General features: G+C 39.0%; 1 protein-coding gene across 1 annotated transcript; it reads left to right on the top strand.

The window, feature by feature from the left end:
* The first annotated feature begins 118,475 nt into the window (after positions 1 to 118,475).
* On the top strand, positions 118,476 to 282,554 carry PRR16 (proline rich 16). Its single transcript, XM_086770725.1, has 3 exons — positions 118,476 to 118,720; positions 229,603 to 230,495; positions 279,649 to 282,554. The coding sequence occupies exons 1-2, from the start codon at positions 118,559 to 118,561 to the stop codon at positions 230,359 to 230,361; spliced, it is 921 nt and encodes a 306-aa protein (XP_086626851.1). The 5' UTR covers positions 118,476 to 118,558; the 3' UTR covers positions 230,362 to 230,495; positions 279,649 to 282,554.
* The last annotated feature ends 5,804 nt before the right edge of the window (positions 282,555 to 288,358 follow it).

Genomic DNA, 288,358 nt, shown 5'->3' with positions numbered 1-288,358 from the left:
TGAGATGTCATTTCTCCTTCATCCTAAATAGCCTAAAATGTCAATGTTGCAAATTTCCTATGGATTTTGTCTTATTCTGACAGCAGGTAGAACTGAGAACACAAAAAAGACAAGCTAAGGATAGTCACTGCATATTCCTAGGATTGTTAACTAAATTTTCTTGAGATATGCACTTCAGATGGTCATTTCTGGTATTTGGAAAGACAATTAGTGTAAGGTCAAAATTTTTTTTTTTTCTTTTTTTTTCCCCTACACTCTCTTGCTACTTCTGGCTAATAAATGCTAAGAGGCAAATCTCATTATTTCTTGGCAACACAAATTCTGAGCTGCTATTAAGTCCTTATAGGAGTCACTCTGTTCACTATAGTATGTTGTGAATTTTCTAATTCACCCTGGGCTTGTTCCACTCAGATTCATCAAAGCAAAGGCTCTCCTGATGTGTATCAGATCAGAAGATTATCTAACACTTTTTAAAAATTATCTGAGTTAGTCAGAAAATAAGAGTTTCATTTTGGGGCATCTGGCTTGATTGCTACAGAAAGTTACCTACAAACTTTTTTTTTTAAAACACAGTCAGTAAGAAAATAAGATTTTCATTTTGGGGACATTTGTTTGTTGAAAGTAAACGTCAAGACATAAACAACAACAATTTACAGAATTTGATAAAGGAAGCTGGCATTACTGACACAATACCCACCCACTGTCTTGTGCTGTCTTTGTAGCACTGATGCTCTACTAATGCTCTGATGGATAGCAGTTTAAAGCTATCTCACAAATGTCTACATAAGCTGCAGTGTGTGCTGTCTACAGCGTAAACATACTCAGAGAAGCTTTTAAAATCCTGTAGACAGTTAAATTACAAGCCACCTTGCAGTAAATCTAGACATTTTCCTGTATGTTGGACTCCATAAGGGCCAGTAAACCAATATGGAAATGTCGTTTATGGATAAATGCTTAGATCTTAAGTTCAGCTGCAGTTAATACTATGGTACCTATATGTCTGTTGCTGAGTTGTATTTCAGGATCTAATTACCCAACAGGTTTCTTTTATTTATTTTTTTTTTTAAATAGCACATATCAGAAGCTGCAATAGAACTTAATGTGTGGGCTTTTATTTTTTTAATTATTTTCTTGAATAATGCATAGTAATGTTTCTTCAGAAAATAAATCGCTAGATCTTCAGTGAACATATTTATCTTCCATTTTGTTGCTTTAATTCTCAAACAGCATCTGGCAGTATTCCTGGGTGAAAGTAAGAAACATAGTTTTACTGTAGTAGCAGATGTTCTCCGCTAAGAACTCTCATTCTTGCTTTGCTGGTTTTGTTGACTCTCAGCTGGAATCTTTGATCCAATTATTGCCTCTCTGTACTGCTAATGGAGCACTAAGTTACCTTATATAAATTAAAGACTCCCAGTTAACAACTGCCCTTTAAGATGTGATTTTGTAGATTCTATAAAGTAGACAAAGATGACACAACATCCCAGGCCAAATATTCCCCTCTTGACCAACTGAAAGTGAAGAGGAAAGCCTACAGAGGGTGGAAGCGGAGACAGGTAGCCTGGGAGGACTACAAGAGGCTGTGCGAGTGACCAGGGATTGGGTGAGGAAGGCTAAAGCCCTGATGCAATTGAATCTGGCCAGGGATATAAAAAGCAACAAGAAAAGCTTCTATAGGTATGTAGGGGACAAAAGAAAGTCCAAGGAGAATGTAGCCCCACTCTGGAAGGAAATCGGTGTCCTGGTTACCTGGGACATGGAGAAGGCTGAGGTACTCAATGACTTTTTTTCCTCAGTCTTCACCGATAAGGGCTCTTGTCTCACCACCAAAGCCATGGAAGGCACAAAGTGGGGACTGTGAGGATGAAGAACCGCCCACTGTACTGGAAGAGCAGGTTCGGGAACATCTGAGGAACTTGAAGGTGCACAAGTCCATGGGACCTGATGAGATCCATGCGCGGGTCCTGAGGGAACTGGCGGATGAAGTTGCCAAGCGACTGGCCATTGTATTTGAGAAGTTGTGGTGGTCTGGTGAGGTCCCCGATGACTGCAAGAGAGGGAACATAACCCCTATTTTTAAAAAGGGGAACAAGGAGGACCCGGGCAACTACAGGCCGGTCAGCCTCACCTCTATGCCTGGCAAGGTCATGGAGCAGATTTTCCTGGAAACCATGCTGAGGCACATACAGAGCAAGGAGGTGGTTGGTGACAGCCAACATGGCTTCACCAAGGGCAGATCGTGCCTGACCAATTTGGTGGCCTTCTATGACGGGGTGACAGCATCGATGGACAAGGGACGAGCAGCGGATATCATCTACTTGGACTTGTGCAAAGCTTTTGATACTGTCCCACACGACATCCTTCTCTCTAGGAAGAAACTAGAGAGGCATGGGTTTGATGGACGGACCACTCGGTGGATAAGGAGTTGGCTGGATGGCTGAACTCAGAGAGTGGTGGTCAACAGCTCGATGTCCAAGTGGAGACCGGTCACAAGTGGCGTCCCTCAGGGGTCCATGTTGGGCCTCGCCCTGTTCAACATCTTTGTTGGCGACATGGACAGTGGGATAGAGTGCACCCTCAGCAGGTTTGCCAACGACACCAAGCTGTGTGGTGCCGTCGACACACTGGAAGGGAGGGATGCCATCCAGAGGGACCTTGACAGGCTGGAGAAGTGGGCCCATGCCAGCCTCATGAAGTTCAACCAGGCCACGTGCAAGGTCCTGCACCTGGGTCATGGCAATCCCAGGCACAAATATGGGCTGGGGGGAGAATGGATCAAGAGCAGCCCTGAGGAGAAAGACTTGGGAGTGCTGGTGGATGAGAAGCTCAACATGAGCAAGCAATGTGCTCTGGTGGCCCAGAAGGCCAACCGCATCCTGGGCTGCATCAAGAGAAGTGTGGCCAGCAGGTCGAGGGAGGTGATTCTCCCCCTCTACTCTGCCCTGGTGAGACCCCATCTGGAGTACTGTGTCCAGTTCTGGAGTCCCCAACATAAGAAGGACATGGACCAGTTGGAGAAGGTCCAGAGGAAGGCCATGAAGATGATAAGAGGGCTGGAGCACCTTTCCTATGAGGACAGGCTGAGAGAGTTGGGGCTGTTCAGCCTGGAGAAGAGGAGGCTCCAGGGAGACCTGATAGCGATCTTCCAGTACCTAAAGGGGGCCTACAAGAAAGATGGGGAGAGGCTGTTTAGTAGGGCCTGTTGCGATAGGATGAGGGATAATGGTTTTAAAATAGAGGGGGGTAGATTTAGATTAGAAATTAGGAAAAAATTTTTTACAATGAGGGTTGTAGAACACTGGAACAGGTTGCCCAGAGAGGTGGTGGAAGCCCCATCCCTGGAAGCGTTCAAGGCCAGGTTGGATGAGGCTCTGAGCAACCTGATCTAGTCAGGGATGTCCCTGCTCCTTACAGGGGCATTGGACTAGATGACCTTTGAAGGTCCCTTCCAACTCTAACCATTCTATGATTCTATGAGTCTATGATTCTATGATTCCCTGTGTAATAGGAAGCTCTTGGGGTGGCAAGGGTGGGGGCAGCTAGTAGGACTGTGGAGTGAGCCAGCAGCACCTAAGGTATATGTTAAATTCTAAGAGCTGCTGATCCAACAATGCTAGAGATGGGCAACTCTCAGTCAGGTCACTCCAGGTGCTGCTTAATGTTGGCCAGGAAAAGCACAAATTAGGTTTTCACCATGAAGGACAGTCAACTGAACCAGACAAGCATGAAGTAAAATAAAATTTGGTGTTTTAAGGGACACTAGGCCAATCTGCTTACCCGTGGTCAGTCAGAGTACCCACACCCAGACTCACACCATTCAGTGAAGTCTTTTGTGTCTTTACTCAAGCTTCTTTCTGCTCAAAGACTTAAGCTCTCAGCCTGAAATACACTCAGCAACATTGCTGGTGGATCTTAGGCCTGCATGAGAGATTGGATTAGAACTATAATGTGCTAATATCATGAATAATTAGGCAGATTTATAGTTGCCAACTTCTGCATATTTCTAGAAATAACCACATATACAGCTTGATGCTGTTTATACTGTCCTCCAGCTTCCTGGATGTAAGCCAGTGCCAGTCCAGATGCTGTATAGCTCCATGTGCAGGTTAATAATCAGGGCATGTTTGCTCAAGCTAGGCACTCTGATCATTTAACTAGAAGGCTGACAGGCCCAAGCTGAGCATTTAGCTTGGAGAATGAGCAGATAGCCTGAAACTGTTTTCACCTGCTCTGCAGTGTTGCTGTTACAGAGGAAGAAGAGAGGAAGACAGTAGTATCACTGAAGGTGCACTGCTTAAGTGACAAAAATGGTTGACTAAGTTTTCTCTATCATCAGTGGAAAAAGGAGGAAGACAGATTACTCCAGAGCATGAACTTAATATCTTCATACTGTCTTTACTACCATGTGGGTGCATATTATGATGTCTCTCATAATTCCGAAGAGAGAACCAGTAGAGTCCACTTTGGCTCCTTTCTTGCTTGTGCATCTGGCTCACTCCCCTTGGAAACAAGGACATGTGAGGGGAAACTCTAGCACTTACTACAATGGACCAGCCAAGGCTACACCTAGACCTCAGTATGAGCTATACTTTCAGAGTCTACAGGCTAGGCTCACTCAGAGAAACTCAGATTTTAAGTCTGGAGGCAGGTCAGAATTTTGCAGCAGGGATAAATTCAAGACAGGTGGAACTAGGGGATAAATTGAAATAACTTTCAGGTCAGTGCTTTACTCATAGGGCTCTAGAGAGGGGAAGTGAGTCCATCTGTCATTAGGTATGACTACTCACTATTTTGTAGGTAAATGCAAGCTTAATTTGTCCTTACTAAAAGGCAGCTGTGTGATAGCTCTGACACAAGACTCATATATTCATGGGAAATGCAGCAATGAATTTGGACTAGAGGGTCTTGCTTGTGAGATGGAAAAGATTCATGGTGAGATGAGATCCTAAGCTAAGAAAGATCATTGAGGATACCTGTCAAGTGGGAACAAGGTGATGTCTTCATAAACAGTTACTTCAATGCCCTAGCATTATGTGTGTTCAAAAGATTCTTTGTTGCAGTTGCTCTTATAAGAAATGAAAACAAACTTTGAATTCTTGAATATTCCTGCAAAGCTGAACTCTCATCTTCCAGATACCTCCAGTAGCTGTCTGAGCATTGCAAGCAGCTGGAGACTAAGGACAGATAAGGTTAGTTTTAAATATTTAAGAATTAGGTTCTACAAAAGTAGCATACCTAATTGGTAAGACAAAGTCACCTTTAGCAGGAGTAAGCTGAATTTGTGCTATAGAGCAATATCAGAAATTGGTAATGCCTGTGCTTCAAGGTAAATATTCAAGACTTATTATACAGTATCTCGGTGGTGAGATACTGGTGAACAAAGCACTTTGTGAGGTAATCTTCATACAAGGAACTAAACATTATTCTTAATTTCTCTAAGGGCATCAGCTCAATTACCCAGCTACAGTTTATATCTGATGCTTTTAGAAATTTATACAAGACCCAAAAGTGAGGGTTTCAATGGGAACATTTCTTAGTTCTTTCACTTAAGTATGCAAAATTACAGGTCTAATCTTATTACCATTCCTTTGTGTCACACGAGTAAATTATCAAATATGCAATACTTCTTGTATAACTGTTATGAACACAGGAATTTTTGAATTTTTAGCTACATGTGTTGAAATGTAGGTTTAAAGGTCAAAATAACAAAGAATAAATAAATTTGTGGGTCCCATCACAGAACTCGACAGATGGGTTGGGTTTTTTTTAGCTAAGATGTAAGGAAGGTGCTGAGGTATTTCAAGCAGGTTAAGTAACATGATCCTTCCCCTCTGCTAAGCACTGGTAAGCCCATGTCTGGAGTACTGTGCCTAGTTCTGGGCTCTCCGGTACAAAGAGATGTAGACATACTGGCGAGAGTCCAGCAAAGGGCCACTAAGGGACTGGAGCATCTCACAATGATGAAAAGCTGAGACAGCTTGGACTGTTCCGCCTGGAGGAGAGAAGGCTCAGGTGGATCCTGTCAGTGTGGAAAGACGCCTAATGGGAGGGAATGAATGGGATGAAGCAGTGAAGGGGATGGATCCAGACTCTTCTCAGGAGTGCCCACTGAAAGGCCAAGAGGCAATGGACAGAAATGAAAACACATGAGATTCCAGTTGAACACAATAAAGTGCTTTTTAACCTCAAGATTTTCAAGCACTGGAAGAGGTTACTCAGTGTTGTGATTTAACCCCAGCCGGCAGCTAAGCCCCACACAGCTGCTTGCTTATTCTTCCCAGAAGAACAAAGGAGAGAATCAAAAGGGCAAAAGTGAGAAAACTCAAGAATTGTGGTAAAGACAGTTTAATAAGCAAAACAAAAGCTGCACATGCTAGCAAAGCCAAACTATTAATTCATTCACTACTTCCCATCAGCAGGCAGGTATTCAGCCATCTCCAGGAAAGCAGGGCTTTATCATGCGTAACAGTTGCTTGGGAAGACAAACATCATAACTTCAAATATTCCCATCATTCCTTCTTCTTTCCCCCCAGCTTTTTTTCCCGAGCACAATGTTACACGGTATGGAATATCCCATTGGTCAGTTGGGGTCAGCTGTCTCAGCTGTGTCCCTTCCAGCTTCCTGTGCACCCCCAGTGTAGTCACTGGTAGAGCAACATCAGAAACAGAAAAGGCCTTGACGCTGTGTAAGCACTGCTCAGCAATAGATAAAATATCCCTACGTTATCAACACAGTTTTGGTCACAAATCTAAAACATGGAACCATACAAGCTGCTATGAAGAAAATTAACTCTATCCCAGCTGAAACTAGTACCCTCAGAGAGGTTATGGAGTCTGCATCCTTGGAAATACTCAAAACTTGACTGCACATGGTCCTGGGGAATCTGCTCTGGCTGACCCTGCTTAAGTGGCTGGACCAGATGGTATCCAGAGTCCCCTTCCAACCTAAACAATTCTGTAATTCTGGGATAGCTGAAGCCTTTCCATACAACAAAATATTAATAAACACTTTGGTGTAGCAGTGGAAGGTGGGGTTTTTTTCAGTATATGAGTTAACTGGAAAAAGGCACTAGAAGAATAATTAATTTGGAAGCAACAATAACAAGTTAAGAGAGAGAAAGTTCATAGAAAATTAAAAATGCTGGATGGTGGAATTCTGAACTTTGAATTTGCCTTTTTTATTATTATCTATTTAACAAAATGAAAAATAACATATCACTTAATGAAAATAACAGATGGCAAAAACAGAAACTTAGTACTGCTGCTTAACTACTGGTTAAAAAGAGAAAAACAAAAGCAAAACCCAAACCCAAACCCAATCTTTAACAGCCAAGAAGTAGTTTTGATTATTTCAAATTTATTCTTGTCAAATCTATGCAGTAAAATCTATGCGGAAAAAAAAATATTAGGACATGTAGTCCTTGAATGTCCACATGACGTATACTGATACTGTCTTGGAATAGGCTGAGCAAGGTGTAAGGAATGCAGATTCAACTCTTCTGTCTGTCAGATGAGATCTGAAGCCAACTCTGTCTCCTACTGATATAATGGTCTGAGCACTAGGCTATAAGAGGTCTAGTATATTTTTCAAAATATTTATTTTTGTATCATCTTCATTAGCAGGTGCAGAGTTGTGGTGCCTTGAGTAAATGGTGCAGACCAGTTTGCGTCTGTGTATACTGCCTGTAGAGAATAGAACCAAAGTGAATTATTCCATGTTCCACAACCACATACCAGAGGGAGAATAAATTATCGGATCCATACTGAAACCCAGGAGCAAAATAAGATATACACAGTGTTAACTATTATGAGGCTGGGCCTCAAAGTGAAAAAGTAAATGAAGCAATCTGACAGCATATACATCCCCATGGAGTTTGTTCTGTTGAAGTTTTTCTGTTTTATACTAATACGCAGACAGTTCATAAGGACCAGACAGAAGGCAGACCTAGCTGCTACATACAAAGTCATTCTCCATGTCCTGATAATTAAATATTTTATATAAATCAGAATGATGCCACTTTCAAATATCTCATTGACGAATGGATTAAGATTCCTGTCTGAAGGCGCAGGATACTTTATCAAATAGACTTACACGCTTGTCTCTTATGTTTACAGATCTCAGGATACTTCTGATGAATTTTCCAAATCCTGCTGAGTGCTCCAAGTCCTTTAGAGACAGGAATTCTACTACTACCAGCATGTCGCTCATTTGCTTCTTGAGTTACGGTATCAAGCACATCCAACTGGGGTTAGCAACTGAGAACATTTCTTTAGAAATTTTCTTACTAGCAGTCCTGAGGAGAAGGACATCAGTGTGCTGGTGGACGAGAAGCTCAACATGAGCTGACAGCGTGCCCTTGCAGCCCAGGAAGCCACCTGCATCCTGGGCTGCATCAAGAGGAGCGTGGCCAGCAGGTCGAGGGAGGTGATTCTCCCCCTCTACTCTGCCCTGATGAGACCCCACCTGGAGTACTGTGTCCAGTTCTGGAGCCTCCAACATAAGAAGGACGTGGACCTGTTGGAGCGAGTCCAGAGGAGGGCCACGAAGATGATCAGAGGGCTGGAGCACCTCTCCTATGAGGACAGGCTGAGAGACTTGGGGCTCTATAGCCTGGAGAAGAGGAGGCTCTGGGGAGACCTTATAGTAGTGTTCCAATACCTAAAGGGAGCCTACAGGAAAGATGGGGAAAAACTCTTCAGTAGGACCTCTTGTAATAAAATGAGGGGTCATGGTTTTAAAACAGAGGGAGGTAAATTTAGATTAGATACTAGGAAAATATTTTTTACACTGAGGGTGGTAGAACACTGGAACAGGTTGCCCAGAGAGGTGGTTGATGCCCCATCCCTGGAAACATTCAAGGCCAGGTTGGATGGGGCTCTGAGCAACCTGATCTGGTTGAAGATGTCCCTGCCCCTTGCAGAGGGGTTTGGACTAGGTGACCTTTAAAGGTCTTTTCCAACTCTAACAATTCTATGTTTCTAATAGTGACTTTATGAAATTAAGTGCTTTTTGTTGTTGTTGTTGTTGTTAACAGTAAGAATGCAAAAAAGTACAAGGAAAAAATTTAAAAACAGCATGTTCATATTGAGCTGTATTAAAGCCCTCTCACGTACAGCAGTGTAAATAGCTTCCTTAAACCCCTACATGTGTATTTATGTCAGATGTGTTTTCATTAACAGTCACTTAGGAAGTACCTCTCAAGGAAGGGATAATCTTGTTGCATTTGCTTGAATTCCCTTGGCACTTTGCTAGCTCCTCCCTCTCCTCCCTCTACCTCATGAGTCTTCATGGTATCTTGACAGACTTCTGAAGTATTAGTGAGGACAAAGTAAAATTTTTTTGGCTTATTTTCTTGCTTATATTTCCCCTTCTTGTCAAAGAATTATGTATTCATACAGTAAGCATCACAGCTGTCCAGTCAGCATAAAATATTTAGAGCAATTTCATATCTGTCATAATCATGTAATACTTGACAGTTATGGAAATGAAAGGGAACTTCAATGAATGGTTTAACAAACTACTCAGTGTTCCAGTGATCGAATAATTTTCTGGGGTTTATGCACCCATAATGTGTTCTAAGATGATGAAACACGAATTTGAGAAGTTCCTTGCTCTAATTTTGGTTGTAGGTTAACATAGCATTTGGAATTTGACCTTAAATGTGCCACACATAAGTTTTTTAAAATGGTTTAATAATTGTAGAGAATGTGATTTGCAGTATATGCAAGTTTGTGAAGTATTTGAATTATTTTTTCCAGAATTTTGTGTCAATAATTTTAAGATATAATCTCTATTAATGAGAACTTACACTCTGAGCCGTAATAAGTTTGCTTCCTACCAACAGACATTGAAAAATAAATTTTCTGAAGCCAAAATCTTTGGAAACATATCCCATACTGTTAGCATGCTTTGCCTAGGTTGGCCTAGGCTGGCCGTCACTTTAAAACAGTATTTGCTGAGGTTTCGAGGCAAGGTGGAGGGCAAGTGATGTTTCTTTTTGATCACTTAATCTTTATTAACAGATTCATATTCAGCAGCAAGAGTAAGACTTATTTATTGTAAGGTACAGTTTGTTTATGAGTGTATGCTGATAGCAGATTCATTTTTTTTCTTCCCTGTGGAGCCAAATTCAAACCCATTTCATGTCTTCCTCCTGCATAGCCTCTTCCCTCTCTGCTTCTACATGTTTGAAGACAACAAATTTGAATGAAAAATACTTGAGTTGCTTGTAAGTGTTGAAAGCATTGATTTGTTGCAAGTCGTGTTGGTATTACTACTTGCACATATCAGGACATGTTTCCTACTTCCAAGACCTAAATTAATATCACATGCCCTGAGTGCAAAATTGTTTTAAGTCACTAAGTATATTTATATGATACATATATATGTTATAAACAACAGATATGCTTCTTAGGTGACTGTTGGCCACTTACAGTATTGTTCAGTTATATACCACAAAGCTCCTAAAAGCGTGGGACTCTCTCTTATAAAATTTGGGCTGCTTTAATAATACAGCTTTTAACAGACAGCTAAAGATAAAGAATATTTATTTAGATTAAAGATTATATAAAGATAACTATAATATTCATTTTCCTATGCAGGAAAAGTTGTTGCTACATTTACAATAGAAACTTGACTTCTTTATGAAGAATTATGTCAGAAAGTTCATGACATCTATTACTATTTAGGCAGCACCTGGTAAGTAGCAAAACTTCACTAGACATTAGTTGGCTCTCTGGAGTGACTGTATATTTTATACAATCAGTTTCTTATGTTTATCTTAAAATTTCTTTCCTATCTTGTTATCACACCCGAATTTGAGAAACCGTTCACTATGTGCAATAGTAGTGATACTAAGATGATTACTCTAGGTTATGTACATTTTCTAGGGTTTTACTATATTTAGTAATGTAATACTTTGATTTCTCTAACTCCTTGAATGCTAAAACTTATACATAATTACAGCATCTATGCAGCTGGTGATAGCTAGATACTGTAGATTGACAAGCCTTGGTGTTATGGATCTTGCTTCTATTCCTGTGTCATGCTTTATTTCAATTTTTTCATGTCTCTTTTTTTTTTTTTTAAATCCTTGAATGACTCTTTTTATTACCGTATTTTGTAACTTTTTTCCCAGCTCACTAAAACCAGCAAACATACTTTGGCTTAGGCCTAGTTCAACTTAACAAATAATAAATTATAGGCCTATAGCCCTTCTTGGGGAAAAAGGCATAAGGAGTTTATTGGATCTTCTACTTTGGAAAAGAGCATAGCTGTGTTTTCTATCCTATCTTGTATACTAACAAAAAGTTAGATGTCCTCCTCTGGAAAGGACATGAAAGTTTTTTTCCTTTACTGCGACTCAGTAAAGTAAAATGCGAACCTTATTTGCATCACAGTTACCTATAAGTAACAAGGGTGGGACTTGAAAATGCCTGGGGAGACATTAACAATCTGTTCTACATGACAGAACAATAAAGGCATTAAACACAAGACATCATTATTTGTCAAATTAATTTTACATGCTGAAGTCTTGAAATGTACTTCAGTCTGCCATTCATTACATTCAGATAAGATCTCTTTTTACTTGTCTGCTTTCTAAGCAAAAATGTTCAGTCTTTTTGATGTGTCACAAGAAATGTGCTACTATTTCTATTTTTTTTTTGTGGTATCTCTTCTAGATCCTGTTTTTTTTTTTTCATGTTGCCTCCTGATCTTTGAATATCCTTTTTGAGAAAGTGTCTAGTGTTAGGCACCGAAGAAATATGGAATATTTACACTATTTCTTATGAATCTATCTAATAACTTCAGCACAAAATGTGAAATACCTTGCAGATGTAATGTAGTATTTCCTAGAGATGAAGCTGTAAAAATGATAAAATATGAATGATGTAGCCATTAAAATAATTTGGGAGACCTAAATTTAGCATTAATATTAAATGAATTGTAATAATTTACATGTGAAAAGGTACACTCCAAAAATAGTTACTTCCAAAACTAAAGGGTAGCACCAGACTGAAAATAAGAAATTCAAGTGGAAATATTTTCTCCCTAAGTGAGACATTATATCAGTAATTTGTCAAAGTTCAGTTACTGGAAAATCTACAGACTAGAAACAGCACTATTTCTCCTCCCTTTCCCGTTCTGTAAGCATACAGGTCTTTTTACAGAAGTCTTGACTCCAGCACCCTTGGATTGCTACCCTTCTGATGCACTGAAATCATTTGGGTTACTCAACAAGGAAGGGCTACAAATTTGGCACACTTTGTCATAGTGAATCATTTCTTGTATTACGTGTTTATTGAGCAATGTGTTTTCCTTTGTCACATGTAGCTCTACGCGCACTGACAGCACTTAGTAACAAGATACTCTGAGTTTAAAATTAGTTTAGTTCTGGCACACTAACAGGTGTGGCTAAAATTCAACATTGAACTAAACCAGGGCATTGTCAACAGATCTCCACCTTACGTATATTTATGTCTGTACTTTCAGAAACTTTTCCTTCAGTCTTCTGTGATTAACTCCCACTTACATTACTGACAGTGATGTGCTTCTATCAAAGAAAGAATGTTTCTTTGAAGATGATGAAGATGAAAACTCTCTCCTGCTTCGTTTTGCCTCTATAATTTTTTAAATGAAAAAGTATTTTAAGACTCTAGCAGCAGTTAAATGTGACAGACAAAGCAATAATGCTTTGCTGGCTCCCAAATATGTGTTTATTTTTAAATGCAGTGCCAATGGCTTGATCTATGATGTAGCAACTGCTTTTGGTTGAAATATCTTTCCTGGAGTATGTCATTTTAGATTACCTTCTCCTTGATGAGCACATGAAACATCTTTCTTTGGATAAGGCATTAAAAGAAATGTTTGTCATCTGTGCTATTATTCCTGAATAAAAAGTGCCACCATTTCACATCAAAGTTGCAGATCATAAAAGCAGCAGAAGTTCTGTCTTTTATATATAGTTTTTCCTTCTTATTTTATGTTATATTTGACCAGATCTGTGATATGCAGAAAGTTATTGCTATGCTACATGTGCACTGTGTTGAATCAGATATTACCAAAGTCAGCATGAATAACTTGAACTGGCCTCATTTGTACAGAAATCTTTGCAGCAGACTCCCTTCCATAGTGAATACATATAGTTTCATTGTACTGGTTTAAATCTGGTTTTGGTTCATATTTACTCATAGACTAAAACTTGCACTTAACCTTCAGTCCTGTTGAGGTTTAACCCCAGATGACAGTTAGGTCACACATGGCTGCTTGCTCACTTCCCTCAGTGAGATGCGGCAAAGAATCAGAAGGGTAAAAATGAAAAAACTCATGGATTGAGATAAAGACAGTTTAAAAGGTAGAGCAAAAACTGCATGTACACGTAAAGCAAAATGAGGAATTCTTTCATTACTTCCCATCAGCAGGCAGGTCTTCAGACAACTCAGGAGAGCAGGGCTTCATAATGTGTAACAGTTACTTGGGAGGACAAAGGCAATCACTCCAAACATCGCACTCTTCCTCTTTTTTCCTCCCAACTTTTGTTGCTGAGCATGGTGTTATGTGGTATGCAATATCTGTTTGGTCAGTTGGGGTCAGCTGTCCTAGCTGTGTCACCTTCCAGCTCTTGTGCATCCCCAGTCTACTCTACTGCTGATACGGCAGCATGAGAAACAGAAAAGGCCGTGATGCTATGTCAGTGCTGCTCAGTCACAGCTAAAACATCCCTTTGTTATCAACACTGTTTTTGTCACAAATCCAAAATATGGAACCATACAAGCTTCTATGAAGGAAATTAGCTGTATTCCAGCCAAAAACATCTCAAAATAATATATTGATCTTCTGCCCATATGACTGATCAAAACTCTTTACATTGGGCATTAAGTAAGGTGAACATTTAAACATGAAACTAAATCATGTGTTTAAAGCTTATGGTCATCACAGAACCACAGAATGGTTGATGGTGGCAGGGACCTCTGGAGGTCATCTGGTCCAATGCCCATGCTCAACCCCCAGCATCAGCTAGACCCAGTTGCTCATGATTGTGTACAGGTAGTTTTTGAATATTTTCAAGAATGGAGACTCCATAAACTGTCTGGGCAACCTGTGCCAGTGCTCGGTCACCCTCACAGTGAAAAGGTGTTTCCTGATGTTCAGAGGAAACCTCTTGAATTTCAGTTTGTGCATATTGCCTCTGGTACTGTCACTAGGCACTATCGAAAAGAGACTGTCTCTCTCCTCCTTCCCCTCTCCCTTTAAGTAGAACCATAGAATATCTCTAGTTGGAAGAGACTCATAAGGATTATTGAATCCCAATCCTAGCTCCTAGCAGGACTACCTAAAACTAGACCGTATGACTAAGAGTGTCATCTAGGTGCTCCTTGAACTCTGACAGGCTTGGTGCTGTGACCAGTTCCCTGGGGAGCCTGTTCCGGTGACTGACCACATTCTCAGTGAAGAACCATTTCCTAATGTCCAACCTGAACTTCTTCTGATGCAGCTCCATTCCATTTCCTTGTGTCCTATCGCTGGTAACTAGAGAGAGGAGACCAGCATCTTCCCATCTGCATAAGGAAGTTGTAGACTGCAATGAGGTCACTGCTCAGTCTTCTTTTCTCCAAGCTGAACAAGCCAAGGGACCTTATCCAAGATACATCTTGGTCACTCTCCTCTGGACACACTCTAACAGTCTGTGGTGGATTGACCTTGACTGAATGCCAGGTGGCCACCAAGATACTTTATCACTTCCCATCCTTTAACTGGACCAGGAGAGAAAAAAATACAATGAGCCCTTCTGCACATCACATGCTCATCCTCCTTTCTCCTCCACTCTCCCAGCTGCTGTGCCACTCACAGCTTGTGGGGCAGTACAGAGGGAAACAAGAAGGAGGCATCCCCACAGCTTCTCCATCTAGGAGTACTCAAGATCCAGCCACTACTCCTTGTGAACTGCCATGGGCCTGGCAGTGCCCTGGCAGAGCCGAGAGGGTTGGCTGGTAGCCCAGCCTGGGTCAAGGTGTCTCAGGAGCCAGAGTGCAAGGCATATTCAGCCAATGCCTCCTGGCCACTCATGCTCAGTGTCAGGGATGCATTAAGAGGTGCCTTTAAATTAATACTTCATGAAACAGAAGCAAAATCAGCTGCAGATGGTTAATAAATTCTATCAGTGTAATATAGAACTTATATTAAATAAACATGGCTACCTCTTTTCATTGCTAAATATATTTGTGCACATTTCAGCTTACTAGCTTCAATAAAACTGCAAATTTTTAACAGTCATACTAATTACTGGCAGTCTGAAGCAAAGAAAGGTCTGTTTTAAAATATGATTCTGCTCTTCAGTCAGGTACTCAGTTTAAATACAAGGAATCACATTTTCACCTCACTGCTTTGCTCTGGTTTAGACTATTAAATGTAACCAGAATCTCGCACTTACCAGATAAAGTCCAAATTTTGTCCCAGTGTACAATGAGGGGGAAAAAACAGTAGAAAAGATGAGCCCTACAGTAAAAAACATTTCCTTCCCAGTCTTTTGCTAGTTATAAACTAGTGAAACTTGTATGCAACAGGTATGAACTGAATGACAGACTGCTGCTTGGCACTCACCACACTCTCTGGCAATGCTATAGCTTCAACCTGTGAGTTCTAAGACTGAGAGCAACACATTAATAACCTAAATAATAATTTTTCAAAACAAATAGCATCTATAAATTGAGATGAATTCAAGGTTAATTGTTTTGTTTTGTTTTTTTTTAATGATGAAGTGTTTAGAAAAGTATTGAGAATACAAAGATTATTTAACTTGGGTGCTTGTGGGGATACTGCCTTCTACCACCCGCTACTGAATTCTTAGCTTGAAATTTTAGCAAATGTAAACAGAAACACTGCTTATTTCCCCTTTTTTAATATGTAAATATATTTTTCTTTACTGTAGTCTTTGGAAGTACTGCAAATGCCAGTGAAAAGTACAACGTTACTTGAACAGTAACGAGCCCTGGATTGAAAGTCCTGGCAGAGGCATCTGCTTGAAGCCATGACAGCATCTAAGTCTGCAGTCGAAGTGCTGCCACTGATACTGTTTGTTTTGTTGTGCATGCAGAATGAAGCTGAGATATGTAGCTGTCTTCTCCTTGAGAGCACACTCGTTAGCAATAGTGACAAATATTGGAGTTATTCACTTGGGACAAATCATAAAGAATGGAAATTAATGGAAGCAAGAACTGTCTTGGGAGAGTAACTGACAAGTACAGCATATATATGCTCATAAGAAAAAGGAGTATGGAGCAAGGATTGTACAAATCATGCCCTCACCTTCTCCATAGTAATGGATTGTGTTGAAGTATTTTTTCTTATTTTCGTATTTTTTTTTTAATCTGAGCTTTTCTACTTCATTTTATATTGACTACTACATGAGCTCCAGGCAATAATTTTCCTCTTAAAGCGATGCTCTCAGTCTTCCCACATAGTCTGTATTGGCTTTTTGTCAGAGACTATTTTCTAGTGCTAAGAAAGAATACTGTTAGAATACTAGGCAGAATCAGTGTGAAACATTAATTTCTTAAAGGTATGATACATTGCTAAGTATGGTGGCATGCCATATAGGTTGGGATATTCTGCTGGGAAAAGGCATAAAAGAAGAGGATATTACCTACACAAATTTTCTAGCATTTCTTACATCAGTTTGATTTTTCATAAAGTCTGTTCCGAAACTAAAAGTGTTTCATTTTCATCACTGGGAAAAAAGCTCGGTCAGAAACTATTTCCTCCACCTACTTGCATCATTGAATTCTTGATGTATAATACACATAGATTTGCCACAGGAGTGATGGGAAGGTAAAGGTACTTCCATTCTCAGGTGAGCATGTTGCCCTATCCGGGGATGTAGGCTGTAACCTTCTACCTTATCCTTAGGTCAGTCCTGCATGGCAAAACATTTGGCCATAGCATATTTTGGTACATATTTGCCCTAGCTTAATCTTAATGAATTTACAGCATTGTTTTAAAAGGCTGGAGAAGAGCTTATCCTCCATCCTGTCCTGGACCTTCAAATTTCTTTCTAAAATATCTGCTTCTCTTCTGGGAAGAGGAGTGGGGTCAATCACTTATTGTCCTCAGACACCTAGTGGGTGCTTGCCTTAGGAGCTGTGCTGCTCGCTCTCTCTCTCTCTGATTTTAGTGAGTGTTAGGTCAAACACTCATAGCAGAGAGAAAAAGAGCCAGTAGATGGGTTCAAATCCATCTGCATTTTCCTTCTGAATATTTTTTAAACAAAAGCAATTTTAAGAGCTCATGTCACACTTCTAATAATCTCCTGAATCATACTAGTTCCAAAAATTATTTGTATTCTCCAGCTTACTGTATGCCTCATTCTACTTTTTGTAGTTGCACCATATTAATAGGATATCCAGTTTTTGTGATTCATTTATAGCAGCTCAGTCTGTTATTTGAATCTTGAAAAATCTATTTGCAGTCATTTAATTTTTAAGCCTCTGGGACACTAGCCATTTGGGAATTTTTAAATGAATCTATACATGAAGTGAATTCTCCAGTAGACTTGCGGTAAAAGGTGAGGAAGAATTATTGGCATGATGTAATCGACTTTAAAGATAAATTGTAATGTACTGCTCTAGCTGCAGCTACCAAGTATGATTCTATGAAGTAGTATTTTTGGTAAAGCCTTGCTATTTTACATTTTGGAGAGTCTGAAAGTGTCAAACACATTAATTATATTGACTAGGTCTGTCACTGACAGAACACAATAAAAGCTTTTCATCTTAGAGGTTAGAGCTAATATTTTAGGACACTGTTCTACCCTGAAAATCAGAAATTTACCTTAAAGATTTCAAGGATGCCTGGCTCCTTCAAAACACAGACCAGAGAAGGTCCAAATGATGCTGCTGCCTTTGTCAGTCTTCAGAAAGCTTCCTTCTGCTTTGTCTAGTAGTTGAGCACAGGATCAACTGGTGCTGCTGCAATGTGAAATACTGCAGTTCTCACTAAACTCTCCTCTGCAAGACAGAGTCAAGTGTTTGAGGAAACAGATGCGCAAGAGTGTTTAGGAAGCAAAAATTGTCAGCTATTAGCAGTGCTCAAAATCACTCAAAGAAGAAACAGACGCAGCTTGAGATGTTTATAAGGTGACAGGTGTAAACATAACAGTATATTAACTCTCAAAATACACCAATAGAACTAATGGATTTGGTAGGCATGTCTAATAATGGCCAGTAAAAGATTATCCAGATTAACTGGCAATTATGAGTCATGCTAAGACAAAAGACATATAAAGCCTTTTTTTTTTTTTTTTGCTAGAAAGTCCTGCAAGAACCTTGTAAAAAGTCAACACTTTCTGAAATGAGAAATTTCTGCTTCCAGAATGACCAGAAACAGAATCTGCTTTTAATTACACTTGTAACTATCCTTGTAAGAGGAAACATATTTTTAAGTCAACAAAAATTTAAGAGAAATATCAGAGTTGTAGAAAAATGGTTAGTTATAAATGAGCATGGCTCTTTAATCTTCCTGGCTTCTCCGTTTTTTTTTTAACGTACAGACTATTAATTCTTATGGATGACTGGGTAAAACTTTAATTCTGAAAGCATTATCCCTCTCACAAGTGTAGGTTACAAAGATTTTCTTCCATTAAAAGGTAATATTTAAGGCTGAAGTTATGAATGTGAACCACCAGAGCAACGCAAACCGATGGAGAGCTTAGATCACATCACAGTAAAGTTTAATGTCGTATTAACAACTTAAATATTTTAGCCTTAATCTTCAAAATGAACAAGGCAAGGAGCACCATAAAATTAGTTTAAATGGTGAGGAACTGAGACTATACCCTGGAAACTCTAGCATTTTTCTTAACAAACAAAAGAATAGATTTAAATAATCACATGTTCAACTACTTTGTTAATATCAGAAATTCTTTCCCTCCTGCCCACCTGTTTATTGCCTTCCTCTATCGCATTTATTGTGAGTGACATTTACTTTGCAAGTTCCTGTTAATAATAAGTGATCCCAACAGTATGTCAGCATCGAAAATTATTTTCTCTAATGAGAAAAACAAAAAAATGGAGCAGAGAAAACTATGCTGAATTTTCATTGCTTGTAAGAAGAAAAAGAAAAGGTAGAGCATGGGGTAAGCTCATAGAAAAACAGAACTTTTGCCCTTTTCCATGTCACTGTGCACTGCGGTCCTACTTAGGCTGTGAATCCTATTGCAAGTGCGATTATTCCAATGCAATCGAATAAGAATACAGTACCATAGTAGTACAGCAACTGCTCACTGCATAAGCATTGCATAGTGCCTTGGAAAGCCACTTTTAAAATACCAGATATATTATGCCTTTTTGCCCTTACATCACTTTTAGTGACTGGTGGTCTGAACATGGTTGTGATAAGGATCTGCAGAAGAGAAGTACTTTGACTCTCTAAGGCAACAGCTTAGGATGCTGTTCCTTGAGTGGATTTTAAAGGGTTAATCTCCTATTTTTTATAGGTCTTACACATTCTGAACATGTGGAGGATCTCCTCAGAGGATTTCACTGGTAGCTATAAGAAGTATTAGCTTTCTATAGCTGCAATTGCTGCAGTTTATGGAAAATTTACAATTTAATATTTCATCAGATCCAAACATTTGCCTTATTATTACTAAGGATGAAGTAAAAATAATGTTGTTTACTAAAATGGAATTATAGAATTGCTTTGCAGATTCTTTGGTAGTAATTGGAGTTGATTTCAAGGGATTTAAAGTGGCAGCTGGTTGGTGGTAACTCCCTCTTCTTTGCAAAGTATTATGTATACTTGTTGCTTCAAGATTCACACACATACTTGTCTGACAACAGGCAGGGGCTAGTAGTGAGTAATTTAAAATTATGCACCACAAAAAATGATTTAGTTACACTTAGAAACAAAGCATTTCAGATGCTTTTTTCTGCCTTTAAAAACATAAATCCTTTATTTCTATTCATTACTTTAGTTTTACATGTGTGTATGGTTCTGCTCTATCTAAGCAGTACTCATAAAATAAGACTGAATCAAGCTCTTTGTATCCTGTCTTCTACTTAAGCATTTCCAGGTGTAGAGCTGATTATTTTTTACAAATCTACTATATTAATACTTCTGGTGAAATTAAAGATACCAGGTGAATAACTGTTTTAAATTTAGCCTAAGCTCACAAAAGGAGTGTTAAAGGATATACCTGATGAAAGCGTGACTAAAAATTGTTTATATTTTTTCACTTCTTCATTACAACACAGAACTTTGTCAGTGTTGTGCAATCTTTGCTTCTGCTTTTTCTTTTTTTTTTTCTTTTTTTTTTCTTTTTCCTTTTTCTTTTTTTTTTTCTTTCTTTGTATCCTTTTTTAAAAAACATTGTTTCTTCTTTTGTAAATGCCTAAAAGTTTGGTCAGGCTCTTCAGTTAGACCTAATTAAAGTCCAAAGACTCGCTAATCAAAGGCCAAAAATTACAATATTTACATTTGAGATGAGAAACAAATGCAACATATCCACTGCAATGGACAGCAGTTTCCGGCAAGTCACAATTCTTCAGGTATTTGTACTGGAGATTTATAGGCTGTATTTTTCATGTGGAGATTTTTATTCTTCCTCTGTAAATAGCTTCTGATTTCTCACTCCATGAGTTTATTCTGTAACAAGAATGGCCAACAGTGACATGCAGCTTTAAGTTTGCTTATTTACTTTCTCCCCTTTCCTTACTCTTTTTTTAAACTGTTTTCTGAATTTAGCTGAAGCCAAGAGCTAGAGCATGTGGTGAGTGTATAGTGTGCTTGTAGTATGTTCCTGGGGTCAGAGGCTATTTTGGCGGAGGTGAGAGGGAGGAGAATAAATGAAGAATGATCTAAGAGATGCTGTAGCTAGGTATTTTATCTGTGACTCTTTAGCATTGTACACTTTATTTTCTTGGCTTGAGAAAGCTTGACCACGCCTGTAATATGAAATTTAATCATGGACTATTTTGGTTATCTATTAAACTTTACTTTCTGCAGTGCTGTTCTATCTATGCTTCACAACTAGTCATTCATCATTGTCCTAGTTGTAAAATGTAATATTCTTTATCACTCTGAATGTGCCTGCTGGGGAAATGAATGTAAAGCTGTGGAAGTAGTGAAGAGCTATGACTTCATGTGTTTCTACTGTTTCTTTATGTGACCAAATAAGTTAATTCACTTTATCATTTATCTGCAATATGATCAAAATGATAACTCATTTTACATAGTACAAAAGTCATATGGAAATTCTTTCACTTGAGGTCTCAGTAATACTCATTTTTTCTGTGTAATATAGCAAACTTGAAATGTTCCATTAGCCAGCATTATGTAAAGGTCTTAATCTTAACTATTTCAACCTTACTCAGGTTTTTTTTTTGTAATAGTTTCCCACATCATTACATCATTAAAGGATTATATTTATATCTCCTAAAAAGAGTCCAGTTGATCTGTATGGCTTGTTTTAACTTTGCCAATGATAGAAGGTATGGTTTTTCTCAATTCGATTTTATTTCAGGCTTCCTACAAATATTGTCTGCAACTGATATAGTCAATGTTGTGTCAGGGAAGTCTATGGAAAGGAGAACAGCCAAGAATTACCTCAAGAATTCAAAAGAATTTATAAAAGTTAGGCTTCCAATGCACAAGGTTCTTTTTTACAATGTCCCTCTGCTTTTGCAGCAGTTCTAACATGATATTTAATATATATGCTGCTACATAAATGTACAGTGCTTAAAAGTGATACAAATTTGATTTTCAGAGTCAATCTTAGGAAGATATCTGAGCAACAACTAAAGCTAAATCAGTGCAATTTAATATACCAGTTTGAATGTTCTTTAATGGTTGTGACGAGGGAGACGTTCTTCTAACTACTGTGAAGTTGCCTGTGCTCATCAGGAAATCACTGAGTCTTCTCCCCAGGTAGTTAAAAAGCCTATGAAGCATCACGAAAAGGTTAAAACTTCATTCTTTACCTTCATAACTTTTATTGACAGAAAGGAACTAAAGTCAGAAAACAAGAAGGCCTTGAAAAAAAAGAAATCAGCATCTCATTCTAGTTCTCTCCATCTGTACTGAAACAAATCAGCAGGTGCTTCTGAGGTAGACAGGGACTCACTTGTATGTAAGATTGTAGCTCACACAACAAAAAGTAAGTATTTTCCCTTATTTTTAAAGCTATGTATAATAAATATAATATGCCTGTGCAAGGTCAGATGATGTTCTTTTTGAGCTTTCCTATAATTAATAAAGTAGACATTCAAAACAGGTGTTCAGCTGTTCTTAGGTTTAATAGCTTGAACCAAACACTTTTCTCACAGCTTAGTAAGACAGAAACATGCACAATAAAATAACTTGTAATACTGTAAAAAGTTTAAGCAATGTGAGATTCTCCCCTGTTACAGAAATAACTTATGATTTTGTGACAGAGAATTGCTGATGAAAATAATTTGCACTGACAGGACTTGCCTTATTTCAAGATAGTACGGCTTGGGTTATAAATCACAGATAACACAGTAGTGAGGGACAGCTTAGGATTTTGATTCAGATCTTTATTTGAATCTAAATTATGCTCACTGCCTAAAACCTTTAACTGAGCTGAACATTGAGTAATTCGGAAATTATGACCAAGTAAAATGTTCTCAGTCCTTTCATATCTTTCATTGCCAACTCTGTGGATCCTTCTTTTCAAGCATGAAGACTGATACAGAAGCCTGTCTTCACTTGCACATATAAGGTTGTCACATGTTTAAAATAATTATCTTCATAGCATTATAATAGTCCTGAAAATATTTTTTTTTTTTGTGATATTAGCAACAGGATCAAATATGACGTATTGTGGTTTTTTTTGGTTGTTATTTTTTTCAATGGGTTTTTTAGTTTGTTTTTTTCTTTAACTCTAGTCATTCCACTCTTTGGTCATTTAAAGTCAAGACGCGCTCTAATTAAAAAACATATACCTTTGGTTAGGGGAAGCATGGAGTTTTGCCCCACACAAAGTTCCTTCACTTGTTGTCCAGTGTATCTGGGACATACAAAATCTTCTATATTCATATTTGCAGTCCATGAAAACTGTCTGCATGTATTCTGCAGTCAACTTTGGATCTCCTATGAGCATTATAGATGATAAATGATCTGGAAGAATCATCTTGTTCTCTAGTCCTAGTGATGAGACATCTCTACAGAATCCAGTTGTGTGGTGACCTTGCAGAAAATGAAAACTATTGGGTTTTATCCGTACTACATTAGCCTATACAGAAAGTTGAGAAACAAGTCAAAAATATACAGAATTATATATCCAAAAATAATAAACTGGGGATAGGAGGAAATGCAATAGTTTGTGTCAATTTCCTATGCCTTCCCACTCTGATTGGCCGTTTCACAAAGGAAGATGATAAAAGGGCTGGAGCACCTCTCTTATGAGGACAGGCTGAGAGAGTTGGGGCTTTTCAGCCTAGAGAACAGGAGGCTCTGGGGAGACCTGATAGCGGTCTTTGAGTACCTCAAGGAGGCCTACAAGAAAGATGGGGAAAGGCTGTTTAGTAGGGCCTGTTGCAATAGGACGAGGGGTAATGGTTTTAAAATAGAGGGGGGTAGATTTAGATTGGATATTAGGAAAAATTTTTTTACGATGCGAGTTGTACAACACTGGAACAGGTTGCCCAGAGAGGTGGTGGAAGCCCCATCCCTGGAAACGTTCAAGGCCAGGCTGGATGAGGCTCTGAGCAACCTGATCTAGTCGGGGATGTCCCTGCTCCTTGCAGGGGGGTTGGACTAGATGACCTTTGAAGGTCCGTTCCAACTCTAACCATTCTATGATTCTATGAGTCTATGATTCTAAGATCCACAGCACTCTGTAAAAGATTGGTGTCAGCAATGAGGTGTAGATACGCTGTGTTTATTACAGAACACATTTTAAAAATCAACATTAATTTCTTTTGTATACCTTTAACCAATGTATAACTGTCTCTGCTCTCTCATTGATGCATTTTTGTCTGTCTTAGATATAGCAAGTACTGCTGCAAAACCTAGGTGTTGCTCACACAGGGAGTAGGTTCCCCAAAGTCATCCTTTGAAGCTGACAAGACTGACAATAAGACTGACTCAAGATGTATAGCAATCTAGGTGGAAATGGATTTTAGAGTGTTCTTTCACTTCTGTTTCTTTTCTTTTACTCCCATGATTGTCTGAGATACTCTTCAGCACCAGTTCACTCTCAGATTTCTTTACTTTTCAGATGAAAACAAAACAAATTAGCAACCTTTCCCCCCAGAAATGGGATCACAGATTTTGCTCCTAATAGCAGTGGCATGTAGGGAGCTTGTAAGACACCATAGTCTAGAAAGCAGAAGAACTAATATTTTATCACTATATGGCATGATAATCAATAAAATTATATCCAATCATTGAATAACGTATTTAGCCTATGATTCAGAAATGTTTGCTTAACTCCTAATAATAATATTCAAGGCCATCTATTATGCATATTTAGCCCCGAATTTCTTTCTTGAGATGAATCTCTTACGAATTTAGATCTCTTGGGATCATATTTAGAAAGTTTGTTTCCACACTTTCTGAACTGTGTGAGGTTCACACTGCTATGACTGAATGAACTTGAGATGTTGATCACTGACCGCTGAACACCTGTTATTTAGACAGAAGTGGAATTTACTGAACCTGCTTATTATTTTATACAAGTACAATTTTAGAAGAAATAAGTGTCCTGGATGTATTTTTCCTCCAGTAATGTTGTTTTGTTTCCTCTTTTCTTTAAACATTATCTTCTTAGAAAATGGGTTTATGAAAATCAAGAGTTTAATTCTTAAAAGAAACCCATATAGGACAGTAATGTTCTTAAGAGTTCTTCTACCAGGTTTAAATTCAAGCACTAAACTGTAGAAAGGAGTCCTTACCGCTCTTGCTAAGTGCTAAGCCCAGCACAGTTTTAGCTTAACTGATGCTACAGACATTGATGCATTGTTTCCAGAGCTTTCAGAGATTACGTTTACTTGAGATTTTTGGAATTTTTTGGAATTTGAATATAACACTCTCTTGATCTCTAAAATACTGCAACACTGTTTTATCAAGATGAACATGGTCTAACAAACTGAAAAACAACACATAACTCTGAAAAACATGAACCTTGAGCTGGTAAACTGATATCCTAGGTGGTTAAGATTCTGAAGCTTTAAATTGTTATGTAAGTTGTAAAGAGTACTTTTGCATCACTGGAGCGTCACTGATGTTGTGATGACTGCTTGCACTATCTCACAAGCCAAATAAATTTCTAATTACTATTGCATCAAGTATTTGAAACACTCTGCACTCTCTTGGTCAGATAAAGCGCCATGCACTAACAAATTCTACTGCAGTAAAAATGGTATTTGACGTTAGAGAAAACAATTTCAGAAAAGGTCCTTCTTGGAGAAGAAAAAAAAAACCAAAACCCCAAACCCTCCTCTCATTAAAAAAAAAAAAAAGAAAGAAAATAAAATCTCCATTTCCATTCTAGCGATCAAGATGCCACTGATTTTAGCAGGCAAGTGAGTAATTGCTGCTGAAGCACTGGACACACTATTGCTGTGGCAGGCATGCCAGACCTGTCACTAAGTAGCCAGTACTTGCATTTAGAGACAGTGATGTCAGCCAGTTAACTCAAACATCGTTGTCCCCCTAAAACAAGAAATGAAAATGCAGTATTTATCAGAAATTACCAATCTATGTGTAACTTTTTTCATCTTGTATTTTTAGATCAGTCTTCAGTTTCTTACTTAGCTTTCTTACATGTTGTAGAATACATGTAGTGCAAATTCTTCAATAAATCCTCACTAAGTTGTTGCATTTCACTGAAGTTCTTAATTTACTTCTATTCTAAAGTTAGGAAAGCGTATTTTTCTTTGCAGGACAGTATGGTGTTATAGTTGAAAAGTTGTATGCATTTAAAGCACTTTTTGGGTTGGGTTTTTTTTTTTTTTTGATTAAAACAAGTAAGCTTCTTCCCCTCCCTCTACAAAGAAGCCAGGCTACTAAGATTTAAGTTGAACATAAAGAATATGAGAGTACTGATGAATGGTCTGAAAAAGCCTACTTAATACACTAATATGAAAGAGGGATTGCTGACAAGGACAGAATTATGGCATTGTTTTTTAGAATATGGAAGCACTTGACATTAATAAGGACTCTTTCAGTGACTTTAGAACTAATCCTTATTATTTTGATATCCCCAGTGTTTAGTACATGCAAACTACTCTGCACACAGAGGCAACATTTTCAGAAGAATGTAACCTACAATGAAAAGACCCACTTGGGAAAATACATAGTCAAGACAGATAGACCAAAAAAAATTAGTACATCATCTACTTGGTTTATTGCTGGTTTTTTTCACTTGACTCATATAATGGGTTTGTTTAAGAACTAAAGTAGTGGTTATTATAACACATATATAAACATTATAATACATACTGGATAATTTAAGGACTGAAGTGGCAACAGGAGCAGACTCTGTTTACCTATTACTTTTCCTACCATTCCTCCATGATGTAGCTTTTCCCTTGCCCATTCTTGTTTTTCCTCATTACGCCCTCTCTATTTGCACTGACATTTGCAGAGTCATTATGCAGTTTTGTACTTCCCATCACTAATGTAGCTGAATGAGTACCCTAATACGATACATAAATGGTACATTGCAGATTACATTTAAAGAGAGACTTCGGTTTTGCAACACTCTGTACTTCCAGAATTCAGTAGTAGCTCCACAAATTGCTTGTAGAAACTCTGGGAAGGTTAGGTGGCACCCAAAAATCAACAAGCATATTACAAATGATCACAAAACATGAGTCTGCCCATACTGAGTGTTGTGAAAGCAGCCCGCAGGAAAGCACATGGCTGTATTGCCACAGTCTCAGTAAGTGAAGAGCATGCCTTGATAGCCTGCATCTTTGTTTTTGACGTTCCAAACCCTAATTCAAGGACTGACTATTAAGTTGTTCAGTTTCATGTGAAGTACACCAATTATCCTTGTAATAGTGACTGAATACGAAAGGATTTCTGGCTGACATTTTACCAATGTGACAGAGATATGCTATCTCTTTATAAACCAAGTGAATCTCGGCTTCTGTTCTGCACAGCAAAACTGTTTGAAGGGTATGGATATAGATTCAGCATTTGTCAAAAGCATAATGGAAATAGTTGTTCAGTAGGGCAATTTGTTTTGCAGGCAAGTTCTGGAAAAGTATTGTTTGCATAACCCATATAATAAACGAGATTACAGAGGCATTTAGTGAAAAGCAAATGGTTGAATGCTGTATCTTAGAGTACAAAAGCCCTTTTTCTTTGCCAGTCTTCCTGTCATCTTTTGAGAAGAGACAAACTCTGGCTGCATTTAATTCTAAAGATGGTCTCTTGGCGGACTATCCTATAAGCCTTCCGGAACTGACTTCCCAGTGCAATTATCATACAAAAAACTTGGACGGGGCAATCATTTTCATTTTGACACCCTCCTCCCCCTCACCCCAACTTAACAAAGATGCTTGACACTAACTTAAGCCATAAGAACTCAAAGCATGTTTTTGCTTCCTTGGACAAGTTGTCATACAGCAAACCACAAAAAAAAAAAAAAAAGAGACTGAAGATCATGTCCTTCAGCTAAGAGCAAATAAGTTTCAGAAGCCCTGGATCAGATGTTGGCTGCATCCAAAATATCATTTTCCCTTTAGATTATTAGATCACATTAGCAATAATTAAGAATAAACTTGTCATAGATGGGATACAGGTATTCTGGAGTAGTGGCTCCTACAGAAAACATGCATATACCAATGGACTAACTTCTTTAACATTAGAGTGAGAAGGTCAATATGTAAGAATATTCTGTCACAGACTAAATGCACAGAAATACCACTAAGAAATTCTTATTATTAATTTCCACTTATTAGTTTCCTCAAATTCATTATCTTTATTTAAAAACATTTGGAACCAGATGGTGAGAGTCTTTAAAACCATTACTTCATATGCATATATTTGCTAATAAGCTTATTAAGTTACATTATAAGTGGAGTTAAAGACTACATCTTCATTAAGTAATTTCAACATGTGTGGATAAATGTCTTTCTAACATCACTACATTTATTAAAAAAAAAATCCTGAATGATCTCTGTGTGTACACAGTTCTTGAGTCTCGATTCTGACATTTCAAGTCAGCTCAGAGAACCAGAGGGCAGAAGAACTGTGACATTTCATTTTGGCTGGAGATCTGTCCTTGTAAATTAGCTCATGCTCCCACACAATGGAGAATCTATCAAAGTCCCTAAGTGTAAGACTTGATACTCTGTCAGTGACCTAAAAGATCAGTACTTCTACACACAAATAATCTGCACTTGTCTTTGGCATCTATGACCTTTATCACATATAATTCTAGATTTAGCTGTCACAGGATAAATTGCTTAATCCACACTTCACTGTTCATGTAAACCTATTGCTCATACAAAACATACACACAATAGCAAATGTTATCTTGTAACAATTTGTTTTACTTATTCTTTATGAAAAGTTTCTCAAATGCATAATTTTTAAATTTCCAGACTGAATATTTCTCAAAACTGTAAAACAGATGGTGCCTAGCTGATGCTGCTTCTGTGGAGTATTTCAGGATGCAAATAAGTTACTCATTTTTTTTCTCTCTAAAGTAGCTATAATGATTTTGTAGCTTAAATTCTTTACCCTCTTGAACATTTGAACAAGCTGTCCAAATACTCAATTGGAAAATGATTGGTTTGCCTTTTTTTTTTTTTTTTTTTTGCAGCCATGCTACAGAAAATAAACTGGGGTAGAGAGAAGGAAGAATTACGTAATAAGTAAAGCACAAGTAGAAAAAAATAGATTGACAATAATGAATCAGTAATAATTTATCTTCTTGTATTAAAAAAAAAATATGGTTGTCATGTGGCTGCTCATCACGCTAACATCCATCACCCTTTATGCTCATGCATTCAGAAATGCTGAGAAACTTTCTAGAGTAATCAAATACTAATGGTGACCTAGAAGTTACCCGCACTTCAGTAGAATGCAGATAATAGGAATACCTGTCATCTACCTAACACTACACAGAAAAATGCAGTAGCATCTAAGAAACCAACTGGAGATTTCCTTTTTTCATCAATTAACACAAGATCCTCTGAGCATTATCAATAAGTCATCCTCCTTGTGCGTGTATTTCATTAAGCAAAGCAATCACTGTATCTTCAATGAAACCAGCTGCTGATGGGTCTAAGAATTCTTACAAGCACAGGGTAGGAGGGGAGAAATTCTCTGCAATTTAAATAAGGTTTGGAATGTCAGACTCTCCTAGATTTTATCTCTTCCTAGTTATGTATGAAAGCCTCATCTGATTTATTCAAGGACATGTTTGATAACCCAAATTTGCAGTGTTGCTAATAAGGAGCAGAATATATATACCCTCAGCAGAAGGATGATTTAAATTGCTGTCACAGTGATATAGGAAGAAACATGCTTTGAAAAGAGATTTGTCTGCTTGTCACCTGCATTACTGCAGATACAAAACCTAATTTCACTCAGTACTTATACAAAAGCCTATTTTTTAATTAGGCTATCTTTTTCTAGAATATCCACATTAGCATTAGAAAACGTTTCTGTTATCTTTACTTACATCTTTGCTTCTGTATAAAGCAAAAGTCTTACCGGAGCAGTTTTAACAAGAAAGCACCGTTGATGGCTATAAAGACTTAAATGTACATCCCTCTTTATTACGCTTTTTAACAAGAGTACCACAGCAAAGAAGAATGAATACACAAAAGACACTGGGATGCTGGTGACAATGTTAGAGGCAAACAAGACATTGCCAAAGAAAGTGTGCAGTACTTTAAGCAGCACATTCTGCCCTATTTTTAGACGTGTTTTTTAAGTGATTCAGCATGTTCTTTCTCTAACTCCATCTGCTTTATGCATCTCAGAAATCCATTAAATTTTACCCTTTCCACTTCAGAAGAATGTCATGTACACGTGCAGGGCTTTAACTTAAAAAAAAAAAAAAAATCCATGAAGAATATGGTATTTCTGGTTGCAGTGGACTGAATCTAAGGGGATACAAAATTCATGGCTGACTGTCTGTTAAGTTTACTTCTGCCCACAAGACTGAGGTGCAGCGTTCCTTCAGCTGGGAGAAACTATGACTGCTCTGGAAAAGCAAGGAGTATAATCCTGTCAGAATGGCTTTGGACAGGTCATGTTAGCTCTGTAAAATGGTGCTTCTTGGACCTGAAGTTAATATCTGTTCTTAAGGCATGTTGGCTTACCAGGCTTATAAGACCTCTATAATGCTGAATGCTGCACCATACTCCACCATAAGCTTTGAGACAGCTCATTCGTGGTGTTGAGTTGGGTTTTGATTGTTGTTTTTTCTATCCATAGACTGCTAAGAATATACCAACTCATATTTCGAAACCTGAATTTTATTGTCTGCAAACTACAGCTTAAATATCACCACTCTTTCTAAACTATTACCATAAGTAGGGCCCCTTGTAAATTAATAAAATTTATTAACGATAGCATAAGATTTATTATTCTGATTCTAGAGCTGAGTAAATACAGAAAGAATGTTTTCCTGTGTGTATATAATGAGATATGGTGAGAATGGATGTTAAGGATCACAGCAAACATTATTCTGGCCTAAGCACTTTGGGTGTCTCTGACATTCAGGGTATCCCGGGATTCTCACGCCCATCATTTTCGCAAAAGAATGCCTTTGTTCAGGCAGAAGTGAACAGGTTGAGTGGCTCTTAATGAGATCTTGTCTTATGTTCTTTACATTTTAATATCTCCTTGGCTTACTTGTCCAACATCAGCCAGGCCATCTGGTACCTGTGGTAGTTCCCTAAACATGGGCATATTTCTGATGTTGCCCACTTGCCCTGTATCTGAATAGCTGAAGATCCTGATGCACTTATTCATAACATAGCATATATAAACTTCTATACAGTTGCACAGTGATTTTTTTATTGTTGTCCTCTCTTCTTTTCCTGATGGCTTGTAACATTTACTTTGTATTTTGACCCTTTTGAACCTTTTGAAACAAGTGTTGTAATGGCACTCAGATACCTATTCACAGTTCCAAATGTGCAAATGGATTATCTGGAATCCCTTATTGCCACATATGGTTATGAGTATTCTTTTCACTTGGTTATGACTTTGTACTTTGAACACCAAATTTCCAACTGCCAGTTTATTATCCAGTTAAAAAATTTTGTAAGCTCTCTGGAAGTTCTTGAAGAAGATGGGAAGATATTCTGAAAGACACACAACTTCATATTTTTACCCTACATTCTTTTTTAAATATCTGCTCTTGACACCATAAGAAACAAGATCTTTGGTCAAACTCAGTACATGTGTGTTCCTAAGCTTCTGCTGTTCTTCATTCTCAGCTTCTAGGCTGATAAGGGAATTCCATGAGATCATATTTCACATTATTAAGGTGACACACATTACCTTTTGTACTCTTAATCTGGGATTTTGATTTCTAAATGGTATTAAAACTTCTTTTCCTGGAAGCAATTTTAAAAAGAAGATTTAGCTTTGTGCATGCATTCAGCACTTGTTTTGTAGAAGATAAGACAAATAGATTTTCTCACCTTAACACCTTCTGAGAAGCATTTAATTTACTTGTGCACACTGACCTTTAATTACGTGAAAGATTGCAATTGCAGTCAAAAGCACTTCAGCTGCTGAGGTTGGCATAGTGGTCTAAGCTTAAGATGATGTTCAGGAAATAAGGAGGATTTTAATCCGTCGTGTACCACACCTGGGAGAGAATAAGATTCAGGAAAATGCCACTTTCTTTTCCATAGCACTGTTTTCATGGTCCAAAGTAGTTCACACTTTCCTCTTTTCCCATCAGTGTACTTTTCCTTTCATTGAAAGATGATTAATCAGTTCACGTAAAAGTGATGTACACTTTGTCCTCCACTGTTTTCTCCAGTCAGAGAGGACTAAAGAGATTCCTCCCTCCTAAAGGCTCTCTGTTCTGCCATTATATTAAGTGCTTAAGGTCTGTTCTGAGTTGTTATATCACTCTTCTGCGTGGGAACAGTTTCACAATTTTAATTGTTCAGGGAAAAAAATTATCTGAACCATATCAACCCATTTCAAGCAGGTGTTATGACATGGTGACTTAATTTTCGACTTGCAAAAGCTGTCTATTCTAGCCATTAAGCAGGATTGACTTAGTGACACTGTGGAAAGTGTAATGTGCCATTAACATTAAAATGGAGACTGTTAAGACTGCTGCCTTCACTGTGAAGTCTGAAACAATATACAACTATTTCCACCTGAAAACATACCAGCAGCTTTGATGAACTATATTTAAGGTGAGAACATTTCAACAAGAGACGTTTTTACTGTTTGATTAGCATTAATTTTCACAAGGAAATGGCCTTACACTAATTGCAATTTAAAAAATAAGGCCTATAAACTACACACTGTGTATATGCTCTAACGAGAATTATAACAAAATCCGTTTGCTGTAGGTGTGTGTTTAATAGGACGTCTAAGAGGGAAGGCCTAACAGAACTCCCATCACTAAGTTTCCTAACAGTGATCTGGTGCCATTTACCATTACATAAAAAGGCACTTAGAAGAATTTCAGAAAAATAAGATCAATTCAGCTGTTCAGTAAATCCAGCCATTACTTTCTTTTAAAAATTAAACTTTTCTTTCCCCCATTTCTGTGCTTATCCTAGAAGCTTACAAGCTTATAAGCCTGAGTTCAGCTCCCAGTCTACCGTGGAAGTTTTTTATTTCTTAAGTCAGTAGGTAATGAAGTTTGTTGCCTTACTTTAAACAGGTAAAATTTTTTCAGTCATAATTAGGGCTAGATTGCTGGCATCAAGGTGATTGCCATTCCGGAGAAGATGTAAAGTTTATTGAGTGACATATTCTTCTTCCATCAAAGAGTGGCAGGCTCAGTGTCAAAGAAAGTGTAACAGCCTCACTGAAAATAAATGGAGGAACAAACTTACTCTATAAGTAGATATTTTCCTAATTGCTTTTAATTAGGTCGTGGTTTAAACCTTGAACTATGAGGTTTGATTTCCATAAAATATGATAGCTTCCATAAAATTTGATATTTTTATCTGTTTTTGTTTTGGTTATACTTGTTTTCTGTATAAAAATCCCGCTTTTTTAAGATTGCTACATTCTTGATCTCCCTGACATGCTTGGACAATTACTTTCATGGGTTACAGTGCATAATGTTAAAATTTGTCAGAAGTTTTGAAAATAAACTTTGAATTGAGTTCCATTTTGTGTTAGAATGGATTCTCTCCATCTACCTTCTGAAAATCACTTGCTATTCATAGATATTATCAGAATTAATCTTTTTAGTGTGTTTTCATTTGAAATCTTTCAATACTGTTGTTATTCTTTTCCTTTTCTGAGCCACTTCAAACTATCAGCCTTCTTGAGCTGGAAATTCCATACATAGCATTTTATACATTATTAATATATATTAATATTTTCTATACACTAGCTGTAATTCCATATGCTGCCTTCAATATTATGACTTGGTTTTGATTGTAACTGTGTATGAAGTTGAGGTCTTCACTAGGCTGTGAGTATCAAAATCCTTTCCTCCAATGGTACAGGTAATTTAGAACCACAAAAGACATATTTTCCTCTTCAGTGATCTTTGGTTTTCTTTTATCAACTTTGAACTTTATGTGACACCATGTTACCAATGTATCTAACTTTGAATATGATTCACTGAATTTCCTTGCATTCCTCTGTGAACTTGACCAAGCAAATAACTTTCATGTGCAATTTTTTGTTACTTCATTGCTCATTCCTTTTTCAGATCACTAACAAAAGTAATAAATAACACTGGATCTAGCACAGAATCCCCAGCCACTCTGCTATTAATCTTTTGCCTTTTTCATAAAATCATTTTTTAAAAATGAAAATAGATCATTTAATATTTGTTTCCTGTCTCTAAGCCAGTTTCTGATCCATATAAATTCTTTGCATCTCATCTCATCTTAAGCTTACATACTTCCTTTAATAGCCTGCTGTCAAGGACCTTGTCAAAGGTCTTTTGAAAGTGGTATTTGGTTTATGTGACAAGGTTTAGATAGCAGAGGGGCTGCAGGGGTGGCTTCTGTGAGATGATACCAAAAGCTGCCCCCATGTCAAACAGAACCAATTCCAGCCAGCTCCAAGACAGTCCCAATGCTGGCCATAGCTGAGATGATCAGTGACACTGATAGCGCCTCTGTGATAATGTATTTAAGAAAGTGTAGAAGATGCTACACAACAGCAGCTGGGAGAGAGGAGTGAGAATATGTGAGAGCAGACAGCCCTGCAGACACCAAAGTCACTGAAGAAGGAGGGGGACAAAGTGCTCCAGGAGCAGAGATTGCCCTGCACCCTCTGGAAAAAAACATGGTGGAGAAGGTTGTCCCTCTACAGCCCTCGAAGGAGCACACTGCAGCAAATATCCGCACTGGAACCCGTGGAGGGCCCCACAGCACAGCAGGTGGGCCCGCACTGAAGGAAGCTGCAGCCCCTGCCGATCTTATGCAGAAACTGGGTCCTGGCAGGAGCTGTGGCCCATGGAGAGAAGCCTATGCAGGAGAAGGTTTTCTGGCAGGACATGTGACCCCATGGGGGACCCATGCTGGATCGGTCCATTTCTGAAGGACTGTACCCATGGAAAGGACCAAAGATGGAGTAGTTCTTCAAGAACTGCAGCTTGAGGGAAGGACCCATACTGGAGAAGTTTATAAAGGACTATATCCCATGGGAGGAACACCACGTTGGAGCAGGGGAAGAGCATGAGGGAACAGGAGCAGCAGAGTTGAAGTATTATGAACTGACCACAATCCCCATTCCCCATCCCCTTGCACTGCTCATGGGTGGGAGATAGAAAAGTCAGGCATGAAGTTGAGCCTGGGAAGGAGTGGGGGGAAGGTGTTTAGAGTTTTGTTTTTATTGTTCAGTATCCTACTTTGTTATTAACTAAAAATATATTAAGTTAATTTTCTCCAAGTTGAGATGTTTTGCCTATGATGGTAATTGGTGAGTGTTCTCCCTGCCATTATCTTGACCCACTAATGTTTTCATCTTATTTTCTCCCCTTGTGCTGTTGATGGAGGAGGAATGATATAGCTGCTTGGTGAGCACCTGTCCACCAGCCAAGGTCAACGCACCACAAAAGTGTAAACACATTATATTAATATCTTTCATGTATTCCTGTTGAACACATTTATAAAGATCTAATAAATTATAAAAATGCAATTTTCCTTTGCAGGATCACTGCTATTTAGATGAAGAAATGTGCCTAACTGGAAAATTCCCAAACTGATTTAATTTGTAGTTACTACCTAACACACATTAACATTTGATCTTTCAACTTTCATCAATTGAAAGTAAACAATTCTAGTGGAAAAATATTTGTGTTTGGCATAGATTACAATATAGAAAAATCAATTCTCCAATACAAACTCTGAGGCACTTAACTGTGGATGTGCTCTTGAAATATTATTGGAAGTGAACTGCTAAAGTCTTTCCAAAGACTACAATGCAATACCATGGGTAGTATTTTTGTAAGCCTTTGTAGCTCTTTATATGGAAACATAAATAAAAACTGACATATAACAACACTCATGCTGTTCAAAAAGGTGATAGAAACATTGGAACAAGGTCCAAAAGTACTTGAATTTAAAGAAGAAAACGAAAAGAATTATTTTTATCTCATAGTACTAAATAAAGTGCAAGAAGAGTGAAGAACAATCTGGTGCAAAAATCTCACTGGTAAGTTTATTATTAAGTGGTAGGAAGGGAAGGGAAGAAGAAGAAAGGTTCCAAAACATGCCAATTTAGCCATTTCCTAAAATGATCTAATTGATGTAGATGTAGAGAGTACGCATTTATGCCACCATGCAGCGGACTGAGTAGTGTTCCTGGCAGTCCACCTTCTCAGCATTGGAGATGCTCAGCATAATTTATGGTTTGAGTTCACTGCGTGAGAGATTTCAGAGCATCATACAGTAGGCAGCCAGTATGTTGGATTTGCGGGTTACAAACTAAGTATTAAGCAGGCTGGATTTATCCTTGTAAATAAGAGTTCAGTCATGAGGCTAGCAAAACTATTCTGACTTTTAGAATAATTTTTAATTTAACTTTTTAGAAACACATCACATTTACTAAATTTATTGAACACTAATTTTAAGATTACAGTGATGTTTGGTATTGAAGCTCCTTGATTTAATGTAGACATACATTAATTGTACCTGGAAAATTTTACAGTCTCTGTGTAGTGAAAGACAATTTAGTTTTTGCAATAAACACTACAATAGCAAATGGTTGAGGACAAACTGGAATGTACTTAGATGTCCAGCAAACATTAGTTCAAAACCCCTAAATGGTGAAGGTGGAATTTGTAGCAGGTGAGATTATTAAGAAAGCTGATATAGCAAATACCAGATTCTTTTTCCTTACACTGCTATAATTTTAAAATAACTTGACTGTTTCAACAGACTTGCAGAGATTTAGCTAAGTTTCTTATTTTGTATGGATCTAATTGAAATAATGTTATGGATAGGAAGGACAGCAGAGAGGATACTCCAACTGATTGTGATATGGCTTATTTGAGTTAAGCTTGAGGTAAATATATATTCTGAATGCAAACATAAAAGGCTTCTGACAGGTAAGATTAAGATGCAAATATATCTATAATCAGACCATTATTACAATTGGTACAACTTCAATGTGACTTCATTTCATATTGCCCCCATATAATCTCTTAAAAACTCCTGGTTTTTATTTTTAGCGAGAAGACTAAACTGACATTGTCAAGAACTTTTGACTTTAATATCTAATTTTTAATGCTTCCAAGACTTTTACAATAAAGAAGGAAGATTGCACAGCTGGGTACTGACTTTATATCTGACGAAACAATAAATTTCTGCCTTTGGGTCAAAAGTAAGAGGTACTTTATTTGCCAAGGGACTGGATTTCCTTCACTTTTCCTCATTTATGAAACACAAAGACAACCATAGAATAAGTATTATTTTAAAAAGAAACAGACAAAGTGCTATGTTCAGCCAGGTAGTTTAGCTGCAAAAAAATAAAGGTAGGTTTTCTGTAGCGTGCAACTGAAAATATGCATATTAAGACCATTCTGTACTGCTTATGTGAAAGACAGATCCTAAGACTGTCTCTAAAAATGTCCTGCAAAATTAACCAGATCAGCTAGATGCTGTTCCTCTGAAAACTGTCTCATGGAGCTGTAGAGCTAAAAACTCTTCAGCAGGGCCTGTTGTGACAAGACAAGGGGTAATGGTTTTACTACAGAAGGAGGTAGATTTAGACTAGGTATAAGGAAGAAATTTTTCACAATGAGAGCTGTGAAGCCATCCAAAACACAAAACCGTACAAGCTACTACGAAGAAATTTAACTCTTTCCCAGCCAAAACCTGTACACTGTATTAAGAACTTCCTTTAATTTCTGTATTTCAGTCATATAAAGAATAGGAATGATCATAAAAATATGTGCAGTTTGTGGACTAGTTTTCTCTGCAAAGGTGAGCAGGTGAGCTAGAATGAACAACTTACCAGATATGAAAGCACTCACTATGGCATTAGAAAGATAAACGGCAAATAAAGAGTGCTGGAATGACAAACAATGGAGGAAAATCAAGGCTGTTGGTACTTATTTAGTATGTACAAGTATTTTGTTAATACCTTCTATTCATCATTAGCTGCTCGAAATCTATGAGCCAGTTATTAAGTCTGAGTGTCATTTATGAATCATGTTTCTCAGGTGGAAAATACCTTGCAATCGTACTTTTACTAGTGCAGCAGTCATTATCATTTGTCTGCTTTTCAGATTCATAGTTTTACATCTCTACCACAGTTTACTAGATTAATTCATGCATCTTAATAAAATAGGTCAATGAACTATGTAAATATTTTGGCAAAAGCATTCAGGCTTTAATTTATCTCTCAACCAAAATATAGAAAATGGAAAGGCTGACAACCTCCAGTGTAGCTCTTGACATACTTTTTAAAGAACAGAAATGTGAAATTGCTAAGTAAGCTCATATATCTTACAACTTCTAGCAAAGGACAGTCTTTGACTTTTACTTACTAAGAAAGCAAGAGACAATAAGAGAACTCTATTTAAAGAAAAAAAAAAAAGATGCTTGACCAAAAATCATAGTAAGTGTCTAAATAAGTAATAATTTAAAAATACAAGCAATTTCTTTGGTTGTTGTCTTGCTAAGGGATCAGAAGCAGATTGCATAGCAGACTAAAAACAAAAAAAAAAATAAGCCCAAGGAGAATATATGCTACTAGCAGTTGCTATCCTGTGTGGAACTTATTGTTTCCTGAATAAGATGACATAGTGTGGTCAGTTGACCCTGCCGGGATGCCAGGAGCCCACCAAGGCCACTCTATCACTGCCCTCCTCAACTGGACACAGGAGAGAAAATATAATGAAAGGCCCACGGGTCCAGATAAGGACAGGGAGAGATAACTCAGCAATTACTAACAATGGCAAAACAGACTTGACTTGGGGAAATTAACTTAATTTATTACAAATCAAATCAGAGTAGTATTATGAGAAATAAAAACTTAATGTTAAAACATCTTCCTCCCACTCGTCCCTTCTTCCTAGGCTCAACTTTACTCCTGATTTATCTGCCTCCTCCCTCTCAGCAGCACAGGGGGATGGGGAATGGAGGTTGCTGTCAGTTCATCACACGTTGTCTCTCCTGCTCCTTCCTCCTCAGGGGAAGGACACCTCACACTCTTCCCCTGCTCCAGTGTGGGATCCCATCCATGGCAGGCAGTCCCCCATGAACTGCTTCAACATCAGTCCTTCTCAGTTTTTCAAGAACTGCTCCAGTGTGGGTCCTTTCCCTGGGGTGCAGCCCTTCAGGAAGAGACTGCTCCAGCACGGGTCACACTCCCCCATGGGTCACAGGCCCTGCCAGCAAATCTGCTGCAGCATGGGCTTCTCTCTCCAAGGATCCACAGCTCCTGCCAGGAGCCTGCCCCAGAGTGGGCCCTCCATGGGCTGCAGGTGGATCTCTGCTCCTCTGTGGGCCTCCATGGGCTGCAGGGGCACAGCCGGCCTCACCATGGGCTGCACCACGGGCTGCAGGGGAATCTCTGCTGGGAGCAGCATCACTGCTCCCCCTCCTTCTTCACTGGCCCTTGCATCTGCAGAGTTGTTTCTCTCACATATTCTCACTCCTCTCTCTGGCTGCAGTTGCTGTTGTACAGGGTTTTTATTTTCCCTCTTGTTAACAATGTTACCCCAGAGGTGCTACCACCATCCCTGATGGGCTGGGCCTTGGCCAGCAGTGGTTCCGTCTTGGAACCAGCTGGCTTTTACTCCATTGGACATGGGGGAAGCTTCTGCCAGCTTCTTACAGAAGCCACGTCTGTAGCCCCCCACTACCTATCAGGTTCTGTTTTTGCTGTGCAAACATTTTTGAGCTGTGATCATGAGATACCAGTAATAGTTACATTTCTGTATGCATTTCTGATTTCTGATATATTTTGATATATTCCAACATTATCCATAATCTAACATTTTAGCATTTGTCTTTTTCCTCCTTAGCTGGCTATCCTAACATCTAGGGAGACTTTTACTAATATGTCTGTTGTGTTGCTTTGGAAGACTTTAAAAAATTACGGTCCAAATTAAGTTTATGGCAAAGAGAAGAGCTACATTTCAGTTAAATTTGTATTTGCTTGCAGGCCATATGTTGATTTAAATCTATTACGCTACAATCAAACTAAAGATCAAAGATAAAACATGCTGTTCATTGCCAGAACAGAGATCCATTTTTCCTAAACTACCAGTTAGAAATCTGAAAATGGAGAAGTTGTTGCATCTTGTTTTCATCCCCGTTTCCTTTAATGCTTCTTACCCCCTAAGACATGCCTTCATATAGTAGAAGTCTATGTATACTGCAGGCCATGTATTTTAGAGACATATGGGAAGCACATTGTGCAGAGAAAATCTGAGCAAAGGAAGTTAACATGGAAAGAAGGAGAAGGAACAGGATGAAAGCAAATCATGTTAGCACCTTGTTTTGCTTCTGCTCTTTTCACTACTTCTTAATGTCCTTTATCAAATAATACGTAGACCAATATAAATTTTTAAGGTCTTTGATTTTTACAGTCTCTGATGCTTAAAATCTTGGTAATTTGAAAATCTCTCCTAAAGCTGAAGAATGGCTTGCAAAAATAATAAGGGCTTGGCCTATCCTCCTGGCTTGGTCTCTGTCCCTTTTCCAAAGCATAAGAAGGTCTTTGATGCCATACACCCATGATTTTGTGATTCTTATTCATTATGCCTTTGCTTTATGCAGTGGCATTGCCTAAGGTCATCACAGAATTATTTTGGTCTTTTCCAGTCAAGACACTATAAATTGGAGATTATGTTACTTTACCCATTTAATATGTTACATTCACTTAAGCTCACAGACACTTTTGTTTTTTTTTTTTTCTGTATAAAACACTGAGTACCCACGCAGGCACTAAACAAATTACAGTGTAAACAATTAGCCAAATGTAAACCTCCTTTTCTACACTATCTCCTTCAAAGGTTCACATCATACCACAATCTACACCGAATAGCTTTCCATCATTGAGTCTTACAATTACACAATAATTTTGGTTTGAAGAAACCCCTTGAGATCTCTAGTGCAATCTACTGCTAAAAGCAGAGCTAACTTCAAAGTTAGATCATGCTCCAGATAAGAGATTTCTGAGAAGCTCTAAGGGTTTTATGGAGCTCAAATATTCTCATAAATTTTAGATTTCTGGATAAGATGTCAATTAATATCTTTTAACTTGCAACTTCCACTTTTTATCAGGTTTGAGCTTTAGCTTGCAAGAACTACTACCCACACATGGCTAGATTGTGCTTGATCTGATATACTGCATAAAGTAAGCTCTTTGCAATGGCACATCTGAGGGAATTCCCAGTTGCCCGAGAAATGCTTGTCTAGGATTTGAACGGAGATAATTAATTCCCTAGCGGTCGGAAAGCCACAGATTAACTCATTAATTGCCATTCATGGAGCACTTATAAAGTCGGCATAATTAAGTGTTTCAGAAAATTTTGAATAGATTGTGAGAAATGTTCACTAAATAAATTAATATAGTATAGAAAATAACAACTCAATGTTATGTCTAAATTCTGCTTTTCAGTTCTATTTACCTTTTTGACCAAGAACATAAATAGAAAAATTCTCCAATTTTATACTTTTGTGTGTCATATGAAAAATAACAATATAATGTAAATTCTATCTGTTGCTGTGATTGATACTATTTCAAAATCTCCTGTTTGGAGTTCTGTTCCAAATAGGTTCCACCTAATGCACGCGCACATGCTATACATGTTCTGTCTTTTCTGTCCATCTGTCTCTAGACAAAACAATGAAGGTAATCAAACTTTCACATATGCCGCTAACAAGTAAAGTCAGGGTTTTTTTTTTTTCATTAAACTAGACAGACCACTCTGTGGATAAGGAATTGGCTGGATGACTGCACTCAAAGAGTTGTGGTCAATGGCTCAAAGTTCAAGTGGAGACCAGTGATGAGCGGCGTTCCTCAGGAATCAGTCTGGTTTTGTCAGTGACATGGACAGTGGGATTAAGTGCACCTTCAGCAAGTTAGCTGATGACACCAAAGCTGTGTGGTGCAGTTGATACACTGGAGGGAAGGGATGCCATCCATAAGGACCCTGACAGACTGGAGAGGTAGGGCCTTTGAGAATCTCATGAAATTCAAGAAGGCCAAGTGCAAGGCTTTGCACATGGGTCTGGATAATAACAAGTACAAATACAGGCTAGTGGATGAAGGGATTGAGAGCAGCCCTGTGGAGAAGGACTTGAGGGTACTGGTGAATGCACAGCAATGCGCCCTTGCAGCCCAGAGAGCTAATTGCATCCTAGGCTGCATCAAAAGAAGTGTGGCCAGCAGGTTGAGGGAGGTGATTCTCCCCCTCTACTCCGCTCTTGTGAGACCCCACCTGGAGTACTGTATACAGCTCTGGAGCCCCAAATGTAAGAAGAACATGGACCAGTTGGAGTGAGTCAAGAGGAGGGCCATGAAGATAATCGGAGGGCTGGAGCACCTCTGCTGTGAGAACAGGCTGAGAGAGCTGGGGCTATTCAGCGTGGAGAAGAGAAGGCTCCATGGAGACCTTATTGCGGCCTTTCAGTACCTAAAGGGAGCTTATAAGGAAGATAGGGAGAAACTGTTTAACAGGGCCTGTTGTGATAGGACAAGATGTAATGGTTTTAAAATAGAGGGAGGTAGATTCAGACTGGATATTAGGAAAAAACTTTTACAATGAGGGTGGTGGAACACTGAAACAGGTTGCCCAGAGAGGTGGTGGATGCCCCATCCCTGGAAACATTCAAGACCAGGCTGGATGAGACTCTGAGCAACCTGATCTGGTTGGTGATGTCCCTGCCTCTTGCAGGGGGGTTGGACTGGATGACCTTTAAAGGTCCCTTCCAACCCAAACTATTCCATGATTCTAATTTGAGTGTAATTGTCCCTGTCAAATGTGAGGTTCAAGATACTGCTGCAATGGCACTACTAAGTTCTGCATAACAATGCACAAAGCTAGTGCAATAATAAAGAATAAAGAGTAATTTCTTTATTTTCTTAATTCTATATTATCTGTGTGCAAACAATGCCCTATACAATAATGAGAATTTTCTTGCTATTGGGAGAAGTAAACGGATTTCCAGTCATTTCTATCTTTTCTGGTGTACGTTATATTCATATTAAATTTGTTAAATTTTGCTCCACCTAATTTCAGCTGCACATTTTCCACTTTTGTAGCTAACGTGCTTGGCATGACATGAAGAAGCTTAGGCTGTAGGAGCAGAGAGGTTTAGTGGGCTGGCAGCATTCACAGTTTAGAAGGCCAGGTAAAAATCAAGAAGAGAACTGTGAGAAGCAGAATTTCTCTTTTATGAAAATACCTAAACTGACATTTGCACCAAATCTCTTAATACTAATATTATTCCAATAAATTTTAGATCTGAAGAAAAGATTTGATGGTTGGCTGACATTTGTATAATGAACAGGACCTGCGGACAGTGAGACTCTGGAGCTAGCTACAGGCTATATTTGTTCTTGCATCTCTACTGATGCTTTAAAAAACAATGTGATTTGAATGCATGCAAAGTTACAAATGTCAACAGATCTACTGCGGAGGAGTAATATGATCGTCAGCACTATTCACAGGTATGCCAGATACTGCTTCTAATGCACAAAAATCTGCAAACTTTTTCATAATTTCTTGTCACAGATGTATTTTACACTAGTCTGATGAAGAACAGTTTTGCTTTTGTCATCTTCTAAAAAAACAGCATCACACTGGAAATAATTACTTAAGAAGACAATACTTTTGACTAAATAATATAATTATTTCAGGCAAACAGAAGAATCAGACATATATGAACTGAGTAAACATCTCCTGAGTTTGTAGTTGTTAAATGGGACTTTTGGACTCACATTGTCATAAAAGCTTTAAACTCTTCAGTCTCCCATGCTCAAGATACTTCTCAATAGGCTCTGAAATGCAGTGATATAGTAATACTTCACAGCTGTGAGGAGTACTTCCTGAAATATTTCATGTGGGCCACTCATTCTGGAAAAACAGTAGCCAAGGTAAAAGAAGCACTACTGAGTGCCAATCTGCAGCAGTTTCCAAAACTTAATCTGATTTCCTAACGAAGTAAACAACACTGTTTTCCCATTTGTTTATTCCTTAGATCCTACAAGTAACTTGCAAACATATTGCTTAACTTGCATCAAATACAACAGAAGGATACATATTTTTTAAAAAATTGTTTTACAACTAGAACAAAGATGTCCAAATGACTGCCACTGCAGAGTGACAACCTGCAGCCTGAGCTCAGCAGCTATTGCTTCCATTTGGTCTACCGGCTAGCACATTAGCAAACTTGCCAGCTCACCAAATGCTTACCTTGAAACCAGCCACAGTATAGTGCCATTTGCCCAGCTAGTGATGAAGGACATTGGAAGGGGCTGTACATCCTGTAAAGTCTGCTGCAATAGGGTAGAGGTGCAGGGTAGCTGATGGATGGCAGGATCCAGGATTCTTGCAGGAAAAAGACTTGTAGAAACCAGTCTCCACTAACTCTGTTCAGAGAACATCCGCTGAAAGGTCTTGCTGGCTGTGTTCATGCTTTTTGTGTGTGACAAGGATGAGTAACACTGCAAGACCACAAACAATAGGGTTGCCAGTAGTATTTTTGGTAGAACATTACAGAGCAGTGAGTTTCTAAATTTCATCACTTATGTCCCGAATTCCTATACCTGCAGTTTTGAGTTCTGGAAATTGGGCTTGTTTGGGATGAAACTGATAACACCACCTCACCTGCAGTTACTCATGAGCAAAATTCAGATCACTTTAGAGGAAGACAAAATCTCAGAATGTATAGGCCTGTTTTTGTGATGCATGCACCCTGTAAAAAAGCTGCAGTGGTAGAAAGCTAAATACTCTTCACGTTTTGGCTGTCACACAAACTAGGTACATATACAATAAATGTGGTACTAACTAAAAGGGAACATGGACCAACAGATGGCTTGTTATCTTCCCTTTATATCTTTGTCTGGGACAATGCTTATCAAAATGCTAAAAGGTTTAAAACTTGCTGTCTTAAAGTAAAATCTCATGTAATAGTAAGTAAAAAGTGTAGCAAAAAAAAACCCAAAGGAATGAATCTCCCAAGTCCACACAAATTAGAAAAACCTGGGTTCCTTTAGTGTCTGAATATAGGTAAACCGCTTTTTCAGTTTTGGTTCAAAACAGTTCTCCTCTTTGAAGACATCTCTTCTAAAACAAAAATGCAGCAGATTAATACCTTGTTTGAACTGGTTGGATACTTTTTAGGTAATATTCTTAAAAGAAGGAAGAGATCAAAATTTTTATAAGAGAAGGTGTCTGGCTGCTTCAGGAAAGTTTAGATAAACAACCGAATTTAAGGTTTCCACAGTAATTTCTGGAAGTTTCATGCTCAACCTTTTGCATTTTAGTCATTAACTCATGCTTCAATAGTGGTTATTTGGATGTTAGATTGCATTATCAAGGGGTTTATAAAAGCCTTTTGAAACCAGCATGTTCTACTTTACACTGTAGTAACCTCATCAGTGCTGTACCAATCATCACTAGATTCATTTTTGCCATGGAAACTAATTTAGCTTGTTTGGAGAATTCATAATAGCATTTTCCTTTGCTTTGTTTTCTTTCTAAGATGGTGACTTGCAATGCGACAGACATGAACCCTTATGAAGGACATGAACCTTTAATACGCCGGAGGCTCTAGCTTTATTAGTATTATTATGAGTGTTACAATCGAGCAAATCTTCCCTTTTTAAAATAAAGTCACAGGAGAGTGAATAATTTACTCTTCTTGGAGAGGATTTGTGGAATATAAATATCTACCTCTATTAAAAGGGCCTCAAGTCACAAAGTTTGGATTTTAGAAAAGTCCAGATATACACAAAAATACTATTTATTGAGATTTCTTAAGTAAAAAATCCCAGTGTGAAATTAGAATGTCCATCGTAATTAGGGCCATGAGTCTCCTCTCTAAACCTTTGTAAATGTTCAAAATTATGGGCTTGATTTGGGGTTCACTTCTAGATATAAAAATTGTCTCCACTTAGTAAAGGCTTTTAGATTTGAGGCATATGTGTATCTATTTTGCAAACTCTAGTAGAGGAGATTTTCTTTGCCCAGATGGTTGTCATTACAAGGGATTGGATCAGTCAGCAATGCAGCATCTTCTTAGATGATGATGTGCTGTCACCTTCTTTTCAAAGAACATACAGCATTGCTTGATGCTTTACGATACTAGTCTATTTCTAGGTCAGAGTTTCACATGAGATCTCTTTCTCTTCCGTGATACCAGGACATTTTTTTTTTCACATAAGGGGCTCATGTTAACAGTATCAGTCTCTCTTTTCCAAGTGACTGAGAATGAGATTTTTACCAACATCAACAGTGGTCTGTACAAAGTTAAATTTAACTGATTTACAAAGAATTAGTGATCTGGCTTTAAGTAGGACAGTATGACAAGCAAAGCATTCTGCGAAGACCACAATTTATTAAAAGGAAAACATGATTAGTAAAAGACTGCAGTTTCTGTGCCAAACTGTTTTCTGATTAGCCTAGATAAAAATGTGATAAGGTTAAAAAAGGGTTGTGTTTAATGATAACTTTCTTTTGAGGTAGTATACTTCCCATGATTTTGAAAGACTTTACTAAAACATCATGTATCTTTTAAGAGCGAAATGAAAAGTGATTTGTGTTTGATAATTACTCTTGCTCTCCAATACTCTTCAGGGCTTGTTCAATCACTTATTTTTAAAAGGCTTGTGCCTAACTTTGGTGTACATGCAACATACAGGAAAGAAGATCTTAGCTTTCTAAGGATCTGAAACTAACCATGTGCTTAGAGACTTTAATTCCCATAAAAAAATGATGAGTAGTTAGTTAAATTTCCGATGGAACCTTGACACCACATGGAATGAGATATTAAAAACCTGTAAACTAACTTTCAATTAGCTTTTAGGAGTAGTGCTTTACCATGGAAGAAGAAGAAAAGTGCTTTCTGTGTGGATGTTTTAATATAAAGCTTGATGAAGGAACTTGAGAGAGGAAGTCTCTCCTACATAGGCTGGAGCATCTTCCTGCTAATTACATTACTGTTTCGGAAACTTTCTTTTTCATGCATTGGGTGAATGGAACTTCTCAAACTAAGACTCTTACATTCAGACTACTGTGTATTGGTGTGATTTTTGTGTTGACAGTAAATGTTAGCTACTGACACGAAATTCACATTGTCCAAGGTTGTACTCCTATGTATCCCTGTATATCTCCTATGTATCCCTCACTCATTCCTATGGCTCACCACTTAGCATCTGCATGGCATTTTGGTGTCTTCCATTCTAGACACACAGCCAGCCCAGCACAGATGTTCTGTGATGATTGTCCCTCTACTCCCTGAAAGATCAGTGTGTTCCAAAACTTTATTGTTATAGATGTTATTCTGCTATATCATGCACAATATGGCACACAGATGGTGCAGATGAAACCCATTTAAAGGCTGTATATATCATCAATAGCAAGGCGATGTTTCACACCCATATAGCAAACTAGATATTGCTGCCACTATGTGGATGTTTTATTTTGTTTGAAGTTTTCTGCTTTGCTCTTCCCAAACTCTGCCTGTTAATCAGTCCAAAGACATGCTGTATCTGGTAGTGCATTTTGTTAGGCCCTTGTACAAAAGGCTGTCATCTGATGTATTGCTAAGATGACAAAATTATTTTATAACTTCAGACCATAGTTACTGTTTAAACTTTACCTGGTGAAGACATATCTATCACTTCAGTGTTTCTCCACTGTTCATAATGAATCCCTACCTCTTTACAAGCAAGGTTTCTAAAGTCAATAATCAATGACTTTTTGATCCTTAAGGGCAAAATGTTTACCATACAACACTGCACAGTTGTCTAAAAAGATTTCTGCGGGTTTCAACACCCAGTAAGTTTAAGCAATTTCCACATTATGAAAAACATATCTAGATCAAGCTCCTTGCTTTGTCTGGGAGTAGCATGGCTGGAGGACAGAATAGTATTAGTTCTATTGGATTTTGACTGGTTATTTATTTGCTAAATGGAATGGGATAACAATTGGTCAGGACACTGTCCAAACTGACTCTATCAGAATGCCATCATGGAACAGTCTTGTTATCAGGCCTCATATTATCAGTATATTTTTGTCAGATCCAAAATTTTAAAGTAGCTAACAAATTCATGTCTACTGACAGCTGTAAATGTATCTCTGAGATTACTGAAGACAGAGAATACAACTAACCATCTACCATACTTCTCTCAAAGTTGAAAAGTGTTAAGTATAATTTCACCTGTACCTCCTTTGAGTCTGAATTTACAGTTGATTATTTGCAATATACTGTAGCAACCTCTTCTGCCTTTTTAAAATAAATTAGAATAATGACATCTTAAAATTCTGAGACTTACAGAGTCATGGGAAGCTTTTTAGTGCATATCTAAACAGTTCTGCCGGTATATTATCAAGTTCATATCATTTCAGATTTTGATTGCATTGCTGACTTTGTCAAGGAATGGAGATCCCATAGGTTGTTGTTCTGTTAGGAGAACAGTATCCAAACCCAACAGTGATTTTTCTTTAAAAATGTTATTGTTGAGCCCACTTGTTTTTGTTTTGGTTTTGGTTTTTTAATAAGTACAAGAGTAGTTTTATAGCTTATCACAGTGATTCATTCTTTATCACTACAAATGACAAGATGTCAAATCAATTTTTATAATGTTAGTCATAGCATTGTTTGCAAAGTTGAATTCCTATAGATTCTTCTGCTGAATGCCTTAGTTTTAGTATTTGACTAGATTTGGCTGTTGGTCAAAAAAAAAGCTTCTTTTGTCTCTCTCCCAATAGTTGAATAGATAAAAGACAGTCCTGCCAGTATCTCTTCAATAATCTATACTCCTGAGTCCTTTAGCTTATGCTGCTGAAGTATCACATACTCAACAAGATGCCATTAAGTGAATCTTAGATCTATCTGAAGGTTTTTTGTCTTTGTTAGGAGGAATTATTAATCCAACGGGCTGATGCTTTCAATGTTTATTAAATAACAGCCTATTTTGATTCTTTCTCCAGTTTAAGAATACACAGTAATACATGCCCAGTTGCTAGCTTGCTTTCACTCAAAAGTTGAAGTTTCCCATGAAGTTGATTTGTTTGCCTTTTGTGTTGATCTAATGAGTTTATCCAGGTCTCAAAAAAAAAAAAAAAGTCCTTCTTGTCTCCTGTGTTGTCATGTTCAGTGCAAGAGAATGCATACCTGAAAATAGTCCCTCTTTGCAGTACATGCTAGAGAAAGATCTCATACACCGCAGGATAGACTTTTGTAATTCTTGACAGAGTTTCTAATTATGGACTCAGCAAGCAATTGACACCACTGTGATCTGGATAACCACACAGGAAAAACAAGCTTTCCTTTTTAATAAATTCTGGTTTCATTAACTGCATCACTGTCCACCTCATATTCAATGTTAATCTCTCAACATGCGAATTGTGAGATCGTGTTGTAGTACTATTGTTAAAAATAGTCTATATTCCTACCACAGAATTATGCCACAGTTCCAATGGTCTCAGAGATTTCCACTGAAGTGTGCAGAGTTTAGGATACAGTTTTACTAGCTTTCTGGAGCAAAGAGTACAGTATAAAAACTACTCAGAGTGCTGTTTCCTTCCTTGACATCTACTTCTGACCAACCTTCAGGGTATGCCATCAACATCTGATTATAGAAAGCACCATGGCTCTGATAGTCCAAAACACCATGGTAGTTTTTGACTACCTGTAATTGCTAAGCCCACAGTCTTTCTTCCCACTGCAGCCTTCCCCCCTAGCTCATGCAGCCAGCTCCTGGAAAAATGAAATATGTGTAGCTGTGACTTACCCCTGTGGTTAAGCCCCTCTTCACTTCATCTATCTTGCCCTCAGGCTGTGTGCCTTTTGCTACTACTTCCTTCTCCTCTTTCACCTCTACAGGAGGAACTTAACTGAGAAGTTGAATTCCCTGATCTCTGTGTCACCTTTTGAAGGGTGTAGCAGGAAAAGAAAGGGCACTGCACAGGCATTGATGACAGGCTTCCTTCACCAAGGCTTGGTTTCAACTCTGGCCACTTGCATTTACAGCACTGGGAATTACATACCATGTAAGAGCTAGCTCTTATACAGCTATTAATCAGAGATAATTCCATTACACTCTTTGGAATCACACCAGAGAAGGTGAAGGAAGACTAACAGCATACTTTTCTATACAAACTATTCTCTGGAAGACTCTAAGCAAACAAAAGAAACAACCTAATTTTGTGTAATAATCTTGCAAAACACATACTTGATGTTTCATATATTTCTTACTATTTTCAAATAATACTTACCCTGCTAGATGTGTGCCTCCAACTACTGCAGATATCATTAGAAATAGCATTTAATTATTACAAGCCAAATAGTGTGCTTTTTTCTTTCTTCTAAAAGCTGCTTTGCTTGAGGCTGTTACTAAAACTGATTAACATTTTCATTTTCTAGAAATTATGTGAATGTCTGTACCTTTTTCTGTGCATTATTAACCTGCTTCTTTAGTTGTATATTCTTCTTACTTGAACAGTTTTCATCCTCCTGTTTCTGTTGAGCTCTTATTTTGGGACAAGACATCTGAGCACAATGAACAAATTACAGTAATTATTTTAAAGTGTAACAGGAACATAGCTCTCAGCTAATAGTTGAAACAGCTGTGGAAGGTTCCTCCTTACTGCTGGAAGCCTCAGCAATGGAAAAAGAGTATGCAGGACTGCAGCATACACCTAATGGTATGAGTTGTATCTTGATACATAATTAAAGTTTTACAGTCTTCCTGTGGGACAGAGTGCATATCTGCTTTATGATATAAATTCAGGGGTCTCCAGCTTCCTCAATAGGATCGGGAGAAATGAAAAAGGAAGAAAGGAAAACAAAAGCGAGGATTAAATTCAGCACTACTTGAAATCTTTAAGTCAGGATTGGCTTTTTCCAAAGGAGATACTCCATTTTAATCACATAACTTGGACTTAATGGGAGGGGTTTTTTTGTTTGTTTGTTTTGCTTTGTGTAAGTGAGGAATAACTCATTTCATGGGGAAAAAAAAAATAGCTGGATACAATAATATGCGTGCTTCCCGACTGGCCCAGGAGTAAACACATGACTTCCAGATGTACAGTGTTGTAAAATGCTGATGATTCTGGTTTGCACCATTGTTGTGGTAATCTTGTTTTTGTTTTCTTTAGAGTTCCATCCTATTTTGAGGATTGAAAACGTGTAATAAATTCTTTGCTCCAAACTTAATCTTGGCATATATATTCAAAGTCAGGAATAAGTTAGCTCTTTTTACTTTTTCCCCCAAATTAAGAAAAGCAATACATAGGCATTCAGAAACAAAGCTTTTCATAGCAGAAGTGTTTCCTTTTATTTTTTTTTCCCCTGAAATATATAGGTGAGGTTATATGACAACACAACTTCCATTTTGTTCCTTTAGCTACGTAAATCTCACTAATTTATAATTTTTGAAACTATAAACCACATCTGTTGAAATAAATTAAATTGCTTACTGGCAAAACTTCATGCAAGTGTGAGGAAAATGGCCTCCCTGAAACATAGGTATGTGCCTCTGTTTCACTCTGTCATGAGTGCACTCCGCTAGCACACATCGCTAAATAAGACATTAAGAATTATTTGCCTGGATTTATTTATCTGTATCTTCTTCTTGTCAATATCACACCTGTGATCACCTAGAAAACTCATGTAAATGTCAACATTGATGTGTCGTGTTTCTCTGCAGAACGCTATTGTACTCCCCTGCTTATATCAAAGCAGAAATGCAACCATAAATTTGGGTTTTTTCACAGCCTGTGATCCAGTCTGTTGATTTCCAAAATTTCTTAGAAAGTTTCTGCGATGAGGAAACATGAAGTTTACAGAAATTCTCTCAGAATACATCAGCAGCATAGAACACTGTGCCTGTTTTTTAGATAACTCACTTGGTTGATTAATTTCTTCCAGGAAACTTTTTCCTCCTTGTGATTCTAAGAGTATAATACAGAGATGAGGCCAAATAAAAGCACTAGGTTCATACTCCAGAACAGATTATAACCCAGACATTGTATCGTTATGTCATGTCTACTATAACTAAGCATTTCAGTCCTGTAACAGAACTTTGGCAAGAAAACAGCTGAGAACATTTGAAGGTAGTCTTTAGGAATGTTTTCTTCTGCTTCAAAGTTGAGAAGTGGTTTAGGACCATCCTTACTGCAAGTCAGATTATTTGGAGAGGTTCTTTTTAGTTTACAGCTGTTTACAGCTTCTAAATTGCTATACTAAAGATGTGGTAGAGTAATGTAGAGCAGTCTTAATGAAAAGGATAAATCTTGCTCATTTAATGTATTCCTTAGTGGAGTTTTCTTCTAAGGAGGTAATCTTTACACTGAAATATTACTTAACTGTATGTCCTTTTTATGTATTATACAAGACAATTTTATACAATTTTTTTTCCTGTATTTAAAATTCTTAATGTGTTACCGCATAAATGAGAATCATCACATAACTTTTTAATAAAATCTTCTAATATCTTCTAATAGTATTGCTGATGATGAGTATATCTGACCTTTGTCATATAATCAGAAGTTCAATGTTGGTAGTTAGACTGAGTTAGCACAATGAACAATTTGTTCAAACAAAACCAAATAATTTTTGTAAATGATACAGGACTCCTCATTGCTGTGTTACCTGATTGTATTCCTTTAATATTTGTTCTAGTCTTCTTTAATAGAAGTCAAACCACTCCTCCTTTCTGTTCTTAGACCTTGGCAACTGTCAACAGTAAACATATGAGTTCCAGATGTTCACTAAAACTACAGAAAATGACCGCCAATTCTGTTTGTGCCATTGTTGTGTGAGAGCTATTTTTCTCCTTGGAGACCTCGCCTCTTCCAAGGATTTACAGTATGGTCATAAAATGTTGTTTCAAGCTACATTTTGCCATATAAATGTCATCTCAGGAACATAATGTGCTTTTCACAAAATATAGGTATTTGGGTTATGTTGCTGTCTATTTAAAAGCTTATCTTTAGAATAAATCTTTACCACTTTTTCTTTCCTGAAACAGAGGATAATTTTTCAAAGATACCTAAGTGACTTGTGACTTTCAAGCATCAACCTCTTTTCACTTAAATGTTTAGACAGTCTTACAAGTGGCTATTTCAAAATTCTATTTAGTTTTGTACTTGAAATCAACAGTTCTAGACTGCTGTCCACACACAAATAGCAGCTAGTACGACTAACTAGCAAGCAGATAACTTTAGCTAAGCTCAAAAGGTGGGCATTTTTGCATTTTACTTCAGCCATGGAAAGACATGGCTAAGCTAGTTGCTTGCATCACTGTAAAGTTAACAGAGCCAAAGGAGGGATAAGAGAGTAAGAGGAGGAGGGAGAAGGGGGGAAGGAGAGAAAGAAATGATCCCATCCTAACAGAATGTAGTATGTATTTCCTTGTGAAGGTGTCTTTATCTTTACACTACCTACAGAAGCAGTCTACTTGAACTGTTGAGAACACACGTGTCTTATGTGTTTCTAATGCCTGTTGGAAAAGCACTTTCTCAACAACAAAACAAGAATTCATAATTTTGAAAATAAAAACAATAGTTAATGTGAAATGTCTCAGCTACACTTTCTAAGTGGTAGAAATGAGCATTATTAAAAATAGAATGGGACTGACTGAACTGCTTTTCACAAATCATCATTTTGATTGGTGAAATTGTTAAATGCTAACTTTGTTTCACTTATTGATAAGCTTTCCTCCCTTTTGATTTTTAATCACAGAACAGAAAGTATTTTTTTCCAGAAGATCTAGTTTATAGTTAGAAACACATTTCATTCAGGGAATGTAGGCATCCACAATCCATTTAGTTCCCATTTTCACAACATTAGCAGTCAGAAAGAAGAATTTTCCTTCAAGTCCCAGCAGCTCAGACTGAGAATCCTTTAATCTGAAAATAAATGTCTCTGGTCACATAGGCATTCCTGGGCTATAGGCACAATGGGCAGGCTACTGCGGGAGTTCCTAGTGATAAAAAGATAGAAATAGAGACCCTAAATTGGTCATGCGAGTTTGGATGACTATGCAGCATTTGAAATACACTGTATGCTTCTGGTAAGCAACTATTAGCCCTGCAGACACATTTTAAAAATATATCCGATTCTCTCCTGTTAGGTAATGAGGTCAAACCTCTGCCTGTTTCCATATCCCTAGGTTTAAGCAGCTCACAGACTGCTTTTATATTAGCAAACCACTTAAAGATCAAAAGAAAATTCTATTTCTTCTTCTCCTCTATAATTTTAGGGGAAACAAATTTTTGCATCCAACTACCAACTAGTTCGCTTTAAAGATGCACAGCAAAAAGAGTAGATAGTCCCTTATTATTTACTCGTTCTAAAATAGGTACCTACTAATAATACCTGCGTTTAATTTAATGTGTACAAAACATGACTTGACATGCAGAAACCTCGTATATTAACAACCACCTTTTGTGGACACTCCATACCTGGCAATAGATGTGGTTTAAATCTGAATGCCACAGGTGAGAGATCAATTTCCATTTTTAGGCTACACAGCTGAATAGTCTGTCTTTGAATTCAAATGGGTTTTCCTTGTATTTGTTTTGGGAAAAGTATTGTAACGTATGAGTTAAAAGAGATGTCTTTTTCAGTTTATACTACTTTTCAAGATTACATTTTCACTTCCTCTTACAAAATGTTGCTTGTTAGCTCTTCTAGCAGATGCAATAATTTCAGGGAGCTGTTGTTGTATCAGCTTGTTATCACTATAATACCAGTGGCCCTCTTTTTAACCTTATTCCAGGGAAGCTGATCAAGATGAGTTATCTCATTTACAATTAGTGCCCTTGTGGTCAAGCATGTGAATGACAATCTAATTCTACATGACACTTTAGTGTCATAACTAGAAGATACTTGCTGTAGCTGGGACTTCCAAGTGAAAGGAAATGATGAGACTGGTGTCATCCTTCCTTCTTGTGCCTGCGCACAACGTTCAGCATAGCGCTATGGGGCTCTGAGTTACTGCGCACTGCAGAGTTACAGTGTATAGATGAAACTGTCTAACTTATCCTTTGTAAAGGAGAAATCATTATGGGCAGAAATAATTTACACTAGTCATGTTCAATCTCCTATAACTACTAATAAAGAGAAATACAGGAACCTTGCTTTTAGGTGATGGTGACTGGAGGCAGCAGCTCCCTCTTTGTTGATCTCATAACTGGGAGAGTGCTGCTACCTACTTCTATCGGTGCTTGCCAGAGCCATGCTGAGCTAAAGAAGTCAGAGAAGAAGACTAGAAAAAGAATTCTTAGAAAGACTCACTCAGCTGTTCCGTTAAACTGGCCAAACTGCCATTTTCTATAACTTTTAATTTTTTAAACTGTTTTAAAATACTGTCATCAGTTTTGAAACTTTAAAAATTTGAAGTTTTTCCACAGAGATCTCTGTATATTTTCCATTACTTTTTTATATAGTCTGAATTTTCCATCACACATTCCCAATTTTTTAAATTATCTTTGTTAGTATTTTGGTTTTGAGGGTTTTTTTTTTTTTTTTTTTTGCCTACGCTACTAGTTTGAATGTCAATATAAGCTATGTTGGGCCAGGATATAACTTTGGAGACATTTGGGTTTTTATTATATATCAAGCGTATAGCCATTTGAAAAAAAAAATTTCTAATTCATGTATATCTCTTTTGTTGTGTTTATTGGTTAATTGGTACTGGGTCCTCATGCGTCTTGAGAGCTGTATGTAGAATAAGTGGGAAATAGTTCACTGGGATATGCTAAACTTAGACAGTACTCTATTAATCTATGTTGTATCACCTAATTTTTTTTAACATCTTCCCACACATGAGGATCTGAGATTCCCATACAGTATTCTAGGAGAGAGACTTACATTTTCAGTTGTAGCTTCCTCCTCCATTAATTAAGGTTCCTAGGCTTTTCTAGTTTCATGACACTTACGGAATAACACAGAGTAATCAACATGAATAGTGAAATATTAGCCAGACCAAAGAAAGATATGGCATGAGAATAACCATAAGGCCCACAAATAGACCATCATTTAAAAAATGCCACTATATCCACGTAGCAGCCTCTAAGTGCATATAAAACAGAACATTTCTGAAAGGAACAGTTGAGAGACACAGCTTCTTAAAAGGCGGGAGAAGTGTATTCAACATTCTTCATCAGACAGAAGGTCTGCTTTGAACTTTGGTCTTCCTCTTCCACCTTAGATAGATATCTTAACCACGATGCTATTGAAAAAATTGAGGGAAAACACTGTAGGTTGATGGGTGATATGATCTAAGGGGTATACCTCATTAACAAACTGAAGAAAAATATACAGAACACTGAATACTTTATCAAGATTATTTGGTCTTGGGTACCTACCTGTGATATCAACAAGCACATGCCTCTGAGAAAGCCCCCAAGCTGACATGCAGGTGCTTTGGTAACTTTACTAGCAGAACTTAGATATTCAGGATCTTTACGTATCGGAAAGGAAAGGAAAGCAGCAATACTGTGGATTTGTCTACAGAATTTTCAAAACCTATTGTTAGTGCTCCTTGTTGGGAGAAAAAAAAAAAACCACTTTCTGAGAAAACTTCATATAGGAAATAATCAATATCATAATATCATATAATATTAACTATCTTATTCTTCTAGAGTCTTTTACACTAACGTGAAAGGATGTGTTGCCAAGAAGCATAAAACTGTTGTTTGTTACCCAGACAACCACTGTAAGGGAAGATTAGGTTAGTCTTCAAGTCTCCATTAAATTGTCTAAAAAGATTAAAAGTGATTTGTCAAATACATATCTCAGAAATATTTACTAAAGGAGATTTTAAGATGCGGTAATTGCCTAGAATATCTCATATTCTGCATAGAAATGCCTCTCTTTTTACTTTAATTTTCATACCAACAACAATAACAAAATATCCTACTGCTGCTGCAATGTGTTTTACTGGATGCTTTCTGGATCTCTTGCTCCCCCATAAAGGACATATGCTAAAAATAGAGAATATGCATGGCAAACTTACAGATTTCATATGAAAATCCTATTATTTTCAGCCAATTCATAGGCAACTACAACTCCGAATTTGTTATTCAAGTTCATTTGGCAAATCCTTTAGATTGTAAGTGTGTCATGGTAGACAGGGTTTTTCCTTATCAGAGTAACTTGTCTCAGAATCTGTCTCAATGGATTTTTTCTCCTCTTTTCATCACAAACATGCACCTGAGCATGCCATGTGTCTAGCTTAAAAAAGCCAAAAACCAAAAAAAACCCAACCAACTCAAAAAATCCTCAGTCATTCTAGAGAGATTTTATGAGGAGTCTCTTGTTTCCCTTCTTTCTTCTATTGTTCCTTCTAACATGTTTCCACAATAACTCTGACAACCCTGATACTCCAGAAAATCTATTTACCCTGCGAATGCAATTGCAGAATGAAAACCTAGAACAAATGGATTTAGAAATTAAATGGGTCCAATGGAATTCTGTTGTTATAATTTGTGAAATCTTGATTGAAAATCTGGTAGTTTATGAAAACTGCCTGAAGTTACTAGAGAATTGCCTTGCCAGCCCAGCTTTTAGAGTCTATATTTACTGCTTCTGGTTGTAAGAGGAAGGTTGTGTAAAGATGACAAGAGGACTTTTAAAATTTTCCTGAGTTCTGATCATTAGACTTTGAGTTTTTTTCTTTTTGTAGCCAGATTAGAATATGGGAAAAAAAGGTCACACTTAGTAGGTTCTGCCCCACACAAACTTTTTCTACCTTCACTGTAGGTGCCACTGATTTAACATTCAGTGACTGTTCTACACATATCAATCAAAACTTTCAGCTATGTCCTTATTCTTCCATTTCTAACTTCATTTCAATTGTCACATATCAAGATTATGCCTATGGAATTATTTGAGACTGGCATCACAGGTCTACCAGTCTGTTTAAAATTAAAATGTTACTTTCTATTTTTCTGCTTGAGTAATAAGAGATAAAAACTTGGAAAGTCCACAGTTTTGTAACTTAACCATTTGCAATGGAGCATAAATTTTCTAGAACTTTGTGAATATTTCTGTATATCAAAACTACTTGATAAGTTTGTGGAGTAACTATATTATAAACATCACACTATAAAGTAGTATGCTCATTTTTGGGCAGCTATATCTTTAGACGGTGGATCCCATAACCCATAGGTTGTAGTTTGGCCAGTGCTATGCCCATTTATACTGTCAATATGACAGTCAAATTGTTTGTCCAGAAACAAACTAGAGGAACAGTTCCAGGACTGAGTTCAGGGGCCAGAGACAGGAGTCCTTAGCTAGTGAGGGATAAATACATAGAAAGAGAAATATATATATTTTTTTTTTTTTTTTCTCCTAATATGGTGTTCTGGTTTTGTTTAGTGAGGGAGGGCCTAAGGTGGTAGCTTCTGTAGGAAACTGCTAGAAGTTGTTCCCCTTTGTTCAGTGGACTTGGCCGGGCCTAGGGCGGACCATGATAACACCTCTGCAATAACGTATTTAAGAAGGGGAAAACAGAAAAAAAGGGGAGAAGATGTGAAGCAGCTGAGCAGAGGCAGAGAGGGGGAGGCACGAGCCTTGTGGGCCTTGCAGGCCTCACCCTCTGGCCTTCTGCCGGGTGGCTGACTGGGCCCAACTCGGCCCGGCCTGGCTGCAAGAAATGGAGAGGAGATGAGATGTGAACGAGATGTAAAAGAGATCCTGAGAGGCATTTGCCAGTCTGTTGTGAAGAATTTTTCTTGTGAGAGGAACAGCTGCAGATGCCAAGGTCAGTGAAGAAGGAAGGGGAGGAGTAATGCAGCTCCTGGCCAAGATTCCCCTGTGGCCTGTGATGATGACCATGGTGGAGCAGGTTGTCCCCCTGCAGCCCATGGAGGCTCACGGAGGAGCAGAGATCCACCTGGAGCCTGTGAAGGACCCCACACTGGGGCAGGTGGAGGCCTGAAGGAGGCTGTGACCCATGGAGGGCCCACTGGTGCAGCTGTTCTGGAGAGACTGCACCCCGTGGAAGAGATGACCCACGCTGGAGCAGTTTCACGAAGGACTGTGACCCGTGGGAGGGACCCCATGAAGAAGCAGGGGAGCAATGCAAGGAGTTCTTCCCCTGACAATGAAGCAGCAGCGTGAAACAACGCGTGATGAACTGATTGCAACCCCCATTCCCTCTTCCTCCCTGTCCTGCTTGAGGGGGAAGGTAGTAGAGATAATGTTAAGCCCGGGAAGAGGGAGGGGTGGAGGGATGTTATCTCATTCTCTGTCTCATTATCCTGCTGTTTTTAGTAATAAATGAATACTTCTCCCCAAGTCGAGTCTGTTTTGCCCGTAACGGTAACTTTAAGGAGCTTCTCCCTGTCCTTATCTCAAACCTCGGATCTTTTTCCTTATGTTATCTCCCCCTATTCTCTCGGAGGGTGGGGGCAGTGAGAGAGAGACTGCGTAGTCTGGTTCCGATCACGGCTGAACTATGACATATGGAAACCAATTTAGAATAGTAAGTTGTTTTCTATAAATCACTTTTATCAAATGACGACAGTGGGAACTTTTCCTCAGTATCAGATGAAGCAGAACTAAGTTGGTAACTAGTGACAAGCTCCCTATTCCCTCATACATTCAGAAATTTGCAGATGTTTGTACAAAATATCTTGGAGCACTTGTTGATCAATTATATGTACTATATAGTTACATAGCTACTATAATTAGCTGCACCTACTATCTGTAGGTAGCTGTATCTGCTACCACAGGTAACGATAAAAAAGAGATTTCTATACCTTGTTATGCAATGATCTAAGAATGCTTTAGAAAAGAGGTGTTACACTGTCTGTTTCCTGCAGAAAGGAAAATAAAATATGTTCACACAGTGGTATATATTGCTCTGCTGAGAAAAAGGTCTTACTTTTTCTACTTCCAAGTACTAGCTCAGATCCCAGAAGCTACTAATGCAGATATCTGCCTAGACTAATACTTACAACTTCTCAGTAGAACCAAACTTTCTGCCAACCTGGTTTAGTTGCCTTCCAGTTGTAGAGTTAACTGTTCACAAAGCCCACTGCACCATGCAGACATCATCTGAAATTCATGCTTTCTGTAGACAAAATCAAATGCTCTGGTAAATCTATAAATAGGACTCCTTGTCCATGTCCCCTTCCTTCCTCTGTCCCTGTGAAATATGCACAGATGATAGTGAGGCAACTAAGACATTACTTACATTTTTTGAGCTGCCTTTCAGCTTTGTTGATAAAAGAACTGTGGTGGAAGAAGAGAGAGCACAAAAAACATTTACCTAGCATGAGAGCATAGAGCTCAAATGGCAAAGCACATGAAACTAGTGGAGCACTGTGAAGAGGATTCTTCAAAGAAACTAACCAAACAATCTGATATCTATATTTAGTCTGCATTGACTGAGAAGCCAATGTGTCGGAAATATAGAGAGCAGGTTCATTGTTTATTTGTGACAGTCCATAGCGCAAGGATCACTATGCGGGCTGTCTGTCAAGGCTCTTTTAGAATTCTAAGAGTTCTTTTAGTTTTAAGGAGTAACACTGGACTGAAACTAAGGTACAAATACAGTTAGGGCTGTTCAGACTGAAGAAGAGAAGGCTCAGGGGAGACCTTCTCCTACTGGAGAAGCTTCCAGTACCTAAAGGGGGCCTACAGCAAAGACGGGGAAAAACTCTTCAGTAGGGCCTGTTGTGGCAGGAAAAGGGGTAATAGTCTCAAAATAGAGGGAGGTAGATTTAGATTAGATATTAGCAAAAAAAATTGACAATGAGGGTGGTAGAACACTGGAACAGGTTGCCCAGAGAGGTGGTTGATGCCCCATCCCTGGAAACATTCAAGGCCAGATTGGATGAGACTCTGAGCAACCTGATCTAGTTGAAGATGTCCCTGTTCCTTGCAGAGGGAGTTGGACTAGGTGACCTTTAAAGGTCCCTTCCAACCCAAACTATTCTATGATTTTGTGAATTTATCAAAGTGAAATAGATCATGTTTATTTTTTCATCCCTGAGCTATGAATTATATCTGCACATGTATGTTTGCAGTGTCATCTTCTATATTAAATATTAGCTTAGTAGACTGAGTAAGAAGATCTAACATCATAAGGTATATAGAACAAGCTATTTATTAAGGCTCTCAGGTTTTAGCTTAAGCAGCCTCTCACTCATCATATCAAGTGCAGGATAATTATTTAGAAGTAACTTGGTTGATTTATTTCCTTTTTGATTGATATTTTTGGAACTCTTATCTTAAAGTAGAATCTCTTACTTTATCCGGATTTCTATTGAATCTTCCTCATCTGAAGTAAATAACCTTTTAGTTTGACATCATAACTTTTTTTTTTTTTTAAACTGTCAATATAAGAGATTTGTGTACAATACCTTTCACTATTGAAGCCAATGGATTTTCTGCCAACATATGGCCCACTATACAAGCAGCATGAGAGGGCTACAACAGCTGTTTCTGGGTGGATTCAGCACACAACAACTTGAAAAAGCAGACTGTTCAAATATAGACCCAACAGCCACTCCTCATTTGAGGATGTTTTTTTTTTACAGGGAGTCTGAAAAATAGCCATGCTGGGAGTGCTATGAATCCAGGACAAAGCAGAAAAGCTTTGTTTTATCCTCCTCTGCTCCTCAGGATATTTGGTAAATCTTCCTTCCTTCCTCTTTTGTACTCCAATCAGAGCAAGGATTACAGCCTCTGTACTTGTCTGGTGCTGCTTTTAGTACTAGTCTAGCAGACTCTAAGCTCTTGGATGGGAAAAGTGGAAAGATGGCAGAACTATGTAGATTTCTGCACATATATTGTTCATTCCACCTGGTTTGTGGTTTCTACCATTTTTCTGCATTGCAAAACAATGTTTAGTTGTCCATTGTGAACACAAAATCCAATATATATTTTATATTTTTATTTATATTTATATTAGTTTTTTTATATGTCTACTTTAATCTATAAGGCCATTTCAGGATCCAGTGTTATCAGCTCATGTATCATCCTGCTGCATGATTTTGTGGCTCTCATGATCACAGTCTCATTTTCTTTGAACACTAAATAGGATGTACAACATAATTATGGCTGATGAGCTGATGAGTTTAGTGTTTCATCATTACCTCAGAATTCCACCAGTCAGAGTAAAACTTTAGAGACAGCTGAACTGACTATTCTAGATTTATCTAAATCAGCGCACATACTAAAGGAAATACAAAATGAATGTGTGGAACAAATCTGTGGATTCAATCTGGAGATGACAGAAAGAAAAAATAAATGTAATTTTTAAAGTGCACACGGTGTGATTTGATGAAATCCAGTAGAAACTTAGAGGCAATTACAAATTCATTCCCATGTTAATTAAGATTAAGTATTAATAATTTTGTCACAAAATATTTTCCCAAAGAGGACATAGTTAACTGTCAAATGATCTAACCTTTTTCAACAGTATGAACTTTCAATTTGTCTCTAAGTTAGATACTTAACCTAAAACACCTTTAGAAAATAACAGCATAGGCTAGTTTAGCATATTCTCACATGTTCTCAAAAATCATGGTTTATGAGTATTACACACATATTTGCAAAAAGGACTGTTGGTGCCACAAAATCTGGAAACATATCTGGAGGACTGAGTATTAGCACCACTCTTTTATATCAGCTCAAAAAGCACAGGGCTTAGGTTTCCTTCTCTGAAGAAGTAGTTATTTTCTGAGCTTTTATTTGTATCTAATGAATTGCATAATAACACCTTTGGACAGAACTGCAGTACCTAAATATTTGTGTCAGTCTTCCCTGGTTTATTTATTTTACTTCTAGTGTTTAATTCTATTCTCGAATCCATAAAGCTAAAAAAGTGTCACTGAACCTGCCATGGTAATATAGATTGCAAAACTGGAGAGTCATTTGTCAAAAATCTCCCACCTCAGTAGCATATAGCTTTCTTTTCATGTGTCAAATATTGGTGTTGATTTGCACTGAAATGTCTTGATGTCAATGCTTATGCTACTGTAAGTAAAGTTTTGAAATTTTTTTACTCTAGACGGTCTGCATTATTAGCTTGCATATGCAGCCAAGACTTTATTCCATTTCCTTAGTAACATACTTCCATACATAGCTGTTAATAAGACCAAGATTTATAGATGGACTGACAGAATTTATAGAGAGTAATGAAAAATATTAGTCAAATTTTGAAGGTTTTTTGGTTTTTTTAGTGGATGCTACAAATGACGGAGGCAAGTTATGGTAGTTCAGTTAAAGATGGGAGGGATAGGATAACTTCACTCATTCTTATACAATGGAGCAACAGTTACAGAAACCAATCAAAGAAACAAACTAAGCAAATGTAGAATTGCTGGACTGGAGAAAGCCCCTGAGGTGCTAAACTCTTTCAAGTGTTGCAAGCATTTCAGACAAGCAAGCACTGGAAGAAAAGCCGGAGGCAGTAAGAAGGCAAGGAGACTCTGTTCTTCTTCAACAATGTTCATTGTCCAAAGTTTAAAAACCAAATGCATTTGCCAAAAATCCTTATAAACTTTCACAACAGACTTTCATAGTGTGGATTCATTTTTTACAAATTTCACATTAGAAGCAATTGCTTTATTTCTACAGTTTAGGAATAACTTTCCACTGGAGTATAAATTCCTCCATAATTTGGCAAAGTCATAAACAAATGCCAAGTTCTGGTCCATCCTTTGCAGATGCATGAGCTAAAAATAACTTTAGGCTGGAATGAGAGTCAGCATTTACGCATCCTGCATAAGGGGGCAAAGAAATACACCTTTCTTTACAGGTTTGTTTAGGACATATTGTAATTTTAGTTTTACCCTTTTTTTCTCCTTTCTTTTCAGCTGAAGTACAGAATTGCTTTTTAATGCAGACTACAAGAGACTTAGCAAAACATTATTTAGCTATTCAGAAATGAAAAGGAGGTAGGACCTCATGCCAATGGTAGCACATGTGCAAGTACAGAAAATACTTCATTTTAATTAGTAACGTTGGATTTGTAACTGTGCAGTTGTTCCAACATGATTAATTCTGGGTCAACTTTAAGCCTTCTAGAATCATCAGTTCACTGCACCATAAAATAAGGCACTTACAAGACAGATTCTCAGTGTATCATCAGTTTAACAGACCATAATATAAGAACAACTTTCTCTCCAAAATTATTACTTTGTAATTATTGAGATAACATTGAATATAGCTGAAAATGAATTTTACTGCCATTAAGTGAATATTCCCACTGAGTCTTTTTTTAATTAATTTACAATTATTTCTGCTGAGCCCTGGCTCTGCATTGTCTATTAGTATATACATTATAAAGACACAAACCAGTTAGGATTAAACTTTGGCAACACTGAATGAATAAAAGATGCTGCTTTGCATGCATAGCTTGACCAAAAATGCTAATAAAAATAATGCTATTGTGCATCGTTTTTATTCTTACACAATAATACATCCTACAAAATTATAGGAAGAATCAGAATTAGTGGGTGTTTTTATAATCATCATACAACCCTAGTTGGCAGGTACAATGTTTTTGTAAGTCTGTTTCTATCAAGAAAGCAATTAAGAATTGAGGGGTATTGTTGGTTCTTGGTTTTTATGTATTTTGATACTTCACAAAGTATACTATCACGGAACCACAATAGCAATATTAACCCTGAAACTCATCATCCCCATGGCAATTTTTCTCCTGGTTAAAAAATGCAAAAGATGCTGAATGATGAGATGCCTACTTGCTAATGAACAAGACAGAAGTAAGTCATCATGTGAGTTTCTCTTATGAAATAGTGAGTGAGATGCTTCAGCATGCTTTATTATTCTTAGTGACTACTAGGGATTATCTTTGATTTCATGTTACATGAATCATCATAAACGTGGTTACAACACAGAAAAAAATACATCCCTTAATCTTTTCCCATTTTTAAGTTATCTGGGAGCAAATAATCAAATAACATTCTTTGGAATGTGGGTTACTGAGTGCACAAGTATTAGGAACCAAAGATTGACAATTTTGGCATGTGCCAATATCTCATCATTTATTGTACTAGTACTAGTACCAGTACAACATGGTACTAGTTTCAATATTTAGTTTTTATTAAAAATTTGAGAATTTCTTTAATGAAACAAATTAAAAAAAAATCATAATGAATACAGTTCATATGCCTTTAAACTATTTTTTATTTTCAAACATAACATTGCAATCTGCTAAACTTCTAGAAAAAGGACTGGCTCCAAACATTATTGATGGGGTCCGTCAAGACCTAGAATCACTGTTACAATCAGGAAAACAATCTAAAATCCTGTTCCTCAATCTGCTTTCACATTAGTCTAACAACAGTTCTCACTTCTTCATTCAATGGTATGTTGGGCCAATCAGTCCCAATATGGAATTAAACATTTCTTAATGAGGATACCTTTCCACACATATGCTTGTATATGACCCTTTTGATATACCAAAAGACCATATAAATTTCACCAGATATAACACATTTACATTTCTGCCTCCCTCGATGTTAGGTTGTTTGTTAGAAAATAATCTTCAAAGACAAAAAAATATCACCAATTTCCCCCAGCCTGAAGGCTAATAGCTCATGCTTAATGATACAGGAAGATTCTGACTGTCTAATTATAAGGAGAAGCAAGCTAAGAAAGTACTTCTCTTTTGCTTGGTATTGTAAATTCTACTCAAAGTTTTCTTCAGATAATCCATACACACCCACACATATTTTATTAATTATGTATGCTTAAATTTTTTGTTTAGTTATAAATATATGCACACAATACACTCCTCTTTTGTTTTTGTAGTAAGGCACAGAGAACTTAGTAGCTATAACAATCTACTTTTGAGTCCATTGAAAAGACATTTGTAGTCATGTAAAAAAGTAATTATTTTATTCAAATTTTATTTCAATGCAGCATTGCTCTCCTAACTTCATCATGATTTTAAGATAATACAGTCACTGAAAATTATAATGAAATATATGCATAAGCTACAGATACATTTAAAATTGCAGCACATATGCATAATTCTCTATATATGTACAGTTTTTATATCCTGTCATATTTTGAATGGCTCACCTCTAATATTACCAACCCCGCTCTCCGCCTTTTTAGAATCTTTGAGGACTGTCACACGTTACAGATTTCAAAAGTGCCTGGGTAGACCACCTTTTTGACCTTTTCTATATAAAAATGTCACCTGATCTTTCTACTCTTCCTACTCATTCTGATCTCTGGTGACTGAGGGCCACTTCAGTTTTGAAATAAAAAAAATAAAATTACTTTTAAAATTATTTTTCTTATCATTGTGGATAACAATGGGTTCTGCAAGAAAAGTCTTAACCTGAATTAGTGTCATTGTTTTGACAGAATTTCACCCAGAGGAGCAGTCAAAAGAAAAGTTGAGAACACTATTTGTGTATGACTGTTTATTTTTGGCTTTGAGCATCTATTATTTTATTGCTGTGCTATACATCTGAAAGAGACCTTTAGAAAAGAAAGCTACATACATTGAACACACATTTTCACAGCAGGCATATTCTGTAAATATTTATGCAAATGCAGAATAAAGCTGGATATTTTTCTCTTTAATTGATCCCAATTGATCTGATTTCACCAGAACTCTGTCTGATCCCTTGTGAACAGTTCATATCAGCTGCACTAGGAATAAAGCCAAAAATATGGCTGTGGTTTCTAAAGGGTGCACACAGAAAAGCGATCAGGCTTACAATTTCATTCAGCTTAGGACTTGATTCCACATCACTGATCATTAACTGGGCGCACTCCTTCTTTCAAATTGAGCAATGTAAAGTAAATTATAACAGTGCCTCATATCTGTTCTGGTACCAAGATATGATAGCCTGATCTGTGAGCAAAAGGAAGACTGTCTATAAGATCTATAAGATCTACCATTTTGATTCATACCAAAAATCTGCCTAGCCAAGTATTCTGTCTCTGAAAGTCACTTATGCCTTGGGATACAATATAAAAACTGGGAGTATATAGTGTGATATTTCTCCCATCATGTGCTTTCAGTAACCAACCGACAGCTTCCTGAGCCATCACACATTCAACTCATCATGCTGAGACTCTTCAGAAATTCCTCCCTGGAAATCTATATGTTCTTGCTACCCTTGTTGCTGCAAGTCAAACTGCTCCATTTCTCTCCTACCCTCTCATGTTCCAGTAGAATTTATCCTTCTGGTTGTTCCTTCGATGATCGTGATTATGCAGCTACTGGCAGCACTGCTTCTGGAGACATAATCTTGTCTATGTTTATTTTTGAGTTAGAGTGGACAGTAGCATGCAGCCAGGAAGATGCATCCTTAGAGGTGATAATGTGGATAGCAGATAATATTCAGTTTGTTCTATATTGCAAAGGCAACTCAAGGCCCATGATGTAAGATACAACAATGCATTAATAGTTTTTACTTGCTGGAACAATGTATTGAGCTCCAAAAAAAAAGGATCCAAAGGATCTGTGTTTATTAGGCATTGGGTTTAACTAATGACTCAAGAATGTTACTGATAAGTACAGATACCCATCAACTCCAAAAGCCTCGATGTTTTGCACTTTCTTTCCATGTTGGGAAACCAGCTAGTATAGTTTTCTCAAATAAATTTTGCAGTGGGTGGGAGGTTGGGTCAAAGGAAAGCAAGGTCATCCTGCAGCCTCCTCCAAACTTAATTTACTTTGTCATCGACAAATAAGTAAGTCAGTGATTCCTTCTTCATGAGATAAAAGTTTCTAGCTTGTAGAAAGAGCAAATCAGTCCAAGGAAGCAACGTGGAAGGATGGATCACTCCGTGGATAAGGAATTGGCTGCATGGCCGCACTCAGAGAGTGGTGGTCAATGGCTCAATGTCCAAATGGAGGCCAGTGATGAGTGGTGTTTCTCAGGGGTCCATATTGGGACTGGAGCTGTTTAACATCTTTGTTGGTGACATGGACAGTGGGATAGAGTGCACCTTCAGCAAGTTCACCGATGACACCAAGCTGTGTGGTGCCGTCGACACACTGGAGGGAAGGGATGCCATCCAGAGGAACCCTGATAGGCTGGAGACGTGGGCCCATGCAAATCTCTTGAAGTTCAACCAGGCCAAGTGCAAGATCTTGCACATGGGTCAGGGCAATCCCAGGCACAAATACACCCTGGATGGAGAATGGATTGACAGCAGCTCTGAGACTTGGGAGTGCTGGTGGATAAAAAGCTTAACATGAGCTGGCAATGCATGCTGGCAGCCCAGAACGCCAACCACATCCTGGACTGCCTCAAAAGAATCATGGCCAGCAGGTCAAAGGAGGTGATTCTGCCCCTTTACTCTACTCTGGTGAGATGCCACTTGGAGTACTGTGTCCATCTCTGGATCCTCCAACATAAGAAGGACATGACCTGTTGGAGCAACTCCAGAGGAGGCCATGAAGATGATCAGAGGGCTGGAGCACCTTTCCTATGAGGACAGGCTGAGAGAGTTGAGGTTCTTCAGCGTGGAGAAGAGAAGGCTCCAGGGAGACCTTATAGCAGTCTTCCAGTACCTCAAGGGGGCCTACAAGAAAGATGGGGAGAAACTCTTTAGCACAGCCTGTTGTGATAGGATGAAAGGTAGTGGTTTGAAAATAGAAGGTGGTAGATTCAGACTATATATATGGAAAAAAATTTTTACAGTGAGGGTGGTGGAACACTGGAACAGGTTGCCCAGAAAGGTGATAGATGCCCCATCTGTGGAAACATTCAAGGCCAGGTTGGATGGGGCTCTGGGCAACCTGATCTGGTTGAAGATGTCCTTGCAGGGGGGTTGGAGTAGAGGGACTTTAAAGGTCCCTTCTTACCCTAACTATTCTATGATTCTATGATATGTTTTATGTTTTGCGGAAATGTATAGCTAAGTGATATTCTTGATTTTTCTTGGTCACGAGCATGGTAGTATTATCGCAGTAAACATGCTAATGATTAAGAATTGTGCACTAAAAAAGGAAAATGAATTATAAGTCAAACCAATTTCCATTAGTTAACATGTAATGATTATGACATTTTTTGACACTTAGGGGGTTTTGTCTTGTTCCTTCATGTACATCTTTACATGTGATTACAGCAGTTCCTCTCTGACCAGTGCCATAATGTGCTTGTTCAGATCTGCTCTGAAACCAATTCCCTTCAATTGTATCACCAGATCCTAGATGTCCATGAAAAGTTATATAACAGAGGAATAGTATAGATATAGTTCTTTTTAACCTAAACTCTCCTGGTGGAAGGGTAGATAAATAACATCAACCAGGCAGATTCAGTAAGAATTCAGTTAGAAAATAGAAGATAAAAATAAGTAGAAGTAAAACTAGAAGTAGAGTATAAAAAGAAGTGCTAGCTAAACTGTGAGTCATTATTTTGGTCACTCTACAGTTGCTTATCACTCCAAGCTTTATCCAGAGCAGTAAACATATCAGTTTTAAAGTGGAATGTCCCACTGAAGATAAATGCCTTCTCTAAATATGGCCAGAACTAGAACAGGAGTACTGCAAGTGTTAATCAAGAAATTAGCAAGGTAGCCAAGCTTTCAGTCCTTTAATGCTGCTAAGTATCCTAGTAAATTTGTGAACAAAACCTTTTCAGCTTTTTTAAAAGGAACACTTCACAGCACAGTATATCAGGATGGATTTAACATTTCAGCTTTGAAAGTAGTTTGGGTTTTTGTATGTCAGTATTTGAAGTCAGTTCCTGTTAGGGATTCTGCAACAATGTTATTATCTTCTTCTTTATTTTATCTTCTTTGTTTGAAATGGTCTCAAATGCTACAGCAAAATGAAGCAAAGACATAGGATATGAATTAGATCTTTCCTGGGATGCAAAACGCTCTGGCACATGCGGGAGAAGCTCTGTAGCAGAGCTTTGTGAGAATGAAGAATATTAACATGCTGACCTCCTCATGCATCTGAAACTGCATTATTAGAGTCCTTGTGAAATGCAGAGTCTTAGCTAGCTATTAATGACTGAAATCTTCATATTGTCTCCCTTTATTGCTGCTGTTATTGCACAACTTAGGAAAGAGGTTTCATCTTTTGATTAGGGCACTGGCCTTAATTACCAGCAAAAGAGCCTCAGTAAAATGCTCTGGTTTTATGCCACAACTGAGGCTGTTGTACTTAGTGGGGGAGAAATCAGTGCTACTGTGGGTCAGTTGCCAGGTTCTTGTTATTGTTTCTTAGGCTAGTGGTGCAATCATTCAGAGAATATAATAAATCCCAGTTTAGACGCAGCTGATGAACCTGGTAGATCAAGACTATCCTCAGAAGAATCCCTTGTCAAATGACTTATTGAAGGATGTGTAGCTTCCTGTCTCTATAATGTAGCAGCAGAGTTTCCCTCTGCTGCCTCCTGTAAATCAATGTTCTTGGCAAGGAGATGGATTTAGCATTAATAGTTCAACATGGAGGAGATGAGCATTGCTGAGCTTACCACAGTCCACTGGAGACCAACAGGGCCAAAGTTGGGCCTGTGTTTGAAAAAGTGATTTAAGTAGCTGTACAACTTTGTAACTCAAGGCAATGCATCACAAATGGCCACTGGACAGTCTTTTCCTTTTTAAGTGGTCAGTACAGGTAGTCTCTTTTCACCTACTCTGTGTTTCTATTTCTTTGTGTATCTTCCACCAAAAAGGATGATTTATGGTGTTCTTTTTTTCTTGGAAATTTCAACAGATGTTATAATTCTTAACCTAAAGACACTAAAGTTATTATCAAATGTCGCATTGTCTTTTTCCTGAGAGCTCATAAGAGTAGTTTTATATTTGCTAGGAGTCAATATGAATCACAGGTAAATCTATTTTTTTTTTTGTAAGAAAGCAGCTTTCATTCTATATTGTATTTACATCCTGATTATATGTCTTCCAATTATCTACCTATGCAAGGTTCTGAATCAAAGAATTAGGTTCTTTCAGAATCAAGCAGTTTATTCTCCCTTTAAAAAGGGACAGGAAATATTTCTCTTGGGGCATGATGTTTCTATTCTCAGCCAGCAATCATCACTGAGACCACTTTCATTAAGAAAATTCAATTTTATGAAATTAACTGATGAGCCAGTATCATTTACAAGAATATCTCAGAACCAATTCTTTTAGTAAACTTTAAACACAATTAAGTTACCTTTTACAGTGTCTATTAGAAATTATTATCCAGCATAAATCCTGAATTATAGTTAGAATAAATTAGAATGTTCTTTCCTCCTATGTGGAGATCAATGTAAATTTTAGCAATCATACCTGAACTTCCTAAGTACTGAGTGACAGCAAACTATATTTCATTATTTTTCTCTCTCTTATTTGGAACAATTAACATAGCATGAAATTCTAAGGGCTGACTTTGAAAAATTACTACCAGTTTAACAGATACATATTTTTACATTAATATTCTATTGATAGGGGAGGAGAACATAAATACACTTCATATAAGTGTATCTGTAAGTTCATAATTATTTAGAATTTTTGAATACTAAAGGTGGTAGGAGTCTGTGCCTTTTTGCTGAAGGTTTGGAGTCAAACTGAAATAATGGATGTAGGAAAGGATTGTCACTTACACAACCCCTTCTTCATTATATATGTGTTTAGTAAATACAACTTCTTATAAAGATAACCAATCATGGGATTAAACATCAAAAAAGTCAAACAAGTAAAAGGTAGGTTTATTATGTAGTCTCACTTTTTCTCCCATTCTAATTTTTTTTATTATCTTTTGCACATATACACTATGAAACTCTCTTTAGTTACATTATCACATAATCTTCTTTTCCTAAGGAACTTCTACATCATTCAGAGCACAGCCTTGATGTGTAAGGGCAGAATGAAAGTTGCACAAGCATTTTTGCATGAGAAAATAATATGCTTGCTTTTATTTATTTTAATTATTTGACTTTGCATCCTAAAAATATTTTAAATAATTATTTTATGTAAGTGAGTCAGAGTATTTTAGTAGTGGTTTAGTATTTACTTCTTTGGTATGCTCAGTCTGGAATTTAAAAATACTGGAGCCCATAACTTTTCAAGAAATTTTGAGAGAGGTGCACATCTGATGATGTGAATGTTATTCTCCATTTGAAAAGGTGTTTCAAGAAGTCTTCATTGAGTTCTTGAAGGTCAAGAAAGCTCTTGAACTGCCTGTTGATATTGCCATGTATGTCTTTGAGAATAAATATGTAGCATTTCTACAATGAATAATGAAACAAAATGATGTTTAAACACCTAGCTAGTTATTTGCAACAACACATTGCACATGTATTCAGGAAAAAATATGAAAAGTCAATCATGTTTCAGAATTTCTTAAAATGAATCCAATGGTAGGATTTTTACATACAACATGGATGACAGAATGAAACTTTTATCATGCTATCCAGTCCAAAAAAAATAGTTTACATTCTAGATCCTTCACATTTTCTTACCAATTAATCAGTTTAAACACACTTTTTATGTCAGTGTTCATTTTTTCTGGAACACAGGAAGAAGCCTGTGAAGCCATCACAAATTCACACAGGATCACAAAATTTTTGAGGCTGGAAAAGACCTATTGCTATGGTCTTGTCCAGTCCCTCTACTCAAGCAGGGTCAGCTATAGCAGGCAGCTCAGGATCATGTCCGGTCAGATTTTGTGTGTCTCCGAGGATGGACACTCTCCAAGCTTTCTCATTAACCTGTTCGGTTAATGAGCGCAGCCAGGGGATTCCCGAGTCAGGGAAGCTCGGGGGGGCGGAGCGAAGCGACGCGCCAGGAGCCCGCAGCTCGCGCGAGAGCGGCTGACGAGACATGGGCGGAGCCAGGGGGCACCAGCGGTCCGGCCCCTCTCCCCGTATAAAGCAGGGCCTAGGGAGCGCCAGCGACCCGGAGCGCGGCGAACAGGACGGGCAAACAGGGCGTGGCGCGTCAGGAAGGGCGTGGCGCGTCAGGAAGGGCGTGGCGCGTCAGGAAGGGCGTGGCGCGTCAGGAAGGGCGTGGCGCGTCAGGAAGGGCGTGGCGCGTCAGGAAGGGCGTGGCGCGTCAGGAAGGGCGGCAGTTCGCGCAGGAAGGGTGTGGCGCGTCAGGAAGGGCGCTGTCCTGGGGCACTTGGTGATTCACGCCTCTCAGGGCGACATGGCCAACACCCGCCTGAGAACAAAGGCTGCACCTCCGGCCGGAAGGTCTGCACCGGCACCCCCTGCGGGGGTCGATGCCTCCGTGCAGACGGAGCAGCCGAGGCGGGGAGGCTGCGGTGCAGACCTCGGGCTGCAGGCAGTGCCTGGACCCTACTCCCGGGGCAGGGGCAGGCGGCAGCCCTGGCTGCAGAAGGTGTGCCCAGGTGGAGGAGCTCCTGTGGCAGGTGGCTGAGCTGCAGGAGGCGGTCAGGAGGCTGCGGGACATCAGGGAGGCGGAGAGGGAGCTGGATACTTGGTTCCAGGCACAGGCTGCACCGGAACCGCAGCACCCAGTGAACCAATCAACCCCCCCCGCAGTGACACACGACGTAAGCAAGCAGGCAGAAGATGCCACTGAATGGAAAGCTGCAAGGGCAAGGCGCAGGAGGAAGAAGAAGCAGCGTCCCCAGAACCCCGAGGTGCCCCTGCAGAACCGCTTTGCTGCTCTGCAGACTGAAGAAGTAAGACCCAGCACCTCAGGGGAGGCACGGGAGCCGTGCGAGGTAGCGCGCCCAGCTCATGTAATAACTAGCGCTACCAAGAAAAAGAGACGAGTGGTAGTAGTGGGTGACTCCCTCCTGACAGGTACGGAGGCACCTATCTGCCAGCCCGATGCGCTCTCTCGGGAGGTATGCTGTCTCCCGGGGGCTCGTATCAGGAATGTCACCGAGAGACTACCTAGCCTCATACGGCCCACAGACTATTATCCACTGCTGGTGTTTCATATGGGTGCCAGTGACACAGCCGGCAGCAGCCTGAGAAACATCAAAGGGGATTTCAGGACCCTCTCTACAACAGTCAAAGACTCTGGGGCGCAGGTGGTTTTCTCGTCAATCCTCCTGGTCGAAGGGCAGCGACCTGAAAGGGCCAGATGTATCTGGCAGGTTAAATCGTGGCTCAGGGAGTGGTGCTACAGCCAGGGCTTTGGGTATCTCAACTACGGCGCGTGCTTTGAGAAGCCCAGGTTGCTAGGGGCGGATGGCGTGCACCTAACTGAGAAGGGGAAGAGTGTGCTTGGACACACTTGCTGGCTGGACTCATCCGGAGGGCTTTAAACTAGTGTTGCTGGGGGAGGGGGAGCACAGTTCAGCCCACTGCTGTCAGCATGGCGCCAGTGCCAGCACCGAGGGTCCAGAAGCTGAGGAGGGATCACAGATAAGTGCAAATAAACCTAAACTGCGGTGCAATAGCACCCCTGTAGCTCCAGCCAGCAAGTTGGCTTTGTCGGGGGCCCAGCTGAAGTGTCTCTATACCAATGCACGCAGCATGGGGAATAAACAGGAAGAGCTGGAGATGCTTGCACACGAGCAGGGCTACGACCTCATTGGCATCACGGAGACGTGGTGGGATGACACATATGACTGGAGCGTCAACATGGAGGGGTATAGGCTTTTTAGAAAAGACAGGAAGGGGAGACGAGGAGGGGGTGTCGCTCTCTACGTCAGCAACCGGCTGGAGTGTGTGGAGCTCTGCGTGGGGATGGAGGAGGAGCTGACAGAGAGCTTATGGGTCAAGACTAGAGGATGGGGACGGACAGGGGACGTCACGGTAGGAGTCTGTTACAGGCCGCCTGGCCAGGAGGATAGAGCGGACGAAGTGCTCTATAGGCAGATAGGAGCAGCCTCACGGTCACAGGCCCTGGTCCTCATGGGGGACTGCAACCACCCTGACATCTGTTGGAGAGACAACACGGCAGGGCACAGGCAGTCCAGGAGGTTCCTGGAATGCGTGGATGACAACTTCCTCCTGCAGGCGATAGAGGAGCCGACAAGGAGGGGTGCCATGCTCGACCTTGTGCTCACCAACAGGGAGGGACTGGTGGGGGATGTGAAACTAAAGGACAACCTTGGCTGCAGCAACCATGACATGGTGGAGTTCAAGATCCACGGGGCAGCAAGGAAAATACACGGCAAGCTCTCCGCCCTAGACTTCAGGAAGGCGGACTTCGGCCTCTTCAGGGACCTGATGGGTCAAGTGCCATGGGAGGCGGCCCTGGAGGGAAGAGGGGCCCAGGAAAGTTGGTCCGTATTCAAGGAGCACCTCCTCCAAGCTCAGCAGAGGTGCATCCCGATGAAAAACAAGCGGGCAAAAAGGCCAGGAGGCCGGCGTGGATGAGCAAGGAGCTCCTGGACCAACTGAAAGTGAAAAAGGAAGCCTATAGAGGGTGGAAGTGGGGACAGGTAGCCTGGGAGGACTACAAAGAGGCTGCACGAGTGGCCAGCGATAAGGTAAGGAAGGCCAAAGCCCTGGCAGAACAGAATCTGGCCAGGGATATAAAATGTAACAGGAAGAGCTTTTATAGGTACGTAGGGGACAAAAGAAAGTCCAGGGTAAATGTAGGCCCCCTCCAGAAGGGAATTGGTGCCCTGGTTACCCAGGACATGGAGAAGGCTGAGGTTCTCAATGACTTTTTTGCCTCAGTCTTCACCGACAAGAGTTCCTGTCCCACCGCCCAAGCTGTAGAAGGTGCAAGCAGGGACTGCGAGAATGAAGAACTGCCCATTGTACTGGAAGAGCAGGTTCGGGATCATCTAAGGAACCTGAAGGTGCACAAGTCCATGGGTCCTGATGAGATCCATGCGCGGGTCCTGAGGGAACTGGCGGATGAAGTTGCCAAGCCACTGGCTATCGTGTTTGAGAAGTCGTGGCGGTCTGGTGAGGTCCCCGATGACTGGAAGAGAGGGAACATAACCCCAATTTTTAAAAAGGGGAATAAGGAGGACCCAGGTAACTACAGGCCGGTCAGCCTCACCTCTGTGCCTGGCAAGGTCATGGAGCAGATTCTCCTGGAAACCATGCTAAGGCACATGGAGAGCAAGGAGGTGGTTGGTGACAGCCAACATGGCTTCACCAAGGGCAGATCGTGCCTGACCAATTTGGTGGCCGCCTATGACGGGGTGACGGCAACGGTGGACAAGGGACGAGCAACTGACATCATCTACCTGGACTTGTGCAAAGCTTTTGACACTGTCCCGCACGACATCCTTCTCTCTAAACTAGAGAGGCATGGGTTTGATGGACGGACCACTCGGTGGATAAGGAGTTGGCTGGATGGCCGCACTCAGAGAGTGGTGGTCAACGACTCAATGTCCATGTGGAGATCGGTCACGAGTGGCATCCCTCAGGGGTCCATGCTGGGCCCGGCCCTGTTCAACATCTTTGTCGGCGACATGGACAGTGGGATAGAGTGCACCCTCAGCAAGTTTGCCGATGACACCAAGGTGTGTGGTGCCGTCGACACGCTGGAAGGGAGGGATGCCATCCGGAGGGACCTTGACAGGCTGGAGAGGTGGGCCCGTGCCAACCTCATGAAGTTCAACCAGGCCAAGTGCAAGGTCCTGCACCTGGGTCGTGGCAATCCCAGGCACAAATACAGGCTGGGCGGGGAATGGATTGAGAGCAGCCCTGAGGAGAAGGACTTGGGAGTGCTGGTGGATGAGAAGCTTAACATGAGCACGCAATGCGCCCTTGCGGCCCAGAAGGCCAACCGCATCCTGGGCTGCATCAAGAGGAGCGTGGCCAGCAGGTCGAGGGAGGTGATTCTCCCCCTCTACTCTGCCCTGGTGAGACCCCACCTGGAGTACTGTGTCCAGTTCTGGAGCCCCCAGCACAAGAAGGACATGGACCAGTTGGAGAAGGTCCAGAGGAGGGCCACGAAGATGATAAAAGGGCTGGAGCACCTCTCTTATGAGGATAGGCTGAGAGAGTTGGGGCTGTTCAGCCTGGAGAAGAGGAGGCTCCGGGGAGACCTGATAGCGGTCTTCCAGTACCTCAAGGGGGCCTACAAGAAGGATAGGGAAAGGCTGTTTAGTAGGGCCTGTTGCAATAGGATGAGGGATAATGGTTTTAAAATAGAGGGGGGTAGATTTAGATTAGAAATTAGGAAAAAATTTTTTACGATGCGAGTTATAGAACACTGGAACAGGTTGCCCAGAAAGGTGGTGGAGGCCCCATCTCTGGAAACGTTCAAGGCCAGGCTGGATGAGGCTCTGAGCAACCTGATCTAGTTGGGGATGTCCCTGCTCCTTGCAGGGGGGTTGGACTAGATGACCTTTGAAGGTCCCTTCCAATCCTAACCATTCTATGATTCTATGATTCTATGATCTGGAAAGTTTTGGGGGTGCAAAAATACATAGGAGGGAAGAAGAATATCAGTTAAAAGAATCATTGAATAAACTTTTTGGAATCAAATGGAGATTTGCCCCCTTTAGTACAGCAAAGTAATAATTATTATTATTAAATGAAGTTGCCTCTGTATTTCCACTCTAGACCTTTTCCTAAATATTTCTTTCTGTTATTTGATCTTTGCCTTTCACTGATTTTTAAAAGTCTAAGTATTTTATAAAGTATTTCTAAGAATAAATGGGGGAAAACGAAAAGGTCTTTGCAATATAGAAAACTGACCTATTTTTGAACACTCTTCCAGAAAGAGCTGTCATGCAAGCAGAAATCTGACGTAAGAATGGCATTTCTAAAAAAAAATCTTATGGTGGAAGTAATTGAGTTTGGCTTGAATGACTTACGGTCATTTAAAACCACGTATTGAATTGTGACTCTCTCTGTCTCCATAGTCTGAGTGCACCAGCAGAAAGTGCTGCAGCATCCACCCATGTATGAATTATATATGGACTAATTTTGCCTGGTTTTGCAGTATCAGGAAGGAAAATGTCTGCAAAACTAGTCTGTGTTTTTGCCAGGAAGTGGCAAAAATAGGGGCTGCTCGCTGAGAGGACAGGGGGGTGAGGGCCTGAGCAAGGCCAGCAGGACAGAACTGGAGGTGGTGGCCAGATCCATCCGGAAGTCTAGATCATAATGCAGTACTGTGGTCGTGAAGCAGGTGTGAGGTCAAGCTGGGGAGTCAGTCTATAGCACCAAGCCTAGGACCAGATTCAGTGACGGTTTGGCAGGGCCACAGTGACAGGGACAGATGGGATGTGAGTGTGCTGGTAGGGGTCAGGATCAAGCCCTGTGAGGGGAATCAGGGTCAGACACAGCCTGTAATAGTCAAGCAGGGCCATGCCACACCTGTGGGTTGGGACTGGCTCAGCAGGGCCCATGTCTGGGCAGGGCAGGTCAAGGCTGTGGGTAGCTGGAGACCAGCCCTGCTGTGGTGGCACTGAGGCATCTGACAGAACTGGCAAGGTGGTGCTAAGAGGGGGTTCGGATCCATGGTCTGGGAGAAGGGAGGCCACAGGGAGGCTGGCAGGGCCTATAAAGCCTGTTGGTTCTCTCCAGGCCCTGTCAGTTTTTCCTTTTTTTTTTTGGATTTCTGTAAAACTTGTGATACGTAATGTTGGCCAGTATCTTCATTAATGACCTGGATGATGGGGCAAGTGCACCCTAAGCAAGTTTGCAAAAAATAAGAAATTGGGATGGCAGATCTGATGGTCATTCTGCTGTTCAGAGGAAGCTTGGCAGGCTGGAGAAGGCATCGGACAGGAGTCCGAAGAAGTTCAATAAAGTCCCATTCCCAGGAAGGAGTAGCCACCAGGATCAGAAACAGGTTTTTACTGAGCTTAGGCACATCTACTGGTAGGCAATTGTTAAGCAAAACTTTAGTAGATGGCTACATTTTGGGTGAAGTCCTAAACTGCAGCTCGGAGGCTCCAAGCAATCTCTAAACATTGTTCCTGCACCAAATAATTTAATTTTTGTCAGAAAAAGACTACTTTCCCACTGGAAGTGGTTAATGAATCGTGTTGTTAGTCAAAGCCTGCCTAGGTGCCTTTTCAAGTTTTATTACTTATTGGAATCATGGAGTCAATTCAATCAGTTCCACAGCAATAAAATATTATGGAATACAGATTGATTTTTAAAGATGTTTAGGTGCCTAGAGACATAACAAGCCTCCAAATACCTTCAAAAACATTATCATTGAGAAAAACCCCAGTTGCAATGGGTGACATCTGATTGCAATAGCTTGTTTGCTGTAATTAAGAACAGAATTTGTTATATGGCACAAAGAATGATAAGATCATAGAGAGATCTATAAATTTAACTTTACTAGCCATTCTCTGGGTATTGCTGTAATTTAGATTTTTAATGGAAATCCAGTTTTAGTAACTCCTGTTAAGTACTTTGTTTTCAAATTGGCGAAGAAATAAAATCAGAGCCATGAGGTACATTTTGCTTGATTCATGTTTGTAAATAGCTAGTATTCATTCTTGGCACAAGAAATAATCATCAAGAGTCTACATTTTTATCTGAATTATCCACATTGTTTTCCTTTTAAAAGAGTATTATTTTTATTCTTTAGGCCACCGTCACATTTTACAAATCAGGAAAAATCAAAACTGATATCGTAATAGTCTCAGACTATTTTAATTAAAAAGTCTACCTTAAAATTACTAACTATTTATATTAAATAGAGCCGGTGAATATATGTGGCCTATTATCATTGGATGTTTCATTAGGTACTTTCTAGAACTATAGAAAAAATTTAGAGTGGCCAGGATTGACAGTGGGAGCACATGTGAACTGTTGGAAGTCTCACATACTGCATTATGTCCAAAACCAGCAGATGGTAAGTGATAGGAAGAGGACAGCTATTATTTAGGGCCCAGACATGTTTGGCTTCATACTTTGTTTGGGAAAGTCAGGCTGGTGTTACAAGTAGTAAGGATAGTCTGTACAAAAGTGACATTTTAAAGAGGTGGTAGCAACATCCAAGCAGATCCAAAATATAATCACATAAATGTGATAAACTGCTGATGCAATCCACACAGCATCACGCATGCTGAACTCTTCTCTCTGCCCAAAACCAGAAGCCAAATGGATACATGCTATTTGTTTACAGCTGGGACTTGATTTCCAGTGAGGCAAATGCCCTAAAAAAATGTTTTCAACCACCTTATTCAAATGAGCTGTAACCTGTGGAAGAGAATCTCTTAAAAAATAGGAGAGGACTTTCAAAGCGTACAAATTAGTGACAGGTCAATAGTGTTCCTCTCCGTAACCATACTCCCACTCAGACTTTTCCCTGAGTATTGAGCTGAACTGAAGCAGTGCTGCTGGGTTCACCAATTAGTCCAGATGGCATTTGTTCTAAAATTCAGAAAGCTGCAAATCTTTCCTCCTTTTACTCATGCATTTCTATAGACCTCTGTAGAGAATTCCAACCCCTCACATGCACACAACACAAGAAGCAGAGAGGGCTGTATGTGATTTAATGCTCTGTGTAATAGAAGAGATTTAAACATACAAAGTTACTCTGTTTTTAAGCATTTTAAACTATAGCACTTCATATCAAAGTGTATTAGTTCCTTTCATTTCTTCTTTTCATATCTACAATGTTTTTAAAGAAAACTTATTCAAATACAGTAAGATTGCCTTTATCAGTTTAGGTTGAGTGCAACGACTAATATCTGGATAAGAATTTTCAGCATAAACTTACAGATATCAAGACTGAACATTTTTGTTTCTACATAATTTAAAAAACAAATTGTAGGTATTTATATGGAGATAAGCATGTAAAAATGTACAACACCAGTAAAATTTATGGTCTAATTTATGACCATGACCATCATAGTTTCCAAATCACTGGAAAAGAAGATTGTGAAAACTGATCTGTTGAATTCTTGACAAAAATTATCAGGATTAAGATGAGGTGGAAAAAAATATGGGCTAGAAGGACATTACTTAAAACAAGTGTTCAAATTATGTTCTGCTGTCCAACTGGAAAAACAAAGCAGCCAAACTAAACCAGATAGAAATACATTGTGAAAGAATCAGTACAAAACCTCAATATAATACAAATCCCTATCTGACTAACTTCATTGTTTAAGATTAACAATCTTTCAGGAATGATTACTTCAATTTTTGTTTACTAAGATAATTGTGTAATAAAGCAATCAGAAATGATGTGGCAGACTATTTCTAAGCTGTGCTGATGACCACATTTTTGTGCAGTAAGAGCTGTGGAATGAGTTTATAACAGAAGGTGGGCTTAACAATGGCCTGTTCTGCTAATGTAATTTTGCATACTCTCACCATAAACAAAAACACTAGTGTATTGGGTTTGCATTGCAAGGTTTTGGTAGTACAGGTGGGGGGAGGAGCTACAGAGGCAGTTTCTGTGAGAAGCTGCCAGAAGATTCCCCCATGTCCAGTGGAGTCAACGCCAGCCAGTTCCAAGACGGAACCACTGCTGGCCAAGGCCCAGCCCATCAGTGATGGTGGTAGCACCTTTGGGATAGCATATTTAAGAAGGGGAAAAAGAACCTGCACAACTGCAGCCAAAGAAAGAAGACAGAATGTGTGAGAGCAACAGCCTTGCAGACATTAAGGTCAGTGAGGAATGAGGGGAGGAGGTGCTCAGGCACCGGAGAAGAGATTCCCCTGCAGCCCGTGGTGCAGCCCATGGTGAGGCCGGCTGTGCCACTGCAGCCCATGGAGGCCCAGGGAGGAGCAGAGATCCACCTGCAGCCCGGGGAGGACCCCACACCAGGGCAGGCGGATGCCTAAAGGAGGCTGTAACCCCGTGGAGAGCCCATGGTGGAGCAGACTGCTGGCAGGACCTGTGGAGAGAGGAGCCCATGCTGCAGCAGATTTGCTGGCAAGGCCTGTGACCCCGTGGGGGACTCACACTGGAGCAGTTTGTGAAGAACTGCAGCTCGTGGGATGGACCCACATTGGAGAAGTTCATGGAATACTGTCTGCCATGGGAGGGACCTCACACTGGAGCAGAGGAAGAGTGTGAGGAAGAAGAAGCAGCACAGAAAACATGTGATGGACTGACTGCAATCTGGTTTCCCATCCACCTGCGCCACTGGCGGGGAAGAGGTAGAGAAATTGGGAGTGATGTTGAGCCTGGGAAGAAGGGAGGAGTGGAAGGAAGGTGTTTTTAGATTTGTCCTTATTTCTCATTACTCTGACCTTTGACTGGTAATAAATTAAATTAATTTCCCCAAGGCAAGTCTGTTTTGATCGTGAGAGTAATTGCTGAGTGATCTCTCCCTGTCCTTACGTGGACCCATGAGCCTTTCATTGCATTTTCTCTCCCTTGTTCAGCTGAGGAGAGGAGTGATAGAGCGGCCTTGGTGGGCTCCTGTCGTTCAGCTTGGTCAAACCACTACAACTAAAAATCAAGCCAAGACTTATGAGAAGAGGGTTCAGAAAAGACGAGTCAGGTTACGCTAATGCTAGTGTTAATCAGAGATGTTAAGGGATTAGGTATGGGTAGTTTTCATACTCACCATGTCAGAAAGAAAAGACACTGGAGTATAGAAAGCCCAGCTAGCACTACAAAAATCTGTCAGGTTGAGATTTCAGTGATACCATCTGTGTGTGTGTATTTTGTTTATAAGAGTTTGCTTTCTAAGGAAACTGTTTAAAAACATAGACGTGCCCCTTTGGCTAAGTACAGCAGTTCAGCTACCCAGTGGCAGTGGTAGGTGCTTTTTAGCAAGACCTCAGAACACAGACCATTTTCCGTGGTCCGTAGTACTCACCTCTGCCAAAATCTACAGCTGTTGCATTATGGATGTTGGAAGGTACATCCCTTCCTATCTTTTATGCACTTATTTTCCATGAGCTTTTAATGCCTGCTTGAATCTGCTGATACTTCCTCTACAATTTTATTTAGGAATAAAATCCAGAAGTTAGTTAGGTTCTGTTTAGAAAAGTACTTTCCTTTAACTGTTTTAAACTGATTTGCTTCTAGTTTCAATGACTGAACTTTAGTTATTGCAGAATTCAGTGAATGTCACTCACCTTATCTGCTTTCATTATTTCGTAAACCTTGGTCATACTCCACATCACACTCTGCCCTGAATGAAGAACCCCAATGTTTTCAGTCTCAAGTCACAAGGCAGTTGTTCCATCCTCTGATGGAACTCATTATTCTATTATGCCAAAATTATGTACTCTGTTCTGTTCTCCTTACCCTTCCCAGTGATGCACAATATTTTCTGGGTTTAATTTTTTGCCTGCTGCTGATCATGGAGCCAAGTATTTCAGAGATGTGTCAACATATAGCGACATGACAATTAATGTCCTTTGTACATTCAGGCAGGTTATTAAGAACCCATTGTCAAAGCAATACTGCACTTACTTTGAAATCGACAGATTTCTGGACCTGGAATCACTGTTAGTGACTTCAAACTGGAGTATCAGAAAGGATTACATTATAATTATCTCCTGACTTTTTCTCTTACATTGTACCAGTTTTTCATATCACTGACCTTGAACCTAATGGGATTTTTTCCTACTGAGTATACTGCTCTAAAAATGTGCTGAGATTATAATAGTCTACCAAAAAAAAAAAAGATATAGTACACTTGTATATTTAAACTAGGTAGTAAGTCCTTACTTTTTTTTTCACTTAATTCATTCATTTCACCTGGGATAGTGTCATACCAAATGCTTTTACAACCCTGAGTGCTCAACCATGGTAGCATATTTTTAGTGGTAGTTGTTACTTGCTATGTTATAAGATAATTAACATGTTTTAACTCTTCTGAAAGGGAACCTCATTGCTAATATTAACAATTTCATACAGTAGTGTACAAGTAATGTACAACAATAGCATAATTACCTTGCTGCTTTCTGATTTTTGTCTATCAGTTAATTAAAAAAACTCACTGATATCTTTGTTAAGTTTCCCATCTCCACTTTAGAACTTCTTTAGTTTAGCTCCATGTGGATTTTTGAGTTCCCTTGACTCAATTTTTATTAAGCTCTTCCTCTTTGACAAGTTTTGTAACTACTGTTAATCTTCATCCAAAATCATGTGTGCCTCTTCTTGTAAGAGCTTTTCCTTTACGGTCTTTCAGTACCCAGTCATCTACTGATTTTCTCTAGTCTTTATAGCTAGCTATATCCTTGCACCTGTGCATCATCAGAAGGCAATTTAATGGTTCTTCAGGCAATTCCTGTAATTTTTCTCTCTAATTTGATCTAATCTGTAAGCCTGAAGTTAGTGAATATCTCTATGACAACAACTTGCAGATCAGCTTCTCTTCTCCTGTTTCTTCATATCTAATTTAAAACCTCTATTTGTCTCTCTCACTTTCTCTATTTCTTGATTGGCATTGACAGTACTACCATCCAGCCTATCACTCAAATCTGTAACGTGGTTATGACATTCCTCTTCAATTTATAAATTTTAAAATCTGGGATGTACTTAAAATCCTGATGCTTTTGTGAGTATAATAACTTAAGATGTGGGTGTTATGGATATTTCTTTCCCAAGTAACCATATGGCTAAGACTCTCCTCCAGACTTTTAGCATATTATGTTTCAGTTTCTGCAGCACCCTTTTCTGTGGCTTTGCTTATATGAGTCAGAATTCTGCTACAAGAATCTTCCTAGCATACCTCCGCTTTCTCCCATGCTCGAATGCACCCTTTGGAAACATGCTTAGTGCAAAAAGACATTCAATTAACTCCTCCTAACACTGTGCTTTGTTCTAATAGTCACAAAATTTCCACATAATAGTTGAAACCTGTACAGCACTACCACAACACAAACAACATTTGTAACAACAGCATCCTTTAAAATAATATTCTGAAGATTAGTTTTGTAAGAATTAGCATTTTCTTCTTCTTATAGAAGTAAATTAATGAATTTTCTGTTTCTAATAATTGCCCGTTCTGAGAAAAAAAAAAGTATACTTTCTCTTTAGTTGACTCTTATCCATGTAAATGATCCACTCTTTTTTCATGATACATTAAGTTCCTTCAAATTAATAAGTTACACTGATATAGCTGAGGGAAAAAAAAAAGAGTTCAGGAAGATCTGAATATTTATGAATTTAAAATAGCAGCCCCTGTAATATGGTGCCTTGTTTGGCTTTTCCCCCATTATTCAGTTCCAAGAATGTTACATTACAGATACTTCTGTCTTGACTTTGAAGCATTTGCAAGTGGAAGAATGTACTTAATTACACCACTCTAGCACTCTACTGTAGCACAAAGAATCTAACTGTATTTGTAGAGCAGTGCAGTTAAAAATATGTGTGTGGCAAGTCAAAAACAAGAGCTCTAAAACGAAATCTGTGCAGCCTGGATGCAAGTTTCTGAAAACATGATGGCACAAAATAAAATAGCCTCATTCCATGTGCTAGTTTCCAGTCTTTTCTACCTCAGCCTACAGCAAAACCCCAGAAGTTGTCACATAGTTTCTTCCGGTGTTTTGGGAAATGTTTGTGTCTCATTATTTAGAAATATAAGATGATTCTTATATTATTGAACACTAAGATATATACTCTGTCATGTACATATTTTTACAGTGCCAGTGGTGGGGGGGTTTCATGCTCAACTGCAGTTGAGAATGGTTGAAGGAAGGGCTTAATTACTTCTTCCAGGTATATGTAAAACTGCCAAATGAAACCTGTGCTTTTATTTTCTACTTTTACTGTTGACAGTATGGTTTATCTCTCGTTTATCTAGGTAACAAAGAATGTTGGGTTTATGTTCAATTTTGACCCTGCAGGGCCAGATGCCTGCTTGCCACTAAAGGTGCATGTCTCCTCTGGAAAATGGGGTAGCAACATTCCTATCTAGCCATGCATTTCTAATCTGCTAAACAATTATACTTGAGATTTTCACTTGTAGAGAATATGCAGTCTTTGCAAAGTACCAGTAAGCTGGCCAGAAACCTTCCCTTTCCCCTGAAAATTCACTTTCAGGATCCTGTACAGGCCAGTATATTGTTATCATCAATCACCACAGCGCTTCACTTTGTATGTGTTTTCTTGAAAGTGAGCAATTTATTCAACATTTTTTTAAAAGGGATTTGTTATCCTTTGCATTACAGCACTGCAGACTTGACCCAGTGTCATGGTTTAGCCCTGCTTAGCAGCTAAAATACCACACAGCTCCCTGCTCATTCCCCCCGGCCTTATCCACTCTCTCCAGTGGGATGGGGAGGAGAATTGGGAGGAAAAAAAAGGCAAAACTCATGGGCTGGCATAAAACCAGTTTAACAGAGCAGCAAAAGAAAAGAAAGCAAAAACCAGGAAGAAAAAAAAAATCAATAACAGAATATACTAACCAAGTATATTGACACCCCAGCTCACTCCCAAGTAGCAAAATCCACTCCTTGCTGCCATCCCCACTTGATATACTGGGCATGATGTCACATGGTATGGAACATTACTTTGGCTAATTTGGGTAAGATATCCCAGATGTTGGGTAATTGGGAAGCTATCCCAGCTGTGTCCCCTCTGAGCTTCCTGTAAAAAAAATTAACTCTATCCTAGCCAGAGTCCGGACACCTAGTTTATGGGGATTTGAAGTCAGGTTTTTGGTTTTGTTTAGCTATGAGCTTTAGCCCGGCACATAAGCAATTTCAAAGTTTTATACATTTCAGACTTGTGATTATCCCAGAAGTTAACCAATTATCTTAAGAGTAAAATCTCATAAAACAGCTTAAAGATGCAGTCTTTGAGAATATTCCCAAAGATTGGAAAATTATTCCAGCTCCTGTATTTCCTTTCTGGAAGATACTGCAACAGTAAGGAGTCTAGAAGTCTGAAGTCTGCATTAGATAAGAATCTGCAAAATAGCTTTTAATTCAGATTTGATTTAAGGATCTTGGCAAACTAACAGCAAAAAACCAACCTACTCTCTCTTATGCAATTACCTTATCAATTGCTGAGTTTTGTCCTAATGGAAATCCATTCTGAAATGAAAGTTGAGAGATGCTGCATCTAGCCTTGACTTTTCTGATCACTGCCATTTGATGATATGTGGCTATGGTAATTCAGCCATATCCGTCTTGATGGATGGACCACTCAGTGGATAAGGAATTGTCTGGACAGTTGCACTCACGTTGTGGTCAACGGCTCAATGTCCATGTGGACATTGGTCACAAATGGTGTTCCTCAGGGGTCGGTATTTGGACTGGCCCTGTTTAACATCTTTGTTGGCAGCTTGGGCAGTGGGATAGAGTGCACCCTCAGCAAGTTTGCTGATGACACTAAGCTGTGTGGTGCAGTCAACATGCTGGAGGGAAGGGATGCCATCCAGAGGGACCCTGACAGGCTGGAGACATGAGCCAATGAGAACCTCATGAGGTTCAATGAGGCCAAGTGCAAGGTCCTGCATATGGGTCAGGGCAATCCCAAGAACAAATACAGGCTGAGTGGAGAATGGATTGAGAGCAGTCCTGAGGAGAAGGACTTGGGAGTGCTGGTGGATGAGAAGCTCAACATGAGCAGGCAATAAGCGCTTGCAGCCTGGATTGCCAACCACATCCTGGGCTACATCAAAAGAAGTGTGGCCAGCAAGCTGAGGGAGGTGAATCTCCTCTTCAACTCTGTTCTTGTGAGACCCCACGTGGAGTACTGTTTACAGCTCTGGAGCATGCTCTCAGCATAAGGAGGACATGCACCTGTTGGAGTGAATCCAGAGGAGAGCCACAAAGATGATAACAGGGCTGGAGCACCTCTCCTATGAGGACAGGCTGAAAGAGTTGCGACTGTTCAGCCTGGAGAAGAGAAGGCTCCAAGGATATCTTACAGCGGTCTTCAGTACCTAAAGGCGGCTTATAAGAAAGACGAGGAGAAACTCTTTAGCAGGGCCTGTTGGAAAATTTTCACAGGTTGCCCAGAGAGGTGGTGGATGCCCCATCCCTGGAAACATTCAAGGCCAGGTTGGATGGGGCTCTGAGCAACCTGATCTGGTTGGAGATGTCCCTGCTCCTTGCAGGGGGGTTGGACTAGATGGCCTTTAAAGGTCCCTTCCAACCCAAACTATTCTATGATTCAATAATTCTGTCACTGCAGATTTAACCACTGGTTGTTTTTACTCCATTCCAGAATTAATCCTTAGGTGGATCTACTCTAACTGTAGCACTTGGTTGATACTTACATCTGTAAGACTTATCTTAATCTGGGATTTATTTACTTAGGTCTGATATAACATGTACAGTGTATAGAGTTACAGGCTGGAGATTACATAAGCATTCTTCTCCATCCTTTTTGAAGATATAATAGGAAAGAGGGGAAATATGCTAATAGAGTCACATTTATTCTGTTGATAGTTTGAACTCTTGAAATGTTTCCAGTGTTTTCTAAGTTCCAAATCTTCTAGTTCTCAAGAGCTTTGAAAATATAAATTAATTACTAAAGCAAATAGTTTTCTGGGTGATTATTCCAAGAGTAATGCACAGCTCCCTTACAGCTATGCAAGCCTGGCCTTTGATGTGCATAATGCTGATACTCATGGGTTTTGGTTTTTATCTTCTTCCTCTTCCAGATTCCTAGCATGGGATAAGACTGACACTGTAGCTGTCATGAGTTGTACTAAAGACTGTGTGACTTCCCTTCTGAACCACCTAGTGAGTGCTCTGACTATTTAAAGAGCAGGGTGATCCAGGGCATTGAATAGAGAACAGCAGGCTTCATTAAAGGTTAAATCTTTTAAGGAAATATTTCCAGTTCACTGATTTGATTCAATATGAAGGCAATCTTATGTTCTTTTGAGAAAATACAATTTATAAATAATTCTTCCTGCACACAGAAACATCTCCTTACTAATCTGAATACCTTATTAATATTTTCATATTCTTCTCTGTCAACTGTCAGATTTACATAACAGTTCTGGAAAAAAAAAGATAGCTGATTCTTTGTCTTTTGCTTGTGATACCTTGTTTTCATGAGGGAAAAAGATATATGCAGCTTTAGATAAACAATAAATTGCTATTTTATTTTTTTGTTCTCATCCAGATATTGAGATTATATTCATGACAGCATGGTAATTTACCCCAGGGCAAAATCTTATAAACTTTCTTGGTAACAAGAAATGGAGGTAATATTTGAGGAAAATGGGAGAGTCATGGGATTTTTTTTTTTTTTTTGGTATTCGTTTGTTTTAGTTAATCTTGCCTGAACCCTGCTGCTGACAACACACACATCTACTTGCCCCTCTTAGTTTTGGTCCCCAACAAGAGAAGGCCTAGGTAGCACATATTCACTCTCATTCAGCAGCAGGCAGAGGATTTTCAGCTAGGTTGCAAACAGCAGATGTTGAAGCATCAGACCTGAAGAATTTTGTGTCTGTTCATAATGACACGTTTTATTGCTCTAATTTTGGGCGATAGAAATCTGGCTGACTATAGGGATGAGTTGGAGAGAACTAAAGCACACTTTTGTAAATTAAGGATTATGGTCATTTCTGACAGCTCCCTTAATAAAAAATTAGAGGTTGTTTAGAACCAAATGGATTGCTGAACTCTTCAATCTTGACAAATTTAATGAGACATGGATATGTGTTTTGATCAAGACAAAGCTGCTCCTAACAAAGACTTTTCTTCAGCCCCTCAGCTTTTTTTTTGCCATGTGCAAGAGTCATCCTCCAGCCTTTTAGTAAATGATGGAAAGCAGATTACTTTTTTCCCCTGAACATGTGGCAAAGATATCTGAAAGAGAATGTTACAGAGGTGTTCCAACTAGGTGTTGACAATTAGGTATAAAAAAGTTTGTCACTCACATTTAGCTGTTATTCCGTAATAGCGTGTTAATCTGTATGCCAGGAGTAGGGTCCACAGTGTCACAGTTTCACTGATAATGACATTAATCTGATGCTATGAGGTGATGAATCTGGCATCTGTACTGCTCTCAGAATACATGCAGATACAATTATTTGTAGAGAGAGTATAGAATTTACAGATTATTTCATCTCTGAAGATTTAGGACCCCTTTGTTATGTAATGGTTGTCACTCTCCAACTCTGCCTACTTGGCTTTTCTCTTTCCATGTTAGGGTACTCATTGACCTGCTTTCTCCAATGGCCTCTGTTTTCATTTCTTTCTTTTTTTTTTTCTAGATCCTAGAGAGAGATGGATTTTTTTGTTTGTTTGCTTTAAAATCAGTGCCTTGCTCTAGAATGTAATCCATTTAATTTTCATGGCTAGCATCTTTGTTTTATTATTTATTGGAATGGAAGGAGGGACTAAAGGCTCTGAAGGGCTGGAGAAGCACTAAACTATTGCTGGAGCTCCAATTCCTCCTCATTTTTAATCTGAATAATTTCATTCAGAAACAGGGATAAAGTTTTGCTTCTGGACCTGGATTTATTCAAATTACAGTTCATGACACTAACAATAAACATCATGCATAGTTATGTGTTTCAGTTATTGCCTGAATACGCAGAACAAGTGCTTCTTGCTTATTATGGAAAATTTAATACATAATTATTTGGGTTCTGTGACACTATTGCGCCAAACCAATGAAAATCGTTGAAATTATCACAGCTGTCATTTCAAACAAAGGAAATCAAATATACTCAGTAAACTTTTTGGCACTGTGCAATTAGAACAGTAGCATTTACTCGTTAAGGAAGCATCTTTATTAATACAATTATTGAAGCTTTATAATGCAAATGTATCCATGTGGCACAGAACTGTAGTATGTTTATCATATATGTAAATTTATTTTTCCATCAGAACTGCTTCTTTCAGAATCTCATCTCAGAATGTCTCAGAGTTGTCATCTGAGAGAGGCTGATTTTCATTTCCTAGTTTTAGTGATGTGTTTATGCATGGAGGGTGTACTCTGTTTTTGTCAAGACTCATGTCTCTGGTTTTCTGGTTTTGAGTTTTGGAAAGTGGCTATGTAAAGGTGTCTATAAATATTTGCTCCTCTTTCCCTCTTTCTTAACAAATGCCATGGAAAAATTCTGCCTCTGCTCACCTTTCTGAAACATCAGGAATCCCAGCTTTTTACAGAAGTGGTACAAGAAACACTGATGTGTTACGGTGATGATGCCTGTTCCACAGCACTACTTAAAATATTTTCTGAAGTTTTTGGGCAATAAATTGAACCAGAATGGACTGTGAGCAGCCCTGAGGAGAAGGACTTGGGGGCGTTGGTTTGTGAGAAGCTCAGCGCAACTCAGCATATGCGCTTGCAGCTTAGAAAGCCAACTGCATCCTGGGCTGCATCAAAAGAAGTGTGGCCAGCAGGTGGAGTGAGGTGATTCTGCCCCTCTACTCTACTCTGGTGAGACCCTCCCTGGAGCACTGCATCCAGCTCTGGAGTCCTGTTGTGGTTTAGCCGGAGTCACCACACAGTTTCTCGCTCACCCTCCCTCTCCCCAGCGGGATGGGGGAGAGAATTGGGAAGGAAGGAAAACTCATGGGTTCAGATGAAGATAGTTTACTAAAATAGCACAGGAAAACAACAATAATAACAGAATGTAAGGATATTAAAATATACAAAATGAACAATGTAGGATTTCTCACCACCTGATATCCCAATGACCGATACAGCCCATCCCTAGCAGCGATCATAGAAATGAACAGCAAGTAAAGGAATGAAAGAGAGCCAGCAAGGTAGAGGGAACAATGCCAGTGAGCGAGAGAGAGGGATGGATGCCAGCAAGGCAGATACCCGCCCTGGACCACCCTCACTTATATACTGAGGATGACGTTTATGGCATGGAATACTCTCTTTGGACAGTTTTGGGTCTGTCTGTCTTTCTCCCAGCTTCCTGCATCTGCGCATTAGTGAGACTTGGAAAGCTGGACAGTGTCCTTGGTCTCATTAGCAACAACTCATATCATCAGTGTGTTTATCAATATACGAAATCCAAAATACCCTAGCTATTGAGAGGAAAATTAACTCCATCCCTGCCAAAACCAGGACAAGTCCTCAACATAAGTAGGACATGGACCTGTTGGAGCGAGTGCAGAGGAGGACCAAGAAGACGATCAGAGGGCTGGAGCACCTATCCGATGAAGAAAGGCTGAGAGATTTGGAGTTGTTCAGCCTGGAGAACAGAAGGCTCCAAGGAGGCCTTAATGTGGCCTTCCAGTGACTAAAGGGGGCCTATAAGAAAACTGAAGAGGGACTTTTGACAAGGGCATGCAGTGATAGGACAAGGGGTAGTGGCTTTTAAAAGAGTAGATTTAGACTAGATATAATGAAGAAATTCTTAACTAACAGGATGGTGAGGCACTGGAACAGGTTGCCCAGAGAAGTTGTGGATGCCTCATCCCTGGAAGTGTTCAAGGCCAAGTTGGATGGGGCTTTGAGCAACCTGGTCTAGTGCAAAGTGTCCCTGCCCACGGCAGGGGAGCTGGAACTAGATGGTCTTTAAGGTCCCTTCCAACCCAAACCATTGTATCATTCTATAATGAGGTTTTTTTAATAGATTTTGGTTTTAAGTAACAAGATACAGAACGTGTGACAACCTTACCAATTTCATCAGGAAACTAAACCCATGTTTCTTTTTATTCTTAAAACACAGCATATTCCACATTTCATAGTATCATAGAATTTGAGAGTTTAAGTGTCAGATCCTGGTACAGGCAAAATAGATGTCAAATAAGTTTTTTTTAAACTAAAAGTTAAGACAATGTTCTGACTCCATATATGCAGAGCCAGTGAGCAGAGACCGGTAATCTGCTGCTCCAGAGAGTCAGAGACTACCGCTGACACCACAGCCTGGACTCTCAACAAGTATATATGACTTGCCACCATGAAGAGGCCCCTAGAATATTTTCCTCTTTTCATTTCTTTAAGTAACTTTTAACTTTTAAGAAAAATAGTACAGACAAAAAAACCACTTTTTAAAAATTGGAATAAGGATAGTGAATATATTGAAATTCTTAGAGTTAAGGACAATTTAAAAGTTTTTATTATTGTAATACTTTTGTTATTATCAAAGGAAATAAATAAGTTATTTTTCAGTTTCTTAAATGATAGCAGTTTGAGATTTTTCCAATTCCAATATAAAATCTAAAATTATTGATCAAATTTAGTTCTAAGAGCTTATACTAGATGTTGTGACCAGAATGATCACAGCAGATACAAATAAGATAAAACAGATTTATAACAATAAAAATGTACTCAGGGAAGCTGAAAAATAAAGGAGATATTTTTCATGCCAAGAACACTAACTGCTCAATCTTTTAATGTCTGTGAAGTCACCACCAGAACACCGGAAAATACTTTTGTAGAGGTTATAGTAGAAATTTATTCTTTTCAGACTTAAACAGGAAATGTGGAAGCAGAGGCCAAAATGGTAAAAGGATATAAAAAGTTAGTATAAGCAAGGAGTGGAAGGCTTTAAAGCAACACAAACAATGTGGAAAGGGAGAACACTGGTAGTCATTAAAAAGTTCACAGAGAAGACCAAAAGGAAGCAGTGATTGTAGAATTACCAGGTATATTTCAAGCACATAGAAAAGTTTATTTGAATAAAGCATTTCTGCAGTGAGCAGGGGGAAAGTAAAATAGGCAGGAAAGTAAAAAAAAAAATCAAACAAAACAACAACAAACTAGTGAAATGGCTACAGAAAATCCAGCAGAAGAGAAAGAAATGACATATTTGTTAATGTCATTTTATTTCACAAACGAGAGGATTAAGCAATTAGATATAATTTTAATTAGGATTGTTTGATCAGTACAGTCAGTGAATTAGCTAATGGGAATGCCAAGGAAAACATTCTACAACATTAGAGCCGGCAGAATCTAAGCAACAGAATTTTATTATTGAAAAAAGATCTTCTCAAGCCTCTGGATTACATATTAGTGGAATTTTCTTTGGTCAGTGTTTGTGGTATCTGAAACACTGCCGGCCTCTGCAGATTGCACCAGAGAGGACTGTAGACAATTCCTGGCCAATCTCCTCACACCGGAGGAGCAGTAGGAACCGTTCTCAGTACAGAACAAGACATTTTGCTGATCTTGCAAAGTCTGGGAGTGAAAGTATGTATTTCTGGCTGCCATTTATTGGTCAATTATTTGTTAAATACTTGCCTATATACAAAAAGCATACTTGAAGTAGAATATAACAAAAATCTCCTTTTCATCATGTCATCTGGCAATACTGGACTCAGTAAATGTGCTGTGGCATACATGAGGACTTCTGGCAAAGCTAAAGTTGCAGGCAGCTTGTGCTGTGTGACTTCCTTTTCCCTTTGGGATTAAGTAATCTCTTAAAACAATTTGCATAATTTAATTTTGTTCTTATAGAGCATACTCCAGAAACACTCCAGCAGTTAATGAAGCTTTCTCAGTGAGACTACTCCAATTCTGAGTACCTTGCTATTCAGAAACTATGCCCTTTACCAGTTTGTGTTTTCCAGATTTAATCTTCCCATGTTTTCAGTTTTCAAGTTTTTCCAGTATGACTATGCCAGTATATACTGAACACTCTCCTGATATGATAATTGTTGTTTACTCCTAAATGGTTCACTGTCAAATCCCAGAAGATGGAAGTTGATTTTTTTTGTTTGTTTATTTAATGACTCCTATGACCAATGATACTGATGTATGTACCTTTCACATGCACCTTTCAGGTCTTGGAAAAACTCAGTGGATTCTAGATATTTTTATGGAAACCAAACAGGAGTATGTTTACCTGCCAAACATCATTGCAGCTGAGCAAGTTTTGGATTATGGTCATTATCACGTCATGTGTAATTAATTGCATGCAAAGCACCAAGCTTTTCAATTTCAACTTTTTCCTACTACAACTAAAGACAAACTGTTACTTCATATCTGCACATTCCCTTCTGTTAGGCTTACAGGGGAAACTATTTCTCCTTTCTCTCACTGTGAACATCCTCCAGGAAGGCAAATAAAAGCTTTGATATGCAAGAACTGCAATCCGTTCAAATGTACTCAGGCTTTTTCCAAACAAATAACCTTATAGCCATATCTTGAATAGGTCTACTAACTCTGGGATATATTACATTATCCTAAGAAAAGACATTCACTCTAAGTCCATCATCTCCTGATTTTTAAAAAACCATTAAATCCATATAGTTTCATGGACCAAATAATAGAATCATAGAATCATAGAATGGTTAGAGTTGGAAGGGACCTTCAAAGGTCATCTAGTCCAACCCCCCTGCAAGGAGCAGGGACATCCCCGACTAGATCAGGTTGCTCAGAGCCTCATCCAGCCTGGCCTGGAACGTTTCCAGGGATGGGGCATCAACCACCTTTCTGGGCAACCTGTTCCAGTGTTCTATAACTCGCATCGTAAAAAATTTTTTCCTAATTTCTAATCTAAATCTACCCCCCTCTATTTTAAAACCATTACCTCTCGTCCTATCGCAACAGGCCCTACTAAACAGCCTCTCCCCATCTTTCTTGTAGGCCCCCTTGAGGTACTGGAAGACCGCTATCAGGTCTCCCCAGAGCCTCCTCTTCTCCAGGCTGAACAGCCCCAACTCTCTCAGCCTGTCCTCATAAGAGAGGTGCTCCAGCCCTTTTATCATCTTCGTGGCCCTCCTCTGGACCTTCTCCAACTGGTCCATGTCCTTCTTGTGCTGGGGGCTCCAGAACTGGACACAGTACTCCAGATGGGGTCTCACCAGGGCAGAGTAGAGGGGGAGAATCACCTCCCTCGACCTGCTGGCCACGCTCCTCTTGATGCAGCCCAGGATGCGGTTGGCCTTCTGGGCTGCAAGGGCGCATTGCCTCCTCATGTTAAGCTTCTCATCCACCAGCACTCCCAAGTCCTTCTCCTCAGGGCTGCTTATCATATCTTACTGAAAAGAAGATCTTCTTTTTTGGAGTAACTATTAAATAAGTACGATATTTATGTTTTCATAATCTGGATCTTGTGATAAAATGAAAAAAAAATCGAGTCAATAAATTAATCTGATTGATAAGAAGTCTGTATCTTCTTAAATTCCCCAAATACTCCACTGTAACTGGTGACTATGTGATAAGCAGAGTACAATAATTATATTTAACTGCCAGAAAAATCTTTTTTGCTTCTCATAGAATGACTTAAAAGACTTTTGTACTAGGAGTAAAAGGCACAGATAATTCTCAAAATATTTCAAAACTATTTATTTTCTGTTGCCTTCCTATGTACCCGTGCTTGATCCCAAAGCTTAGCTAAGGTTGGTTTACATACATTTTGGAAAGCATATCAATGGGGTTCTGTCCCATCATGAAAAGGTGGCTTCATGTCCAGTGGATGTCCTAGAAACACAGGCTCCCAGGATTTAGGTGAAGCTCACAGTCTGGTGTTGAACTGGAACTATTTGTCACTAACAGCTGAGATATTATGTCTTTGCTTTTCTTTGAATATCTTCACTGCCATATGAAGACAAATTGAATGTTTGAACTGAGGGAAACTATCACAATGCCTTTCATCATCTCTTTCTCTTTATTGGCCTTCTCTCATAGATGATTTTACTATCCCTAAAATCATGTATTTTAGTGCAAGTCAGGGGACTCCTCTGCCCTAAACAATAAATTACTAGCTATTTGGCAGCAGCTTAATATAATATTAGGAAAATAGCCATAACACCTTTATTTTTTTGTCCAAAATGTGATCCAATGTTCTTCCTGTCAAAAACACTATTTTCAACTAAGCCAGCATTTTCCACTAGAAAAAAAGATCAACCATGGGAGATCTTCTGGTATTTTCTGGAAGACAGTGCCAGATGCTTTCTCTAATAGAGTATTGCAGTTTACATAAAACCTTCATCAGCCTATTGGTTGGGATAACATCTTTATCCTGTAACTGTTTGTTAGTTTTATCCAATCCATCAGAGAAACATTTGTATGCTACATGGTGCTGCTTGCCATAACTCAATCATATAACTGAAATATATCATCAAAGTGATGAAAACAGGTGCTGGATCTGATTCATAACCCTGATAAATCTTTTTTTTAAGCATTGCAGAGCTGTAATATTTCATATTTCCATAGCCCTTTCCTTGCTGTGGGCTGTGAAGGGTAAAATTTCCCATCCAGGAAGGCAGAAAACACAAGTTAAATGAACAATCAGAGATGAAGATTTCTTTAAAGCGGTTTCCTTTTAGTTTGGAGAAGACTGGCTACTTTTTTTTTTGCATATGCATAAAAAAATATCACTATATGATAGCCTAATTATAATTTTAATCACTGTTAAATGTAAAGTTTCTCTAGTCTTTGTGGCAGCGGAGTCTGGATCATTATTCGTGGAAAGGTATGATTTCCTGTAAAATATTGCTTGATTTTAAAAGTGTCTAGAAAGCAGGTTTTTTAATATTCTTACATAAGAAAACAAAGTCAGGTTTACTTCTGTCCCATCATGAAAAAGTGGCTTCATGTCCAGTGGATGTCCTAGAAACACAGGCTTCCAGGATTTAGCTGAAGCTCACAGTCTGGGGTTGAACTGGAACTATTTGTCACTAACAGCTGAGATATTATGTCTTTGCTTTTCTTTTAATATCTTTCTCTGCTTTCTGTTAGTATGTGGAAAGAAGTCAATCATCTCTGTAAGCTTAGAAAACATATTTTGAATTGTACTCTGCTACAGACAGATTTATCCCTCTCCATTGTCTCCAGAAGATTTTATTCTCGGTAGCTGTAACTGTCTGTCCAAAATATCTTTCTTCTAGACCTACCCTCTCCATTTTTTTTTCTTTGCTCTCTCTGGAAACAAAGTAGTCAACAAAAACTATACACAAGCAAGGAGTAGTTCACTACCACATGTCTGCTATAAGGTCTTAATTCCTCTGTAAAATATTTATTTGACTTAAGATTAATTTTGTGCCTTGTCTATTATTTTATTAAGATGCTAAGTTGGTTTTTAGCTCACCAGAGATGATCATAGTGAATTGAGCTTGTTCTGTTCCCGTGCTCCATCAGAAGTGACTTGCAGCTTATCATCGATTTCAGCAACAGGTGCCTAAGCACTGTCTTAGAGGAGCAGGGTAAAAGCAAATGCTATACTCAAGTACTCCACAAGAAGAAAAAATAAAAAAAAGAAAGAAATAAAAAAGAAAAAAAGAAACAAATAGATAATACAAAACTCATTTTGAAAATACATAAAAATCCAGTCCCATGGCCTATCTCTGCAATTTCAACACTCCAATACTTTTTTTTTTTTTTGCCAAAAACTCGCCACTCAAAACACTATAAACAAAAGTCCCCCACTGACCTTTTCCATTTTAAATTATTATTATTTTGCATTAAGATACACTTCCTAGTATATTTCCATGTACGTTTCAACAAGTCTAATACCATGTAACAATAAAAAAACAGATGTCTGATTATTGGCTCAGTATGTTATTGCATAACAACTTTTAAATATTATTTTGTATTTGAGGTGGATAGAATCTAACCACAGCTTTAAGAATTTCCATGTGACATCTCTGTCAAAATTAGAAAGGTTTCTGTTTACTGATGTTTGTTTTATTATTCAGCTAGGAAGACATCTGGAGTGTTAGTACCACATCATGTTTCCACTTCTTTTTAACAACTCCGAATCTCAAAGACAGCATATTACACAAGGAGAAAGGACAAACATCCTTCAGATCAGTGAAGCCTCCTCTCTGTTTCATGGCCCTGGCATTTATTGCACTGCTGAATCTTACCTAGCTTATGTGCAAAGACAGCATGCTAATATACTGTCTCTTAGGTCAGTATCAAATAAAAAGTATCAGGCTTGTAAAGAAGAACATTTTCCCAACCTAGTCAATAAGTGTATACGATTCTGGAGAAATAGAATAGCCAGTTTGTTCTCTAACAGTACAAACAATCCTTATTACTGTAATTATTTACTAATTCTACCAGACTACTTGCTGAGTAGTCATTAGTCTCCTGTCAAAGATTCAAAGCTTGAAATGCACACTGAGCTGAGTATAAATACTTCCTCAGAAAAGTTCATCTTGTAACTAATCCTATTGCTTGGAGCACTTGCAGCAAAATGAGTAGATGTGTTAAGAAAAATAATGATGGTAGGCAGATTATACAACCCTCTAACACATAAACAACATTATTTTTCTTCCTCATTCTATAAATTCCCTAGTACTCAGGCTCAAGAATAAATGACCACTGATTTCCATTTGACATCATCTCTTCCCAAACAGACTGCTGCTGTTTGCCTTTTTCATACCCAGCAATTGAGCAGGAGTTGTGTGTTTTCTACTCCAAAGCAGAAATGGAGAAACAAATACTTGATTTGGTGTCACACAGATTCCTTAAAGTCAAGAGATGGACATTCTCTTGAAAGTATAGCTGCTTTTGAAAATGCAAGAATTCAAACTTTACGCTGAAAATTGTTGGCGGTGGGTGTTTTTTGGTTGTTTGTTTTTGTTTGTTTGTTTGTTTGTTTTATGTTGTGAATATTTTTCTCCTGAGCCTCTTCCTTTTAGACTAGATTTAATCTTGCTAATGCTCTCCATTTCTTAAATTTGAATATAATTCCTTCTCTCTCCAGAGGCTACAAAAATCAAAGTAACCTTCTAGCTTCAGAAAGTTTTTTTCTAATGGAATTTGGACTAAGGAGGAGAAGAAAGAAAGAAACAGTACAACAGTCTCCCTCAGCACAGAAGTGTTTAATTCTAAAGACTATGCTGATGGAAAAAAGCCATACTACAGACTTGATAACTGTAATTTCTGTTTGAGCAAAGACATATGTATCTAAGACAGAGACAAGAGCTCTCTGTTTCACTCCATCTGTGATTCTAACTCACTGCTGATTCTGAGGACTATGCAAAAAACCTTCACATTTTTAAAGTCAGTATCTATGGCACACAGAATCATAAAAGCTTTAATTTCTGATTAAAAAGGAGAACAGGGAGACTGATGTTGATATTGGCTGTTCTTTTGCTATTTTTTTTTTCTGCTTCATATCATGTGTGTGGATTTTACTAATGACAGTGATACATACAGCTCCAGATTGTTGACTTTCATATATTATTTTCTATTCTTACACTCATGGAAAAATCAAATAAAAAAATAGATCACAGTAAGCATTTATATGATACAGAATACCTGCATAATCTAAAGTTAAGGTGTAAAATTAAGCTATATCAAGTCCCAAAACATTTAATTTCCCACCATAAAGGCATAAGAGAAGCAACTTGTTACTTGAATGTGAATTTTCTGTCCATTTCTAGCCTGTCCCTGGAAAGCTTTCATTCTCTTGGATATTTTTTCCATTTACAGGGGAAGAGTAGAAATAGTGTCTGGTAGGGAAGCATGGAGAATTTCACTCTCAGTGATGAGCAAGTCTTTGCTTTCTCCCAGCTCTCAATCTGTCTGTCTAACTAATTGGTGTGATGCTGAAGAAGTCTTAAGACAAATGGATTGTGAACCCACTTCAAAGATTCTGAAATTGGAAGGGGAAAAGGGGACAGAATCTGCTTTTGATTTCTGGAACTAAAGGAGGAGTTCAGAAAAACAGCAAAGACATTCATGGCTTTGAATTCTCTTAGTTGCAGGGTTTTTCTTTGTAATGATACTTCCAAGAGGAAGAAATTCACACTTTTCATTCATCTCTAGCATTCAAGTACTTACTGAAATTCTAAAAGATACTTATATCTCTAACTATCATTTCCTGCAATGCTAATTAGTTTTCTCAATGTATATGAGTATCTCTTTAAGACATAGATTTGGTTTTTTAAAACATCTAAATATCTTTAAAAACTGTCCCAGCAATACATGTTACTGTGTATTATCCCTTGGTGTTTAAAATGCTTTGAGGTACATCCATTATTTCAATGTCTGTTCATCGGAGTGATTAAACTTCCACGTTATGCTCATAGCATTGGATTTCTGAGGAACACAAAGCACTGTGAAAACAAGTATAAAAATTTTGTATGTGATGCTGCTGATGTGACAGTGTGTTTGAATGGATCAGTCTTGACATAACCCAGTAATAATGGTCAGGGAATGCAGGAGCTGCAACTGCTGAAAGATCAGCTAGTGAAAGGTATCCCCTCAGTCTGTGTAAGAGCAAAGAAAATATGAGTGTATTTTTCTCATTCCTCTGTTGAGTCAAATAACATTCATACTTGAGAGTTACTTTAAAAGGGAAGGGAGAGCTATAACGGAAAGTGTAAACCTAAATGGGTTTTTCTGAAGATGCTGGGCTCTGTGGTGTGCCCAGCTGATACTACGGAACGTTACCTGAAATAGGAACATATGAAATGAAGCACCTGAATAAAGGTTAGTGAGCTTGTGGGGGAAGAAAAGTATGTCTGGCAAGCTTTTAAAATTCTTCTCTGGGTGAGCTGCTGGCTAGTGAGGAACCTGAGTGCAGACATCCTGGAAGTCAGAGCCTGGACTCAAAACAGGGCTGAAAGGAGAAATCTGCCCCAGGGACATCAGCAGAAGTCACAGTAAATTACTTTCATTTGAATTCCAGAAACTTCTGCTAAGCATGACTACTGATGGTTGTTATGCCATGATGTTTCCACCACCTTCCTTCCATAATGTGTTGGAAGGACTTCTGGGAAACACTGTTGGTAACTAAAGCTCCAAGCAGAAAATCCCATGGAGGAAAAACCAAGACAGTGGCTGTATGTCTTCCTTTTGTTCTGTGTGGTGCCCCTGTGAGATATGTAGCAGAGCTTAAAAAACAGATTTAGTAATTACAGTTTACTGAGGATGAAATACATTGCAGAGAAAAAAATTTGAGTTCTTCCTTTAAGAAAACATACATGTGTGTTCACACAAAGGGATGTGTGACTAGAGCTGAGGATTTTTTTTTTCTTCTGGAACTGTTAAACTCTTCAGGAATTTTAAAACACTTGCTTTCTTCCTTCCACTCCCAGTTCTTTCCCTCCCTCTCTGACTTTTGCAGTTGCAATGATGCCATTATGCCAGTTTCCAGTAAGTATGACAAACTGTTCTAATTAAGTCATTTAAAACAACAGTTTTATTGCAAACATATGTGAAACCAAATGTGTTCTTAAATTAATTTTCCACTGCTCTTTTGTGCAAATTAGATGGCTTCAGTCATTGTAAGTGTGATTTAGGAAAGCTGAAACTGTTGGAAACCACTGTTCTGTGACAAAAGAATGCATTCCTTGCTTATTAAAATATATATGCTGGTAATATGTGTTTATGAGGAATATATTCAGTTTGTTGAAGTTTAATTCAACTAACAAATATTTTACATAATACTGCTTAAAATATTTTAATGTAAGGAAGTGGATAATTTGTGACTTTCAAACATAAAGAACCTTGCCTTGTTAATTCAAGAATTAACAGGATTTATTCAATTGGTATTAATGGCATTACACATCTATTTAAGTGTTACCTTAATTACCTACTAATGCTTTCAGTATTATTTTTTTAACGTGTTTTAAATTTAACTTTAAATCTGAGATAATCTGTTTAAATCTGCTTAGTAAATATTTCATTTTGTAAGTACAATGTTTGGTGACATAGTATTCTGAAATAAAGATTCAAGACATAAAAAGCAAGGTTCTATGTAAACAAAAGCCTGTTTAAGTATGAAGTGGAAGTTCAGGTGTAGGTCTGCAAAAATTATTTAACCTCAGCATGGCAGAAATTAATGGAAGGCTCCTAACTTCTGCAGAAACTGCTGACTTGCGTTCAGTGTTCAAAATCCTTATTCAATATTTAGGGACAGGTAAGCATTGCTGAGGCTGGTCCTCAACAGTTCATTCACTAAATGGGGAGATGTTTATTCTTCATCTCTACTTCTCTCTATAAATTCAGGCTGAACTTCTCTCAAGCAGGAATTAAAAATCTGAACTCTTTTGGAAGAAAGGCACACATGCAAGATGCTTATCCCACTTTAAGGTATGAGAAGCCTTTTTCATTACAACTGTCTTTCTGCCTGAGGATTCTCCAACCCAATCTGTCCTTCTGGGGCAGGTGTTGGAAGCCAGGTTGTTCAGTATCTTGAGTGAATGATCCTTGCGATAGGTTTTAAAAGAGTTTAGAGCAGTTATGTTCTCAAATCCCTAGTTGAAACGGGTCTAATTTTGGTATAAATAGAATAGGCAGAGTTCCTTCTCTAAAATCAGTATGGTAATGAATGGAGGACATTAGTGACAGGAAAGAGGGAGCAGTCTTATTTGCTATGTATTCTTACCCCAAAGTGATCCACAGCCCTATCACTTGCAGCTACAGAAATGGCAGTACTTGCTTTCCCAAAGCTCCTCTACCAGGGCTCATACAAGTCTTTCTCTCCTCTCCTCAGCAGTCAGATCAGAGCATGCAGCATCCACTCCTGCTGCGAGCCCCGAAGTGCCAAAGTACCCTGACAGATCTCCACTGGAGGACCCCAGGGCTCACCTGCGCCCTTCCAGTTGCTGTTTGCAGAAACACAGCACTGAGTGAGAATTCAGTACAGGCCTTCAGATCCTCTCACCTGGGTTGCAAGGACACTCCCTGGATGCTGGCACTTACTGAGACTTTATCCTTGGGCACGGAGGTTAACTAGGCCAGCTTTTTAACCTGCAACATCATGTCCTTACTGGCTATCCCCACAGTAACCAAATTCTATCTCCTTTTCCTGCTAAGAATTTTTAAAAACCTCAGACATCAGCTTTGCCTGTTAAAAATCTATCAGAGGGCAGACAACAAAGATATGTCTACAAAGATAAATAAATCATCTTAAGATGAACTATATGTTCTTGCACTTGTTGAAAATAAGAATGTCTTATAGAAAGGTTAAGAACCACTACTAATTCAAGTGTATCGTCACTACTGTCTTCTCATAATACACATCACTTTACTCAATGCACATACACTATATGTAACACTTTCACAAAATAACATTTAATTTACCTGTTAATTCAATTTGCTTAGTTATTTTGTCTTTAAATCCTAGGTATGGCTTAAATATACTTGCTTAAATCATGTATGTGTAACTTAACAGCTAGGGCAATTGACTGTGTAAAAGATGAGACCTGTGTTCAAGTCCTGGATTTCCTCTCTAGATAACAAACATAATTATTCTAAGTGTTCAAACAGTTTTAACAGAACAGACTGAAAGCACAGGATGATTTCCACAAATTTCAAAGATCAGTGGTATGCAGGGTCCACCTGCACAGCTGTACTACAATTTGTGGGGCCATGTCTGTGTGGACAGGCACAAACTGCAGTTGGAAGAATTCTTTTGGCAGAAAGAGCTCATTTCCAACTGCATTCTCTCCTAGAGACTGTGGGTCTATCCCTCCACGTAGTGATGCAACTGACATCTTGTTACTGTTGTGCGTTGCTGGAGCATTGTTGAGCTTCCCCAAAACATCAACCAAATTAGGTACCATAACACGGTGACTGATAGGTCTCTTACAGAAGAATAGGCCAACGAAGTTAAAAGGATGGCAAAAGCTCTGCAGTCCTGACAAAAAGAGAGTAAGGGAGATACAATTATTTAATACTCGCTTATAAGAGAGTGGTAGTGTGTGAACACCCATACCAGACTGAGGTACAATCTAACTGAGAATATTACAAGCATTAATGGCACACAACAACAATTATTGTGGGAAAGGATTAATGAAACCTGAAACAAGATGGCAGATGGGAATGAGCTGCCTGAAGCAGAACATTTTTTTCTGATTTGCAGCCTGTCAGCAGCTTGTATCTGCTAAAGGACATCAAGAATGGGCAGACCTAGTTTTTCTATGTCTATCAGCTTGTTACTGAGGATCTTTGCCATGTGCATGGATGTATAAAAAGGAAGTAATTTTTTTTTTCAGGTTGACTGAGAAGTGTTGAATATATTGCATGTGCAGTGCATTACTGATTCCTCATGTGCAGTACAGTTGACCTGTGTCCTCTGGGCATAAGTTTTACTGCCTGTTTGGCCCACAAATTTATCCATGAGAGATTCTGTGGCTTGAAATGGAAGAAAGCTTGAGGACCACTGCTACTGACATCCTTTATTAAGGAATTCTCCACAAAGATGTAGATTCAAGTCTCCTCAGACATCAATATTGTATCAGAAATTTCCAGACTATGTCCAACAGCGAAATGTCTAATTAACTTTAACATTAGAAAGTCAGACAAAGGTGCAAAACTAGTTGTTCTCTGAAGACCTTTTGATAACCTAACACGAGATCTGAAACTGGATCTGTGCACGGTAGCCAACAGCTTATATGGTATATTTTAGTATTTTAATGGAGTTTCACCCCTATGGACTTTAAGGTAACTTTGCTCAATCAAGACATATTCCAAAGACATTCCTGATCTCATCTGAGTACGCTTTGATATGGCTAGTGAGCAGACTACAGGTCAGAAAACTATTCTTGTAATTATTGTTTGTCCTTGGCTTCTATCTTTCATCCTTATGATGGAATAGACCTATCCAATGATGCTGCTGAATATATTTCTAACTTCTGAGGAAAATGTGAAGAAACAGAAGTTTGAGCATTGTGGCATCAACTCCAAGGTATCTGACCTCTGTAAGGACACTAGGAGTCACCATGAGTTGTAGTGGGTCTCTTCTGTGTTTCACAGAGATGAAGCACATAACCATGCTCCCAGAAGAACAGCTTAGGGCTAACAAAAAAGAAATAATAAGGACAGGGATGTATCCCGTGAGAATAACCAATTGGAGTTCTCACCTACTGGAGAACCACTCAAGAAGGTATGCCATTGTGTCCTCCTGTCGTAGTTCAGCCCCAGTCGGGACCAGACTACACAATCTCTCTCTCTCACTTCCCCCACCCTCCGAGGGAACAGGAGGAGATGATACAAGAAAAATGGCTCGAGGTTTGAGATAAGGACAAGGAGAAAATCCTTAAAGTTACCGTTACAGGCAAAACAGACTCGACTTGGGGAAAAATATTCATTTATTACTAAAGCCAGAGGATAATGAGAGAGAGAACAAGATAACTTCCCACCACCCCTCCCTCTTCCCAAGCTTAGCATTATCTCTACTACCTTCCCTCTCAAGCAGGACAGGGAGGAAGAGGGAATGGGGGTTGCAGTCAGTTCATCACGCGTTGTTTCACGCTGCTGCTTCATTGTCAGGGGAAGAACTCCTTGCATTGCTCCCCTGCTTCTTCATGGGGTCCCTCCCACAGGCCACAGTCCTTCATGAAACTGCTCCGGCATGGGTCATCTCTTCCACAGGGTGCAGTCTCTCCAGAACGGCTGCGCCAGGAGGCCCTCCAGGGGCCACAGCTTCCACCTGCCCCAGTGTGGGCTCCAGGTGGATCTCTGCTCCTGTGTGGACCTCCATGGGCTGCAGGGGGACAACCTGCTCCACCGTGGTCATCACCACATGCTGCAGGGGAATCTTGGCCAGGAGCTGCATTACTCCTCCCCCTCCTTCTTCACTGACCTTGGCGTCTGCAGCTGTTCCTCTCACAAGAAAAGGCTGGCAGACGCGTCTCAGAATCTCTTCACATGATCCACCTCACCTCCTCTCCACTTCTTGCAGCTGGGCTGGGCCGAGTCGGGCCTAGTTGGCAGCCTGGAGAGAGGCCAGAGAGTGAGGCCTGCAAGGCCCACAAGGCCCACGCCTCCCCCTCTGGGCCTCTGCCCCTGCTCAGCTTCTTCAGATCTTCTCTTTCTCTTTTTATTTTTCCTGTTTTCCCCTTCTTAAATACATTATCCCAGAGGCATTATCACGGAACATTCTGCTACCAGTTGGCTCGGCTTTGGCCAGCAGCAGGTCCACCTTAGGCCCAGCCGAGTCCACTGAACAAAGGGGAGCAACTTCTAGCAGTTTCCTACAGAAGCTACCACCTTAGCCCCCCCCCCCCCCCAACAACCACAACACCTTCTTTCCAAGAGCAATACAAGACTATTAAGACTATTAGAATTTAAAACATTGCTAGACATAGTGAGCTGTTGCACATTTTGGCTACGAGTGACCAGATAATTCACTCAAGATGTTGAGGACCATAAAAGCTTCCTGACTAAATTCAGGTATACACCTTTTGCCTCATATGGAAATGTCCTGAGGAATCAGAGAAGGAAGGTATGACATTGAACAGAAAAAAAAGAAGATTCATAAGGTCATAAGGAGGAGATACTAGTATGATTTTATAGCCTGAAGAGTAGGGCAATGACCTACTCCTCATTGTCAAAGGACTGCTCTGTATATTTTTCAATATTTGATATAATACATTCATAGATGGCCAATAATTTTGATTTAAAGTATACGCTTTTATTCAATAAAGCTGTTAAAGATTATAGCTTAGTCATTCTGGTTGTTTGAATCAAATTTTTAACAAAGATTAAAATTTATACCTGTGATCAATCTTAATTTTTTTCTTGATGTATTGGCTCATCTCAACCAAAGATAATGCACAAAAAGTCTCAAAAAAAGATTACAATATGGACACACACAACCTCAAGGTTTATTATTCTCCTTAAGGACTGAAAATTCCATCTGAATGAGAATCAAGTCAAAAGGAACAAAAACAGACCAATAAAATAATTTGGGGAGACAGTAGTACTGTTGTAAGAGCTAATTAAAAAAAAAAAAAGTAACTGTGTCTGATGCAAGAAAACTTTATATACTTACTGTGTAAACCTTTTTGGGTCTTGACTGTGGCAGAAGTAAGTTACATTCCAGCTGGAATAAAACATGAGTACTTTGGACATCTTCCAAAGAATTACATGCCAGGATATTGAAAGTTCCAAGTATCCCATCTTGCCACACAACTGAGCCAACACTTTTTCCCCTTAAGTCACTGTTTTGTATCTAAGAGAAATAGAAATGTAAGAACGGAAGTGAGTCTGGTCTTAGCCAAAAATGAATGAGTGATGTCTATTTGTTTAGGTCCTCATATGGTTCCTATCACTTAGTATAAAGAGTGTCAACCAAATATTTAAGAATAGTGATTGGATTGACAGAATTTATTCTCACTTCAGAGACTATTCCTCTCAACTTCCGAACCTATCAGAGTGTGGCAATAGTATCTGAAATGTTTGACAAACGACCAAAAAAACCCTATCTGTTTAGTTTCATACTACTCCATTTTCTATTATAAAGTTTTAAGAATAATTTTTTTTTAAAAGATGCTTCCTCCTTGCATGAATTTAAAAATAGTCAGATCTTTAAAAGAGAAATTCACCAAGCGCTGGATTGTTCACACACTAATAGGAAATGCAGTCCAGTGGTTAAAGCACAGTTATGACAGTAAATATTTTAACAAGTACTAAGTGAAAACAACAGTAAATATAAGAACTTAAAATTCTGAATCTCATGGCTTATCATGTGTATCTTTTGTAAGATAAAAAGTAAATAGAAACTGACTTACTAAGCTTCCTAATGCCTGATTTGGCAGTGCTGCAGAAAAAAAAATCTGAGTCACCTTAATCCAAATGATACACGAGAGAACCATGGCAGTTAATTCTGCTTGGACCCTTTATGTACCACAATTTGAGATTCTTGCCTTTGTATCCATATATGTATGAAGTCCTGTCAAAGGCAATGCTAAATCAAAGAGATGGTGTTTTATATTTACCTCTGATTACTGTACAGTTTACACTCATCTTTTACTCCTTAGCTTGGTGACTGCACTGGCTTAGAATCTGTGACATGCAAAAAATATTTCAGCTATAATAAACTGCTGCACAGCACAACAGACCTTAAGCGATCAGAAAGTCTACCAGCTTCAAAAGGCATCACATAAAAGCCATGGTTTGATAAAAATTTCAACACTTCAGAATAAATGATCATTGGAGAGGATCCTGGAAAGAGGGATGCATTTTTGCCCACTTATTGAATAAACATCCACAATAATTACGTCCTTTCTGTTGCAGAAAACAGAAGTGAATGTCAAAAATCTTAAACAAGACAACAGTTGCAAGTTTCTGTTTGTCACTCTACTGATTGAAATTACATAGATCAATTAACTCCCTTACACAACCTATGCAACACTGAAGACTTCTGTCTACTTGGAGGTGCTCTGTGAGAACAAACCAGTATCTACATATGCCCCTTCCATAAAGCTGGAGAAGGCAAGCTTCATCTGATTAACGTGGAGATCTCAGGTCCCCTCTTGGCTCCTATACAAACAGAATTGATCATATAAACCCAATATTTTTAAAGGAATCTCTCTTAGACTACTTGCTTTCTGCCCTAGCAAATAACTAAGAAACCACTAAATGTTTGGATCCCCAAATCTCCATTGCAAGTAATCAGTCCACCAATTTCTGCAAAACTTGGATTTACAGGTCAGTTTAAGGGAAGGCATAATCCTCATGGAAATTCAGAAATGGATTATAGATTCCAATGTCTGTCAAAGCAAGACAACAGCTCTCTTGAACCTCACAGAGAAAGAAGAGATGCTCTCAGGAGGAGGCTGAGGCAGGCTAAACTAGCTGTGAGCTGGCTAAACTGTTGGCTTGATCATCCATTTAATCAGATTACACAGGTTTAGGATTGAATTTCTTTCAGTGTCTCTAGTTTAAGCAATTTCCAAAGCAGAAGGTCAGTGCTTTAAAATATTTATGGAAAATTTAATCAACACTTCACTCCAAACAATTTGCAAAATTGAGCAGCATTTTAAGAAGTTTCTAGAATCCTTTGTAGCTCTTTCTTTGTTGTTTGTTTGTTTGTTTTTAATCCAAATACTAACAAGGTTGTTGAAGTCACCAATTTACAAAAGTAAATTATACTAAAAGGGGTTTATTGGGTTTGTCAGGTGGACTACTGATGCATTATTTTTCAAGTGCAGAAAAAAGAATGGAAATTATCAGAGAGACAAAAATGAACATGTTTATATCAAGCATTCTGATCTTTACCATTTTATCTCTAGATTAAATCTGAGTTGGTGTAAGAAACTTCAAAATGGTGCTAATGACACAAAGAAAGTATCTTCAAACGTTGAGTACCTGAGCAATGGCAAGAGCCAAAGAAAATTCAGGTTGTTCTTTGTTTGCTAATCTCTGTATGCCAGAGTAGCCTAGGTTTACTGTCCCTTTAAAAAATAATGCATCCTTTAAAGCAAAGGACAAAAAATAGCATTTTCCTCACCTGTCAGATTGTAAATGATATATAGGAATTTCTTTTCATTCACTGTGCTTACGCTTTTTAAAGTTCTTTCCAGAGTAGAGTTATTCTGTGTAAGATCTTCTAAAGCAAGAATATTCAATGCTAATTAAATATAGCATTTTTCAATCCTTAAAACCCATCAATATAGAAGATTTATATGGCAATTTACTAAATATGGTACTTGCCACCTGTGCCAAAAATAATTTAAGTATAGTTATTGGCTAGATATAAGTATTCAGCAATATAATTTTAGACTGACTCTATGGCTTGAGACCTCAGGAACAGAAGCGTATGGGTGCTGGGTAATATGTAAGGTCCTTTTAGCCCAGTAACCCGTGTCTGGTATTGAATTACTGCAGAACCAACTGACAGTAGCATAAAAACAGAGCACATCCCAGGGAAACTAAGATACAGAGTCTTCTTGTGATCTGACTTTCTTAGACAGAAGTTACATCTTTCTGCTAAAAGATAAGATTGGACATACTGAAGAGGTGTCAGAAAACAACTTTACAGATATTTAGACCAAACTCTCCCACTTTTAAAATCAGGTTTGTAGACTGTGGGTCAGGCCTTTGTGTAACATAAGTAAGTCAAGCATATTAGTTGTAAATTTAATTATGAGGGCTTTTCTGAAAGTAGAACTGGCCCGTTTTTCTCTCTACTAATCAAGTATTTTATTACTTGGTTTGTCAAACAACCTGCCTATATTTGAATGGAAAAACTTGATCTGGATTGTCTTCCTAAGCTTTTGCAACATTACATCCTGTTTTAAAAAGAAAAAAAATCATAAAAAACAGTAAGGCAGAACTGCCTTCTGCTGTCACCCGAGTGCTACTGATTTTTCCTGACACTTGCTAAAAAGATCAGAAACTATTACATTGTTTTGAAAGAAAACAGATATTCAAGGTCAGGAAAAAAATTAAACCTCTGTCACTGTGTTGGTTTTATACTTTTCAGCTGGGACTACAATCCAGGGTACATAGGCTCTAGAGTTCTTTTTCTGAACCAGTAGCTAAAAATGGACCGGTGGTAATTACCAAGGAAGCAAACGGCACACACTTGATTCTGAAGATTTCTGTTAGTAATAGTTCTTACCTAGGGAAAAAGGGAGTTGTGAGTTCTCCCAGCACAGCTGCACAGAATTGCAAATTCTCCGGAATAAATTCAAAGCTGTGGTAAGCAAGAACAGCCACTTTGTGTGAATGATTGGTGGATGAGAGATTCGGATATCCACTGAAAATATTACTTCCTTGAAAATACTTGGCATCACTTCTCAAAGAAGTATTAGATAAAATGTACATACTACTATGCATCACTGTGCAACTGACATTTTAAAAACAGGTCGTAAGCCCTGCAAGACTGCTAGAAATTATGTGACTAATTCCAGGTAAATTGATCATGGGAATTTGCAAGGAGACTGTTTCATAGAAAATACTGTTTAAAAAAAGGCATAGTGGAAGATCATTAATATCCAAATTAGTAACAGATAACATTCACATTACATAATAATTAGTGAACACTGAATAATGGAAAGATCACATACTTTCAATTATAATTATCTGAACTGAGGAGTGGAATATGGGAATATTTTTCTGTAGTCTGTAAGATTCTGACTGGTGGCCCTGGGTGCTTGGGTCTGCAACATTATGGACCGAGTTCAGCGAGGCATGGAGAGAACCAGTGTGTTCTCACACCATCACTTGGAGAACAGTCAGTACCTCAAAGGACTACTTGGCACTCACACAGTCCAGTCATATGTTCATCAGTGTGTAATGGATCCTTCTCGTTTATGTTTCTGGCTTCTTTCTCTGAGTTTTATCATGCTTCTTAACATAATTTTTGAATCTGGTGAGCAGGGGAGGAAGTGGCAGAGAGTCTGTCGATAGCTAACTCATCAATCTAAAACGACAGCCTTCAATGTGTGAATGTTCACCTTTGCTTGAGGGTGTATGACACAGAAAAAATAGTTTTTATTTGCAGTAGCTGGAGTGTGCTTTGAGATAGAGGCTGTATAAATCCACTGTATACCTGTGAGTTAAAGAACTGCACTTTTTACCTTTGTATTCTTGCTGCTGTACTCTGGTCCCTTTCCATGTTCGGGTTACTCAAGTAATCTGGCATTTCTCTTTCTTGGACTATTCTGATTGAGGTGCTTTAGGAAAAAATCCAGACAGTGTTTTTCTTATGTGCTCCAGATGTTTGCAATAACACACTACTGAAGTGAATGCCAGTGGTAAAGGATATTCTTCCACAGGAAATACTTTGCATCTGACACCAAGCAATAGCTCCTTAGGGAAAAAAAAAAAAGCACCAATTTGTTAGCTGACAGTTGAACAGTAAACAAAAATGTAATCTTGGTAAAATTAGATTAAGTGTATAACTTCCAGTAACTGATTTAGAAAAACAAACATAAGGAATTACTGATACAAACTATTGTTTTAGGATTACTGCAGAAACATTCAGCCACAATTCTCTTTTCAGTCTTACAACCTGTTTTCTTTTCAGTTTTGAAGAGAAAAAAAAAAGAAACTTCTGCTCTTTCCAAGTAATTATGCAGAATGTATTCAACAGAGAACAAAAATCTATTTTATCTCCCACTATTCCTATACTTTAAAAACATTTTGCAGGTTATTTGCAGGAGAGACGCAATAAGCATGGCAAAATCGTGTTTTTCCTTCCCTGATCCATTTCTTGTTTATTTTTTGTCATATATCACATTCTATCAATTTACATCAAGACAGTTTTGTTAATTCTCTCCACCAAAACAATGGTCATTGAACTGAGTGTTTACTGTGAGAGCAAATACATTTCAGCACCTTTCAAGGATGTGTATGCATATAGTTCCATTTTCTTATTCTCCCACATTAAATTAACAGATATTTTTTGTTGCTTGCCTATCCAGTGGGTCATTGTCAAGTCAAAGCATTGCACAGAGAATTATTTATGCAATGTTAGAAGCCATTATATAATATGAATGGAAAAAGTTGACATAACTTGAACAAAGTTCATAATATCACATCACCTCTAGATAGTTTTATTCTGATTCAATTTGGTTTTATTATCTTGTCTTACTAAATCCATAGCTTGCACTCTGTTGAATTTTACACTGAAAACTTAATCTTTGTTGAAATAAAACAACTCACAGATATTACCGATACATTTTTAGTAAGATGCTCCATTTCTTCATCTAGGTACTGCGGGATTAGTTTGAAGAAAACAAATAATTTAAATTCTTTCTCTTGTGTACTTTTCAGAGCTTTTGACATTATTCGAGAACTATCACTAGTTAAAATTAAACAGAAAGAAAAGCCCGCTGGAATTTAGTGCCTAGGGAATATCCCAGGTGGAGGATGGTTCATTTGCTATGGCTGTTTTATGGCTCAGTGAGGAAGCCTGATAGAACATAAGTTGTTCAAAGAGGACTTAGTTTCAGCAAGTTTATCTTCCAGATAGGTAGTATTTCTTATTTCTCTGTGAAGTGGTAATAAATCTTGGGAGTTGGCACTCCAACACAGAGACATTATACAGATTTTTCTTAGAACTGTGTTAACTGATGTGACACTCCATCCTGAGCAGACTGATGGAATTGAACAGGACTTATGCATGGGAAATATTTTGTTCATATTTAATAGAGAAATTCTCGCATACATTTTTTTAAGTCAGGCCAAAATAAGTAAGTAATTTCTTTCCACAACATCACTCAATGAAGGATTTGCCAGATAAGAAAACTAACTTTTATCATCATCCTGATTATACACATCACGAACAGCATGCAATGGAAATAGATTTGGATTCCGAAAAATAACTGCTCTACTTTTACTTCTAAAGGAGAATAACATACTCTAACCCATCTATTCAGTTTCTTAAAAGCTAAGCTCCATGCTTAGATTTCTGTTCCACAAACAATCATCCCTGTACAATCTTTACAAATATGTAAATCCTTCTGAGAGTTATGTATGATTGTGAACTTGACCGAAAGCATTATATGACTAGTTTCATACTATACATGTGGTATGCCTGATTTTAAACCAGTATCAAGAAGAAAAAAGTTGGAGAAGTAAGACAAGAACTTGGTGCAAAGGTGGACTTTACCTTAATCCTGACTTCCATTATGTTTGCTTGTCACTGTTTCGAAATGAGCCAACATAATTCAGAAGTATCTAGTTTATTTTGTGAGATCCTGAGTTTCTTTTTAAGGGAATAACTTGTGCTTTTTAAAGAAGTGAAATAACATAATGACATTTAGTTATACAGCATTTCAGAAAGTGCTTTTAATTTTTTTCCTTTAACTGAAGAGTCTTTCAGTCTCTACTGAAATGCACTACAACTCTACAGTTTGGAGCATAATGAGCCAGTGTGGTTTCCTCAGCATAACTGTTAAAGAATTGTTTAAGAATTAAGAAAAGAAAACCATATTTTGTTAAATGTGGGAGCATTTTGGAAAGAGATTATTCCACTACTCTTTTGTAATAGAAAAGTTAAAAGATGAAAACTTGTGTTTAACGAGTACCTGGAATGTATGTTAATGGCATTGTACTGTAGCTTAACCCATTGTTTTAATTTAACTTATGATTAATTTTGAAGATTTCAGTTAATATTTTAAGTAGCATTTATCCAATATGTAAGCTTTTGGTAATTGAATTAAACTTTCTTCCACAAATACATTTGGGGTGAAAAATACAGGTTTACTGTTTCAGTGCTTCCCTGTCTTGTATGTGGAATATTTTCTTTGGGGTTCAGTTTGAAAGAGGAATAGAAAATCAGTTAAAGTCTTATTTTATCATTCCCAAAATTAGTTAGTTCAGCTAAGTATCTTTTTGCTTTGTAAATTCTTTAATTCTCTTTGGGAAGCTCAAAATTATTTAAAATAAATCAAAACATTCAGATTAAACATGTTTTATTTGACCTAGAAGACTTTGTTCAAATTTTACCTTTGACAAATAGCACAAGCCCCACACGAAGTACCTTCAACAGGCAACAGCAAATTAATTTTAAATTAATCTATCTGAAATACTAATGTCTTAGGGAAAGTGGGATGTATTTCTACATACATAATTTGTAAAGTGCTCATTTGATTTCTGTTCTCATGCAAGAATAAGTGTGCAGGTTTTATGGTACTGCATCAGTCCCTCCCAAGTAGGTAAGCATTTGGGGCATTTTTTTGGTATTATTTTGCCCTTCTTAACAAGAGAGAAGTGACTAAAATTAAAAGTAATTACAATTCTGTATTTCTGATATGAGTGGTCTGGCTGATTCTCATTAAGAATTATTTCTGTGATTTATGTATATTTTATGATTATTCATGATTTCCTGCATAGTTTCCAACTCTCTTTGTGATGCCACACATAAAATAAACAACATAAATACAACAGTGTGATCGAATCACTGCTTTATGTATGTGTTCAGTTCATTCTATTTGTAACACGGGGCTGAGATACAGGATATTTTTTTCCAAAAGGAAAAGTGCCACCTACTGAACCATCAAAACAAAATTTTGCAGCATCTTGAGAGATTTTCCTGAGAGATGTCCTTTCCAATTACCGATCAGGCCAAGCCTTACTCAGCTTGTGAGCTTTCATGAGATCACAGCTGGCAATGGTATGGCTGAGCACCACATTACTTCACTAAGTATTCATTTAATGTCTGCTTTGTTTTTGTTTGGGTGCCTTTTTTCTCTGGATTAAAAAGTGTTAGTGGAAGATCAGTAAACTGCACTTTGAAGGTCTTAAGCTTTTACTTCCAAAATAACTTTCTCCCTCAAGATTTCTGGGGAGACTTCTTGTGCATCCTCTACATCTTCTTAACAGCCTACAGAAGACAGACTTCCAGCAAGGAGTTACTCTTTTCCCTGATTAGTCACTTCAGGTTTGGTGAAGGTACAGACAGAAAGACTTCAAAAAGAATAATCTGGTAAATTACATAAATTATAAATTACATTTACTTGCAGAGACAGAAGCAAAAGAAATGGAACAACTAGCAGATCACTTTGGTATGGGACACTACCTATTACCTAACTGAGACATGGTTTAGCAAGGTACAGCACATTTTTTAAAGGCATAAAATTGCTTTCAAGATCAACAGGACAATGAACTTTACTCAGGACTTAGAAAAGCTGTCAGTTTTGTCAGGGATAAGCAGTGGATACTTGGATGAATATAAAGTATCAGCTGCTATGTAATCCTGTACAGCTCTCTGAAGAATGTCACTACCAAGGTGGAGATTTTGGTGAAGTGGACATGATTTACACCTTCAAAGGTTTGGGAAGTCTCCAGACGTGGTCACAGGATTAAGGAAATTTGATAACCATAGAATTACGGGTAAAGTCTTGTCATGACTTAAAACTAACTGATGAGAGTGAACAAGAATCAGTTTTCCCTTCTTAAAGTAAAAATATTTAGCAGTGAGAGGTGCCAAGGCTTTATACAGAGACAATGAAAAGGTAAGTAATTATGTAGGAAAAATATATCTAATCATGAATGCTCAATCAGGCTAGAAAAAATTTAAAGGGTCTGCAGCAAATGTGGTAGTAATTTTGCTAGAATGGTGATGATTTCTACAAAAACGTAGTAGAAACAGTCCCTTACCTATTTAAGCCATGTTATATATACATATGTACAGTATACTGTTATACTTTCATATATTATGTGGCCTTCCAGTACCTAAGGGGTAAGATGAGGAGAAACACTTTAGCAGGGCCTGTTGTGATAGGACGAGATAGAGGGAGATAGATTCAAACCAGATATAAGGAAGAAATTCTTTACTGTGAGAGTGGTGAGGGACTGGACCAGGTTGCCCAGAGAGATGGTTGATGGTTCTCATCCCTGGAAACATTCAAGGCCAGGCTGGACGGGGCTCTGAGTAACCTGATCTGGTTGGAGATGTCCCTGCTTCTTGCAGGAGGGTTGAACTAGATGGCCTTTAAAGGTCCCTTGCAACCCAAACCATTCTACGATTCTATACAGTATCCTTAACTTCTGTCAGAAAATTGACTTTTTTTTTTCTCTAATTATAAACTGAATATGTGCTGGCTTCTGCATGGATAATTTCACTGATAACTTTCCACAAAGGTTTGCTTTTTTTTTTTTTTTTTCTGTTTGTACAGTGCCTTTTTCAGGAATAGTATTCAAACATATTAATTAAAACTTACTCAACAACTTGTGGGCTGCTTTTCTCCTAATTTAGTGGTGACTGCAGTTTGGAAATTCAGACTGTATTACTTAGCTTCAAGAATCATATGATGTTGTTGCTCATACAGAAACAGTTAAGCAAAAATAACCAGCAGGAACTCTTTTAAAAGTCAGTGTTGGAAGAGCTTTTGCTTTGGTGACGTGAAAAAAAATCATGAGACTTGAGAAAAAAGTCAAGAAGCAAGATACAGGCTTTTCCCGAACATGGCTTCCTTGAATTTGTTTAACAGGCCTGTGAGACGCTCTGGCAAAAAAATAAGTCCAATACCTGCCCACTAACAAATTATTTCAGCCAAACACTGCAGGTTTTACACTGGTAAATAGTGGAAAAATAATTACATCTAACTTGAGACAGTAAGAGGTGCTGTCAGCCCCTGTCTATTCATATCCCAGTCCCACACCCTTCCCAGAGACAAACCACTCATCACCAAGTGAGATTTTTACCAAGCGCAGACACGCTGCTCTGGGCAAGGTTTCTGCTCTTCCCATCCTGCTTTAGCTAGGTTAAAACGTGTCGGGCTGCCAAGACTCTCAGAAGCATTTAGAACATCAAAGTCAGTTGCAACCATGCAGGGCGATCCTCGAAGCAGGGCTTGGCGGCGTGCCCTCTTCTTGCTGTTCGTAGCTAGTGGGAATGTGCCACCTTTTTGCAGTAAGATGAAAGCCCGCCAGAGGTGAGTGATATTTAGCAATCTCTTCCTTTCGCCCCACAGATTGATCTCTGAATAACGCCAGGGAAAGCGTGCGTTCAAAAGCAGCATTGGCCTCTACTTCAGAGAAAGAGCCAGGCAGTGTATTTGTAAAGCTGTTCTGGCGTATGTGCATTTTCATTTCTGCCTGATGAGAGGCACAACCCTCACTCCCCGGCCAGAACAGCGTCTGCTGATCGCTGTCCGTTTGCGGGGCAGTAGGTAGGGGTGGGCAGAGACATGTAGGTGCCGATTACCAGTTGGGTGGCATTTGCAAAACACCGTCCTCCTGACAGCCTCTTCACGGCAGCAAAGTCCAGAACGAGCGTGCTGCACCCCAGAGGTGCCAGAACCGTTACTTTACAGTGCAGAGGTGCGCGAGCGTCACCTCCCAATTACGACTTCTTTCCACGAGAAACAGGCACTTCCTTCTAGGGGAATTTTGCAATTAGCCGGCCACTAAGTGTTTTCTTTTTTTTTTTTTTTTTGGGGGGGGGGCGCGGGGGAGACATGTCTCGGCGGGTAAACATTTTCCTCCGGCAGAGTGGGTGCAACCATCCCCCGCCCCCGGGGACCACCGCGGAACGGGCTGGGGGAGGGGGTGGCGGGGGGGCTCCGCATCGCTGCAGCACTGTCCCCTCGCTCCTCTCGCCCCCGCGGGCTGCTGGGCACGGGCACGGACGGGGACTGGGAAGGGAGGGGGGGGCGCCTCTTCCGGAGGAGCCACCCTGGCTCCCCCGCCCTCCCGGGAGCGCGGGCGGGGGCGATGCCGTGGGTGGCGGGCGCTCCTCCCCCGGCCCCTCTCCCCGGCCGGAGCCGGAGCCGGAGCCGGTGGCGGGGCGGGCGGGGCGAGGCGCAGGCGCGGCGCACGGCGGGCTGCGGCCGGGCCCCCGCGCCGCTCCCGGGAGCCGATGGCAGCTGCACAGCGCGGCCGCCCGGCGGAGCGCGGCGCGGCTCAGCGCCCCCGGCGCGGGGTGCGCGGGCGGGCAGGCGGCGGCGGCAGCAGCGGCAGCAGCGGCTGCGGCAGCTCCGGGAGCCGGAGGGACGGGGCCGGTCGGCCGGCGGCCGCCGCGCTCGCCTGACCTGCGTGCCCCCCTGGCCGCGCCGGGCTGCCCCGAAGGATGTCCGCCCGCTCCAAGGGGACCGCATCCTCGTCGTCGTCGCCGTCCGAGGGGCCGCCGGCAGCCTCCAAAGCCAAGGTGAAGGAGCAGATCAAGATCATCGTGGAAGATTTGGAATTAGTCCTGGGGGACCTGAAAGACGTGGCCAAGGAACTTAAGGAGGTGAGAGGCGGAGGGTTCCCCCCCATCGTCTCCCCCGCGGGGGGGTGAGCACCCCTGGCCCGTGGGCCCTGCGGCTCCCCCTCCCCCCCCCCCCCGGGATTCCGCTGCCGTCCCCAGGCTCCTTTCGCCACTTCTTCACAACGGGTCAAGCAACTGGTGTCCGGGCTGGGCCGGGGGCCACCCTCGGGGCGGGCGGCAGTGCCCAGCCATCCGGAACGGGACGGGACAGGGCGGTGCGGCCGGAGCCCCTGTCCCGGATGCGCTGCGCCCCCGGGGCCGGTCGTGCCCTTCTCCTTTCCCCTCCGCCCTCGGGCTGCGAGGCGGCTCCTCCCGGGGACTTCCCACCTCGGAGTTTGGTTTTGTTCTTTTTTTTTTTTTTTGTTCCCGGGAGGTTGGTAGTGCCTCTCCGGCGGGGTCCCCGCTGGGCAAGAAGGGTGTTCGGGGGAGCTGCGGGACCCGCAGCCCTGCCCCATCCCGGATTGCGCCGGGCCGGCATCCCGGCGGTGGGAAGAGGCGTCAGGAGCGGCTCCGCTCCAGCGGGTTTTAACTTTTCGGCTCCACGGTCCAGCCCCGTATCCACCCCTCGGCAGCCACTCGGCTCCGATCTCCCGGCCGGTGAAGGCTGGGGTCTCCGGACCCCCCGCCCTGGGCGAAGGGTCTCTGCCCGTCTGGGCAGTGCGGGTCTGTTCCTGCCTCTGCCGGCTGCTTCACCGGGAGCTGAGCGCCCGGTTTACCTTGCCTATCTGGCAAGATTGCCTTTGCAATCTTCCTCTTGCCGGTGGCGAGTGTCGTCTGCCGTAGGTTAATCTGCAGGCAGAGTGCGATTACCGCGGGCATGTTCATCAGCAGGGAAATTCTGTGGCTGAAGGAAGACGTTTTGGCTGTCCTTTTGGAGATTTCCACGTTATCTTGGTTTTGCTGCACAACTGGTCGACAGATGGTTGGATTATGTGCCGAAATTCAAGTCCAGAATCTCTGTGCATTGCTTTATAATCCCGTATTTGACATTTATAACGGCCTATCAAATATTAGTTTTCTATTTTAACAACATTGTCAACAAGTTTCATTCAACAGACTTTTGCCATCTGAGGCAGTCTGAAATTCACCCACTGCTTCGTATAATGTTGGAAAATGTATAAACACACGGCTCACTAATCACAGCTGTTAGACTTCTTTCACACTCACAATTCCAGATTTCTCCTTCTTTTTTGAAAATATATCTATGGTTTCTCTTTTCCTTAATGTGCTGCTGTCTGTGCTTTGTAATTTTTTGAGGTTATTTTGAAATCGGGATAAACGTTGTTTGAAGGGCAGTTCTTTTTTTCAATGTTTTAAAGACTGATAGAGCCAACTGGCTTCTTTTGCTGCAGAAGGACATTTTCAGGACCTGGAGAAGATGTACTGGGATCTGTCCCATGAATGTAAATCATTGTCTGCACATCCTAGCTTTCCTCTAGTAAGCAAACAAGATCACTGTAGGTGGAGGATGTATGTCATCATTTGCTGTGGCATGTTTCATGTAAGCAAACTTGTTTGTTCTGGTTGACTGCATCAGTGGAAGAAAACCGGATTTACCTCTGCTTGTGGGGAACTCCTTTTCCCAAGTAGAATGTAAATGTAAAAGGGAAGTTGTAGAGAAATGGTGCTGTAACTCTATTAGATACTATGTACCTGTTGAAGGGTGGAAATAACACCAAGAGCATCTATTTTGAGAAAACAAAAGTATTTTTATAAAAAGGATAGTTAAACCTTCTTCGTAACCACACACAAGTTTCTCTGTAATGCTTGTCTTTCTTTACGTCATACAAAGATGATAGCCGCAATATGCTGGCAAACAAAGGTTGCATATTCAGCTATCTGCTTGCTTGCTATATTATAATTATGTGTTAAATACACTTTGTATGACGTTTATTTTGAAAAGTCTGCAAAAATTTGCCATCTGAGTACCTCCAGTTGTCTGCATTTTGTAGCATGGACTAAATCTGTACAAAATCTCTTAGCGCATCTTCAGTGTATACCTCTTTATGTGAAACCGAGTTAATTGATGATATTATAAGCTAATAATCAGTCTCTTTCATAGGTTGTTTGTAGCTGTTACAAAGCATTGACAGATCTTTCATTAAAGCATCTAGGAAGTTGGTCTCTGGTCAGTTTTGGTGTGGTACACACAGAAATATACCAGGGCTTCATTTGTTGTTCCTTACTGTAGGACCAGGCAAAGTGCTAAACTAGAGGATGCAAGTTCGCACTTGCCATTTTCATTACAAACTGTGTTATTCTGTAAATGTTTCGGCTACCCTTTACTTTCACTGAGTGTTTGTTGTAGTCTCACTGTTGTGCTACAACCTTTTCTATTGTTCATTCCCTTTTTTTTTTTTTTTTTACATTAGGAAGATAATATTCTGAAAATAGCTTTTCATTCTTTTTATTACTGTTGTGTTAGAAAAGACTGCAATTCTGCTACAGTGGTAGGGGACGAGGGCTTTTTTTGTGCAATTGCAGCAATATTTAATTGTGATATTAAGAGTACAACATTTGCTGAACATTTTTTTTTCCATTCATGTTTGCATATTTGTTACTCTTAAATATAAATGACTTAATTATTTATTAGATTAAACTTAATGTAGCACTTTCAGTATTGGGATATACTGGATGTCCTCTCCTAGTGTCTTTCAGTCTCCTCTTGTGAGATTTATATACAAAGCACCAACAATGTGAAAGGTAGTTGCATTGCTTCAAAGTGAACTTTTCTATAGCAGTAAGGAGTGTGGCTGTGCAAGACTTGTATGTCTTGTTGCATTTAACTTGTTGTAGTTCACTTTTACATTAATGTATTTGCAACTGCCCTTTGTTCCAAAGCTTTTTCTAATTGATGCTTTAACACTTTTTTGTATTTGAAAGGGAGGAGGGTCGGAGCGGGGAGAGGATGGGGTGTTAAATCAGACACACAAACCATGGAGCTTATTTATTTTCTGTAAAAACACAGGACTAAATCCTGTGGATTAGAACAAGTACGTGTTAGGAGTTCCTGTGTCTCAGAAGTGGAACATCTGTCTCCTTTTTTCCCCTTATTTATTGGTCTGGTTTTGTTCGGCTAAGGTAACCACAGAAGTCTAAGGATGGAGAGGAGGGGATAACTGGGAGGCATGTTAGGATGGAGTGGTGCTGAGTCCAAAGTCTGAGCTCATGGCTAGTCCTCTCTAGGGTGAGAGGAGAGACTTGGCCCCTTTTGTCTCCTTGCTGAAAAGAAACACAGGGTGGGTGTGTACTGGCAGTGGGATGTGTTTTTCTGCTGGAATAAGTTAATGGATTTAAAATGGAGCGGCTGTTACTTGATGAATACTCCGAAGAAAAATCAAAGGAGTGCCAGAGGATTGAGCAACACTGACTATTCCTATTTCAAAAATTGAGTTGGTGAAGCCTTGAACTTTGATTCTCCTCCAGAGGACTGACTAAAATACCTTTTTCTCTGGAGTCTGTCTAGAAAGATGCTTATTATTGAGTTTTGCTTTGCAGATGGTCTTTATCTGTCTGGTACCTAAAGAGTGAGGTGGTGAACACTACTGGAAACCAGAAGATGTGTGCTAATTAAACTATTTTGAATGTAAAATGTATGGTGTAGCTCTAATTCTCTGATAACTTCAGAAGGGATTGTAGGGGGGTGTGCATGTGCACCTGTGGACAGCAGGGCACAGAGACCTGTGTCATCTTAATACTGATATTGTAATTTTTAAGACTTCCCTTTCACATATTATGATAGTATTGCACGTTTCTGTAGCCTTGCACTTGTTTACATTGAGGAAATACTTAACTAAATCATTTGATAAATACTTTTTATAGTAATAAAAATTCATCATGCAGAACAAATTCCTGGAAGTTATGTGTGAAATATTTACATAGCTTTTAATTGACTAAATACACTTCAACCTTTTATTGAAAGGAAGCAGCTGTGTAGCTATTGCCAATGTTCAGAATAATCCAAAATGGAGGTGCAGGAGAAACAGAACCCCTAATTGTACATGCCTCAGTAAATTTCCAGTCTTTCCAAGTCTACTCCCTCTGCTTTAAATCCTCCGAAAATGTCTTGCTGATGGAACAAGTGAATAATCCTCCCTCATCTAACTGACGCGTTTATTTTCCATAAAGATGTGATCTCCAAAATTTGGGCATGACTTAACAAATAATGTTTTCTAAGTGGTGGTGGAACTGACAAATGCCAACCCCTTCTACCCTCCAGACACAATGACAAAGTTTGTTATGGGATCGATGCCCTGATTCCATGACTAGGCTAGTCATTGTTCTTCTAAGTGGAGGGTAGTCGTGTATTCTATGGTCTTAATTTCTGGATCAGGCCTGCAGGAGCATACTACAATTTCAACACCAATGTTTTCCATCCGTTTTTGGTTTTGTGTTCAGCTAATGATCCAGATGGCTGGAAGGCACTTCAGGTTCTTGCCTGTTAATCTAGAAACTAGGAAGCTGCAGTTCGTTTCCACCAAGAAGGTTAAAGCAGCAACAATCACGTTTCAGTATCTCTGATGTGCAGGCAGCAATACAGACACCAATTGGAAAAATGTTTTGGGTTGATACTGTTGCATGAAGGCGAGGGGGTATTACAGTGCAGGTATGGAATATACTGTATAGAAGACTAAGAGTAGGTAGAACAATAGCAAAACATTTTAATGCCATCCTCCTCCTCCTGTTCATCCCTGCCTCTCCTCTTTGGGCTCTCTCCAGAGGTCAAGGGCGTGCCACGCCTTTTGCTACGTAGTGGCAGCTGAAGGAAGAGTTTTTTGAGCGCACTTGTTCCTACTGTTAGAAATCAAATAAATGCAGATGCCCTTCTTACATATGGATTCTGGATGCTGGCCCTCTTAACAATGTTCCTCTTGGAGCCCCGCTTCACACACTCTCTGTGTGTGCAGATCTGATCAGTGAGATGCGAGGGGGGCTGAAGCTTTTTTGTGACTTTTTATTGCTGTGGCTGGTGCTGTGGTCCAGTTCAGTCACCAGGACCAAGGTGCTGTATGACTAATGGCATTGCCCATTCCAAAACTTGCTAATCTCTCCAGCAGCAGATTTTTTTTCTTGTTTCTTATTGCAGTCCTTAGTGACAAATGCAATCATGAACTGTACCTGGGTGTTTATTGTAAGTGCAGAGTATGATTAATTTTGTAAGAGAAGCACTGCACGGCAGCTTTATTGTGATCTGCCCAGGGGTCCAAATGGGGCTGTAAATAGTCATTGCAGGTAACTGAGTCATAATTTTCCTTTCCTTTTATTTCCTGTGGTCTATGAAGCATTTATACAGTTATAAACAACAAACAAGTGCAAATGTATTGAGGTAAAATTCTTATGTTAGTAGTGTCAATAAACCTAATAAAGCTAAAAGGTAACTATGAACCTTAAAAAACCCCCATGTTTTAAGGTTGTCAGGAACATTTTAAATGCTGGTACCTGATAAGGTAAGGTTGATCCATATCTGATTTTTAACCAAAGCTACCAAGAGTTAGTAATTGTATTCTGTAACACAAAGAAAATAATAACTAGTGTACGTATAGAGGATTGCTTGTTAATTTCAAGAGGCTTGACAGAGGGAAACACACTGTCAATTTTTGCTAGCTATTTTGTTTTTATAAACACTCATGTCATGTACTTCATTCCTTTTATGCAATGCTAAGCTCCTGATAGTAATGTGTATTGTGCAACCATGAGCTAAATAGAGCATATATAAATTCAGTTTTCGAATAAAAACAGTACCACGGTGAAAATATGTATTTTGTGCTAAAGTTTGAACTTCATACAGTCTGTGCACTACTGCCTGTGATACAGAAAACAAAAGTAGTGAGGCATGAGCTTCAGTCTTTTGCAGTCAGATTTTGCCATTGACGTCAGTAGGAACAAAAGTAAGTTTAAGGGTGACAGAAGTTAGTTTTTGGGTGCTTCATTTTTATTGAAACTTCAGAATTCAGAGGAATCAGTTGCTGCCATGTGTGTGTGTGAATGTGTCATACAAAAACAATGACTTGGTTAAGCACCATCTTTGAAGTTTTGCAGATTTTTGCCAGTTTCCTCCAGAAATAAAATAATGCTTCTGTTCCCATTACTCACATTGGACAAAGTTCTGGATTAGCCTTCCCACTTCCAGTCGAAAACTTCCAGACAAATTACTGCTCACAGTCGATCTGTACACAACTAATTAATGCTCCTCCTGGGGGATGTGCAGGAGAGGTGTTATCCCTGAGTTTAAAGAGTACTTTCCCATCAAGCCTACTTCACAATGCCTTTGTGAAAAACATCACTATTCTCTTCTAGTTTTCATTTCTTTTAGAACTGCAAAATATTGGTGGCTCATGTTCTTCACTGTAGATTATACCTGTTCTTTGAAAGGCAAGTGAACTGAGTGGTCGGTGACCTCACAGGTAAGTCGTGTATTCTGCTCAGGTGTCCCCATTTTTTTTCTTCAGTAGAGGTTATTGCTGTGAGGTAGAGTGAAGGGGTCTGTTTTGCATATGCACTGTTGTCCTTGACGTGTAACCTGTGGCTCACATTCAGCCATACAGGTTAATGCTAGCTTAGTTACCTGTACATCGCTAGGGCTTTGTTTTATTCTGCTAGTAGTTGGGCTTTATCCAGTTTGTTTGTTTTAGTTGGAGTTTTTTGTGGTTTGTGGGTTGGTTTTTTTTAATGGATGCAGTAGATTGCAGCTAATGTATGCTGTTTTCTTGTGGTAAAACTCTTGAGGTAGCATTTAACTCAAATTTCAATGTAGAGTGTGTATTATCTGTTTTACCGAATCTTCAAGATGTTAGCCGTGAATGTACAGTAAGGGCTGCAGCCTGTGTCCTCCTCTCACAGCTCGTGTCCAGCTCTGTACATCATTGGCTCTGGTCATTCTTGCTGCAGCTGCCTGCAGTGCTTCAAAATGCCCTTTCTTATTGTACTCAGGGGAAGAAGAGAAGCAGAGCAGGGCTGAGAAAATCCTCTAGCAGCTCTCTCACTACAGCTTCCCTGTGTCAGGTCATTTGTGTGGGTGTGTGTGTGGAATGACTGGGGTGGGAGGGCTTGGTTGCTGAGCCGCTGGCATTCTGCTTTGGTTTAAAATTGCTGTGCTACAGCTGATGGGAGTAACGAGGAACAATTGCCTCCAAACAGGAATACTGTCAGTTGTTGCTTTTGCAAAAATTACGGTATGTTCATATGTCTTTAAAGGTTAACAAAGTCATCCGTTGTTTCATGCCGCATGTGCCACATTGCATTAGGAAGACTGAGAGCGCTGATGTTGAATCGTTTCCAGATTTCATTGTAGATTATTTCTCAGTAATCTAAAAAATCCTACAATTTTAGAACACCTTTCATTTTTTTTTTCTCCTTAAATCTCTTTTGATAGATCTGCAGTAATTATTTTAGTCTTTGACCCGTGATGGTATTATGTTCTTCTCTGTATTGTGGTCTGTTTACAGTTCTTTCAGTGGACAGCTTCAAGGTAGAAGCAGAGTAAGACATCCTTACTTACACTGTAATCGTTTGTGTTGTAAGGAAGAGAAGAAGGTAATTTAATACTTCTGAAAACAGTGTGAGAAGTTTTTAATTTGTTTAAAGCGGGACCAGCTGCATGGGGCTCCAGGACTTTGGAAACCAAAAACTAGATTTGAGCTTTCCATTCAACTGCAGAAAGTGGCATAAATGCTTAAAGTATTAAAAATTTTGGTATCTAGTAACATTTTATAGTTTACTGGAAATGGCACTGTGTTAAAACAGGCATCTTATGTGGCCTGAAAGATGTAGATTTTAAAAACAAACAAACAAACTGAAAACATTAACAAATGAACAGTTTGGGCTTGCTTCTCCATTATAATTTATTGGTTTATAGCCATGTAACTGTGTCCTTTCTGTATAAAATTAATGTGAAAAATCAAGGTCAGTATGTTTTTTCTTTACTGCAGCATAACAAAAAAACAAGTGTAATTCTTTCTTTGCATGCTTTGTCATTGAGATTCTTTTTTGTTTGTGATACACTTTCTGCTTTTTCTTGCCTTTTGTTAAAACTGGGCAAAAGCCACTTTTTCAGTGTTAGTTCTCTGAATTCTTGTAAGGGCATGTGCTAAGAAGAGAGCAATTGTCCAGCTAAATTAACTGCTGCAAGTTCAGTAGTTATTGTACAAATAATCTGAGCAAATATATTTACTTTTAAATAAAGAATCACAGACTGGTTGAGATTGAAAGGGATCCCTGGAAATTGTCCAACCCATTCGAGAGTCAACTAGAGAAGGTTGCTTAGAATCTTGTTCTTGAATATCTTAAAGGATGGTGACTCTACAGCCTTTTTGGACTGCCTATTCCAGTGTTGAATTGCTCTTTGAATAAAAATGTTTTGTCATGTATTTCAGTAGAATTTCCTATACTTCAATTTGTGCCTGTTGCCTGTGATTCTCTCATTTAGCACCACTGAGAAGAGTCTGACTTACTCCTTCAGGTCAAGTATTTGTACACATTTGGGTAAGATTCCCCTGAGCCTTCTCTTCTCCAGGCTGAGCAATCCCAGTTCTCTCAGCTGCTTGTCATGTAACAGGTGCTCGAACTCCTTAGTCATATTCCAGACCTTTCACTATATTCCTATCTATCCTGTATTGAGGAGCCCAGGTCTGTGCACAGTACTTCAGATGTGGTGTCAAATAATCAGGTGTATATTCAGTAAAAATACTATGTTACAAACTTAGCTTCCCTCAATAAGTATTTCTTTATCTGAAAATTTTAAATTAGCTGAAAAACAGAGTCTCTAGTTTTTCATTAAAGTTGCAGTAATAAATGGTTATGGACTTCTCACTGCCTGTGATCTGAATCTGGATTTTACTTACTTTCAGACAGAAGAATAAATAACAGATTTGCAGTATAACTCCCCATAAGAATATGAAGGCTGCATACACCAAGGGTTTGGAGCTGGTGTTTGTGAGTACAGGCACTGGAGCATTTACGTGACATGAGGCAGTGATGATGTGAAGGGAGGGCTGCAGCTCCTTCGGCTTTTAGAGGAATGCCACTCACTCCTCTGTAACATCTCTTCATGAAGCTATAATACATATTTTTCACCACCTCTGAATGAAATTGTCCAGGCAAACCTAATGCAATTACTCCAATTAACTTTGTGAACCATTCAGATTAATTTTGCCCCTCTACTCCAACCTCTGTAGATGTCAGTTTTCACTTTGATTTTTCATCTTCTGTTGTATCATACTAATCCCTCCATTTCTACAAGGCTTTTTTGTTTTCTTTTCCTAGCCCTTTTCCTCCTTTTCCTTATAACAGTTTCTGGTGCTTCTGCAAGTTCATCTACCTCACTCTTAGTGGCTATCAAAACAACATCTGGCTTGATAAACATGAGAGTGCTTGTCTCTGCCTTCTTGAATGTTGTCTCAGGAAAGTCAGCAGCAAAGTTTTAAAGATTGGTCTTAAGAATTTCAGCTGAATCTGGCATTCATCTTAGTAGCAGAATTGTTCTCCTTATGCGTCTTTCACATGCCAGTAGGAAATTCTCCTGTGTAGCATCTGAATGCATTGTTAGTATTTTTTTCTAGATCAATTTCCAAACTGATACAGCAACTGAAAGCTGTGCTGTTTGGATTCCAAAGTTATCTGGGTTGTTATTACAAGCAAAAGCTTTTAGTTTAAAATCCATGCTAGGTTAAGTCAACATTGTTTTCCAGCTTTCCTTTTCAGCATCCAGAATATTTAAAATTCTCTCCATCCTCTTTCAAAATACCACCGTGCTACCCTCGTAAATAAATGATTTTCAGTTACCAGCTAGAGTGTCCTTTATTCTCTAGGTATTTTTACTGATGATTGCGGAGACTATGCGAATGGGGTAAGTTTATGACAGCAGGTGGTCTCTGCTAGTGCTACTGAGTTTTATCTGTGATAACTGGAGTGGTACAGTCTAGGCTTATTTGACTTTCATTGCTTACAGGTAATTTTATGGGATGGTTTTAAGGTTTGGTAAAGCTGTGACATTTGGATAAAGAAATGTCCAGTGTTTGGACACAGTGTCTGGTAGTTTGAGTAATTTATTGAGACTAGGAAACTATACAAGCATACGTACCTCTGCTGAAGCAATAAGTTTAATCAAAGTACAGACGGTACAGTGAATCTGTAAGGCTTGCAGAAAATTAGTGTTTGACCAAACTGGGAGATTTGTGTTGAGGTAAGAGAATGAGGAGGTTGTGATTGCTCGTTTTTGTTGTTACCTGTTGACAGCTGATTAGCATGTGCTTGTTTTTCAGGTGGTGGTTATTTGATTCTGTCTATTAAAAAAAATCATAGAATTACAGAATTTGAATGGTTGGATTTTAAGCATTTTAAATCGTGTGCAAACACTTTAGTTAATTATTTTCATTTGCTATCTTAAATCTTAGCAAACAGAGCCTTTGCTGATGTGTTGCAGTGTAACCATCGAGGTATTTGACTAAGCTGTGACTTTAAATTAACTTGATGAGTATCATGGAGAATACAGTGTAGTACATAGATATATGAGACGATATAGCTGCAGGAAACCCCCTCAACTCCCAAGCCAATACATTGCCACACATAGTAATCTTTAAAGTAGGGAAGAGTTGCACAACACAAAGTCACAGTGTGTCAGATGCTGAGGATGCTGAACTAGAAGAAAAGTCTACTGCGCAGGAATGAGAACTTTTTATTTAGTGCTGACTTGACACACTGTTTCTTTCTTCAAATTAAAACAGTAAGAACAAGACAGAAAAAAAAAAGATACATGGAAAATATTCAGGTTTGGTTTTGAGGATACAGTGAAACTGAGGACACTATAATGCAATTAGAACAGTGGCTTAAAAGGCTTTTCTCTCCTTATTTCTTAAGTGGTGTACACTGAATAAACATAATTTAATAGAGCTGTGACATCTTGTATTAACTGGCCCGTTGTTCTTAAGCAGTGCCAGTCATTCTGGAAATTTGATGGAGGGGTGTGTGTATGTGTGTGAGAAGCTTGTGTCTGATTCACATGATTCATGTTCCTTATTTCAGAAGAGATTAGAAACCCACTACTTGTGTAGACATTAATGTGTATGAATTGCAATGACAAGGTTCCAGTTTTTTTTTTTTTTATCTAAGGCTTACGCTCATTGCATACCAAAGAGTTACAGTCTAAGATTGATTAAAGCTAGGAATTTTACATTTAATGTTAGGTTACTGATGGAAATGTCTTTTAAAGGTCTCTAAAAATGTCTTCTAAAATTTAAACGTCCTTAAAAGGACTTTTAAAATCTTCTGTTCACTAGTGAATCTTTTTCTGAGTGTTTGTTGCAAAATTGTAAATATTACAGGTAGCAACTCAGTAGAGAACCTGACTGTATCTTAATGAATGACTGCTGTATCCTGTTTCTAGGAGATGAACACTTGGCTAGCATAATGAATCTCTACTTCAAGTTTCTTATGAATTAAAAAAAAATCACCTCTATCAAAGTGAAAGTTTTTTTTTCAGTGTACAGTACCTTAGAAATAGAGGCCACTTTTAGAGTACTTTCCGCAGAGTAATAAATGTACCCAGTCAGTTATTTTTTCTATAATTTCGTAGTCTGCTGCAAACTTAAATCTAGCTTAGAATATAAATTACTTCTGAGATTGAAAGTTTAACAAATATTAGTCAACCAAAGGCATAAAATAAAAGACTGAAAGAAATAGTTAATCAAGAACCCTTTGGATGAATTCTGTCTTTGGAAGAAATGTAAACAACCTTGACTTGATGCTTTGTATTATGGAGTCAGGTGTAGTTAACAGTAATCTATTATGAAAAGAAGGAAGGATCTATATTTCTATAAATCTTGTGGATCATTTGCTAAATGTGAAGCATGCTTCCGGGTGTGGTTTTCACAACTTCTGACAATGACATCTTATGATACACCATTAATGTCCTGGTATTATGTGACAGCTTTGCAAATGATTTTGTTTCTTTTATAGCTATCTTTTGAAAGAGTGGCAAGGCTCAGATGGAATTTGGAATATTATTGAGGCTTAATCTTCTAAAAATCAAGTTCTTGTTTTAATAACTGCTTATTTTGTACAGGCAGAGTAGTTCTTTCACGTTTATCTACTATTTCTCAGTTTAATTTATTAATCATGAATGAGGCATCCTGTTATCACTGTGAATTACAGATGTGATATGTCTTCCTTCTATGCATTGTTTCTTGTACATAATGAAACAAAATTGTCTGTTACATAAATGTTAATATACTGCAATTAAATCTCGATCAAGTGGATTTTATGATAATTAAATATCTATTTTGAACAGATTGTTTCCTTGCTTTTTGTATAGTAAGTATAGTCTTGCAAGACTTCAGTACAATTTGTCATTGAAGAACTTTGTGTTAGACTTTGGCTGCCTGTGTGGCTAGAGGACAAAACATCAGCATCTTGCTTTCCTCTAACATAGAGCAGTACCAGGTGTATGTGGCTTTAAGGTTTTCCTCCAATGAAAGGGATGTTGTTGGAGTCTGCATGTGCTTTCTGCTGCGGAGTGCTGTGTAATACAGACATCGAAAGCATTGTACAATGTTTTTGTGAATGTAAGCTGTTTAATCTAGGCAGAAATACCTAACAGGCAAACAAATAAACAGTGACAATAAAATTTTGTTAGAATTTTAGTGGTAGTACAGAATAGGAAGAGGTTCATCACGAAGTCTTTTCCCCTTAGCAGTACTCTTATCTTTGATTTCCTTCTGCTCCTGATTTTTGTATGGCATTTATTTGAGATGCAACGTATATGTATAATAAATTAACATACAGAGCACTAGCACTGTTGTGGCTAGATTACTTGCAGAACTCGTCTCCTGTGACATGGACATGTGCTTTACAGAATTTTATCTGTTCGTGCATGTATGTCCTCTAGTGGAAGTGGTTGCAGATAATACACAAGGCATCCTCCTTTTTTTTTTTAGGAAGCATATCCTGTTTCTAGCTCTGTACAAAGAGATTCCTCTGAAGGAATGATTTTCTTTAAGGACATCAAAGGGGAACAAATTATCGTAGTGTTTTCTGAACCACTTCTGAGGAATGATAAAACTGTAAAAGCTCTGCAGAGACTTGCAGGCTAGTGGTATTTGCAGGATGAGATAGTGTGGTCCTCTGTATCATTGCAGTGTGCACATTATCAGGAAAGAAATCTTGAAAGTGAATAGTCTGCTCTCCTAAATTAGAAGGCAAATGTGTTTCATTGAATTCAGCAAGAATTTAACAGTTCCCTTTTTAGAAAGTTTCTGTGTTGTTACTCCCCAAAGAATACATTCTGGATGAATGTTGACACAGTATTATTATCCTGATTTGCAGACTGCTTTTGGGCCTCTGCTACTCATCCTTGCCTTGTCTGCCAAGATTGGTAATTTTCACTACAGGTGTGAAGAAGGTCATAAGTATAAAAAGTACAAATAAGAATTATTTATGAAATTTTAGAATTCTTGGTAAAACCTCAGGATGTCACAGATGTTGGAACTGTTAACGTATAATGAAGAACTTGGAGAAAATGCATGAAGAAAGAAAGGAAGAAAAAGGAGACGTGCTGATGGCAAAGGAATGCAGATGGTGGAAAAAAGTGCTTTGTCTGACAGTTTTTCCAGTTAGAAAAGGAAGATGAAATTAGAGTAGAGAACATTCCAGACATAAACCTGGCTTATGATATTATCTGAAACATCATGGCTTTTTCTGAGTGGTGGTCTATGTTTTATTTAAGAATAGATGGCTGGAAAGAGCAAAGTATGCCTTTGAATCCAGCACCTTTTTACTGGAGGCAGATCACGTGTTTCTTCGTGAGTTATCTAGCTCCATTTTAAGTATATGCATTTCTTTTGTTGTTCTTTTCTTCCTACTGCTCCCATTGGAATATTATTTTATGACAATGCAACAACTTGGAATCTTTTAAGTTTTTTTTAGTTTGTCCACATGGTTTTGATCTTGCATATTGCACAATGGGAATTTTATTCCACTTTTAAGCATCTGTGAGACTTCATCCCCTGTGTACTGTCTCCTAGCTCTGCTGGATCAGCAGATTGCCTCAGAGCATTTACAACATTTGTGACAGGTTAATTAGTAAAAATATTATATGACATCAGCCAGAATCTGGTAAGGAGCTTCATTGCTGCTTCCTCCTAGACCCAAATCTACTGCTTTTTGCATGTCTAGAAAACTAGTTAACTATAATCAGCAATCCACCTAGAGGTGGCTTTTCAAAGAGTATGTGTGTAAATTGTGGAATGTCTTGCCACTATACCTTATGGAGAATCTGAGTTTCCATGCGTTGAAGGTGACATTAGACAATTAATGAGAGGGAGCTCTCTAAATGCCTATAAAAGCCTAGGACCTGACTAAATGTGTAGAAAGAAGCCCATGTCTCACTCAGGAAAACCCTGGGCTTCAGGTGGTTGTAGCCTGGGAGAGTGCTTAGGGAGCCTGCTCATTGAGCTCATCAGCATCTGGTTTTGATTACTGTTGGAGACAGCTGATAGGCTAAATAGAGGTTTGATCTCATCCAGCACAGCCATTTTTATGTAGTTTGATTATCATATTTTAGCCCATTTCATTTACTGTCTTTATTTCTTTCTCACAGACATTTCCAAAGTTAAGGAGTTTCATTTAAGGTTTATCAGCCTGTAGCTGCCATCCTTCCATTTAAATAGAAATGTAATAGTTTTTCTCTATCACTTGGTAGCTTATTTGACTGTCAAGATTAAAAAGTTTTGCTACTGGCCCTGGAGATAACTGTGTCAGCATTTCTAGAGCAGCACAGCTGAGCTTGTCCCGCGCTGCTTGCCTCAGTGCATTGCGTTTCTGGGCTTTCACTTCTGTCTCTGATGCTTGGAGTTTAATTTCTGTTGTCCATCTTGCTGCTGGATAGGCATAACTGATATGCAGTGTAGAAATAAAAGCCAAGTAGTTCAACCAGCACTCTTGATAGCTAATACAAATTAAAATTTGAGGGCCACATGTCTTTAAAGTATGCTGGCAACCATATTCTTTTCTTCAGCTTATCTGAAGAATCTTTCACCACTTAGTGTCAGTTGTAAAGTCTAATTCAGGTTGTTAATTATCTCTTTAACAATATATTCTTCTTTACTGGAGAATCTTTATTTTCATGAAGTTTTGGTGAATTGTTTATTTCTGTGTGCTCTTTGAGGTAGTTTCTCACCAAATTAGTTCTGTAAGTTAAGGCTTATGATACTTGTCGGGGGTTTTGTACTTTTACTTGAATAAACTGCAGTCCTTCTCAGTATCCAGATTAATGAGCATGTCTAGAAAACCAGATAACTATAATCAGCAATCCATCTGGAGGTGGCTTTTCAAAGAGTAGGTACTTAAATTGTGGAATGTCTTGCCACTATACCTTATGGAGAATCCGAGTTTTCATGCATTGAAGATGGTTGTTTTTTTTTTTTAACTTTTAAACTAAGTATGTTAATCTATTGGCATTATGTGCAGGGTTATTTCTATTCTATGACAGAAGTTGAGACTGGAAAGAGACGAGCTGAAAAAGGCAAGACACAAAGTGAAGGAAACTGATGTTGGTTTTCAGAGTCTGAGTAATGTGTCTGTGCGGTCTGGCAAGGAAATCTGAAATGTCAAGAATAAAACTTCAGGAAAGATTTTCACTGAAATTTCTACTTGCTATTCTTTATTCTTGCTGTTCTTATTTTTTTTTTTTTCCCCACCTCCTGTGAGAGCTTCCTCTTAGTCACCTTAGATTGCAGCTCTTACTGTCATGCAAGAATGTATCTATTGTGACTTTTCCACAATGGTAGTCCCCTATTCTTACTTACACATGTTTCTGTTTTTTTGGGAGGTTTTTTTTTTTGTTTGGTGGTATTTTGTTCTTTGGATGTTAGAACATGATAGTATTTTTGTGTTGTGCTGGATTAAGAAAGCATATGCTGGCATTCTGCTTTTTCTCTGCCTGTTTTCTCAGACTATGATTATTTTCCAAAAGTGTATTTCAAAATATCTTTTCCTCTTCTCCTCTGTTATTACCTCTTTCAGGAAATGAAGGCTATTTACATCACTTAAATTCTGTCCCTGTCCTAAGACAAAGTGATGCTTCTAATTAACAACCATTAGGTATTCTGGGCTGGTTTGTCTTGCAGCAGCATCTTAATTCTCTCAGCAGGAGAGTGAACTTTCTCAGTGTTTCCTCTCTTCCTGAAGGGTTAGGTTTCCTCTGCGGTAAAACCACAGCAAAGATTAACACCCTGCTGGAACCAGAGTGTCCTCTCTAGCAGGTTTTTTTTTTTTTTTGCTGCTGTCTCTCCAGTCGGTAGACTCTGGTAAGGTTTTTCAGGCTCTGGGAAATGTTTTATCAAGACACTCAATTAAAAGCAAGAGTAATAGCAGCTGAAGATAGCAATTTAAGTGGTGTTCTTTTATGAAGGAGTGACATTAAGCATTTGTCTTTGCATGTTGTTACAAAGCTGTGCTACCAGTGAAGTAAAATAATGTCTGAAGCACTAATTTGCTATAGCATGCTGTATATTAATGCCAAAGGACCACAGTGCAAAATGTCTGAGTACATTTTCAAGGGTACAAAATGCCATTCTGAAGAGTTTACTTGGTTTTGGTAATTTGGTTTTGCTTTGCAGACAAACATAATGTTACAGATAGCGTAACACATCACTAGATTGCTACGTGTTTTCATTACGAAATGCCATCTTCAGTTGTTAGTAACTTTTTCGTTTCTGACTTCAGCTGTAATAGGTTTATCTCTGGCAAATCAGGTATGAGCATTTCAGTCAGCAAATAAGGAGTACACATCTGCAAGGTAGGTACAATTTTGATGGCAGTGATTTCCTATAGTATCACCAAGCTGTGTGGCAGAGGCAGGGGTAGAATCAGGGTGTTTTTGAAACTCATTTATTGAATTAGTAACTGGATCATCTATCTCTTTTTTTAAAGAATAAAGACTAACTTTTTAAAAGACTTTTTTTTTTTTTTTTTTTAAGTCTCTATTGCTTTTTGTGCCTTACCACACAGTAATCCAGGGCTCTTTTACCAAATGAAATTGGTGTGGTCTCAGGCCAGCTTGACCTTTTCCACTGAGTCAGGTGGGATTTACGTTGAAAGTACTGTGCAATCCAAGTCTGGATCATAAAGTGTATATGCTAGGGGCTCCAACTAAAATTGTACGGATGATTTTGACCCAGAGACTCTATTTTTTACCTTAATTTTTAAGCTTTAGATTTTAGTAAAAAAGGCACTGAAGGGATGCACAGTTTGCATTAACTTAAGTGCTCTAGGAAAACTGAATTACATGTATTGAAACCAGCATCTAAAAACAAATCCCTAACTGAAATAAAGCCACTAAAAATGATAAGTTCTGAGATGGTTTCTGCAAAATGAAACAACAGCTGGCTGAAATTAACTAACTGAATGATTAAGAAGTGTAATAGTGTGTCTATCTGTTAACTGTTTTCAGCTGAAGTGCTGTTAAATGTATGTGCATTAAAGGAGAAAATACCACCAAATAGCTGTATTTTTTGGAAGAGATTCCAGCCTTGTATTTTCATTATTTTGTGTTCTCAGGATCTCTTTTGCAGAAACTTTTTCAGGAGGATCTTCTGGTGCTCATGTAATGCTCACTGATCAGAAAGGTGTCAAGTATAAGCTCCTGGCTATTTAACGGATATTTCAGTATCTGTGGAGACCAGTCAGTCAATGGAAGTATTTTTACTTATAACTGATTAAAGTAACTGTAAATATTAGTTTTAAATTACCTGCATTGCATAGTGTTATTAATTCAGCATTTTGTACTACTGATATGTGATATTATTTTCTCTCCCACAGTCTAAACGTATGTAAATTTCTCCGTTTAAATTTCAGTCTCATTTTATCTCATTGCTCAAAGATAATCTAAATTATTTGCATTTAAAAATTAATCATACTCTTGAAGAATGTGCACTCTTTTTACCATGTTAGCTTGATCGATAATCACCTTTAAAGACACCATGACACTTAAAGAGAATCTTATATTCCCTAATTATGGATGACCTTGGTCACTTTCTGAAGAAAGTTTTTTAAAAAAAAAATGCAAAAAAGAAAGTGGAATTTGCTTGCTGTTCATTATAACATGTACTGTGAAAACAGACTTAGTTACTTTTTTTTTTCATTGGGGTTTTAATTTAACAAAGCCATCAAGAAACTAGGGTAGATGCTTTTTAAAATTGTAAATTGAAGTCCATGAAAAACTAAGCATATTACAAAAACAGAATTCTTCCTATAGGTGATCTATGTAGTTGTCCTGGTTCTGGCTAGGACAGTTAAGTTTTGCCTGAGCTGATAGAGGAACTGGAGCTGGTGGCCCCTGTGGCTGGGGGACACAGCTGGGATAGGTTACTGATTAGCCAACAGCTGTGACAGTTTACCCAAATTGGCCAAAGGGCCATTCCATCCCGTGGGACATCATGCTCAGTGTATAAAGTGGGGACGGTGCTGAGGGGCAGGTGTCTGCTACTTGGGAGGGAGCCAGGCATCAGGATCCACTGTGAGGTGTTGTACTGTAAATTATATGCTTAAGTATTTTCTGTTATTAGGGTTTTTTTTTCTTTCTTCTACCTTTCTTTTCTTTTTCTCTGTTGTTCTCTTAAACTGTTTTTATCTCAACCCATGAGTTTTGCCTTCTTCTGTTTCATGATTCTCCTCCCTGTCCTACTGCAAAGGGGCACTGAGGGGCAGGGGTGAGTGAGTGACTGTGTGGTCACCTTAGGCCCCCCCTCACTAAACAAAACCATGACGGCTAGAAAGACTTATCTTTACAGTTTCAGTAGCTGAATGAGAGTTAGTTTTAAATTCAGTGGGAATTGAGGACTGTTCTTGCAGCAAACATCCAAAGCAAGCCCTAGTTCCGGCTTCAAACTTAGGCTGCAGTAAATTATTTTTGAAAACCATTCTAACATCTGAAATTTATTTTGTACTTGAAATGAAACCCTGAGGTTAATTATTTTTCCTTGATTGACCTAGTTGTAGGTTTTATTACAAGTATACTGCACCTGGAAATACCCCCTGATAAAGGGTTTTGAAAATGAAATGCTGGGTAACATTATAGCATAAACTCAACTCCACATCTGTGCACTTGGTTTGACTGTATTTTCCTGACCTCACCAGGGTGTTGTAAAAATAACTGCACTGAAGATTGTAAAATGCCTATCTATTATGGTAATAGGGACCATGTAAGTACCTAAGATAGATGGATAGACAGATAGCATTAGTGCATTAGAGAGTTCCTTGAGAACACTAACCAGATTAAGTGCCAGTGTTCTCCTCTGTAGCAATGTTAATTGCCGATTTTTGGCAGTTGCACGGGTGCTAATTACTTTTTAATAGAACCAATGGAAGAAAATTTTCCACTAAGCTTTTATGGATAATTATTGTAATTTTTTTTCTTTCCTTCCAGGAGCTTGAAATTTTGCTCTTACAAGATCCATCAGATCTGTCTTCTGGATAAATGGTAGCATTACAGCATGTGCAAGGTTGTATTCTGTGACTTCATACAGTCCCTGCCTGCTTTTTAAATGATACAGTTTAGAAACTGCTCCCTCACTGAGCAGGGGACTTATACAAATAACACGTTCATGCATTGCTTTGTCTTGTTCAAATGCATCGTGTTTCTACATGGTGCATTACGTAACAGACACATCTGTAGGGACTGTCCACTGTGCCCAGAGCTTTTGAAATTAAGCCTCACAACTGTGCTGAGTAAATATACCGGAGTGCTAGGATTTAATGCACTAAATTTCCCAGTGTCTGCTTCTGAAAGTTTCCAGGTTTTACTCTTCCTGTGGCTCATTCTCTCATTATGTATTCATGTTGTGCTCAAAATAAAAAGAAGAAATTGCTGTACGAACAATCTCAGAAGGAAGAGATCCATGTAAGATGATAAACTTTAAGTCATTTTAAAAGATGAGCGTGTCATTGCAGTTGGACTGAAACAGTATTGGCACCATCTTAAATCACCCTTCTGTCCAGGGTTTGTAACCATTCATTGGGATTTTAATGTAACACTCATCTTTCATAATACTTCATAAACCAATATGCTGTGTCTTCTCTGTGGTAGTGAGTTAGACCGAACACTAATGGTTTTGGCTGCAAACCCTGCTGTGGCTTCAATATTCCCTGTTGGCTACAGTGTAAAATATCAGGCCTTCAACTGTAGGAGACTCCTGGAAGGACAAGCCCTACAGATTTCAAAGGGAATGAGGATTTGTGTTGGTCAAATGTATGTAGTTTATCAGTAGGTCCTTAAGATAAGTATATGTAAAAGCAAGCATGTTCTGGAGGGCTGTGGGCAGGTGGGGATGGTATGTCCCAAACAGTGCCCTCTGTAGTTCGCTTAGGGGTGTGTGTGAGTCCTACATTCACTCTTGTCCTGCATGTGGCTCTAAAACACCCCTCTGACACGCCTGGTCCTGCTGGAAAGACTACCAGAATTCAGACAAAAATTTTTTGTAAGTTTTTTCTTTTTCTTTTTTTTTTTTTTAAAAAAAAAAAAAGTGTTTTCTGGAATAATTATGTAACCACTAGGGGAAAAAAAAGGAGGGAAGAAATGTTTGTGTTTGAAGTGTTATTCATAAGTATTTTGTTCTTAAGGTTATGTTATATGTAATAATTTCAGCCTATACACCTGAAGTTATAAATTACATAATGATATGAAATTATGATTACAGAGTAAGAAACTTATATTTAATTTTAAAAATAATGTAAACATTGGCAATTGCTAAACCTGATTGAAGCAATGTTTGCTTAGAGACCCATTAAAAAGATCTTTTTAGTGTTGGCGTGTGTACAAGGATAATGTGTTTATAACGCAGTGTGTGCTCATTCTCTTCTCTAGAGCCATTCAGCTGATTTGCGTTAATTGCTTCTTACTGAGTGTGCCTCTTTGCCCCTTTCTTTGTGCTTATCATTAAAAAAAAAAAAAAAATCATTCCTCCCCCTCCCAAAATCACCTTTCTCTTCCAAGCCATCTCTTTCCACTGTCCTTGTGACTTGATGATGTCAGTATCACAGACCTTGCTTACAGTACTTCCTATGGCATGAATTCACAGATTTCAAGGGATTTAAAACTGCAGCTCCTTATGGTTTTAATCACAATGAAAAATCTTGTTGTTCTCCTGAAACTTAAACAAATAAAACTGCAAGTTACAAGGTTTGTTGCGCTTTCTGAACTCTGTTCCAGAATGACATGTGAAACAGCTTGTATTAAAGTATTTTATTTGTTTTGTAAGTCAGTAATTTATACAGGCACAGACAAATGAATAGATGAGAAGGGGCAGAGGTAGCACTGGCAGAAGAGGCTTCCAGGGAAAGGAGAACACTCTCAACAGTTGGAATAGGTGGAGGATGGCAGAAACATAATCTGTGTAAGGTTACAGTCAGCGTTGGGTGTAACTAAGTTAACTGGTTATCCTAGCGGTAGAAACTGCTATAGATGGTTCAGACACATGATGTGAATAACTTGTGCAAGACCGTCAGGAAGATGATTAAATCTAAAAAAGTGCTGTTTGCCAAGACTGAGCAAACATGAAATATGGAATAGGAAACAACCAACATCTATTGAAACAGGTAGTTGCAAGAAACCTGAGTAACACTGAGAACAAGGAATGACACTCCTTATAAGTCACTCTATGTCTTATAACAACTTAATCCAGAGCTCCCATTGACATCTGGCTGTTGGGCTACGTGGCTAGCACAGGGAGCAGTAACGGGATTGTCCTGAGCAGCAGTCTTTTCTCATAACTTGTAATTCATTAACGGAATATTGCAGAATGCTGATACAGGTAGAAGTTCATTCATCAGAGCAAAATCCTGACTGTGTGACTGTTTTCCACAGTTGGATGTAGTCCAAGGCACTCCCTTCATTTCCAGGGTCTCAGTTGATGGACCTCAATAATGTTAGAAACAGCCTCCTGTATATTATCAGATCTAGTGATGCCACTGTTCTGCCACTTCTCCTGCAGTGTTTCTGGGAAGCAGGAGTACACTAAGAAATTTGCTATATAACTGTCTTATTTAAGATTTAGATGTTGATTTGCCATTAGTATACAAAGGATTTTGTGATGGCTGTTTGGGAAGTAGGATTCTCTTCTATGGTAAGAAACACTGGATGTGCAAAAGGGTCTTAGTTCTGTACCATATCCCTTGCTGTTTCAGAAATAAGTTTGTCATTTATTCAAAGCTGAGTTCAAAGGCAGTACCTTCTTAATTCAAATAAAGATAAGAAACAGCTTATAGGTCCTAGCAGGAATTATGGTAAAATACTGGTTTGTCACATGAGGAATTTTCAGCTTATAGGTAAAATCAAAGTAAGAACAGTGGGTATGTTTCAGTAATTGACACAGTTTCTTAAATCTATGTCTGTAAAAGTTGACTAGACCCCACCAGCACAGGAAAGGCTAAACAGGTGCTGCTAAGGCTAAGGGAAAGTCTAATGGTGATATGAGAATTGACAAGGTTTCTGCTAACAGAGAGACTACATTCTCCTTTTCTTTATTTAAATGTATTAGGTATCAATCTACTTTATATTTTTTAAATTACAATTTCAAGTAATTTGGGGAGAAAATAGTTAAATATGTAAATATGTTTTACAGTCAGAAGTTATCTTTGATGGTTCAAAATCTGTGTTTCTTTAGGTTTGATGATAATCAGAAGTTTTGGAAAGAGGTATTTACTTGTGGTCTGTTCTTTAAAATACCCTTAATTAGATTTAATCTTCCTAATTTTATCTCATTATGTGCTGAATAAGTTTGTCTCTAGTGACCATTTAAATGCTTGGATGACTTGGGTTCTATTCTTACTCTTTTTTTGGCTCTTGCCTGAGGTAAGAGAATTGCAATGGCTTTAGAGGTTTCTGATTTTTTTTAATACCAGTTCAATTTTAAAGAAATACTAAAACTACTTGAGTCCATGTTTTATAAAAAAAAATTCCTTTTGAAAATACAATAATTTATTCTATAAACCTTAAAATGCTAAGAATGCTATTACAATGTTTTTCTGTGGTGCTTCTTTCAGATACAATTGTTATGATGCAGCAAACCTATACTCGACAGCAAAAGAAAACAAGCTTTGGTGGGTTGACCTTGAGTGGCCCCCACCAAACTGCTCTATCACTTCCCCTCTTCATCAGAACAGGGGAGGAAATGAGATGAAAAAGCTCATGGGTTGAGATGAGGACAGGGAGATCACTCAGCAATTACTGTCACAGGCAAAACAGACCTGATGTGGGAAAATTAAATTAATTTATTTCCAATTAAAAATAGAGTAGGATGGTAAGAAACAAAGGTAAAGTGTAAACTACCTTCCTCTCACCTCTGCTTTCTTCTCAGGCTTAACTTCACTCATGACTGTTCGACATCCTCCCCTGGGGTGGTGCAGGGGGATGGGGAATGGAGGTTACAGTCAGTTCCTAATGCTTTGTCTCTGCTGCTCCTTCCTCCTCACGTTCTTCCCCTGCCCCAGTTTAAGGTCCCTCCCATAGGCTGCAGTTCTTAAAGAACTGCTCCAGCTTGGGTCCTCACCATGAGATGCAGTCCTTCAGAAACAGACTGCTTCAGCATGGGTCCACCATGGGTCACAGGTCCTGCCAGGAGCCTGCTCTGGCGTGAGCTCTCCATGGCACCACAGCCTCCTTTGGGGCACATCCACCTGCTCCAGTATGGGGTCCTCCATGGGCTGCAGTGGATCTCTGCTCCTGCGTGGGCCTCCATGGGCTGGAGGGGCACAGCCAGGCTCACCACGGGCTGCAGGGGAATCTCTGCTCTGGTGCTGGGAGCACCTTCTCCCCTCCATACTTCGTGTCTGCGTGGCTATTTCTTTCACATTCCTCTCTCCCAGCTGCTGTTGTGCAGCATTTTTTACCCTTTTTTGAATATAGACTCATAGAGATGCCACCATCTTGGCTGCTGGGCTCAATTGTGCACTGCGGTGGGTCCACTGGAGCTGTCTGGAACAGCTGTGTGTGGCATGTGGCAGCCCTGGCCTCTCCTCACATTGGTTTTAGGTTGCCATTGGTATGGGATAGGTTTGGATGGATACTTTGTTGCAATTTCAGAGGGACAATTAAAGTTTCCTTGCAGGAGCAATTTGCGGTTCTAACACTCAGTAAGAGCACTGACTTGTCAACGCATTGTGATGGCATTTGCCTTGGGAGCCAAGAGACTTTGTTAGGGCATGAAGCTTATTCTGACTTTCCTGAAATGTAATCCAGTCTCTGGAGACAGAAGATTGTGGTTATTAGTAAAAACCTACTACTTTAACAGGTCTGATAGTAATAAGCTGTTAAAGTGAACATCCTGAACAATATCATATTCAAAGTCTTTATAAGAAAAGAGCCGACAGCTTACAATAAAGAGAAGCAATACTAAATCAGTTATGTTACTTGTTTCCAAGAAGATGATTGTAAAATTATTTTGGTGACCCAAGGTGAATTTGATTAATTATTGACTGATTTTAAAGACCCCTAACATCATCATTGTAAGGAACAAGTATCTGGCGCAGCAGAGGTGGGGAGAACCTACAGCTAAGGCAAAGTCAAGAAAGTGCAATGCAGACATTTCAGAAGTAGACAAGAAATGTCAAGTATAAGCCTTGAGTCCCTTCACTTGAGAAATATGTGTGAAGTGTTTTATGTTGAACAAATACACTGTTTGGCTCTTCATTGAATATGTTTATAAGCAGGTGGATGCTACAGCATGTCGTTGGGGGAAGCGGAGATCTGAAGTATTGAAGTATTGCACGGACTGGGTGGGGTGAGGAGAATAAAGTGAAATGGACTTGGCCTTTTCATGTTCCGTAAGTGAAATATTTTAGTTCAGGAGGAAAAAGCAAAACTGAAAATAGCAGCTGAGAGATCCTGTACACAGCTGTCTAGTTTTGCTTCAGGGACAACCATAGCCTGGCACCAGGTTTCCTGGCTTTTGTGCAAGTATTTACATTGCTGCTTAGAACAAAATACCTCAGGCTGCAAAGTGGAATAGGCTCAGTCAGTAATTGGGTGGTGAAGAGAAAGAAATCCACAAGTTGCTTTCTCGAGTACTTTGTGATTCAAAATGATTTATATTATTCGCTTATTTATCAGGACCATATTGTACCAGATACTGTAGCTTAATATCCCCAGTGGTTTGTGGTGTAAGGATAAGACAAAAATCAATGGGTGAGTATTAACTGGAAGCACAGGAAAACAGTATTAATCAATATGATTAGTTCAGCTATGGCTTTTCACATACTTTGTAGGAGGAGATAGAAAGAAGATAATGGTTTTCTGCAAAATTGTCCACCCTACCTCTGTGGGATATTATTGGAGAAAGCTCATAAATTCTCACTTGAAAAATTAATGCTGTGGGTTAATAATGGATTCCTGCTGCAAGGCTGAGTGAGAGCATACAGTGGAGGATGGAGGATGGGGAAGGGGAAACAAAACAAGTAATGAAGTAATGCTTGAAAAGTTGTTCCAGTAGAGAAGAACCTCTTTCAAAAAGACTTGTTAGGTTAGTCATCTTTGCAACAACATTCTGGATAGTTCTGGATGAAGCAAGTTTATCTTTCTCAAAGCCTTGGAAAAGTGTTGCAATGTACAGTTTCTAGTGACTACCCTCTCCCTCAGCAGTCACTGATGTTTTTGGTAAGACTTCTACCATCAGAGCATAACAATATTTTTTGGCCTGTAGTGATTATGAAAAGTGTTCAGCAGGGTATATGAGTAAGAGTGCCCAGCACAACACACGGATATTATAGATCACAGAATAACCACCTTCTCGTACAGCTGGCCTTTCTTCATCAGTAATCACTCTGTCTTGAGGAATGGAAGCCCGTATTTGTCAGTGGCAGTAGAACCTGTCTCTGAGAACGAGTGATTGCAGCACAGCAAGAACTGAGTGCTGGAAGTGGTATTGATGGCTCACCTGCTCCCCGTTAATTATAGCTTTCTCTGGTGAAGCCAGAAATCCTAGTGGACAGATGACATCACTGCGTCTTTCTTTTTTTCCCACTGTTTACCTACCACAAGACTATAAACTACAGAAACCTCTTATAAGTAGTTTCTTCTCTCTCAAAGCCAGCCCTGCTCTGTTTTTGCCAAACCTCTCCAAACACACAAACTCCCTTTCAGCTTTGCTGCGCTGTCAGATTCCCCCAGTTCACAAGCTCCAACTGCAGTGTCGTGTTTTGTGATTCTAGTTTGTCTAGTTTTCTTAAAATCTCCAAACTCTAAAACCGGTGTCAAATGCTGGCATTCCTGGCACCCCTTTTATGGTGAGTGGATTTCAAGACTTCTAGTTGTCATTACAGTACTGCATTTATTGCAAAGACCTAAAGGATATAAGGAGCTGTGAGTAAATATATTCAAATGCGCTACTGGAAAAATCTATTCTTTAAGCTGTTGTGAATTTTGAACGCCTGATTTCTTGGTTTATTTGGTGGGGTTTTTTTCAGCTCTTTATTCAGAGGGTAAGATATCCCGTATGTTAGCGCAACTAGCACATTTTTGCACTGATCTTATTAGTTCATCTTGTAGTGTAGTGCCACACTCCAGGTTTTCTGAACACTGATCTCAGAAGCCGCTCTATCTTGCCAATAAACAATTCCAATAGGCTGTGAAGAGTTTTCCTGGAGGAAGAGGAACTGAACAGCTTCTGGCAGGATCGTTTTAAGAGTTTCAAAGCAATACCATTTGGATGGAGTTGTCAGAGTGGACCTCATCAGATGGGGCAAGAGGAGAACATGCAGCTGTGATCACGTCACGTGTCATGATGTATTTATGTGGCAAGGTTTTGGTAGTGAGTGGGCTACAGAGGTGGTTTCTCTGAGAAACTGCTAGAAGCTTCCCCCATGTCCAATGGAGCCAATGTCGGCAGCTCCAAGACAGACTCACTGCTGGCCAAGGCCAAGCCCGTCAGTGATGGTGATACCACCTCTGGGATAGCATAGTGAAGAAGGGGGAAACAAAACTGTGCAACAGCAGCTGGAGAGAGGAGTGAGAATGTGTGAGAAGAACAACTCTGCATACACCAAGAGCGGTGAAGGACAGGAGGAGGTGCTCCAGTCGCGAGAGCAGAGATTCCCCTGCAGCCCGTGGTGCAGCCCATGGTGAGGCCGGCTGTGCCCCTGCAGCCCATGGAGGCCACAGAGGAGCAGAGATCCACCTGCAGCCCGGGGAGGACCCCACACTGGGGCAGGCAGATGCCTGAAGGAGGCTGTGGCCATTGGAGGGGCCGCGCTGGAGCGGTGGAAGAGTGAGAGGAGGAAGGGGCAGGAGAGATAACGTGTGATGAACTGACAGCAACCTCCATGCCCCATCCCCCTGCGCTGATGGCTGGGAGGGCACAGAGAAATTGGCAGTGAAGTTGAGCCTGGGAAGATGCAAGGGGTGGGGAAAATGTTTTCTTAAGATCTAGTTTTGTCTCTCATTATGCTACTCTGATTTGATTGGTAATAAATTAAATTATTTTTTGGTCAAGTCAAGTCTATTTTGCCTGTGACAGTAATTGCTGAGTGATCTCCCTGTCTTATCTGGGCCTGCGAGCCTTTGATTGTATTTCCTCTCCCCTGTCCAACTGAGGAGGGGGGATGATAGACCAGCTTTGGTGGGCACCTGGCATCCAGCCAGGGTCAACCCATCACACATGTAGTAAGTATTGCATAATCTAAGATTTCTAGAAGTGCAAATCTCCTTAATTCTGCCTCTTTCTTCCTTTCCTCTTGTTTGTCAGGTTATATGCATTATCTGTTTCAGAAAGACTGTATTTTACTGATCCTAATTTTATAAAATTCTTCTAACCTATCGTTGCTGTCTTGCCTGTATGAAGACTGTTATTGTTTGATCGTAGTTCTCCAGGTTTAAAAGTATCTTATATGTTAATTGCACTCTTGATTTGTTTTGAGGAGACTTTTACTAGCTAAGCTCTGAAAGCTCTGCTTTATGGCTGAAGTGGTATATCACTTTCAGTCAGCTAGCAGGAGAGATATTTTAAAGTATGCCATGTACAGAACTGTATGTCTTTGGGGTTCACTTCTGTGTATGCACAGATCTGTTACTCTGATCTCTCACTTTTGCCTTTTGTAGATCAGTTTTGAGGCATCTCCTCCTCTTTATCCAAAGACTTAAAAAAAAACCAGAACAAACAGACTAAAATTTCCTTCTTGGACAAGCATCAGAAGTGAATTATGCTCAGCTCCAGTGAATAACTGGAATTAACGTAGGGATTAAATTGGCCATTAATGCTATACCTTTTTTTTTTTCCTAGACCATGCAGGCATGATTTTTTTTTCCTGTGAAACTTTACAAATTCTTTACTGCTGTAAGTATGGCTTTGAGGGGAAAAGTGTTTTTCAGCATTTCAGTGTGTTTGCTGCATGACTAATGCAGCCTGATATGACTTATCACAACATGACTTGTCATCAGAAAAAAGCTGAGAAAACAAAAGTGAGTTCCTGGAAGCTAATGCTGAGAAAACCAGTGTTAAGGGCAGAACAAAAAAAATGTGTGCTTTTGAGAATGGCTTCTCTCTTCTCCTCTTGGTCCCTTTCTACTTACAGAAAAAAAAAAAAAAAGCTGGCTAATAGAAACTTGTCAAGTAGTAAACTTTTATATAAGATCCTGGATTTGGAGGCTGTTTTCTAGTGATCAGGCAAAGAGGGGAAAAAAAAAAAAGAGGATATTGGTTTTTTTTTGGCTGGGGGGACACGACATTAATCTCTTAATAGGGGAGGAAGACTAAAAATTAGCAAAATAACTGTGAAGGTTGTAGATTTTAAATACTTTTGTAATCTTACTGGTCACTTACAGCAATTTGAAGGTTGAAAGCTTTCATTTGCAGTAGCCTAGCCTTTCAAGGTTGTGTTATTAGCATTCAATTTTTATTTTCTTTTATAATTAATTTTCCAAGTTTCTGTTCTTCTGTTCTTGGCTGTTCTTCTCCAACTAATAAACTTTGTGGAAGTCAAAAAAAGAAGCACAAATGAGAATATGTTCTCTATAGTCAAATGGAAGTATTTGATAATTTTATACATATTTGAGCATGTAAATACACTAAGGAGCATAATTAGTTTACTGTGGTTGTGCTGCTAAGCTCTTGTACGGCAAGAAGAGAAGACAGTGATAAAAGGATTGCTAACTGATGTCTGTAATTAGTTGAATTCTGTATTTAACTTAGTAAGAGTGAATTTATCTGAATGCTAATTATACTGGAAAAAATTTGGAGCATTTTTGAAGTTATTCCAAGGCCTCAAAGTGTTTGAAGAGAGAAACTTTAATGGAGTCACAACCTATAACTTCTAGTTTCGTATTTCAAAACATAACCTGTGCCCTAGTCCTTAGTATTCAATATCATTTTTTCTGGCTTTCTACTTTTAACGTCACAATCAAAAGCAGGAGCTAAGGTAGGATTCTAGTACAAGGGACCAGTAATGGTAGACTGATATGTGACAGCATGACTTCAAAGTGCATGACTTCAAAGTGGTGAGTGCTGTATTATTTTAGCAAGCTAATTTCAGTTCAGGACAGAAGAGAGAGTATGAGGAGAGGCACGATGAGTCTCTCAATTCTACCAGTATGAAAAAAGCAAACTGCTGGAAAGGAGACTTAAACAGATGCAGCATGAATTCACTACTCCACCCTATTACGTGTCCAGCCTATGATCTTATTTTGTGGATCATACAGTGTGAGTATATAAAATTTCTCTTCCTTCCAAGAGGCAGTGGGCACAGGGAACAAATGAGCAGGGGTTTTGGTCCAGATGACCTCCAGAGGTTCCTTTCCAGCCTCAACCATTCTGTTGTTCTATGATTGCATGAACATTTCTTATCATTGGATCATGAGGGAAGTAAATATCTGAAATGAAATTTTGTTTGGGTCTTTTTTATTTTTAAAAATTCATGTGCTAGAACTTTACTAGCATGAATTTAAAAATAAAAACTATTTTTATTACATATCACTCACCAACATTTTCTAATGATATATTTTACTGTAAATTGTATAATTGTATATTTATTTGTTACTATTCAATTTGTTACTATTCAATTACAGAGGAAGAACAACAGGAAACTTAAGGCATAGATTAACAAAAGAGCCTACATTAGAAATATTTTTCAGTTAAATTTCATTTCTGTGCTGTAATTTAAATGTGTTATTTACTAGTTAGAGGAACTGAAAGAAATTGGCTTAATATTATTTTATAATCCTTTCTCCCATAATTCAAAGTGAGTTAATATCCTAAAAGGCATGTGATTCATCGGGAAAAATTAAGAGTCACCTCTTCAACGGATACGATTCTTGTTCTGTAAGCATATCTTTTGTTAGTGAAAACTGCAAGCTGCCTACCATTTTTTAATGAGTTCTAGTGTATTATTGGGTAATAATTGCCTTGAAGCTTTAAATAGATTGAGGGGTATTAAGGATAAATCTCAGAGTGATATTACGGATGAGTCCTTTGACTTACATACTGCGAGTGCTGAATGTCAGCTCTAGAAATCTTACTGAACTGTATAAATAACACAGGAGGCGTTTGGGCTAATGTTTAACTGATCTTCTGTAAATGCCATGGAAAACGTACCTAAGTCAAATTTAGGTATAAGGTGTTATTGTCAATAACTTTTGATTTGGGAAGATCAAACAAATTGCATACCGGTGTCATGTAGCTGAATTTTTTCATTGCTTATGAGAAGCCTGGAGAGGAAACTCCCAGTGTGGATGCACCAGAGCATACTAAAAAAATCCCAGTTATTTGTTTGTATTTCCAGTATGACAGTAGAGTTTTGGGGTTTTTTTTTGCAGCTGGAAGATATGTTTTATTTTGGATATGTTGTGGCTTGTTTCGTAGTTGGCAGCTCAGAAAGTTCAGGTAGTTACTCTTCACCCTTATGAACATGTTCCTTTCTGAGCTCTCTCTGGCTTCTTAGCGTGGTTGTAGCCAGCTTAATTTGTTTCTGTGAAATAGGCATCAGCAACATGTCAAGCCAGTGACTCCTGAAGAAAAATAAGAACCCGATTAAAAGCCATAAGCCTGTAAAAATGTGTCACCTAGAAATACATATTTTTCAAGTATTTTGATACTTGAAATTGTGTGATTGTTCTTTTTCAGATTGTGTTTTGGTTCTGTGCAGAATACATGTGTGGAAAATGGCTTTTTTTTTTTTCCCGAAAGGTTTCATCTAGCTTGAGGTGGGGATAGAAAAAGAAAGGGGAAATGGAAGAACATGACTAAAATGCACACAGCTTTGAAAACGGCTTTAGTGGTTTTACTGGTCGAAGTATTTTTGCAGAGGTAAGCCTCCCTTTCCTCGTCTAGAGTTAATAGATGTTATCACATGGCTGGCATCTCTTGTTTCCTCAGTTATCCTTCCTCCCATCTTCCTTGCAGGCGCAGAAGAAACATTTGTTCAGGCAGTACTTTTCAGCTTACTGGAGTTGTTTGACAATTTTAATATTGTAATAAGTAGTGTTTGAAAGCTCAGTTTAGGCACCATCTGCAAATAAATAATATATTTCCAGACAATGTAGATGAATACTCATAGAAGCTGCCTGTCTTATTCGTTTAAACTACTATCTTGGGCTTATTACTTCCTTATTTCCATCATTGTTTTCTTTCATGTCTGCATATCAATTGGGCAATTTGGAAAATGCAAGATCTCTTGGGAGCCCTTTACCAATTTCTTGAATGCAGCTTCCCCCCATGTTACTGACAGTGCTGAGTAACATTAATTTTTTTCTTTTTGGGATGATGAGTCCACCTCTGGCCTGTTGAGACAGTTGAGTCCTATCAGTTGAGAGTTCCTGTAACAAGATTGTGGGAACATATCGGTGATTAGAGTTCTCTTTTTCTGTTAAAATGTCATTATTTTTTTTATGTGCTAAATTTCACTTAAATATCTTTAAAAAGTAAAGTCTGAAAAACACCGTACTTCTCCATTACTTAAAAACCCCTAAATTATTGTGATAGTTAAAAGCACTTATCTTGAGGCAGAGATCATTATGCAAATATCCCTAGCACTCCAGGAGCAAGATTTCCAAACTCACAATATACAAGATGAGTAATTAGGCCTGAAGAAACAGAGTGTTATTTGAGAGGAGGAGAAAAAGGAATCAATTTGGAATACTTTGTCCCAAAGACAAAGCTGCTGTCTTCCAGAGAACATGGAATATGAGTCCTGGCTATGTTTTCCTGCTCTCCTTTTGTGGGACTTGCTGAGGTAGGCAGCTATACACTGTATTTCCTTTGCATCCTATATGTGTTGTCTAAGCTTAATCTGATGTTCATGAAAACAGTATTGAGTTTTTCCAGAACTTAAGTTGTCCTATCAATAGGAAATTGCATATTCACTATTGGAGAAGATGATTTTGGGTCAGACTAGTGTTCCTGAGGCTGTCCTTTGCCTTCTGCCTGCCTGGCTTGGCAGTGCCTTTTGACAGTGCTAGTGGAGTTTGTTCCTCTGGACAGGGTGCGATGACATACCCAGTCTGTATGGAGTTGTATAGAAATCCTGTGTGGGATTTCTGCCTTGCAAATCAAAGAAAAGAGCAGACAGACCTTGCACAGCATATGTCCCAGTGGGTTCCCAGGTCTCCTAGGTTGCCTGCACTTTTCTCAACACAACTGTAAGCATTGTAGTTCTGCATCTTCATAGTATAAGTGGTTTTGGCAGAACTACTCCAAACATTATGGAACATGCATGTAAGTGGGTTCTGCTTAGCCTTCAGTTTGCTCCCTGAGCCAGCCAGAGTACTTTGAGAGAGTTTACCCAAAACTGCTGCTCTGTGGCTGCTGATAGGCTCAACTTTGGCCAGCAGTGGGTCTGTCTTGGAGCTGGCTGGAACTGGCTGTTTCTGACATGGGGGTAGCTTCTGGTGTCTTCTCACAGAAGGCACCCCTGCAGCACCCCCACTACCAAAACTGTGCCATGTAAACCCAATACACTGACAAAATGCATCACAAAAGTAATGAAGCTTCCTTTTTGGTAGGAAGTCAGTTGTCTAGAGCATCCTTTACACTGTGACTCAGTAAGGAAATAGACATTTTGGTTCATGGTATAAGAGCGAAATTCAGCTTTGGAAAATACCATTAAACATGCCAATTAGATACTAAAATTTTCCTTTGTCATTCTTTGTTGTTTTAAACGTTTATTCTAAAGAGTATTGCATTAAAAAAAACCCCAGAATTTCAATTTTTTTTGTCTTGCAAATGAAATAGATGTGGTGATATTCGGTAGATTTTAATCATTTGGCAAGGAGGACACTAGGGCTGTCAAACCTGGGAGCTTATTAAATCATTATTTGTAACAGTTAGTTAACATTTTGGTGGAGAAAACCTCTTCTGCAGACTAGTAAACTGTCTGTTAGTGCAAGTTTAAAGCTGTGACAATCCATGTGAATTCTAATACAGAAGAGGCAATGTGAGATGTTGACATATCTTCCTTCCACAACTTGTTTGTGAAGTGGACCTGCTGTACGCTAGTACATCATTGTCTGGGTATGCACAAGAATGGTCTATGCACTCTTGTAAGTAAAGCAGTCATCTTGTTGTTTAGCAGAACTAATGAGATTTTTGGTGACTGACCCCTTTTTCTCTTGTCATACAAAAATACTAATGTGGATAGTTTCCAACTGTTTTCAGATTCAGTTGGATCTAGTGAGAACAAGCTAGCCTGATACATAGCAAACCTAAACCTGTGTTAAACAAGCATAAGTGGGAAAGATTACAGTCAATTTTTAGGAAAGGAGGGAGACTAAAACATCCTGCGAGAAAAGAGGAAAGTATTTTGCTGTTTTATAGCAGTGCACATTCTAGAGAATCCCATAAAGTCTGTCATAGTATCATAGAATGATTGGAGTTGGAAGGGATCTTTAAAGGCCATCTAGTCTGACTTCTCTGCAAGAAGGAGTGACATCTCCAACCAGATCAGGTTGCTCAGAGCCTCATCCAGCCTGGCCTTGAACGTTGCCATGGATGGGGCATCCAACACCTCTCTGGGCAACCCGTTCCCGTTTTCTATCACCTTCATTGTAAATATTTTTTTCCTAATATCTAATCTGAATCTACCTCCCTCTATTTTGAAAGCATTACCCCTCATCCTGTCACAAGAGGCCCTACTGAAGAGTCTCTCCCCATCTTTCCTTTCATGGACAGTTTTTTGTGGGAAGCTCTGTGACTTCTCTGTGGTGACAAGGTCATTTGTTCTGCATAACTCGTTGTAAGCAATGCAATATTTCCTCTTCAATTTTTCTCTATTTCAAGATGGGAAGTCAGGAGGGAGTATTCAAACTGCAGGTTATGAAAAGATATTTTTAGTAAGTGACAGGGCTTTCTTTGGGTTGTTTCATAACCTGCATATCCTTAATAGAAGGTAACTATAAGTAGCCTTCACTGTTGAAGCTTGCTTACCTCATGCTCTGCTTTGCTTCTTTAGCCAGCATTTTTCTCTTCTAGCTCTAAAACAGATACAGACTTCATAATTGTGCTTCCCTCCTCCTCCTCGCCCCCCCCCCCCCCCCCCCCGGAGGAGATGAGATCTGTAAATAACTAAAGTACTATTTCTTCTGGAAAGATAGTGTGGTTTCAGTTTAGTGGTTTGGTAATATGTATTAAATGGGCAAACCAAAATGCCATTTGCAAAATATTTTAAATTCTTATGTTCAGGGTTTGTTTGACACCCATAATACAGACCCAGCTGTGCAGATAGGTTCCAGTACTTACCACCGCTTTTACGCAGCAAATACATTTGTGAATTACTTTCATAACTATTTCTTTTTTATGTCCTTTTTGGCATGTTGCATTCTTTAGAAAAATCTGTAAACAAAAACATTTTGTTGGTGTATTTATGTGAAAAGATGAAGTAATGAGCCTTTTTAGTGAAGTATTCAGTCCCATTTGTTTTTTATAAGGCAAGACAGTGGGAAGCTTGGCAAACAAGCATAACTTAATTTGCTTTCCAAGATATGAATGCCTCTTGAAGTGAAAAGACCCACTCTGTTGCAAATCTAAAATTAGATTACATATAATATATTCAAAGCTGACAAAATAAAATTGCTCCATGATGAGTGTCGTTTTGTTGATATGAAACTTATTTTTAAATCCTTTTTATGTGGGCTTTTGTGTTTGACTTTAAGCTGGGGTTGAATACCTCAGACCTTGGAGTCCTCTTCTCTGGTGGATTTATATATCTTTTTATCTTAAAATAAAAAGGAAGGGAAGTGAGGAAGTAACTGGAAAACTTGATGCACATTTCAATATGTGCAAATTGCTGGATTCTTGACACAGCTTCCACAGCCTTAACCCATGAGGATATTCAGACCCAGCAATGGGTGAAAGAAATTGTGGACAGAGAGTAGAGCTTCCTGCCTAAACCAGAGTTTTCTGCAATGAGTCTACTCTGTGTCAAACCACATGAAGAATTTTTACTGTTATTTATATTTTGTTTTTAGTTCTCCTTTATTTCAGGTTGGCTTGCATGGCACTAGAGGCTCGGAGAAGCTGAGTCTCTTAGGACATATTAATTGTGATGCAGGTGGAACAAGGAACAGGAACAAGGTCAAACCAAGTCCAGTCCAAAGCAGGTGTAGTTACGTGATGCTTAGCCATGCCACTTAGCATGTCTTGTTGGCTTGCTTCTGAATCTTCTGGGAATTTGTCAAAAAAGATGTAGCAGCTCTGGGACATGGGTCTCTGACACTAGTATTTAAGCAAAATGTTGCAGTCTTTGGTACAAGATAACCGTATCTTGTATTCCCTGTACTGCGCTAAAGCATAGTTTACTGAGACTGAAAGCACTCAACCCACTGAGTTCGGTAGGAGTTGAGAAAATGATGCATCTGGTGGCAGCGCACCCTAATTCAGGCATGGCTGTATGATGCTTGCTCCAGGCTCACTCTGTGTGACAAAAGAAAATGAAATGCAAACGTGCCATGTGGGTGGTTTCACACCTCCCAGTGCCATTTTTTTAGACATCTCTTCCACAATATATTTCCTTCCTGTTGATTCCTCTTCCTGAGAGTTAGTTTGCTGTTTCATAAAGATCCACATTTTGAGCATTATTCCACTTAGCAGTGGTAGAAGGCAAAGAAATTAAAAATGAAGAAATAAAGTATTTTCCACTTCCTTGCTTGTGCTTTTGTCTTCAGCAGATACTGATTTTGCTTCTTGTTTATAATCTGATTTCCTTTAATCCTTACATCACTTCTCTTAGTTTAAGTCTCCATTTAACAACTTGTCTTTGCCCAGGTTGTTCCCTTTATACCTTTTTGGTATGCTGAGGCAGATATCTGAATGGATTACCCATGTCACAGCTTAAGCATGAGATTGATTTAGGGACAGAAAGTGGGTCATGTCAGGCTAGCCTGAAAAATATAGTAAGGATTTAGATGACCTGCTTTATGCAGTGGTATGTTTTGAATGTGATCTACTAAAATAATTCTTAAGATAGATACAACTCTGTTTCATCTTTTCTCTAAATAATACCTTTGCCAAGACAAGTATCAATTTAGATGAATATTAATATATATCCTCCCTTGATTTATTAAGGAGGTAAATTGGATATCTTTTCACATCTTGGAGTGATTCTCTTTAATGGCTTGTGTTCAATGTGTATATTAAAAAGTAGACTTTGAGCGGAAAAAAGTTCTTGTCTACTTGCAAAGGCCCTGGTCCTCATGGGGGACTTCAACCACCCTGACATCTGTTAGAGAGACAACACGGCAGGGCACAGGCAGTCCAGGAGGTTCCTGGAATGCGTGGATGACAACTTCCTCCTGCAGGCGATAGAGGAGCCGACAAGGAGGAGTGCCATGCTCGACCTTGTGCTCACCAACAGGGAGGGACTGGTGGGGGATGTGAAACTAAAGGACAGCCTTGGCTGCAGCAACCATGACATGGTGGAGTTCAAGATCCACGGGGCAGCAAGGAAAATACACGGCAAGCTCTCCGCCCTAGACTTCAGGAAGGCGGACTTCGGCCTCTTCAGGGACCTGATGGGTCAAGTGCCATGGGAGGCGGCCCTGGAGGGAAGAGGGGCCCAGGAAAGTTGGTCCATATTCAAGGAGCACCTCCTCCAAGCTCAGCAGAGGTGCATCCCGATGAAAAACAAGTCGGGCAAAAAGGCCAGGAGGCCGGCGTGGATGAGCAAGGAGCTCCTGGACCAACTGAAAGTGAAAAAGGAAGCCTATAGAGGGTGGAAGTGGGGACAGGTAGCCTGGGAGGACTACAAAGAGGCTGCGCGAGTGGCCAGGGATAAGGTAAGGAAGGCCAAAGCCCTGACAGAACAGAACCTGGCCAGGGATATAAAATGTAACAGGAAGAGCTTTTATAGGTACGTAGGGGACAAAAGAAAGTCCAGGGTAAATGTAGGCCCCCTCCAGAAGGGAACTGGTGACCTGGTTACCCAGGACATGGAGAAGGCTGAAGTTCTCAATGACTTTTTTGCCTCAGTCTTCACCGACAAGAGTTCCTGTCCCACTGCCCAAGCTGTAGAAGGTGCAAGCAGGGACTGCGAGAATGAAGAACTGCCCATTGTACTGGAAGAGCAGGTTGGGGATCATCTAAGGAACCTGAAGGTGCAAAAGTCCATGGGTCCTGATGAGATCCATCCTTGGGTCCTGAGGGAACTGGCGGATGAAGTTGCCAAGCCACTGGCCATCATATTGGAGAAGTCGTGGCGGTCTGGTGAGGTCCCCGATGACTGGAAGAGGGGGAACATAACCCCAATTTTTAAAAAGGGGAATAAGGAAGACCCAGGTAACTACAGGCCGGTCAGCCTCACCTCTGTGCCTGGCAAGGTCATGGAGCAGATTCTCCTGGAAACCATGCTAAGGCACATGGAGAGCAAGGAGGTGGTTGGTGACAGCCAACATGGCTTCACCAAGGGCAGATCGTGCCTGACCAGTTTGGTGGCCTTCTATGACGGGGTGACGGCATCGGTGGACAAGGGATGAGCAACTGACATCATCTACCTGGACTTGTGCAAAGCTTTTGACACTGTCCCACACGACATCCTTCTTTCTAAACTAGAGAGACATGGGTTTGATGGACGGACCACTCGGTGGATGAGGAGTTGGCTGGATGGCCGCACTCAAGAGAGTGGTGGTCAACGGCTCGATGTCCAGGTGGAGACTGGTCACGAGTGGCGTCCCTCAGGGGTCCGTGCTGGGCCCGGCCCTGTTCAACATCTTTGTCGGCGACATGGACAGTGGGATAGAGTGCACCCTCAGCAAGTTCGCCGATGACACCAAGTTGTGTGGTGCCATGGACACACTGGAAGGGAGGGATGCCATCCAGAGGGACCTTGACAGGCTGGAGAGGTGGGCCCGTGCCAACCTCATGAAGTTCAACCAGGCCAAGTGCAAGGTCCTGCACCTGGGTCGTGGCAATCCCAGGCACAAATACAGGCTGGGCAAAGAATGGATTGAGAGCAGCCCTGAGGAGAAGGACTTGGGAATGTGGGTGGATGAGAAGCTTAACAAGAGCAGGCAATGCGCCCTTGCGGCCCAGAAGGCCAACCGCATCCTGGGCTGCATCAAGAGAAGCATGGCCAGCAGGTCGAGGGAGGTGATTCTCCCCCTCTACTCTGCCCTGGTGAGACCCCACCTGGAGTACTGTGTCCAGTTCTGGAGCCCCCAGCACAAGAAGGACATGGACCAGTTGGAGAAGGTCCAGAGGAGGGCCACGAAGATGGCTGGAGCACCTCTCCTATGAGGACAGGCTGAGAGAGTTGGGGCTGTTCAGCCTGGAGAAGAGGAGGCTCTGGGGAGACCTGATAGCAGTCTTCCAGTACCTTAAGGGGGCCTACAAGAAAGATGGGGTAAGGCTGTTTAGTAGGGCCTGTTGCAATAGGACGAGAGGTAATGGTTTTAAAATAGAGGGGGGTAGATTTAGATTAGAAATTAGGAAAAATTTTTTACAATGCGGGTTATAGAACACTGGAACAGGTTGCCCAGAAAGGTGGTGGAGGCCCCATCTCTGGAAGCGTTCAAGGCCAGGCTGGATGAGGCTCTGAGCAACCTGACCTAGTCAGGGATGTCCCTGCTCCTTGCAGGGGTGTTGGACTAGATGACCTTTGAAGGTCCCTTCCAACCCTAACCATTCTATGATTCTATGATTCTATATCTGTTTCTATCTGGGACAGCAGTGGTGACACACATGATACACAGCAGTTACACAACCTTGCACAGCAGATATACTTACAGCTGTAGCTTGCAGAGCAGACGTTTCTCATTTTCCAGTGGCAGAGTTCCTAAATTCTATCATTAATTACTTTTCCATATTTACTCTAAATACAACAAACTATGGATTGCACTTATTACCCCAAAATAATCATAAACTGAGCCTCAGTGAACAGAATTGCCCATGTAATGTGTATGGAATGTATAGTTTGTGTAATTACACAATATATGTAGACATGGTATTGAATTATAAATCAGTTGGTACAGATTTACAAGACTTTGTCTCAGAGAAGTTATACAAGGAAAACAATTAGATGCTTGGCCTGTGTTAGTCATTGATAAGTTTTATATTTGTATAAAATCATCTGCATAAAATTTATTCAGGTAGAATCTTTGTATCTTGTCGCATAATTATATGTGCACACATACGCATAAGGCACTAAGTCCTACCTGAAGTAATTGTATTTCCATAGCTTGTTAGTTTTCTTATTAGAAAGAAACTTGTGCAAATAATTTATTAGTAATTATATTGAGGCATAAAACTTAAGTTGCCTGTGCACTGCCTAAGCATCTAAAACCCACGAAGAAAAGGAGAGTATATATATGTACCTTGTAGGCTGTATACACAGAGTGTGAGGTTCAAAATACTAACATGAAATAATTGTAACAGAAAAAATATACTAATGTGTAACTGTATTAGAATGCATTGCATGACTATAAACCTTTGGCTTCTCAGACTTGGATCGCTCAGGGAATTCCTGTCATGCAGGTTCATGCAAATGTCTTAGAAGAGTGAATAAAGTGCTTGCTCTGTCACTTGCTTTACACTTCTTTAAAAAAAAAAAACCAAACCAGTTAACAGGAATGACAGAATTTTTAAAATACTGATTTCGGTTTAGGTGAGAGGCAGGAGGTTGCTGTCAACCTGTCTGTGCTTAAACTGGATACAAAAGAAGATACCTGAAACTCCAATGTTTTGAGAATTAACAACACATGTGTGCTAGTTCCCGTATTTTTCTGCTCCATAAAGTGTAATAGAAATTCTATTTATATTTGATAATAGGGAGTTGTGAGCTGTAGAAAACCTGAGTTCAAGAAGGATGAAAGCTGATATTAGAAGTGGAAGGTTTGCTGCAAATACACGAAGGAAAGTGTACACTTTGGAAGCTGATGTTTACATGTCTGTTGTGGAGCAGATCATCTTGAATGCCGTCACACAGCACGTACAGGACAACCGGTAATCAGGCCAAGTCAGCATGGGTTTATGAAAGGCAAGTCCTGCTTGACCAATGTGATCTCCTTCTCTGACAGTGAATGGGAGAAAGGCTGTGGATGTTGTCTACCTAGACTTTAGTAAAGCTTTTAACACCGTTTCCCACAGCATTCTGGAGAAATCGCTGACTCATGGCTTGGATGTGTGTGGTCTTCACTGGGTAAAAAACTAACTGGATGGCTGGGTCCAAAGAGTTGTGGTGAGTGGAGTTAATCCACTTGCTGCCTGATTACAAGCGATGTTCCCCAGGGCTCAGTGTTGGTGTTTAATATCTTTATCAATTATCTCGATGAGGGAATCAAGTGCACCCTCAGTAAGTTTGCAGACAAAACCAAGTTGAGTGGGAGTGCTGACCTCCTTGAGGATAGAAAGGCTCTACAGAGGTGTCTGGACAGGGTGGATTGATGGGCTGAGGCCAATTGTATGAGGTTCAACAAGGCCAAGTGCTGGGTCCTGCACTTTGGTCACAACAACGCCATGCAATGCTACAGGCTTGGGGAAGAGTGGTTAGAAAGCTGCCTGGTGGTAAAGGACCTGGGCATGTTGGTTGACAGCCGGCTGAATATGAACCAGTAGACTGTCCAGGTGGCCAAGAAGGCCAACGGCATCCTGGCTTATATCAGACACAGAGTGGCCAGCAGGACTAGGGAAGTGATCGTCCCTTTGTACTCTGCACTGGTGAGGTCACACCTCGAATACTGTGTTTAGTTTTGGGCCCCTCAGTACAAGAAAGACATTGAGGTGCTGAAACATGTCCAAGGGCAATGAAGCCCATGAAGGTTCTAGAGAACAAGTCCTATGAGAAGCAGCTGAGGGAACTGGGGTTGTTTAGCCTGAAAAAAAAAGGAGGCTGTGGGGAGACCTTATCAGTCTCTATGCTTACCTGAAAGGAGGTTATAGCGAGGTGGACGTTGGTCTCTTCTCCCAAGTAATATGAGATAAGATAAGAGGAAATGGCCTTAAGTTGTGCTAGGGGAGGTTTAGATTGGCTATCAGGAAAAATGTCTTCACAGAAAGGGTTCTCAAGCACTGGAACAGGCTGCCCAGGGAAGTGGTTGAGTTGCCATCCCTGGAGGTATTTAAGAGACTGTCGATGGGGTGCTTAGGGTCATGGTTTAGTGGTCAACTTGGCAGTGTTAGGTTTATGATTGGACTCCATGATCTTAAAGGTCTTTTCCAACCTCAGTGATTCTATGATTCTATAAAAAAAATCAAAATGTTATGCTGTTGTTTATCTGATAATTAATTAATATCATGCCAGGGGTAATCATAAGTCAAATTACTTGTATGTTTCCTTTCTAACTGCTGCATTCTGTTCTTTTTAATACTTGATGACTTTCATCTAGCCAACAGCCTTTCTGAAGATATTTTTGGTGCAACACTTGATGAAAATAGATTAGTCTTTTTTTTGTAGAATCCCCTTCAAATTTGTATTTTTTCCTTTTCCACACCTCTACAAAGACTTTGTATGAATGATCTCAAGACCATGTCAATAGCACTGTAAGACTTCTTTTTCTTTTATTTTGAAGCGTATTGTGACATATGAGATGTAATCTGAAGTGTATGTAAATAGAGCTGATTTGAGGAGAGCAATGGCATACAGTCCGGTCTTTCTTGACATTAGCATATTGTTGTATTGCAAAATGGAGTGCAGTGAAGAGATTTCTGAGGCAGTGGAAACTTCAGTTATAAACCTCAGTTAAGTAGCACAAAAGAAATCATTAGCCTAGACAAATCTCTTCATGTAATCATAAAATGCATATGACTTTTTTTAGTATAAATTTTAAATGATGGAGTCGTATTTTCAGAGTTGTCATACTATTATGTAAACTGGAATGGTACTTCAGTGTCACAGTGATAAAGTTTTATTAAATGGATAAAATAACCTGGGCATCGTGGTATACAGTGTGGAGGAAGTCATTGGCGTGGTTGTTCTTTCTACTGCTGAAGGCGTGAAAAGATGTCAAGGAAGTCTTCTCACTCTTACAAACACTGAAATAGGAATCACAAATACAGGACAACTCCACTGGGGAAGAAGCTTGGGAGGTGCCTGGAGCAAGGAGCTGCTCACAGCAGGGTCTGACCAGGTGCTCAGGGTTCTGTTGTGTCAGAGCCTGAGACACCGTGAGGATGCAAAGCCCCTGGGCAGCCTGTGCCACAACTTACCTGACCTCCTGGGGAAAGGTTCTCTTAAAGCCAGTCCTAGCCTGCTGTGTCCCCGTTCCTGATGGTTGTCTGTATGGCCTATACTGTAAATGAAAAACACACTCTGGCAACAATAATGAAAATCCAGTATTTATATTACCAAACCCAGGCTATTATTAATTGTACCTAATGTATTAAATGTATTTAATAAAGGCGTTTCATTCTCCATTGACATCCACTTCTATGCATGCATCATTCTCTGTGATAATACTGATTATATAATTGCAACACTTAGAGGGCCACTGTTTCCTGCAGCGAAAACATCACAGCTTGATATGAGCATTAACTACATCTAGCAATAGGAGTTGACGATGCAAGTAGGATTCTTAGATGTGTTAAGAGGGGGTTTGAAAGTAAAAAATGTGAAAGTTACATGTTAGAAATTATTCATTTGGAACACCATGTCCAATTTTAGGTTGCTTTTCAAAGGGAAAAAATAACAGACTCAATAGGATCAGGTAAGATAGATTAGAATGGCTAGTGCATGGTAAGATTTACTGCATATGAAAGTGGAGATTACAAACAAAAGAAAAAATAATCAGGATTTGGGTAAAGCATTCAAATTGTAAATACTTATGAAAATGAATGGGTCCTTTTTCTTCTGTTGTATAAAGAACTGCAGTTATTATGGAATGGAATTATTTATCTGCAGTCTTGGTCAGTAACAGCCTCTGCCATAGTGGGTCACGGAGAAGTGATTTACAGATATTTTCAGTATTAACCCATGAAACTTGTTGCTGAACTTTAAAACAATGAGGTTTATCAGTTTCTGTGATTCATGTCATAAACTGAAGACTGTGGGGTGCTCTGAGAAGTTGAAGTGCTCTAAAGAGAGGATTTTTCTCTTCTCTGTGTCTGAAGTTGTTCACAACCTGTGTTAGAGAGCAGAGTATCAGGTGAAATAGTTCCATGAAGGGTGGCAAGTGCAATGCAGTGTAGAAGGGCAGTGTTACAAACATTAAATCTTTTTTATATATTTTAACAACAGTGAAAGCACAAATGTAGTTTTTAACCATTATGCTGATGTTGAGCTAAGCATCTCATGTTGGCCACTTGCTAGACTTGTCAGGGAAGCCACTTCTGGTCTCTTGCATGTTTTTAAAACCTGCGAAGTCTGTGAAGCAGCTCTGGGTGCCGCCTCTCTCTGCTGCAGCCCCTGGCTGTTCCCACGTGCCCCTGCCTCTCGCCTGCAGACCCATCCGGCTGCCTCGTGCAGGGCCATTGGATAACCTGTGGAATGAGAGCTCGGCAGATGCTGGCCTTGTAGCAAGGATCAGCTGTGGGGTCAGATCAGGCTGCTCAGGGAGGGAGGGAGCCTGCACAGCCTTTGGGCACCTGTGCCACTGCTCCCCTGTCCTCCCAGGGAAAGGCCTCATTACAGCCAGTCCCAGCCTCTCATGTCCCATACCCTCCTGCCATGCCCCGCTGAGAAGACCCCAGCTCCCTGACAGCTCCTTGCAGGCACTGGGGGCTGCTGCTAGAGCTGCAGCCCCTGGAGCTCCCCCTGCTCTAGGCTGAAGGAGCTCTGATCCTCCAGCCTCTCCTTACAGGATGAGTGCTCCAGCTGTGATCATGTTGGTGGCCCTCTACTGAGCTTACTGTGGTTTATTAATGTTTTACTCATGGTAGGAGGCCCCAAACTGGACGCAGTATATGTAGACGTGATCTACTGAGTGCTGAGTAGAGGTGGAGAAATCCCATCCTTTGATTTACTGGCCATCCTTCTGTTTATACATCTGAAAATGCAGCTGACCTTCACTGTCCACTGGTTCAAGCTTCATATCCAAGCCATTGCTGAAGAGTAGTCTTTCCTAGAGGTGCACTGAAAATTTACATTTCAACTGGTCAAAGCACTGGATTTAAGCAATAGATGTTGTACATCATTTACCAGCACAGCATTATCTCTAGCTGTTAAGAAAAAATTATCATAGTGAAAATCACCTATCCTAAATAGAACCCCCTTATTGAAGATAATTTTTTCCGTAAGAGTCTCTGAAGTCTTGGAGTGTTGGGACAATGTCACTAGAAAGTTTCCACACAACTTGAGTTATTGAAACTATCAACAGAAGAGAAAGAACTCAGTTTTGGCAGTCTTGCAGCTTTCCAGCTGATTACCTGGGCAGCATCCGCAGCATCTGAGGTAACCTTTTTGTGTACCTGTTCTGATTTCTGACAAACCAATACTTCTTTACCAGAAGCTAACCTCTGATCTGGAGTAAATGATCATTCACTAGTAGTGAAAGGATAGTAGTTTTTCATTAGTAGTCAAAATGATGTCTTTTGTTCAGATTTCTAATGTTAAGAACTGCATGTCACCTTTTTTATCATGAGAGTATTTATGGCTTATGTGCCTTTTATATAAAAGAAAATGCCTTTTCTGTATGAAAATGTGAATGCTATGAAAATGTGAATGAATTGGAGTAGTTACTGAATTTGGCTTCTTACAGAATGTATCTTGTTAAACAGCTAGCCTCAAAAACCAAATAAACAGAAGAACCAAAAAAAAAAACCAAAAAAACCCAAACCTGAGAAATCTGTGGCTGTTATAAGTTGAAGGCATTTTTTTGGCTGATGTAAAAAATCTCAGGTTTAGTTTTTATTCTAGAAAATGTCAGATAAATAGTGTGGAAATCAGTAATTTGTGCAATATCTCCTCAGTTTTTCCCTTTTGTGATTATTCAAGCTCCTCTGCTTTCTGTAGCTGGGTTTTTGTTGTTTGTTTGTTTTTAAAGGAGAAACCTGTGATTTCTGCTTTGAGTGCTCTGACATACAGCTGGTTAATCAAAAAGCTCCAGTACCAGTATCAGAGAGCTTAGTGACAAAAAAAAAAGGGTAGAAGAAACATGGGGAGTTGCTGTAGTGGAGATCTCATAGGGAGCCAGATCTGCTGATGGGCAAAACCATTTCTTTTTTTTTTTAACTCTCTATCTAGTGCCAAGAATCACTGAATAAATATATCAGTAAACGATGAAATCTGTAAGAGCCTGTTAGGAAGTTATTATTTCCGTGCTTAAAAAGTGAGCAATAAAAAAGCTAAGATAGCCTTTGCTGTCTTTGTTGTTCATCTGAAGCTTTAAGACGTTTTGTTTGTTACTGTGTGTCTTCTGAATATTAAGATCATCCCTCTACATATTAAATACTAATTTATTCAAATTGTTGGAGTGTTTATTCTGATGGAATTTGATTACTTTTTCTCTAGTTCTAAGAGGTTAATAACACTCATTACTTATAGATTTTTCACCATTCAAATTTTTGTAGAGTCTTTAAGTAAAAAGGTAGCAGAACCCTTGGTGGAGTTGGATTCAAAGGATAAATTAAAGGCAAGACTTAAAAATAAAAAAGTGTAATCTAATCTCAGAGTCCTGGCAAGTTCTAATGATTACAGTTTTCTTCTGTTGAATAGAGGCTTTGCAGCCATGAGAGGTTCACTGGTTTTGATTTAGTTTGCAGAAGTAAAATTGAAAGTTTGAACAATTTAGCATGCAGATGATAATTCTAAATTTAGACTGCCAGAACTACTATCCCAAACTACCTTTTGTTATATCTTTTATCAATATTAAGATCAAAGTAGTGTACTATTCTCAATTTTACTGTAATTCACATTAAAGACACACAAATGTGTATTTTAGTATCATTTTATATGTAACACAGTCACCTATCTCGTCTTGTGTTAACATCTCAGATATTGTAGAAACTGTGACATTATTTAAATGTAGATTGTTTTGTCTGGTGTGCTCATCATTTGTTCAAAGGCAATACGCAACTGGGTTACATGTTTATAAAGTAGTTTCGATAATTCCGTATTCCATTTTCATATTCAATTCCAGTTCAGTGTTTTCATATTTTTTAACTTAATTATGCAGTTCAAACCTAGAAGTGAAGTGTTGGGGATTTTTTAATGTAGTAAAAGATGCCTACATTATTCTCCATAAACAGGAGAAGGATTCTCTTGAGTAATTTTCAGGTAATTTAGTGTTGGTGACTGCTTTAAGTAAAAACTAACAAGCATATTGTATATTTAAATTATTTAATGTACATATTTATAGTAATAGTTGTTCATGTGGATCATGTATACTCAGTTTGGATGGGAACAGTGGTGTGTAAAGTGTTGCACATTGCAGTATTACGATTTATGAAAATGTTTCATTTATAAAACAGAACATAATAGGTATTTTGAAGCTCTGATGCACTTCCTGTGTTGGTAATCCTGATTAAAGCAACATAAGTAGGAATTGACACAAGCTGGCGTAGTCCGTTATGCCAGTAATCCGTGGTTTAAGGGTCCCTAAGATCTTGTGCACGTTGGTATGAAGGAACTTAGTAGCTGAACCGTCATGTTAGTAGTCAGATTTTATTTTGTCAGTTTTCTGCCCATGAGGGAAAAAGTTTTACGGGATGATTGAAAAATTGTCAATAAGCAAAGTCTCTGTAATAACTGAAAAAAACCCCCAGATAAATAATCTGTTATTTTGCAACCATTAAATAATTGTGTATGAGCTATGTGCAAGGTCCTGCACATGGGTCAGGGCAATCCAAAGCACAAATACAAGCTGGGCAGAGAATCATAGAATGGTTTGGATTGGAGTGGATCTTTAAAGGTCATCTAGTCCAACCACCTGCAGTGAGCAGGGACATCTTCAACTAGATCAGGTTGCTCAGAGCCCCCAGCCTGTCCTTGAACGTCTCCAGGGATGGGGCATGTACCACCTCTCTGGGCAACCTGTTCTAGTGCTTCACCACCCTCATCGTAAAAAATTTCTTCCTTGTATCTAGTCTGAATCTACCTCCTTCTATTTTAAAACCATTACCCCTTCTCCTATCACTACAGTTTGTCCTCATCTTTCTTATAGGTGCCCTTTAGGTACTGAAAGGCTGCAGTATCTCCCTGGAGCCTTCTCTTCTCCTGGCTGAACAGCCCCAGCTCTCTCAGCCTGTCCTCATAGGAAAGGTGCTCCAGCCCTCTGATCATCTTCATGGCCCTTCTCTGGACCCTCTCCAACAGGTCCATGTCCTTCTTGTACTGGGGGCTCCAGAGCTGGACGCAGTACTTACTAGAGTGGAGCAGAGGAGCAGAATCTGCTCCCTTGAGCTGCTGGCCACGATTCTTTTGATGCAGCCCAGGATGCGGTTGGCTTTCTGGGCTGCAAGCACATGTTGTTGGCTCATGCCTTTTGGAGGCCTTCCAGTACCTAAAATGGGCTTATAAGAAAGATGGAGAGAAACTCTTTAGCAGGGCCTGTTGTGATAGGACAAGGGTTAATAATTTTTAAATAGGAGGAGGTAGATTCGGACTAGATATAAGGAAGAAATTTTTTATGATGGGGGTGGTGAATCAGTGGAACAGGTTGCCCAGAGAGGTGGTTGATGCCCCATCCCTGGAAACATTCAAGGCCAGGTTGGATGAAGCTCTGAGAAACCTAGTTGAAGATGTCCCTGCTCACTGCAGGGGGTTGGACTAGATGACCTTTAAAGGTCTCTTCCAACCCTAACTATTCTATGATTCTATTACAAAATGTATTTTACTTTGGAAGAAATAAAGCTTTTATTTTGGTTAATTGACTAAAAAAAAATAATTGGCAACCACCTATTAAGATTATTTCAAACTGTTGCAGTACCTAAGCACAACAAAATGAGAGAAGTCTGAAAGTTTATCCTAATTTATGTTAGTATTTGAATTCTTGTAGCTTCAGAGAAGCTACATGTTGAATGCACATAGTTTAAATTTAAACCATAGCATCTACTCCTGTAATGAGCCGATTGCACTTTTAATTAAGATACTGTATTGACATCTATGTAACTGACTATAAGTGTTGTTTGGAAAAAAAAAATCAAAGTGCTGTCATTTGTTCTCATCATCTCTTGCAGATACAAAATTCAAAAGAGAGTTAAAATACTGATTGCGCTAAGTGATACAGTAGGAGATAGTTGCTGAGTTATTTGAAGATGTCAGGCTTGCATTAGCATATATGGCTTTTTTAAGGCAATGTTGTGACAATCTCAATCTTAAGACTTGAGTTCTTTGGGCAGTTTAAAGAAAAAAAACACTTGAATCAGATGAATTGATTAAATCTGTTTATGGGCTTATCTTTATCACACATGTTGAACAAAGTTTTGTGATCCTTATAAAACAAGAAACTACATAACTGAAATCTGAAGAGCATCTGTCACAGACAAAGCCTGAGAAATATTTTGGTATAGTAGACACAAAGATCCAGAGAAGATGTAGTGGGAGATTTTGACTAAACCTCTGTAATATATATTCACTAGTTATGGGAAAGTAGGAAGCTATTTGATATAAATTATGAGTTGGAGGTAGGCATTTCAGTGTTTTATATACCACCACCTGAAGCCATAAAAGGCAAAACTGCGGTTTGCATGTGTTATGAGCATCTGCTGATTCTGAGATTTTACGTGACTTTGTAGTACTTGGGTATCTCAATAACTTCAGTGTCTGAAAAAACACATCTGTGAGTTTTCAGATGTGGTGCAGACATTGTTGTCTGTAGCTGGTTGAGCATGAGTTTTGCTGTGGATCAGTGTCTAGATCAGCATCTGGATTAACATGTACATATATGTTTAAATGGTGTGATTCAGGAATATTTCTGGGTTTCGGGGTCATGGTGAGCATGTTGGCTGTGTTTCAGTTCCCCAGCAGAGGGGGAACAGGGCGCATGCTGCTCCTTGAGCCATTATCCCTGGGAAGGACACCTATGTGCGTGGGACAGCGTGCTCTGGCCATTGAGCATATGTGGTGAGGGAGGAAAAAGAATCAGCATCTTCCAATTCTTCTGAGTATCTGAACTGAATGCTGTTACGCTTCCAAATATTTCTCATTAAAATCCCTGAGTGGTGTTAAGATGATTTATGTGGCTAAACACAGTAGTAATTTAATAACTTAAATTGCTGCTTATCTCACCCCTCTATTGGTAAGAAAGTACTTAACCAGTTTACTTATTTCCACAGCAACTGCTGTTGTACGAAATGCACACTCGTACTTCGGTGGTGGAGAAATAGAGGTAAGGTGCCTGATCTGAAGCTCAGTGAAGCCATTAGGGCTGTTGTTCTTGGGTTTTTGGTGACCTAGGCAAGATGACTCTGTTGCAAATATGAGATTTAGCTAGATTTGACCTATCTGAGTTCTGCTTTTAGCTTTCTCCTTCCCATAACATGGACAAACTCCTCTGAATGGTGCTAATTCTGCTCTGAATGGCAGATGGGCTCATTGATTTTTTCCCCTCCATGGGGCTCCCAGAAATGAATAAGAGCACCAGGTATTTGAGTGCAAGAGCTGAGAAATACATCCCCGGAAGCTAGGAATTCAAATATCCCGTTCAACTCACAGTCTAGTGAATTCATAACCAAGTTACTGCAAGGGACTGGGAAAGCAGAGCTAGAAGTCTATTGTAATTTAACTCAACTTCTTCCCTGATCAAGAACTTCATGATTTCGCCATACATAATTTGTTTTTGGATAGGAGAACTGACCCATTGCCCAGGAGAAGATGTAAAGCAACATAAATTGCTTTGAGAACCTTTTCAGCTTCCACATGCTTAGCTGATAGTGCCCTAGTATGAACAGATGCTCTAACAGATGTCATGCGTCTCGGAAACAAGAAAGTTGATGATTTAAGGGTTTCTTGACTGGCAAATATCACTGGCAGAACATGTAGAGCGTGTAATGCAATACTGTGTTACCTCATTGCTGTTTATACTCATGTAGATTGCACTTTCAGATTGGTCATTGCCAGCAAATAGGTGATGGGCATAATGAAAACGAGGTTAGCAGAAATTAAATGCATGAACACCAAACACAGACTCATTTGTTTCCTCATTTCAAGAGTATTGATGTTATGTAGGATATAAAATATCTCCAAAAGAAAAACATAATTAGGTGTAGGATATGGCCTCTGAAATTCATAGCTGCAGCCATGCATAGAGGTACTACACGTCTTCCAAAAGGCTGGCATTCTCAGTGTGCAGCCTAGATAGTCACAGATCCTAATCTTTGTCTGCAGATGTGAATCTCAGTAGCGGTAAATGCCCTCCTCCTCTGGTATTACTTGTGATGCTGAGGCAATGGGAAAGATGCCTGTTCTTTCTTGTGTAAGAACAGGACATGGCCTTATGGACACAAAACACTGCTGACAAGGAGGAAACTGTTTGTGGGAGGCAGGTTTTAAATAACTGATTTTCCTGCACTTGTGTCTGAAGAACTGGATTCAAGGCCAGTAAGGAACTCTGCACCATAATGAAAGTTCAGAAGAGGATAAAACTCACAAAGCAGGGTTGTCATTGAAGGTAGGGTCTGACTCCTTTTGACCAAATTGAAACCTGTCTCAAGTATGATCAGTCTAGAATAAGCTTTTTTTTTTTTTTTTTTGTTCCTAAAATAAGAAAGTAGATGATTCTGCCTCATAAATTAGACAGATTAAAGAAGAATTAAAGAAGCCACATTACATGTGATGTTGCTGTGATGGGGTAGGGTCTCAGGCTAGTGTTTCACTCAACAAACTGGTTGACAGACAAATCTTTCCAGCTTCAGGGAGGGCTGACTGAAAGTTAGTATAATTGATATGTAAGACCATAATGCTTGAAAGGAAAATTTCCTAATTAGAGGCACCTAAAGGCAGCAGAGGTGGTGAATTTTTTGTATTTATTGAGGACAGATACACCAGCAGAGTGAAACTATCACTCTGATTTACTAAGAAAGGGTAATTTTCTTTCAGAGATGGCTAACTTTGTTGATACCATTATGGCCTAATGGTGTAAATGTTCTAAAGCAAACAAACAAAACCCCTTGATTTGTTTTTGCAAACTTTATTTCCTCATAAAACATATAAAATCATTATTTTACAATGGCTAAATCATGAACTGCTGTTTTAAGAAAAGCACTAAGTAAGAGTGGAGAACCTTTTTTTGTTAGGCGATTCCATTTTTTAGTACAAGTATGGAGGGCATTAAAGTAGAACCAATCAATTTCTTTAATTTTACCAGTCTATTACTCCTGTTCCTAGAGCCTGCAAATCAAAGGATTTTTTTTTTTTTTTTAAAGAAATACTGTGGAATAACAGAGTTAACTTTACCCATTTTCTGGTTGAAAATAATTTGGAATTTTAAAAATGATACACCAATATCACAACCAGGCCATGTGCTTGCTATATTTTAAGAACTGTAGTTCACTTGAAAAACAACGGATAGGAATTCAGCTGCAGTAACAAGGCATTCATTGCTAATAACTGAAGTAATTTCTTCAGTTATTCTTCTATGTGTATAGACATATGTATGTAAAAACTAAATGTTTTTAAAAAAGAAATTAGTGCATTGCATTTTGCTAATGAATTATGAATATTGAACTGAGGTTACCAATCAGAATGTCTAGTCTGATTCTTCAGCTAGTTAGAGACTCAAATATAGATCACTCTTCTAATCTTAATTGAAAAGATAGGTAATTTAGTGTGTTTCCAGTCATTTCAGATCTGGTTTAGATCATCCCTATGAAAAATTCATGCTGAAATTATAGTAGATTACAAGTATTATTTGTAGGATGTTGATCAGATTTTTCTAGACAACCTAACTAGAAATTGAGTGAGAGTTTGGTATAATGTGAAAACTTTAATATGAAATTGGAGAAGCATATGTGTGAGAAGTCTGACAATGTGAGTATGTTCTTATTCTTCCTGCAGGTATAAAATTCAATTTTGCGTTAAATTAGGAACTGCCCTTTCTATGTATCAGAACAAGGTGTTCTATGTAACAGTATTGAGAAGTTCTTAGAAAATTATGGGAGCCCTCAGTCATTCAGAGTCTCTTCCCCATACAGGAGTGAAATATGGGTAAAACCCCTATACGAGTTGCTGACCAAACCCAAGCCGATACTGCATCCCTAGTAGAGAATCAACTGAACTGCGGCTCCATCAGGTGGTCACACGCAGCAGGCAGGGGTCTAAGAACTGGGGCAAAATACAGTTCTTCTATGAACAGGTGCCGAACAGGACACTAACAAAGGGTAGTCAGAAATAATCATGACATGGTGTAGATCAGAAATTTGATCAGCGAGTTAAAAATGCATTTTCTTGGGGTGTTTCTTATATTTGTGCTATGAAATCCTATTTAGTTTTAATTTTATCATTAGAGGTGTCACTTTTGCCAACTGATGGCCAATATCTATAGGTGCATCAAGTCTGTTCTGTCTGCCAGAAGTTCAGGGCATCTGCTTCATATATGGAATTTTAACTTTACAGTAAGTGAAACAAAAATTTTTTTGTCATTTGTTTAATGCTGTTCACAAAGGTCTCTCATGTTTTCCTGAGACATTTTTTCCTTTTTTTTCTCTGAGACATTCCCTTTTTCTGGGAAACCTTCGTTTTCTTTATAATGCAAGGTCATTGAAATGGAGATTTTTTTTTCCATTTGCTGATGTTGTAGTTTAGCCCCTCTGGGGACCAAGCTACAAAGTCTCTCACTCACTTCCCTCACCCTCCAAGGGAATAGGGAGAGATAATATAAGAAAAAATGCTCAAGGTTTGACATAAGGACAGGGAGAGATCATTTGAATTACTGTTATGGGGAAAATAGACTTGACTTGGGGAAAACTATTTTCGATTTATTATTAATAAAACCAAAGCAGGATAATGAGAGAGAACAACAAAAAACAACCTTACCCCCACGCCTCCTCTCTTCCCAGGCTTAACTTATTTCAAATTATCTCCACCTCCTTCCACTCTGAGTGGCACAGGGGGGAACAGGAAGTAGAGGTGGCAGACAGTTCCTCACACATTATTTTCTGCAGCTCCTTCCTCGTTGAAGGAAGAACTCCTCACATTCCTCCCCTGCTCCAGCCTGGGGTCCTTCCTGCGGGTTACAGTCCTTCAGGCAGCGCGGGTTGTTTTTCCATGGGGTGCAGTCTCTCAGGAACAAGCTGCCCCAGTGCGGGCCCTCCATGGGCCGCAGCCTCCTTCAGGCATCCGCCTGCCCCAGTGTGGACCCTCCACGGGCCACAGCCTCCTTCAGGCATCCGCCTACCCCAGCGTGAGGTCCTCCCGGGGCTGCAGGTGGATCTCTGCTCCTCCGTGGGCCTCCATGGGCTGCAGGGGCACAGCCGGCCTCACCATGGGCTGCACCACGGGCTGCAGGGGAATCTCTGCTGGGAGCAGCATCACTGCTCCCCCTCCTTCTTCACTGCCCTTGGCATCTGCAGCCGTTCCTCTTGCAAGAAATTCTTCACAGTTGTCTCAGGCAGATGCCTCTCACCTTCTCCTCATATCTCCTCTCCTCTTTTCTCTTGGCTGGACTGAGTTGCGTCCAGGTGGCTGCCTGTCAGGAGGCCAGAGGGTGAGGGCCACAAAGCCTACAAAGCTCGCGCCTCCCCATCTCTGCCCCTTGCTTCTGCGTCTCCTTAATTTTCCCCTTATTAAATACATTATCACAGAGGTGTTATCACCATCACCAATTGTCTCTGCCTTGGCCATTGGTGGGTCTGCCCTAGGCCTGGCTGGGTCCACCAAAGGGGAAACTTCTCACAACTTCCAACAGAAGCTGCCACTGTAAAACCATCACAGCTGGAAAGTGTAAATTTAATACAAAAAACATATTTAATCCTCCCTCCTGCCCCAGTCCCAGAAACCAAGCTAGCCACTTTCACAAAGTTAACAAAGGGAGGAAATTTCTCATCTTTTATCAACTGCTGGGGTGTGATAATGGGCACAACTTGTGGAATAAGTGATCTTATCCACATTTGAGAGACATTTAAAAAAACTGTGGCTTTTTTGTATCCTTTCTTGCCAGATTCTAGTCTGTGGGTGCAGAGTACTTCAGAATCTAAATTGTGACGAATAAATATTAAAGAGAAAGCAGGATGTCAGTGTGAAGGCATTTGCTCGTGCTTCATTAAAGCCCTTCCTAGTTCTAAAAGTGGAACATCTAGGAAAAAATGTCTACGTTGCATGCATGTATCTGAGGTGTGGTTTTAGCTGGAACAGTATGGATGCCTAGGTTAGTTGTCTGTACCAGCAGACATATTTACTGTGCCTTCTAGACTGGCTAAAGGAGATTGAAATAGCTAAAGGAAGCTTGGCTGAGAAGGGAAGAAAGCTGAAGACAAAAGCTGCTTGCTCAAGCTGGGAGAGGAGGAGTTGTCTCATTTAGCATAGGAGGGAAAACTGCTGCCTGTCACTGCCCCATTTCAGCCTGATGGAGCAAATTGTCCCTGATCAGTAAACCCTTATACAGCTATGGGCATCATAGTGGTCTGTATTGAATAAGATTTAAAGATGAAGAATTAAAAATGTTTCCTACCTTGCTCAAATTAACACTGGTAGTAAAGATGAGTCAAATTCTATTACAGTAAAGCTTACAGGGAAAACATTATTTAGAATTCAGGCTTCTGTTTTCATCAGTAGAAGATATTTCATATATGGGAGATGATTAATATTTGATTTCTACCTTTAAAAAGAAATAATTTGAGATTCTCAGTTTGACATGAGAGGGGAGAGATTTATGTTCACTAATCTGAATTTCTATCTGTATGGATGATGTCACGATTCACTTTTATTGTTCTTTGGTGCTCTCAATTAATATTTTGATTAACCTGGTTCTGTTGGTACATTGGTATTATCTGTAATTTGACTGATGAGGGAAGGGAAAAATGGCTTCAGAGGCTATGGTTTGAAGATACAACTCAGTTAATTTTAACAATTAATTTGATACCATAAGTATCTCAATTTTTCTTTAGAAAATTGATTGATCTCTTTTCTATTTGGTGGTATGCCCATCTAAACAGGTTACACTGTGATTTTAAATAAAAATTTGAAGTTGTTTTTTACATTTTATTGTCTCTCAAGATGTTTTGCCTATGCATGCAAGCATTCATCTTTGCAGATGTAGTATAGATGCAACTTCAATGAGTAGGAATACAGCCACTAAAGATGTCACAGATGCGGAGAGCTGTGTGCACCATGGATGCTGTATGAGGTCTGCAAGCGATTTATTTGTATTCATCTCACTGTTGCCTTGATCTTGGTTTTTGTCACGTCGTATGAAGAAGTAGGGCTTGCATTTGTGCAAGGAGCCTCAAGATCTCTGTGCTCTTCACTGTTACACAGTGTAGATAGGAAGCTGCTGCAACACAGAAGAAACCATAGGCCTGAGTAATTAAGATCCTTTGGTAACAATTCAGGAGATTTAGGTACGTGTAACTAGGGGTGGCAACAATCAACAGACAGGACGGAGCAGCTGAACTGGTCAGGAGAAAAAGCTTTTGACGCAGTATGTGTTTTTAATCTTCCCTCTGATCACAGGTTGCACGTCCTGGTGCGAGTGCTTCCTTTCATAAACAGCAGAGGCATCACTTTGTTACAGAGAATGTCAGGAAGTGTATGGGAGGTGGTATCTAAAAATAACAGTGATAATTGCTTTCTGCTGGTGGGAGGTTTTATTTTGGAACACAGTGAAAGGAGGAAAGAATGGAAAGGCTGCAGCGAAGGGAAACCGCAGCAGGCTTCAGCCTCCATTTGGTTCTACCTCTCAGTTATTGCAGATATTTTCAGTGCTGACTGCTTATGTTCATACTTGATGTAAAACTTCTTAGCACAGATAGCTGACCAGCCTCTGATGAGATGTTTCTGCCATTCTTTGTTTAAATCACCACTCTCCCTTGGCCATTGAGCTAGAGGCCAGATAGTGGTGGTTGGTGGGATAGCAGCTTGCTGCCGGATGCTCAGCAGCGTTCAGTGCAAAAACCCCAGGTTGTACTGAGTAATCAGGCTAAGTTTATCGGAAATGTTGAGGGAGAAAGTAGGTGGAAGACTGATAGATCAGGAGAGTGTGCTGTTTTAGTCAGCAGGATTACAGGACAAGTGGGTGAGATTAATCTGCACTACTCCAGTGCTAGGAATAGATAAGATTACAGCTGTCTACCTATCCATCTGTCTAGCTTATTGCGTCTTTTATGCATTAGTGCCCGAAAGAATGAAACTGGAGAAAGCTTGAGAATTTTGGCTGAAGTGGTGATATGTGGTATTAATATGTAATACTCCAGTTAGTTGCATGTCTGTTGATGTTTAAGGATCACTGAAACAACATAGCATTTATTTTTGTATTGTTAAGTATCTGTTAGTGTGCTTCTTTTTCTTAATCCTTATTCTTAGTACCTTTAGAATGTTCCAAGTTTGTATATTTATTAATATTAAGCTGTATTTGCCAAAACTAGATGTGCTCATATTTGTGAAATACACTTATTACAACATTTGCAGGTCACACACACCCGCAAAATGTTAAAATGCATAGCAGAAGTAGTAAGATGCAAAATTATAGGCTTTTTCATTTTTTTTTAGAAGAACTTTTTGCTATTCTGAACTGATTTTCTCAAATCTAGTCTGCCCAAGTAATTAAATAATTTCGCTTACTGATCCTGAAATTAAAAGGGAAATTAAGAGATGATGCTTTCACCTTTATATGGTCTAAGGCTGGATCAAAATAATATCTTCTGTGAATGTACCAAATGGTGTAGATCACACAAAATTCCCGGTTGATCTAGTCCAATGTTCCATTGTCCCTACTGTTACAAATGTTTTCTTAATGGAGTCCTTTTTGCTGCATTTTAAGCTGATTGCTTTTTCTCTATTTCTTTGTTGTGTAGAGCACTTGTTCACTCCAGTTTTCTTTGCAGGAACATCTTTCAGCAACTTTGGAAACCAGTTCTTGAACATTCTGATCTCTTTTCTGTTTTTCAGTCTACTGCACTGAAAGTATGCAAGGCTGACAGGAAAGAGAGTTGTAGAAAAGAAGAAAGCATGCAGTAGAAAAGCATAAAGAAGCTGGTGAAATAGAGATTACAATTTTACTGGGTTTAGTGACTGATCATTTAGCATTAAGGATTGGTAATTTGGATGGCATTTAGATGAATACTGATTGGAAATTTTTATCCGATGCTTTAGTGAAACAACCTAATGATTTTTTTTTTTCTGTTTATTGTGGACGGGTGGCTGTATCTGAGAATTTGGTCCTTTTGGTTTCTATTTGTTTCCCTTATGGCCATTTTAATGAAAATAACAAAGAATTGCAGATTAAAGACTGAATTCTCCTCTCCGTAGGGAAGGATTGAAGTACAGTGGCAGTGAAGTTTCTAGGGCACATCTTCTGTCTGTGTCAAACTTGCATAGGGCAGAAATAAAATATTGTTTCTAGAACTGTCAGTCATGCACCTTTCAGAGGTAATGAAATGCAAGAGACGTTCTTCTGAATTAGGTCCTATTCTGACATTCACCCCACTTTTGAAGTTTTACTGCTGTGGCAGAAGTGCCTTATTTCTTTCCTAAGACAGATTACCAAATTTTTCCATCCTTATTGCTATGTTGGGCTACTGTTAGCTGTAGAGGTTCTTAAGTCTTTTAACAGAATATGTAGTATGCAGACAGCCACACCAGACGGATGTATCTCCTGTAGATGCTTCATTTTGACCCCTCCCAACCTGTGCTTGTTTTATTTTTCACTGATTTTAAAAAACATTTTATTTAACAGATTTATATAGCAAAATGACAGGAGATGACTGCAGTCTATGAAAGGATCAAGTCTATTTTTATTGTTAAGTTTCCATGTGTTTTTCCCATCTTGTTAATTAAAAAAGGTCACAAATCAAGAAAAAGAAAGAAAATGAATAGTGCTCCACATTAAACTTAATTATTTGAGACAACATGTAGTTATTAATTGGATGCGAGTTAGAAAAAGTAATCATGTAGTAATTTTTAAAGTAGTTTAAATAAGCATGCTGTTAGTTTTTGAGTATGATAGCTGTGCCTCTGTTCTGTGAATAATTCTTTTTCTCTTTAACAATCTCAGAAGTTATGTGGATTTGTTTATTTAAGAATGTCAATCTTTCCTGACTTTGAAAATGTAATATTCTGCTAATGTCATTGTGGAAGCTATGTATACAGACATGCAAGGAAACAGTGTTCTGTTTGTGAGATGCTGACATGAGGATGTGCTTTTCCATCTATTCACTTTTTTTGCTCAAACAAAATTACAGCTGATGCAAATACGTAAGTAGAGTTAGTTTCTTATCTACAAAATTATCTTCTTTCCTGTCCTGGATTTGGAACACAGAAAGAGAGAAGTAGCAGTACCTAAAGCATTATGCCCTGCTTTGTGGAAAATTAGTAAGCACAATGTCAGCATCAAGAACAGAAAGTTGAGTTTCAGGTGTGACCTCTGAAGCTCGCTTTGATTTCTGGAAGGAGGACCTTGCAACACAGAGCTGCTGCTGGTCTATATCAATCAATTCTGGCATCAGACACCTTGCCTTCTGTATGTGCATAGGAGTGCTGGACAAAGAATGGTGATTGCACTCTTTGTGAGGCTACTTGGTGGCACTAGGTCTACTAAACTGTTGTCTGAACTGAGCATAATATGACTCAGGCACTGTTTTTTGACACGGTGGGAGTATGCCAGCTCCGCAGTGGCTCATGGCACTCTCATGCTCAAAGGGAGGTTTCTGTCCTCTTCTGTTTCAAATTAAAACAAAGTTAGCCAAATAAAAAAATTGGTTTTATTTTATTGTTTCAGTCCGTGCAGCACATTTCCGTCTTTTCATTGCAAATACTTTCAGCTGTCCTGCTGTGATCCTGTACATCCTGTGACCCTCTAAGTAAGCTCTTTCTGCCCATCTGCCCTGCTTCACATCTAGTGCTCCATCTCTCACAGTCTCTGAATTTAGCCAAGAGTCTCCTGGATTGTTTTGAAATTATTTTTTTTTCGGTGAATCTTCTAAAGCCTTCTGCATATAGACAATGTAAATTTGCACTTAACCAGATAAGATAAGATAAAACATTAATATTTCTTTTGGCTTGAAATTTGCAACAGGATTCTGTGAGGTGATTTCAGGAAATAAGAAATTGTCTTAACTCTTTAATCTGTCTGCCAGGGTAGGGTAATCTCAGCAGAAGACAGAATATCACGGTATCCTAGGGAACTATTTTAGTTAGTATGATTTGTTATATGCCAAAAACAGTGAATATTCAGTGGAGAAAAACCTTTCTGTGATACGGCGTGGCTATATGTATATTTCTTGTATTATTTAATGCTGCAATATCTTTAAGCATCGATGAAAGCTTGTTGCACCTAAAAGTTGGTTAGATTATGAGGTAAGTGAGGTTACTGTTTCTGTAAATATCTGGAGATTGCCAGGTGCGTCTTCTGTATGTTATTGTGGAAATAGAAATTAAAAAAAATATATACATGCTTCTCATAGATAAAGAGGCACTATATTCCTGGATACATTTTCTAGTAGCTCTGCACTACATTCAGTCCTGGTTTTGGTCTAATGACACCTCCCATGAAATACAAATATTCATCCTTTTGCTAATCTCCTGTCCACTTCAATGTACTATAATCGCTGAAGGCAATTTTTTGGGGGGAGGGTGGGTGCTTGTGGGAGGTGTCTTATGAAGGTGGAGTGTCATTACTTCAGGAACTGTTGACAAGTAGCTTTTTATAGGCATTTATGACCTGGCTAGCATTATAAACTGGGAAAGAATTTTAAAAAACAGTTGAATCCATTGAGTTACTGTAGTTTTGATGAAGTCTTTTGCATTGCTAGTGGAGACATTTTTTGTTGCAACCTCCTTCTGATATGTTGGAGATTTTTGGAGAGGTTTGGGTTTTTTTGGTTGTGGGTGAGTTGTTTGTTTGTTTTTGTAAAAAAAATGCTTTGATGACTAATAGAGGATTTACTGTGGATCCAAGATAGTTTCTTGAGATTTAGCTTGTTCTTCCCCATCTTGTATTTGTCCAGCTGATTATATTCTTATCTAGAGACAGCACATAGTTGGCTTGCATCCTTTCTATTTCAAATCACACCTTAAGCTTATGATTTGAATTCTAATCCTCTCCTACAAAATAACCAAGTTGCTAGCATCTGCAGATTTTAAAAAGGATATTCTCCCTTTCTCGAAGTTGTCAGTAAAAATGCTGAATGGCAGCACACCTCAGAAACATACGTGACAGTCTCATTTGGTTGATGTTTCCAGTTTGACAATGACCCATTGATTGGCAGGTGCTATTTTGGTACTGTATTCTAGTGAGCTTTGCTGGTGGTGTAGAGGGATGACTATACAAGATGGTTTGGAGTCTGCAAATACCTACAGGCAAGCTTCCCTGTGGCCACATGGGAATGCCATAGGATCAGGGTCAAGTGGGTATTTAAGACATTGATGCATTTTGCAGGAAAAGATCATGCACAAATTCTGTACCGCTGTATATATTTGCAACACATGTGGCAGTGTCTTGCAATGGATGTTATCTGGATTTTTCTTTTTCTGAGATATCCTAGTATCCCTCTTCCTTAGTTAATGAAAAGTTTATTTTTGAGTTCTTTTATTAGTCTAGTCCCAAACAGACACATGGTGGGGGGGGAAGCAATAAAACATAGCTGTATCTGTTGCAGACTGTGTTTTCCTAGCTAGCTTAGGAGGATGACACACAAGGAAAAAGCCAGGAGTTATTGCATCCTTGTCTCTTTCCCATACGTTATACCAGGTACCCTGTCACAGAAGCAAATTAGATTTGTTTTGACATGATTTGTTCCTGACAAGCCAGCATTGGCTATTACTCATCTCCCTGTTGTTTTGTCTGTGTTTACAAATAGTTGGTTTGACTGTTTCTTCCAGTAGTTTTTTAGAAATTGAAGGGTTTTCAGTAATTCCTTGGATTGCTGTTCTGTACATTTTTAAAGGTAGGTATTCTTTTTGTCCCCTTCTAGTAATCTTGAATGACAAGTTTTCAAAACAGTTATTAAAGGGCTATGCCATTAGTGCAGGCAATTCCTGAAATGTTTTAGAGTGATTTTTCATCAGGCCCAGGTAACTTGAGAACCTGTAGTTTAGCTAAGTAGACTCTTGACTCTCTAGCTAGTCTAAATTTGACCCTTACTCCTTAGGGTTTTTTTTTTGTTTGTTTAGTTACATTTATTAAGAATGAAGTATATTAGCCTTTTCAGGGTCATGTTTCTAATTTTTTTTTTTTTTTTTTGTTATTGACTAATAGATAAACTATTTCCTTGGCCTTCTATGTGTTAGTGTTCTTCAGGAATTATTTTTTCATTGTATGTACTGTATCCTACATGGCAGTTGTGATTTTTAAAAAATCTTTGGCCTATGTGTTTTTTATCCATGCGTTCTATTGCTATAGCTTTCATACTTATCCATAATCATTTGATCTATTTACTCATATGTTAACAGAGTTTTTTTGAGTTTCAGCTGAATAAAGGAACGATGTTCTAGTCCATTTAATTTCCCTTCATAATTTATTTATTTACATTGAGATCGATTGTGCTTGTACCTTTTATATTGTTTAAGAAATTAAGAAATTCTTAATTTCCCATGGGATCTTGCTTATCAATTTTTTTGACTTTATAGAAGTTTGTTTGCTGAAAATGATTTTCTTTACGCTTAACTTCCACCTTCCGAAGAAAAAAAAACCAACCCAAACTCTCAAACAAACAACCAAAAGAAAAACATGCTGGGGAAAAAAACAAAACCAAAACTCAAACAGAACATCTGAAAGGCTTGTGGAGGCCATTCAGTCTAATCTCCTGCTCTAAACAGATCTAGTTTCAAGGTTCAGTCAGGATTCTCAGTAGATGTTATTTCTTTTACAAGAATAACATGTTCCCTGTTGTGTGAGCCTCCATTTATTTTTTGACCAGCTTCTTCCTCCCTTTTATTCAGAATTAAATCTAACAAAGCAATTCTACCTTTTATTTTCTGTCTTTTTTACTAAAAAAATTCCAGGAAGGTCCTGGACACATTGCCACATTCTTTTTGAAAAGATGTCCTTAAATGATTAAAACCAAGTCCCACAATCCAGACAGTTCTGTCTGTGGCTCCAGAAAAGCCTTTTCTGTGAGAACTCCCCACTTTTTGTGCTGACTGCAAGTCTCTGCTGTGTCACTCTTTTTCTTCTCTTCTGTCCAGAGATTTGGGTAGTGTTAAGATGATGCCTTGTTGTTTTTCCTTCTTGTTTCCTGCTTTTCCTTCTTGAACATGCTCTATCCTTCTTTTATCAATTTCCAGACTTGCTAATAATCTCATCTGTTACTGTCATGCTACCTAAGTTAGCACGTTTCTGGCATGCTATGGTCACTGCCCTAACCATACACTAAGCGTCAGTCAACAAAGCAGATTGAACATATGCACCTACAGTGGTCTGGGATTCACAGACCCCTGCTAGGAAATAGGATTCTTCCACGTTCCTTGACTCCCAATTTACTGCCACATGTTTGCCACAGCATGTTTGCAGTGGCAGCCTTAAGGAAGGGGAACAAAAGAAAATACAGCAAAGTGCGGTAGATGGCTGTATTTCGCTATATTATTTATTTCTAGTCCGGCAAGATTAAGTTGTTATTCTTGAGAGGTAAGACACTGGCATCAGACTTTTCTCAGCAGAAATAAGTTGTGCATTGTATATGGTTGTCCATCATTTCTGGCAGTAACTGGTACTTACCAAGCCAGCTGTTATATTCTTTATTTCGTCACTTCAGTTCATGCTGAGGATTTTTTTGAAGGTGAAATTGCTGATGTTGTGTGTCAAGGATGAAAAAAAAAAAACAAACCCAAACCAAATCAGAATAAGAAATTGAAGGCCAGCCATCAAACACTTCAGAGTCCTTACACCCGCAGAGAAGTCATGAATGTGACTGCATGATTATATGTATAGTCAGATGCATAAGTCTGATGTTTCATGGCTAACTGATCTTTCAAAGTAAGGATCCCGTTGATTGTTAAAATACTTAGTTTGCTTGCAACTGTTCCACCCTCAAATTGAAAATACAACCAATAGAAGTAGACCACAGGTTTTCCAGATGGAAAACGTTTTTCTGTACAACTAGTATTCTTGTATCCAAATTGATACATACTGCTTTAGAAGTTATTTGAACACAAAGTGGAAGATGGCACCAGCATGGTTAGCAAATTGATGTCCATGGTGGTACCTGAGTAAGAGCTGTCTGTTAACCTCTGCTGTGGCAGTTTGCATTCTTAGCCTGTGGACTGTTAGGATCAGACCAGAAAGCCTACAATTAAGCTGAAGAGTTTCTAGGCTCTCAGCCAGGTAGTTAAGAGTTCTGTCTCCAGTTTTTCAGCTTTACACCTTTCCTCTGCCTTGTGTATGAACTGTTGAATTAAAATGGCTGGATAGTCTTAGAAAAATACATAAATTAGTTTACAAGAAACTAGAGGAGACTGGAGTTTTTCTGAGATTGACTGAAAGCTTTTTCACAAAAAAAAAAAAAAAGGATAAGTAGATTTAGCTAGGTGGACAGTTCAATGTTGAACACTGTTTTCAGCCTCTTTTTTTTTTGTATTCTCTGAACTTCCTTTAAGGAGATTAATCTAGTTCTTAAGTTGTACTTATTTACAGTACAGTCAACTTGTGATGTATTAAATAACTAGTATTTTGGGTTTTTTTTCCTGCCAAAGTCATAGTTTTCCGTGTAAAGATGAGACGTGAAAGTTAAAATAGTTTCAGATTAATGATTTTCTGAATATCAGCTAACTGGCAAGCTGAGACTGTACTGATTACTTTCAAACCTCAGTACTTTCATGGTAGGTTCTGTCATACTACCTTAAAAAGAAAAGCAGCCACGACTGAAAGAAGGGCTGAGGGGTAATAATGCTTTATGCACATTTCCTTAAGAAATTGTGGAAGACTGAATTAATCTCATGAGTGTTTTAAGCAAATTGTACTGCTTTGGCTAGTCAAGAAGGCCAGCAATATAGCTCTTCAGCGTAATGAAAAAAAAATAAATCCCACAAGTAGCTTCTCCTTAGAAAGTTGTATATGCTTTCTGTGACCCTCTAGTCATTCATTTATATGCCACCTTAAAGTGGGGGATGTTTCTGTGTATCTGCAGCGTGCACACTCTTCTGAGGGGAACCAAACCAGTCTTTTTCCAGTGATATTTCCAGTATAGCTGTTACAATTCTTATTTGGAAAATACTATGTTTTAAAGTGATTTTGGATATTATGATGAAGCTGCTTGTTGCATACAAATTAAATAGCTCTTTTTTACAAGAGGGTCTATGTATAAAATATCATAAAACATTATTGTTTATTAGTAATACATTTAGATGCTTAGCCAAGGTACAGCACTCACACTTTTTCCAGCCAATAGACGAGACTGGTATGTTGGCTTATGTGAGAAATGTGTGTTAAGTAAATGACACAACGGGAGAGGAACTGTAGTTACAGCGTGTCTGTGTCTGGAAAAACACATATTTTGTCCTCTGAGTGCAGCAAAGCTTCCAGGACAGTGAAGCATTACAGTTTCTTCCTTTTTCTGTGACCTTATTCTCCAGATGAAGCTGAAGTTCACTGCTGGGGCCAGGCAATGGTTTCTGTTGTGTGAGGTCTGAGAGCATAGGAGGAGGTCTAGGAGAGCTTGCAAATGCTGAAGATGTGGAAGGTGGCGCAGGGAACTGAATGGTTTAGTAGCATGTGAGGCTATCACATCCGTAGCATCTGGTTATTGCATTTATGATACAAGGGAAAGAAGTTGTAGCTGGAAATGGCAGTTTGAACAACTTGAGGGCATACAACAATCTTGGATTGTTTTCTGATAGAATCTGCAGGCAGTGGGAAAACAAACACTGGGGCGAGACTTCATTCTCTCCCACATCTTGTATCTGCAGCCTCACCAGTTTCACAGGACAGCAGAGCTGCATGATATCACCCCCCCCCCCAAAAAAAAACCAACAACAAAAAAGGGGCAAAAATACGTTGACAAGTTGTTTCCGTATGGTTTAAAATGTGACATCATCTAATTCTCCTAGGTTTATTCTAGTAAGTGTCTGTAAAGCTTCTTGGCTTGCACTAGCTTTAGTTCGGGCTTGGCAAGCAGTGTTGCCATACCAGCGCAGAGAGCAGTGCAGGTGCAAAACCCACCCAAGTTTTATGTAACCCATTTATTAACCATGGAGATGGTTTGCAAAGGCTGAGTTGCGTGTTACCATGGAGACCTTGTTAGCAACTTTAAACTGTATTGGGTACATCCATGTGAGCTGCAGTTGCAGCAGTAACTGCAGGGAAGAATACCCTGAAGGAAAGATGATGGGATATTTAATTTTCCTTAAACTTAAGAGAAAATTTTGTCCAAGTCCTTAATGAACAGTGATAAAAATGTTTAGCTTCAGTTCTCCCTGATGCTGAGGGACAGGAGATTTTGTAACAGTGTTTGTGTCCCCATAAATTCGAGTTTCTCATGGACAGGTTGTTCTGCTCTTGGTGACAAGCTGCTGTTGCCGCCTCAATTCAGCATCTCTGTATTGTAGCATGTTTTCCTGTGCACACCTCGTCTCCTGCAGCTGTGCTGATGAAGAATAATGCTTGTTTCACTGTATTTTAGCCCCTGCCCAATTTCATGTGCCTGATTTCAAGACTGGCAGTGGTCATACTGGCTCAGGTTCACAGATATTATTCCAAGTGGCAGGAGCCTGCCCAAGAACCTCTCTGAATTATAGCCTAAAAAAGTACATAGGGAAGAAAGTGACCTATTTTGACTCTCCAGAGGATACTCCCAGCCTTTTCACTAGGACTGTTCGTTGCTTCTTAAAGAGAAAGTTGGCTTAGATTGCCTGTAGTAGTATGCTGACGGTAAGTTTGCTAGCTTTCTACGAAGGTAGGTATTACCTGCAAACTCTTGGCCACCTTTTAGAGACATTCAAAATGCACAGATGGAAACCAGTGTTCAAAAGTTTTAATCACTGCCAGATTTGTATGGTGAGGTAGGGAGACTCTGCTTCAACTGTTATTGCTTTTCTGTGTTTCAGACAGCTTTTAACCCATCAGTTGGTGAGGGATATGTGTCTTCAGCTAGTCCCTTGGTATTATTATTTCCATTATCTAGTTTATTGATGGGACTGAATTGCTGGTTGTTCATGGGAGTACTCGTTTTGTATGGCTGTATAGACTTTGGCTGAGTAGTAGCCATTCTGGGCGAGTCCCTTGTTAATTAGTGATTCTTAGTATATCTTATACAGTAATAAAAGGGTAAGTCTATGCTACTTTTTCCATCAAGGATTTACTCTGCTATCTTTTAGAAGTACTTTGAATAGGAAAATATTCCAGTCCTAGTATGCCAGACCGTGCTTTTCTGCATTATCTTTTCCTTTCTGAAGAATCACAGTTATGTTTAAATTGTAACTTCAGGGTAGTTCTTAGCTGGCAAAGGGCCTCTTCCTTAGCTATGCAGCTTTTAGATGATTAGTGAAAACATTTTACAAAATATAACCTTAAACTTGGAATTCGCAAGCTAGCGCTTAGTATTGTGATTGACAGCCTCGAAATTAATTTTCAAGCAGTCCCTCTTTTGTTCCCCGTACAATGCAACAATTTGAGGAGAGTTTTATTAAGATTAGTTAAGAGTAATAGTGTGTCTGTGCTAGCCTTTGCAACTGCGAACCTGAATTGTGGTTAAATTTTATGTGGTTACTTACAGTTTTATTTAAAGCCTAATGAATTTACATCTTTCAGAATCAGTACAGAGTTCTTCCCCAGTTTAAAGATTTTAGAACCAGATATCAAGAGAATAACCTCACACAAACTCTTCAAAAACAGTTGTCTTTGCAGTTAGCGCATTCAAAATCAACAAAACTGAGTCTGCAGTGCATTAGGAGGAATGAACTTTGAGGCATGCCAGCACAATTGACATATTTTCTTCTTAACAATACTGTTAAAATTCTAATAGACACCCTTCCTCCTGTCTGCTCCTTTGGTGTTATGCTCAATTTCTATCACCACTGAGTGGGTGGTCCCTAAGGTTGGCTTCGGTTTTGGGTGGGTGGTGATGCTACAAGCAAGCCGTCAGCGTGCTTGTCATGTGCCAGGAGAGGTATGGTGTTAATAGTGCAGGTTTCTTCCTCTTTGCTGAGGGAAGTGTAATGTTAGCATGTTCTTCCTTCCCCTGAAAGTCTGAGGGGGGCTTCCACCTCACTTTACACCACGCTCATTTTAATTGGTCTGTAACTTCACTTTACATCGGAATTTGATGTATGTAGTGGGTTTTCTGCATGCTGAGTAGTTCTTCTTTGTTCCTTTTTCTCTCCCTAAGAAAAATACTTCTCCCAGTTTCCAAGTTTTCAATGCCTTCCTTTAGCTGATGACTAGGGAGTTGCTTATGGCTGTAGGATGTCCATTGTCATCCTCTAGCCCCTCATATCGTATAGTTCCCTTACTCCTCTGCACTTCGTTGAATTAACGTGTCTCTGCTTTTAGGCTGCTGCTGTCACACTGTGCCTTTTTTTTTTTTTGCACGACATGACATCATTATGGATGGTCATAAGTATTTAATTCTATGCAGTCCAAGTGCTTTTTACTACTAGCTATATAAAAATTATGATTATACATGTGATTATGGAAAGCTAATTAAAAGTAAAACAAAATAGACAGTAGGCATCTAGGCTTTTACCACTAAAACAGCTGAAACAAATCTCTGCGCAAGCCAAAACATACTCAAACAAAACCTGACAAGTCCCGAGGCCTTTCAGAGTCAGTATGAAAGCTATTACTAGCAATGGTGATACTGTAGTCACAAGGCTACAGAGTGACAATACAAAGCATATGCAATGCATATTTCATACAATGAATAATTTGTTGTATAACAGTCTTAAAGAATTCTTAGCAGTCAGGAGATCTTTTAAATCAGTATGAAAGCCAACTGTGAAGCAATTGAATAACATGGTAGAGGTAGGGTAGTAAGAGAAGGGCTCAAAAACCCTCTCTGCCATTTTCCAGCTTGTAACCCAACTTCAAAGGTAATAGACAGAGGAAATATGCATCATCAAAGTTTTGTTTTTATTAAACAGGAAGCAACCCTCCCCCATTTGATGTAAAAAGAAATGGATCTAAAAAGTGGGATCTAAAAGCGGGACACTGACACAAAAGCAGACAGTAATAGCATCGTAATGCTTCCTTGTCTAAGTTCAGCTAGTAAAAAGGCTTGCTGGTCTTACTATAAGACCCAATGCTGCCTCTGAAGTTAAAGACTGGTAGCTTTTGCTTTCCTCAGGAATTCCTGTTTATTCTCTTACAATTTTTCTGTCCTTGTTAATTATCCAAAGTTTAAGAAAAATATGACAGAACTTGCTTATAAAACTAGAAACCAGGTATTAAATAAAAATCAGATATTTAAATGCCGTGAGATCTGAGAATATGTGTAACAGTTTTCCTAAACTTAAGTACCGTTGTGTACAGACTGTTCAGAGGGTTAACTGAGAGTGTTCTCTGGAGCCCCCAGCATAAGAAGGACATGGACCTGCTGGAGTGAGTCCAGAGGAGGGCCACAAAAATGGTCAGAGGGCTGGAGCACCTCTCCTGTGAGGACAGGCTAAGGGAGTTGGGGCTGTCTAGCCTGGAGAAGAGAAGGCTCCAGGAGACCTTATAGTGACCTTCCAAAACTCCTTAGCAGGGCTAATGGTTTTAAAATAGAAGGAGGCAGATTCAAACTGGATATAAGGACAACATATTTTACAGTGAGCGTAGTGGAACACTGGAACAGGTTGCTGAGAGAGGTGGTTGATGCCCCATTCCTGGAAACACTCAAGGCCAGCTTGGACAGGGCTCTGAACAACCTGGTCTGATTGAAGATGTCCCTGCTCCTTGCAGGGCGGTTAGACTAGATGACCTTTGAAGGTCCCTTCCAACCCAAACCATTCTGTGATTCTGTGATTCTCCAAATTAGGAATTACTGGGTTAGAGGTTTTAGAGAATTCAGTGGAAATACCAGATCCTTCAATGTAATGGAAATAAATTTTGAGTCTATCCTGCAGGTTTTATATGTTCATGATGTAAGTCTTTTTTTTTATTGAGTGTCTGAATATCAGTAAATTGGGAATGATAGAAAAAGATAAATCAGAGGTGACAAGAGATGAAGATGCTAAGGCAGTCATAAACTTTCTGCAAATCAGCAAATCAGCATCTACGAAAGGAGGCTATCAAAAGCTAAAATGAGATAATATTCTGGTTACCATGAAAAGCCAAAGAGCTTTTGAAAGCCCACTACCATGAAAAGTCTGCATTTCACATTTTGGCTTGTATCAGCTGAAGATGAAGCATATGCTTTTCAGGACAGGAGATACTGAATCAGAGAATCACATTGGCATGGAAGAACCTGACCTTTTATGAGAGGCTCTGACTATAGGAAGAAAAGATAGAGTGTATTTCTGGTGGAAGCATAAGGGAAGAAGTATATCTCAGTTGAAAACTCTGAATTTTCTATCCTACCCCATTCAGGGTCATTTTATATTGCAGTATTTGCTTGAGTTTTGTATGTAAAAATTCTTATTTTGAACACAGAAATTTTTATTGCTGACCTGCTGCATTCTGCTTCTTACTGAAATTACCCAATTTTGTGTTGCATACAAACATCCTGTGAAGCTGTATTAATAGAATATGTCTGGAAACCATATGCTGTGTTTCAAGCTATCTTTTTTTTTTTTTTTTTTCCCTGGGAGTATAAATGGCTAGAGACCTTATAAAATATGTCTGACAATCAGGAAAAAGAAATTCAAACTAACTCTCAGGGAGCATATTGAAGCCAGTCTATTTACAACTATGTGTTATTTGAACCATGAACATTAATACTTTTTTTTTTTTAAAAAGTGTAAATATTAAATGTATTAAAATGAAAGACATGTAGGCAGTGAAATGCGAAGCAGAAGTATATCATAGTTTTTTGGAAAAATCAGAAAGCTTGCCAATGGAGGAGCTGTCAGTGACTTTTTTTTTTTTTTTTGGTATATCAACAATGCTAATTGTTTAAGATTGTAACTGATCAACACTAAATGTTTAAAAAATTTCAACACTTGCTACACCTAGTAAGCTTTGGTTTCTTAAATAAAAGATTTATTTCTGTCCTGAAAGATTGTTTTTAAGTGCAAAAAGAAGACCAGATGGATACTGCTGTGCTGTGAGAAGTGCTTTGTCTATGACAGTACAAGACTGTACTTTGAAATTCCAGTAGTAAGTGTCAACTTCTCAGACAAATTTTACTGTAAATTACAGAACATGAACCAGTATGTCAGCAAGATATTTTTTAAATCCTCAATACATTTTTGATGTGAATTGTTAATAGTTTAGTTTTCTAAAATCTTCAGAAGGTACTGAATGCAGAAAACCATAATATTGTAAAAACAAACAAACAAACAAAACTCAAGAAACACTTTTGAAAAATGAAATGTAATAAAATAATATTACTAAAAAATTGTAAACAGCGTACTAATGTACTGACATGTCATTGCTATCCAGGAATTTCTCTTTGTGAAATCCTTTTGTGGCTCTGCTGCCCATAGGATAGTGCCTTGGGTTGTTGTATCTATGCAGAGAAAGTTAATTCTTTCCTCCTGAGATTATTTATTGTGTAGGTGAGTCTCACTGTATGTCTTTGCAAGTTGCAGTATTTCTTAAAACATCACCTTAAACTGCACCTGTTGTTATGGTATTGTGATGTGCTCAAAGGTACTGAGCACATGACAATTAAAGGATTGTTGCTTAGTTATGCAACATTTGAATCATATATCCCAAATGCTGGCAAAACATGTTACAAACAATATCTAATAAACCCATGAAAAGTGCTGAGCATTTGAAATGCTTTTTGGCTTCATAATATGTCTAAAGGTCTTCTGTTCGATCAGCAGTGCTCTCTGAGGTCTCCGCTCCCAAAAGCAATTCAAAGCTGTAGGAATTCTGCTCTTGCAATCACATCTCTTGTACCTGAGGGAGGCTAAAGCTGACTGCCTCTGTAAATCACATTGGTTCTCCTGCACTTGGTTTACTGTTGTTCTTTCTTTCCTTGACAAGTGCTACTTTGATAAATTCAGTTTGGCAGGCATGCTTGAGGAAGAGTCTTTGTATTTATCACTCCTTTACATACATGATTTATTTTTCTCAAAATCAGCCGCTGGCGTCATTCCCGGTCTCCTTTTTCACTCTATCAAATTACTTCTGGTAATATACACCAGTTGTAAACTGTAAACTGTATTTTTTTAAATGTAATCCTGGTTCCAATCATAGCCAGCTATCTGAAGGGAAGCTGATTTTTCAACAGTATCAAACAGTACTGTTGAAGCTAGAAGTGGTCAGTAGTGCTGCAGTGTGTCAGAGCACATCTGGGCTTCCTGTGTTTGGTTTTGGATGCCCCAATATGAGAAAGATCTCAACAAGTTAGACAGAGCCCAGAAGGCTTTCCGGGTGTTTGCATCAGGTGTGAGGAGGGACTGGGGGAATGGAGCTTGCTGGGGAAATGGTCCTGCAGAGGCTAAGGACGAGCAGGGGGTGCCTAGTGAGTGTCTTCTGCTACCTGAGAGGTTTTGAAGAAAGCAGACCCAGACTCTTCTCAGACATACATCACAAAAGGATCAAGGATAACAGGCAGATTGCAAGAAGAGATATCCTGATTGAGTGGTAGGGAAATAAATTTTACAATAAAGATAGTGAGACACTGCAGCAGGGGCCTGGAAGGCATGAGATACTTAGAAATTTCTAAAGTCTCTTTTGTTACAATGAGTGGTAACATTAAATTAAAATCTAGTTTACGTAGAATTTTTTTTTTAAATTATCCTTGATGAGGATCTTTAACACAGGTAGCTGGACAAAAAATAAAACTTTGCAGTACCTGTAGTAATTTACTTAGGAACTAAAAGTGATTATAGGTTCTATGATTGATAGGCCCTTTTCATTTTTTTCATAGGGAGATAGACTCAGTGAGGCTTTTTAATTCAGCCTGTAGAATCCATGTTCCTTCTTCTCTCTCTTTAAAAAAGAGTTACCTTTTTTTTTTTATTAAATTGGACTAATAACTCTGAAACAGAATGGATTTTTTTTTCCTATGGCTATTGATTTTCAGTTAGGGTTATTAAGATAGTCTTTAAAAAAACCCTGTATCATAGGAAGTCTGTTGAATGCTTTCTGATAAGAGCAAAATTAGACCATACTCGAAGAGAGTATGTCTGAAAGGTGTTTTTATATTACCTGGTAATAAGGGTATTTGGTTATGTGTTAAAAACTTGTGGATATATTCTAGACATGTGGGAATTTCAATATGCTATTGAAAGAAAATCATAAAGAATTAAATTTCAACATTGAGACAATGTGATAATTTTGAGGAACAGCAGTGCAAGGACACAGTTAAAGATGATGCTTTAATCATCTTAAACTGTGAGTCTACAATTATGCTCCCAGACTCCCAGAGATTTTTTTCTCTTTAATTCTGAATGCATTCATGGACTTTCAATCCACAAGGCTGAGAGATAATTTATGGCCTTCGTATTAATGCTTAATTATACTTAAAGGCTACATTACATTTCTGTGTCAGACCACAGAAGACAAATAAGTAAAATTTAAAAAAGAGACACCTTTGCTGTGTACAGTGTCTTGTCATTAAGATCAATGAAACAGCTTTGATGCTAGCGAAAATTTAGAAATTTTTTTTTCTTTACATTATTCATCAGGTAGAAAGGAATACTGGAGTCAGGTTTGTGTCCATGACAGAGTTTAGACCCCTTCTGGCATTTCTGGACCCTTGTTTGGGTTGATTGTTTCTTGGATTCTGCATAGTAATCTTAAATGAAACTAGATTTTTTTTTTTTTAATGAAGGTGCATATGGCAATCATTTAAAAAATAAGGAAACAAAGTCAGAAATTCGGTTAGATCCAAGAAATGTATAGTCCAATACTGAAAACTTTTTAGGCAATATAAGCCTGCAAAAAAAAAAACAAACCTCAAAACCTCCTTCTAGTCCATCAGAATGAGTTTTTTTTCTGTTTTGGTTGGTTAAAGAATGATTAGGCTTATGATGCTTAGTACTTCAGCACTCCAAAGATGCCTTTCAGATTAATTTGAAACACCTTTTGAATCTAGAGAATGTGCTCTGTCAATGAGTGCCTTTTTATCCAAAATTGTAACTAAAATGTTATCTAAATTTGATGCATTCTAAAGTGATATGTTAACAGCTGTGTTGGGTAGGGCTATATGCAGCTCAAGAACCCTTGCCTGCAAGAACCTGAAGAACCCTGGTAGCCAAGAGTGACATGAATAAAATTAGGCAAGATTAATCCTTTTTTGTTACGGAATTAAAGATCTTTCATATATTGTCTATTTGTACAGAATGCTGCCAGTGTTTTCCTGTCACTTGTTCAGAAAGGAAGGCACTGCTGTAATTCCATATTTGTCTGATTTTTTCTGTTGCAAGACTCAGCCAGCCATGCCTTAACCTCGCCAGCCTTTCTGCTGGTAACTCCGTCTCTTCTCACTATAGTATAAATGAAACCTAGGCTTGTTCCCTGCTGTCTTTGCTGAGCTGTAGATCTGGTGAGTATCAGAGTTGGTTACGATCACGTGTGAAATGGCACACTGGATCTAGGTCACTTCCACCCTACTGCAATGCATGTAAAGGAAGGATGTACATATAATGCCATGGGACATGTTGCTTCTAGCAGTATTGCAGCACAGTGCTGTCAATTGAAACTTACATGGGAACCCTTACATTTACCAGTATTGCTTCTGGAACATTTACTGTTAATAATAATATGAAAACTTTATTTAGAAGAATAAAGCATTTAACATAATTGTTTTTTAACAATTTTCCATTCTTACAGCTGAAACAGAATTTCATTATTTGCCAAGTTACTGTTCAACGAGGCAGCACCTCCTGCCATGTTGATGTGAATCCTTTACAATAACAGTGTTGTAGTTTAGCCCCACTCAGGACCAGTCTATGTAGTCTGTCTCTCACTCCCCCCACTCTCCAAGGGAATAGAGAGAGATAATGTAAGAAAAAAGGCTTGAGATTTAAGATAAGGACAGGGAGAGATTCTCACTGTTATGGGCAAAACAGACTCCACTTGGGAAAACTATTTGTTTATTATTAAAACCAAGGAGCAGGATAATGAGAAAGATAACAAGATAACTTCCCTCCACCCCTCTCTCTTCCCAGGTTGAACTTAATCTCTGCTACCTTCCCTGCCTTGAGCAGCACAGCAGGGAAGAAGGAATGGGGGTTATGGTCAATTCATCGCACATCGCTTTACACTGCTCCTTCCTCCTTGGGGAAAGAACTCCTCACATTCCTCCCCTGCTCCAGCCTGGGGTCCCTCCCACGGGCTACAGTCCTTCACGAAACTGCTCCAGCATGGGTCATCTCTTCCACGGGGTGCGGTCTCTCAGGAACTGGCTGCCCCAGCATGGGCCCTCCACGGGCCACAGCCTCCTTCAGGCATCCGCCTGCCGTGGCGTGGGGTCCTCCCCGGGCTGCAGGTGGATCTCTGCTCCTGCGTGGGCCTCCATGGGCTGCAAGGGCACAGCCGGCCTCACCATGGGCTGCACCACGGGCTGCAGGGGAATCTCTGCCGGGAGCAGCATCATTGCTCCCCCTCCTTCTTCACTGACCTTGGCGTCTGCAGCCATTCCTGTCACAAGAAATTCTTCACAACTGGCTCAGGCAGACGCCTCTCAGGTTCTCTTCACATCTCATCTCCTCTCCACTTCTTGCAGCCGGGCCGGGCCGAGTTGGGCCTGGACGGCTGCCCGGCAGTAGGCCAGAGGATGAGGGCTGCAAGGCCCACAGGGCTCGCGCCTCCCCCTGCTTTTTTTTTTTTTTTTTTTTCTGTTTTTCCCCTTCTGTTTTTTTTTTTTTTTTTCTGGTTTTCCCCTTCTTAAATACATTATCAGTGAACATTCTGCTACCAATTGGCTTAGCCCTGGCCAGCAGCGGGTCTGCCCTAGGACTGGCCGAGTCCACCGGACAAAGGGGAAACAACTTCAAGGAGCTTCTTACAGAAGCTGCCACCATAGCCCCCCCTCACTAAATAAAACCAGCACAAACAGTTAAGCAAAACAAAACAAAACAAAAATCCACAGCAAGACCCACTGTCTTGTACTGGGAGCTCAGCACTAGGCCCTGAACTCCAGATGTATCTCACCAGTGCTGAGTAGAGAGAAAGGCTGGCCTCCCATGAGGCTGCTGGCTTTATTTACTGTAAGGGCACACGACTTGGTGTCTATCACGACCTCCATGTCATTTTCTGCAAAGTTACTTTCCAGCTGCTTTGCCACCTGGCATCAGAGGGCACGAGCTTCCATTCCCCTTCCTCATGGGACTCCCACTTGGATAATCTTGGACTTTGCCTGCTCCTCCTGAGCTACCTGTGAAGGCCTGTGAAGGTAGAGGGGCTTGGAGGAGATATGTTCCATTGCTTTCTTGTCATGACAATGCTGTCCAGGATGCTGACTTCCTCTGTGGCACAGATGGTCCACCAGTGCAGACCTCCTGCAGCTGCTCTGAGGATAAAACTGTCGTGTTGTCTTTGCCTCCTAGAAGTCAGGGACCAATACCAGTATTTCATACTAGTTTGAAGAAAGGTGAAGGATGTGTTTAACACCCTGCACCTGAAATGTTTTCTCCCATCCTCTTACACTTGCTTTTTGACTGCATCTTTAACCTTGTGTTTTGTCATAAGCAATAATTGTGAATGCATCTTTGCAAAATTTGACTTCTTTCTGATTTTGTGACTTTCTCCATTTGCCAGTCTGTGAACTTGGTTAGATGCGTTGGTTCTTGGTTTTCTGTCTTTGACTGAAATGTCACAGTTTTCACAAAAAGTTGCTACGTCTTATTCATTTTTTTGTGCCGCTAGAAGTGCTCTTGGTCACAATGTTGGCTACTGTGCAGGCCAAGGAGGTTTTCAAATTTAAAGACTCCTTTCTCAGAAGGGTGACTAAGTTACAGGTTGCTGTATGAGAGGAAATGTCAGTTATTCCACTGCAGTACAGATGCCCAGTGGCTGTGAGCTAAGGGGAGATCTACTATGGCTTGAAAATAAACTTCCCTATTCATGTAAAATTAAACATCAGCAAGCAGTAAATAATCTGAATTTATATTACAGCCTGTTTTCCTGTGGCATCTGGCTGAAATTAGGTTCTACTCTTCTAAATCCATTTGTTAGGGTAGCCTGCAGCTATAAGGAGAAATTAAAGTTCTTTAATGTTATTTGATGAGAAGTTCATGCCTTTAATTCCAGAAACTGGAATAGCTGACCTCTCTGTAGAGGTCAAATAATACATAATGCCAAGTAATAAATCATACCAAGGACGATAATTGCTATCATCTCCCATTTATAAATATATGTGCTCACAAACGTCGCTAGAAATTTTTCAATTAGAAATGCCTTTTTAGTAAAGAGATTCATGGGGCATTTTATTTCCATGCCTGAGAAATTAATTGGGTAATTTTACAATGACATATAGAGCTTGTTGATTGTAGTGTAAGCTAACAATTCTTGGCTTTTGTACTTCAGTGTTTGATATACTAGAAATTCCAGCTATCCATTTTTTGCACTCCTGTTTGGTCTGATGGTCCTTTACATGGATATCTACATTTCTGAATGCACAGCCAGCTTCTGAGAAGAGGCTGCACTCCTCAGAGGCTCTTTAGCCTACTTTCCAATCAGTATCATTTTGCAAACCTGAGTTCAAGTACATTCTTTTTAAAATAGTTAAAAAAAAAGAATCTTGCTTTCTTACATAATGATGTAAGGAAAGCAATGCTTCAGGCAAGCTAAGACAGTACAGAAAGACCAGCTCTTTTCTTGGGAGGTTTCAGCCATGCAGACATAACATTTGTTATCTTACAATCAACATGATGTAAATAAGAAGTAAGATGCTTATAAATTCAGTCAGTCTGTCTCAGCAAAGATTGTGCTGTTTGAAGTTATCTTTTCTATTTGTTTGAATACTTCAGTGCTCTTCATGCTATTGATTTGCTGCGTTTTTCCTTCTGCAGACTACAATGGTCAAACTATCAGCCTCCAAGTATACTAAATGCTGTGTTTCTTTTTATAGAATCATAGAATCATAGAATGGTTAGAGTTGGAAGGGACCTTCAAAGGTCATCTAGTCCAACCCCCCTGCAAGGAGCAGGGACATCCCTGACTAGATCAGGTTGCTCAGAGCCTCATCCAGCCTGGCCTTGAACGTTTCCAGAGATGGGGCCTCCACCACCTTTCTGGGCAACCTGTTCCAGTGTTCTATAACTCGCATCGTAAAAAATTTTTTCCTAATTTCTAATCTAAATCTACCCCCCTCTATTTTAAAACCATTACCCCTCGTCCTATTGCAACAGGCCCTACTAAACAGCCTTTCCCCATCTTTCTTGTAGGCCCCCTTGAGGTACTGGAAGACCGCTATCAGGTCTCCCCAGAGCCTTCTCTTCTCCAGGCTGAACAGCCCCAGCTCTCTCAGCCTGTCCTCATAAGAGAGGTGCTCCAGCCCTTTTATCATCTTCGTGGCCCTCCTCTGGACCTTCTCCAACTGGTCCATGTCCTTCTTGTGCTGGGGGCTCCAGAACTGGACACAGTACTCCAGGTGGGGTCTCACCAGGGCAGAGTAGAGGGGGAGAATCACCTCCCTCGACCTGCTGGCCACGCTTCTCTTGATGCAGCCCAGGATGCGGTTGGCCTTCTGGGCCGCAAGGGCGCATTGCCTGCTCGTGTTGAGCTTCTTGTCCACCAGCACTCCCAAGTCCTTCTCCTCAGGGCTGCTCTGAATCCATTCCCCGCCCAGCCTGTATTTGTGCCTGGGATTGCCATGACCCAGGTTTTTGTCACGCTATTGCGGTATTTGCTTTCAGGTACAGTTTGGGTATTAGTGATACTCATTTTATGTTTTTATGAAGGAAAGTACATGTTAAAGAAACATCAAAATGCAATATTTTAAAGTTTCTTCTTCCGTATGAGAGGCAGAGGGACTTCATAGTTAAAATGGGAATGTTTTTCATTTGATCACATTGTAAGCTGAATCATCTTTAGGCATAATTCCTGTGCATTTGGGCCACGCCTCCCTGTTCTTCCTTTCATGGAGAAGTTTCCCAGAAGACAGTATTACTCAATCATGGCCTTTAAAGTGGAGATTAATATTTTTCTTCTTAAAAGCTAGTTTGCAAAGTGTTTACTAATTCGAAGTAAGTTAAGCAAGAAAAGGCATAATACGTAGTTGTAAAAAGAATCTTTAGACTTAGCAGATGTGAATTCTGGGTAAAAGGAAATGGCAATTGAAATCACTAATTGTGTTTTTTTCCTCTTTCCAAAGGTAGGTAGATAAAGTGTCAGGAGGAACACTTTTCTTCCCCTCTGCTGCATAAAGGGGAAGTGTGTTTATAGAAATGTGTTTATAGAACTGTTGTTAAGTGGAGAGGGTAGCTTGAAGCTCACCAGCTGTACGATGAAATCTAGGAAGTTACAGCCCTTTCAACAAAAGTGTAGAAGACACCTGGGAGAGAAAATTAAATGTACTTGATGCTTACACTGTCTTTATTGCTTCGTATCATCAACTTGTGTCTCATCAAGTTTTATGAGATAGTAGTTTTCTAGTAGTGCTTCAAAAGTCTCATCACATGATCCCAGGCCACATTATGGTCTCCGTAAATTGTTACTTAGTCCTTGTATCGTCAGCCTATAAACCCTCAGCATTTAAAAATGCCCACAATGAAAAATACGAAGGAGTAAACTGGGGTGAGTGCTCCCTTGATCTTCCCTAGGCACCTTAATCATTACTGTTCAGCTTTGTTATTTTTACTTTTTTTTATTTAGATGCATTAGGAAATAGGTAATTAGAGCACTGACATTCTTTCTATCACAAAATCTAACAAGGAAAGAGTTATGATAAATTTTTACCTCTCCTCTAAACTATTCTCTGAGCTCCAGTGTGGCAGGTGCGGTTTTACATTCAGTTTGAGATGGCAGAAGATGCTGCTGACTTGTCCACCTTCCCTTACACAGCTGAAGCTGGCTCTGATTTGTAGCTACTATTGGTTAAATGGGAAACTGATGTATTTTGACAAATATCTTATGCAATATATATATGCAAGAATGTATTTTCAGTAACACTTCTGGAGCTTGATATATATGGTTTTTGCATGTGAATTTAAATCCCAAGATACTCAGGGTTATACATGCCGTATTCAGTGTATATTTTTAGATACAGGAAACACATGATTAAAAACGGTGAACATTCAAAAAAAGTGATTTTGTGTACAATGCTTTCCTGTGTTTTCTTTTTAAAATCATCCCTAGTACAATATTGCCTTTCAATATTTCTTAAGTATTTTTTTTCCTCTTTTCAGCTGTTATACCCTGACATTTTTTTCAAGCAAAGGCAAATTTTTTTAAGGCCTCTTCTTTATAGCTTTACATGCATGAGGTCCACCAAAAATACTGTTGTGGTAAGGGAGTAGTACCAGTTGATTGTTTCTTGGCATCGAATCTGCAAGGGAACTTTCACACTGCTTTTGCCCACTCTCATAAAAGCAGTGGTTGTAACTGCATTTGCAGGTGTTGTTTTAGTTTCTTTATGGAAGAAGAAAAGGTAATTTTGTATTGTTTTGAAATAAACAGGTAAATAGGTGATGCTTTAAGATTAATATGAAAGGGTGGGTTTGTGTAATTATGAAATATCTGCAGAGATTAGAGTTTTCAGTGGTAGAGGGTTCTGTGTTTGCATTGCCTTGGAGTAGAGGACAACATGGCATAAAGTAATCTCAAGATTGTTGTCGTGTGAAGTCTGTTCGAACTTCAGGCAAAGGTCATGCTATGCAGAGTTAAAGGGTCTCAAATTGGACTAACTTGTCTTCATTCAACAAGGACATTTTATTTTTAAATATTTCCCTCCATGAAGTAAGAGCTGTCTGAGTGCAGTGATCGGAGTGCCTTGGATTTCCAGTGTTTGATTGTTCTGGGCCCTGTTTTTGTATTTAAAGTCTTCTCCGAGCGACATGAAAAATTAGAAACCTGAAAGGAAAGTGCATAGGCATTTAAGTAAATTAGCAAACACCTTCTGAAAGCAGCATGTGCAGAAGTATGTATATCTTAAATACTGAATTCAGTATTTAACAACTTGCTTGATTTTTAAGTAAAACACCTTTAAGGTAAAACATTTTCACTATTTTATTCTTTCCATTTCCTCCTTTCCATTACAGAAAAAAAAAGCAAGAAAATTAGTATATTTTGTGCTAGGAATTCACTTATTCTGAAGGCAGCCAATCAAAATTATGTGAAAAATCAAAGCACATGTTCACCTCTCTGTGTTAACCTGGAATAACTGTATTCCCTTAAGACATGACTTAATTTACATGAGTGAACGTTACAATAAATAAAGCAAATGTACTATAAGTAGTGCTCCTCTTGCATCTGAACAGCATTTAAAAAAAATATTTATAAAACAGGATGTTTTTTCTGATTGTGCTAATATTGCAGATCAACTGAAATGGCATGTAACTTCGTCAGAATGAGCTGCTTTTATCTCATCATGTCTGAGCAAAAGTAGAGTATCAGTTGGTAATTTTTAATTCCATGCAAATCCATTTGATTCTTCAATCTTAACATCTGAAATGTATAGCCAAATTTAAAGCCATTTATCCTGATGGACATCTGTCTCCAGGCTGCATGTGCTCAAGGAGAGTTGCTGATAGGAGCTGCTTGGACACATTAGTTAAATCAGTAAGTCCTAATATCGTCTTATCTCTTGACAATGCAGTTTATGTTTTTTTTTTTTTTTCCTGTGGAAAATGCCAAAAGGATGTAATCTGTTGTAGAACACTGGAACAGGTTGCCCAGAGATGGTGGATGCCCCATCCCCGGAAACATTCAAGGCCAGGTTGGATGGAGGCTCTGAGCAATGTGATCTAGTTGAAGATGTCCCTGCTCCTTGCAGAGGGGTTGGACTAGATGGCCTTTAAAGGTCCCTTCCAACCCAAACCATTCTATGATTCTATCTCTAAGAGACAGTAATCTGCAACTTATCCTAGTTATCTGCTGCTATGTTCTGTCTCATGTTTCATTAATCCCTCCTGTTGCATGTTTTTACATTTATTCACACAGGATGATAGTGTGATTCTCCCACTCTTAGATCAAGCTTTGGTTTATATATCCTTAATTATATGTCCTTAATTAGTCCAAATACCCAGCTTTATTCAGCAAGTCATGGTTCGTCCTTTTTGGGGGAAGAGGGCAGGGAATGATGCATGGTTGGAAGTGAACAGGAAAACCTAACAGTTTTCTTAAATCATAATACTGTCTGTGTCTTCCCCCCCCCAAAAAAAAAAAACATTTACTGTTAGAAATCATATAATCTATTGAAAACATTCAAGTTCTAGTTCAACTTTCTTAAAGAATTTTCTGAACTGAGGAAGAGTGTAGGAAACAGAAAAGAGTGATTGATTTTAGCTAAGACAAGAATTCCAGTTATGCTGTGTCTTGAAATTGCATCTTGTTAGTTTCATTTAATGCTCCTTGTGTTCTGCATTGTGAGAATGAGTGACTAATCTTTACCTTGGTAGTGGTGAATCAGAAAAATATTAGTCACTTACACTAAGGTGTTAGTGAATAGCAGTTTATGATTTGATTGTATCTTCCTTCAGTTGTCGCTTTTCCCAGCTGAAGAATCTTAGTCTGTTTAGGGTTTTTATTTTTTTCTATGCAAAAGCCATTTCATTGCCTCTGTTGCCCTTCCAGCTACCTTTTATAGTTTCACTGTATCATCTTTGGGATGAGGGACCAAAACCGAGCATGTAAGTCCAAATACAGTACATTTTGGTTTTATTGACTAGCCTCCTGCTGCCAGGAACTAAATTCTTGTTGCAGCTAAACTTCTTTACCTTGTTAGCACACTTGGTTTGGAGATTTGCTCATCTTGTGCTGGGAGCCTCCTTGCTGGATTTCTAACATCTCTTCAGTGTCACAGGAGGGAAAAGAAAGGAAAGGAGAGAAGGGTTAAATGTGTGCATTTCAGCTTGGTGTAGTCATATTGGAGCATTCAGAGAATTTATAACACGTATGGTAGAATTTACTTGGTAAATAGCTCCTGTGATAGACTATTCATCTCAAAACAAGAAGTGGTGGAGCATGTTCCTCTGATTCTTGTTTTTAAATCTTACTGAAGAAAAAATAGAAGCAGCGTGGTGCCTTTTGTCACGTAACAACTGTTGAAATTTTAATTATTTTTTGAGATTTTAATTTGCTGCCACACCACACTAAGCAGTTTTATGTGGATATTTCTCTTACTGAAAACGTTACCTATTTTTTAACAAATTGGTGTTGCAGCCTGCAGTTCTAGCTGGAAAGTGGCAAAAGGGAACAATAAGAGTAAATAAAAGATTAATCTGAGTTGTCTTTCTTGTGGTAGGCAATAATCTATCATAGGTTCTGAGCAACAAAGAAATCTTATTCTGAGTTTGCAAGATGAGTGTTTATAGGAAAATTTATGTACTGATAATATTTCTAGAGATTAACTAATCGAATTTTCTTTTCATAAATTTTCACAAGTAATTAGATCTTTTATAATCACAAGTATTTATGAATGAATAAATGCCTGTTTATGAATTCACTGTACTGATCTAAACATAGAATTGCAGTAATTTATGCTGTTACCGTAGAAGTAGTCATATAATAATCAACACTAAACTCTGACCTCAGCGTATGGAAATCAGGCTTATTAACTCATTTGTGATGTTCCTGCATAAAATTTTACTGCATAAGATCTTGTTAATGCTTTGTCAAGCTTATTTTTTAACTGACCCAATCTGCTGTGCTTTTTGCAAGCATTCCCCTCAGCTGACCTCGCTGCATAAACTTTTATAGAATCATAGAATCATAGAATGGTTAGGGTTGGAAGGGACCTTCAAAGGTCATCTAGTCCAACCCCCCTGCAAGGAGCAGGGACATCCCTGACTAGATCAGGCTGCTCAGAGCCTCATCCAGCCTGGCCTTGAACGTTTCCAGAGATGGGGCCTCCACCACCTTTCTGGGCAACCTGTTCCAGTGTTCTATAACTCGCATCGTAAAAAATTTTTTCCTAATTTCTAATCTAAATCTACCCCCCTCTATTTTAAAACCATTACCTCTCGTCCTATCGCAACAGGCCCTACTGAACAGCCTTTCCCCATCTTTCTTGTAGGCCCCCTTGAGGTACTGGAAGACCGCTATAAGGTCTCCCCGGAGCCTGCTCTTCTCCAGGCTGAACAGCCCCAACTCTCTCAGCCTGTCCTCATAAGAGAGGTGCTCCAGCCCTTTTATCATCTTCGTGGCCCTCCTCTGGACCTTCTCCAACTGGTCCATGTCCTTCTTGTGCTGGGGGCTCCAGAACTGGACACAGTACTCCAGGTGGGGTCTCACCAGGGCAGAGTAGAGGGGGAGAATCACCTCCCTCGACCTGCTGGCCACGCTTCTCTTGATGCAGCCCAGGATGCGGTTGGCCTTCTGGGCCGCAAGGGTGCATTGCCTACTCAAGTTAAGCTTCTCATCCACCAGCACTCCCAAGTCCTTCTCCTCAGGGCTGCTCTGAATCCATTCCCCACCCAGCCTGTATTTGTGCCTGGGATTGCCATGACCCAGGTGCAGGACCTTGCACTTGGCCTGGTTGAACTTCATGAGGTTGGCATGGGCCCACCTCTCCAGCCTGTCAATGTCCCTCTGGATGGCATCCCTCCCTTCCAGCGTGTCAACGGCACCACACAACTTGGTGTCGTCGGCGAACTTGCTGAGGGTGCACTCTATCCCACTGTCCATGTCGCCGACAAAGATGCTGAACAGGGCCGGGCCCAGCACGGACCCCTGAGGGACGCCACTCGTGACCGGTCTCCACATGGACATTGAGCCGTTGACCACCACTCTCTGAGTGCAGCCATCCAGCCAACTCCTTATCCAGCGAGTGGTCCGTCCATCAAACCCATGTCTCTCTAGTTTAGAGAGATGGATGTCGTGTGGGACAGTCAAAAGCTTTGCACAAGTCCAGGTAGATGATGTCAGTTGCTCGTCCCTTGTCCACCGATGCCGTCACCCCGTCATAGAAGGCCACCAAATTGGTCAGGCACGATCTGCCCTTGGTGAAGCCATGTTAGCTGTCACCAACCACCTCCTTGCTCTCCATGTGCCTTAGCATGGTTTCCAGGAGAATCTGCTCCATGACCTTGCCAGGCACAGAGGTGAGGCTGACCGGCCTGTAGTTACCTGGGTCTTCCTTATTCCCCTTTTTAAAAACTGGGGTTATGTTCCCTCTCTTCCAGTCATCGGGGACCTCACCAGACTGCCACGACTTCTCAAATACGATGGCCAGTGGCTTGGCAACTTCATCCGCCAGTTCCCTCAGGACCCACGGACTTGTGCACCTTCAGGTTCCTCAGATGATCCCCAACCTGTGGGGATTCAATAAGGATGAAATACTCTAAATGGCTTATTCTTGCTTTTGTTGAATTTGAAAGCTGTTAAAATTTCCAGGATTTAACCATCTCCCTGGGCATGCAAAGCCAGTCAACACTTCCTCAGCCAGGGCTTTTTGGTGAAATGAGCTTTGATTCTTGTGCCTGTGCCCTGATGTTCCTGTGACTTGCCTGGATAATCAGTTTAATTTTCAGTCACCTCACAAATGCCATTTGACTAATGAATTGTGTTAAAAAGATAACTTGTGTTTGGCTCTGTCTCCATCTCAAAGGAAATAGTAATCACTCTTCTGAGTACTGTTTAATCTTGTTGATGTAAATCTTCTCTGACGCATAAAAAGCTTTGCAGAGAAATAAACCCAGAGCATATTTTCCAGTATAGTACTGTATAGGCCATCATTTCTAGGGGTAGAAGTACAATATTCTCTTGATCATTTTTCTCTTATTCTCTAAAAAAAAGTATCTAACCAAACACTTACATTGACAAAATAGATATTTTCACCAGTGTCTGAGCTTGCATAATTCTGTGACTTCTTTATGGGCAGTTACTCACGCCTTGAAGGTGAATAAAAATAATCCAAGTAATGTTTTATATAAAAACTTGTACATACTCCAGCCAACTTTCTAGAGCCATCTTTTCTGTCTACAGAAAATCTCCCTAAAATGTATGTGCTAGCTTGCTTTCTTTAATATAGTATCACTCCCAACACACCATATTCTCGTTAAACTTGGTATAAACTTAAAAAACAAACTTATGCAGCAGCAGGAAGAATTACAAGCAAGAAGAGACATTTTGTGGGAGGTTTTTTTTGTGACGTTTGTGTAGTCAGTCAAAAAGTTAATATCAGAAATAGTATTTAGTGCAGACATATCTGATGAAGAGAAAACAGAAACAATATTGAATTTGAACTCAGTAAACCAAGATAATGGAAATACATCTACTCTTCAGGAAAGTAGGAACAGTTATTTTGTATGTTAAAAACAATAATTTGTAATTGTTCAAATTCTTTGATGGCTATTCATCAAACCTGTATACCTGTATTTTGATAAAATGCAATTTTTATGTCATTCAAAAATTAAATTAGAAGACATTATTTTTCACTACTGACCATATTTTTAGAGTTTTTCGTATGCTTAAATAGACAGTTCCTGTCATTCAAGGCATGCAAATTCTTTTCTACAGGTTAAGATTCAGATATTCATAAGAAACATGTTCACAAAATCCTCCCTCAGAACAAATCCTGAGCTTGAGCTGTGGGGTTGTAAGGGACAAAGTAATTTCTTATTCACTGTTCTCTCCCCAAACCTGAGAGACCAGTGATGCAGTGTTGTTCCTCAGTAGTGATTGGTGAGGGATATCAGTTCCACCTCCCAGGTATCGCAGGAGAACTAATGGAAAATGCAGGATGGTGGCCAGACCTGCGGCTTCCAGGGCTGGGGGCGAAAGTCTGCAAGCATTGTTCATGCTGATACAGCATGAACCCTGGAGACTGGAGACTTTGCCTACTTACATTTCAGTTTATGTGAACAATGTTTTGGTATCTGCAGTTACTCCAAAGCTGTGGTAAAGTCTCCTGCCTTCTTTGTGCCTGGTGTCTTGATAGCAGCAGAGGCTTTTCTAGCGCAGTCACAGCCCAGGCCAACAGAGGAGGCTTTTCCGCAGGCATGGCTGGGCATCCTGTGCAGCAGAGCTCTTAACGCAACAAGAGCTCCCTTTTGCTCCCACAGTGCTGCTTGATCCCTGGCTTTGCTTGCAGAAGTGCTCAGGGAGGGGGAGACTTGTCCTCAAGGTCTAGCCTAATGTGATTAGGCTAGAAAAACTTTATAGGATGCAGCTGCTCTGAAACGTGCTGCCTGATGTTACACCGCTGGCTGCAGGGTGGGCAGCACAGGGAGAGTGCTCGGGCATGGCTGTTGCATGGGACATGGTGCTACCTGACAGATGTGAGTAGTGCCGGCACAGGAGCAGTGAGTAAGGTGAGGTGGAGGTTTTGGTCTGTGAGGGCTGCACAGTATATTTTATAGCCACTTTACATTCAGGTGATGAACAGTTTTTTTTTTTCTGTTCCTAACAGTAATAGATTCCTAAAATCCTCAGGAGTGTTTTTGTTAAGTTATATTTAAAGATTAACATGTCTTGTAGAAGTTTTGCTCTTCAGTGTCTTCCCTCTGTCATGTTGTTGCTAATGTACAGGCAAAAGCATGAAAGAGATTACATGCATATGTTGTTAACTGGCTGATTTGCAGAGTATCATTACTTTACTATTGCTGTAATAACTGCACAAATTTTCTCCCTCCAATCATTCTGTGTATTTCAGTGTTTCTAGGTGTCACACATCCAAGAGAAACAGGTATGTTACTCTCTTTCATGCAAAGATTCATTCTTGCATATTCTTCTTAATGTCTATTAGAAAGCAAGAATATTATCTGTCATTCGGTGACACACTCTCTGCTTTGGCGGTCATGACTTGCATAGCTTTGAAGCGTGAAGCAGTATTAGGACACGTGGCATATTTCTTCTTAGAGTTGAATACTCCTGATGATTACTGAGCTTTGAGGAATCCAAACTGCTCTTACACTTTTACTTTCTGTATGGACATTGCACACATGCGTGGTACTATTGAATATGAAAATTTTAATGGCTAGTTTAATATTATCAGTGCTGTTACTTTGGTACCTCGCCGTGTTGCAATCTAGAATACTGATGTCTTGGCAACCGTAGCAATTAGCAGATCTCCATGTTCTGATTTTATGAACATGAGCATAGTAGCTTGTGCCAGCACCTAGAACAGGAGCTCAGTGGAAAAAGAATTAATTTTCTTTTATTACTGCATATTAATGAAGTGATTTTTGTTCAGTTTAGCTATAACTGCTTTAAAAGTTGATCAATGTAAATGTCAGTTATGCTTTGAACTAACATGGTTTTACTTTTGCTTTGACTCAGATGTTAAATATTTTGTACTGGACCCATGACTGCAGGAAGGTTGTTTGGCAAAAGATAATGTGAAAGATCTGAAGAGCAAATAGATGTTTGAAATGTCAGATACTGAGATCATGAAAATTTTGTTTAATTTTGTGCATGTGTTTAATCAAAACGAGGTGGAGGATTAAAAATAGGGTGATAGAAGTGAACAGTGTAATGGAGAGTTGCAATATCTGCAAATAATGGATTTCAAAAGATTTGTCAAAGCAGTGTGAGTCAACAGAAAATAGAATTTAATTTGATTTTCACTGAATGTTGCTTTGATCAAAATATTTGATAGCTCATGGATTGAAGACAGCTATATCTTCATTTTTCATAATGAAATTATTTCTCCCCTGACTTCTGAGATCACAAGAATTAATTTTCACCTTCTTTTTTGGTAGAATGCACAAAATGAAAAGTTGGAGCATAGTGTCTGGTTTTAGTAAAGAATTTGGATGAGCCAGTCTCCTTTTTTCCTTTCTTTTTCAAAGTTTTCATTTTATTGAGAGAAAGAGGTAGACCAGGTAGGTAGGTAGAAAGTTCAGAAAGAGGTAGAAAGTTCAACCAGGCCAAGTGCAAGGTCCTGCATCTGGGTCGTGGCAATCCCAAGCACAAATACAGGCTGGGCGGGGATTGGATCGAGAGCAGCCCTGAGGAGAAAGACCTGGGAGTGTTGCTAGACGAGAGGTTCAACATGAGTGGGCAATGCGCCCTTGCGGCCCAGAAGGCCAACCCCATCCTGGGCTGCATCAAGAGGAGCGTGGCCAGCAGGTCGAGGGAGGTGATTCTGCCCCTCTACTCTGCCCTCGTGAGACCCCATCTGGAGTACTGCGTCCAGTTCTGGAGTCCCCAACACAAGAAGGACATGGACCAGTTGGAAAGGGTCCAGAGGAGGGCAACAAAGATGATCAGAGGGCTGGAGCACCTCTCCTATGAGGACAGGCTGAGAGAGTTGGGGCTGTTCAGCCTGGAGAAGAGGAGGCTCCGGGGAGACCTGATAGCGGTCTTCCAATACCTCAAGGGGGCCTACAGGAAAGATGGGGAGAAGCTGTTCAGTAGGGCCTGTTGTGATAGAACAAGGGGTAATGGGTTTAAATTAGAAGGAGGTAGGTTTAGATTAGATATTAGAAAAAAATTTTTTACAATGAGAGTTGTAGAGCACTGGAACAGGTTGCCCAGAGAGGTGGTGGATGCCCCATCCCTGGAATCGTTCAAGGCCAGGCTGGATGAGGCTCTGAGCAACCTGATCTAGTCAGGGATGTCCCTGCTCCTTGCAGGGGGGTTGGACTAGGTGACCGTTGAAGGTCCCTTCCAACTCTAACTATTCTATGATTCTATGATTCTATGTATACAGGAGTTGAACTGGTCAGAAGGCTGGAAAGAAGTAAAATCTAAAACACTTTTTTTTTTTTTTTCTTACTTAGTAATGATCCTATGTGTTTGAAAGTGAGAGTGCTTTATTCCAGCCATTAGCTGGTCATATAAAGATATTACTGCTTGCTTCTTTTTGTAGGTAAACACATTAATCTGAGATTGAGATGCACTTGGGTGTCTAGCTAAGGTGAGAGTTTCTTTAAATTCAAGTCTAATGTATAGCTTTCAGTAAACTTCTCTGGTTTACTATGAATACAGGAAATAATTGCAGCCTGCCTTAACTATATATTCCTCAGAAGATTAATTCCCACAGCCTGGATTTATTTGTATGTTCATGAATTCTCTTATTTAAACTATGCCCTTAGAGAGAAGCATTAAAGGTAACTCTACTGCTGTTCGTAGCAATGGAAAGAACTGTATTTTTTTTTTTTCCCCAATTAGGATTCACCCTTTACTACAAACCAGTGAGAAAAAAAATATAGAATCTTATGCTCTGCAGTTCTCTCTTCCACTCCATCAGTAAAAACTGTCAGCATGAATTAACATGTTGTGTATCTCCACAACATTTTGGCTGATGGATTTCCCTTGTTATTGCCTCCTTTTTATCATCATGATGTTTTCTTTATTCTCTTTGTCTTCTTTTTAGATAACAGTGCTACCATTTCAGATTATACTTACTCGTCGTGAGGAAGCTAGTTCTATCTGTGGAATCAAAATCTGATGTCAGTGAATAGAAACACATTGATTTAATTAAGAAGGGAACTAAGTCCTTATTTTATTATCTGTAACGTGGGTGTCCTTTTTTACAGAAATCATACTACAGTCACAATGCTTAAAAGATTCAACTTTTAGCTACTGAGACTCTATTCTGCCTACTAACTCCGTTTATCCTAGTACTTCTAGGAAACCTATAAAATACAAGTAGGTAGTCTGAACATAACTGTGCTTTGTCCTTGCTAAGCATCTGAAAGATGTGACTATTGGCTGCCTCACTAGAAAAGGAACATCCTTACTGCTTACCTTAATCACTTTTATAATTAATAAATAAAAAAATAAATAAAAAGAAGAAAAAAACCTAAAAATTCTGTTCTTGTACTCACTGCTTGTTTGATGCTACCGTGCCTACCTAAATCTGCAGGCTTTCTTTTTTCAGTCTTAGACTGCTGTATACATTAACATCATGTTATTAGATGTCCCTAAAGTAGTGAGTTCATCAGTAGGACATTCACCATCTTTTTTTTTTCAATCACTTCCATCTCAAACATGTAAATTTTTTTTTTCCATTTTTCATACTGAAACCAGTCTATTTACAGGTCTCAGTGAAAAATCCCACAGCTAATGCTTCTTGGTGCGCAGTTTTCAACTGCTTTTCAATATTTATTTTTATGACAACAGAAAATATTTTTCTCATTTTGGAAATAGCACTCAAGCATTTTTCTTTTGTGGTACATTAAACTATCTTGGTTTTGGAATTATATTGTTGTATGTCAGAAGTGCTAGAAATTTTAAATTCTTTATATACCTGTGCAGAAGGCAGCCCACACAATGCAAGCTTATGATGAGCAATTTTTACGCTTCATTTGCTTCATTACCTTTCTGCTGTGACTGTATATTATTTTTAATAATAGTCAATGTAATATCCACTTTTAAATGAACACGTTTGTGCAGATTATCATTTCTGCTAGTCACTGAGACACCATACTGCTGTTTATTTTTCTTTATTGGAAGAAATGCTTACTAGAAATTCTGATAATCGTTTATGGGAAAAAATAGTATTTTCTGTAATGACTTAAAACCAGCTAATTAAGTTAGAGCTGCATCATCTGTGTACTGTGTAGGCAATGAGTGTATGGGTCTCAGTGCATCTTGGAACTCAGTGCCAGAAGCTGAATGATGTCTGAGGAGAGCTGTGCATGCTCAGATGGGTGAGATTGTGTTGGTTAGCATGAAAAGAAAAAGCTCACTTGATGGAGAATTTGTGAACAATTTCATGTCAAGAGATATTTATGTTTTTATTACTCCTAGTTTATTAACAGTTATGGATACTAGAGAGTGTTCACAGTTTTCTGAGATCTAGGAACCAGTAGGGCCAGAGAATTCATAGTGTATAATTTAGGTAACCTTGCAAATGGACAATGAAGTGGGTATGGATACATGATAGCTTCACAAAGTCTGAGTGATTTTGACAAAAATTGTGTATCTTTTTATTAAGTTGCTGTATAACTTACTTGTACTGCATGGTAACTTGGAGCAAGCCAGATGGTAACGAAGCAGAAGTAGCCTGGCAGATCAATAGAAAATACGAGAAGTGTGGTGATGGAGACTTCTGCAGTCTGGTACTCTGTTGTCCTCTTCCATGGTGATTTTGAGATGAATAATCCTGTGAAAGCTGAAGCCTGAAATTCTTCTGAAACTTGGTCAGAAGGTTTTATCTTTCAATACCAAAGATAATATGGCGTAACTGCTAAGAAATGTCAGTCTGCTGCTTTCCTCTTACTTGCTGTAGTTCAGCCCTGATTGGGACCAAACTCCACAGTCTCTCTCTCACTCCCCCCACCCTCCAAGAGAATAGGGAGAGATGATATAAGAAAAATGGTTCGAGTTTTGAGATAAGGACAGGGAGGAGTCCTTAAAGTTACCATTACGGGCAGAACAGACTTGACTTGGGGAAAACTATTCATTTATTACTAAAATCAAAGCAGGATAATGAGATAGAGAACAAGATAACCTTCCTCCACACCTCCCTCTTCCCGGGCTTAACATTATCTCTACCACCTTTCCCCCCCAAGTGGCATAGGGGAGAACAGGGAATGGGGGTTATGGTCAGTTCATCACATGTCGCTTCATGCCACTGCTTCCTTGTTGGGAGAAGAACTCACATTCCTCCCCTGCTCCAGCCTGGGGTCCCTCCCACGGGCTACAGTCCTTCATGAAGTGCCCCAGCATGGGTCATTTCTTCCATGGGCTGCAGTCCCTTCAGAACAGCTGCCTCCACGGTCCACAGCCTCCTTCAGGCATCCGCCTGCCCCGGCGTGGGCTCCTCCCCAGGCTGCAGGTGGATCTCTGCTCCTGCGTGGGCACAGCCGGCCTCACCATGGGCTGCACCACGGGCTGCAGGGGAATCTCTGCTGGGAGCAGCATCACTGCTCCCCCTCCTTCTTCACTGCCCTTGGCATCTGCAGCCATTCCTCTCACAAGAAATTCTTCACAATGGGCTCAGAGAGACACCTCTCAGGATCTCTTCACATCTCCTCTCCACCTCTTGCAGCCGGGCCCAGTCAGGCCCAGACGGCCACCTGGCAGGAGGCCAGAAGGTGAGGCCTGCAAGGCCCACAGGGCTCGCACCTCCCCCTCTCTGCCCCCACTCAGCTTCTTCACATCTCTCTTCTTCTTTTTTTTCCTGTTTTTCCCTTCTTAAATTCGTTGTTGCAGAGGTGTTATCACAGAACATTCTGCTACAAATTGGCTCAACCCTGGCCAGTGATGAGTCCGCCCTAGGCCTGGCTGAGCCCACTGGACAAAGGGGAATAACTTCTAGCAGCTTCTTACAGAAGCTACCACCGTAGCCCCCCTCACTAAATAAAACCAGAACATTACTTTATGTAGCTTCTCCTCACTCTGTATCCATCGTTTGTAACAGATTTTGTAGGCTCTGTTCCCACATGAACTTCAACTCTTAACTCATGCATGAGAGTATTTAATAATTCATCTAATAAGTGTATTTAATTTGTATTTCTTTAAAAAAAAATATGTGGTATTGCTTTCTCCCTGAAATTTGGGTTCTGGGACAAGTGTTTTAAATCGCTTCTTAAGAAATTAGGCAGATATGAGGAGTACTTGAATGGGAGCAAGATCTAAGACTCCAAGTAGTGCTGAGTGTTCTCGTCAGTGTCTCTGAGAACATGGAATAGTAGTCAGGGATGTTTTGATGTGTTCAGAACTGTCATGGGGACATTAAGGGTTATGTAGCGTAATATGTTGCATACTTACACCTTACTCTTGAAAGTATGTAATTTCCACAACTACTTGAAACAGCTGATATGCAAAACACAGTTTCCACACCATATAGATAAGAACGGCTTGATGTCCAAGTGGTGATAGACGATGAGTGGCATTACTCAGGGATTGGTATTTGGACCAGCGCTGCTTAACATCTTTGTTGGCGACATGGACAGCTGGATTGAGTGCACCCTCAGCAAGTTCACCGAGGACAACAAGCTGTGTGGTGCCGTCGACACGCTGGAGGGGAGGGATGCCATCCAGAGGGACCTTGACAGGCTGGAGAGGTGGGCCTGTGCCAACCTCATGAAGTTCAACCAGGCCGAGTGCAAGGCCCTGCACATGGGTCATGGCAATCCCAAGCACAGATACAGGCTGGGCGGGGAATAGATCGAGAGCAGCCCTGAGGAGAAGGACTTGGGTGTGCTGGTGGACGAGAAGCTCAACAGGAGCCAACAGTGTGTGCTTGCAGCCCAGAAAGCCAAACACATACTGGGCTGCATCAGAAGTGATGTGGCCAGCAGGTGAAGGGAGGTGATTCCACGTTTCTATTCCACTGTGGTGAGATCCCACCTGGAGTATTGTGTCCAGATCTGGTGCCCCCAGCATAAGAAGGACATGGACCAGTTGGAGTGAATCCAGAGGAGGGCCACAAAGATGATAAGAGGCCTGGAGCACCTCTCCTGTGAGGCCAGGCTGAGAGAGTTGGGGCTGTTCAGCCTGGAGAAGAGAAGGCTCTGGGGAGGCCTTAGAGCAGCTTCCAGTACCTCAAGGGGGCCTACAGGAAAGAAGGGTGCGAACTTTTTAGCAGAGCCTGTTGTGATAGGATGAGGGATAGTGGTTTTAAAATAGAAGGAAGCAGATTCAGAGTGGACATAAGGAAAAAAGATTCATGATGAGGATGGTGGAACAGGTTGCCCAGAGAAGTTGTGGATGCCCCATCCCTGGAAACGTTCAAAGCCAGGTTGGATGAGGCTTTGAGCAACCTAGTCAAAGATGTCCCTGCTCCTTGGAGGGGGGTTGGACTAGATGACCTTTAAAGGTTCCTTCCAACCCTAACAATTCTATGATGCTGTGATGCTATGAAGTGAATTTTGAGTGTTTTTTTACAATAAATTTTCTAGTGCATACATTGCAAGGAAATGTTAATGAAAGGAATATTTGTATTTTGAAACATTGACACTTGAAACTTGACTATAAGTGTTTTATTTTGTCCTGCTGTGGAGAGAACCTATTAGCCAATAAAATTAGCCAACAAGATTGATCAACAAGATTAGCCAACAATGTTCTGTTATGAAGTAGTGTTGAAGAATAGTAGTAACTCTAGTAATGAAATGTTTTGTGGGGAGGATTGCACACAAGACAAATGTAACTCTTGTTTCAGAGTGTACAGGGTAAATGCATGAGAGATAAAGAGTAAGGAGAAAAAAGATGTAACATAGAGATGGAACTACTTTGAGTTAACAAAACAGTTATGTCAAAAGCAGAGCTAGAAATCAGAAACCACTGGGCACCTATCTATTTCCTGGGATCTCTTTTAAGATAATCTGTAGATTGTGTATTATTTGAATAGGTAACAACTACCTTCAAAGCAGCTGTCATTTTTTTTTCTGTCATAAGCAAAAAAAAAGAGATGAAAAATATGTTATGAATTATTTATTCTGCTGCAATACCTGTGATTGGATAGGAGTATGTGCAATGACTTCATAGCATTGATTTTTGCAATATCAATATGGTGTTTTTACACTTCTTCATCTGGAGGAGGGGGAAATATTTGACCTTAAAGATACTTAAGGATGTAAAGAGCAACAAAACTACCTGCTGTAATCATGGGGAGAGGAATCATCAGTGAAGAGGTTTTTTTTTGTAATGGTTTTATCAATTCCAAAATGCCACTATCGTAACTGTTAGGCTAAAAATGTAATTCAGTCCTTGTACCTTACTAATGTAGTGAAAAGAACAAACAAAATGCAGTGATCATCAGGTTAACCAGATATATTATAAATATTTGAGACCAGGTGTAAAGTATGCATATAATATTGCATATAAACATTTAACAATACTTGTATAATCGTGCATATAAATGAAGAGAGAAGAATTGATGGAGACTTAAATCACTGTGATGTTTTGCAGAGCTGCTTTTTTTTTCTTACTGTTCTGACATTTAGAATAGTAGGAATAACTGTGATCCTTGTTTGTATGTTCAAGTTGTGGTTTTTATCTCCTGACATTTTCTCTAGCACTTCCTGTCAAAAAGGTAGTTGGGGTGTGTTACAGTCATGGTACACAGAAGTAAACAATGAAATCAGACACAGATGTCAAATAGCAGTATTCAGTATGTAGTGCTTATGTCATACTCTTAACGTATTAACTAGTAGTAATTTAAATGTACAAAATTACAGTCTGTTAAAGATAATCTTCATTAAACTTAAATGTTATTTAATGTCAAATTTTCCTCTTACTTGAATTCTCATTTTTAATAGGTTATACTTAGCCCTAAAGAAACATGTTAACTCCTACCAGGAAGATACAGCCTGCTTAGCTGTGAGTAGGGAGTTCTGTCTTTTTGAGCTGCTTAATGTGTCAGATCTTACGCTTTTAACGTAAATAAATGTAATAGTTTTGATTGAAACTAATAACTTCTCATGCCTTTTTAAAAACTAAATGCAAGTCCATAGAGTTTTCAATAATTTTCATTTAAAATTTTAAAATAACTTGCAGTACTTACTTTTTCTTTAGGCATTTCAGGATTGCTTTATTTTTCAAGTACAGATGATATTTTTTACAGAGTTTCCAGCACTTTCTTGCATTAAATGTATGTACTCTTTACCTTAGTATACAGGCCTGTTTTATGAGTCTGAACCTCAAGTATCTACATTTGTAGCTTATATTTACTTTGCTAATCTTGGCTCTAAAATTCTAGATCTCAGTATTAAAATATTAATTATAGCTATAAAGCTTACCTGCACAATTTTCTTTTCACTAATAGCCCAGAAAACAAAATGGTTATTTGTTCAGTGCTATCTGATTATGTTGTATACAGCAATAGCAGATGAGATTTATGCTAAAATGTCAATGCATATATGAAAGATCTCACCAGCCATATTATGTTGAAGAGTAGGACTGCATTTTTATTTGAAATAAACCAAACCAAGATGACCTCGATAGTATAGCAGCAGAAGCAGGCACTTGATCTCTTTTGCTGTGCTTCTCTATACATCCTGCCAGCAGCACTGGAAGAATTCCACTCTGTACATCTAAGGACCACTTCGACATAGTAGGTACAAACCATTTCATTCCCGCTGCTGTAAGTACTGCAATTATCAGAAAGGGATTGAGAATTATAAGGGCTGGATGTGAGGACACTTCAAAGTGGATTAGTAATATGAGTGTCAGTCAAAGAAATTATTTAGTACTTGGGGGATCACATAATTAACCTGAGCAGAAATTTTGCTGCTTGCATATTATATATTTTAAAATTAAAAAAAAAAAAGAGAGAGGAAAAGAGGAAAAAGTACTCTTGTAAATTCCAGAAGACAATGTGAAAGAAAGTCCAGCAGAGAAAAATGCTTTTCCTCTCTTGTCTCCGTGAGGTTTCAATCAGATTTTCCTTGTGTTGTCATAGCCACTACAGAAATAATTATTAATATACGTAACTTTAAAATAAATGTTCCATAGCTTTTTTATCAACTTTCCAACTCAACTGAAAATGCTTTGTAGGTAAGCTAAAAACCAGAACAAAGCTTCAAAGACTAAGTATCAACAATTCGTTTCAAAGAATGAAATATTTTGCCTTTATCTTTGGTTGGAAATTTGCAGTAGCTGTGCTGAATCTTTGCTGCAGTTTGCTACCCTGCGTGACCAAGGCAGGGGATTGCTCCCCCATGCTGCAAACCACTGTGTTTTGCAAATCTATTTGGAAGTGGTTTTCTACTCCCTGCATCAATGTGGTCTACTACTGCGGTTTCCTGCTGTAATGCAACTATTCAATTACTGAGGGAAACAGACCTCTTGAATTTCACCTTCAGCCTTTAATTAATGCTTCTGATAAATCATCCCTCTCTCTTGCACTAAAAATCGCAAAAATAACTACACCGGAGGGAAACCTGCCACAGATGCAGAGACATCTCAACTGAGCACACTGGAGAGGGACTGGACCACAAGCAGTAAAAATACAGTGTCGTGGTGCTGAGTACGACCATGTACCATGTGAGATTGCCAAATTCTCTTTTAATAGTTCTCTGGTGCTGGGAGTGTAAGTGCATTGCAGGCATAACATGCCCAGCTTCTTTGCAGATTGTGTAAAAGCAAACAAAAACTTTCTGTTTTCTTATGTTATAACCTACCTGATGTGTAACCAGAAATAGAACTGGAACAGCAGGTAACAGTGCCAGAAACATGAGCTAATGGTCTTAAAAGGACAAAAATTTATTAGTTACTGCTTGAAAAATCATATTTTGGTACACTCCGAAACAATTACCGCCTTTGAAAGTGCTGGAAATATCTGAGCTACAGATTTCCTGATTTTTTTCTGTTGGGGCAATTAATAGTACAAATACTAGATTTGAAAACTGAGACTTCATAGTTCTTAAAGTAATCTTAAAGATGTTAGATAAGCATTTTTAAGGCTCAGCAAATAGAATGTGTATCTTGTTGCAAACGTTACTGTAAACTCTGCTTCTTCACTTTTGCTCCCCGTGCATCCTTAATTTATGGCATCTGTTTTTGTTTTTTTTTTTTAGTAGAAGGCAGATAGAAATCTTTCTTCAAGTTCTGATATAAGTGATTTTTATTAAATTCAGCTTTAACTATAAGCAACCATCTATGTAAACATGTAACATTAGATTATATTATTTACTTTTATTTTTTTTTAAATAGCTGTCTTGGCAATGTTCATATTATGTTAATATGAATACCATAATTATTAATAAATCATTTAATTATATTATTTATTTTAAAAAATCCTGAGCTACAATTTGCTCTTATTCACTGTTTGAAACACGTACAAAGCTGTACTAATGACTTGAAGGAATCAGATTTAGATATATGCCCAAGGGAACAAAGGTTTTTACTAGATTATACTGTTATTAGCTTTCCTCAGATAATTAGCATATTGAATAAAAAATGTGGTTCAGGACAAAGCCATGGAGTGCTGAGACTTAATAAACTTTTACAGCATTTTGACATGTATAATGTATATAGAACCAAGGATGAGATAAAACTCCTTATTTTTATATTTCACTTGTGCACATATAGGATTTTATTTAAGGGAATCTGAAAAAAATATTATTCATAAATATTAAGATAGACTATTCTGTGACTTTTAATTAAATTCCTTAAATATGTTGTGATGCAGTATGAGCAGAAGTCATTTAACTTGGAGCAACTAATAATTAAAAGGCAACCAAGTATTCATTTCAAAGCTACGTGGTTCACAGCAATTACTTTCTCTAGTAGCAGGGTTTGGCTGATTCATTACTGTTATTTATTAGTGGTGTAAGCTCACCATGGGCTATCTCCTGTTCTGTATTCTGCCCAGTACATCCAGATGGAAAAAGTCAAATTAAGCCCTGAGAAGCCTTCAGTAGGGTCACTATTACAACATCTTTTTTGTTCTCTCATTCTTGGAACAATCTCTACAGCATACTTACTTCCAGAAGTTGCCAGCAGCACACCGGGAGATCAAGGAGGACAAGGCAGCTTACTGATTTTAAGACCTATCAGCTGAAAGAGTTACACAACTGTTTTATAATAATCGTCATTATCAATAGCATTATTTTTATCCAGGCAGATCATTTAACCTATTACATAAACAGAAGCTCTTTCTTTCAATGAAACCATATAAACAGAAAGAGTATTGCAGATATATCTAAAGAAAAAAGCCTACTGCTTTAATATTTTTTCACTGTAAAAAGCAGATGATGCTGTCACTTCATCTAAAATTTGCTTCAAACTTTGGATTTGTTCAGACTTTAATTAGAATGAAACTTAATGAATTGTGCAATTTTTGAAGCGAAAAGGACTAGCTAGAAATACGTCTAGTAAGCTAAAGCTAAATCCTCTGGTTCTGTTCAGCTCTGTTGAAACTGTATTTTAATAAGTGTCCAACAGGCTTGGAATTAGTACTTCCAGATGAATGTAAATTCATTGCGTATTTCATTTGGGCTGTAATGTGGCTTTGGAGCTGTAACAGAAATGGTGCTAAAATGTAGAGGCCATCTAGACTCAGAGTAGCATTTCACTAATAAAATCCTTTCCATCAAAAAATCCACCAACCCAACATGGGGTCTCCAGAAAGATATATTGACTGTTCTTGGGGAACGTCTTTTTGTTTTTAGAACATTTATTTCTGGAGACTCTTTTAGACTGTCAGAGGAAAAGGAAGGATGCTGATTAATGCTGTACCTAGTGAGGTGGTTTATTTAAAATCAGAGAAGTATGCCCAGTGCTTAAGACTGGAGTTAACACAAAATAATTGCAGTAGAGTTGTTTACCAGCTTCTCAGAAAATTCCTTTGAGTGTGCTAAATATTTTAAGTTCTTTTTCAGAGCTATAGTATTACAAGGGCTTTTTTTTTTCATGATAGCTGTTATTAATGTATCTGAAGAGTGTACCTAGGAAACTATTTATGTAATTAGTGAGACTTTTTTTTCCTAATCCCACAGAGGAACTTTCAGTCTTCATGGTAAGCCTTAATATTTTCAGGATGCACATACTTTAAGGAACTTCTACATGCTGTTCACATTAATAGTTAAGGGCTTAGACAAATATTTAGCATTCATTTAAATTAATATGATATCTGATTGGGCAAATCACTGTATTTGTAGTCATTATGAACTGACGTTTTTAGCAAAGGTTGTTACATAGCAACTGAAATCTCTAACATTTTATTGTACTAGATTTTCAGCTGTTTTACAACACATTCAGAAAACACTAAAAATAATGAGAATGCACAGACTAACCATTCCTTAGTTTTTGTCAACATGCAACCATTTTCAATTTTGTTACCTGTTTTGAGAGAGAAAAATGGTCATACGCTGCTGCTTCTAAAATGTTAATGTAAGAAGATACATTTGATTCAGAAGACACACCAAGGTCTCACAGCTCTGGTATTCTCTGGCCTCTTTACATTAAACAAAAGAGGTCCACCGTCAGGGAGTATTGCTGAAGAGTTCCACATTAATTCTCTTGAGTTTTTACAGAGAAGCCTTTTTTCCTTGTATTTACATGTGCATTTAAGCATTCAATGCTGATTAGCAATTTGTCTTTTAAATTTCCTGATTCATGCCAATGAATTAAAAAACTGTATGCAGAAATAGTTGGTCACATGCATATTTACCATGTCCAGCTTCATCCTTTTCAATGTATTTTCTTTCCTTATCTAATAGCATTAAATAGAGGTGTTCAGTCTTTGTGTTTCCAAAAATTTAATTTATAATTGCACAAGTTTAGGAGAAAGTGTACAATAACAAAAATAATAAAGTACTTGTGCACTCTCCTTACTGTAGTCTGACATTAGGCATTCTCAGAGGTAGGATGAAGAGTAGGCTTCAGTATCTTCAAGAAGAAAATGAGTATTGTTGCATTGCTTTCATGAGCTTAAATAGTCACACAGGCTATCTCTACACTGTCAAACCTAAACTTGAAGAGTACAAAAAAAAAAAAGTATAATTGACATCAGTATAATAATAAAGGGAAAATTACTGATTTCCTCTTAAGCTGCAGTTTTCTTTGTGAGTCATATGAAATTAAACTTTCTTCCTATTCTATTATGCAGTCCTCATTTGTTTCTCCAGTACTTAAAAGCTCTTTTTTCTAGTTGTGTCTTTTGTCGATGTTCAGAACAGGCTGTGCCAGATTCACTTGCAGCTCTTGGAATCTCTTCTTGAACAACTCTTAGTTAACAATGCAACCCATAAGGATATGCACCATACTTGTTACTTCAAATATGTGTATAGATTTGCTATGTTTACACAGTTTTGGTGACTGCATCATTATGGGCAAGAGACAGAAGCACAAGAAAGACATGTATGATAACTCAGGGTGAGAAGTCTTTTTTAATGTTGAGTCTGAGTTACAGTTTGTCTTTCAGCCTCAGTAATGAGCTACATGTGAAATCATTGCACTCCCTTTACAGAGTTAAGACAATTGTCATCTGTGTCTCTAGATGTGACATAAAAACAGATTTAATCCCTCTTAATTTTGTGAAATTAATTACTTTCCTGTATTACCAAATACAAGATAATGTGAGTATTTCACTGGAAGTGTGAAATTCTGTTACCATTCATAAGGAATACTGAATTATTTTAGTTAATATTTTAGAGCAACTATTTTTTTTGTTACAAATATTCTTTGAACTTGCTTTTCTAGAAAGGGATTTGTTTGATTGGTTTTTACTTTATTTTCCCATCGTTTCTGTTTGTTTATTGTGATTTTATCAGGGTTCTTTTGCGTGTGACAGGAACTATAACTGTACTATTCTTCATGCTATGAATACCTGCCTTCATCTCTTTCTCTGATCTTCCAAGCACCATCTCTAGCACCCAAAAGGGTACACAGAGGAATTACTGTGGCTATGTGTCATGGTTTAGCCCCACTCAGCAGCTAAAATACCACACAGTTGTTCACTCCCTCCTCGCCACCTGCTGCAATGGGACAGGGAGGGGAATCGGTAAAGGAGAGAAGGTAAAACTCATGGGTTGAGATGAAAACAGTTTAAGAGAACAACAGAGGAAAAGAAAACAGGTGGAAAACAATCAACAAAAAAAACCAAAACCCAATAACAGAAAATATGTAGGCATGTAATTTACAGTACAGTAGCTCATGGTGGATCCCAATCCCCAGCTCCCTTTGAGTAGCCAGAACCTGCCCCTCAGCACTTTATATTGTCCCCACTTTATACACTGAGCATGATGTCCTATGGTGTGGAATGGCCCCTAGGCCAAGTTGGGTAAACTGTCACAGCTGTTGGCTAATCAGTAACCTATCCCAGCTGTGTCCCCCAGCCACAGGAGCCACCAGCCTCAGCTCCTCTCCCAGTTCAGGTGAAAATTAACTCTGTCCTAGCTGGAACCAGGACACTATGTTAAGTTCTTAAAGGGGAACACAGAGAACCTTTATATTTCTATATTGCTTTTTCTGAATTGTTTTAATTCCTTCATGGACAATAAGTCTTTTCCTTTTAAGATTTTTAATATCTTTTGCTTTCCCTGAAATGGTAAGTCAGGGTGATGATACTGAGCTTTCATGACCTTGTTAAATTACCAAGAGTCCAGCATATTCTTAAATTCCCATTTATACACTTACGTCCAGCCTACCTTGATGTTCAGTCTACTTCCAAATGTCAGAGTAGAGTTTAGTAAAGCCTGTCATTGAAATGTGATGTATTTCTGTATTCATTCATGTACAGAGGGTAAGGTTGAATCAATGACTCTATAATGTACTCCAAGGGTAATACTAGTTTGCTAAGTTACTAACATATTTCTAAGGAAAAACTTTCTAATGGCAACAACAACAGTATGTGTGTTTTCTTCTGTTATTTTTCGAGCTGGGATGTGTATAAGTTTGGTTAGGATGGTGTTAGTCTTTTAGATAGCTTAACACTGACTCATCTCACACTAACCTTGCCCTTCGCTGGTGCTGCAGGGTGGGTGACAGCTGTCTGAGAGGCTACTGTAACAGTTGTCTCCTGAAAGCTGAACTTTGAATCCACCTGGAAGTGTGTATTAACTGAAATACAGCTTAAGTATTATACAAGTCCATGAAGCATTTTATCTATAAAAGCTTCTGTGGCCTTTCTCAAGCAGAAAGAGTAGTAGGTGGTATATCCATATAATGAAGGTCAGAAACTGGAGGATATTGCAGATGCTAAAAGCTTGTATGAGTTCAAGCGGAAGTAGGTATGTTCATGGTAGATAAATATGTCAAGTTCTACTTAATGTAAAATCTGTTAAGAGGTCCTTGAGTTAGAAATTGTTTGAAACTGGGATAAGATTCTACAGAAATACTTCTATGTGACTTTTCTATTCTTGTGTTCTTGCTTTGGCACCTGCTTTTTGTGGTTTTTCACAATATTGTCCTAAGTAGACCACTTGTATCTCCTAGTCCTCTCTCTTCTTTTGGTTTCTTTTTGCAATTTTTTGGCTTACACAACTATATAAATGAGTTTCATGTCTAAATTTGGTTCAATTTCTCCTTGACCGGAAAGCCATATTTACTGGGGATGGGAGGGGACAGTGTAGAGAAGTTAGCTGTGGTAAATGCAAAAGATGCGACCATGGATGACTGGAGCTGGAATGTAAACACCTGAGAACAGAATCTTTTTATGGTGTTATGCAAATTTATGTAGAGGGAAATAGTTGCTTTCTTACTGTTACTAGAAACCTCCCGTTCTTTTGTTGTTAGCTCTGTGGTGGTTCAGGATTTACAGGCAAAGTCGTGGTGGGAAAAAAGCTTCATTTGTCTCCTTAGTTATATTCAACGTTCATTTTTGTCAACAAAGGACTAGTAACTCTGCAGGAAATAATGAGCTGAGATGATGGGAAGGTAAATAGTTTGACAGCTTGTCTTAAAGATTCTGGTAGTAATTATAGCAAACAAACAATTTCTTGTAGGATTAGAGATGCAATCATAAGATACCAGAGCTGCTGATGTAGCATATTTGCCAGTTCCTTACTTAAAGCAAGAGTAGCCTCTTTGTGATAGAGCTGATTGCTGCTCTATTGTTAGTTGCATTTTGATTGTACTTATTTGTAATTAAAGAATACTACCTCATTTTATTCCTTTCCACAGTATTTTTTTTTTGGTTCAAAGTAAAAAAGAAAAACTTTTGCTAGTCTTATGACCTGGCTTGGTTTCGGCTGATTTAAAATCAAGATTAGTATATGTCTGTAACTATTCGTTTTCTAGAAAACTTCCAGCAAACTGTTAAATCAAATCTCATAGTAGCTGTACTCTGGTGTAGTACTAAACAGCAATATATGGATTATAACTATTCCATCTCAGAATTAATATCACAGCTAAGTACCATTTCCATTATGCTTATGCAGCTTTTCTGAGACGTACTAGCCTGTACAGAAGCAAGTAATTTTAAAAAAAGAAATCTTACTCATAAATCCCCATGAAACTTTGAAGAACATGTGAAACAGTGAAAATGCCTGGACACCTGAGAAAAAAATTATAATATTGAAGTTCTATGAACTTAAAAGTTGATGAATATTTAAGAGTATATTACTTTTCTTTCTGGAAAGCAATTTGCTTCTTAATTCAAGAGTTGACAAAAAAGCACAGCAATTGTCTCTGGTGGATTGAGTTCAGCTAGTGGTTTATATACTCATTGAACATCAGTACCTTATTGCCTTGTTTCCTGCTGCCTTTAAGCAGGAGGGAAAACAAACCTGGTGAAACATTTGTTGTAAGGAGATAATAAAACTTCCAATAAATTACGTAGACATTTATGGATGTAAATTGCATAATCATCCAAAGAGAAGCACTGCAAAAAGTGTTTGTGACTAATTGTAGATACTCTTTTCAGAGAAGTTTAAGGATAAAATTAAGAAGTAAAATAAACACTTACTTTCTGTGTCATGTTTTAGTCTTGTTAGATTCTTAAAATGAGATCCTGTTATCCAGTAAGAAATACGGACTTTTGAATATTGGTCTAACTGAGGTAGGATATTCACCCACAAAAGTGCTCTACCAGAGGAGATAAAACCTGTAAGTACAACTCTTAAGGACAACAGAAATAATATTAGGCCAGCATAGGCTGCTTTTGATAATCACAAGACTCCTTCTTGAACGAGATTCTAAATTACTTTAAACAGGGACTGAAGTTTGACCTCAGTGCAAAAGCAGTACTTTATTCTAGCTGTGTTTTTAAGCAATTTAATTAAGAGTTTGATAACATTGAGAGATGGGGTTAATTGAAGGATATCTTTGCATAGCAAATTGTTTGGAACTTCAGTGTCTTCCTTTGTTTTTCCTTTTTTTAAAAAAAAAAAATCACAAATCTAGTGAAAGGCTTGAGTGGCTACATAAAAATTTAAAAGAACAAGAAAAAGTAGAATAATTGTGAATCATAACTCTAATCCTGCCTGTGTTCATGTCTTGGTTTTTGTTTTTTTTTTTTTTAGTTTGGTAAATTGCCCTAAGCTAGTGTTGGATTTTAAACATACTCCTGTTGTTTTATTTTAGATAGAGATGAGATTTAATTCACGTCAATTGGTTGCTGGTTTTAAATGGTGATTATAAATTCTTACGTACATGTTTTACAGATGCTGGTTTTGTTGGTCTTCTGTCTAGTTTGAGCATTACTGGAAAGAAAGGCTTGAGTGTCTACATAAAAAAAAAAAATGAAAGGACACGAAAATACAAAATAGTTTTCAATTAGTAAACTAGAGGTGAAGGATAAACATAGTATCTACATGAAATTTGCTTTATCCAAACAATTGCTTTTTCTGTTCATTGTGTGGTAAAGATACCCAGTTGTCAAAATTTAAAAAAAAAAACAAACAAAACAAAACACCAAAGAACCCCATCCAAAAGCTCCACACATATTTCTATTAGATAAAGTGATACTATAAGCAGAGATTTGACTTAGTGAGCAATTTGTATTTCAGGGTAAAATATTTTGGGTCTGTATATGTGTTAAGAGATTTTGATTATTTTCTTGGGGTCAGCTAGAGAAATCCAACTCCATCTCTGTTGGACACTTACTATTGTTGTCCATTAACAACCCAGAAAGGAGGTAGGAATGAGCTGATGTCCTGGTCCATTCAGGAGTGTCACACTGGATACTACAGAGCTTGAAGCCTCAGGATATTGTGAGAGGTGGAAAAGTGGACGTCTCTGCAGATCCCAAATCTCTTTAATGGCTAAGGACTACCTCAGGCTATAAAAGGATGTCTCTCCCGTGCTTGTAAATGTGAATCAAGTCCTCTTTTATTCCACAACTGAAAAATAGTCAAATTCTGCACAGCTAGAGCAGCTTTTTTGTTTCTAAATAGTCTCTTTTACTTCCATAGGAAGTGTATTGTGAAATGGAGGTGCTTTTTTTTTTTTTTAAACACTACTTTTTTGTCTTTTTATTTTATTATTATTATCTACATCAGTTTCACTGTTAGTCACTGGTTTTCTGTTACTTTTTAATCTTATTTGAATGTTTACTTCTGGGACAAAAAAAACCCAAAGAAAATAGCAGTGAATAGAATCACAACTTGTAGGGAATGAATCTGGGCAGATAAACTGTTGTTACATCTGAGCCATTTTGTGCTGATTTTATGTTTTACAAATGGATAGGTGACAAAAAAATTCCAGTGTGTACTACACATTTGCCCAGAGGGCAAGAGATAAACTCTGTAGTCATTTAAATTCAAGCACAGTTCTTAACAGACTTCCCTGTTACTCTTGAGAAAATTTTTACTCTCTCAGAAGGATAGTTTGAACGGATGCAAATTTTCTCATCACCAAAGTCTGCCATTTTATGACACACATGTGCTGCGTAATTACAGCTATATCCTCAGAGTACTGGTGGAATATCACCTTTAATGTGTCCATCTCAAAATAATAAACACTAGGTTTTGTTTCTCTAGAATTACATGGCATGGAGAATATTTATTTTGTAAGAGGGACGATCTTTGTTGCACATAAGGCTTAAAACAAAGAAGCCATCATTTGTGACTGATTTTGCAGGAAAAAAAAAAATATTAGAATTATGTGTATGTCTTAAAATAATATTAAAATAAATTTTTGTTATTTTCTTTTCTTCTTTATCGGGAATTTGATAGTGGAAACTGTAAGTGAATTTTATTAAGGTAAGGAAGATTTAGTATATTATTTGGATGATCTCCATGAGATTTATCTGTATCTAATTCTGCAATAAGCACATCAGTGATCCATGGCTATCTTTATCCTCACATGTGCGATGTTGGTTTCTAAGGTCCTGCATGATTATAGGTACTCTTTGAGGGGGCTATCATGGTAGAAATTAGAGAAAAAGAAAAATTAGGTTTTGTTGGAATAAGCCAATTGCAAAACAAACCAATTTTTATTCTTGGTATTTTAATATAGCTCTGATTAAGCAATGTGAAGCAACCAAATATTTTTACTCAGTATTATCTAATACTGTCATATAGGCCAATGTGCTGTCACCTGTACAAGCTATCCAGTGCTCCTGTGTGGAGCGTCCTTACGGATATAGAATCGCATAATATCTCAAGTTGGAAGGGACCCATGTCTTTCCTTTCTGTCTTGCCTCCAGCTGCTTAACAGCTCTTTTTTGATTTCTTTGCTTACTAAGGAGTTTCTTTGGTTTATGTTGCATCAATCCATTCTGTAGTTGTTATAGTTTATTAAAAGATTACCTGTTAGATTTCGTGAGAGGATTCATATTTAGACATATGGAGGCAGATTCTAATATTTACACAAATCCACACTAAACTTGCAGAGGGGTGCGTGAACTTCAGGCTTAGTGCCCAGAACATGACTGTCTTTTCCTTGTACCTTTAGTTTCTCTGTTTCATTTTGAGGCATTTTCTCTGCCTTGATTTGTGTATGTAAAGTAAGGTGATAGTGTGAATTCTTTCTCTTAAAAACTGTCTTTCTTGGTATGAATTTTGCATTATCTTAGTATGGATTTGGTTTATCTGCCTTTATTCTGAAATTTCCAAGAGTAGTCATATGCTTTACCCTGAAGGAGATGTTTGGGATCTAGCAGTTACCAGAGTTCAACTGTACCTTTCAACTTCTAGACTAATATTTTAAATCCTGATTATTTGGGGAAATTAACGTCTGTCTTTTGAGAGTGTATTTTTTTCTTTATTCTTTATTGGAGAAAAATAAAAGTGCTAAAATAGAAACTGAAATGTAACATGGTATTGAGCTTTGAATAGTGAATAAATGAGTAGTTGTTTTGGTCTTGGAGAGAAAACGTTTTGTAAATTTTTTTCACACATGTTTGAAAGCTCTGTGTGAATCATGGTTATCTGCATGTTTGCTGTTGGAGAAGGAAGGCACTAAACTGAATTGTTGCATATGACCTTTTAGGAATTTTATATTACACAACTCTTAGCTACAGTAGGAGCTCTTTCATTCTATGGTGATTTTGCTTTCATTATTTTACTGTTTACCATTGGGCACATAAGTGAGTTACTGGTTTGACTGAATAAAGAGTCACTGCCTTCAGTAATGGCTTTAGCTTTCTTTACAGTTAACATATGACTTACACTTGTCGTAGCTCAGCCCCAATCGGGACCAGACTAGGCAGTCTCTCTCTCGCTCCCCCCACCCTCCGAGAGAATAGGGGGAGATGATATAAGAAAAAACGGCTCGAGATTTAAGATAAGGACAGGGAGAAATCCTTAAAGTTACTGTCACAGGCAAAACAGACTTGACTTGGGGAAAACTATTCATCTATTTCTAAAACTAGCAGGAGAATGAGACAGGGAACAAGATAACCTCCATCCACCCCTCCCTCTTCCCAAGCTTAACATTATCTCTACTACCTTCCCCTCCCGAGTGGCACTGGAGGGGAAGAGGGAATGGGGGTCGTGGTCAGTTCATCACGCGTTGTTTCACACCGCTGCTTCATCGTCGGGGGAGGAACTCCTCGCATTCCTCCTATGCTCCAGCGTGGGGTCCCTCCCACGGGCCACAGTCCTTTGTGAAACTGCTCCGGCGTGGGTCATCTCTTCCACAGGGTGCAGTCCCTCTAGAACGGCCGCCCCAGCGGGCCCTCCACCGGCCACAGCCTCCTTCAGGCCTCCACCTGCTCCGGCGTGGGGTCCTCCACGGGCTGCAGGTGGATCTCTGCCCCTCCATGGACCTCCATGGGTTGCAGGGGGACAACCTGCTCCACCATGGTCTTCACCACTGGCTGCAGGGGAATCTTGGCCAGGAGCCACATTACTCGTCCCCCTCCTTCTTCACTGACCTTGGCGTCTGCAGCCATTCCTCACAACAGGCTGGCAGATGTCTCTCAGGATCCTTTTTACATCTTATTCACTTCTCATCTCCTCTCCACTTCTTGCAGCTGGGCCGGGCCGAGTTGGACCCAGTCAGCTGCCTGGCAGGAGGCCAGAGGGTGAGGCCTGCAAGGCCCACAAGGCTTGTGCCTCCCCCTCTCTGCCCCTGCTCAGCTGCTTCACATCTTCTTTTTTTTTTCCTGTTTTCCCCTTCTTAAATACATTATTGCAGAGGTGTCATCATAGGACATTCTGCTACCAATTGGCTTGGTCTTGGCCAGCAGCGGGTCCGCCCTAGGCCCGGCCGAGTCCACTGAACAAAGGGGAGCGACTTCTAGCAGTTTCCTACAGAAGCTACCACCTTAGGCCCCCCCTCACTCAACAAAACCAGAACACACTTCTCAAAAAAAACCCTTATTTTGAAATCCAATGTATTGGGACCAAATTACTGAAAGCAGGAAGAAGAAATCAAAGTCTTGAAAGGGTAAGAAGGGTTGATTCGTGGTACAACTGGAGGCATCAGGTTTAATTTCAGGTATACTTGGGTGCCTCCTCCAGCTCTCCCTCCAGAACATCACAGATCTCCTGGAAGGACCCCAAGCAATGGCACAGGCTTTTTATTCATGGACTGAAGTCAGCTAGTAACATTTCAGCCACTGATTGCTTTATGTATATCCTGTGAGGATGTAAAGGATAAAGATCGGTTTTTACATGTGTACTTACTACCTGTGGTGTGTGTTGTAGTTACTTCTAGATTATAACTACAGTTGTTCAGCTATGTAGTGAGTGAAATTCAGTTTTCAGGAAGGACTTTGAATTGTTGTATGACGAATTTTCACTACCTATGAAAGGTACCATCAGTTGCATGTCTTATAAAAAATTGAGTAGAAAAAGGAGTCTGGGAGACCAGAAGAGATCCAACATTGCAGAAACTACAAACAGAAATAAGGGAGATAGAAGAAATCTTGGAATAAAGTGCATGAGTTAATAAATGCTTGTAACTTTGGAAACCAAGCTACTTTTCCTCTTTTCTTGCAGCAAATGCTATTTCAGGACTGCTTCAGAGGATCTCAGATCTTAAGGAAAATATTCATAAAGGGAGACAATGCAGTCAAATACAAGAGGAAAGTTGCTTCTCAGTACTTTATTTGTGTTAAAAAATTGTCAGGAAATAGTGCACCAAACTTGTGATTGTAGATCTATAATATCACCTATAGAGAGATGCATATTTAAATCTAGACTGTGTGAAAGGTCAGAGTTAAACGATACTCTGCAGCAGATTTGGATTCAGAAGTTGTCATTTAGAAGCTGAAGTTAAATAATTCCATCTCCTCCTGCACTGGAAGGCAAAGCATAATATTAAGGGATTACAGTTCACTTACAATGATATTGCCAAGTAAACCCTAGAGGGAAAGAAACAGAATTTCATTCCAGAGTGTTTCAAGTTAAAGTTCTTTTGTATTCAGGTGATGAGCTAGCAAACTAGCCATACCTGTTGTTGTTGTTATCATCAGCATCATCATTATTGTTTTATTATGTTGATAAGAAAAAATAAATAATAGTAAAAAAATACTGGATGCTTTAGTTCTGAGAAGGACAAAACTGATAGTGGAGAGTGCTTTTGTTTTTCTGTGCCTTCAATGAGGCAAGCTTTTCTCACTGTTTTCACTTTGGCTGTTGTATAGGTGGTTGACCAGATTGACACGCTGACATCTGACCTGCAGCTGGAGGATGAGATGACAGACAGTTCCAAAACGGACACACTGAACAGCAGCTCCAGCAGCACAACAGCTTCTAGCTTGGAGAAAGTCAAGGTGCGGGGCAGTGCACCGCTCATCAAGCCACCCGCACACCCTTCTGCTATCCTCACTGTGCTGCGGAAGCCAAATCCACCCCCACCTCCACCACGACTGACACCCGTCAAGTGCGACGAGCCTCCAAGGCTGCCTCATTTGGCCAACCCTGTCAAGACTAATGGCACTCTGCTGCGAAATGGGGGCTTGCCAGTCGGGCCCAACCGCATCCCAAATGGAGATATATGCTGTATAGCGAACAGTAATTTGGAGAAAGTTGCCGTGCAGCCAGTGATGCACAGACCTGAGAAAGAGCGATGTCCTCAGCCAGGAGCAAGGGAACGGGTACGATTTAGTGAAAAAGTACAGTACCACGGCTATTGCCCTGACTGTGATGTTCGGTATAACATTAAAAACAGGGAGGTGCACTTGCACAGTGACCCTGCCCGTGTTGTGGGAAAGCTGCCACATCAGTGCCCTCCTCTGCCACCCCCACCACCTCCACTGCCTCCATTTCCTCTGGAAAATGGAGGGTTAGGGATAAGTCCCAGTAATAGCTTTCCTCCTCCGAGACCTGCAACTGTGCCTCCACAAACTGCACCAAAACCCCAGAAGACCATCTTGAGGAAATCAACCACTACAACAGTGTGATGTATGCCACTTGAAACAACTCCTTGTTTTTTCCTATATAAACAAAAATAGGTAATGAGCACTTTCTACTTGAGCAATAAAAAGACCCAATGTATTACCCCCTGTGTTCAGTGAAGTGGCATAAAAATCACATGGTAAGTACAAAGAGGAATGCTTGTTGATCTTGTACTCACCAAAAAATGTCGTTAAGGCAAAGAATGCTGAAAAAAATATTCATGCTTTAGCCAATAGATTGTAAATGTGTATTGCAGTTTTGTATCTCTAGCACGGTTTAAAGACAGTGAAAAGACATTTCAGTTTGAAAATCTGACTGGTAATTCATGATAGATTTTCGTTTGTCTTACATAAGGGAATAACCACTGCTCCTGGGTTTTGGGAAACTTCCTCTTTCTAGCAAGTATCTTTTAAAATGTCATTTGACGAGGCAAAGTGGAGTACCAGATAACAGCTTTTGACTGAAATCTAGCAAATCCATTTTTGTCTGCCTGACTGCCAGAGCGAAGGCATTGTGTATGGAGCAGTGCAGTAGGAGGTAATCATCGGACTTCCAAGAAGCTTGATCTTTGGTGAGGAAGTAAAGAAATAATTGAAAGGTATGTTGACATGGCTTTGGAAAACTGAATTATCTAGCATTTTGTTTCTCACTTGCTCGATGTGCCACGGCGAAGGTGAAGTACAGAGTTTTCAGATGGGCAGGGATAGTCTCAGTCGGTTCCTCCCTATTTGCACTGCTCTGTCTGCAAAATGACAGTAATATTTTATCTCATGTGCGATGGTGGTAGATTAAAACAACAAAGCACAGTCCTGTGTCTTTCACAAAGCTTTTGTCTGGTGCAAATCTCTTTTTGAAGGCAAAGAAAATTTTGCCTAAGGCCTTCAGGGACATCCACTTAATTCATGTAAAGAGCTTTGAAGTTAAAAAGCTCTGTGCAATTACAAAGCATTAACATGCAAAACAAGATATTTTACATGTTATCACATTTTGATGGTGAACCCAATTAATATTCTTACTAGTTGAAAAGAAGTCCTCAGTGTTTTTAATTATTTTATGAAAGAACATTCTTTTATTCTCACAAAGTGAATTGTTGGGACCTAGAGTTAAAAAAAATCCAATCAGTGAAGAAAATCTGATAATAAATCTGTTATTTACAAAAATTGTGCCAAATTAATCTCAAGTGGCCCAACAGCAGATGCTATATAAAGCAGTATGGTTTTTTTTCAGCTGAAATGTAAAACGTACTCTATGGCAAAACAGACAAAACAGATTTTTAATTTAAATTTCCAATTACATGCAGTAATGGGTATTAAACTTAAAACCAATCTTCAAGCAGTTTCCCTGTATACAGATTGTAGTGCATTTATAGTATTTAAACTGAAATAATAAGAATAATCATAATAAAAATTCTAACAGATAACTGCTCTTTGAAAACCTTTGCAGTAAACTAAGATTGTATTTTGTGCAAATACACATTTAGGGTCTAAAGTTTCACATTATGTTCCCTGCATAAAAGTGGCAAAGCAAGGAAGTAGTCTTAAATGCTAAGTCATGCTTTCCCCAGATGCTCCACATGTGCTTTTAATGATGCACTTTACACGTTGTATTGTTTGGCTGTACTTAATCTCATGAGACCTGTTGCCAAGTGAAGTCCTAGCACTTGCAGCAGCAGGCAGTAACTCGCTCTGCGTGAGTGCGAGGTCTTCGCTGCCCAAATGAGGTTTCTGTCAGGTGGATTCTGCTCACGCTCTGGGACTCCACAGCACCTCCCTTGCTCACACATTGAAAATTGCTGTTAAAATCACTGGAACTCACTGTGGATGTATCCACATTGCCTATCTACAGGTTTTTCTTTTAAAAAGAGAAGTTTTGCTGTTTGACTTTGTCACTGCTGTGGAGATCATATACCAACTGTTATAATCTAGTTTAATATTTTTTTCCTTCTTAAAAGAGCTACTGTATACAAGGGATTGTAGGATAATGCAAATCAAAGATTGCATATTTTATGTTAAATATTTCTGTTTCATCTTAAATTAGAGAAAATAACACTGAATAATTTTAGATGTGAGGGTCTGCTGCACGTCTTACCTCACCTGGCTCAATTTTTCCTGTATAAACTCATCTTTGATAAGCAAAGCACAGTATTTCTCCCCTGGATTCTGTCCCTAGGCTTGTCAGAGTCTTATGAACATGCTAGTACCTCCAAATTAGATGCTATACTCTATGCATGTGCATTGATATACATGTAAATTTCAGTTTTGTTGCAGTGTTAAGTTTACAGTTCTCAGCTCTGGAAAGTTTAAGTGGCATGTGAATTCCAGCGTTTCATGTTCGGTTTTGGTATCCAGCATCTTCCATTTCACCCTTTGTCCTCTCTCTCAGAAGTGCTTTCTTGTCTCTTTCCCCATGCCTCCTGAGTACTCTGTCACAAATTACTGCCTTTCTTTGTGCATTTTCGTGGTGGGGGAAAGTGCTGTGCTATAAAAACAAAAGATGGAGCTTTTCAAATGCAATGCTGCTTTTGGCCAGAAATGGAGTTTCTAAGTATGAAGGAAATACGTTGTTTTTCTGCAGTTTGCCAACCCAGGCTTTCTTTAGTGCACTAAAGTATTTCAAGGTCTCTGTTAAATCATGCTATGAACATTGAATCAGTTATTCTCTTTTAATGATAACGTCTCTGGCCTGTGTCCTGTTGTAAGGTGTTTTTATCAGTATAAAAAATTCACATTATTAACATAATGAGATTCAGGTTAGAACAAGTAAACTTGCAAAGCATGGGAAACAGTTAACTTAAAACTTTGCAGCACTGACTGTAAAACCTCTAATAAAAATGACGTAAGAAGGAATGCAGTATTATATTCAGCCAGCAGTGGTTTTTAAATTTATATTATGAGTATAACTTCTGTGAAGCATTTTTAAACACCTGTAACATAGCGTGTTTCGCACCTTACCAAGGAAAACACAATAAACTAAACAGAACCAGACAGGAATTGTCTGCCTTTGAAATGTAAATGTGGTATCTTTGAGATATTAATATTTAATGTTTTGGAAAAGTGTTACTACCTAATAATAGAGCTTTAATTGAACATTTGCCATAATTTCAGACCGCTGCTCCATTTTAATTCCTCACAGGTGTTTTGAAGTCTGAATTGTCCAGATCTAGACTTCCCAAATGCAAATAGAAAGAGAAGGTGCTTTCTATCAATTTAATGAAGAGGACCGGCTTAGGAAAATTGAAATAAGCAATGAGAATTTGTAATAATGCAATTGATTAATAAAAGCTAGCATGTGTATGCTTTGTAATAGTGTATGCTTTGAAAGGAACGCTAGGAGAGTAAATTCCAATAACCGTCCTTTTTAAGGAGATAAAGTAAGAATCTTCAGAAAGATTCATAGAATCATAGATTGTGGATCTTTTTATCACTTAGTAGAAGTTACTGTTCTTCATCTCTTGTCTTCTGAAGTTGTTACACTTTTCATCACATCGTCCATTGTTTATAGAAACAAGAAAAGATTCCAAATCTTCATCCTTTTTAAAAATTATTAAATCAATATTTTACTTAAAATGTTACACGAAGTAAGTGAAGTGCACTACAGGTCTTGTTCACTTCCTTCAGATAACTTGATTACTGGTTTTGAAGCAGAGTGCAGTGTGAATTCTTTAATTACCAGATGGAGTTGTGTATGCTCTCTAGACCTGCTCAGATCTCTTTGTTTCCATAGTCTAATTATGGCTTTCCTTTCAGTGATACCATGAACAGTAATTTTACGTGTGATAAAATCCTGCTGTGATTGCTATGTCACTCATCAGATTCACTCTTAAAGTAGGCATGAGTATTGGGTACCTATTATTACTGAGGCAGCGTTTCTCTTTCCCAGTTTCTACATGTACAGTGATCCATGCTTTTTCAGAAGGGTTGGGAGGTGTAGAAGCAAAATACTTGTCCACTGTTCGAACTAGTGATAATAGTGAAAGCATCAGGCTTAGAGCTACAGTAAGTTCTTGTAAGTGAGATAAGTGCAAAGGCATGCAGTAGAAGAAATGTCTATGGTAAACCATGGTAGAGCACAAAGTTCAGAATACTTAATCCGAAGAACACTTACTACCGATTGAATAACCACATTGTATCTTGTAGGGCAATGTGTGATATATAGCATGCAATAGTTAGATGCTGCAGCCTAGTTTTTCTGAATCTATTAGCACAGACTATGCAGGTCATAATTGAAGCAGCAGTGGCAGCACTGGTGTTACTGGCTCAGCACATGGCAGTGCAGTGCATATAAATTGCACTTCAGCCTCATCTTTCTTTGGTTGCAATTATGTGGTGATGGTTTAAATGGGAAAAACTAGCAGGGATTTTATCTCACTGGCCTATTTTGTGGTGGAGAAGAGCCCATGGGAGCAAGTTTCTCCCTCAGTCATCATTTTTATAAGGTATCTGCAGTAGTCCATCTTAAGATAGGTCTGGGGAGCACATGCAAGTTAACTTTCATTACTGATCTTAGATGATTTGACATCTGACTACCTCATGTTGGTCAAAGAGCTCTCTTGTTAGCTGAGAGAAGCTGCTGGGATAAATGGACTTGACCAGGTATCCTGCTGCAGGAGATGGAGTGGCCCGTGCTCTTGTCATCTTATGCAAGTCTGCTACTTTTCTCTGTCCACATTGGTTCATATATAGCACGGTTGAAGGGTTATGTTATGAAGCTAAACCGTGCGCTCTATCCACCACCTGCACTGCATTATTTTAGTGATGTGAGCAGGTGGGCCCATGGCTGTATTTAGATTGCCCTGTCCTTTGTGATGCTGAATCTTTGGAGATTTAGAGGTCGAGTTTTCTTATTGTTGAGATAATCGAACTCCTGTCAGGTTATAAAAATAAGGTGAGAATCTCTCATGGAGATATGACCAAGAGGAACTAGAACCTTTAATGTTTTGCAGGATTGTTTCTGCTGTTGCAAGACTCTGTATCTTTTGTGATGTTGAAATGTTTTCTCTAGATAAATGAGATAAAAGTCTGGTCCAGTAAAAGAAGTAGATATGGATAAATATGAAGTAGATATGCATAAATAGCACCCGACAGCCAGCCAACAGCAGTGTTTTGAACAGTGAGTAAGGCCAGGACCAGTCTGCTGCCTTTCTTGGGGAAGATAAAGAGTAGAACTCCAGAAATTGCTGTATCTCCTCCTCAAGAGAAGAGGTTTTTTCTTTCATCCTGAAGTATTTGAGGTATATAATAAGACTCTTTAAGGAACTTAAGACAGTGTGCTTCACTGCTTCACTATTGGTTGTGCATTATGTTCATAATAAGAAATTGGATTTTTATAAGTGTTTTTTGATTTCAGATCTGTCCCTTTATGTTGTTTGCCTGATATTTTGACTGACCTCTTTTGCAATCTTGCAAACAATAATGGAAAAAAATAATTTACATAAGAAGGGAAAAGTAATAGGTAAATTATGAAAAAAAAGGAACTTTGAACAAATGTGTTTACATATATTCTTCAGCAGTGCTTGTATGATGACAACTACATCAATCTCAGAGTTTGTTTTTCTTTAAGTAGGGTTATTATCATTATCTTAAACTTAATCTTGAATCACTTTAAGCATAAGAGAGCAAGAAAAAAGCCAGTCAGTGGCAGAGTTTTTCATAGAATTGTTTATTTCCTTTCCAGTTCAATGTTGACTTTGCTAAGTAAAAGCTATTAATGCATGTCAGTCTCCTTCCTGGATAAATTAGCATGTGAAAAACAGAACATGATAATAACCTCTTTTTGTGTAAATTTCTAATGCTTACAGAATGTTTTGGTTTTTATGTTTTGCAAATACAGTGATGATTGTGTACTGGAGATACAAAATTACATTCTCTTCTGTCACCAAGGAGTAACTAACATACTGTAATTTTAATGGATTACTGTTGTCCTTCAGTATCACAATTTCAACATGATTTTGTAATGTTGATTTTGGACTTCAGACCCATGTGAGATAAAACATTGTGTTCAGCAGTCATTAAGATAAATGTCGTAGTTCAGCCCCGATCGGACCAGACTACGCAGTCTCTCTCTCACTTCCCCCACACTCCGAGAGAATAGGGAGAGAAAATATAAGGAAAAACGGCTCAAGGTTTGAGATAAGGACAGGGAGAAATCCTTAAAGTTACCGTCACGGGCAAAACAGACTCGACTTGGGGAAAACTATTCATTTATTACTACAAACAGCAGGATAATGAGACAGAGAACAAGATAACCTCCATCCACCCCTCCCTCTTCCCAAGCTTAACATTATCTCTACTACCTTCCCCCCCCCGAGCGGCACAGGGGGGAAGAGGGAATGGGGGTTGCAGTCAGTTCATCATACGTTGTTTCACGCCGCTGCTTCATGGTCGGGGGAAGAACTCCTCACATTCCTCCCCTGCTCCATTGTGGGGTCCCTCCCACGGGCCACAGTCCTTTGTGGAACTGCTCCGGCGTGGGTCATCTCTTCCACGGGTGCAGTCTCTCCAGAACAGCTGCCCCAGCGGGCCCTCCACGGGCCACAGCTGCCTTCAGGCATCCACCTCCCCCGGTATGGGGTCCTTCACGGGCTCCAAGTGGATCTCTGCTCCTCCGTGGACCTCCATGGGCTGCAGGGGGACAACCTGCTCCACCATGGTCGTCACCACAGGCTGCAGGGGAATCTTGGCCAGGAGCCGCATTACTCCTCCCCCTCCTTCTGAACTGACCTTGGCGTCTGCAGCCGTTCCTCACAACAGGCTGGTGGATGTCTCTCAGGATCTCTTTTTTACATCTTATTCACTTCTCATCTCCTCTCCACTTCTTGCAGCCAGGCCAGGCCGAGTCGGGCCCAATCGGCTGCCTGGCGAGAGGCCAGAGGGTGAGGCCTGCAAGGCCCATGAGGCCTGCGCCTCCCCCTCTGCGCCTCTGCCCCCGCTCAGCTCCTTCACATCTTCTCTCCTCTCTTTTTTTTTCTGTTTTCCCCTTCTTAAATACGTTATCGCAGAGGCGTTATCACGGGACATTCTGCTACCAATCGGCTTGGCCTTGGCCAGCAGCAGGTCCGCCCTAGGCCCGGCCGAGTCCACTGAACAAAGGGGAGCGACTTCTAGCAGTTTCCTACAGAAGCTACCACCTTAGGCCCCCCCTTACTAACAAAACCACGACAATAAACTACAAGCCTACACCAGTGGAAGCTGACTTTTGAAATAAAGCCAGTGTACTTTCCTGCCACCCACTGTAAAAGAACTGATTGTAGAATCTTTCTGGTACTATGTAAGTGGCTGTTTATATGTCTGTATATTTCAGTTTCTTCCTTCTTTATAAAATACATTCCACAGTGACAACTGCTTTGGTAAACATTAGATTTGCAAATATTTGAAATTAGGAACTCCTGATTCATTGAAGATAATACAAAGCAAAAGAAAAACCTCACTGATTCTCACAATATAATGTCTTTACTCTTGTGAGAATACTACATAGCAGTTATCTCTGAGTAGCGTATAACAAGACACATATGAAGAAAGGCACTTATGCTACTACATGATAGTTGTTAGAGATGAAAATGCACTTATTTCGCATTGGACAGCAATACATCTCTCTGTACTGATGAAACATATGGAGGAAATGAACTGGAGACAACTTCCAAGTTTGTCCCATATCTGTGTGGACCAGCTTCCTCATACTGCTTTGTTAAATTCCAGTTGAATTAGTACGAAAAAATGAACAGATAAAGTGATTTTTGTTTTGCTTGCTTTCCTTCGTCTATTTTGAGTTACAAGACAGTATCGACCTTTCTGTATCTGCAAGAAACAGAGGCTTATGATTTTTATTTATTGAAAGCATGGGACATGCATATGCTTGTGAAATGGGTCTGGCACAGTGGGAGGAGCGGGTATAGTGCAGGCAGAATCGTAAATGGTAGAGCCAGGCCATTCTGTCCATGCAGGAAACAGCAAAATTCACCTGTATTTGAAAGCTGCCTCCATTTAGTCCAGAAGTTTTAAAGTACAGAGGGTTTGAAGAATGTTAATAAATACATCTGCTGATAACCTTAACTTGTGCTACATTACCTAGACAGGAAAGTATTTGAAATGCTTCTCTCTTTTTAGCTTACTGACTAAATAAAGGAATAAAAGTAATTTTTCCTGTTTAGGATAAAACTGAAAAATAAGGATGATATCCTCATTGAAAGTAAGTTCCTGTGCTAGAGTTGAAGACAGTGAAATAACACAGAAAGCTAAGTGGCATTCAGTAGGACTTTTATAGTTCGTAGTAGGACGCACTTTTATTATTAGCTGTCACGTGAATGTAGAACCCGTTAATGAATGCAAAGAAAATATGATATTTAATAATAGAAAATAAAGAAAGAAAAATGTTGATAAGTGCTTTAAATCCTGTCCTGTAGAACAGGAATATGATAAATTTAAAAGGAGATTGTAAGGAGTTAGTAAGACTTTAATATCTCTGGGACTTGTCCTGTAGGTACAGCATGAAAGAAGGTATGATGTATAGCCGCGCTGCCCAGGAGGAGCACTGGAAGGCAATGACAAACCTCTTTCTGGAGGGGTTTTGTTCCTAGCACTGCCCTATTTCTAGACCTGATACGAAATCAGATATAAGGGATGTTATTTCAGTATCCTTTGCTTAGCCAGACACATCTGCAGGTCAGTTGGAAGAAGGCAGTGCCTCAGTGCACTAAAGAAAACACAAACCATATACATTGCTCAGCCCAGGGTTTAATTCTACTAGAATTATATAGTATTTGTGTAGTTTCAAAGTTTGACTCTTTGTATCTTTCATTATCTTCTCCTTCCCTACTCCTCCCTTTCTTTTTCCACAAGTGCACAGTAGCGTAAGAATGGGATAAAGTTTACCTCTAAGTGTTTAGCTTTATTTAGTGTGGATCAATATTACAAAAATTTTATTAGCTGTGACAATAGAAAGGCTTGTAAAGGATATTTACATACTTTCAGTGCACTTTTAACTAAAAACATGCCAATCATCAAGGGTCAGTGCTAGGAATTGAACAAGAAAGGAAACAAGCATGCGTTGACTGATACTGGACAGCCAGTTTGACTCCTCATGCTATCACTGAGTTTACTTGTAACAGATGATTGAAACTAAGGTCACTGTGATTGTCACAAACTAAAGATGTTGTGTTGCACAGATTGAAGGACTCCTTGATGTGTCTGTCACAGATGAAAATATTCACAGCATTCTACTCAGTGCTTTTCATCCTAAATATGCGGAATAAAGATTCTGACACCATCCTTCATAGTTGAATATTGGGGAAGAGAGTGGGTATTTTTTATCATTTCCTTGAGCAACATCAAAAGCTTTCCATCAGAAACCGATGTAGTTTCTTGTCAGAACTGGACTGACCTTCTAGACTCTGATTTTAGCCTGAACATTAAAAGGCTGAGGTTCCCTGGGGCTCTCAGCTTCCCACAAGGTACTGGTAGCTCAGGAGGTCTGTTTTTGTAGATTATAGTAGTTGATTGATCAGAAGACTGAAATAAAACACTTCATACCTGAAACAATTTTAACAGTATATTTGTTTCCATTAATTTTTTAATAACTGTTTATTGTTCTGAAGTGGAATAAAACTTCTATCAAAAAGCTGTAATTCCCTAATAATACAAATACTCTTAGCTTGTGTCCAGTCAAGTCTTTCAGGCAACATATGTCACGGACAAGAAAATCTTACAGAATGACTGCTGTAAATGTAAGAACTGTCTTGTGTGTTTGTTTAGTGGAGCATAGGATTGCTTGCTGCACTTGTATTAGCCCTTATTTTCCCAATGGACGTTAACAGGACATTGTGTACAAATTTGGAATTGCAGTTTTCTTTCTGTACTGGAAATCAAACCCTTATTTTTTTCATCTGTTTCCAAAGAGCTGTAATATTCAATATGTAGCTCGTGCCAAGCAATAAAATGTAGGAGAGCAAGCTTTGCATACTTCAAATGTCCAAATACATGATCAACAAATATCTCCTGAAATATATTTACAGATATGGTGTAAACATGCTTAGAACTACGCTTGAATGGAACCTAAGAATCAGGTATTTAAAATATCCTCACTCTGCCATTTTAAAATGCAAGTTAAAAAATACTGAGTTTCTTTCATTCAGCAAGGTTTTCACTTGTCCAAGTTTTAACCTCTAAGTGTGTAATACTTGTGATAGAATTGGGTAATGACAGTCTCTGCCTCTAGAGAATTTACTAGTCTAGATTCAGGAAATATCTGGCTCCATCAAGCTAATTTTATGCTAGCTGACTTAGGAACAAGAAAGTATTAAAACTGGATGGGCTGTGTAGGATGCAATCCTCCAATAACATTTATTTTATTCTAGAGGGATCTAAAGGAATAAAAGAATACCAAAGAGATAAATTACAGATTTCTTGTATTTAGCTATGTATACAATGATTTTAAAGCTGAGTTTTCCTTGGTATTGAGGCAAAATCAAGTAATCTGGAGGAGAAACAGATTAATGAATGCTGCTGAATAGATGTCAATAGTGGGAAGAAAAAGTAAAAGCAACATAAAAACATTTTGCCATCTGATCAAAATACACATTTTATTTTAGCTTCACAACAGTAATGTGTTAAAAATACAAAAGTCTGGTTTTTACTGCAAGATAGTTGGTAGAGGTAGACATAGATTCTGGGATCAACTCTGTGCAGCAGAACTAGATGGAGGAGCTGAAAGTGGATGGTACATTTTGACTTCCCTGGGTTTTTGCATTGGGATAGTTGTTGCTTATTTGGCTCTTGTTCAGTGATCGTTTATTGTTGATGTGCATCTACCAGGCAGCTTTGCAGCTGTACAGGCTTGGTCTGGTGCCGGTGTGCAGGCCTGGTGATGTTTTGGTTGAATTAATCTGTGTTTCTGGGTGTCTGTGTCAGGTTGCCATTTTCGGGTGTACCATGTGCTACCCACTGCGTGTTCTTCCCCAAATAAAATGGCAGAAGAGAATCCCAGGCACTACTGGATCCTATCTATCTACTGTTTTTGTGTCTCAGCTAGGACACCGCCAAACTTCTCACAGAAGGAGTAAGTCTTCTTAGGAGTCCATTATTAACCCTAGTTTTGCTGTAGGCCTGCTTCAGAGTTTTGCCTCTATCCTTCCAGTTGTGAGTAGTGATATTGGATGGTAGTAGTAGTAGTGACAGATGGACACAGTCTATTAATACATGGCTTTGTAGGTAGTGTCACTGCCAGAATTTGGGAGTTTTCAATAATGGGAGGGTCTACACAGCACCAGGCCTGCTGGCATCACATGGAATTCATCTTTCTCAAAGAAGGAAAAGGGTCTTTCCTCCTAAGCTGGCAGGGCTGCTTGACAGAGCTTTAAACTAGAATTTATGTGAGAGGGGGATAATATCAGGCTCGCCTGTGACAAGCCATGAGATGGCGTGCCAAATTTAGTGGGATGGGGTGCTAGCGAGGGCTCTCAGCCTGTTACTCTGAAACATACTGGGAACTCTTTTTGGCCAGTTTGAGTCAAATGTACTGACTGTACTCCTCCCAGTTTATTTTGCCTGTACATAGCAAGACCTGTTAAGCTGAAAAAGTCCTTGATATCTTAGCGACACCTAATAACATCAGTATATTGTAAAAATTCTTCACATACCAAGTCCCAGAATAAATCCAAAACACAGCAGCTGCCGGTAAGAAAATTAGCTCCATCCTGGCCAAAACCGGGACAACGTGGTAAAGTACAGGCCAGGCCACATACCTGGCCGCCAGTGCTAGACTTACTTGCTTTAGTGGCTGTGTGCTGAAGCAGTAATTCCTAGAGACTTATGGTCCTGATGAGCAAGTTGAACAGCAAAAGCAGTGTCTAAGTGTGCCAAGATCTAGTGAAGCTGTTACTGGAAAATCTCCTTACCCTATACTGAACTTCAGAAAATATAATACAAATTAAAATTTCAGGAAAAATCAAAGTAATTTCATATTCTTAAAGCTTTTCTGGAAGTTAATTTTTTCTGGATATGAATTGCTTTAACTTAAGAAATAAAGTATTTAGAAGGAAGCTTATTCATTAATTCACTCAAAATAAGGTTTCCAACAACAGAAGATGCATTAATGTGGTAAAAACACAAGGTATTATTGCCTAAGTTAATAAAATCAGACTAGAAATAATCTAAAAATTCTTCACGGTGAAGTATGTAGCTACTGGACTGACTTACTTGGAAGAGTAGTCAGTAATTCACACTATGAAGTTTTTAAATTGAAATTGGATGTCTCTTAAAAAAGAGACACACTAAGTCTGGGGAAATCACTTTGAAGATCTACAGTGGTAAGCAGGAGGGCAAAGTAATTTACCCTAACGCTCCCTGTTAGTCATTAAAAGAACTGATGTGCCTTTCATTAAAAGATAAATAAAAAAATATACCTTTGTGATGTTTCCAGCAGGTACAATTTTGTACTTGACAAAGAAGAGAAATGAAAAAAAAAAAAAAGCAGTTGAACATGCCAGAAGGAATGGAAAAATAAAATGTCAAATTTTGTTTTTTATAAACAGGCACAACTCAGTGCAAATTGTGCAGTGTTAATGAGTTGCTTTTACTTGTACAGTGACTTGAAATGAAGGGGTTAGATGCCTTTTATGGATACATGTGGAATTACCTCTCCACCTTTTAGAATTACAATTTTGGAACAAACCATCTTTCTGTATTTGTATTTAAAATCTAAAGCAGAACAACATACTCCTGATAAACCGTCGTGACAAATCCTTTGGTAGTTAAAGTGCTAGTTGGCTGTGCAGGAATCAGCCTCAGATTCAGTCTGTGGATGCAGCTATAGACAAATGCTCTTCAATTCCCAGTGCTAATGTGACTTAGTACACATTTAAACCTGCACTGTTCTTTGGAAAACCATCCTAACCCACTTTTGCTGCTCATTCTTGTGTCATCCCTGTAATAAGTCAACTGCATAAATTTTTGCAGTGAAGCAGTGACCCAAGCTAGCTGAAAAAATGTTTATCCACAAAATTGGTGAGTGAGTCAATGAGACAGTCTATGAAAAAGGAGAGACTAAATTTGGGGTTTTTTTGGTGGCACCTAATGTTTGCATGTCTTTGCTCTTTGTCGCTTAGATTATGTTCATGTGAAGATAAACAAAGACCTAATGCCCCTTTAAATAAAAACAGACATCTAAGCCAGTGCTTTTATTTGATTTTACCATTAAATGAAGAAAAAGAATCAACCTTGTCCCGTGGATTTGGGTTTTTGGCTTGACTTGACCAGTATCTAAAAAGCATGTAAGGAAGGACACAGAGGAAATGTTTTCATATATACATACCATGATGTATTTCAAATAGATGATTGGGTCTCACCTGTGTGAGGAGCAAATATAAACAAAATAGAAATTTGAGTTGTGTTTTGATGTGATTTCAGTGATCTGTCTAGTAAACTACATCTTTTCGTAAGAATTAAGGTAAACTAGCATGCTACTCCTAAGAAATTTGTAATGTATTTCTGCACCAAGTTGTCATAATACTACTGAATAATAAGTACGTAAGAAAGAGCTTCTCATGGATGTTTATTTTCCAAAACATAACCCATGTATATATACACGTGAAACACAAATGGCTTTTAAGCAACAGAAAAAGGACCACTCATTTTTACATGAATAAGATAGTAGTCAAGCTGTTTTCTGCTAGGGACTTGTTAGGGAATTTGTTTCTTATTGTCCTACCAAGTATAAGGAGGAAGTGGTGTGTATTTTATTATTTTTTTTTAAATTTTTCATTTTGGATTCTTTTCATCGAAAACCAACCAAGGGGCGAGGGAGAATATAGAAAAGAGAGAAACAAAAATATCTGCAATCTTTTTGGTTTCTTTATGATATCTAACACAGCATCTTAGGGGATTTTTAAATGTGTCAGTAATTCTAACATTGTCTTCTCTTGAGAAACTCTGACAATTGAAATAGTGGTAAACAACTGATTTGCAAAAAGATGAGAGTAGGAATCAACAAAACAATAAATTCACTGAAATTTTTATATACATAATATCAATAATTACTGAACAAGTTGGGCAAGAAACTCATCTGATAGAAATTCAGTGTTCCCATGTTTTCTGAAAAAAAGGTCCTGGTTCACAAAAAGAAATTGTGAGCCTCCTCTAAAGGGTTATGTAGAATATTTAGTGCTTTTACCTGCATTGAGATAGTCACTGATTGATAATATTTGTTACGAGTCTATGGGAAAGCTTGTGTAGGCTAATAGTCCTAATTTTGATGATGCATTTCTTTTCATAATTCATAATAAAGTTTCATAATAAATCAATTTTCGTAATTGATTAATAATACTTTTTACAACCTTAGTCATAGTAAGTTGATGAGAAATTAAAGTATATCACTCTGTGACAGATTTCTTTAAAACTTTTCGGTAATCACACCTCCTGAATGATAAATGAAAGAATACAGCCATGATGATTCATAATTTCTAATTTATATTATTTGAAATCTGAACAACTGAATGTGATCCTGAATACCTTAGAGACTGTTTTTTTTTTTCTCTTGTGTTGACTTTTGCAAGAAAGACGACTGCCAATGTTAACAGGCTTCAGTGATGATCTTATAGTCTGAATTCACAGGCTGAGGCAGAAAAACTATTAGAAAAGCATTTGTATATACTAGTATCTCTTCTAACAAGTTTGTTTTGCTATCACTCATTAACTGTACAAACTGGAAAGTAATTATTTCTCTCTCAGACATACAATGAATCTTTGAAATCGTATTCAAATGAATACTTCATGAGCTTTCAGCAACTGTGTTTTGTGTGGTGTATTTTCAAGGAAAATTTGATCTATGTAAGGAAGCTTTAAATATCTGAAATATAAAGCAGAGAGCTTTATCATAATGTGTTGTGATTCTAGGACATAAGATAAGTATTATAAAGTACTATGGGTGGGAACGTATTGGACTGTTTTTCTGTTTAACAGGAAATTGCCTGTTTGATAAACCAACCTTGCACCGTTCTGCTTCATCTATATTGACTGGAAAAACTATGAACTGTAGGTCTTTGCCTGTACTTGTAAGTAGTCTCTTCCCTTGTCTAATGTGACCTACAGGTTTGTGCCTTAATGCAGAAGAGGATGGTCTCCCAGTTGTGTTTATAAGACCACACTTGGTCAACTGTGACATATGCATCCTGTGTTTTCATTGCATAGAAACTGGTACATGGGAGTCGGAAGCAGAGGAGGGGCACTGTTGCACTCTTGGCTTTACCAGGTCATGATTTGGCATAGTTAGTACACAGGCTTGGACTAGGAAATTTGGAGTGCTCCTAGGGTCTCAAATTTAGATAGGCTGAGTAACCACATGTATTTGGTTTACATGGCAGAGTTTTGGTACAGGAGGAGGCTGCAGAGGTGGCTTCTCTGAGAAGCTGTCCCTATGTCAGGCAGAGTCGTTTCCAGTTGCCTCCAGGATGCATCCACCACTGGCCAATGCTGAGCCTGTCAGCAACGTTGGTAGCTCCTCTGTGATAACGTATTGGCCTTCTTTCCTATTACTCTACTCTGATTTGGATTGGCAATAAATTAAATTAATTTCCTCAAGTCGAGTCTATTTTGCTCATGATAGTAATTGCTGGGTGATCTCTCCCTGACCTCATCTGGACCCACAGGCCTTTTGTCGTATTTTCTCTCCCCTTTCCAGTTGAGGGGGAGGAGTGATAGAGCAGCTTGTTGGGCCCCTGCTAGCCAGCCAAGGTCAACCCACCACACCATTGGTGTCTAATTTTCACTATTCTTGCACTACATAACATTATTTTTTCTGTACTACTGAATCTAAGGTAAGAAAGTGTTTCTGAGTCTGTCCCAAGAAACAGAAGTTGAATGTTAGTTAAGAAAAGACTGATACAAAGTAGAAACATGAGTGAAATCGCATATGCACTTATAATGAGCAAAATGTAAATCATGTAGTATTCTGGCAGTCTGGATTCCATGCTTAATATTCTTGTTAGACCACTTCTGATTTTTTGTAAATCCTATGTGCTTCTGTCAGGAACGAGGGAGAAATTAAAATCAAACCGTAATACTGACAGCCATTTTCTGATTGTCAGAGAAACAGCTTATAGGGGAAAATCAACACATAGTTATGCTTTTCAATTTATTTATTTTTTTTTATTTTAAAAGCACTAAGTAGAAGGAACACCTAGCACATGAAATAATTTTTCAGGAAATATTCAGTGTGTGTATGGCTTGACTATGAAATTATATACTGTATAATCTCTTATTTGTGGTGCAATAACAAAGGCTTTTGAAAACTAGAGCTACCTCTTCCCTTTTTTAAAAAAAGGGATCTGAGGTCAAATTTTCTTTAAATTTTTTCTGCATAGGGCTGACCATCGCCAGGTGATACATGAGGTAAGCAAGAAGTTTGGATTTTTTTACATCTGCAGAGGAGCCTCACAAATTGCCCTGAATATAAGCAAACAAAACAAAAAAATCAACACCATTTATTTTTGGTTGCAGTCAAGTGTAGTTGCTATTTGATAGAGCAGATACTACAGTACGAACAAAGTTTATAAACAGTACTATATTGTTGCTGTGTCTAACCATTGTAGACAATGTGTGAGTTGAGAGATTAATAGTGAATACAGTCTTCCTCATGGCTTTTTTTTTTTTTTTTTTTGAAGAGTGGTGGAAAATGGCAGCACGAGCCCTGGAGAATTCATTCCTGGGTCAATTTGGATCCGCCTAAAAGCAAGTAGCAGTGAGATGCAGAGGGATGATGAGTAAGAGTGCAGGAAAGGGGGGATAAGAAGCACGTTTTCCCTGCCCTATTTCCCAGGCAGGAAAAGGAGAGAAACGCAACTACTGAGTGAACGAGCAGCTCATATGCCACAAGCACATGGGATTTAATGGTTCAGTTTACTCCTTAGTTTCTTGGTTTGGATCCAATTTATTGCAGTAACTTGTTCATCACTTACCATCTGTTTCATGTGATGTACAACAGTGAAAAGTTTGTTTGGCCTCTTTCTTTGGTGAACATTTTGGTCATTTCTCATTGTTTATTCATGCCTTTCTGAACCCAAGAGCTTAAAATGACTTGAGTTATCAAAAAATAAAAATTTTTGCCTACTCGCTTTTCATCATTTTTGTCTGCTGTCAGAGTTTTTTGGCCACCCAAACTATACAGGTGTCACATTTATTTTACATTAGAAGCTTTTTCAACATGTTCAGTAGTAAGTATTTTGGCATAGTGTTGAAATTTTAAATGTGTTTTCTTTCCTCCAGCTATTATGATGTGTCTGTGTTTATATGCAAGCAAATATTTAAATGTAGCTAACAAAATATTAAAAAACTAGGAAAAAATGCTTATTTGGTACAGGTTTCAAAATATGAGACTTCTTTCTTGGCACATCACTTTACAAGGCTGCTTTAATAATTTATTTGTAAAAGTCAAAGCTCTAACTTGAATGGAAGAGCTTGCTACCGTTTCAAACATGAAAAATTTAAAAACATTTATCGACATTTCTTTGTGTGCCTATCTGTACATAACAGTGTCATAGCAAATAACTGCAAACTTATGCCGTTATTTCCTGCCTGTCTTAACAGACATAACATTTTATTGGATGGTTGTGGTTTGAGTCTCTTTAGTACCTGTCAATGGTTATTAAGCATCAGTTATCTGGACCTGTGGCATTGCTGAGGGTTACATTTGTTGAGGGGCTGCTGACTGCGACAAGTACTGCACAGAACAAGAGGAAATTGCCTCCTAGCCAACCCTGCAAAGGTCCAAACTATAATTTACAGCATAGAAACAGTGTGGAAGACACAGACATTATGCTGGCCAAATGACCATTGTCAAAGTCATGCCATGATGGTGCAGGGCTGAAAAGAGGAGAGCTTTGGCGAGGATGAATAGGCAAGATTTAAGAGGCAATGAAAGGAAGGACCCCACTGACTGGAGAGTGGAGAGTGAAGTAGAGGTGAACAAGAAGGGTGAAAGAAGGATGCAAGAAAAGGAAGCCCACCTAGGAAATATTCTGACTGCATCACCACAGTCTGACATCCCAGCTCATATTAGCTTTACGGGTAATGTCTAAGTGTCTTCTTCAGAAAACTTCTTTCCTGAAGGCCACATGGCATGAGATTACAAAGTATTTAGTATTTGCAGTTTTTCTATTGCATGTGTAAGAAGTGGGCAGGGAACATTTCGTCATGTGTTTACTACTACTTTTTTTTTTTTTTTTAATTCATATAATGCCTGGAAGTCCTTGTGGCTGAACAGGAAGTTTTACTTTTGAACTTTTGTGATTAACCACAGGAAAACTAAAAGCATTGCTGGGATTTCAAGTAGAAGTGCAGCATGAAATAGGTAACATTTCATTAAAGCCATAGAGATGGTCCTGGAAGTAAATGGAAATTATAGAAGTACAGATGCATCTTATAGAACATGACAGTTAAGAGTTAATTACATTGAAATATTATTTTAAATAGCTTAGACAGAAATTAACCCTCTGAACAGAAAACCGTCCCTAGAGCCAGTGGCTATATTAGTTGCACCAGGGGTGAATTGAGCCTGCTGTAATGATCATAGGATGTGGAACTTGGAAAAGGCATGAAAAAAGATGAACTGAAAACAGACGTCAGAAAGAATTTTTAGAATCATGCATTTTTGAAGTAGCTACTGGGCAAAGCAGTTGATGAAAAACACAAGGGGAGAAGAAGAGAGGGAGAGAGAGAGAGATAAAAAGAGGGGGAGAGAGAGATTGCTCTTAGTAGTTCTTTCAACAAAAAAGATCTGTTCAGGTTAAGTTTGATGTCTGCAACAATTATTTTTATTCACTGACACGCTGAGGTATAAATCTGCAGTACTGAAACTCATGTAATACTTGAAATCTTGCTTTGTCTATCAGTCAAATTGCAGAATCATAGAATAGTTTGAGTTGGAAGGGACCTTTAAAGGCTATCCAGTCCAACCCCCCTGCCATCAGGGATATCTCCAACTAGAAAAGGTTGCTTAGACCTCTGTCCATCCTAGCCTTGAATGTTTCCAGGGATGGGGCATGTACCACCTCTCTGAGCAATCTGTTCCAGTGTAACCTCATTGTAAAAATTTTTTTCCTGGTGTCTAGTCTGAATCTACCTCCTCTGTCTTAAAACCCTCGCCTGGACTCGCTCCAACAGATCCATGTCCTCCTTATGTTGAGCACGCACAGCCCAGAAAGCCAATCACATCCTGGGCTGCATCAAAAGAAGTGTGGCCAGCAGGTAGAGGGAGGTGATTCTGCCTCTCTACTCTACTCTGGTGAGACCCCACCTGAAGCACTGCATCCAGCTCTGGAGCCGTCAGCACAGGAAAGACATGGATTTGTTGGAGAAGGTCCAGAGGAGGGCTATGAAGATGATCAGAGGGCTGGAGCACCTCTTCTATGAGGACAGGCTGAGAGAGTTGGGGCTGTTTAACCTGGAGAAGAGGAGGCTCTCAGGAGACCTTACTGCAGTCTCCCAGTGCCTAAAGGGGGCTTATAAAAAAGACAGGGAGAAACTCTTTAGGAGGGCCTGTTATGAAAGGATGAGGAGCAATGGTTTTAAAACAGAAGAGGGTAGATGTAGACTAGATATAGGGAAGAAATTTTTTACAATGAGGGCTGTGAAGCACTGGAACAGGTTGCCCAGAGAGGTGGTTGATGCCCCATCCCTGGAAACATTCAAGGCCAGGTTGGATGAGGCTCTGAGCAACCTGATCTGGTTGGAGACATCCCTGTTCCTTGCAGGGGGGTTGGACTAGATGACCCAAACCATTCTGTGATTCTATGATTCCATTATAAAGATAATAGTATTATTTAGCTTAGGGTTTGGGGTTTTTTGTTGTTGCTGTTGCTGTTGTTTTTAATTTAATTGATTGAAGGGAAGTTTGGTTTTTGTGAACTTTTTTGCTGGGAATTGTTACGTACAATGTGAAAAAGGAGTGAGCCAAGTTGGAAGCTGATAAACAAGTCCATAGTTTCATATTTTTTCCAAAATATTGTGTGCTTCAGTTAAATATCCAACAAAGTGGAATTGCAGTTGACCATGAATCATACTAAAAATATAATTTAATTTTGTAATAATTTCAACTTCCAATCCATGTGCCAGTCTGTGCCAGAATATTTTATATTCACTCTGCTCTGCTGTAAATATGCTCAAGTTTTAAAGCCACATATAACTGTGCCCTGCTATTTTGTAGTTACACACTACACTTTAAACAGAAAAGTTAATAACTGTCTTTCATTGTGAAAATCTTTTCCACTGTGTAGCCTGTATTGAGTTGCAGCCTGTTGCCTTTATATGTTAAATAGTTAATGGCTGTAGCTGAAGGCAGCCTCTTGATTATAAACCTGTAGCCAAATTCAGCACCGACAGAAGCAGGCAAATTTAACCAGTGTAAGCATAACCATTTATAAAAATAGTGGTTTTCATCTGTTAAAACCCTGAGACCTATACTCAGCTTTCCCACAGTTGTGGAAAAGTGTGCCTTAGCTGTCTTGTAGTGCAACGGGAAAGTCTCTTTGAGCTCTTGAAGATTAATTACTGCAGTTTTCCTCAAGTACAAGTACCTTCTATCAGTTGTTCACATGGACAGGTTGAAAAGGACATTGCTTTAAAATATTTTTTTATGCCTACTTTTTCTGAAATTTTGCAGGCTTAACATAAAACTGTTTCTTCTGCCCTCCTTAGGACCAATAATGAATCCAAGTGCTGTTAAGCAAAATTTCATGTTCAGTAGGGAAAAAAAAATTGCAAAATTGCATTTCTAGAGTTAAGGTGAAGATGAGTGATATTAGTTAGATGTACACTCAGAAAAATTAAAAAAAAACTTCTTTAAAAAAATTCAAAATGTTAATGTCTTTTAAAAGGTTAATTCACAGACAACATAAACTGTTTATTCTGATCTCTTTATGACGGAAATCAACTTTATGCACAGTTATAAAAACATTGCTTCTTAAAAATTATTTTTATATTAAATTATCTTTTGAATATGGAGGCATTGATGTTATAGGCTCTGTCTGGAACAGCTTATGTAATAATTAGGAAAAGGGATATAAACTATGTGGTAGAGGAATGAAGTGGTAAAGTTTAAAATGAATTTTAAGTATTTAAGATAATTGAAGTAATAAACTAAGTATTTATTGAAACTAAATACATTCAAATGCCACATATTTCAAAGTATTTGAGACAACATGTTTGAAATCTGCATAATAAAATTTCAACTATGTTGTCTGTTTAAACAGGAAAACTTCCTAAGCAGAGCTGTCACAGTAAATCAACTTTTCCTGTTTAAAGAAAACTCTTTAAGACTTCAGCATTGTTCCTAAGTTTGAAACATGCATGTTTGCAAGCATGTCATAGAATTGCAGGAAGATGCTGCATATCTGTATTCCACCGCAGTCACTGGGAAGTTTAGGAGAGCTCCTCCTAGGGCCTGGCCTCTGACAGCAATTGCATTAAGTGTTGTACTCCTCTATCCTGACAAAGTATGTTCTGGGAAGTCTGCGAGAGATTCTTCTTCAGAATTAAGGCAGACTTTTCAGGTGTGAGCACATACAGATTTGTAGTGATCAAGTGGATAGACTTACACCACATAAATTTCTAAGATTAATCCCAAAGATAAATTAATAAAAGGTAGTATCTGTTCCAGCTCACCTGGAAAGATTAAGACATTTTTGATAAACTCGTAAACTTAATTATACTGCTTTATCAAAATACTCTTTCTCCCAAAGTAGATTTGCAGTGATTCATATACACTGTTCTGGACCATACTGATTTTTATCAGATATTCAGTTCTTCAGGGTTGTAAGCAATGTATTTCTGATCTAAACATCATGCAGATTTTTGAACTACCAAGGCTTGTACTATTTTGCATAGAAACAGTTAACTTCCATCAGTGGGATTTATTCTTCATATTCCTAGTTTCTTTATATATTTTACTGTTTTTTTTTTTAATATTTACCTACTACATAAAAAGAAACTGTAAAGGAGATACCATATAAATGATACTGCTTTGTGAAGCAGACTGGTAGATATTTCTCAGGTATTTTCATTTATAGATGAAATTTGTATATCCTCTGAAAAATTTCAGGGATATACACCTAATTTGAAAAATGAACTGAAGTGTCTATTCTCAGAACACAGACCTGTTTACAAATACACATAGCAAAAACTAAAGATATGTTGGGAATTACAAAACTGTATACATTTCAGGGATGTAACACCACTGGATACATTTATTTTACAAAGACAGCTTGAAATTTGACTTACTACAGTATCTAGAATCTTTTCTGTGACAAATATCTGGTTTTAAAATACCCAGGAATAATTTTGCGTCTCACAGAGTTATTATAGTTTTCTTTTTGTAATTTATTAGCATCTCCGAAGGGATGTTACTATAAAGAATTTATCTTCTTGTATTCTTATGTGGCTTCTGCAGAGATCTGTGTTTGTACTGAAAATTATGTTTAATTTGCTAGAAAATAATACTGTAAAGAAAAAGTTTCTACTATGTTAGGTGTTACGCTTGTAAAGATTACTTGTACTTGAGCTTTTCCCTCCTTCCCTCCTCGCAAACCCAAATTGTGTTGAAATTCATAATCTGAGGAAGAAGAAAATTTAAGTAAAAGGGAAGGAACAGCAAAATAGCATAGTGAGTTGTAGGTAGAGAAACCATGAAGGGTGAGTGTAAAACAGGCCTGAGTAAAAGAAAAGGCTAAAATTTTGTCTCTTTCAGCTATGTGTACTGGCAAATACAGCATAAGTTCAGTCAAGAGTCATGCAAACATTTTAGCTTAGACAGTGAAGGAACCAAATAGGGGGGCTACTTACCATAGACAGCTTTTTTTTGAAGAGTAGGAGAGTAGATTTTTTAATTTTTTTTTTTAAGAGTAGAAGAAAATGAGCATGTCATAAAAGCCTTTAGCATTTTTTCATAGTAGTAAGTTAAGATTACTGTTCTGAATAATCATGTTATTCAATTATGAAAAGACTTCCTCATATTCTTCAACAGCAAATAACATTGAAATCATATTACTTTGAAAAAAGTACTTTTTACAAGAAAACACTGGGTTCACATATGGAGAAGCTCTTGACCACTTGGTTGACTATCAGCATGTGTCTTGTGGAGACCTTAAAAGGTTTGTTATCTCAACGAGCTGGTTGGAGGTAACTAAAATGATCTCAATAAATTGACTTAGAAAGTTGCTGCCTATTTCAGCATTCATCAGCACATAGAGTTTTACTGATGGACAGATATTAATAATAATATCTAGTTCAATTGTGAGATTGTCTCCAGAACATGTGTTTGAGATTGTTAATATATGTTTTCTAAACTGTGTATTAAGCCTGGTTTTGCTCAGAGATTAATGTACCGTGAAAGGTAGGTATTGATGCATGTGTATGCCATTGACTATTTCAGATTTAGCAATCTGGAGAAAGCTATATTAGAATTCTATCATGTATGCAGTGGTTCTGGATGGTTTGGTCTTAATTTTCTTGAATTAGTTGAAAAGTGGCAAGAAGATGAAGTGTATGTTTTAGTGAGTCTGAATTTCTCTCATAAATTTGCAGACTTTGTTTCAGTCTTTCTATGTTAACACTGAGTATTATCTGAAGTCGTGTTTGGCACCTTGTTGTTCTTTTTCCTGCTCTACAGATACCTGCTCTAAGTATATGAGTCTGTCCCTTCAGGCTGTTCACTGAATGGCTTTCCACAGTTGGTTCAGACTTCCTATCAGCACATACATTCTTAATTTTGTTGCTCTGTGAATTGAAGTGAAAACACTATGTTGCTATGTCATTTATACCATATGTCACTGTTGTTTATAGTTGGAGCAGAGTATAACCTCAGAATTTTCAATAGTTTTAGTTAATGACACTATCAGCAGTGTTATAATTTAGCATTCACTTGCTCTCTTGAGGTATCACATGATAACATCTTTGAGCATAATCATGCCTTTCTTTCCATTCCTTAACACACAAGCATACACACATGCCTTCTGTTGCTCCAGTACTCATTGATACAGTGACATTGAATTAATTGGCCCATTGAATTAATTTAGTAGTGTGCAGAGTTAGTGACTGGAAGTGGTTTTTGAAACAAGCACTACAAAGGAAGTAACTTGGTCAAAAAAGATGCTTTTTTTTTCCTGGGTTATTTTTTGCCTATAAGAAATATTTTATTTTTGAGTTTACTAATGGAAGTTGCATAAAGTATAATTTTGTCATATCAGTGTACAAAGTTTGAGTAAAATACCATGTGTCCATTTAAAAAAAGAAAAAAAACCAACACATCCCCCCACCACCACCCCAAAAAGCAGGTTTGCCTCTGTCTATGTTGGAAACTTGTGGAACAGATAAAGTTACTGTGGTGGTTTAGCCCGAGTCACCACACAGTTTCTCACTCACCCTCCCCCTACCCAGCAGGATGGGGGAGAGAAATTGGGAAGAAAGGAAAACTCATGGCTTGAGATAAAAACAGTTTACTAAAATTGTTGGAAAACTACAAAAATAACAGAATATAAGGATATTAATATCTACAAAATATACAAAATGAACAGTGTACGATTTCTCACCACCCAATGTCCAAATGACTGACACAGCCTGTCCTGAGCAGCGATCACAGAAACGACACCGAGCAGCAAGCAAAGTGGGGAGAGCAGGCCAGTAAGGTAGAGGGAACGATGCGAGCAAGCAAGAGAGATGAGAAGGTGGAATATGGATGCCAAGGATGCCCAAATGGATGCTCCCTCCCAGGGGCAACCCCCACTTACATACTGAGCCTGATGTTCATGGAATACTCTCTTTGGCCAGTTTGGGTCAATTATTCTGTCTGTCTTTTACCCAGTTTACTGCATCTGCACGTTAACGAGACTTTAACGAGACTTGGAAAGGCAGACAGTGTCCTTGGTCTCATTAACAACAACTTGTATCATCAGAATGTTTTTATCAGCATTCTTCACATACGAAATCCAAAACACACCGCTACTGAGAGGAAAATTAACTCCATCCTTGCTGAAACCAGGACAATTACATTTCAGTTAGTCACCTCTGAGGCCATCTGTTTCGATAGCAATTCAATATTTTTTAAAAGTGTTGGACATTTACAGTTACTTTGCAAATATTACCACTGCATTCCAATGCCAATAGGCATTGTTATCTTGAATACCACAGGCAATAAAGCAACTCAGTGATGCAGTGTGTTCTTTTTACAGTTCAAAATTATTGTGATTTCTCACGTAACAGCAGATCTTGCAGGATAATTCTTCATGAAAGTATTCATTTACTTTGCACTCTCATTCGCCTTGCACAGAGAGAAAATCACAAGTGCATAAGATAATCCCAAAGCCAGCTCATAAAATGTTCAGTCTAGATGAAAGGTTGTGAATTGTGGTGATTAAATGACTATAGACAGCAGCTCAGGCTCTTTACACGTACAGATGAACACAAATAGGTGGAAATTATCTGAAATCTCAGCACTCAATTGCTTCCCAAGTCTCTTACTGCAAAACTTGATTGACATTAAACCCAGTTTCTGATTGCTTCCTTAATTTAAACTATTTTTTTTTTTCTGGGGTTCAGTTACCTGGAAAACTTATCCAGAGAAACACCTGGGGAAACGATTACCTGTCATTTTCTATTGCTCGTATCTACGGAAGTATCTATGTTTCTTTTATCTATCTGTCTTTCTCTCTGTCTAGTTATTTTTCAGTGGTTGGTAGATCCTCGAGGAGTATCTAACTGGGAAATACTGCTTACTATCTTTTATTGCTATGTACCAAAAAGTCAGGTATTTACAAGAAATAGTAATCTTTCTTGTGTTTTGCAAATGCTCAAGAAATTGCCAGTTGACGCGGTCAAGAAGACTACAAAATGAGGGTGCAATGATATGGATGATTTGGGCTCACTCCATGGTGAGACTGCTGTTTAGTTTCACGTGGTGAATTGCAGTGACTGTGTTAGGACATCATATGTGTCTCTGTGACAGCTGGTGTAATGGTTCTGTCTGTCCTTTTTTTCGTCATAGTTTTTGGGCACTGTGTAGGTACTGCAGGTACCTACAGCAGATAATGAGGGTGGACTGTGCTTCCTGAGAGAAGAGCAAAGGGTACTATGGAGCAAGATGTTTGCACATGTGGAACAGAAATTTTGGGACAGGCAGAGAACATTTAGCACTGTTGCACTGGCAGACTCCAAGAAATACACTTTTTTTTCTTTTTTTAAAAGGGTGATTTTTTTTTTAAGATTATTGACTTCTAGGAAGCCACCAAAAATTACTGAATTTAGAGGAAGCCTTGAGGGACATCCTGGCCAAGGGGAGATTTGTTGAAAACCATTTTCATTTTAATCAAGTCTCACACAACAGATCTGAATTGCCTTTTCCAAATATTACCCTATTCCAGGGATCCTACTGAAATTTAACGTTAAAAATTGGAAGACTTCTTAGTATTTGAAGCATATTCAGTTTAAGGAGGATACTGGCAGATTTCACTTGAAAACTGCATCCCATTTCAGGTCCTGATAGAGTATTTTTGCTTATAATTGCTCTGCTTAGTGCCCTAGCATAGCTGTCAAAATACTTTTGGGTAGCACAGTATTAGGATAGAAATGAGGAAGGACCAAGTCTGGTTTTAGTATAAAGTGTGTTTGTTTATAATCCTCTTTCATCAGAATCCTCCCATCACCTGTAGTGAGTCATTAACTGCAGTCATGCTCTCTCTTGCTCTGTGACTCGTGCATTGTTTTCTGCAAAAGTTGCATAGTTTCAGCAAATGTAATGCAGGAAAATCCCATACTCCAATATTTGTAATTGGGAATCATGGTTGTCTTCTAACTAGAAGACTAGGGTAAAATCCAGTCGCAGGAGGGAAATGAACATTGCTTTTCTCACTACTAAAAGGATATTTTAACATTTAAAATCTGGTTCCATCTCTTCCTTCCGCTCGTCTCTCGTCTCTCTTCTGTGTGCCTTCTCTGGATGCATTTCAAAAGGAAAAAAAAAAAGGGCAATCATTTCATTTTGAGCAGACCTGATTTGGTCAGTTTTTAGTAGGAAAATCCATGTTCACAGGGAAATTAGGTTCAAGAATGCTTATTTCTGAATCCCACTCAATGATAAATGTCAGCTGGGCAAAGTGGCTCAGTCCTGCAAAGCACTTTTGCATACCTACAAAACCCAAAATATGTAAGGTTGCTAGCTGCAGCTTCTGTTAAGGAAAGACGTTTCCAGGATTCGGTAGTCACTAAACACAGGCATTTCAAGATAGTAATTTTGAATTTTGTACTTGTATTGTTTTCTGGTCATCTGTGCCATGTGGTTTAACTTGTGGCATGTTAGATAGGACTAGATGAGCTTCAAATGACCCTTCTAAGATAAACTAGTAGTTTTGTATCGCATCGCTATTGAAATCCTAATAACCTTCAGAAAACTTCCTAGATGTCTAGGAATAGAACTCAGATTAAATATTTCCTTTTTCTTTTTGCCATTCTTCACCTTGACAGAGAAATGTTCCTTGCTGCTTAGCTGTACTGGAAGTTATTTATTTTTCTTCAATATTTGGCATAGTCTGATTTAAATTACTTTGCATGGAACATATGCCACAGATTATACTTTATATATATATATATATATGTATGTATTTATGTATACACGTTATACTTTCAGTTGGTTCATACCTTAAACCTGCCTATAAAAGCAAAACTGAAGTCATGATGTGTCGTTTTATTTTCATATACTGTCTTGTGTCTTGGGAATTGTAGCTGAGAATGTGTAAACAATTTGCTTTCTATGGAAGTATTCAACAATAAGAGTTCTTGTTCTGGATATTAACTTTGGGGTCCCTGAAAATTGTTTTGATTGGCTTACACCTGTATTTTTATGTGTACAATCAGTATAAATTCTGTTCTAAAGACTTACGTTGGGAATTAAAATACAATTTGGCCCAAGAAGACTTTTTCTCCTTTTGTCCTTGCTAGTTTAGTTTCCCAACAGTTACAGATTCTTCCACCTCAGCATAACATAGCTTTGCTGTATGCTTTTGGATGTGCAAAAATTTCACTTTGCTGTGGACAGCTTTCTTTTTTGTACCGTATAGTAATATGATATACACTTCTGATATCTTCCATATTATTTCCTCGTAATAGCTCTATTCTGGTCACCTCATTGCATCCTCTGAGCCCTGTCATGGCTCACTGGAATTGAAGGCTGAGTTTTGAGAAAGACAGTGCACAAATGAGCATAATTACCTTCAGTCGATGTCATAGCCAAAAGATGGCTTCATTCTCTTTACAAATCCTATCTGCTCCCAGAGGGTCCTCCGGCAAAGATGTCTGCCAGGTGCTGCTTATGTGGCACCGCCACAGGCAGATGGGATCAATGGGTGCTGCTGGGGCCTGTTCTGCGGCTCATCCCTGCAGCTGGACGCTCTTGAAGTCTAGAAGGTACACAAGAGTTCTCTCTACAATCTGTGCTGGCAAGTTCAACAGGTATTTGCCTTGAAATACTTTGTATTAGGAATCATGGTGAAGATACTGTGCAACATTTATAGGGCTGCTGCATGCACCTCTGTGGGGCCCAGAAACCTCTCAGGCTGTACATGTGGATCCTGAACAAGAAGCTAATCTTGCAGTCTCCTTCACAATAAGTTGTAGGGCGGCTTTTTTTCCTTTCTGAGATTTGGGAGATCAGTGGAAAAAGAGTGGATGGCAGTTAGCGTGTAAATTATTTAGCAGTTTTCTCATTGCAGGATCACCATTAGGGATGGGAATAGCACATACGCTTTCCTTCCCTTGGGAGCCGGCTAGGTCAGCTAAAAACAGTATAAGCAGTGGTTTGGGATGTTAATGAAGATGAATTTAAGAGCTAGTCTGGTCCAGGAGTAAATTAATTCTATAGAAGAGATGAACTTCAGATAGTCCACATTTCTAAGTTCTTATGGTTAAAGCTGTGAGAGGAAAAACTTCCAGAATTTTAATTACTAAGAAAATAGTTTAAAATAAAATATTTCTTTCCAGTTGAGAGCTGGTTACATGTGACACATTACCTGTACTCCATGTGTCTCTAATGCAGATAGCGAAACATGTGGTTTGTAGCCCAGAACATCTTTAAAACAGAGGCATGGTGTGTTGTGTAATGTGACAACAGGTGTATAAAATGTAGGCATTTGGGGTAAGTACAAACCAATTTCAGCCCTGTGGCCATCGTGAGACTTGTATAATTAAAAAAAAAGAATCTGTTAAGAAAATGCCTGTTAAGAAAATATGACTGATTGAAGGTAAAATATAAGAAAACATAAAGTTTTTGCTATTGCTAGACTGATAGTCACAAATGATAGGATTTCCAGAGGACTACAGATATGTTAGTGTGCCGATGTATTCTTTCTGATAGTACAGATCTTGTGGATCTACAAATTCTTATTATCAGACATGTTGCTGGCACTTCAACTAGTTGAAATTTATCTTTTACAGAAATCTCATCAATAAGAGTAAAAAGCATACTGTCTAAACCGAAATACAATTACTGGAAAGTTTCAAGATGACTCGTGGCTCTTTTGATACTCCATCCAGGAGAGGGCTTAAGCAAATATAGTCACTTTACTATTTCTTTTCACAGGTCTTACATTATTTTTATATTATCTTTAAAATGCATCAATATAATTGTTAGTTGTGCATTCAGCAAGTTTTAGTGAAATGGAAGTAGTGGATAAAGAAAATATACCTCTTGAAAGGACTGTGAAACTTGTTATAATTAGTCTCAGTAGGTTAGTTGAAGCTATAGAAAGTAAGTTTAAAACATTGAAATTTTAAGTAATGAAAGCATTTCTTAACTAAACCCTGGGTTAGGTATCAGAGCATCTATTTCAATCCTTTGTAGTTATTTGCATTTAGATGTTCTATAAATAGATTATTAAATACATTGTATAGCAAGTTCTGGCCCTTTATTTGATTTGTGCAGTGGGTACAAAGTGTGATGGCTTTATGAATTTTAAATACACCTTAAAGTGGTTAATGATGTGTAGTCATTAAAATCTCAACTTATTTTCTATGTTCAACCTAGTATTCCTTGCTAAAACCTTCTTAAAATTAATGGATAACTCTCCTGTGCATTAGGATTTGAGTATCATGATTTTATGTGTTTTCTGTAGTAATTAATGCTCTGCCATTCGACACCAAGGCCGAATTGTGTTGTTATAGCTAGTGAACTTTGCCCTTTAGAAGAGAAACAGATTTCTATGCATGTCCCAGAATTTAAAATAGATGGAAAAAAAACCCCGATGTTTAGAAATGGAGAATATATTAAATTAGTTCCATAATCTAGAGGAATGTTACTTGGACATAACATTATCTCTTTTTCTTTTCATTATTTAAATTGCAGCAAGACATGTATTTTATAGAAAGAAGAAAACAGAATATTCCACTAGTTTTCTTCCACAAATCTATTATTGCTTGAGCCATGAGAAACACTGTAAGTTCACTGCATTGCGATGGTTGTGCTATAGAAAACAATAGTGTTTTCAGCAACTGTAACAGATCTTACATGCTTGAATAAAACAAATTTGTGACTGCAGATAAGCTGCTGACCCCACTCAGGGGCAGCGTTGACTGCAGAATTCTTCAGGAGGTGAAGGTGAAGGAGAGTCTTAATGGCATTTCCAGAGATCCTTGATAGTCCATAAGCAAGAGGAAGGATATGACAGAAAACAGAGAAAGTTAATTATTGGCTGTGTAACTGATTTTGTAAGTCATTAGTGAGTAGAACTGTAAGAAGAAGGTACATGTGTGTAACAGATAGGGATCATGCTTTTCTCTCTGAAACTTTGTTGGCACAGTCAATGGGCATTGAACAGTGTAAGAGCAGAGGACTGAGCAGGTATGTAGAAAACACAATTGGTATGAGTAAGAAATTGAAGAGGGGACAGTTGCATGACTATTATAAGTGCTAGGAACCTGGATAACTGTCAAAATAAATAGAAAGGAAAATTTTAATTTGTTGACAGAAATTTAGTACGCTTTTAGTGTTACCTACATTTATGGGTTGCATAACTGGAACATTACATTCTGAGGTTATCACCTCCCTAACGTGTCACAAGTTCACACATATTGTGTGACAATAAAGACATAAATACGTAGGTTTAGAGTAAGTATCCTAATATTAGGATCGTAAGAGCATATGGAAGTATTAAAGTCCAGGAAGATGAAAAGAACAGAGGTGAAAAAAACCGTATAGTCCCATCTGTACATTAATGTTTTTAACAGTGTCTGAATCACTCTTTTGTTAGGAAAAGATCAGAAATATTGGAGTGCCTCCTGGTCACTCAAAGCAGTCATGGAACTGTAGTGGAAAAGATGGACAGGTTGGCAGGGCTTTAAGACTATCAATGTACATTTCCATGGAGAGAAAATCTGCATTTTTCACAAAGCAAAATAGGCTGCATCATCTGGAAACAATATATTTCACCTCTGTTATACAATGTTTTGATGGAAGTATTTCAGTTAAATACTGGAACAAATAAAATTACAAACCACTACTCATTGTTATATGCTGGGGATTTTTCAGATGATCGTTTTCCAGAGTAAAAGCATGTGCTGCCATTAAAAATGCTGCATCCTGGCTATGAGTCTGCCTGCCCTCGCAGGACCTGAGACTTGACAGATGGGTGGGATACAGGATGTTGTTGATATGGGAACACCAGCCCCCAGCTAGCCAAAAGACAAAAAAAGTCCAGGGTAAATATAGGCCCCCTCCAGAAGGGAACTGGTGTCCTCGTTACCCAGGACATGGAGAAGGCTGAGGTTCTCAATGACTTTTTTGCCTCAGTCTTCACCGACAAGAGTTCCTGTCCCACCGCCCAAGCTGTAGAAGGTGCAAGCAGGGACTGCGAGAATGAAGAACTGCCCATTGTACTGGAAGAGCAGGTTCTGGATCATCTAAGGAACCTGAAGGTGCACAAGTCCACGGGTCCTGATGAGATCCATGCGCAGGTCCTGAGGGAGCTGGCGGATGAAGTTGCCAAGTCACTGGCTATTGTATTTGAGAAGTCGTGGCGGTCTGGTGAGGTCCCCGATGACTGGAAGAGAGGGAACATAACCCCAATTTTTAAAAAGGGGAATAAGGAAGACCCAGGTAACTACAGGCCGGTCAGCCTCAACTCTGTGCCTGACAAGGTCATGGAGCAGATTCTCCTGGAAACCATGCTAAGGCACATGGAGAGCAAGGAGGTGGTTGGTGACAGCCAACATGGCTTCATCAAGGGCAGATCGTGCCTGACCAATTTGGTGGCAGTGGGATAGAGTGCACCCTCAGCAAGTTCGCCGACGACACCAAGTTGTGTGGTGCCGTCGACACTCTGGAAGGGAGGGATGCCATCCAGAGGGACATTGACAGGCTGGAGAGGTGGGCCTGTGCCAGCCTCATGAAGTTCAACCAGGCCAAGTGCAAGGTCCTGCACCTGGGTCATGGCAATCCCAGGCACAAATACAGGCTGGGCGGAGAATGGATTGAGAGCAGCCCTGACGAGAAGGACTTGGGACTGCTGGTGGATGAGAAATTTAACATGAGCAGGCAATGCGCCCTTGCGGCCCAGAAGGCCAACCGCATCCTGGGCTGCATCAAGAGGAGCGTGGCCAGCAGGTTGAGGGAGGTGATTCTCCCCCTCTACTCTGCCCTGGTGAGACCCCACCTGGAGTACTGTGTCCAGTTCTGGAGCCCCCAGCACAAGAAGGACATGGACCAGTTGGAGAAGGTCCAGAGGAGGGCCACGAAGATGATAAAATGGCTGGAGATGCTCTCTTATGAGGACAGGCTAAGAGAGTTGGGGCTGTTCAGCCTGGAGAAGAGGAGGCTCCGGGGAGACCTGATAGCGGTCTTCCAGTACCTCAAGGGGGCCTACAAGAAAGATGGGGAAAGGCTGTTTAGTAGGGCCTGTTGCGATAGGATGACAGGTAATGGTTTTAAAATAGAGGGGGGTAGATTTAGATTAGAAATTAGGAAAAAATTTTTTACGATGCGAGTTATAGAACACTGGAACAGGTTGTCCAGAGAGGTGGTTGATGCCCCATCCCTGGAAACGTTCAAGGCCAGGCTGGATGAGGCTCTGAGCAACCTGATCTAGTCAGGGATGTCTCTGCTCCTTGCAGGGGGGTTGGACTAGATGACCTTTGAAGGTCCCTTCCAACCCTAACCATTCTATGATTCTATGATTCTATGATTCTATGATTCTATGATTGTGTGCGTGCCTGGTGGTGGTGGGTCTAGACAGCCCCTTTGGTGTCTGCTGAGAGACAGTACAAGTCCTTATTGTGTCTACCTTGGGGTTATGTCCACAACTTCTATGTAGTTTGGTTTCTTGCTGTTGTAGATATCCTACTTGTGGTCCAGGCTGTACTACCAGCCAAGTTGCAGGACTTATGCGGGTGGGTAGGTATCCACCTAGCGTGAGACATCACCGTAGTAGAGTGCAACAACAAAAAGATAGGTGCAGTGGCCTTTTGTGTAGTAGCTGTATTATAGTCTTTTTTGAAAGGTGCAAGTGAACCGGAAATACACCACCTGGAGCATTATTGGTTCAGCCGTAAGAAAGATTAAATTGTATGATTAATATGTATTTTATTTCTGTATCTTCCATCAAAACCCATCAGTTTGGCACTAGTGAGGTATCACAGAAGAAATGAAAAGTCTGTTGTAAGAGCATTAAATGAAGTGGTGATAATTTCAGTTGATTTTTGTTTGGAAATAGTTTTTGGGAAGTACGGAGGTATTTTTGTAGGTACTGAAAGGCAGCTGATATTCGTATGAATAAGTGTGATTTCTGAATATAAACTAGATTTTAAGTTTACTAAAAATTTGTCACCCTAGAGGGCTTTTAAACATAGTTTCCTGAATTGCTGAAAAAATAAATGATAAATTTAAATATTATTAATCATTAGTAGTGTATTGGCTATTTCTTATAGGATCCAGCATTATGAATTATCTTTTACTTAGTACAGATAACATAAATAACCTCCTTGGATTTTCTTTCTAATTCCATCTCAGTTAACAGACCATTATTTCAAAATCCTATTAAACAAAGGGGTTTTATCTGTTTAATCTTGTAATTTTCTGAGGGAGAACTTTGTGGTGTTGTCTAGATCAAGATCAAGAACATATTGATTCTCTTGCAAAAACTTTTATTACTTTTTTTCTGATTGCCTATTTGTTAAAGAAAGAAAAAAATCTGAGACACCATCATCCCACTTTAGTTTCTGTACTGCTACTATCTGACAGCTGCAATAAAATAAAATTATTACTAATTGCTTCTACACATAGATTTATTAAAGAATTGCTATCTGAACAGCAGAAGACTTGTATTTCAATTAAAACCTCTAAAGCAGAAACCACATTTTACTTAATGCTGATGCATTCTTATCAGTTACTAGAGTGTTCAGCTAGCTCTTAATAAGTTTGTACTTTGTGAACTTTCCTATTTATTGGAAAGAATTATTCACCTCTAATCTCTTCTGTAGAAAATCCCTGCATACACGATAGTTCCCTTTTTTAACTAGTGTTTAGTTTGACTTCAGCCCACAGGCAAGACACAAGGTTCATTTTTTTGGTTGCTATCTGTGGTTCTACTGCTATATTTCTATTAACATTAATAACATGAGAAATTAAGCTAACACAGTACTGGTCTTAGAGTCCAAGTCATCAGAAGAAAAAGGAAAGGTGGCAGTTTTATTTTTCCACTGTCATCACCACCTGAGGTGGGCATTAGGCTGTGTTATTTCAAGCAATGCAAGCCAGCAGGGCCTGAAGCGTCCGTTGGTATCCATCCTGTTTAATTGTAACTCTGGAAGGAAAGCTGATCTGTTTTGACTCACGCTGAAAGTTTAACATGGGCTGTGTATTTGTATGGCCAAAATGAAAAACTGAAAAACTGAAATCTGTCATTCCTTTCAGCATTTAGATATTCTAGCTGATACAAATCCAATTGTTTTTCATTAACTCATAAATAAAGCATGGGATAGATGTGCTAAATTTACAAATTGCTGGAGAAGAGAATTGTGTTTGTAGACTGCCTTTCTTTTGCCCTCTGTTGCTAGAGATAAGAGAAATCCAAATTGAGTTACTTCCTCTACCTGAGGCATTTTGAACGTCCAGCTTCTCTGTGCCTGAAGCATGCTGTGTGTTTCTGTACAGAGCAGTATGGCTTCAGCTGTTCATGGCTGTACCTCTAGCTTCTTGAGATCTTGGTAGTGGAAGGTGCGACGAGAGAGGAGAGTGAGTGCTGGGATGGCTGTTGTGTTTTGGAAAAACTATAAGCACCACACTGAGAGGACAGAGTATCCCTTTTTCATGTACTGCATCCTCTGCCTGAAGGATGGATTGAACTCCTCTTGTGCAACCTCCACAAACACATACCCTCTTCAGTTTGTCCAGCAGTTATGGATGCACTGCCAAGGGCACTCCCTATTTTGGGGCATCACTTCTGAATCCTTGTCATTTCCCGCAGTTCTCCATCTAGGCTTCTCCAGGCTCTGAACTGCTACTTCTGCAAGTGTGACCACCATCCATGTCGCACTCTGCCAGCTTTCACAGCAACCACAAATACCAAGAATGGCAAGCAAAAACCTCACTGAACTCTGTCCTCCTGTGCTTCCATCTCAGGTTCCACACCAGCACCTGTCTTTTCCCAAGCCACAAAGAGAGGGTCTTCTGACTCTTAACTTTCCCTCTCTTATCTCCTCATCTCCCTAAGGAAAGCTGTATTCTCCTGATGACCTGGTTACCTGATGCTCATTGCAGCAACAAAGGCAATTGAGTGTCTTTTCACTTTTCACCTGTTTTCTGCTGGGATATGTTTAGACATTCCCTAAAATAGCCTAGAATTTGTTTCTGGAAGAAAAATAAGTTCAAGTTATACTGACACTTTTAATAGAAGATTGCAGGAGGATGCAGCTAGCAATTTAGCATTCAGCACATATTCTGTGCTGGTAGGAGGAGTGGTAAGACTTCACTCAAAATGGAAGCTGGTGTTGTGGAAAGAGGCTATTCAGGAGTGAGCTGTCAGCTTGTCATTTGTCCTTTATATACCTTGTAAGTTTGACATGGTACATGAAGATTTTATTACATCAGCAATGAGCTTTCAGCTGATTGCTGACTTACAGTTGTGATTACTGCAGTGGTTTATATACCCACATGCTAAAAGCTTGTTTTATTTCGTGCTGGTTTTCTATTTCCTTGCTTTCTCATTGGAAAACCACTATGACACAGGTAAAACAATTTACAAAGGTAAATTTAACGTCTTTTCTTTTAGTGATGCTTACACATTGATGCATTTTTTTAAAATCAGGGAACATATTTTGAAAGCTAAGTATTTCTTTGTAAGCAGTAAGCATGTGCTTCTAATTATTGATACGGATGATTGAGTTTATTATCCCAGTTTGTTGTCCCAGGACACATTTGTGGCTATGAAATATACGTATTGGAAATAAAAGCAAGCTAGTACATTTTCCTTCACTTAAAGGTTTTTGTAGTGCTCTTGATTAGAGGGTCTTTTAGGCATTAAGAGTTAGGAGGTTCTTGGATAACTTTTAAAAGGAGCAGTGATATTAAGGATTCATAATTTTTTAAATATTAACAGTAGGAGAAAGTTTCATCAGACCAAAGTTCCAGCTTCTCTTGTTGGGTTTACAAGGGAAATACGAAGCTGTTTTATTTTTTGCGTCACTTGGTGAGCTAAGGATTTACAGTAAGTACTGCACCTTTCCATTGTGCTGTCCAAAGCACAATTCTTTGCACAAAAAAAATTCCCCACAACAAACCCCAAACCCACCAAAACAAAACAGGGTGCAGTATGACTGGAGCAACATTTCCACTGTTAGCAAGGGAATTACACAAATTATGGATTCAGTAGGCTTTCCGTCCTCTTTTCCTTCTGGATGCATTGCTTTTGCCACCTTGCTTTGTTTTCTTATATCTGGCTTACTGCACCATCAGGGCAACCAATAACCGACTGTGTAAATTCCTTTATCTACTATTGTTGTAGTGACCTAATTGCTGCTCTTCACCAAATACATTGAATTTGCCCCATTGTCATATTTGATACAGCAGTGTCATACGTGTTGGGCAATTTTCCTTTTCCTGAAAGTTGCCCCACCTTAAGTAAGTTGGTCTTTTGAACTGCTAATATGTGGTCATTGTCTTAGATAGGCTGTTGTCTATCTAAACTAACACTAGTCCTTCTTTTTGGACATTTTAGTTTCAAAAGAAAAGAAGGAACATAGGAAAATAGTATAATTATGAGAAATCAAAGATTATCTGCTAGTCAGGGCTATTTTTTTTTAATCTTTCTGATAGATAGGTGGCAGTTGCTTGTCCACCAGACTCTTCCAGGCTCTGACAGAGATAGCACACAGAGCTTCTTAGGCATCATGTCTTTTTCAGTTTGTTTTTTTTTTTTATTGCTGCTCACTCTTACACTCTCTGTTCCATGGAGAGGAACGATGGACACTGAAGAAGTCACTGAGGACAGAAGACACCTCTCAGAGCATTTGCAGAAGCATCAAAACAGTTGTAATTTCCGATGACTTCAAGAGAAGATATCACCTTCCCATGCAAGGTCACAGCAGTGAAGATTGGTTTCTTTTAGGCATTTGGATGATATGTAAGTGAGAATTTACTTGGTTTCAAACAGCAGAAACTGAAAGTTAAGAGACTATAGAGTAGGATTTAAAGAAAAGTGGTGTACAAAATAGAATAAATTCAGAAAATCTGAAAATTTTGCATATAATTTTAACTGTAACTGTATACTTTGTAAGATTTGGGAATCTTTGTTCAAGATTAAGTGCTTTCTTCTAATAATTTTGGCTCATTCAGCAAGAGCAAACCATTTCTCAGTGCATCAATTACAGAAAACAAAGCAAGTGTCTTTGCTGTATATCTTGACAGAGAGAAAGTACATTCTGTTTGAAAAAGAATTAACAATGATTTTGGCCTTCTGTCCCATGCAGAGGAGGAAATGCTTGAAGAGATGTTTCAAATATGCAGAGGACCATCTGTGACTTATCTGAAGAGCTGCAAAATCTCTTAGTTTGAATTGTGGCTTGGAAAACAACACTGGAGAGGACCTTAGCCAACTCAGTGGGCACACAGTACATTCAGTGCTTCAAACATAATTCCAGTCCGCATGGCCCGGAGCATGTACCGCTGTCTGATTGGAATCGGGATTTTGCTGCAGACTTTCTTATGTATCTGATTAACTGACTTAGATAAATAAATCCAGAGGTTTTATTCTTGTTTTCAACTTCAAGGCAGTCCATCAAAATGACTAAACTCTTTCATGAACAGCTCACAGAATTGCTGGCCCAAGCGTTTGTGGTGTTTTATTGGCCAGACAAACATTGTATTTGAGGCCTGTGCTTAATGTGCAAAGCGCGAGATTGCACATTTTGCTAGTAACCTTTTCCTGAATAGCATTAGCAGGAGAGTTTAACTGTCTGTATTTGAATTCTGAGCTGCTTTTGTTGGCGTGAATATTTTTTTTTGTTAAGCAAATCGCTCCAAAGCCAGATGAGCATGGATACTTATGTTGAAGCAGGGATGGCCAGCGATTTTCAGTCAGCAAGCCAATCTGCACCAACAAAGGTCTTGAGGTTCACAAATGTTGATATTGAAAAAAACACAAAAACACCAACCAACCAAAAAAAAAAAAAGGATTTTATGTTCATTGTGAGACAAACCTTTAAGCATATCTGATGGACACTATGAAAGGTTTTATGGCTTTGCATTTTTCCTGTACTAAGGAAAGAGATCTGAAACAGGGATAGATCATTGCCTGTGTAATTGTCCGCTTTCCTACTGGGACTTAGCACATGCTGCTGTGCACTTGAAGTAGTTCTTTACTACATTTTTCACATGTGTAGATTTTGATAGGGATGTCTGTGCTAATAATTGAGAGAAATTAAGTTCCTTAAAGGCTAAGCGGAGATAGGATTTATTGCTGAGCTTGTGTTTGACTATCCCATCCAGTTCTATATAACATTATACATCATTAGAGCTGGATGGAGAAAAACAGTGATCACTAAATTTGTCAAAAAGTGTTGTATCACTCAAGTCTACACTTCAGGTCATTCAGCTTAAAATGCTTAAACAGGCTACAGAAGTAAAGTGACCCATGGCAGATCTGCAAAATGAAAAGGTGAAATATTGATCTTCCTTTTTTTTTGCCTTTTTCCAGGGCTACCCCAAAGTTACATGTTTGTTTCAAATACACTGTTATGTCACACCAACATAGCAGAATTCTGGAAGCTCATTTTTAGGATTACTCAAAATAAATTAAAAGGCATCATTCTGAATGACAAAGAAAAATATTAATGCTGATATTTCTGATAAAATGATATTGAGCTGTTTAAACATCAGTTGCATATGGTTTGTTAGGTTTGGAGTGGTGAATAAGTGGGAATAAGACAGTGAATAAGTAGATTTTAAGATGATGCACATTCTAACAGAGTATGTACCACTTCACAAATCAGAGCTTTTTACCAAGGTTTACATTAATTGCATTTGAACACTCCCAGACAATACATAGTACTTTCCATAATAAGATTTTTTCATGCATCTTCAACGTAAATGTCATGTCAGATTGATCTCTTTCATGCATGTTATTGCTGAAATACAAGGCTTATGAAGATGCTAGGTAATTTACTGATGCTTAGCTACAGGTTTGGTTTGGTTTTTTTGGCTTTTTTTTTTTTTTTTTTTTGCCTTCCAGTCTAAGAATATATTCAGTTACATTTTTAGAATATCTTTTGCTGTTCCCATTCAATTTCTGCCTGATAACTATGATTTCCTCGGAGATCCGTGTTGGGCCCAATCCCGTTCAACATCTTAGTCAGTGACATGGACAGTGGGATAGAGTGCACCCTCAGCAAGTTCTCCGATGACACCAAGCTGTGTGGTGCCGTCAACATGCTGGAAGGGAGGGATGTCATCCAGAGGGACCATGGCAGGCTGGAGAGGTGGGCCCGTGCCAACCTCATGAAATTCAACCAGGCCAAGTGCAAGGTCCTGCACCTGGGTCATGGCAATCCCAGGCACAAATACAGGCTGGGTGGAGAATGGATTAAGACCAGCCCTGAGGAGAGGGACTTGGGAGTGATGGTGGACAAGAAGCTCAACTTGAGTAGGCAATGCGCCCTTGCGGCCCAGAAGGCCAACCGCATCCTGGGCTGCATCAAGAGAAGTGTGGCCAGCAGGTCAAGGGAGGTGATTCTCCCCCTCTACTCTGCCCTGGTGGGACCCCACCTGGAGTACTGTGTCCAGTTCTGGAGCCCCCAGCACAAGAAGGACATGGACCAGTTGGAGGGGGTCCAGAGGAGGGCCACGAAGATGATCAGAGGGTTGGAGCAGCCTTCCTGTGAGGACAGGCTGAGAGAGTTGGGGCTTTTCAGCCTGGAGAGGAGGAGGCTCTGGGGAGACCTTATAGCAGTCTTCCAGTACCTCAAGTAGGCCTGCAAGAAAGAAGGGGAGAGACTGTTCAGTAGGGCCTGTTGTGACAGAACTAGGGGTAACAGTTTAAAAATAGAGGGAGGTAGATTTAGATTAAATATTAGGAAAAAAATTTTTTACAATGAGGGTGGAGGAACACTGGAACAGGTTGCCCAGAGAGGTGGTGGATGCCCCATCCCTGGAAACACACAAGGCCAGGTTGGATGAGGCTCTGAGCAACCTGATCTGGTTGGAGATGTCCCTGCTCCTTGCAGGGGGGTTGGACTAGATGACCTTTGAAGGTGCTTTCCAACCCTAACCATTCTATGATTCTATGATTTCCTCAGGGGCTCAAGAAAGTAGCTGGTTAAGTCTTGGTAATTGAATGTGTAGAAGTTAAACTATTTTTCTTTTACGATACATGAAGTCTCAAGCAGTAGATGCAATCCTTTCTAGTGTGCCTTGTGGTGAAAAAGGGCTGCAGCTTATGGTCAGAAAGTCATCCAGTAGGCTGCCAAAGTCTGGAGACTTGTAGTAAACACTATCCCATTACTCCATTGTCTCAGGGCCTCTCTTGCATCTATAGGTATCTGATCAAGATTCAACTGTGAGCTACTCAATAATTTCTAGCAGCTAAAAATTCCTAGCTACAAACATACCAGTGTCCAGATAGAGCACAGAAAACCCTTTTCTTATGAGTCCTTTTGGCTTGCAAAGTAGGCCTAATCCTACAAGACTACTGGATTGCTTGAGTAATTTGAAATAGATGAAAGATCAGTAAATGTCAAAAAAAGGCAGAAATATTGATAGTTACATTGTATCCTACACGGCTTCTTTCACCCATATACATATTTTTTTTTAAATAAGCAAACGGAGAACTGCCAGCTCACTTATCATCCATCCTTCCTAGCTCCGGGCTGAATGAAAAAAGGTTACACCTGTCAACTGGAAGACAGATATACTCTGGGAATAATGGCTTTCAAACCGTTCATATCTCACTTTAAGACATGTAATTATACAAAAAAAAAAGCCCTCTAAAATCTAAAAATTGAAACTTGAAACTAGAATTTTTTGCATACTAGCAGAAGCAAGTCCTTTAAAGCATTTAACTATCCAGTGTGAACTTTCACTTGCCCTGAGACTAATGTCCCTGTCACTGACTGATAAAACTTTTCTTTACATTGGCATGTAGATGATGCCGTATACTCAAATAAATTGTTTTTATTCAGTGAGTGTAGGTTCACAAGGATTTGTATTATCATCCTGTTTTCTGTTACGTAGTTGTCTTCAGCAACTGACTGATGTAAAAGCAAACCACAGGAAATCTGAATTTTTACAGAAAAAACACTGGCACATATGGAGTATGAGCTGGTGTCTTTTCTAACTTGTCACACCTTCCATCTCTTCTAGTTTCTGCCAATAACTAAAATGTAGGAAGGTGACGATGGCAAGGTCCTTAGATTAAGCAAAGAGGTAATAGGTACGTCATTGATAGGAAGCTTCCCAGCTCTAGGTACAGGATGTGACATTCTTTGACGACTCATTGCAAATGCAAAGCTACTCCATACCCAATATTTTTTGTTTAATTACTTGCTTGCTATGGCATTGTGTGTGTTAAACTACATAGATAAACTTTGTAACCAACTCCTCAAGCTAGTTTTTCACTAGTCATTAGAAACAGAAGGTTACTTCTGTTAGGGACTTAGCTGTCTTTTGTATCTCTTCCTAGTCTTTGTTCTATCTCTATTTGACACAGATGTGCATCCAAGCTAATTGATTAAATGTGCTTTGACTCAGCATGAAAAGGAGGGCAAAAATAAGGGCAGAAAGATTAAAATAGGATCACATATTATCTAGCTTTTATGTTTAAAAGCCTAATTTTTAAACAAAAGAAAAATGCAGTAAGAATGAATAGGTGGGTTCCTTGAATTGTATTGTTTTCCATATCACTATAGAAGATTCTCTTTATGCATCTTGGATACAGAGCCTCAATTTGGGAAGGCAGCAGTAGGCCTCAGGTTTACCTAGCCATGCATCCCCATCCCTCTGATATTCAGCAGAAGGATGCTGCAATAAGCAGTTTGTGTTTGCCACTCGCGATGTGGGGTTTATTTGTTTCTGTTCTTTCAAGGGAGCCTTCAACAAGCATCAAAACTCTCTTGTTTTAATTCTTCAGTGCTTTAGTGCTTGTAGGTTCAGCGTTTCAGAGTATTTGTACTCTGAAAAGATGAAGCAGAAATCTGCAGAGGGTGGAAAGGATAGAGTCAAATAAAATTCTGTTAACTTGTAACATGTAGATTAAAAGTATTGCTTGGATCTCAAAGGAAATCTACAGCCAAACCAAAAAGTGATCCAGATTTCCTTTTGTATAATTAAGTGCCTCATATGCAAGGCTAGCCTTATGGTTTAATTATTGTCCACTAAACACTTGGTATAAATTATTTCAGTAATCTCTCATAAAGTAATAGTTAAATACATTCTGTATTAAAAGACCTTACAGCTAAACAATTTGTATCTACTGTTCAAGCATCATCACTAGATGTTAGAATGGCTGTCAATACATGAAATTCATTTCCGTAGTATCATTAGCATATCTTTTCCAGGAATATAACTAAGCTGAAGTGTGACTACTTCTATATAGACAGACTCAATCTAGTTTTCATGTTGATTGCTCGCCTACTGCTGTTGATGCAACTGCAGTGGCCACTTGAACCGTGGCTTTGGATGTGACTTTGCAAACTGCAGTCTTGTGGATATTGTCCAAGATCTGCCCTGTAGCTAACCCAAGTCAGAAGAAAGAGATGATTAATATATATACATTATATACATTATATACATTATATATACATTATATGTATATACATACATTGGGTATATAAATAATGCATCAATAGATATATATTTATATTTACATGTATGTGTATATATTCTATTACAGTTGTTAATTGACAAGCATTTAAGTGTACTTGGCCTTGCTTTTTAAACAAGTCTACATCAGAAACCTAACTGTAAATGAAAATTAGGAAGATCTGTGCCTTGTTCCTTGAAATGAAAGATAGCTCGAGTTTTATATCATACTGTAGCAGAAAAAAAAAGCTAATTCTTGTTTGCTCACTGGCAAATAAATTACTTACAGACTGAAACAGTAGGGTGAGGCAATCACACATAAATAGCATTCTGAAGCTTCTGAGGAAAAATATAGGAAGAATTACAAAGAAGTGTGGTGGTAGATTTGTTAATATTCTGTGTTGTTTCAGTTTTTACAGAGAAAGATGTCTCAACAGTGCTATGCCACACAACACAAAAATGCTAACATTGGCTTATGTAGTTAAAATGCTGATGGAGAAATAAAATACTTGGTGAAAACACTGGTTTTACATTCAAAAGAATTCTTTTAATCTTAAAACATAGACAGCTTTATTCTGAAATGTTCTAGTTTCTGACTGAAGCTGTGTGTGTTTTGAAATCTGTTATTTAAATTTATATCTAAAAAAAAAAAAAGCAAGGATCATGATGGGGATTTCTTGGACAATAGCAACAAGCCAAAAAAAAAACCAAACCTCTACAAAAGTATTCCCTTATCTTTCAAGAATTCTTTCTTCTATTGCAGGAATTAGCATAGCAATGCATCTTACAGAATCATGGAATCATAGAATGGTTTGGGTTGGAAGGGACCTTTAAAGGCCATCTGGTCCAACCCCCCAGCAAGGCAGAGGGACATCTCCAACCAGATCAGGTTGTGTGCAGCCCCCATCCGGCTTTGAACATTTCCAGGAATGGGGCATCCACCACCTCTCTGGGCGACCTGTTCCAGTGTTCCACCACCCTCATTGTAAAAAAAAATATTTCTTATATCTAATCTGAATCTATCTCCTTCTATTTTAAAACCATTACCCCCCATCCTATTGCAACAAGCCCTGCTAAAAAGTTTCTTATCTGAAAGGAGTAAAATCCTAAGGTAATATAGATAAAATAGCCCGTATCTAAATATTTCTGTATCCTTCAGGTATAACTGAGTAACTGAAACAGATGTCATTACTATTTAAACAATATTTGGAAAATATGTATACTGTGTTTAGGAGGTTTTATTACTGTGTGATTTTTTTTTTTCCCTTAAGAGCATTTGTTGTACGTGTCCAAACTATGGTATCTGTGCTGTCTCTGGTGCAAGCAGAGACTGCGAGAATGAAGAACTGCCCATTGTACTCGAAGAGCAGGTTGGGGATCATCTGAGGAACCTAAAGGTGCACAAGTCCATGGGACCTGATGAGATCCATGCGCGGGTCCTGAGGGAACTGGCGCATGAAGTTGCCAAGCCACTGGCTATCGTATTTGAGAAGTCGTGGCGGTCTGGTGAGGTCCCCGATAACTGGAAGAAAGGGAACATAACCCCAATTTTTAAAAAGGGGAACAAGGAAGACCCAGGTAACTACAGGCCGGTCAGCCTCACCTCTGTGCCTGACAAGGTCATGGAGCAGATTCTCCTGGAAACCATGCTAAGGCACACGGAGAGCAAGGAGGAGGTTGGTGACAGCCAACATGGCTTCACCAAGGGCAGATCGTGCCTGACCAATTTGGTGGCCTTCTATGACGGGGTGACGGCATCGGTGGACAAGGGACGAGCAACTGACATCATCTACCTGGACTTGTGCAAAGCTTTTGACACTGTCCCGCACGACATCCTTCTCTCTAAACTAGAGAGACGTGGGTTTGATGGACGGACCACTCGGTGGATAAGGAGTTGGCTGGATGGCCGCACTCAAGAGAGTGGTGGTCAACGGCTCGATGTCCAGGTGGAGACTGGTCACGAGTGGCGTCCCTCAGGGGTCTGTGCTGGGCCCGGCCCTGTTCAACATCTTTGTCGGCGACATGGACAGTGGGATAGAGTGCACCCTCAGCAAGTTCGCTGACGACACCAAGTTGTGTGGTGCCGTCGACACGCTGGAAGGGAGGGATGCCATCCAGAGGGACCTTGACAGGCTGGAGAGGTGGGCCCGTGCCAACCTCATGAAGTTCAACCAGGCCAAGTGCAAGGTCCTGCACCTGGGTCATGGCAATCCCAGGCACAAATACAGGCTGGGCAGAGAATAGATTGAGAGCAGCCCTGAGGAGAAGGACTTGGGAGTGCTGGTGGATGAGAAGCTTAACATGAGCAGGCAATGCGCCCTTGCGGCCCAGAAGGCCAACCGCATCCTGGGCTGCATCAAGAGAAGCGTGGCCAGCAGGTCGAGGGAGGTGATTCTCCCCCTCTACTCTGCCCTGGTGAGACCCCACCTGGAGTACTGTGTCCAGTTCTGGAGCCCCCAGCACAAGAAGGACATGGACCAGTTGGAGAAGGTCCAGAGGAGGGCCACGGAGATGATAAAAGGGCTGGAGCACCTCTCTTATGAGGACAGGCTGAGAGAGTTGGGGCTGTTCAGCCTGGAGAAGAGCAGGCTCCGGGGAGACCTGATAGCGGTCTTCCAGTACCTTAAGGGGGCCTACAGGAAAGATGAGGAAAGGCTGTTTAGTAGGGCCTGTTGCAATAGGATGAGAGGTAATGGTTTTAAAATAGAGGGGGGTAGATTTAGATTGGAAATTAGGAAAAAATTTTTTACGATGCGAGTTATAGAACACTGGAACAGGTTGCCCAGAAAGGTGGTGGAGGCCCCATCCCTGGAAACGTTCAAGGCCAGGCTGGATGAGGCTCTGAGCAACCTGATCTAGTTGGGGATGTCCCTGCTTCTTGCAGGGGTGTTGGACTAGATGACCTTTGAAGGTCCCTTCCAATCCTACCCATTCTATGATTCTATGAAAATAGCCCAAATCATGGAGTTCTTAATTAGGCTAGTCCGTCAGGTGCTTTTATCAGACTCCTAAAATTATATAGAAATTATATAGCTTAGTATTAATCAAGTAAATCTCTCTTTCTCAATTGAATATGAAGTGCATTTCCTAGTTGTTTTCTCCTTTTTCTTGGTAAAAGGCACTAGACCCAGCATAGAAAGTTGCATTTAAGTATCTTTTTGCATATATGTCCTCTCCTATCATTTTCCTGTTTAGTACCAAACCTGCAAATCACTGTTTATGCTAACCTGTGTATGTATTGCCATCCCATAGATCTGAGGCGAAAGACTGTTTCCCATTAGTAGCCTTTTCCCTTAATATTTTCCATCTGCAGTATTCTGCATCGCACTCTGTGCAGTAACATTATGGTCATGGTTGTGTTGAGGAGGAGGATGTCATGGTAGATCGGACCGGACTCACTTTCTGTTTTTAGGACAACTGTGGTAAACAGAGGGAAACATAAGGGAGCAGATGTTTTTTGTGTAATACTGGCAGAGAAGTAAAATACAGTTTTTTACTATAAAAGAGTAGTTATCTGGTTTTGAATAGGGAAAACAATGACATTGGTTTCTCTGAGTCTCTATTTTTTGGAACTAAATACTGAACATGTAGAAGGAAGAGAATGACCCAATAGGGCTGTCAAAGTAATGAAAGGGAGGAGAAGGTATGTGAAGTAAAGAAAATAGTCTCCCGTAAATTGTCTGAACTCTAGCTGCCTAGTAAGGTCAGGTTTTTTCACTGTGAGGATATTGACAGAGTATGGTGTAATGAAGGGATTTTGTGATGATGAATTAAGCGTACTGATTTGAATGTAAAGTTTCACTGTCAAAATAGTAGAAACTGTAGAATTAAGAACTAGACAGTTTAGGATAGGAATCTGTAATTAATAGACACTTTTTGCCAATTATTGGCCTATTTTCTCTCTCACCCTGCCTTCTTTATGTATACAAAAAATGATTTGTAATTACAGATTTTTTTTTTAAAGTGACAAGAGGAACCGCTTCATATGTTTTTAATGCAGGCATTGCCACCTTCTGAATTTTTCACTAACCAAGCTTAACCGTAATCTTCTAATTTGAACAGATTCTTTATTAGTGTGGAGAGGTACATCACATTTTTCACAGTGGTGCAGTTTGTGCTTTTTAGCAGAGATATAAAGAAACAAAAGGCAGACTTTCCTGTGATGAAATGAAGGTGGATGTCATGTTGTTCTATGACTGGGAATGAAGCAAATTGTGTGGGCTGACAACTAAATTAGAGAGATGGTAGAGGAATCCAGGTATCTGATATACAACTTGCTGGTTTTCTAGGCATTGTGAATTGAAACCTAGAGGAAAAGAACAAAATTACGTTTTTTTTCATCCCTACAGCTGCTCAGTATTGTATTGTATTGTATTCAGAATAAGTTTGAGGAACAACTGTTTTCTGACAGACAACAAATAATATTTTTAATTTTTTTAATAATTATTATTATTACTTTTACAAATGTGTTTGTTGTACATATTCATCCTGTTTCATAAGAATTAAGCTGAGTTCAAGGGCAATACAATCTCATTTTTTGTGATTTTTATGAGGTATTAGCATACATGAATCATTAGCCCAAATGTAACTGAAGCCAGAAAATGTGACACCTGAAAAAGGGTTGTGTGTTTCTAGTGATGTGAAGACTGTCCTTAGTTAAAAAATAACAGTCTAACAGACATTTAGGATACTTGTGTTTTTCAGTAATAATGTGAGCCAAAGCCCAAATAGTTGACTAGGAAAAAATTTTCCTTCCAGACCAATTTTATCATAAATTATTATACTGTATTTGCTAGACTGTTGGGTTTCATTGAGCCACTGTTACAATCCTGAAAGTTAATTAAGTTTCCCTGAATAACTGTTATTTTGTTTTAGTTGTGGGCAAAAAAAAATTACAAAGAGTTCACAGCACACCAACTTCAGATTCTGTCCTATGCCTTGACAATGTTTATCAAACTGAAGCATTGTAGTCAACATGAAATAAGAGGAGATGTGAATGAAGGGCTAGATTCATAAAACAAATAGTAGAGAAGTAATTTTCGTCCTCCTTGCAGTATGTAGCTCTGGGTGTAAATCACTAACACTGGAAAATCACCAACACTGGAAGAGGAAGTTCTCATTCTTTTCCTCAGGAGGTGTGAACTTAATCATTTAACCCAAGTTAGTGCCCTAGTTACCAAACAGGTAAGTATCCCAAGATCTCTATTTCTAATGCTGCTTTATCTTGTCTCATAAATAAAGTAAGGAAATTCAGTAAGTCAGTGAAGCTCAGCACTAGATTGGAGCATTATTATCTTTCCCTGAATCTAGGGCTACTTTAGTTTTTTATACAAATTAAAGCAGTTTCACAAAAGGGAATGTGAAAGATCAAAATAAAAAAAAAATATATAGTATTTTAGTGATTAGGAAATTTACCTGTCAAGTGACAAACTTCTGCTGAATTCACTTGGTATTTAATTTGAGAGCAGGGATTAGAATCTAGGTTCTCAGATTAAATTAGACTTGAATTATTGGAGGGGTTTTTTCAACTACTTAATATATAGCTCTTTATTTTTAAGATCTCAGGAGTTCTTGTTTCATTTTGTGCCCTAAAGCATATTGCTAAGCTGAATAGTTATGTTAAGTAGGTTAAGAAGGGTAATCTTCTTAAAAATAATAATTTAAAAAATGATTTAAAAAGAATTATTTCAACATCTCCGTATACTTCAAAACCTAGGATAGTAACAATGAGTTTCTCAGGCGGTGTAATATAATGTGATTCCAAAGACACTATTGAAGAAAAACCCATTTACCTCAGCAGAGAACCAAGGCTTGTTATCAATAATAATGTACAAATATAAAAGGTCAAGTTTCAAAATATCATAATTATTTGAGCTCTTGCATACATGAAGAGTGGAACAATCATGCAAAATTCTGTTATGTTTACTATTAACTTTGTCTGTTTAAAGTAACTTTTTTATAACTTTGTCCTTGTCCTCTTTTCTCTTTAACAGCACCTTCAGGCTTGAAGGAGTATCTATATCTGGAGGCACATCAGTTAATTTCTTGCATATCAGATTCGTCATTGTGACTTCTTGCAGGCCAGATCTGAGAAGTAACTGGGAACCTGGCCCTCTGTGGAGAACAGAAAATCCCTTCAAGTCAGAGCACAACTGATCACGAGTGTAATCTGCAGTGAATCATCTTTCTCAGATCTGACAGCTACAGGCTGAGTCCTCGCAAAAGCCACAGCCTTAAATTCCATTTAGTGGGAAAGAAGAATAAAGAGGACTAAATGTCTTGCCCCGTTGCAGAAACTGCTGTCTCCAAGCCTGACACTTGAGTTCTGTGCAAAGCAACCAGAGTTACAAATAATTAGTTTTCATGGATCCAGCCAGCATCCAAAAATATTTCAATATGTAGCCAAAAGGAGAAATGAAGCACTTAGGTGATAGCAGAAAATGAATGCATGTACTGTAACAGAGGAATGTCACTGTCTGTGGGGAAAGACCTCTGTCATCCCTTGTACATATTCAAAGCCATACAGGAACAGGGCATCGGTGATGTTAAATTGCTTAAAAGGATGCTGTCTCCTGTCCTCCATCCAACTTTGAAGAAGTTCAGCTGTTAGAGATTGCATCTCAATGCACTTCTACTATTTGCACTGTCACTTCCATTCAGGGTAATGATGTGCGCCGCCATTTGCACAGATGGCCCCAGGAGATTCTTGACCAGAACAAGCTATATTTTGCCGGGGCGTCAAAAGGAATTAGAAAGTTAGAATTGAAGAAAAACATTTGCGCTGTCTTTCACTATGGGGATCTCTTTGTAGAAAGGACTCTTGTCCTTTCTTAGGTTTAAATAAATACATACATATACATACATATATATATATGTATATATATGAAATAGCATCAACATGATAAGGTGTATTTAAAAAGGGGATATAATCTTTTTTAATAGCATCCATTTTTTATCATATTAGCAGCCAAGAAGTTTAGTCTGCTGAATTATACATCCAAAACGTTCCAACTGAACATTGACATTATAGTCCAGTTACTGTTACAAAGACATCATTTGTAATATATATTTGACATAAAATTTTTCTAGTCATTTGTCTATACTTCATGGAGAAATCTAACAGACAAGCAGCATTTTCCATTTATTTTTCTAAATAAATGTGTTGTTTATATTATTTGCAGTCACTCATTTTGGCTGATTTTCATGATCTCGAAAAATGATTTAAAGACAGAACCAAAATCCAGCAATTTTTTGTTAGTGTTAAGCTGTAATGATTTGCTGACCAAAAGCTTTAATATAAATACTGTAATTTGTAAAATGATGAAGTATATTTATACAGGCAAATATGTATGGAAAACAAGAGGAGGTATTTTAACTCTTAATTTCAGAACATAGTTTATTTTAATATCCACACAAAGAAATCTAAATATATAATGGGATAGATTTTTTTATTATCGATGAGTTTTAGCAAGTAAAGCTTTGGATGTTTAAGAATGAAAAGAATGTAGCCTAATAATGGTGATTTCCCAAATTAGACAGAGACCTTTTGTCAACTGTCTCATTGTATTAAAAAACTGGTTTAGTTTGGGGTTTTTTTTGTGTGTGCGTGTGTTAGGGCTTTTTGTTTGGTTTTTTGTTTGTTTTAGCATATTGAGAAGGTAATGAAGTTGATACTATTTGATCATAAACAGTTTGAGAAACTAGAGAACAAAAGGTTGTTCCTTAGAACAATCTGCAGTTTACAGTTAAGAACAGTCATTGTTATCCATCTACTGCAGTGTTTTGTTACCAAGTTATTGAACATTGCAATGCTAGAGGTGTTTTGAATAAAAATATATTTTTTCTTTTATTCTTATTCCATTAGCCTGTGTGTAATTTTAAGAGAAAAGTAAAGCATGTGATTCCCAGTTTGCTTAAAACATTCATCTTAAATCCAGTCGTATGTATCTGATTTATAAAGCTGAGTAGATTTTTCTTTATTTTCATTGCTTTATGGAATCTATTAAGTGCTCACTAACAGAAAAAATGATCTTTCAACAACAAAAAATGGAAAATTCAAGCCTTTTTAATCTATTGGTTAACTTTGTAAAGGGCATATATCTTAAAAATGTGTTGCTCTGCCCTAATGTACTAACTAGTGTATGTGTGTGTTTGTGTGTGCACGCATGCGCACCCTTACCTGCTGATGAATGAAATATCAGCTCTGCTGAAGTAAGTGCCACAAGTCCTGTTACTGCAAAAGATGCTCATATTATTGTATTCTTTGGAGAAAGACTTGAGCTCTGTCTTTGCTTGTGACTCTGAAGCCATAAATAGCTTTTACAGTTTGTCACAAAATCACAAAGTGAAATAACTAAGTAAATGTTAGCCTCCCTCATTTGGCAAACCTGGGACCATCTCATGGTTTGACTCTTTTTTAAAGAAAGTTAGTGGTCAGTTTTCATTGGTGCAATTGATAAATGAAATCTTTGTGTTTGTTAAAGAATGATGGCTGTGTTTTGTTCCCACACATTTTAGCTTATGCTTACAGTCTTTTAACTGTGATTTTATTTCTGTTTCATTACACTAACATATTTGGACACACAACTTGCATGGGCTTGGTTTTGATCCCTCTTTGGATAACCTGTATTTTAAAATTGGAGAGCTTACTCTTTGAGACTAATATTCAGAGTTGTTTAAAGAAGGGACAACATTATTGAAACAATAAGAAAATTTCAGAATGATAATTCGAGCACTTCCATTATTATCTAATAATAATATTTGGAAAAGCTCTTATTTTTGTGAACAGAATGCATTCAACTATATTTGAAAATAGCCCAATAAAAATCTAGTGAAATTATTTGTTATTACTTGCAAATATTTTTCTGCTATGCTGAGTTCTAGATCAGCTTGTGTGTGAAATTTTTATTGTTCAAAAATGACCTGAAACAATGCACAATTTTCTTCAGAAAAATATAGCAGATATGAAAAATAATGACCTGGTCTCAGGAGTGGTTTTACACAATGTGTGTAATGCAAAAATAATAAACATATACTAACATGTAGGCCTAATTTAAGTGACAAATGTTGGAAGAGGATACTGCAAATCGTGGTTCTCATCAATCACATGCTGTTGTTTACAGCTCTCCATTAACTGGGGTTTCATGGTGAAAGTAAATTCTAGTGCGTGTGCACACACATGCACTCACATGTATCGTGTCTTATTCTACTACCAGTCACACTGGGGTAAATCCAGACTTCTTGATTTTGGTAGATTTAAATAATTGAATCTTTAGGTAAGTATTCAGTATTGTGATATAATTTGACCTGATGTCTGCATACTATGCAGATATTCCCCTGAGAGAATGCTTCAACACAGGTTAATAAAACTCTACTGGAATTTCTTAAATTTTTAGGAAATAATTGGCACTGAAAGTTTTTTTTCATAAAGTTTAAAACCGGAGGGGACAATTAGATTATCTCAGTAAACAACAAAAAAATTAGTATTTTCTCTGTTATCTTAGGCTAAAAATTTTGACAAGACCAGTAGAACTTTTTCAACTAAGGTGACATTATGGTGACTGATGGGTCCTTTTGTACGTTTATGGGAGTTGCATATATAAGAATTGCCTGCAGAAGAGGTTCTATAATAATGCAGTGTTTTAAGTGCATGCTTGAAATGATGAGGTGTGCAAAACAAAAAGCTGACAGTTCTGGATGTGTCTACATGACCTACTTTCAGCACTTGATTTTTTTTAAAGACAAGGAGCACCATCATTCATGAGAAAAATAGGGATGTGTTAAAATAACTACTTTGTAAAGTGAAAGCAAAAGATTGCAAAAATCTGGTGATCACTATGATGTTATAAAAGTGTCCCTCTCCTGATACAAACAATTGTGCAAAGTGTCACATGGCATGAATACCTCCAAGGGACAGATTTTTTTTTCTCTGATCGGATACATGCTTTGTCCATCGCAAGAATCTTCAGTGATGTTGTAAATAAAACCTGTCTACAAGGTAACCATGTCAGTTTTGGTGTGCGAGGGTATTGCCTTGGGAGGGATGGGAGAAGGGCAGCCATGGTCCTGCCCTTCAGCTCCTTCTGAAGGTAGGATGATGTTGCTCAGGCATCTGGCAGACCTAGAGCCCATTGGGGGACAGCTGTATGGGAAGGTACCTGCCAACTGTGAGGTAACACTTAGCATCTGGCACCAGGGCAGTCTGCTAGCCAACAGTGAGGAAGAGTCAGGGGACGTAGACTCTCTGCGTGTCTGTGACAGAAGAAAAGGAGACAGGAGCCTCTAGGGCAGAATTTAAAGGATGTTGGCAAAGAAGCTGTAGGCTTAATATGATCTAAATCTCAGTAAGACTCTGGGAACTGCCAACCTGTCAGCCTCACCTCTGTGCCTGGGAAGGCTATGGAACAGATTTTCCTAGAAGCTATGCTAAGGCACATGGAGGACAGGGAGGTGTTTTGAGACAGCCAGCATGGCTTCACCAAGGGCAAGTCCTGCCTGACCAACTTAGTGGCCTTCTGTGATAGAGTGATCACATCAGTGGACAAGTGAAGGGCTACAGATGTTATCTATCTGGACTTCTGTAAGGCCTTTGACATGGTCCACTACAACATCCTTCTCTATAAATTGCAGAGATATGGATTTGATGGATGATGGATTTGATTTTCAGTGAATAAAGAATTGGTTGGATGATCACATCCAGAGGGCAGTGATCAGAGGCTCAATGTCCAGATGGAGATCAGTAATAAATGGTGTCCCTTAGGGGTCCATATTGGTATCTGTACTGTTCAATATTTTTGATAATTGTACAGATAGTTGTATCAAGTGCACCCTCAGCAAGTTTGCAGATGACACCAAGCTAAGTGGTGCCATTGACATGCTTGAGGGACAGGGTGCCATCCAGAGAGACCTTGTCAAGCTTGAGAATTGGGCTCATGTGAACCTCATTAAGTTCAACAAGGCCAAGTGCAAGGTCCTGCACCAGGGTTGGATCGACCTCCAGTATGAATCCAGGCTGGGGGATGAAAGGATTGAGAGCAGCCCTAAAGAGAAGGACTTGGAGGTACTGGTGGATGAGAAGCTGGGCATGAGCCAGCAATATGTGTTTGCAGCCCAGAAGGCCAACCGTATCCTGGGATGAATCAAAAGAAGTGTGGCCAGCAGGTCAAGGGAGGTGATTCTCCCCCTCTCTTCTGCTCTCATGAGACCCCACCTGGAGTACTGCATCCAGCTTTGGAGTCCTCAGCACAGGAAAGACATGGACCTGTTGAAGGGGTTCCAGAGGAAGGCCACAAAAGTGATCAGAGGGATGGAACACCTCTCCTATGAGGAAAGGTTGTGAGGGTTGGCATTGTTCAGCCTGAAGAAGCAAAGGCTCTGTGAAGACCTTATTGCAACCTTTCAGTACTTAAAGGGAGCTCATAAGAAAGATAAGGAGAGACTTTTCAGTAAGGCCTATAGGGATAGGACAAGGGGTAATGGTTTTAACCTAGGAGAAGGTAGATGTAGACTAGATATGAGGAAGAAATCTTCTACAATGGGTGTGGTGGAACACTGGAACAGGTTGCCCAGAGAGGTGGTAGATGTCCCATCCCTGGAAACATTCAAGAACATGTTGGATGGGGCTTTGAGCAACCTTATTTAGTTGGAGATATCCCTGTTCCTTGCAGGGGGATTGGACTAGATGACTTTTAAAAGTCCCTTCCAACCCAAACCGTTCTATGATTCTATGATACATTGTGGAGTGACTGGGAGGGAAAGGTCAGTTTATGTTTACTGCTTTTAATTACCATTGTCTTTTTGTGAGTTTAAGAGACATTTATTTAACAAGTGTCCACAGGAGGGGTTCAGCAGCATTGGTGCAGCAGACCAGGACCTCTTCCGTGACATTTCCTGAGTTATGGGGCAACTGAATAGGCATATATTATGTATAACTGCAAAAATTGTTTAAGGAGAGGGTTCATACTTAAAAAGAACCAAGGGCACCTTGCAAATACAGGATACTGTAAAGATCCTGATTGAGATCACAAGTAAGTCTAGCTAAAGAGTGGGGGAAAGGCAATAGGTGGAGTTGACGATGTGGTTTAAGATTATCAGGCAAAAACTTCAGGAATTAATCGGAAGGACAAGACTGTCTTACAGAGAAAGTTATACTGAACGGAGTGACAGTTCCATACATTACAGTAAGTTTCACTGGAGGGCTGTGGAGACTGAATTACTGATTTTCATGAACTGGACAGTTGAAGATCCCATGAGAGAAGAAGCAAAAGCCAAGTGGATGTGGTACTTCAGCTGAATCTCTCTCTAGGTGCAATATCCTTGCAGCACTGCAGAAGCCAAGAAATATCCCCACAGTTGTGTTCAGTTTCAGAAGGGAGAGTTATAAACAAGGACTCCCGTAAGGAAGAATCTGGAAAGGATCACTAAGATAGTTAAGTTATGGCAGATGGCACAGAGACCATTTAAGGTATTGTATTAAAGGCAAAGAGCAGGTACATCCTGCTTAGCAAGAAAGGCTTGAGAAAGAGCAAAAGGGAGCCAGCATGGCTAAGCAGCAGGGTATGAGAGACTGCTGAGAGCAAGAAGATATCCTTCAGACAGCTGCAGATTTTTAAAGAAAATGTAAAGTCTATAAACTTCCTAAGACTAAATATAAATTAAAAAAAAATCACAGGAAGACAAATCAAAAGAATTGAAAAGTACATAAGAGATTTGTTAACCAAAATAGTCGCAAGAAACATAAGAGTTAAGAAATTCTGTTTTTACAATAGCAATAGAAGGAAGTCTGGCACAGAGTCTGTAGTGCCAAAAAATACTTTAGGAAAAATAGAAGCACTTAGAAGAAGTTATAGGAATAAAATTGTCTTAGCATTTTAATTCTACTTTTGCTGTAGAAGAGTTTTGGTATGTTCTCACACATGAATTTTTTTCTATGGATGAACTCATCTGGTTTTGTCAGTCTGAGGTGATACAAAACAAAGTGAAGAAAATATTAAGACTGGATGACATGCACCTAAGATTTTTAAAGGTATTCAGGGGTCAAATAGTCAAAATGGTAACTGTGGTGTGAAATTTGTAGTTTAAAACTATTTTGATAGTTTTTGAGATATAAGGTTGCAAATAAGTTGTCAATTTTAAAGTGAATTTGAGGGAGTTGAAAGAAGAGTATAGATTATTAAGTCAGTACTGGGTAAGTTAGATGGAACTATACTAATACTTTTTCTTTTAAGGAACTAGAAGGTATTTCACAGTGTCAATGTCACCAAACATTGCAGGAAACAGTGTAGCTGTCTAAGAGGAAACACAGAGGAACAGACCAGCTGGCTAAGAGGAAAATTGCTGCATTCATTAAAAAAAAAAGCTAAAATATGGGACACAAGGGTGATTTTTTATGGCAGTTTTCACAGTGAAAAGAGGCCATGAGTGAAGTTCCATGGGACATGTACTGGGATTCATGCTTCTCAAAATATATGTAAACTTGTGAATACGCTGGAAAAGTAGCGAATAGTTCCTTGGTAAATTTGCTGATCATACTGAGTTATTAAAGGTATTGAATATGAGTGGCCTGAATGACTGTTTATTCAAATGGCAGATGAAATTCAGTGAAAATAAATGTAAACTGATCTATAGAAAACCAATTTTTATTTAACATATTTCACTTAGCTTGATATTTATTGGTTAAGTATTTCTATGCAAATATCAGTCCTGTGCTTAGGAGGTCACAATTCACTCTTAACTGCATATATGCAGTTAAGAATTATTAAGAAAGCAACAGCAAAAATAAGTGAATATCATTATATCAGTCAATAGATGTGTGGTAGGCCATGATATTTAACTTCTTAAATACTATGTGGATTTGTGATCCTTCTCTGTTAAAGAAAAAAAAAAAAAAAAGAAGATATAATCAAACTGGAAAAGCTTCAGAGAATGAATGTCAGATTCTGTCTGAGGAATGACAGCAGGCAGTGATTCTTCTGGTTGAAGGAGAGGTGTGAAAGGGAAGTATGATAAAAAGTAATAAAATCATGAGTGGCATCAAGTGTAGGGGGCATCAAACAAAGGTAGTCATTTGCAAGCTCAAAACCAAGAAAAAAAAAAGTGGTTATTTAAGTAATGTAGGGGGAAACTGGAACTCTTGCACTCAACACATTGTACATGCTGAAGTTTATGGGATTCAGGAGAGACTGAGAAGCAAAGTGAAAACAGTCACTGAGAGGTACTAAATGAAATGATCCCATTTCTGGCTCAGCCATGATCCATTGGTGTCAGGGAGGGTGTCATGAAGATTAATTTCTACATCACATTTTTTATTACTGTCAGCTGCTTTTGTGGCCCAGCTATACCATCTACATAAGCTGAAACCCTTGGGTAGAAAATTCTGGTTTTGTAATTTTTATTGTGTAGTTTGTAGAGGCATCATTATTACTCCAAACAAATTGACAAAAATATCCAAGATTCTTCATATGGAAAGCACAACAAAAAAAAAAAAGTCTTAAGACAGTTAAGACAGTCTTAACTTTCAGCTGTTCTGAAAGTTATGTCATGATTAAAAATTCACCTGTTAATTTATTAACCTGTTGCATTGATGTTTAGGTACTTAAATTTAAATAGGTATGTGTAGTGATTAAGAAGAATAATGCCAAGCAGAGAGACACTTGCTTCAGAAAGTAAAACATTCCTTTATTACCGTACCTTACAATCTATTGA

This window comes from Chlamydotis macqueenii, chromosome Z, assembly GCF_036417535.1.
Source record: "Chlamydotis macqueenii isolate bChlMac1 chromosome Z, bChlMac1.mat, whole genome shotgun sequence".
NCBI lineage: Eukaryota > Metazoa > Chordata > Aves > Otidiformes > Otididae > Chlamydotis > Chlamydotis macqueenii.
Note: the sequence above shows the minus strand (reverse complement) of the source record. Positions and strands in the feature narration are given on the sequence as shown.

Coding starts and splice junctions, on each gene's coding strand:
- PRR16 (XM_086770725.1), top strand. CDS start 118,559: ATGTCCGCCCGCTCCAAGGGGACCGCATCCTCGTCGTCGTCGCCGTCC. Junction 118,721..229,602: donor TGGCCAAGGAACTTAAGGAG/GTGAGAGGCGGA, acceptor GCTGTTGTATAG/GTGGTTGACCAGATTGACAC.